Consider the following 251,390-nt stretch of genomic DNA (forward strand, 5'->3'; position numbering starts at 1 on the left):
CCCCCGTGCGTGGGGCAGCCCCCCCGCCTCACCTTGCAGCCACCGGACCTGGGTGGCGGGGCCGTAGCCCTTCTCGTTGCGGGCGGCGATGCGGAAGATGATGGCGGGCTTGGTGGTGTAGTCGATGTGGGCGGTGGAGAGGCTGCCGGACTGCACCAGGCAGGAGGGGCTGGGCCCGCAGTAGACCCGCATGAAGGCCAGCTGGGCGGGGGCCCCCTTGGGCTCGGCCCCGCCCGGCGCCCCGCCCGCCCCCTGGATGGCCAGGTAGACCGAGTACTCCACGATGCGCCCCGAGGTGACCGAGGGGGGCTCCCACGTCAGGTGGGCCCCGTCCGGGCTCTGCGGGGGAAAACGGGGGCGTCAGGAGGGGAGGGGGGGGCCGGGGAGGCGGCGGAGCTGGGGAGGGGGGCGCAGCGCTTTGGGGTCCCAGCTGGGGACGGCGCTGCGCCCACCTGGGGACACGGAGCCCGGGATGGGCTGGGGGGGGGGGGGATGGGGACAGTTGGGGGCGTCAGGGGAGGCGGTGGGGACAGGGACGCGTTTTTGGGGTCCCGCTTGGGGACAGGGATGCGGCAGTTTGGGGACAGGGATGCGTCACCAGAGGGGGCACAAGGACGGGGACAGGGACCCATCATTTGGGGGTCACGTTTGGGGACAAGGACCCATCATTTGGGGGTCACGTTTGGGGACAGGGACCCATCATTTGGGGGTCACATTTAGGGACAAGGACCCATCATTTGGGGGTCACGTTTGGGGACGGGGACCCATCATTTGGGGGTCACGTTTGGGGACAAGGACCCATCATTTGGGGGTCACGTTTGGGGACGGGGACCCATCATTTGGGGGTCACATTTAGGGACAAGAACCCATCATTTGGGGGTCACATTTGGGGACAAGAACCCATCATTTGGGGGTCACATTTGGGGACGGGGACCCATCATTTGGGGGTCACGTTTGGGGACAAGGACCCATCATTTGGGGGTCACGTTTGGGGACGGGGACCCATCATTTGGGGGTCACATTTAGGGACAAGAACCCATCATTTGGGGGTCACATTTAGGGACAGGGACCCATCATTTGGGGGTCACATTTAGGGACAGGGCCGCCTCCTTTTGGGGTCCCATTTGGGGACCCGCGGGCTGTGCCAGGAGGAAGAGGCCGGGGGCAGGAGGGCCGTGGGTCGCGTGCCGTGGGTTGCGTGCCGTGGGTCGCGCCGTGGGTCGCGCCGTGGGTCGCGCGGCGGGGGGGTACCTTGCTGATCTTGATGGCGCAGGGGGCGCCGGGGAAGCCGGGCAGGCAGGTCTTGAAGGCGGAGAGGTCGGAGAAGGGCCCGCGGCCGCAGGCGTTCAGCCCGGCCACCCGGAACTTGTAGGCGGTGCCCGGCTGCAGCTCCTGCCGCCGCAGCTGGGAGTGGTCCGGGACCCCCGTCCCCTCCTCCTGCGGGGGGGGGAACGGCCGTGGGGAGGGGGCTGGCGGCGGGGACGCCCCGGGGGGCACCGGAGGGAGGCGGGACGCCCGTGGGGACGTCAGGAAGCCCGTGAGGGACGTATGGCATCCATAGGGACATTGGGACGCCCGTAAGGGGCACCGGAGGGAGGTGGGACGCCCGTGGGGACATCAGGAAGCCCGTGAGGGGCACCAGAGGGAGGTGGGACACCCATGGGGACGTCAGGATGCCCATAAGGGATGTATGGCATCCATAGGGACATTGGGACGCCCGTAAGGGGCACCAGAGGGAGGTGGGACGCCCATGGGGACATCAGGAAGCCCATAAGGGGCACCAGAGGGAGGTGGGACGCCCATGGGGACATCAGGATGCCCATAAGGGACGTATGGCATCCATAGGGACATTGGGACGCCCGTAAGGGGCACCAGAGGGAGGTGGGACGCCCATGGGGACATCAGGAAGCCCATAAGGGGCACCAGAGGGAGGTGGGACACCCATGGGGACGTCAGGATGCCCATAAGGGATGTATGGCATCCATAGGGACATTGGGACGCCCGTAAGAGGCACCAGAGGGAGGTGGGATGCCCATAGGGACATCAGGATGCCCGTAAGGGACATATGGCATCCATAGGGACATTGGGACGCCCGTAAGGGGCACCAGAGGGAGGTGGGACGCCCGTGGGGACGTCAGGAAGCCCGTGAGGGCCACGGGGGCGTCCCTGGTGGACACCAAAGGGAGGGAGAACTTCCCCAGGACAGCCTGGGGGACACCGAGGGTGGCCCTGGGGACGCGGGGGGTGGCCTGGGGACGCGGGGGGGGGACACACACTCACGTCGGCGGAGGGGGCGTCCTCGGGCGGGAGGAAGTAGTGCGTCACCATCATGGTGGTGCCCTTGATGACGCCCACGTCGAACCACTGGTTCTCCTTCTTGGCCAGCGCCTTGGGGGGCTGCGCCGCGGGGTCCGGCTTCTGGAGGGGGCACAGGGACGTCACCCCCCGCCGGGACCCCCCCTCCCCGGCACCCCCCGCCCCTCCCCCACTCACCACCGGGGCGCTCTCGATGCCGTTGGCCACCTCGGCCAGGGCGGTGGCCGCCTGCAGCTTGGCCGGGCTGGGCCCCACCACGGGCTGGGGGGCCACGAAGGCGCTGGAGGGGGCCAGGCCTGGGGGGAGGAAGAGTTGGGGGGGAGGAAGAGTTTAGGGGGGGAGGAAGAGGGTGGGGGGGGAGGAAGAGTTGGGGGGGGGAGGAAGAGCTGGGGGGGGGAGGAAGAGTTTGGGGGGGTGGAAGAGGTTGGGGGGGGAGGAAGAGGGTGGGGGGGGGAGGAAGAGGTTGGGGGGGGAGGAAGAGTTGGGGGGGGAGGAAGAGTTGGGGGGGGAGGAAGAGTTGGGGGGGGGAGGAAGAGGGTTGGGGGGGGAGGAAGAGGTTTGGGGGGGGAGGAAGAGGTTTGGGGGGGGAGGAAAAGGTTGGGGGGGGTGGAAGAGTTGGGGGGGGAGGAAGACGTTTGGGGGGACGAGTTGGGGGGCGAGGGGAAGCCCCCCCAGACTCACCGTCGGCGGCGGGGGGGGGCAGGAGGGCGGCGGGGGGGCCGGGGGGGGGCCCCAGCTCCCCCAGCCCGTTGGCGTCGGCGGCCGGGTCGTTCAGGCTGTCGGCGGGGGCCAGGGCCTCGGTGGGGAGGTGGGGGGGGGCCGGGGGGGCCGGGGCGGGGGCGGGGGGGGCCGGGGGGGCGGCGGGGGGGGCGGCGGGGGGCGCGGGGGCCTCCTGGAGCTGCTGCTGCTGCACCAGCGCCGCCAGCTCCTGCTGGGTCAGGACGATGGGGATGGCCCCCCCCGGCCCCTCCGGCCCCTCCGCCCCCAGCGCCCCCAGCTCCGGGGGGCCCCCCCCGGGCTCCCCCCCCGGCTCCAGGGGCTCCGCTGCGCCTGGGGGGAGGGGAGGGGAGGGGGGCGTCAGGGGGGGGTCACCCCCCGGGACGCAGCAAAGGGGGGATGCGGGGCTACGGGGGAGCCACCCACGGGGCCACCACCCCATGGGGCCACCACCCCAGGGGACCGGGGCCACCACCCCACGGGGCCACCTGAACTATGGGACCACCACCACTGTGGGCCCAAGACCACCACGAGCATGGGGCCACCACGACCACGGGGCCACCACCCCAGGGGCCCAAGACCACCATGACCACGGGGCCACCATGACCATGGGCCCCAAGACCACCATGGCTACGGGGCCACCACCCCAGGGGCCCAAGACCACCACAACCAGGGGCCCCAAGACCATCACAACCATGGACCCCAAGACCACCATGGCCACGGGACCACCACCCCAGGGGCCCAAGACCACCATGGCCATGGGCCTCAAGACCACCATGGCCACGGTGCCACCACCCCAGGGGCCCAAGACCACCATGACCGTAGGACCACCATGACCAGGGGGCCCGGGACCACCATGACCAGGGGGCCCAATACCACCATGGCCACGGGGCCACCACCCCAGGGGCCCAAGATCATCACAACCATGGGCCCCAAGACCACCATGGCCACAGGACCACTACCCCAGGGGCCCAAGACCACCACAGCCATGGGCCCCAAGACCACCCCGGCCACGGGGCCACCACCCCAGGGGCCCAAGACCACCATGACCATGGGCCCCAAGACCACCGTGACCACGGGGCCACCACCCCAGGGGCCCAAGACCACCACGAGCAGGGGCCCCCCGCGCCCCCCGCTCACCCATGACGGCCTGCTGGGCGGCCTGCAGCACGGCCTGGATGGCCAGGGCCTGCGCCTCCTCGCTGGCCGCCGCCTGCGCCGCCGCCTCGGCCGCCGCCGTCACCGCCAGCTCCTCGGGGGTCAGCCCCGTCACCACCAGCGCCGGGGGGGCCGCCCCCCCCGCCGGCCCCCCCAGGGGGGCCTCGGCCATCAGCTCGGGGGGCAGCCCCAGCCCCTCCGCCTCGGCCCCCGCCGCGCCGCCGGGGGGGCCGGGGGGCAGCACCACCACCGCCAGCGGCTCCGGGGAGCCGGGGGGGGCGGCCGCCGCCGCCGCGGGGGCGGCCGGGGGGGCCGGGGGGGTGGTGGCGGCGGCCGGAGGCGGGGGGGTGGCGGCGGGGGGCTCGGGGGGCGGCTGGGGGTCCCCGGCGGCGGCGGCGGCGGGGGGGTCGGGGGGTGCCGGGGGGGGCTCCGTCAGCGACGAGATGCTCTGGGGGGGGGGAGGAGGTTGGGGGGGAACGGGCCCCCCCAGCCCGGGGTCCCCAGAGCCACCTCGAGGTCCCTCGTGTCCCCCCCACGGCCCCTAATGCCCCCCACGGCCCTTACAGCCCCCAGGGTGTCCCCGAAGACCCCCCCAACCCCAACACCCCCCCATAGCCCTTCATGGGGGTGTCCCCCGCGTCCCCAAAGCCCCCCCATGGCCCTCAGTGCCCCCCCCGCGTCCCCAAAGCCCCCCCTGGCCCTCAGTGCCCCCCCGCGCCCCCAAAGCCCCCCCCCGGCCCTCTGTGCCCCCCCGCGTCCCCAAAGCCCCCCCCGGCCCTCAGTGCCCCCCCGCGTCCCCAAAGCCCCCCCCGGCCCTCAGTGCCCCCCCGCGCCCCCAAAACCCCCCCCCAGCCCTCAGTGCCCCCCCGCGCCCCCAAAGCCCCCCCATGGCCCTCAGTGCCCCCCCGCGCCCCCAAAGCCCCCCCCGGCCCTCAGTGCCCCCCCGGCCCCCCTCACCGGGATGGCGGGTCCCGGCGCCGGCGTGGACTGGGTGACGGTGGTGACAGCCCGGGGCTGGGGGGTCCCGGTGACGCTGGGGCCGGGGCTGGGGGTGCCGGGGGGAGCCCCCTCGCCCGGGGGGGGCTCCGGCTCCCCCTGCCCGTTGGCGGCCGGCGGCGGGGGCGGGTCTGCGAGGAGAAAGGGTGGGGGGTGAGCGGGGTGAGCCCCCCCCCGCCCCCCCAAACCCCGAGGGGGGGCCGCGGCGTCACCTTGGCTGGCGCCCATGCTGGAGGTGACGGTGGTGGCCGTGTGGGTCGTCCCCGTCTCGTGGGTCTCGCAGGGGGGGTTGGAGCAGCCGCGGGGGGGCAGGGGGCTGGGGGGGCCCTCAGGGAGCGCCGGGGGGGCCCCCTCGGCCGGCGTCATGGTGGTGCCGGTGGCCGCCGTCTGGTGGGTCTGGCAGGGGGGGGAGCCCTGCTCCGGCCCCCCGCTCGTCCCGGCCGTGGCCGTGGTGGCCGTGTTGGTGGTGCCGGTCTCGTGCGTCTCGCAGGGGGGGTTGGCGCAGGGCCGGGACCCCCCGGCGGCGCCGGCGGCGGCCGTCCCCGCGTCGCGGGTCTCGCACGGCCTCGACCCGGCGGCCGTGGTGGTGGTGGCCGTGCTGGTCGTCCCCGTCTCGTGCGTCTCGCAGGGGGGGTTGGCGCAGGGCCTCGAGGCCGCGGCCATCGTGGTGGTGGCCGTGTTGGTGGTGCCGGTCTCGTGCGTCTCGCAGGGGGGGTTGGCGCAGGGCCTCGAGGCCGCGGCGGTCGCCGCGCCGGCCGTCCCCGTCTCGTGCGTCTCGCCGGGGGGGTTGGAACACGGCCTCGACGCCATCGTGGTGGTGGCCGTGTTGGTGGTGCCCGTCTCGTGCGTCTCGCAGGGGGGGTTGGCGCAGGGTCTCGAGGCCATTGTGGTGGTGGCCGTGCTGGTCGTCCCCGTCTCGTGCGTCTCACAGGGGGGGTTGGCGCAGGGTCTCGACGCCGCGGCCGTGGTGGTGGTGGCCGTGTTGGTGGTGCCCGTCTCGTGCGTCTCGCGCGTCTCGCAGGGGGGGTTGGAACACGGCCTCGAGGCCGCGGCCATCGTGGTGGTGGCCGTGCTGGTCGTCCCCGTCTCGTGCGTCTCGCAGGGGGGGTTGGCGCAGGGTCCCGTCCCCGCCTCGCGGCCCTCGCCGGAGGACGCCCACGGCGCCGGGCGGGGGGTTTGGCACGGCTGGTTTTCCTCCCCGGTCCGGTCCCCGTGGGCGCGGGCGGCGGCGGCCAGCGACATGGTGGTGCCGGTGGCCTGCTGGGTTTGGCACGCGGCGCCGGGCGGCTCGGCCGGCCCGCGGGGGGGGCAGGCGCGGGCGGTGGTGGGGGTGCTGGTGGTGCCGGTCTCGTGGGTCTCGCAGGGGGGGTTGGCGCAGGGCCGGGGGCCGGCGGGGGCCTCCCGGCAGAGCCGCGGCGTCATGGTGGTGCCGGTGGCGACCGTCTGCTGGGTGGGGCAGGGGGCGGCGGGCCGGGCCTCGGCGCAGAGGCGGGCGCCGGCGGCGGTGGGGGTGTTGGTGGTGCCGGTCTCGTGGGTCTCGCAGGGGGGGTTGGAGCAGACGCGGACGGCGGCGGGGGCGGGGGGCAGCGCCGCCCCCTCGGGCCCCTCGCAGAGCAGCTGGAGCTGGGGGGCGGGCGCCAGCCCCCCGCCCACGTTGGCCACCAGGCTGGTGGTGGGGGTGTTGGTGGTGCCGGTCTCGTGGGTCTCGCAGGGGGGGTTGGAGCAGACCAGGGTGACGGTGCCGGCCCCCCCCTCGGGCTGGCCGGGCTCGGGGAGGGGGCCGGCGGCCGCCGGCTGCTCGGTGGTGGGGGAGGCCAGGATGGAGACGGGGAGGTCGTGGACCGGCTGCGCCTCCACCCCGCTGGGCGTCGTGATCAGCGTCACCTGGGTGGGCTGGGAGACGGGCTGCCGCCCCGCCGCGCGTCACCGGGGGGCCGCGCCGGCGCCCCCCGCCCCCCCGGCCCCTCCCCGCCGCCCCCCTCACCTGCATGGTGATGGTGGGGGTGCCCAGCCCGCCGGCGGCCGTCATGGTGGTCTGGGCGGCCGAGACGGTGATGGCGGCGGGGTTGATGACCTGGCTGGAGAGCGTGGCGATGGTGCCCAGCGTGGTGATGGGGGTGGCCAGCGAGGCGGTGGCGCTGTGGCCGCCGGCCCCCGCCAGGCTGGTGGACACCGTGCCCGTCACCGTCCCCAGCGTGGTGACGCCTGCGGGGACACCGGGGCTCGTCAGCCGCTCCGGCGGGGGGCGGTGCCGCCCCGCTGCCGCCCCGGCGCCGCCGGCGCTTACCCGTGGTGCCCTTGACCACCAGCGTGGTGACGGTGGGCTTGACGGCCGAGACGGTGACCGGCGTCACCAGGCGGACGCCGCCCATGGGCACGGTGCGCAGGATGGTGCCCGGCTGCCCGGGGGCTCCCTTAAGGACCACCTGGATTTTGGGGGAGGGCAGGAGGTGAGCGGGGGGGCTGGGGGGACGCGGCGGGGGGACCCCGGGGACCCCCCTCACCTGCGTCACGCCCTGCTGGCCGTGGCCGGTGGCCAGCTTGGGGACGGCGGTGATGATCTTGGCGGGGGTGCCGGTGCCCGACGTCATGACCTTGGTGGTGATGATGGTGATGGGCGACTTGATGCCGGGGCTGCTGGTGACGCCTGCGGGGGGAGGGGGGGGGACACAGAGAGGGGCGTCAGGGGGGCGGGGGAGGGGGGGGACGCCCCGCCGCCGCGCCCCGGCGCTCACCGGTGGCCCCCGACTGGGTGATGATGGCGGACATGGGGATGGTTTTGATGATGGTGGTGGTGCCCGGCTTGGTGGTGCTGGGGGAGACGCTGCTGATGCCCAGGATGGTGGGCTTGGCCCCCCCCGCCCCCGCCTGCGTCGTCGTCAGGATGGTGGTGGGCTTCCCGTCCCCCGACGTCACCAGCTTCAGGATGGTCCCCGCCGGCAGCGGGCCCTTCGTCTGCAAGGGGAGGGGGGTCAGCGGGGGGCACGGGGGGCTTGGGGGGACGGGGGGGGGCTCGGGGGGCTCACCTGGATGATCTGGGTGACGGGGCCGGTGGACGCCTGCCCGGTGACGGCCGAGCTCTGCACCGGTTTGGTCTGCACCACCGACATCACCTTGCCCAGGTTAGAGATCTGGGGGCACGGGGGCAGCGGGTGAGGGACCCCCGCACCCCCGCACCCGGGCGTCCACGGGCTCGGTGCCCCCCGGGGCCGGGTTTGGGGGGGCTGGCCCCGGCGGGCAGGGGGTGCCGCTCACCAGGGCGCTGCCCCCCGGGACGGAGATGGGGCTCTTGACGAGGGTGATGGTCTTGGTGACGCCGCCCACCACGGTGGTCATCACCTGCGCCTGCTGGGCCACCGTCACCGTCCCCGACTTGTGGACGGTGATGATGGGGCGCGTGGCCGCGTTGGTGGCGGGGGCCGCGCCCCCCGCCGTGCCCACCTGGGCCGCCGCCGTCTTCAGCATCCGGGTGGCCGGGTTGCTGACCTGGGGGGGGGACGGGGGGGGCACGGGAGGTCTCTGGGCCCCCCCGGGGTCCCCCCCGGCCCCGCCGAGGCCGGCGCGGTGGCTTACCATGACGGGGGAGGAGGCCACCTTGACGGTGGCCGGCAGCGTGGTGGTGCCGGGGGAGACGGCCACCGTCTTGACGATGGTGGCGCCGGCGGGGACGCTGAGCACCGTGGGGGCCGAGGCCGGGGGGATCTTCTGGGTGGCGGCGGCCGCCGCCGCCAGCGCCGCCATGCCGCTCATCTGGGGGCTGCTGCCGATCACCTGGGGGGGGACGCGCACGGGAGGGCTGGCCCGCGTCCCCCCGCGGCCCCCCCGCCGCCGCCGCGGTCCCCCCCCCGCCGCCACTCACCGTGCCCTGGGGGCTCTGGGTGGGCACCACCATGCGGACGCCGGCGGGCAGGGACGTCACCGTCACCGGGGCTTTGCCGGGCTGCCCGGCCGAGCGCACCGTCACCAGGGGGGGCCCCGCCGCCGCCGCCGGGGGCCCCGTCACCTTCAGCACCGCCGGGACGCCTGCCGCGGGGGAGGGGGGGGGGGGGTCAGCGCGGACCCCGAGCCCCCAAAGTGTCCCCCAGCCCCTCCCCGTGTCCCCGCGTAACCCCCTCCTCACCTCACCCCCCCGCTGCGTCACCACCCTGGCCCCCACGTCCCTCCGGTGCCCCCCAACACGTCCCCTGACCCCCACGTCCCTCCCGTGTCCCCCAACACGTCCCCTGTCCCCCCCACGTCCCTCCCGTGCCCCCCAACACGTCCCCTGACCCCCCCACGTCCCTCCCGTGTCCCCCAACACGTCCCCTGTCCCCCCCACGTCCCTCCCGTGTCCCCCAACACGTCCCCTGTCCCCCCACGTCCCTCCCGTGTCCCCCAACACGTCCCCTGACCCCCACGTCCCTCTGGTGCCCCCAACACGTCCCCTGTCCCCCCCACGTCCCTCCCGTGTCCCCCAACACGTCCCCTGTCCCCCCCACGTCCCTCCCGTGTCCCCCAACACGTCCCCTGACCCCCCCACGTCCCTCCCGTGTCCCCCAACACGTCCCCTGTCCCCCCCACGTCCCTCCCGTGTCCCCCAACACGTCCCCTGTCCCCCCCACGTCCCTCCCGTGTCCCCCCACGTCTCTCCCGTGTCCCCCAACACGTCCCGTCCCCCCCACGTCCCTCCTGTGTCCCCCAACACGTCCCCTGACCCCCCCACGTCCCTCCCGTGTCCCCCAACACGTCCCCTGTCCCCCCCACGTCCCTCCCATGTCCCCCAACACGTCCCCTGTCCCCCCCACGTCCCTCCCGTGCCCCCCAACACGTCCCCTGGCCCCGACATCCCTCCCGTCCCCCCCCGTGTCCCCACATCCCCTCGCATCCCCCCCGCGTCCCCCCCAGCCCCCCCAGCTCACCGGGGGCGCGGGCGGCGGCAGCGGCCCCGCTGAGGGGGGCGGCGGGGGGTCCGGCGGGCAGCACCTGCAGGGCGGTGGTGGGGGGCGCGGCGGGGGCCGGGGGCGCCGGCGGCGGCGGCAGCAGGGTCAGGCCGACGGGTCCCAGGGCCTGGGGGGCCGGGGGGGGCCCGGGGGCGGCGGCGGCGGGCGCGGGGCTCTTGGGGGGGTTGGCGGGGACGGAGGGGACGGGGGCGGGGGCGGGGGAGGCGGCGGCGGGGATCTCGTACTTCTGCAGCTGCAGCAGGTAGGAGTCGGCGGTGGGCACCGGCCCCCAGCTCACCTCCAGCGAGGTGGTGTTGGCGCGCACCAGCTGCACCCGCGCCGGCGCCGGCGGCCGCTCTGGGGGGGCAGGGCGTCAGGGGGGGCGGCAACGGCGGGGGACCCCCAGGGGGCTCCGCGGGGCGCCCCGGGCCCTGTCCCGGGGCACCTCGTGGCTCCGGAACAGGCCTAGGGACCCCCAGGACGCAGCTGGGGACCCCCAGCACACCCCAAGGTCCCTGCCCGGGGCACCCCATGGCTCCAGGGCAGACCCAGGACCCCCAGGACACCCCAAGGTCCCATGGGACACCCCAAAGTCCCCAGCCGGGGCACCCCACAGCTCCAAGATGGACCCAGGGACCCCCAGAACGCCCCAGTCTCCGTCCCAGGGCACCCCCCAGCTCCAGGACGGACCCAGGGACCCCCAGAACACCCCAAAGTCCCTACCCAGGACACCCCCAGGTCCCCCCCCAGGGCACCCCTCAGCTCCAGGACGGACCCAGGACCCCCAGGACCCCCCCAGGGCACCCCCCAGGGCACCCCATGGCTCCAGGACAGACCCAGGGACCCCCAGGACACCCCCAGGTCCCCACCCCAAAGCACCCCCCAGCTCCAGGACGGACCCAGGACCCCCAGGACCCCCCCAGGTCTCCCCCTGGGGCACCCCTCAGCTCCAGGACGGACCCAGGACCCCCAGGACCCCCCCAGGTCCCCCCCCGGGGCACCCCATGGCTCCAGGACGGACCCAGGACCCCCAGGACACCCCCCAGGTCCCCACCTGGGGCACCCCATGGCTCCAGGACGGACCCAGGACCCCCAGGACCCCCCCAGGTCCCCCCCCGGGGCACCCCATGGCTCCAGGACGGACCCAGGACCCCCAGGACCCCCCCCAGGTCCCCACCTGGGGCACCCCATGGCTCCAGGACAGACCCAGGACCCCCAGAACACCCCCAGAACACCCCCAGGTCCCCACCCCAAAGCACCCCTCAGCTCCAGGACGGACCCAGGGACCCCCAGGACCCCCCCAGGTCCCCCCCCAGGGCACCCCATGGCTCCAGGACAGACCCAGGGACCCTCAGGACCCCCCCAGGTCCCCACCTGGGGCACCCCATGGCTCCAGGACGGACCCAGGACCCCCAGGACCCCCCCAGGTCCCCCCCCGGGGCACCTCATGGCTCCAGGACGGACCCAGGACCCCCAGGACCCCCCCAGGTCCCCCCCCGGGCACCCCGGCCCCCGCTCACCGGTCTCCAGGTACCAGAGGTCCTTGCAGCAGACCTGGTTGTTCCAGGCCTTGCGGTAGCCGTCCCGGCCGCTCCAGATGTAGAGGCGGGTGGTGATGGCGACGGCGCAGTGCCCCGCCCGCGCCCGCGGGACGTTGTCCTCCAGCGTGTCCATCAGGATGGGCTCCCAGGCCATGGAGTCTGGGGGCGCGGAGCAGGGCGGGGGCTCTCAGGGAGAGCTTTGGGGGTCTCGGGGAGCTCGGGGGGAGCTTTGGGGGTCTCGGGGGGAGGTTTGGGAGGTTTTGGGGGGAGGCCTGGGGGTCTCAAGGACCTTGGGGAGTGGTTTGGGGGTCTCAGGGAGAAGTCTGGAACGTCTCAAAAAGCTTGGGGAGTGGTTCAGGGGTCTCCAGGAGGCGTTTGGGGGTCTCAGGGAGCTCAGAAGGAGCTTTAGAGGTCTCAAGAGGAGGTTTGGGGGTCTCAAGGGATGGTTTGGGAGGTTTTGGGGAGAAGCCTCGGGGTCTCAAGGACCTTGGGGAGTGGTTTGGGGGTCTCAGGGGGAACTCAAAGAGAGGTCTGGAACGTCTCAAGAAGCTTGGGGACTGGTTCAGGGGTCTCCAGGAGGGATTTAGGGATCTCAGGGAGCTCAGGGGGAGGTTTGGGGGTCTCAGGGGGAGGTTTGGGGGTCTCAGGGAGCTCAGGGGGAGCTTTGGGGGTCTCAGGGGGAGGTTTGGGAGGTTTTGGGGAGAAGCCTCGGGGTCTCAAGGACCTTGGGGAGTGGTTTGGGGGTCTCCAGGAGGGGCTTGGGGGTCTCCAGGAGGGGTTTGGGGGTCTCAGGGAGCTCAAGGGAAGGTTTGGGGGTCTTGGGGGGAGGTTTGGGAGGTTTTGGGGAGAGACCTGGGTGTCTCAAGGACCTTGGGGAGTGGTTTGGGGGTCTCCAAAAGGGGTTTGGGGGTCTCAGGGAGCTCAAGGGAAGGTTTGGGGGTCTCAGGGGAAGGTTTGGGAGGTTTTGGGGAAAGGCCTGGGTGTCTCAAGGACCTTGGGGAGTGGTTTGGGGGTCTCCAGGAGGGGTTTGGGGGTCTCCAGGAGGGATTTGGGGGTCTCAGGAAGCTCAGGGCAAGATTTGGGGCTCTCAAGGGGAGAACTGAGGGTCCCGCAGAGAGACCTGGGGGTCTCTTCCCCTCCTCCCTGCAGCTCTGGGGAGAGATTTGGGGGTCTCGGGGAGAGACCTGGAGTCTCGTCAAGTCGGGGAGAGGCCCGGGGGTCTCGGGGGCCCTCACCCAGGTTGAGGCAGGCCAGGGTGTTGGTGCACTTCCACTCCTTCTCGTGGGTGGCCACCTTCACGTCGTCCATCACCAGGGGCACCCAGCCCCCGAAGACGTACATCCTGGGGGGACACGAGGGGCGTCGGGGGGGCTGCGGCACCCCGGGGGGGCTGGGGGACCCCGGGGGGGGCTGGGGGACCCCGCCCTCATTAAAGGTTTAAAACGATACGGGGGGGGGCAGGGCGCGCAGCAGCCCCCCGCGTTCACGTAAAGTAAGTCGGGGTCCCCCCTCTGCCCCGACCCCCCCAGGCCGATGACGGGGAGACTGCGGGACCCCCAGGAGCCGAAAGGGGGGTCCGGGGAGGGGGGGCCCGGCCCCCCCACTCACTTGTTGCCGATGGTGGTGGCGGAGTGGAGGCTGCGGGGGAGGGGGGCCACCCCGCTCAGGCTGGGCTTGTTCCACGTCAGCGTCTCTGCCGCGCCCCGAAACGAGGAGAAATGATGAAATCGCCCCGAAAAGGCCCCCGCGCCCCCCGGCGCCCCCCCTCACCGATGTCGAGGGTCCAGAGGTCGCCCAGGCGGCAGCCGCTCATGCCCCCGTAGATGACCAGCCGGGACTTGCGGCTCTCCCGCTCCGTGTAGACGACGGCCGTGTGGGACTCGCGGGGGGGGGGCAGCACCCCGTAGGTGATGGGGATGTCCCAGGCCACCACCCCCGAGCCCGGCCGCAGCTCCAGGATGTATAGATCGTTTAGGTACCTGGGGGGGGGGGGGTGTACCTTGGGAGGGAGGCGGGCGGCCGGGGGGGGCCTGCGACACCCCCAGAAAGGGCCCAGGGGTCTGGGGGGTCCCCGCTGCCCTCCCCAAGGCACCCAGAGGGTCCCTGTGACCCCCCCCAAGACAAACCCAGGGGTCTGGGGGGTCCCCGCTGCCCCCCCCAGGGCACCAGGGAGTCCCTGTGACACCCCAAAAAGGAGCCAGGGGTCTGGGGGGTCCCCACTGCCCTCCCCAAGCACCCAAGGGGTCCCTATGACCGCCCCAAAAAGCACCCAGGAGTCTGGGATGTCACCTGCACCCCCCCAAGGCACTCAGGGGGTCCCTGTGACGCCCCCAAAAAGGACCCAGAAGCCTAGGGCATCCCCCCGGCCCCTAAAGCACCCAAAGGATTCCTGTGACCCCCCATGAAAGAACGCAGGGCTCTGGGCGTCCTCCCCCCCCCCCCAAAGCATCCCTGTGACCCCCCCGAAAGCACGCAGGGGTCTGGGCGCCCCCCCACCCCCCCAAAGCATCCCCGTGACCCCCCCGAAAGGACGCAGGGGTCTGGGCGTCCCCCCCGCCCCCCCAAGGCATCCCCGTGACCCCCCCGAAAGGACGCAGGGGTCTGGGCGCCCCCCCAAGGCATCCCCGTGACCCCCCCGAAAGCACGCAGGGGTCTGGGTGCCCCCCCCGCCCCCCCAAGGCATCCCCGTGACCCCCCCGAAAGGACGCAGGGGTCTGGGCGCCCCCCCAAGGCATCCCCGTGACCCCCCCGAAAGCACGCAGGGGTCTGGGCGCCCCCCCCGCCCCCCCAAAGCATCCCCGTGACCCCCCCGAAAGCACGCAGGGGTCTGGGCGTCCCCCCCGCCCCCCCAAGGCATCCCCGTGACCCCCCCGAAAGGACGCAGGGGTCTGGGCGCCCCCCCAAGGCATCCCCGTGACCCCCCCGAAAGCACGCAGGGGTCTGGGCGCCCCCCCAAGGCATCCCCGTGACCCCCCCGAAAGCACGCAGGGGTCTGGGCGCCCCCCCAAGGCATCCCCGTGACGCCCCCGAAAGCACGCAGGGGTCTGGGCGCCCCCCCCGCCCCCCCAAAGCATCCCCGTGACCCCCCCGAAAGGACGCAGGGGTCTGGGCGCCCCCCCGGCGGTACCGGGGGATGTTGTTCTTGGGGTCCTCGCTGTCGTTGGCCAGCCCCCCGAAGAGGTAACACTTGTTGCCCACCAAGGAGAAGCTGTGCCCCAGGCGGGGGCAGGGGGGGGGCCCGTTCTTGGGGGTCTTCGCCTTCAGCCGCTTCCACTCCCAGCGGCTGGCCTGGAAGAGGCGGGGGGGGGGTGGGGATCCCCGGCGGGCGGGAGGGGGCCCCGCGCCCCCCGGCGCCCCGCGCCCCACCTGCAGCTCGTAGAGGTCGTTGCTGTACTTGCCGTACTCCACCATGCCCCCGAAGACCAGCAGCCGGGTGCCGTCGCAGACGAAGCCGTAGGCGGCGCAGCCGGGGGGGATGTCGCCCCGCACCGCCGGGATGAACCACTGGTTGGTGGCTGCCGCGCGCCCGGTTTGGGGGGGCAGGGCGCCCGGCCGGGGAAGGGAGAGGGTTAAGGGGGGCCCCGCGGCACCCTGGGGTGCTGGAGGACTGCCCCCCCCGTCTCCGTGGTAACCGGGTTGGTGACCCCCCCCAGAGACCCTCTCAAGGCCTTGGGGACCCCCCCAAGCCAATGTGGGGACCCCTGATCACACGTCCCCCCCCCAGGCATGGGGACCCCCGTGTCCAGAGACCCCCCAGCTCACGTAGGGCCCCCCCAGACCCCAAGAGCCCCCCCATGGAGATCCCCAGCCCCGGCTGCCCCAGCCCCCCCCAGAGCCCCCCCAGTGCTGCCAAAGCCCCTGCAAGGACCCCCAGACCCCAAGAGACCCCACGGTGCTGCCCCAGCCCACCCAAAGACCCCCAGACCCCCCTCCGTGGGGATCCCCCAGCCCACCCAAAGACCCCCAGACCCCCCCGTGGGGATCCCCCAGCCCCACCAAAGACCCCCAGACCCCCCCATGGGGATCCCCCAGCCCCCCAAAAGACCCCAGACCCCCCCCATGGGGATCCCCCCACCCACCCAAAGACCCCCAATCCACCCAAAGACCCCCAGAGCCCCCCCGTGGGGATCCCCCAGCCCCCCCAAAGACCCCCAGCCCACCCAAAGACCCCCAGATCCCCCCCGTGGGGATCCCCCAGCCCACCCAAAGACCCCAGACCCCCCCGTGGGGATCCCCCAGCCCCCCCAAAGACCCCCAGCCCCCCCAAAGACCCCAGACCCCCCCGTGGGGATCCCCCCGCCCCCCCCAGGGACCCCCGGGGTCTCACCGGTGTTGTAGACGTGCAGCTCGTCGACGATGCCCTCGTTGCCGCCGCCGAAGACGACGATCAGCTCCTTGATGGCGACGGCGCGGTGGCCGTGGCGGGGCCGGGGGACGGGCCCCGACCAGCCCACCACCCGCTTCCAGCGGGGCTGCAGCGCCGGGGGGGCCGGGGCGCCCCGCGGAGGGGACCCCCCCCCCGCGGCCGGGGCCGCCATCCGCCCCCTCTGCCTCTCCTGCAACGGGGGGGGGGTGAGCCCCAAAACCGCGGCTGGGAAGCGCCCACGAACCCCCCAATTTGGGGTTGCCCATAAGACCCCCGCCTAATTAACCAGCTGTTTAATTACCTAATTACTCGCAGCTACCCAATCACCCCCCCGGACCCCTGCAGCCCCCCACAACCCCTCCAAGTCTCACAACGGCCACAGAGCGATTAATGCCCCCCCCCCCCCGTAGATACCCCCGGGGGGGGCAATTAGCCCCGGCCACTGCAAATCGCTCCCGGGCAACTGCCCCCCGGCGTGGGCCGCTGCCCCCCCGCATTGCAACCCCCCCCCAGCCATGCAGCTACGCCCCCGGCCATGCAATTAGCCTGAGCCAGGTAATCACCCCGCCCCCCCCGCCGTGCAATTAACCCCCGGGCGTGCAATCGCCCCCCGAGCCCCCCCGGCAATGCAACTGCCCCCCCCTTCAATCGTGCCCAGGGGCGCAGTTACCCCCCCACCATTGCAATTACCGCCAGCGAGATAATTACCCCCCCGCCAGCCCGTTCACCCCGGGGTGCGCCAGCACCCCCCGGCCATGCAACCGCCCCCCGAACGTGCAGCTGCCCCCCCCGGCAACGCCGTTCCCCCAGGGGGTGCAACTGCCCCCCACCCCCGCGCAATTACCCCCATCCACTTAATTACCCCCCCCCCCGCAATTAACCCCGCCCGGGGCGTGCAATTCCCCCCCCCGCAATTGTCCCTCCGTGCTCTGCAGTTGCCCCCCCCCGGGCCTGCATTACCCCCCCCGCCCCAACCGCCCCCTCCTCTCCAGCCCCCCCCCGCCCCGGTGCGGCGGGGCCGTGCCCCTCCCCCGGCTCTCCTCCGCCCCCCCCCGCCCCGGGAGGGCCCTGGGAGCCGCCATCTTGTAGCTGCCCGGGCGGAAAATGGCGGCCTCCTCCCCCCCCCCCTCCCGCCCCGGCGCTCACCGCCGCCCCGCGGCCGCTGACCCCTCCCGGCTCCCGTCCGCCCCCCTTCCGCGGCGGCGGCTCCGCGCCCCTCCCGGCTTCCGTCGCCCCCGTCGGCTGGCGCCCGAGGGGGCGAGGCGGGGCGGGCGGCGGGCTGGCGGCGGCGGCGGGCGCCTTCACGCCGCCCTGGGAGCCGCCATCTTGCGCCTGTGTCCAAGCGGCCGCTCCTCTCCCCGCCCGCGCGGGGCAGGGCGGGACGGCGGGGTGGGCGGGCCTGCGGCGGGCGGCTCCGCCCCCTCCCCGCCCGGGCGGCGCCATCTTGGGGGGCAGACGGGGGCCGCCATCTTGGGGGGGAGGCAGGCGGCGGCCCTGCGGACGCTCCCCCGCTGCCCTCTCACCCCCCCTTCCCCGGCGCCACCGCGGCGGAGCGGCCGCGCCGCCCGGGCGCGGTACCGGCGGCCTCGCATCGAGCGACCCAGGCCCGGCCTCGGGGCTGTACGGCACGGCCATGGCGCCCGGGGAGGGGGCGTGGCCGGGGAAGGGGCGGGAAGCCGCGCCCCCGCCTAGCCCCGCCCACTCCACGCGCCCCTTAAGGGGGCCGTTCTCCCCCAAACCCGCGGGGGCCCCAAGCGCCGCCATGTCCCGGGGACACCGGCCCCGTGCTCCCGCCTTCCCTCCGGCCACGCACAAAGGAGACCCCCCCCCCTCAAAACTCGAGACCCGCCCCCCGGCCCCCACCCCCCAACAGCCCTTTACCCCCGCGGCTTTCTTCTCGGCTGCGGAGCCCCCTCCCCAGCAGGCCAGCGCTGTACGGAGCGCTCAGCTCGCCATGGGCGCCGCCATTTTGGACGCCCCGCCTCTCCCCCCCCACTGCCCCTCCCCAAGCCCCTCCTCCTCCTCCTCCTCCTCCTCCCCACCCCCCGGGGCGCCGCCGGCCCGCCCCGCCCCGCTCTCCTCCGCCTCTGGGAATAACGGGGCCCCGCAGCCGCCTCGAGGCCTCACGGCCTTGCCCCGCCCGGGGCAGCGAGCTGAGATAACGGGGCGGCTGGACACCGCCGCCTCCATCTTCTCCGCCCGCCCCCCCCGCCTTACTCCCAAGATGGCGGCTCGGGGGACCCGGATGTGGGCGGAGCGCGGCGCCATGACACCCCGCCTGTCCCCTCCCAAGATGGCGGCCCTCGGCGGGGGGACCCGGATGTAGGCGCACCGCGCCGCCATGACACCCCCCTGTCCCCTCCCAAGATGGCGCCGCCCGCCCGCCCGCCGGAGGCGGCCCCCGTGTGGCGCCTCCCCGCCCTCACCCCGGCTCCTCCCGCCCTTACCCGGGTGCGGCTCCGCTAGCGGGAAGGCTCCAAGGTGGCGGAGCGGCCGGTACCCGGATGCGGGAAGGAGGGGTCACAAGATGGCGGCGCGCTGCTCTGGGAAGGGGGGGGAGCCAAGATGGCGCCGCCCGGTCCCCGGATCTTCCTCCTCCTCCTCCTCTTCCTCCTCCTCGGGGCGCGGACAAGATGGCGGCGCCTGGCCGAGGCGGGAAGGAAGATGTCGGGCGCCCCCCCCCCCAGCCCCGCCGCCTCCCTCCCGCGCCCCCCCACCCCGGGAAAGGCCCGGATGCGGCGCCCCAAGATGGCGGAGGCGGTAGGTCGAGGCGGCCGCGGCTGCCCAAGATGGCGGCCGCCGCGGGACCCGGATGCGGCCGCTCGCCGCGGCGCGCCGCTCCCTCACCCCTCCGCACCTGTTCGCACCGGCCGTTCGCGGACAACGGGCGCCGCTTCCCCCCGCCGCCGCCGATCGCTCCGGGCCGCCGCCGACGCGCCGAAAGGCCGAGAGGGGCCCGCCCGCCGCGCCGACTACTGGCTCTTGGGAGCCGCCATTTTGGACGCGTCTCCTCCACCCGGCACAAAGATGGCGTCTCCCAGGACCCGGATGGTGGCGCCTAACGGCTGGGCCGGGCAGCGCGCATGCGCGGCAGTGAGGTGGGCGGGGCGGCGCATGCGCGCCTCGCTCCCAACGGCTCCCGCTCGCCCCGCCCCCTCCCGCGCATGCGCACTGCCCTCCCCTAACGGTTTTTTTTCTTTTTCTTTTTTTTTTTTAATTGTTCGAACACCCGGATTTTGGCGCTTTTTAACCCATCCCCGCCCCTCGGCGAACCCCGCTTCTCCTCAGGGAGTCCCCCCAAAAGCGCGGCTGAGGGGCTGATTCGAGGAGGGGGGGTGTAGGGGCATCCCTCCGCATGGCCGCCATCATGGCGGACGAGGGCTCCCCTCAGCCAGGGCGGCCGCCGTGTCCCGAGGGGGCCCAGCCCGAGGGAGAGCAGCTGCCCCCGTCCCCAAAACCAGCTGAGGAGAGGGGGGTTTGGCGGGGTCTGGGGTCCCCCGGTCGCACCACCGCGGCCTGGAGGGTGACCAAGATGGCAGCCGTGCGAAAATAAACGCCCCCCGTGCGAAAATAAACGCCCCCCCGTGCGAAAATAAACGCCCCCCCCCCGCCTCCTCCCCCCAAACCGCAACGGAGGCGCCGGGGAGCAAGGAACCATGGTTTATTGGGGTTCCCCCCAGCCTTGGCCTAGCAGCCCGGGGGGGGGTTGGGGCGCGCGTCCCCCTCCCCGCAATGAGAACCGCGTCCCTGCCCGCCGCCGCCGTCAGGGCTGGAGTCGTCGCTCTCCTGGGGCTGGGGGGCGGCGGCCGTGGCGGGGGGCCCCCCCGAGGCCAGCAGCCCCAGGGAGTCGAGGCGGCCCTGCCGGTAGAGCGCCAGGCGCTCCATCAGCCGCCGCCGCGCCGGGTTCATCACCGCCGCCGCCTCCTCCTCGCTCTCCTCCGGCTGGTTGGGGGGCGCGGGGGGGGCCCCCTCCTGCAGCCGCTCCAGCTCCTCGTACACCTTGGTTTTGGGAGGGGGGGGGTAACGGTTGGGGGGGGGAACCCCCCTCGTCCCCCGCCGCGGCCCCCCGACACCCACCTGCGCCATGGCGGGGCGGCGCTTGCCGCGGCGGTGCAGGCAGCGGGCGGCCAGGCGGGACAGGGCGGCTGCCAGGCCGGGGGGGGGCAGCCCGGCGCGGGGGTCCGGGGGGAGCCCCGGGGACCCCCCTTCCTCCTCACCCTCCTCCTCCAGCAGCTCCTTCTGCGGGGGCACGGCCTTGGGGGGGGGGCTCGGGGGGGTGTTGGGGGGTCCCAGGGGGATGTTGGGGGGCTCAGGGGGTCCCTGAGGAATTTGGGGGGGTCCCAGGGGGACGTTGGGGGGCTCAGGGGGTCCCTGAGGGATTTGGGGGGGGTCCCAGGGGGACGTTGGGGGGCTCAGGGGGTCCCTGAGGGATTTGGGGGGGTCCCAGGGGGACGTTGGGGGGCTCAGGGGGTCCCTGAGGGATTTGGGGGGGTCCCAGGGGGACGTTGGGGGGCTCAGGGGGTCCCTGAGGGATTTGGGAGGGTCCCAGGAGGATGTTGGGGGTCCCAGGGGGCTGTTGGGGGGTTGGGGGTGTCTCAGGGGGCTGTTGGGGGTCCCAGGGGGATGTTGGGGGGCTCAGGGGGCCCCTGAGGGATTTGAGGGGGTCCCAGGAGGATGTTGGGGGTCCCAGGGGGCTGTTGGGGGGTTGGGGGTGTCTCAGGGGGCTGTTGGGGGTCCCAGGGGGACGTTGGGGGGCTCAGGGGGTCCCTGAGGGATTTGGGGGGTCCCAGGGGGCTGTTGGGGGGGTCTCAGGGGGCTGTTGGGGGTTCCAGGGGGCCTCAGGGGTCTCGGGGGGCTGTTGGGGACCCCAGGGTTTTGGGGGGTCTCACCAGGTAGGTGGTCCGCCCGCGGGCGTCCGTCTCCATGGCCCGGCGCCCCGTCAGCGCCTCCAGCAGCACCTGGGGGGGGTCGGGCCGGTTCGGGAGCCCCCCCAGACCCACCCCCCACCTTGGGGTGCCCCCCCCCCATTTCGGGGTGCCCCCACTCACCACCCCGAAGCTGTAGGTGTCGAGGGCGGGGGTCAGGGCCCCCCCTTGCAGGTACTCGGGGGGCAGGTAGGCCAGGGTGCCCCGCAGGGTGCGCGACCCCCCCAGGGTGCCGCTGCGGCCCCCCCCGCCCCCCCGGGGGGCTCGCGCCAGCCCGAAGTCGCTCAGGCGGGGGCTCAGCCCCGCGTCCAGCAGGACGTTGGAGCTGGGGGGCAGCGGGTCGGGGGCGCCCCGAGACTCCCCCCCGAGACCCCCAGAGCCCCCCAACCCCTGAGAGCCCCCCCGGGGTACCCCAGAGCCCCCCCAAACCCCTGAGAGCCCCCCCAGGGTACCCCAGAGCCCCCCCGGGGTACCCCAGAGCCCCCCCAACCCCTTAGAGCCTCCGCAGGGTACCCCAGAGCCCCCCCAAACCCCTGAGAGCCCCCCCAGGGTACCTCAGAGCCCCCCCAGGGTACCCCAGCGCCCCCCCAAACCCCTCAGAGCCCCCCCGGGGTACCCCAGAGCCCCCCAACCCCTGAGAGCCCCCCCGGGTACCCCAGAGCCCCCCCAACCCCTTAAAGCCCCCCCAGGGTACCTCAGAGCCCCCCCAGGGTACCCCAGCGCCCCCCCAAACCCCTCAGAGCCCCCCCAAACCCATTAGAGCTCCCCCAGGGTACCCCAAAGATCCCACCAGGGTAACCCAGAGCCCCCCCAAACCCCTTAGAGCCCCCCCAAACCCTTCAGAGCCCCCCCAGGGTACCCCAGAGCCCCCCCAAACCCCTTAGAGCCCCCCCAAACCCCTCATAGCCCCCCCAGGGTACCCCAGAGTCCCCCCAAACCCCTTAGAGCCCCCCCAAACCCCTCAGAGCCCCCCAGGGTACCTCAGAGACCCTCAGGGGGTCTCCCCGGCTACCCCAAATCCCCCCCAGCCTACCTCAAAGCCCCCACAGAGACCCCCAGAGCCCCTCAGAGCCCCCCCAGGGTACCCCCAAATCACCCCAGGGTACCCCAGAGCCCCCCCAAACCCCTCAGAGCCCCCCCAGGGTACCCCAAAATCACCCCAGGGTACCCCAGAGCCCCCCCAAACCCCTCAGAGCCCCCCCAGGGTACCCCAAAATCACCCCAGGGTACCCCAGAGCCCCCCCAAACCCCTCAGAGCCCCCCCAGGGTACCCCAAAATCACCCCAGGGTACCCCAGAGCCCCTCAGAGCCCCCCCAGGGTACCCCCAAATCACCCCAGGGTACCCCAGAGCCCCCCCAAACCCCTCAGAGCCCCCCCAGGGTACCCCAAAATCACCCCAGGGTACTCCAGAGCCCCCCCAAACCCCTCAGAGCCCCCCCAGGGTACCCCAAAATCACCCCAGGGTACCCCAGAGCCCCTCAGAGCCCCCCCAGGGTACCCCCAAATCACCCCAGGGTACCCCAGAGCCCCCCCAAACCCCTCAGAGCCCCCCCAGGGTACCCCCAAATCACCCCAGGGTACCCCAGAGCCCCCCCAAACCCCTCAGAGCCCCCCCAGGGTACCCCAAACCACCCCAGGGTACCCCAGAGCCCCCCCAGAGCCCCTCAGAGCCCCCCCAGGGTACCCCAAACCACCCCAGGGTACCCCAGCCCCCCCGGCCCCCCACCTCTTGACGTCGCCGTGCACCAGCGCCGGGGAGTCGCGGTGCAGGAACTGGAGGGCTCGGGCCGTGCCCAGCAGCACGTGCAGGCGCTGCCCCCACGTCAGGGGGGGCTGCGGGCACTGGGGGGGGGGCTTCAGCCCCCCCAAACCGCCCCACGGACCCCCGCGTCCCCCCGACCCACCCAAGACCCTCCACACCCCCCCTATGGCCTCGGGGCACCCCGAAAACCACCCTGAGCACCTCCCCCGTGGCCCTAAAGACCCCCAGAGCTGCTCAAGACACCCCGGGACCCCCTGAACCTCCCTCAGGGACCCCCAAACCTCCCCTGGGGGCACCCCAAAACCCCCCGATCTCCCCTACGGCCCCATAGGACCCCCTGAGCCACTCAAGACACTCGGGGACCCCCCAAACCTCCCCCGGGGACCCCCCAACCTCTCCCGGGGCTCCCCCAACCTCCCCCGGGGCTCCCCCAACCTCCCCCGGGGACCCCCCAAACCTCCCCCGGGGCCCCCCAAACCTCTCCCGGGGCCCCCCCCAAACCTCCCCCGGGGACCCCCCCAAACCTCCCCCGGGGCTCCCCCAACCTTCCCCGGGGACCCCCCAAACCTCCCCCGGGGCCCCCCCCAACCTCCCCCGGGGCCCCCCCAAGCCCCCCGCTCCCTGGGGGGGCCCCTCTGGGCGCCCTCAGGGACCCCAAACCCTCCGAGAAGACCCCGCCGCCTGGGGGGCCCCCACCTGCGCCCCCAGACGCTGCTCCAGGGACCCGTTGGGCATGAAGACGTAGACGAGGCAGAAGTGCCCCCCCTCGGCGCAGACCCCCGACAGCTCCACGATGTTGGGGTGCCGGTACCTGGGGCGGGGGGGGGCTTCATGCTAGGAATGGGGGGGCTGGGACCCCCCAACCCCTTGGGACCCCCCCAACACCACCCCCCCCAGCATCCCCTTATCCCCCAAAATGCCCCCGTCGCACCCAGGACCCCCCCAAGCCCCCAGGACCCCCCCAAGGCCCCCCCCCCCCCCCATTACCGTGACAGTTTCTCCACCTCGGTAACGAAGCTGTTAACGAGGACGCCCCAGTCGAGGTCAGCGTCCTAGGGGGGCCGGGGGGGGACACGTGGGGACATCGTGGGGGTCCTGGCTACGGGGCCAGGTGGGGGGCCGGGGGGGGGATATGGGGACATGGGGACACTGGGGGGGTCCTGGGGGGGGGTATGGGGACACTGGGGGGGTCCCAGGAGGGATATGGGGACACTGGGGGGGTCCCGGGGGGGGTATGGGGACACTGGGGGGGTCCCGGGGGGGGTATGGGGACACTGGGGACACTGGGGGGGTCCTGGGGGGGGGATATGGGGACACTGGGGGGGTCCCAGGCGGGATATGGGGACACAGGGAGGGGGTCCTGGGGTGGGACTACAGGGACATGGGGGGTCCCAGGGGGGATATGGGAACACTGGGGGGGTTCTGGGGGGGTATGGAGACACTGGGGGGGCCCTGGGGGGGGATATGGGGATATGGGGGGGTCCTGGGGGGGATATGGGGACATGGGGGGTCCCGGGGGGGGATATGGGGATACTGGGGGGGTCCCGGGCGGGGATATGGGGACACTGGGGACACTGGGGGGGGTCCTGGGGGGGATATGGGGACACTGGGGGGGTTCCGGGGGGGAGATATGGGGACACTGGGGGGGTATGGGGACACTGGGGGGGTTCCGGGGGGGGGATATGGGGACACTGGGGGGGTATGGGGACACTGGGGGGGTTCCGGGGGGGAGATATGGGGACACTGGGGGGGTATGGGGACACTGGGGGGGTTCCGGGGGGGGGATATGGGGACACTGGGGGGGACATGGGGACACTGGGGGGGTCCCGGGGGGGGGATATGGGGACACTGGGGGGGTCCCAGCAGGGACATGGGGCCATGTGGGGGTCCCGGGGGGATCCGGGGACGCCGTGGGGGTCCCAGCCGGGGCCGGTGCCCCCCGCCCCCCGCGCCGGGTACCTGCCGCAGGCGCTTGACGGCGTAGTCGGTGTGGCGCAGGCGGGCGCGATAGACCACCCCGAAGCCGCCCTCGCCCACCTTGTGGGTGTCGGCGAAGCCCCCCGTGGCCCCCGCCAGCTCCCCCAGCCGCCAGCAGAAGGGGCGGGGGGCCGGGGGGGTGACGGGGGGCTGGGGAGGGGGCCCGGGGGGCCGCGGGGGCGGCCGGGGGCTCAGCGAGGCCAGGGACGAGCACAGCGATGCCAGCGCCTGCGGGGCGGGGGGGGCGATGGGGCGGACCCCCAGGGCCCCCCGAATACCCCCAGGGCCCCCCCAATCCCTCCTAATGTCCCCCCGCGCCCCCCACTGCCCCCCAGAGACCCCCAAGTGCCCCCCTTTGCCCCCCAAATACCCCATTGCCCCCCCAGACCCTCCCCCCCCCCCCAGGACCCCCAATTACCCCCCCTTTGCCCCCCCCCCCCCAGCCCCATACCTGGTCGGGGGGGGACGGGGGGTCCAAGAACGGGGGGTCCAGGCTGGGGGTGCTGAGGAGGGCGCTGGGGGGGGGCCCCGGGAGGGGCAGGGATGGCTCTGGGGGGGGAATGGGGTCAGCAGTTTGGGGGGGGGGAACCCTGTGCCCCCCCCCATCAGCCCCCCCCTCCCCATTCCGGGCGTTACCTGGGGGGGGCCGTTTCGGGGGGTCCCAGGCGGAGGTGGTGCTGGTATCCGAGGGGGGGGCCGGGGGGGCCGTGGGGAGCAGCCGCAGGCTGGGGGTCACGGGGAGCGCGGGGGGCTCCATGGGGGGCAGCGGGGGGGGCTCCGTGGGGGAGGCCAGGCCGGGGTACCCTGGGGACACGGCGGGGTCCGTCGGGGGGGGTCCCCAGGGGTTTGGCAGGGGGTTGGGGGGCGATCTGGGCGTCCCATGGGGGGGTCCAGCAGGGACTGGGGGGTCCCAGAGGGGTTTAGCGGGGATCTGGGGGTCCTGGGGGGGTCCCAGAGGTCTTGGGGAGATCCTGGAGGGCTCAGAGGGGTCCCAGGGGGGGTCTTGCAGGTCCCAGGGGGGGTCTTGGGGGACTCTGGGGGATGCCGGGGGGGTCCTGGAGGGCTCAGAGGGCCCCGGGGGGGTCCCAAGAGGTTGTTGGGGTTCCCAGGGGGGTCCCGGAGAGTCTTGGGGGTCCCAGGGGGGATCCAAAATGGGTGGTGGAGGGGTTTGGGGGTTCCCAGGGTGGTCCTGGGGGGCTCAGGGGTCCTTGGGCCTCCCAGAGAGATTCCTGGGGGGCTCAGGGGTCCCAGGAGGGGCTCAGGGGCCCCAGGGTGGGCTGGGGGTCCCAGGAGGGGGCTCAGGGGCCCCAGGAGGGGTTTGGGGGTCCCAGGGGTCCCAGGGGGCTCTGGGGGTCCCAGGAGGGGTTTGGGGGTCCCAGGAGGGGTTCCAGGGATCCCAGGGGGGTCTGGGGGTCCCAGGAGGGGTTTGGGGGTCCCAGGAGGGGTCCCAGGGATCCCAGGGGGGTCTGGGGGTCCCAGGGGGGGTTTGGGGGTCCCAGGGGTCCCAGGGGGGTCCCAGGAGGGGGTTTGGGGGTCCCAGGGGTCCCAGGAGGGGCTCAGGGGTCCCGGGGTGGTCCTGGGGGCTCAGGGGGGGTTTGGGGGTCCCAGGGGTCCCAGGGGGGGCTGGGGGTCCCAGGAGGGGTTTGGGGGTCCCAGGGGCCCCAGGAGGGGTCCCAGGGGTCCCAGGGGGGGCTGGGGGTCCCAGGGGGGGTTTGGGGGTCCCGGGGGCCCCAGGAGGGGCTCAGGGGTCCCGGGGTGGTCCTGGGGGCTCAGGGGTGCCAGAAGGGGGCTCAGGGGCCCCAGGAGGGGTTTGGGGGTCCCAGGGGGGTCTGGGGGTCCCAGGAGGGGTTTGGGGGTCCCGGGGGCCCCAGGAGGGGCTCAGGGGTCCCGGGGTGGTCCTGGGGGCTCAGGGGTGCCAGAAGGGGGCTCAGGGGCCCCAGGAGGGGTTTGGGGGTCCCAGGGGGGTCTGGGGGTCCCAGGAGGGGTTTGGGGGTCCCGGGGGCCCCAGGAGGGGCTCAGGGGTCCCGGGGTGGTCCTGGGGGCTCAGGGGTGCCAGAAGGGGGCTCAGGGGCCCCAGGAGGGGTTTGGGGGTCCCAGGGGGGTCTGGGGGTCCCAGGGGGGGTTTGGGGGTCCCAGGGGTCCCAGGGGGGGCTGGGGGTCCCAGGGGGGGTTTGGGGGTCCCAGGGGTCCCAGGAGGGGCTCAGGGGCCCCAGGAGGGGTTTGGGGGTCCCGGGGGGGGTTTGGGGGTCCCGGGGGGGGTTTGGGGGGTCTGGGGGTCCCGGGGGGTTTGGGGGTCCCAGGGGCCCCAGGAGGGGCTCAGGGGTCCCGGGGGGGGTCTGGGGGTCCCAGGGGCCCCAGGGGGGGTTTGGGGGTCCCAGGGGGGGTTTGGGGGTCCCAGGGGTCCCAGGGGGGTCTGGGGGTCCCAGGGGGGGTTTGGGGGTCCCGGGGGCCCCAGGAGGGGCTCAGGGGTCCTGGGGCGGGTCTGGGGGTCCCAGGGGCCCCAGGGGGGGTTTGGGGGTCCCAGGGGGGGTTTGGGGGTCCCAGGGGGGTCTGGGGGCCCCAGGGGGGGCTCAGGGGTCCCGGGGGTCTCACAGGCGGCCAGCAGGTCGTGGGCCCGCAGCAGGCGCAGCCCCCGCAGCAGCTCCAGCAGCTCCCGCAGGCGCCCGTTGCGCTGGGCCCAGCCCCACAGCACCGCGGCCGTGGGGCCCGGGCCGGCGGCCGCCAGGCGCAGCTCCCCCTGCTCCGGCACCAGCCGCGAGGCTGCCGCCGTCACCGGTGCTCCCAGTGCCCCCAGTGCTCCCAGTGCCCCAGTGCCCCCAGTGCCCCAGAGCCCCAGGCGCAGCTCCCCCTGCTCCGGCACCAGCCGCGAGGCTGCCGCCGTCACCGGTGCTCCCAGTGCCCCCAGTGCTCCCAGTGCCCCAGTGCCCCCAGTGCCCCAGAGCCCCAGGCGCAGCTCCCCCTGCTCCGGCACCAGCCGCGAGGCTGCCGCCGTCACCGGTGCTCCCAGTGCCCCCAGTGCCCCCAGTGCTCCCAGTGCCCCCAGTGCTCCCAGTGCTCCCAGTGCCCCAGTGCCCCAGTGCCCCAGGCGCAGCTCCCCCTGCTCCGGCACCAGCCGCGAGGCTGCCGCCGTCACCGGTGCTCCCAGTGCTCCCAGTGCCCCAGTGCTCCCAGTGCTCCCAGTGCTCCAGTGCTCCCAGTGCCCCCAGTGCCCCCAGAGCCCCAGTGCCCCAGTGCTCCCAGTGCCCCCAGTGCCCCCAGTGCTCCCAGTGCCCCCAGTGCTCCCAGTGCTCCCAGTGCCCCCAGTGCCTCGGTGCTCCCAGTGCTCCCAGTGCCCCAGTGCTCCCAGTGCCCCCAGAGCCCCCAGTGCCCCAGGCGCAGCTCCCCCTGCTCCGGCACCAGCCGTGAGGCTGCCGCCGTCACCGGTGCCTGGTGCCCCAGTACTCCCAGTGCCCCAGTGCCACCAGTGCCCCCTGCCAGTGCTCCCAGTGTCCCAGTGCCACCAGTGCCCCAGTGTCCCCAGTGCTCCCTGCACCCCCCGCCAGCCCCACGGCCAGCCCAGTGCCCCCCCAGAGAGTCCCACCGCATCCCAGTCCATCCCAGTCCCTCCCAGTCCATCCCAGTGCCACCCCAGCCAACTCCACTGCATCCCAGTCCATCCCAGTAGCCGCAGCCAGCCCTGACAGTTGTCCCACTGCATCCCAGTCCAGCCCAGTGCCTCCCCAGCCAGTCCCACTACATCCCAGTCCAGGCCAGTCCCTCCCAGTGCCACCCCAGCCAGCTCCACTGCATCCCAGTCCATCCCAATAGCCCCAGCCAGCCCTGACAGCTGTCCCACTGCATCCCAGTCCATCCCAGTGCCCCCCCAGCCAGCCCTGCCGCGTCCCAGTCCATCCCAGTCCGATCCCAGTCCGATCCCAGCCCGATCCCAGTCCTCCCCAGCCCCGTCCCAGCGCCTCCCAGTCACTCCCAGTCCTCCCCAGTCTCTCCCAGTCCACCCACTTACCGAAGCGCTCCCAGTCCGAGCGGTTCAGCGCGTCCATCAGGCGGCAGAAGCTGCACATGAGCCAGGCGGGCAGCTCGTACAGGTACGGCCCCGGCCCCGGCCCCGGCCCCGGCCCCGGCCCCGGCCCCGGCCCCGGCCCCGGCCCCGGCCCGGCCATGCCTCCCCCCGGCACTTCCCCTTTAAGAGCGGCCCCCCACTGCGCAGGCGCGCACCGGCCCGGCCGCGCCGCCATCTCCAGCGTGGCGGAAGTGCCCCCCCCCCCCCCCCGCGCGCACACAGCGGGGCCGCGCCGCGCCGTTGCCGTGGATACGGGCGCCATGTTGAGTGCGGCGGAACGGCCGCCCTGGCGCGAGCCAGGTCCCGGGGGCGGGGCCCGAGGGGACGGGGCGGGGCCTGCCCGCAAGGGGCGGGGCTGCACGGCCGGCCGCCCTTCCCGGGCCCGATTCCCCGCGATGACATCATCAAGGCGATGACGTCGGCGAGGGGGGGTGACGTCGCAGCCGTGATGTCACAGCTGCCAGGAGGCTGGGTGCTCCCGGGGGCCTTCGGGGAGGGGACGGGGAGAGAGCTGGGATCCGCTGACGTCACCCGCGGAGATCCGGGATCCAGTGACGTCACCCAGGGAGATCCAGGATCCGCTGACATCACCCAGGGAGATCGGGGATCCGCTGACATCATCACCCAGGGAGACCCGGGATCCAGTAACGTCACCCGGCGACATCTGGGATCCGCTGACATCACCCAGGGAGATCCAGGATCCACTGACATCACCCAGGGAGATCCGGGATCCAGTAACGTCACCCGGGGACATCTGGGATCCGTTGACATCACTCAGGGAGATCCGTGATCCATCAGCCTGCTGCCCGGGGAGATCTGGGATCCACTGACAGCGGAGGAGAGGTCGGGATCTGCTGGAGCCTTGTGGAGAGATCCGGGATCCACCGCCCTGATACCACGCGGACCGATCTGGGATCCACTGACGTCACACGGAGCGATCCAGGATCCACAGCCCTGGCATTGTACAGAGCAATCAGGGATCCACTGGAGCCACGTGGAGCGATCCGGGATCCACGGCCCCAGCACCACGCAGAGCGATCCGGGATCCGCTGGAGCCACGCAGAGCGATCCGGGATCCACGGCCCCGGCACCACACAGAGCGATCTGGGATCCACTGACGCCACATGAAGCGATCCAGGATTCATAGCCCTGGCATTGCACAGAGCAATCAGGGATCCGCTGGAGCCACGTGGAGCGATCCGGGATCCACGGCCCCGACACCACTCGGAGAGATCTGGGATCCGCTGGAGCCACGCGGAGCGATCCGGGATTCACGGCCCCGGCACCACGCAGAGCGATCCGGGATCCGCTGAGGCCGCGCGGAGCCACCCGGGCCCCCCCCCGCCGGCCGAGGGGATCTGGGAGGGAGCGGGGGGGATCCGGCGCCCGAGCGAGCCCGAATGAAAGCGTCAGAGGCGGGAGGCGTTGGGTGTACACAGATTTATAGATCACTCCAGCACAGACACAGAGCCCCGCGGGGCGGGGGGAGGGGCGCGGGGATCCCCCCGGGGCCGGGGGGCGGGGCGGCGCCGCGGACCCCCCCAAGAAGAATCGACAGCCGAGGGGTTTTTCTTGTAAATTTATAAGGCAAACGTCTCCTCGCGCGACTAGAGATAATAAATAGGTGCGGGGGCGCCCCCCCCGCGGCGCCGCCCCCGATCCCGCCGGATCCCCCCCGGCTCCCCCCGCTCGTTTTTGCTCTGCGCTCCCGGGGTGCAGCCCGCGGGGCCGGGCCCCCCGTTATTGCCGTGAGGAGCCGGGGCCCGCGGGGGCGAGCGCTAACAGTCGGGGGCTGGAAGAACGGGGGGGCTGGGGCCCGGGGAGCGACCCCCGCCCCCGCGGCCGGTAAAGTGCAGGACGGGGACCCCCGGGCGCGGGGACCCCCCCCGGGGACACGCACGGGCGGGGGCGCGGGGCGGGGGCTGCCGGGGGACGGAGACCGGATCCCCCCCTCCCCCCGAGCCAGGGCACTCCCCGTTGGGTCGACTGGATCCCACCCCAACCCACGCTCACGCCTGATTGGCTCCGGACCGGATCCCCCTCCGACCCGCGCTCGCTCCCGATTGGCGCCGGACTGGATCCCACCCCAACGCACAGTCACTCCTGATTGGCTCCGGACTGGATCCCACCCCAACGCACAGTCACTCCTGATTGGCTCCGGACTGGATCCCACCCCAACGCACAGTCACTCCTGATTGGCTCCGGATCCCACCCCAAGCTGCTGCCACCTCTGACTGGCTCTAGACTGGATCCCGCTCCAACGCCGCAGTCTTTCCTGATTGGCTCTGGACTGGATCCCACCCCAAGCTGCTGCCACCTCTGACTGGCTCTAGACTGGATCCCGCTCCAACGTCGCAGTCTTTCCCGATTGGCTCCGGACTGGATCCCACCCCAACGCACAGTCACTCCTGATTGGCTCCGGACTGGATCCCACCCCAAGCTGCTGCCACCTCTGACTGGCTCTAGACTGGATCCCGCTCCAACGTCGCAGTCTTTCCTGATTGGCTCCGGACTGGATCCCACCCCAACGCACAGTCACTCCTGATTGGCTCCGGACTGGATCCCACCCCAACGCACAGTCACTCCTGATTGGCTCCGGACTGGATCCCACCCCAACGCACAGTCACTCCTGATTGGCTCCGAATCCCACCCCAAGCTGCTGCCACCTCTGACTGGCTCTAGACTGGATCCCGCTCCAACATTGCAGTCTTTCCTGATTGGCTCCGGACTGGATCCCACCCCAACGCACAGTCACTCCTGATTGGTTCTGGACTGGATCCCACCCCAAGCTGCTGCCACCTCTGACTGGCTCTAGACTGGATCCCGCTCCAACGCCGCAGTCTTTCCTGATTGGCTCTGGTCTGGATCCCACCCCAAGCTGCTGCCACCTCTGACTGGCTCTGGACTGGCTCCCACCCCGTCCCATAGTAACTCCCGATTGGCTCTGGACGGGATCCCGCCCCAACCCACAGTCACTCCTGATTGGCTCCAGGCTGGATCCTGCCCCAACCCACAGTCTCTCCCAGTTGGCTCTAGACCAGATCCCACCCCAACCCAGAACCACTCCCGATTGGACTGGGGCCAGGTCCCAGCCCAACCCAGAGCGACTCCCGATTGGTTCGAGACCAGACCCCACCCCAGTCCGGCAATGACTCCCCACTGGATGGAGACCGGATCCGCCCCTCCAATCCAAAGCCACTCCCGATTGGATCATGGCCGGATCCCACCTCAACCCAGAGTCGCTCCTGCTCGGACTGGGGCTGCATCCGGCCCCATCCCGATCGCTCCCAGCCGGACACGGGATCTCCTCCCCGCCCAGGCCCAGCCGCTCCTGATTGGGCTGCGTCCGACCCCACCCGATCCAGACCGATTCCCACTCCCGACTGGCTCCAGACTCGATCCCGCCTCAACCTGGAGTGACCCAGAATCAGACCCACACCCCTTCTGCCCCCTCCCCCCCCAGCGTCCCTCCGGATTGGCCCGGCACCAGATCCCCTCCGGCCGCCCGGGGCGCCCCACCGCCGGGAGACCTCATCCCCCCCTGCGCCGAGTCACTCCTGGTTGGCTGGAGACCGGATCCCCCCCTATTGAGCGCCACTCCTGATTGGCTCAACACTGGACCCCAAACGAATTGAAAGCTGCTCCCGATTGGCTCGAGACCAGATCCCGCTCCAATCGAGAGCCACTCTTGATTGGCCCAAGACCGGATCCCACCCCTATCGACTGCCACTCCTGATTGGCTCAAACACTGGACCCCAAACGAATTGCAAGCTGCTGATTGGCTCGACACCAGATCCCGCCCCAACCGAGAGTCGCTCCCGATTGGCTCGGGACTGGATGCCAACCAAACTGAAAGCTGCTCCTGATCGGCTCGAGACTGGATCCCAACCCTATTGAGCGCCACTCCTGATGAGTTCAAGAGCGGATCCCAGCTGAATTGAAAGCTGCTCCTGATTGGCTCGCCACCAGATCCCGCCCCAACCGAGAGTCACCCCCAACTGGCGCGGGACCGGATCCCAGCCCAAGAGAACGCCGCTCCAGATTGGCTCCACGCTGGATCCCCACCCCACCAAGCCGCTCCCGATTGGCTCCAGACCGGATCCGCCCCCCCCCGGCAGAGCCCCTCCCCATTGGACGGAGGCCGGATCCCCCCGGCCCCGCCCCCGCCAGCCCCCCCTTAGTGCAAATGGTTCCCTATAGGCTAAAAACGTGGAACAAAAAACTGGAAGAACGAGTAAAGCGGCGACGGGGGGGGGGGGAGACGCCCCCCCCGGCCCCCCCACCCCCCCCACCCCAGCCCGGCCTCGGGAGGTCCCGGGGGACGCCCCCCCCCCCCCCTTTCTAGAGACGAAAGTGCAAAGTGGGGGGGCCCGGGGGGCTCCGCGCCCCTCGCTGTGCTTTTCGGTAATAAAAACGGGGGGGGGGGGGGCGGGGGGCGCGGGGCGGGGGCGGGTGTGCGTGTGGCTGCCTGCGTGCGCGGGGGAGGGGGGCGATGGGGGCGGGGGGAAGGGGGGGGCTGGCGGGGGGGTCCCGTCCGTCCGTCCGTCCGTCGGTCTGTCCGCCCGCGGGCGCGCTCACAGTCAGCTGACCCGCTCGGGGACAGGCGTCCTGGTGTCGACCCCCTCCTCCCGGCCGGGGGGCCGCGGCACGGAGGCGCTGGGAGGGGGGGGGGCCGCCGCCGCCGACGAGGAAGAGGAGGAGGAGGAGGAGGAGGAAGAGGAGGAGGAGGAGGAGGAGGAGGAGGAGGCAGTGTCTTTGTGCTCGGCCTCCCCTCGGTGTTTGTAGGGCGGCGGGGGCGGCGGCGGGGGGGGGTGAGTCTTAGCCGGCTCCTTGGCGCAACCGTCGGGGGCCGCCGGCCCCCCCCGGTCCTCCGAGCAGCCCTTCCCGCTGAAGTCCTGGGCCGGCGGGGGGGGGCTGGCGCTGTCCTTGGGGCTGGCGGGGGGCTCGGGGGGCGGGGGCGGCGGCGGGGGGGGCGGCGGCGAAGCCCCCCGCTCCTTCTTGCCGGGCGGGGGCGGCGGCGGGGGCGGGGGGGCGGCGCCGCGCCCCTTGGGGCTGCCCTCCTTGCTGCGGCGGCCGGGGCTGCGGGCGCTCCTGGGTCCCTTGGGGCCGCGCTCGGGGGGCGGCGGGGGGGGCTTGGCGGCCTCCCGCGCCTCCAGGACCACCGTCTCCCGCGTCTTCCGCTTCTTGATGGGCAAGACCGTCTCCTGCACCGCCGGCGGGGCGGCCGCCTTCTTCTTGGCCTCCGGCGCCGCGCCCGCCGCGCCGCCCGTCCCCGTGGCTCCCGCCGGCTTCCGCCCCCGCTTTTTGGGGACGGCCTGGCTGTCCGGCTCCGACTTCCGCTTCCGTCCGGGACGCTTGACGGCCAGGACCTGGGCCGAGGTGGTGGCCGTCCCCGCCTCGGGGCGGGTCGCCGGCTGCCCCGGCTGGAAGGGCATCTTCACCAGCAGCTTGCCCGAGCTCTTCTCGATCACCCGCTTCACCTGCACGCCCTCCGACGCCGCCATCTTGGGCTTGGCCGCCCCGCTGCCCTTGGGGCGGCCCCGGCCGCGGCCCGTCCCGGGGCCCTTGGGGGATTTGGGCTTCTTGGGGGGTCGCTGCTCCCGCCGGGAGGGGCTGCCCCGGCCGGTGACGGTGAAGTCGAAGTCGTTGGGGTCCAGGGAGGTGTCCCCTACCTTTTCGAAGTAGGCGATCAGCTCCACCTTGGAGCGGAAGGCTTTCCCCTGCGGGCTGGGGGGGGGAGAGAAGGCGTCAGGGGGGGCGCGGGCGGCGGGGACCCCCCCGGCGCCCTCCCGGCACTCACTTGATCAGGTAGACGTCGTATTTGCCGGCGGAGCGGCCCGACTTCCGCTGCTTCAGCTTGCGGGTCCAGCCCTCGGGCAGCGTGGGGTCGTCGTACATGGGACCCCGGTCCCGGATGATGGAGCGACGCTGCTTGGGGGAAGCCGAAGCCTCCGGCGCCGCCGGCGCCGTCCCGGCGCCTTCCGAGGTTTCGGCTTTGCCGGCTTCGGCCGGCTCGGCGGAGGGCTGCGCCGGCTCATGCTGCTGCTTCTCCTCCTTCCGCTCCTTCTTCACCTTCTTGGCCTTGGGGGGCCGCTCCCTCAGCCCCTGCAGGTTCTCCTCCGACTTCTCCTCCCTGCAAACACACGGAGACGTCGGCGCCGGCACGCGCCCGCCGAGGCGGGACAACGGCGGCTCCTCCGGCAGGCACGGGTCCGCGGCACGGCGGCTCCCCGAAACCGTCACGTCCCCACCCTCCCCCCCTGCGCCGGGCGGTAACGGGGAGGAACGGCGGGGAATCGGGCGAAGCGCGGCGGGCGCCGGGGTCCGGCGGGCAAAGGTTTGCCGCCGGGCCGGCGGCGGGAGCGGAGGAGGAGGAGGAGGAGGAGGAGGAGGAGGAGGAGGAGGAGGAGCGGCTCCGCTCAGGGCTGTAATCACGGCTGCGGGGGGAAAAAACAAAACACCAAAGCGTTGGTGAATATCGGCGAGGGGAAGCGCCGGGGGAACCCCCCGGGGCGGCGGGGGCGGCCCCGGGACGCCGGCGAGGCCGGACGCCCGTCCGAGAAGTTGGGGCGTCCCCGAGGGCCCCGTCCCGGCAGGGCCGCGGCCGCGGGAGGGCGAGGGTCCGGCGTCCCCGCCGGAGAGTGACCGGCGCATCTGCGGCTAAATATAGCCCGGGTGGGCTGCGCGCGGCCCCCGGCGCCGGCCCCCCCCGCCGGAGAAGGGGGTTTGGGCGCGGGGGGCGCCGCGGTCGCGCCGCGCTGCCGGCCGGCACACGGTGGCGCTCGGGGCCCGCCCGGGGCCGCCGCCGGACCCCCGGGACCCCCGCGCCGGCGGCACCCCGTGGCGCAGGGCTGTGCCGGGGCACCCGCCGTCCCTCCCCGGGGGCCCTCGGGGACGTGGCCGCCGTCCCCGCAGCGGGCGCAGGCTCTCGGCAAAGCCCGGCAGCCCCCGGGGTGCCACCGTCCACCCGGTTTCGGGGCGTGAGGCTCCTCCTGGGGACGCCGGCGTCCCCGGGGGCCGCGGCGGGGACCCCCCGGCTTTCCCCTGCGCCGCCGTCCTCGCTCTCCCGCCGGCAAACGCCGTCCAGGGCCGTCCGGCCGCCCGGCGCGGGGGTCCCCTCCTGGCAAGGAAAGAGCAGAGAAGGTGAGGCTGGGGGGGACGCGACGCCCCCCGACCCCCCGGGACCCCCGGCAGGAAATTAAGGGGTCGTTAGCGCCGGCGTCCCGTTTCCCACGCCGAGACGGCGCGGGGGGGGCGAACGCGGCCCCGAATAACCCCCCCCCGGGGGTCTCAGACAGACGTCGGGGGCTCACGGGGCCCCGCGCGGTGCTGGGGGGGCCGCGGCGGTGCCGCCCCCCCTCCCTGGGCAGCCGGCGGCAGGGCCGGCGCTGGGTTTATCGCCGGCGGGATGCGCGGCGGCAATCGGAGAGCGGGGATTAGGAGCCCCCCCACGCCGGCCCCCGACCCCCCCTGCCGCCGCCCGCCCCCGCTCGTCAAAGAATGGCCCCTGTGTGTCACTAACGAGGCCCGGCGCTAATCAGGAGGCCGTGTGTCGCACTGGATACGGGCACCGGCTCCCTCGGCCGCCGGCGGAGCCGGGAGCCGCGCGGGGGGGACGGGCGGGAGGGGGGGGGACGGCCGGGACCCCCCCCCCGCCCCGGCGGCACCGGGGGGGCAGCGCGGAGGCCGAGGCGGCAGAGCCGGCCCGGCACGGGGCTCCCCCCGCGCGCCGGATTGCCAAAGGTCGCGGCGAGCGCTCGCCGAAAAGGCGGGAAGGGGAGCGAGGGGGAGGGCGCCGGCCGCGCCGACGCTGAACTTCGGGGAAAAGGGGAAGCGGGGTGGGGGGGGGGGAACCCCCGTGAAACCCCCCCTCGGCCACGGCTCCCGCGGGACCCCCGGCCGGCGGCGAGGGGGAACTCCGGGCGGCCAAAAAAAAACCGGCCGGGAAGCCGCCCCGCGCGCCCGGTGCCGTCCCGCGGCGGAGCGCTGCCGAAACCCCCGGGGCTGGGGCGACGTCGGGGGTCCGGCGCGGCTCCCCGGCGCCGGGGGAAGGTCGGATCTCGTTAGCGTAACGATCGCCGGGGAAAAACAACGTCGTGGTGATGAATCTCCCGCCCTGGCCGAGCCAGGGTTGCGGCAGCGCCGGAGCAGAGGGGTCCGCCGGGCGGGCGCAGCGCCGCGGGGGGCGGTTTTTCGACGGCATCGTGGCCCCGTCGAGCTTCTCCCCGCTCCGACGGCGCCGGCGGGATCGAGACCGCCCCGGCGCGGGTCGGCGCCCGCTGCGAGCGGGACAGGGGCGAAAGACGCGAAGCGACGCCGAGGGGTTTGGCGCCGGCGGGACGCTCGGCGTGAGCACGAGTCGGTCGGCGCCACGGATAAATCCGGTGCCGGCGCTCGCGGGACGCCCCGGACGGCACCGAAGGCGTCAGCGCGGCCGCGCTCACCGTACGGGGGCTGGGGTCCCGCCGAAACGGCCGTCGCCAGCGGGACGGCAGCGGCGTTCCTCGCCGCGTCGACGGGGTCATCGCGAGCGCGGCGTTGCGGGAGGCGCCGAGAGCGCCGTCGAGGCCGGGCGGCCGCCGCGGGTGATGGCGTGAGCGAGGAGGTCGGCGCGAGCGGGACGCTGCTGACGGAGCGCGGCGTTTCGGCGAGCGGCGAAGGGGGTCGGCGTCAGCGGGACGGCGCCGCGGGGCTCAGCATCAGCGCAGCGTCGCCAGCCCGCGCCGGAGGGGCCGGCACGCCACCGGCCGCGGGGGTCGGCCCCGGCGGGAGCTGCCGGCGAGGAGCGGGCGCCGACAGCGAGCTCGGCACGAGGGCGCGGTGCCGGGGCTCGACGGCGTCCGCCGGACGGGGCCGAGGGCGGCGATTCGGGGCGCAGCGAGGGGTGGGCGCGAGCAGCGGATTTGGGGGTAATTCGGAGTATTTTGGGGCAGAGCGTGAGCGCCGCACTTTGGGGCGATTTGGGGTCTTTCGGGAGGCAGCCAGGGGGGTGGCGTCACCGCCGGATTTTGGGGTATTTTGGAGCACACTGAGGGGTCGGCGTGAGGTGGTAGTTTGGGGTAATTCGGGGTATTTCGGGGCGCAGCGCGAGCGTCGCGTTTTTGGGTAATTCAGGGCGCAGCGTGAGCGCCGTATTTTGGGGGAATTCGGGGTATTTGGAGGTGCAGCGTGAGCGCCGTATTTTGGGGGAATTCGGGGTATCTGGAGGCGCAGCGCGAGCGGCGTATTTTGGGGTAATTCGGGGTATTTGGAGGCACAGTGCGAGCGCCATATTTTGGGGTAATTTGGGGTATTTCAGGGCACAGCGTGAGCGCCGTATCTGGGATATTTTGGGGTAACTCAGGGTATTTCGGGGCGCAGCGAGGGGTCGGCGCGAGCGGGACGAGGCCGGGGAGGGGGCGGGTCGCGTTTCGAGGGGGGCGGCATTTCAGGGCGCACCTGGGGGGTCCCTATTTCGCGCCCCGCCAGAGGGGGTCCATATTTCACGGCCCAGCGCGGGGCGGGGGGGGAGAATTTGGGGGCGCAGCGGGGGGGGGGGGGGGGGGGCGGGGGGTCCCTGTTTTGGGGCCCACCCCATTTGGGGGCGCAGCGTGGGGGGGGTGTCCCTCTTTCGGGGTACACGCGGGGAGGGGGGGGCGGTGTTTTGGGGGCGCAGCGGGGCGGGCCCCATTTAGGGGTGCACCGGGGGGGGTCCCCGCAGCGGGGGCGCCCCTCCCGCCCCCCCGTCCCGGCGCGGGGGGGCCGCGGCCGTTAGTGACGCACTCGCGGCGCGCACCCCCCCCCACACACACACACCCCCCCTCCCCGTTCCCGCCCGGGCGCGCGCGCACGGAGAGGAGGAGGGGGGGGGTCTCGCGGCCGCGCGCGCGCGCGCGCGGGAAAACAAGCGGCGGGACCCCCCGCCCCCCCCGCCCCCCACCCCGGCCCCGCCGCCGCCGCCCCCCGCCCGGCCCCGCCGCCGCCCCGCCCGCCCCGCCGGTCACTCACAGCCTCTCCTCGTCTCCGCTCGGCGCCGCCGCCATTTTCTTCGCAGCGAAGAACCCGCGGGGGGGGGGGAGGGGGGGGGACGCGAAGGGGGGGGCGGGGGGGAGAGGGAGGGAGCGCGTGGGGAGGGGGGGGCCCGAACCGAGCCGGAGAGGAAACCCGGAGCGGCCCGCGCCCCGCCCCGCCCGCGCGCCCATTGGTCGCCCCGCCCGCCGCTCAGGGGGACGGCGGCCGGCGATTGGCCGGCGGCTTCCCCCCGGGGGCGGGGCCGGCGCGCTCCCGGCGGCCGTTGGAATTGGCGGGAAGCGCTGTCAGTTACAACGTTCCAAAGGGGGCGGGGCCGCCGAAGCGCGCGCGGCCGCCCGTTGGGCCCGCGCCGGGACGCCGGCTTCTCATTGGCCGCCGGCGCCGCCCGTCACGGCCCCCAAAGGGGGCGGGGAGCGGCCGCCCCCCCCCTCCGCGCTGGGAAGGGGTTTGAAATCTAACGGCCGTAACGGTCCCCGGCAGCCGCCGCCCCGCCCCGCCCCGCGCCCTCCCTCGGCCCCGCGGGCGGCAGCGCCGGGCGACCCCGGGGGGGGGGGGCCGCCGCTCACGGGTACCCCCGCTGCCCCCCGGGTCCCTCGGCAGCCCCCGGGTCCCTCGGGTACCTCACGGGTCCCTCGGCAGCCCCCCGAGTACCTCAGCAGCCCGCCGGGTCCCTCGGGTACCTCAGGGGTCCCTCGGCAGCCCCTCAGATGCCCCTCGCGTACCTCAGGTACCTCACAGGTACCCCAGCCGCCCCCTGGGTCCCTCAGATGCCCCTCAGGTACCTCACGGGTCCCCCGGGTCCCTCAGCAGCCCCTCCAGTCCCTCAGGTCCCTCGTGGGTCCCTCGGGTCCCTCAGCAGCCCCCTCAGGTCCCTCAGCTGCCCCCCGGGTACCTCAGGTACCTCACGGGTCCTTCAGCAGCCCCCCAAGTACCTCAGCAGCCCGCCGGGTGTCCCTCATGGGTCCCTCAGGTCCCCTTCAGGTCCCTCAGCTGCCCCTCAGGTCCCTCACGGGTGCCTCGGCTGCCCCTCAGGTTCCCCTCCCCCAGCTCCTCAGGTACCTCATGGGCGCTTCAGCCCCCCCCGATGCCCCAGGTACCTCACGGGTCCCTGAGGTTCCCCCCTGCCCCTCGGGTACCTCAGGGGACCCCGGGTGCCTCGGCCACCCCTCGGGTACCCCAGCCACCCCATGGTACCCCAGCTGCCTGAGGGCTGGCTCCTTCCCTCAGCCCCCCCTGCCCCACAGCAGCCACCCCGGCTGCCCCACGTCCTCCCCCCTGCTCAGGGAACCACGGCTGCCCAGGCTGACCCACGGCCCTGGGTAAGTCTCCCCCAGCCCCTGCCTGCCTGGGGGGTCCCACAGCCCCTGTGTACGGGCACCATGTAGGGCCACCACGGCCGCCTCGTACCCCGGCCACCCCACGGCCCCCCGTGTGGGCACCGTGGCCACCGGTACGACCCCCGGCACGGCCGTCCTGCGTCCCTGGGTGCGGGGGTGCTCCCCTGGGGGGGGAGCGGGGGCCGTGGGACCCCCCCGTGGCAGCAGCAGGGGATGAGCAGGGCTTGAGCACTAATCCCCCGCGGCCCCCCGCCATGGGGCAGCCCCCAACCCAGCGCCACGGGGGTGCCCCGAGGGAGCGAGCCGCTCTCCCCATGGCACCGCCGTGTCCGTGGGTCCGTCCGTCCGTCCGTCCCCTGCCTGGGGTCCCCCCCCCACATACCAGGGGGCTCCCCACTGCCCCCCAGAGCGGGGCCGTAATCGTGTCAGCTCCGGTCCCGATTTAGCCCTAATCCCCGGCCGAGGTGATCGGCCTCGTTAACACCCTGCCAGGATTAAGGGGACGCTCACCCCTGACACCCCTGCGTGCTGGGGGGGGCTGCCCCCCCCCAAGGCATGCTGGGACATGTAGTCCCCCTGCACCCCCCGGGGGGGGGCGTGACCCCCCCACTGTCCCCAGGGACCCGCGGCGGTGGCGGGACGACCCCTGCAGAGCCCCGGGGGGTCAGCAGGGACCCCAGCACCCACTGGGGGGGGATTGGGGGTGCAGGGGGCTTGGGAGAGGTTTGGGGATCCAGGTAGGAGTCAGGGCGGTTTGGGGGTGCAGGGTGGTCTCGCGGGGTTTGGGGTGCAGGTAGGAGTCAGGGCGGTTTGGGGGTGCAGGGTGGTCTCGCGGGGTTTGGGGTGCAGGTAGGAGTCAGGGAGGTTTTGGGGTGCAGGGTGGTCTCAGGGGAGGTTTGGGGTGCAGATAGGAGTTAGGGCGGTTTGGGGGTGCTGGGGGGCTCAGGAGGGGTTTTGGGGTGCAGATAGGGATTAGGACAGTTTTGGGGTACAGGCTGGTCCTCGGGGGGGGGTTTGGGAATCAGGACAGTTTGGGGGTGCAGGTAGGAGTCAGGGAGATTTGGGGGTGCAGGAAGGGCTTGTGAGGGGTTTCGGGGTGCAGAGTACCGGCGTGCAGTTTTGGGGTGCAGGTGGGAGTCAGGGCGGTTTGGGGGTGCAGGGTGGTCTTAGAGGAGGTTTGGGGTGCAGGTGGGAGTCAGGGAGGTTTTGGGGTGCAGGGTGGTCTCGGGGGGGGTTGGGGTGCAGGTAGGAGTTAGGGCGGTTTGGGGGTGCTGGGGGGCTCAGGAGGGGTTTTGGGGTGCAGGTAGGGATTAGGACAGTTTTGGGGTACAGGCTGGTCCTCGGGGGGGGTTGGGAATCAGGGCAGTTTGGGGGTGCAGGTAGGAGTCAGGGAGATTTGGGGGTGCAGGAAGGGCTTGTGAGGGGTTTTGGGGTGCAGGGTGGTCCCAGGGCACTTTTGGGGTGCAGGTGGGAGTCAGGGCGGTTTGGGGGTGCAGGGTGGTCCCAGGGCACTTTTGGGGTGCAGGTGGGAGTCAGGGCGGTTTGGGGGTGCAGGGTGGTCCCAGGGCACTTTTGGGGTGCAGGTGGGAGTCAGGGTGGTTTGGGCGTGCAGGGTGGTCCCGGGGGTCTGGGGGTGCGGGGTGCGCTCAGGAGGTTTTTGGGGTGCAGTTTGGGTCGCAGGCAGGAGCAGGGTGCCCAGGAGGGGTTTCGGGGTGCCGGCTGCCCGCGGGGGTGGTTTGGGGGCACAGAGGGTCCCGGGGGGCCCCGCCCACCGTGGCAGGAGCTAATTAAGCCTTGAGGGGGGGGTCTGATACCCCCTGATCCCCCCAACCCGCTAATCAGGGCTCGGGGGCGATTAGTCGCCCCAAAAGCGGCTTGGCGGGTGGGTAAGCCCGGCTTGGCCAGCGCCCGCCCGCCGGATAAGCCGGGCTCAGCCGCGCTTTGCGGCGTTAGCCCCGATTAGGGGGTGGGGGGGGCGCGGCCCCATCCGCCCCCCTCCCTATAAAGGGTCCCGCCAGCCGCCCCCCGGGCCCGCGCCCCTCCGCGTCCGTCCGTCCGTCCCCGCCGCCATGCAGAAGTCGCGGGATGGCCGGGAGGAGCTCCCGGAGGACTTCTTCATCCCCATGGCCCTGGAGACCCCCAACCTGACGGCGCTGAGCCCCTTCCTGGTGCCGCAGACCCACCTGGGCAGCCCCGGGGTCTTCATGGGGATGTCGGCCTTCATGTTCATGCTGATCGCCCTGGGCGTCCCCATCAACGCCCTCACCATCTTCTGCACCGCCAAGTACAAGAAGCTGCGCTCCCACCTCAACTACATCCTGGTCAACCTGGCCGTCTCCAACCTGCTGGTCATCTGCGTCGGCTCCACCACCGCCTTCTACAGCTTCTCCCAGATGTACTTCGCCCTGGGGCCCACCGCCTGCAAGATCGAGGGCTTCGCCGCCACCCTGGGAGGTAGCGGAGGACGGGGGGACACCGTGGCCTGGGGACGTTGGGTCTGGAGGACGTGGAGCGGAAGGACGCGAGGGCTTGGGGACGTGGGGCATGGGGATGTTGGGTCTGGGGACGTTGGGTCTGGAGGACGTGGAGCGGAAGGACGCAAGGGCTTGGGGACGCGAGGGCTTGGGGACGTGGGGCATGGGGACGTTGGGTCTGGGGACGTTGGGCCTGGAGGACACGGAGCAGAAGGACGCGAGGGCCTGGGGACGTTGGGCTTGGGGACGTTGGGTCTGGAGGACGTGGGGCAGAAGGACGCGAGGGCTTGGGGACGTGGAGCATGGGGACGTTGGGTCTGGGGACGTTGGGTCTGGAGGACGTGGAGCGGAAGGACGCGAGGGCTTGGGGACGCGAGGGCTTGGGGACGTTGGGTCTGGGGACGTTGGGTCTGGAGGACACGGAGCAGAAGGACGCGAGGGCCTGGGGACGTTGGGCTTGGGGACGTTGGGTCTGGGGACGTTGGGTCTGGAGGACACGGAGCAGAAGGACGCGAGGGCCTGGGGATGTTGGGCTTGGGGACGTTGAGTCTGGGGACGTTGGGTCTGGAGGACACGGAGCAGAAGGACGTGAGGGCTTGGGGATGTGGGGCATGGGGACGTTGGGTCTGGAGGACGTGGAGCGGAAGGACGCGAGGGCTTGGGGACTTTGGGCATGGGGACGTTGGGTCTGGAGGACGTTGGGTCTGGAGGACATGGGGCAGAAGGACGCGAGGGTGTGGGGACTTTGGGCGTGTGAGACACGGAGCAGAAGGACACAAGGGCATGGGGATGTTGGACGTGGGGATGTTGGGCGCGGGGACATTGCGTGTGTGGGACATGGAGCAGAAGGACACGAGGGTCTGGGGACGTTGGGTCTGGAGGACATGGAGCAGCAGGACGCAAGGGTGTGAGGACTCTGGGTCTGGGGACATCGGGTGCATGAACGTGGGGCAGAAGGACACAGGAGCATGGGGACATTAGAGGTGTGGGACACAAGCATGAGGACATTGGCCATGGAGACGTTGGGCGTGTGGGAGCAGGGCATGGGGACGCTGGGTCTGGGGACGTTGGGTGTGTGGGACATGGAGCAGAAGGACGCGAGAGCGTGGGGACATTGGACATGGGGACGTTGGGGGTGTGGGATGTGGGGTAGAGGGACACGAGGGAGTGGGGATGTTGGGGACATGGGGACATTGGGTGTGTGGGGACACGGAGACATTGGCCATGGGGCTGTTGGGCGTGTGGGGGACAGGGCAGAGGGACCCCAGCCCATGGGGACACGCGGACATGGGGCCGTTGGGTGTGTGGGACACTGGGCAGAGGGACTCGGGGCCATCAGGTGCACGGGGACATGGAGACGTTGGCCATGGGGCCGTTGGGTGGGTGGGACACGGGGCGGAGGGACCCCAGCCCAGGGGGCCGCGGGGGCCGCCAGGCGGGGTGGGTGGCACGGGGCGGGGCGTCCCCGCTGTCCCCCCAGGCATGGTCAGCCTGTGGTCGCTGGCGGTGGTGGCCTTCGAGCGGTTCCTGGTGATCTGCAAGCCCCTGGGCAACTTCACCTTCCGGGGCAGCCACGCCGTCCTGGGCTGCGCCGTCACCTGGATCTTCGGCCTGGTGGCCTCCGTGCCCCCCCTCTTCGGCTGGAGCAGGTCTGGGGGGCGGGGCGGGGCGGGGGCGGGGCGGGGGGCGCGGCAGCCGGTGCGAGGCGTGGCCGTGCCCCCCCAGGTACATCCCCGAGGGGCTGCAGTGCTCCTGCGGCCCCGACTGGTACACCTCCAACAACAAGTGGAACAACGAGTCCTACGTCATCTTCCTCTTCTGCTTCTGCTTCGGCGTGCCCCTGGCCATCATCGTCTTCTCCTACGGCCGCCTGCTCCTCACCCTGCGCGCGGTGGGCGCCCGCGGCGGGCGGGGGCGCCTGCGGGGGGCCGGGGGAGGTGGGCGTTCCTCGGGGGTCCTACGGAGGTGGGCGTTCCTCGGGGGTCCTACGGAGGTGGGCGTTCCTCGGGGGTCCTACGGAGGTGGGCGTTCCTCGGGGGTCCTATGGAGGTGGGCGTTCCTCAGGGGGTCCTATGGAGGTGGGCGTTCCTCGGGGGTTCTATGGAGGTAGGCGTTCTTTAGGGGGTCCTATGGAGGTGGGCGTTCCTCGGGGGTCCTATGGAGGTGGGCGTTCCTTGGGGGGTCCTATGGAGGTGGGCGTTCCTTGGGGGGTCCTATGGAGGTGGGCGTTCCTTGGGGGGCCTGGGGAGGTGGGCGTTCCTTGGGGGTCCTATGGAGGTGGGCGTTCTTTAGGGGGTCCTATGGAGGTGGGCGTTCCTTGGGGGTCCTATGGAGGTGGGCGTTCTTTAGGGGGTCCTATGGAGGTGGGCGTTCCTTGGGGGTCCTATGGAGGTGGGCGTTCCTTGGGGAGCCTATAGAGATGGACATTCCCTGGGGGACCCTATAGAGATGGAAATTCCTTGGGGGGTCCTATAGAGATGGCCATTCCTTGAGAGATCCTACGGAGATGGCCATTCCCTGTGGGGGTCCTATAGAGATGGTCATTGCTTGGGGGCACCCTATAGAGATGGGTGGTCCCCAGGGGTCAGAGGGGATCCTATAGAGGTGGCCGTCCCCTGGGGGGAGCCTATAGACACAGGGCAGCTCCCTGCGGGTCGGCGGGGACCCAATGGTGATGGCCGCTCTCTGGGGGGGACCCTATGGGGCCAGAGGGGACCCTATGGAGGTGCCCCTCCCCGGGGAGACCCTATAGCGTCAGGGCAGCCCCCGGTCCCCGCGGGGAGCCTATAGCGGCCTGGGCGGGCCCCGGCAGGTGGCGAAGCAGCAGGAGCAGTCGGCCACGACGCAGAAGGCGGAGCGGGAGGTGACCAAGATGGTGGTGGTGATGGTGCTGGGCTTCCTGATCTGCTGGGCCCCCTACTCGGCCTTCGCCCTCTGGGTGGTGACGCACCGGGGGCAGCCCTTCGAGGTGGGGCTGGCCTCCGTCCCCTCCGTCTTCTCCAAGGCCTCCACCGTCTACAACCCCGTCATCTACGTCTTCATGAACAAGCAGGTGGGGCCGCGGGGGGCACCACGGGGCTGCCGGGGGGCACCACGGGGGTGTCGGGGGGCTGCCGGGGGGCGTCGGGGGGCACCACGGGGGTGTCGGGGGGCTGCTGGGGGGTGTCGGGGGGTGTCGGGGGGCACCACGGGGGTGTCGGGGGGCTGCTGGGGGGTGTCGGGGGGCACCACGGGGCTGCCGGGGGGCGTTGGGGGACACCACGGGGGTGTTGGGGGGCTGCCGGGGGGTGTCAGGGGGCTGCCAGGGGGTGTCGGGGGCACCACGGGGCTGCTGGGGGTGTTACAGGGTGTCAGGGGAGTGTTACGGGGTGTCATAGGGCTGCCAGGGGGTGTTGCGGGGTGCCGGGGGGGTGTTATGGGGTGTCGGGGGGGTGTTATGGGGTGTCAGGGCGTGTTATGGCATGTCAGCGGGTGTCAGGGGGGCGTTACGGGGTGTCAGGGGGTGTTACGGGGTGCCGGGGGGGTGTTACAGGGTGCCAGGGGGGTTGTTACGGGGTGTCATAGGGCTGCCAGGGGGTGTTACGGGGTGTCGGGGGGGTGTTACGGGGTGTCAGGGGGTGTTACGGGCTGCCGGGGGGGTGTTACGGGGTGCTGGGGGGGTGTTATGGGGTGTCAGGGGGTGTTACGGGGTGTCGGGGGGGTGTTATGGGGTGTCAGGGGGTGTTACGGGGTGCCGGGGGGTGTTACGGGGTGCCGGGGGGGCGTGGGGCGGGGGTCAGAGGGGCCGGAGCGGTGTCCCCACCCCGTCATGGCATCACCGGGACGTGCCCCGGTCCCGGGGGGTGGCTGTGGCTGGGGACAGCCCCGCAGAGCCCCGGTGACGTCCCAGTAACCCCCAGTGTCGCCCCAGTAAGAGCCCAGTGACGGCCTGAGAACGTGCCCCGGTGACCCTCTGGTGACTCCCCAGTAACATCCCAGTGACACCCAGTAACACGTCCCAGTGACACCCCAGTGACCCCCTGGTGACACCCCAGTAACACACCCCAGTGACACCCCAATAACACGCCCCAGTGACACCCCAGTAAGAGCCCAGTGACGTCCCAGTGACACACCCCAGTGACACCCCAGTAAGAGCCCAGTGACATCCCAATAACCCGCCCCAGTGACACTCCAGTAAGAGCCCAGTGACACCCCAGTAAGAGCCCAGTGACGCCCCAATAACCCGCCCCGGTGACGCCCCAGTAAGAGCCCAGTGACACCCCAATAACCCGCCCCAGTGACACTCCAGCAAGAGCCCAGTGACACCCCAGTAAGAGCCCAGTGACGCCCCAGTAAGAGCCCAGTGACATCCCAATAACCCGCCCCAGTGACACTCCAGCAAGAGCCCAGTGACACCCCAGTAAGAGCCCAGTGACACCCCAGTAACCCGCCCCAGTAAGAGCCCAGTGACACCCCAATAACCCGCCCCACTGACACTCCAGTAAGAGCCCAGTGACACCCCAGTAAGAGCCCAGTGACATCCCAATAACCCGCCCTGGTGACTCCCCAGTAAGAGCCCAGTGACACCCCAATAACCCGCCCCAGTGACACTCCAGCAAGAGCCCAGTGACACCCCAGTAAGAGCCCAGTGACGCCCCAGTAAGAGCCCAGTGACACCCCAATAACCAGCCCCAGTGACACTCCAGCAAGAGCCCAGTGACGCCCCAGTAAGAGCCCCGTGACACCCCAATAACACGCCCCGGTGACGCCCAGCACGGGCAGCGTGCCTGCTGGCACGGGGGACACCCCGCTGTGCGGGGGGTGACGCCGGCGGGGGGGTGCGTGACGCCGGCAGGGGGTGACGCCGGCGGGGGGTGACGCCGCTGTCCCCCCCAGTTCCGCTCCTGCATGCTGAAGCTGGTGTTCTGCGGGAGGAGCCCCTTCGGGGACGAGGACGACGTCTCGGGATCCTCGCAGGCCACCCAGGTCTCCTCCGTCTCCTCCAGCCAGGTCTCGCCCGCGTAGGCCGCCCCGCCACGGGCCCTGCCCCACGGCGCCCGCCCCGCGGCGGGCTCTGCCCCCCACCCAGGGCGGCGCGGGGCTGCCCGGGCGGCGGGGGGCCGGGGCGGACGCTGGTCCCGCCGAGGGGCAGCCCCACCGCGCTCTTGTACATAAACCCTCCCCGCGGCATTAAACGCTGGAGACGCAGCCTCTGCCTCTGCGCGGGGTGGGGGTCCCGCGCCCCCCGCCCCGCCCCGCCCCACGGGGCGCCCCACGGGGCACCCCCGGAGCCGGCCCGCAGGGGGGCCGCGCGGCCGAGTTCTGCTAGTAGTGAGCTTTTTGCAGCGTCGATAGTTCAGAACTAGCGGAATTCCTGTCGCACGGCCCGGGGCGGGCACGGCCCCGCGGTGGCCCCGCGGCGGCCCCGCGGCCACCCACGGCGGCCCACGGTGGCCCCACGGTGATTTACAGCACCCCACTGCGGTCCGTCGTGCCCGGCAGCGGCCCCTCTTGCTCCGCGGCACCCCACTGTGTCCCACAGCACCCCATGGCACCCCGCAGCACCCCATCACATCCCACAGCACCCCATGGCACCCCGCAGCACCCCATGGCACCCCACAGCACCCCATCACGTCCCACAGCACCCCATGGCACCCCGCAGCACCCCATCACGTCCCACAGCACCCCACGGCACCCCGCAGCACCCCACCGTGTCCCACAGCACCCCATGGCACCCCACAGCACCCCATCACGTCCCACAGCACCCCATGGCACCCCGCAGCACCCCATCACGTCCCACAGCACCCCACGGCACCCCGCAGCACCCCACCGTGTCCCACAGCACCCCATGGCACCCCACAGCACCCCATCACATCCCACAGCACCCCACCGTGTCCCACAGCACCCCATGGCACCCCGCAGCACCCCATCACGTCCCACAGCACCCCACAGCACCCCACAGCACCCCACCGTGTCCCACAGCACCCCATGGCACCCCACAGCACCCCATCACGTCCCACAGCACCCCACCGTGTCCCACAGCAGCCTGTGGAGTCCCACGGCCGCCCCACAGCACCCCACAGCTACCTGTGGTGTCCCACAGCACCCCACAGCACCCCACTGTGTCCCACAGCAGCTCCACAGCACCCCACAGCACCCCACGGCAGCCCCACAGTGGCCACTGGTGTCCTGTGGCAGACCCACAGCAACCCATTGTGTTCCACAGCAGCCCCACATCACCCCACGGCAGCCCCACAGCACCCCACAACTGCCCCACACCCCCCCACAGTGCCGCACATCATCTGGGGTGTCCCCACGGCACCCTGCCGCACCCCACGCCCCCCCCACGCCCCCCCAGCCCCACGGCACTCACCCACCCCGGCTCCAGCGGGGTCCGGCTGCCCCCCGGGCGCTGTGGGGAGAGAAAACAGGGAGCGGGGGGCACCCACACCCCCGTGGGACCCCCCCCCACCCGCCTGCCCCACTTGGGGGGGCTCCCGCCGCCCCACAGCCCCGCCGTGGGTCAGCCCCCCCCACCCGAAACGGGGGTCCCGCGCCCCGCCGAGCGCGCCCCACGCGCGGCGCCCCGCTGCCGCCGCCACCGCGCCCCCTTTTCCCCTCCCGGGGGATTAAAGTTTCCAGTGTCCCCCCTAATCGGACTCCCCCGGGGTGACCCGAAAATCCCCGGATTAGGGGGGGGCGGCTCCCGCTGGCCCGGGGAGGGGGGGGATTAGGGCTGGGGCTGGGGGGCGTCTTTGGGGCGACGGCCCCCCGGGGACCCCCCCCAAACCCCGCACCCTCTGGGTACCCCCCCCGTCGGGGTGCAGCCCCCCGCCTTTGGGGCTCCCCTCGTTAATCCCCCCCTCCCGGCCGGGCCTAATTGCTCATTAAGGCTGTGGGCTATTTTTAAGGGTGCTGGGGGGGGGGTCAGGGGGGGCTCCGGTCCCCCCCTGCCCTACTTGGCCCCGCGCCCCGGCCCCCCGGTGATGTAACGCTCGGCCCCGTGACCGCGATCTGTCGGCACCCGTGAGCGTCAGCGCCCCCGCGCCGGGGGGCGGGAGGGGGCCCCCGCCCCGCTGTGGGGCAGGGGGGCTCCAGCACCCCGCTCTGTGGGGCGGGGGGTCCCAGCACCCCATTATGTGGGGCAGGAGGGGTCCCAGCACCCCATTATGTGGGGCAGGAGGGGTCCCAGACCCCTGTGCTGTGGGGCAGGGGGGTCCCAGCACCCCATTATGTGGGGCAGGAGGGGTCCCAGACCCCTGTGCTGTGGGGCAGGGGGGTCCCAGCACCCCATTATGTGGGGCAGGAGGGGTCCCAGACCCCATTGTGTGGGGCAGGGGGGTCCCAGCACCCCATTATGTGGGACCGGAGGGGTCCCAGCACCCCATTATGTGGGGCAGGAGGGGTCCCAGACCCCATTGTGTGGGGCAGGAGGGGTCCCAGCACCCCATTATGTGGGACCGGAGAGGTCCCAGCACCCCATTATGTGGGGCAGGAGGGGTCCCAGCACCCCGCTATGTGGAGCGGGGGGTCCCAGCACCCCATTATGTGGGGCAGGAGGGGTCCCAGCACCCCATTATGTGGGGCAGGGGGGGTCCCAGACCCCCGTGCTGTGGGGCAGGGGGGTCCCAGCACCCCATTATGTGGGGCAGGAGGGGTCCCAGCACCCCATTATGTGGGGCAGGAGGGGTCCCAGACCCCCGTGCTGTGGGGCCCGCCCGCGGGGCAGGGTGCGGGAGCGCCCGGCCATGCCGCACGCCGGGGGCCGGCGAGGGCCGGTGGCGGCCGCGGGCCCCGTCCCGCTCCCCCGAGGGCGCAGAGCCCCGGTTGGGGGGCCGGGGGGGTGGGGGGGTGGCCGGCCGCCCTCGTCGGCCACCCGGGCCGTCAGGAAATTGCGGGTGACGGGATTAGCCGTCGGCGTCAATCCCAATCAGCGCTCACCCCGGCTGCTCGGCAAAGCGGGCGGGTGAGGCGGGGCCGGGCGGGGCCGGGGGGCCCCTGATCCCCGCGGCCCAATTAAGGGATCAGGGGGCTTTGGGGGGGACGGGGGGCTAATCCCGGGGGGGTGGGTATAAGAAGCGGGGAGCGGGCGGCGGGCGGCAGAGCCCGGCGTCGAGACCCCCCCCTGCTCCCCGGTCTCCTTCCCTGGCAGGCGGCATGGCGGCGGGCTGGGAGGCGGCGGTGTTCGCGGCGCGGCGGCGGCACGAGGACGAGGACACCACGCGGGACAGCATCTTCACCTACACCAACAGCAACAACACCCGCGGTGAGCGGCGGCGGCGGCGGCGGCGGCGGCGGGGGGACGCGGGGACGGGGGGCAGGCGCTGAGCCCCCACCCTTCCCCGCCGCCCCAGGTCCCTTCGAGGGTCCCAACTACCACATCGCGCCCCGGTGGGTCTACAACCTGACCTCGCTGTGGATGATCTTCGTGGTGCTGGCCTCCGTCTTCACCAACGGGCTGGTGCTGGTGGCCACCTGGAAGTTCAAGAAGCTGCGTCACCCCCTCAACTGGATCCTGGTCAACCTGGCGGTGGCCGACCTGGGGGAGACCGTCATCGCCAGCACCATCAGCGTCATCAACCAGATCTCCGGCTACTTCATCCTGGGCCACCCCCTCTGCGTCATCGAGGGCTACACCGTCTCCGCCTGCGGTGAGACCCGGGGGGCCGGGAGCCGTGGGGCAGGGCTGGGGGGGCTGGAAGTGTGGGGTGGGGCAGGGGGGTGGGTTTGTGGGGTGCTGGGAGCCGTGGAGTGGGTCTGTGGGTGCCGGGAGCCGTGGGGCAGGGCTGGAGCCCCCCGAGCCCCCCGAGCGCAGGCCCGTGGGGCTGGCCCGGCTGAGCCGCGGGGGGGCCCTCGCCCCACGGCTGCAGGAGGCGCCGAGGCCCCCGCGGGGCCGCCCCCCTGACCCCCCGCGCCCCCCCAGGCATCACGGCGCTGTGGTCGCTGGCCATCATCTCCTGGGAGCGGTGGTTCGTGGTCTGCAAGCCCTTCGGCAACATCAAGTTCGACGGGAAGCTGGCGGTGGCCGGCATCCTCTTCTCCTGGGTCTGGTCCTGCGCCTGGACCGCGCCCCCCATCTTCGGCTGGAGCAGGTGGGGCGGGGGCGCCGTGGCGGGGGGCGGGGGGGCCCCGGGGCGGCCGCTGGCCCCACGCGTGGCCTCCCCCGCCCAGGTACTGGCCCCACGGGCTGAAGACGTCCTGCGGCCCCGACGTCTTCAGCGGCAGCTCGGACCCGGGGGTGCAGTCCTACATGGTGGTGCTGATGGTCACCTGCTGCTTCTTCCCCCTCGCCATCATTGTCCTCTGCTACCTCCAAGTCTGGCTGGCCATCCGGGCGGTGAGCGGGGGACCCCTGCCCACAGACCCCCGCACCTCCCCGGGCGCCCCTCTCCCCCCCACAGACCCCCCCCCTGGAGCCCCTCTCCCCCCCTAGACCCTCCCCAGAGCCCCTCTCCCCCCCCATAGACCCTCCCCATGGAGCCCCTCTCCCCCCCATAGACCCCCCCACAGCCCCAGTTGGGGCCCCTCTCCCCCTACAGCCCCCTGGAGCCCATCTCATGCACCCCTAGACCCTCCCCAGCTCCCCTAGACCCCCCCATGGAGCCCCTCTCCCCCACTAGACCCCCCCAAAGCCCCCTAGAGCCCCCCATGGAGCCCCTCTCCCCCACTAGACCCCCCCAAAGCCCCCTAGACCCCCCCTATGGAGCCCCTCTCCCCCTCTAGACCCCCCCAAAGCCCCCTAGAGCCCCCCATGGAGCCCCTCTCCCCCACTAGACCCCCCCAAAGCCCCCTAGACCCCCCCCATGGAGCCCCTCTCCCCCTCTAGACCCCCCCAAAGCCCCCTAGACCCCCCCTATGGAGCCCCTCTCCCCCTCTAGACCCTCCCCAGCTCCCCTAGACCCCCCCATGGAGCCCCTCTCCCCCCCTAGACCCCCCCCAGCCCCCCTCGACCCCCCCCCGGAGCCCCCCGCCCCACTGACCCCCCCCTCCCCGCAGGTGGCCGCCCAGCAGAAGGAGTCGGAGTCGACGCAGAAGGCGGAGAAGGAGGTGTCGCGCATGGTGGTGGTGATGATCGTGGCCTACTGCTTCTGCTGGGGGCCCTACACCATCTTCGCCTGCTTCGCCGCCGCCAACCCCGGCTACGCCTTCCACCCGCTGGCCGCCGCCCTGCCCGCCTACTTCGCCAAGAGCGCCACCATCTACAACCCCATCATCTACGTCTTCATGAACCGGCAGGTGGGCCGCGGCGGCGGGGGGGGGGGGGCCGGGGCCGCTGGGACCCCCGCTCACCCCCCCTCTCCCCCGGCAGTTCCGCAACTGCATCCTGCAGCTCTTCGGGAAGAAGGTGGACGAGGGCTCCGAGGTCTCCACCTCCCGCACCGAGGTCTCCTCCGTCTCCAACTCCTCCGTCGCGCCCGCCTAGGGCCCCCGCCCCCCCCGCCAATAAAGGGTTTGTACCTCCCGCACTGCTGTCGGCCTGCCCGCGCCCGCCGCCCCGGGGGTCCCGCCGGACCTGGGGGGTCCTCCGCCTTCCCATGGGCCTCCGGGGCTGAGGACAACCCTTCCCAGCGGCCTCTGGGGGGGTCCCCCCCTTCCCATGGGCCTCTGGGGGGGTCCCCCCCTTCCCAGCAGCCTCTGGGGGGGTCCCCACCTTCCCAGCAGCCTCTGGGGGGGTCCCCCACCTTCCCATGGGACTCTGGGGGGGGTCCCCCATCATCCCAGCAGCCTCTGGGGGGGTCCCCACTTTCTCTTCAGCCCCTGGGGCTCACGCCAGCCCCCTCCGGGCTGACCTCCACCTTCCCATGAGCCTCTGGGGCTGATGTCAACCCGTCCCATGAGCCTCTGCGGGGGGTCCCACACCTTCCCACGGGCCTCTGGGGCTCACACCAGCCCCCTCCGGGCTGACCTCCACCTTCCCAGCAGCCTCTGGGGTGACCCCCCCCGGGGCTGAGGCCCGGGACGCAGCCAGGGCCCTTCCCATGAGCCCCCGGGGTGCGAAGGGCGCTGGGCCCTGCCCCCGTCAGCCTCACAGCCAATGGGGAGTCAGCTCGGCGGCACGCAGCGCAGCTATTGGTTGAAGGCGATGTCAGTCTTCAGCCCGGGCGCGCACACCCCCCCCCACCCCGCCCGCTCCGTTCCCGCGGACGCCGGGGCCAATCAGACAAGAGGTGTCAGTGCGTCCTGCAATCACGGGGGGAGACGTCACTGGGGAGGGCGGGGCGCACACGGCACTGCACTTCCTGGTCGGGCGGGAGCGGGAGGACGGGACGCGGCCCCAAGCGGCCAATCAGAAGAGGGCGAGCGAGCGGCGGCGACCAATCAGCGCGCCGGCTGGGGAAAAGGGGGCGGGGCTCCCGTTGCCGTTAGCGATTTCAAACGGCGGCGGCGGGGCGGGGCCGCACCGGGAGGAGACGTCACCACCGCCCCGTGGCTGGCCACGCCCCACTCGCGCCCATTGGCGGAGCGGGGAGGGGCGGGCAGGCGGCGCGCGCCGCGCTCCCATTGGCGGGGAGGAGCGGGGGGGCGGGCGCGGAGCCGCGCGTGGCGGGGGGTGGGAGAGACACGAACCGCACGTGCCGGTCGCGCGAGCGCCGCGCGCTGCTCGGCCGGAAGGGGCGGGAGGGGGGGTGCTCTGCGCCCTGATTGGCTGAGGCGGGAACGGGGCGCACGCGCCCAGCCGTTGGCGGGGGGGGGGGGGGGCGCAGTAACGTGGCGTCCCCGCGAGCGCTGCGCTCTGATTGGCGGAAAAGGGCGGGAATGGCGCGCGCCGAGCTCCTAACGGTGCAGAGGGAGGGCCCACGTGGGGTTCGCGCGAGCGCCACGCTCTGATTGGCCGAAAAGGGACGGAGGGGAGCGCGCCGAGCCGTTAGTGGTGGTGGGGGGCGGCCACGTGGGATCTGCGCGGACGCCGCGCTCTGATTGGCGGCAAAGGGCGGGAATGGCGCGCGCCGAGCTGTAACGGCAGGAGTGGCAGGAACAGGTGGCCGCCGCGCGAGCGCCGCGCTCTGATTGGCTGAAAAGGGCGGCAATGGCGCGCGCTGAGCCGTTAGTGGTGGTGGTGGGCGGCCACGTGGGATCCGCGCGAGCGCCCTCTCTGATTGGCTAAAAAGGGCGGGAGGGGCGCGAGCCCGCGCTGATTGGCTGAAAAGGGCGGGAGGGGCGGGCGCCCGCTCTGATTGGCTGAAAAGGGCGGGAGGGGCGCGCGCCTGCTGTGATTGGCTGAAAAGGGCGGGAGGGGCGCGAGCCCGCTCTGATTGGCTGAAAAGGGCGGGAGGGGTGCGCGCCCACTCTGATTGGCTGAAAAGGGCGGGAGGGGCGCGAGCCCGCGCTGATTGGTTGAAAAGGGCGGGAGGGGTGGACGCCCTCTGTGATTGGCTGAAAAAGGCGGGAATGGCGCGCGCCTGCTGTGATTGGCTGAAAAGGGCGGGAGGAGCGCATGCCTGCACTGATTGGCTGAAAAGGGCCGGTAGGGTGGGCGCCTGCTCTGATTGGCTGAAAAAGACGGAAGGGGTAGGCGCTGCACTCTGATTGGCTGAAAAGGGCGGGAGGGGCGCGAGCCTGCTCTGATTGGCTGAAAAGGGCGGGAGGGGCGCGAGCCTGCTCTGATTGGCTGAAAAGGGCGGGAGGGGCGGGTGCCCGCTGCGATTGGCTGAAAAGGGCGGGAGGGGCGCGAGCCTGCTCTGATTGGCTGAAAAGGGCGGGAGGGGCGCGAGCCCGCGCTCATTGGCTGAAAAGGGCGGGAGGGGTGGGTGCCCGCTGTGATTGGCTGAAAAGGGTGGGAGGGGCGTGAGCCCGCTCTGATTGGCTGAAAAGGGCAGGAGGGCCGCGAGCCTGCGTTGATTGGCTGAAAAGGGCGGTAGGGCGGGTGCCTGCTCTGATTGGCTGAAAAAGACGGAAGGGGTAGGCGCCGACTCTGACTGGCTGAAAAGGGCGGGGGGGGCGGGCGCCCTCTCTGATTGGCTGAAAAGGGCGGGAGGGGCGGGCGCCCGCTCTGATTGGCTGAAAAGTGCGGGAGGGGCGGGCGCCTGCTCTGATTGGCTGAAAAGCGCGGGAGGGGCGGGCGCCTGCTCTGATTGGCTGAAAAGGGCAGGAGAGGCGTGCGCCCGCGCTGATTGGCTTAAAAGGACGGAAGGGGCGGGCGCCGCGCGCTGATTGGCTGAAAAGGGCGGGAGGGGCGCGAGCCCGCTCTGATTGGCTGAAAAAGGCGGGAGGGGAGGGCGCCCTCTCTGATTGGCTGAAAAGGACGGAAGGGGCGGGTGCCGCGCGGTGATTGGCTGAAAAGGGCGGGAGGGGCATGCGCCCGCATTGATTGGTTGAAAAAGATGGAAGGGGCGGGCACCCTCTCTGATTGGCTGAAAAGGGCGGGAGGGGCGTCCGCCCTCTCTGATTGGCTGAAAAGGGCAGGAGGGGCGGGTGCCCGCTCTGATTGGCTGAAAAGGGCGGGGGGGCGGGCGCCTGCTCTGATTGGCTGAAAAGGAGGGGAGGGGCGCGCGCCGAGCCCTCAACTGCTGGGAGGGGGGGCGGTGGTGGTGGCGGCGGCGGCTACGTGGGTGTTGTGCGGGCGCCGCGCTCTGATTGGCGGAAAGTGGCGGGAGGGGCGGGGAGAGCGGCACGTTTTCGGCGGGAAAGAAGGGGCACGTGCCCGTCACGCGAGCGCCGCGCTCTGATTGGCGGGGAGCGGCGGGACGGGCGGGAAGAGGCGCTCCGATTGGCGGGAGCGGCGCCCGGTCCCGCCCTCGGTGCGTGAGGGAGCAGTGGCGGGAAGGAGGCGCCATGTTGTCCCACCGCCCCCCAGAGGGCAGGGCCCGGTCGGGGCGAGCGTTTCTGAGGTAACCGAGCCGGGCCCCGGCTCCCTCAGCCCCGCCATGGCGGCCGGGGCGGGCAGGCGCGCTGTGCGGCTGCCGGCGAAGCCCGGGAGCCGGCTGCGGTGTGCGAGGCAGCCCCCGGGGCGCCCTGGCTGAGCGCCCGGCCCCCAGGTGAGTCCGCGGCGGGCCGGGTGCGAGGAGGCGGAGCGGCGGGTAGCCGGGGCGCGGGTGGGGGAGCCGGCGCCGGGTGTCCTCCTGCGGCCACTGCGGGGACGGGGGGGACCCCGGCGCGGAGCGGGGTTACACGTGCTGGGGAGCGCGGGGACACGGGGGTGCGCGGGGGACGGGTCTCTTGAGGAACTGGGAGCACTGGGACCCTCGTGCTCCCGGACTGGGATCCCTGCCCCCTCAAACTGGTCTTACTGGGACCCGCCCTCAGCATCTCTGCCGTCTCTCGGAGCCCGGGTTCCCCCCCGGGGGTGCTGGGGGGGGCCGCGGCGGCTGGCAGGGCCCGGGGGGGTCGGCTGGGCCCCCGCCGGCACGGGGGACCCGCCACCACCGCCTCCCTGAGGGGGGGGACGCGGGACAGGCGGGGGCCGCCCGTGGGACCCCGGCACATGCGGAGGGGGGCGGGCCCGCCCGGAAGGGGGGCGTGCCGCCCTCGGAGCCCCGCCCCTCCCGCACCGCCCTGGCCCCGCCCCCCCGGCCCGCAGCGCGCCGCGCCTCGGGCACCGCCGCAGCGCCGGGACCCATGGGCCGGTACCGGGGGGGGGGGGGGGCACTGCGGGGGGGCGTTGCGAATTGGGGGAGGGGGCGTTGCGAAGGGGGGGGCTGCCTCGTAGGCGGGAGGGCGTTGTAACGGGGGGCGCAGTGTGAATTGGGGGGTGCGGTGCAAAGCGGGGGGCCGTGCCGGTGGGGGGGGGCTGTTGCACGGGGCGGGGGGAGGTCAGGGCGCTGCGGGGGGGGCAGCGCGGCGGAGGGCCCGGTGTTGCAGTGCGGGGCTGGGGGGGGGCGTTGCGGGGGGGGTCGCGCTGGGGGGGCCGCGGCCCCTCTGCTGTGGGGGGGGCGGTTGGCGTGGGCACACGCGTGTGCACCGGCCGGGGCGGGGGGGGTGTCCCTGGGGGCACACGCGTGTGCACGGGGAGGCACGTACCGGCGGGCACACGCGTGTGCAAGGGTGCCGGGGCACACGTGAGCGCACGGGCGGCACACGCGTGTGCAAGCGCGCCGGGCCCCTCCCCACGCACACGCGTGTGCCAGGCCGAGGGAGGGGGCGAGGTTTGCACACGCGTGTGCCGGGCCGGGGAGGGGGCGGGGTTTGCACACGCGTGTGCCGGGCCGGGGAGGGGGCGGCGTTTGCACACGCGTGTGCCAGGCCGGGGGGGCGGGGTTTGCACACGCGTGTGCCCTCCTCCCCCCCCCCGCGGGGGCAGAGCCGGGCCGGAGGCGCCCCGCCCCCCCCTTTGGCGCAGTCCTCGCGCGCCCGCCGCAGGGCCGGGGGCGGGGCTGCGCCGCACTGGCCCCGCCCCCGCCCGCCGCTCATTGGCCGCTGCCGCGGGATGGACAGGCGGGGGGCGGGGCCTGGGCGGAGGGAAAGGCGACCTGAGGGGACCGGGGGTGGCTGCGCTGGGGCGGGGGGGGGGGGGGGGGGGGGGGACACACGACTGGGAGCGACTGGGATTTACTGGAGGAACTGGGAGTTACTGGGAATGATTGAGGGAATTGTGGAGTAGGGGTTACTGGGGGAACCGGGAATTGTGGAGCAGGAGTTACTGGGGGAACTGGGAGTTGCTGGGGTTTACTGAGGGAGCTGTGGAGCAGGAGTTACTGGGGAACTGGGAATTGCTGGCATTCACTGGGGGAACTGGGAGTTGCTGGGGTTTACTGAGGGAACTGTGGAGCGGGAGTTACTGGGGAACTGGGAATTGCTGGCATTCACTGGGGGAACTGGGAGTTGCTGGGGTTTACTGAGGGAACTGTGGAGCGGGAGTTACTGGGGAACTGGGAATTGCTGGCATTCACTGGGGGAACTGGGAGTTGCTGGGGTTTACTGAGGGAACTGTGGAGCGGGAGTTACTGGGGAACTGGGAATTGCTGGCATTCACTGGGGGAACTGGGAGTTGCTGGGGTTTACTGAGGGAGCTGTGGAGCGGGAGTTACTGGGGAACTGGAGAGAGAGAACGTAAGAAGACTGGGAGTTACTGGGCAGAGTGGGAGCTGCTGGGAGTTACGGAGAAAACTGGGAGTTACTGGGGGAGTGATTGAGGGAGTTATGGACTGGGAGTTACTGGGAATGACTGAGAGAATTGTGTACTGGGGGTTCCTGGGGGAACTGGGGGAGAAAGTGTTTCAGAGAAGACTGGGAGCTGCTGGGATGACTGGGAGATAGCGGGATTTGCTGAGGGAACTGGGAGCTCCCGGGAGAATTGGGAGCTATGAGAGTCCCTGCAGAGACTGGGCATTACTGAGGGAGCTGGGGGGACTGGGCTTACTGGGAGCTACTGGGATTTGCTGAGGGAACCGGGAGTTACTGGGAGAGCTGGGGCCCTCGCCGTTTCCGAGGGGACGGGGCTATCCGCGGAAGCTGGGCCTTGCTTGGGGGACTGGGAGGTGCCAGCCGGCGGGTGACGGCCCTGTCCCCAGGTGTGGCCCGGGCAGGGGGGGCGGCCGCCCCTGAGCCCGGCCCCGTCCATGGCCTGGCCCCCCCGCGGGGGCGCGCGACCAGCCAGGGGGGGCCCCCCGGCATGACCCCCCCCGGGCCCCGCCACCGCCACCGCTGAGCAGGTGAGAGCCCCGCCCTGTCCCCAGGGCGTCCCCACGTCGTCTCCCGTGGCCCCGGCGACATCCTTGTCCCTAACGATGACCCCAGCGATGTCCCTTGTCCCTAATGATGTCCCCAAGTCGGGTCCCGTGTCCCTGATGGCCTCCCCAGCGGTGTCCCTTGTCCCCACGTCGTCTCCTGTGGCCCCGGCGACATCCTTGTCCCTAACGATGATCCCCGCGGTGTCACTTGTCTTTAACGATGTCCCCAAGTCGTGTCCCTGGCGATGTCCCCAAGTCATGTTCTCTGTCCCCGGCGATGCCAGTTGTCTCTAATCCCTAACGACGTTCTCAAGTCGTGTCCTGTGTCCCCAGCAATGTCTTTTGTCCCCAATGATGTCCCCAGTGATGTCACTTGTGCCTAATGATGTCCTCAAGGTGTATCTTGTGGTCTTTGTGCCTGATGATGTGTCCCAGCCCCCCACGGTGGCCTTTGTCTCTAACGATGTCCCTAAGCCCTCAGCGGTGTCCCTCAGCTGCGTCCCTCATCCCTGACGTGTTCCCAAGCTGTGTCCCGTGTCCCAATGATGTCCCCAAGCTCCCAACGCTGTCCCCAAGCCATGTCCTGTGTCCCCAAGCCCCCAGCGCTGTCCCCGTGCCACGTCCCCTGCCCCCCCGCCCCCTTCGCGCCCCCCACCGTGCCGCGTCCCCGTCCCCGCAGGCCGCCGGCGCCATGGGGGACCTGGCCAACAGCGCGGGGGACGCCGGCCCCGGGGGGGGCTTCGGCTGCAGCCTGGCGGAGCTGCGGGCGCTGATGGAGCTGCGCGGCGCCGAGGCCCTGCTGAAGGTGCAGGAGGCCTATGGGGACGTCCACGGGCTCTGCCGCCGCCTCCGCACCTCGCCCACCGACGGTAAGGCCCCCCCCTTGGGACCCCCAGCGACCTCCCCAGCCTCTAAAGACCCCCCCCGGGACCTCCCAGGGACCCCCCCGTTCCCTGGGACCCTTCAGGGACCCCCGCAGGGACGTCCCTGTGCCCCAGGACCCTCCAGGGACCCCCCAAGAGACCTCCCTGTCCCTTGGGAACCGTCAGGGACCCCCCAGAGAGCTCACTGTTCCCCCAGGGACCCCCCAGAGTCCTCCCTGTCCTCTGGGGACCCCCCCGAGACCCTTCTGTCCCCCTAGGAACCTGCCTCTGCCCCAGAGACCTCCACGGACCCCCAGAGACCCTCACCCCGTCCCTGGGACCCCTCAGGCACCCCCAGAGGCCTCACGGTCCCCTCAGGGACCCCCAGGACCCCCCAGGGACCTCATTGTTCTCTAGGGACCCCCCAGAGACACCCCTAGGACCCCTCAGGGACCCCCAAAGGACCTCCCTGTCCCCTCAGAGACCCCCCAGAGGCCTCACGGTCCCCTCAGGGACCCTCAGGATCCGCCAGGGACCTCCTTGTCCTCTAGGAACCCCCCAGAGACACCCCAGGGACCCCCAAATGACCTCACTGTCCCCTCAGGGACCCCACAGGGACCTCCTTGTCCTCTAGGGACCCCCCAGAGACACCCCGGGACCCCCCAGAGACCCCCAGAGGACCTCCCTGTCTCCTCAGAGACCCCCCAGAGACCTCCTTGTCCTCTAGGCCCCCCCCAGGGACCCCCAAAGGACCTCCCTGTCCCCTCAGAGACCCCCCAGAGACCTCAGGGACCCCCCAGGGACCTCCTTGTCCTCTAGGGACCCCTCGAGACCCCCCAAAGGACCTCCCTGTCCCCTCAGAGACCCCCCAGAGACCTCAGGGACCCCCCAGGGACCTCCTTGTCCTCTAGGGACCCCTCGAGACCCCCCAAAGGACCCCCTGTCCCCTCAGGGACCCCCCAGGGACGTCATTGTCCTCCAGGGACCCCCAAAGGACCTCCCTGTCCCCTCAGGGACCCCCCAGGGACGTCATTGTCCTCCAGGGACCCCCAAAGGACCTCCCTGTCCCCTCAGGGACCCCCCAGGGACCTCACTGTCCTCTAGGGCCCCCCCGAGACCTCGCTGCCCCCCGGGGATCCCAGGGCCCCCCAGCAGGGGTGAGGGGGGCCGGGGCTGGGGTCCGCCCCCGACGCGGGGGGACCCAGGGGTCCGGGCGCCCCCCAGGGCTGTCGGAGGGGGCGGCGGAGCTGGAGCGGCGGCGCCAGGTCTTCGGGCAGAACTGGATCCCCCCGAAGCGCCCCAAGACCTTCGCGGAGCTGGTGTGGGAGGCGCTGCAGGACGTCACCCTCATCATCCTCGAGGTGGCCGCCGTCGTCTCCCTGGGGCTCTCCTTCTACGCCCCCCCCAGCGGGGACACCGAAGGTGGGGGGCGCCGGCGGCGGGGGGGCCTCGGGGGACGCCAAAGGTGGGGAGCCTGGGGGGGGACCCCTGCGGCGGGGGACGGACGCTGTCCCCGGTGTCCCCAGCGTCCCCGCTTCCCCGTCGCGTCCCTTGGTCCCGCCCCACCCCGCTGTCCCCTGCGTCCCCACCGTGTCCCCCGTGTCCCCGTCCCTCGGCTCCCCGCGTCCCCCTGTCCCCGTCCTTCAGCCCTACCCCACCGCCATGTCCCCGTCCCCATCCTGGCCTGGTGCCACCCCCACATCCACCATCCTGCCGTCCCGATGTCACCCCCGTGTCCCCATCCCGATGTCACCCCCGTGTCCCCATCCCAATGCCATCCCTGTGTCCGTGTCCCCATCCGGATGTTGTCCCTGTGTCCCTTGTCTCGATGCCGTCCCCATGTCCCCATCCCTGGTCTGATGCCATCCTGTGTCACCCATGTCCCCATCCAATGCCATCCCCATGTCCCCCGTGTCCCCATCCAATGCCCTCCCCATGTCCCCGTCCCGATGCCATCGCTCTGTCCCCGTCCAACGCCATCCCCATGTTCCCTGTGTCCCCATCCCGATGCCATCCCTGTGTCCCCATCCAATGCCATCCCCATGTCCCCATCCCAACGCCCTCCCCATGTCCTCATCCTGATGTCACCCCTGTGTCCCCATCCAATGCCATTCCGTGTCCTGACGCCGTCCCCGCCGGCGGCCTGACGTCCGTCCGTCCCCGCAGTCTGCGGCCAGGCCTCGGGGGGCGCGGAGGACGAGGGGGAGGCGGAGGCGGGCTGGATCGAGGGGGCGGCCATCTTGCTGTCGGTGGCCTGCGTCGTCCTCGTCACCGCCTTTAACGACTGGAGCAAGGAGCGCCAGTTCCGGGGGCTGCAGAGCCGCATCGAGCAGGAGCAGCGCTTCGCCGTCGTGCGCCACGGCCGCCAGGCCCAGGTCCCCGTCGCCGAGCTGGTGGTGGGCGACGTCGCCCAGGTCAAGTACGGTGAGTGCGCGGCGGGCTGCGGCAGCCCCGACGCCGGGGTGGATGGGCACGCCGGGGTGGATGGGCACGCCGGGGGGGATGGGCACGCCGGGGGCTGCAGCAGCCCCGACGCCAGGGTGGATGGGCACGCCGGGGGCTGTGGCAGCCCTGACGCCGGGGTGGATGGGCACGCCGGGGGGGGATGGGCACACCGGGGGCTGCAGCAGCCCCGACGCCAGGGTGGATGGGCACGCCGGGGGCTGCGGCAGCCCCGACGCCGGGGTGGATGGGCACGCCGGGGGGGGATGGGCACACCGGGGGCTGCGGCAGCCCCGACGCTGGGGTGGATGGGCGCGCCGGGATGACGCGGCCTCCCTCGCAGGCGACCTGCTGCCGGCCGACGGCGTCCTGATCCAAGGCAACGACCTGAAGATCGACGAGAGCGCGCTGACGGGGGAGTCCGACCACGTCCGCAAGTCGGTCGACAAGGACCCCATGCTGCTCTCGGGTGAGGCGGGGGGCGGCCGGGGGCGGCGGGGGGCCGGGGGGGCCCCGCTGTGACCCCCCCGCCCTGCGTCCCCCCGCCCCGCGCAGGCACCCACGTCATGGAGGGCTCGGGGAAGATGGTGGTGACGGCCGTGGGGGTCAACTCGCAGACCGGCATCATCTTCACCTTGCTGGGCGCCGGCGGGGAGGAGGAGGAGGAGAAGAAGGAGAAGAAGGGTGGGTGCCGGGTCCCCCCTCCCTCCGTCCCCACGTCCGTCCCGCTGTCCCTCTCGTCTGTGGGCTCCGTCCCCTCGTGTCCGTGTCCCTGGGGGCTGGGAGCAGAGAGGCTCCGCGTTGACTCTGGACTGGGCAGGGGTGGCTCCGGCCTCCGTCCCGGTCCTGTCCCAGTCGGAGCGACTCCGCGTTGAGTCCAGCTTCCTCCGGCCATGGCTCGTCCCCGTTCGGGTTGACGTGGGGGGCGCCGGGGGGTCCCCAACCCCGTCCCCCCCCTCCTGTCTCGTCCCGTCTGACACCGGCGCCGCCGTCCTTCTGCCGCAGGGAAGCCCCAGGACGGCGCGGTGGAGAACCTGCAGAGCAAAGGTGCGCCGGGGTCCCTCGCCGGGACCGGGGGGGACGCGCCCGGCCCCCCGTGCGCCCCCCCTCCCCGCCGACGGGGCCGTGTCGCTGTCCCCAGCCAAGAAGCAGGACGGGGCGGTGGCGATGGAGATGCAGCCGCTGAAGAGCGCGGAGGGGGGGGACGTGGAGGAGCGGGAGCGGAAGCGGAGCGGCGGCCCCAAGAAGGAGAAGTCGGTGCTGCAGGGCAAGCTGACCAAGCTGGCCGTGCAGATCGGCAAGGCAGGTGGGCGCCCGGACGCCGGGGGCGTCCCCCTCGCGTCACCCCCACCCCCCCCCACCCCGCCGGCGGGTGCCTGAGGGCGCTGTGCGGCAGGGCTGGTGATGTCGGCGGTGACGGTGATCATCCTGGTGCTCTACTTCGTCATCGAGACCTTCGTGGTGGAGGGCCGGCCCTGGCTGGCCGAGTGCACCCCCGTCTACGTCCAGTACTGGGTCAAGTTCTTCATCATCGGCGTCACCGTCCTGGTGGTGGCCGTCCCCGAGGGGCTGCCGCTGGCCGTCACCATCTCCCTCGCCTACTCCGTCAAGGTCAGGCCCCCCCAGCGGCCCTGTCCGTCTGTCCTCAAAGCTCTTCCATCCATCCACCCCGGCATGGATCCGTTTTTCCATTCCTCCAAGCTTCTGCCCGTCTCCATCCCTCTGTCCGTCCTCTGGCTCTTCTGTCCTGCTCCTCCATCGCTTCTGTCTTCAAAGCGTGTCCATCCATCCCTGCGTCTGTCCCTCTGTCTGTCCTCTGAGCTCCCGCTCGTCTCTGTCTGTCTGCCAAGCTCTTCTGTCCGTCTGCTTCCCCGTCCCTTCATCCGTCCATCCCACCGCAGACCCGTCCGTCTGTCCCCCTGGTCCTCCTCCATGCTTCTCTGTCCACCTTCCTCATTCCTGTCCATTCTCCAAGATCGTTTGTCCATCGTTCCCTCTGTCTGTCCGTCCTCCATGTCCGTCCATCCATTTCCCCATGCCTCTGCCCCTCCGTCTGTCCGTCCGTCTCTCCTCCAAGCCCGTCTGTCCATCTCCAGAGCTCTGTCCGTCCGTCCATGAGCCCATCCCTCCCTCCCTCCTCTGCCTCTCTCCACCGCCTCCCCGAACGCGCCCCCCAGCCCTCCGCCCCCGCCCCCCGCCGCGTCCCCCTCGGCTCCCCCCACCCCGGGCCGCCGCTGGGAGCCCCCAGCGCCCCCCCGCGCCCCCATCTCCTTGTGTCCTGCCCCCCCCCCCCCCCCCAGAAAATGATGCGGGACAACAACCTGGTGCGTCACCTGGACGCCTGCGAGACGATGGGCAACGCCACGGCCATCTGCTCCGACAAGACGGGGACCCTCACCACCAACCGCATGACGGTGGTGCAGGCCTTCCTGGGGGACACCCACTTCCGCGCCCCCCCCGACCCCGCCGCCATCGCCCCCCGCACCCTCGACCTCCTCGTCCAGGCCATCGCCATCAACAGCGCCTACACCACCAAGATCCTGGTGAGGGGCCTGGGGGGGGCTGAGACCCCTGGGGGGGGCCTGAGCCCAAAGCTGGGGGGGGGGGCGGACCCCTCGGGGGGGCTGGGACACCGGGGGGGGTCACCCAATGGGACCCCGCTCTCTGCTCTCTGCCCCTAACGGCCCTGCTTTGCCCCCCGACCCCCGTGTCTGCCCCCCGACCCCCATATCCACCCCTGCTGCCCCATCTCTGCCCCCCCAACCCTAATATCTGCACCCTTGACCCCCATATCCAACCCTGCTGCCCCATCTCTGCCCCCGCGACCCCCATATCTGCCCCCCTGACCCCCATATCCACCCCTGCTGCCCCATCTCTGCCCCCCGACCCCCATCTCTGCCCCCCTGACCCCCATATCCGCCCCTGCTGCCCCATATCTGCACCCCGACCCCCATATCTGCACCCCGACCCCCATATCTGCCCCCCCGACCCCCATATCTGCCCCCCAACCCCCATCTCTGCCCCACTGCCCCATTTCTGCCCCCCCGACCCCCATATCTGCACCCCTGACCCCCATATCTACCCCTGCTGCCCCATATCTGCCCCCGACCCCCATATCTGCACCCCTGACCCCCATATCCGCTCCTGCTGCCCCATCCCTGTCCCCCCCGACCCCCATCTCTGCACTCCTGACCCCCATCTCCACCCCTGCTGCCCCATCTCTGCCCCCGCGACCCCCATATCTGCCCCCCGACCCCCATATCCACCCCTGCTGCCCCATCTCTGCCCCCCCAACCCCCATATCTGCACCCTTGACCCCCATATCCAACCCTGCTGCCCCATATCTGCCCCCGCGACCCCCATATCTGCCCCCGCGACCCCCATATCTGCCCCCGCGACCTCCATATCTGCACCCCTGACCCCCATATCCGCCCCTGCTGCCCCATCTCTGCCTCCCCGACCCCCATATCCACCCCTGCTGCCCCATATCTGCCCCCCGACCCCCATCTCTGCCCCCCCGACCCCCATATCCACCCCTGCTGCCCCATATCTGCCCCCCGACCCCCATCTCTGCCCCCCCGACCCCCATATCCACCCCTGCTGCCCCATCTCTGCCCCCCCGACCCCCATATCTGCCCCCCAACCCCCATCTCTGCCCCGCTGCCCCATTTCTGCCCCCCCGACCCCCATATCTGCACCCCTGACCCCCATCTCCACCCCTGCTGCCCCATCCCTGTCCCCCCCGACCCCCACCTCTATCCCCCCACCCCAAACCTGCCCCTCTCACCCCCTACCTCCCCCTGCCGCCCCATATGTCCCCCCCCCCTCACCCCCCGCCTGCCCCCCGCGGCCCCCAGCCCCCCGAGACGGCGGGGGGGCTGCCGCGGCAGGTGGGGAACAAGACGGAGTGCGCGCTGCTGGGGCTGGTGCTGGCGCTGCGGCGGGACTACGAGGCGGTGCGGGCGCAGGTCCCCGAGGAGCGGCTCCACAAGGTCTACACCTTCAACTCCGTCCGCAAGTCCATGAGCACCGTCACCCGCCTGCCCGCCGGCGGCTTCCGCCTCTACAGCAAGGGCGCCTCCGAGATCCTCCTGCGCAGGTGAGGGGGTCCTGCGCCCCAAAAGTGCCCCTGGGGGCGCCCCGGGGACGGGGACGCTCGGGGAGACCCCGCGAGGGGCCTCCGAGATCCTCCTGCGCAGCGAAGGGGTCCTGCGCCCCAAAAGTGCCCCTGGGGGCGCCCCGGGGATGCTGGGGGACCCCCCAGAAGACGCCCCCCGGGGCCACCACCGCCTGGGGACTGGGGGGCCGCCCCCCACGGACCCCCCGGTGCCCGCAGGTGCTGCGCCATCCTGGGGGGCGGCGGGGAGGCGCGGTCCTTCGGGCCGCGGGACCGGGAGGACGTGGTGCGGAAGGTGGTGGAGCCGATGGCGGCGGCGGGGCTGCGCACCCTGGTGCTGGCCTTCCGCGACTTCCCCCCCGCCCCCGAGCCCCCCTGGGACGACGAGGCCGCCATCGTGGGCGAGCTCACCTGCATCGCCGTCGTTGGCATCGAGGACCCCGTGCGCCCCGAGGTGCGGGGACGGGGGGGACGCGGGACATGGGGACGGGGGGGACGTGGGGACATGGGCAGGTTGGGGGGGACGGGGGACATGGAGATATGGGGGATGTGGGGACACAGGGGACGTGCAGGGGACAAGGGACGTGGGGACGGGGGGGACGTGGGGACACAGGGCAGGTTGGGGGGACGGGGGACATGGAGATATGGGGGATGTGGGGACACAGGGGACGTGCAGGGGACAAGGGACGTGGGGACGGGGGGGACGTGGGGACACAGGGCAGGTTGGGGGGACGGGGGACATGGAGATATGGGGGATGTGGGGACACAGGGGACGGGGGGGACGCGGGACATGGGGACGGGGGGACGTGGGGACACAGGGCAGGTTGGGGGGACGGGGGACATGGAGATATGGGGGATGTGGGGACACAGGGGACGTGCAGGGGACAAGGGACGTGGGGACGGGGGGGACATGGGGACACAGGGCAGGTTGGGGGGGACAGGGGACATGGAGATATGGGGGATGTGGGGACACAGGGGACGTGTGGGGGACAAGGGACGTGGGGACGGGGGGGACATGGGGACATGGGCAGGTTGGGGGGGACAGGGGACATGGAGATATGGGGGACGTGGGGACGTAGGGCACGTGTGGGGGACAAGGGACGTGGGTAGACGTGGAGGACATGGGGTTGGGGGGACAGGGGGACACGCAGAGGACGGGGATGTGGGGACACGGCAGGTTGGGGGGGATGGGGACATGGGGACACACGGGGGACATGGGGACAGAGGGAGGGGGGACGTGAGGCGCAGGGGGAGGGCGTGGGGACACGCCTGGGACACGGGGACGGAGGACGGGCAGGACGCGGGGTGCCCGCAGGTGCCCGAGGCCATCCGGAAGTGCCAGCGCGCCGGCATCACGGTGCGGATGGTGACGGGGGACAACCTGAACACGGCGCGGGCCATCGCGGCCAAGTGCGGCATCCTGCCCGCCGGCGAGGACTGGCTCTGCCTGGAGGGGAAGGAGTTCAACCGCCGCATCCGCAACGAGAAGGGGGAGGTACGGGGGCGCCGGGCAGCACCCGGGCTGGACTGGGGGCACTGGGGTGGACTGGGGGCGCTGGGGCAGCACCCTGGGGTGGACTGGGGACACTGGGAGGCACTGGGGCAGCACCCTGGGGTGGACTGGGGACACTGGGAGGCACTGGGGCAACACCCTGGGGTGGATTGGGGGGCACTGGGATGGACTGGGGGTGCTGGGCAGCACCCTGGAGTGGACTGGGGACACTGGGAGGCACTGGGGCAACACCCTAGGATGGATTGGGGGGCACTGGGATGGACTGGGGGTGCTGGGCAGCACCCTGGGGTGGACTGGGGGCACTGGGATGGACTGGGAGCTCTGGGGCAACACCCTGGGGTGGACTGGGGGCACTGGGATGGACTGGGGGCGCTGGGCAGCACCCTGGGGTGGACTGGGGATACTGGGAGGCACTGGGGCCACACCCCAGGATGGACTGGGGACACTGGAAGGCATTAGGGCAACACCCCAGGATGGACTGAGGGGCACTGGGATGGACTGGAGGCACTGGGATAGACTGGGGGCTCTGGGACAACACCCTGGGATGGACTGGGGGCACTGGGATGGACTGGGAGCACTGGGAGGGGCTGGCTGGGGAGGGATGAACGGGGCCCCTGTCCCAGGGGGGTGCCCCACAGCTGGGGGGCAGGGGCTGGGGGGCAGCGGGGGGGTCAGGCGGCCCCGGGGGGGCCGCGGGGGGCTCACCCCCCCCCCGCGCCCCCCCAGATCGAGCAGGAGCGCCTCGACAAGGTCTGGCCCAAGCTGCGGGTCCTGGCGCGGTCGTCGCCCACCGACAAGCACACCCTGGTCAAAGGTGGGGGGCTGCCGGGGGTGGGGGGCATTTGGGGTGCAAGGGGGGGATTTGGGGGGGAGCTGGGGGGCAAGGAGGGCGTCTAGGGGGTGTTTGGGGGGAAAAGGGGGTGTTTGGGGTGAAAAGGGAGCTGTTTGGGGGGCGAGGGGGGTGTTTGGGGGGCGAGGGGGGGTTTTAGGGGGGCTGGGGGTGTTTGGGGGGCGAGGAGGGTGCTTAGGGGGGCTGGGGGGGCGGAGGGTGGGGGTCCCACCGCCCCCCGTCCCCAGGGATCATCGACAGCACCATCGGGGACCAGCGGCAGGTGGTGGCCGTCACGGGGGACGGCACCAACGACGGCCCCGCGCTCAAGAAGGCCGACGTGGGCTTCGCCATGGTAACCCGCCCACCCCTCCCCCCAAATCGGGGGGGCCCCCAGACCCCTCCCCGCCCCCCCCCCCTTCTCCTCGAGACCACCCTCGGGTCTCCCCAGGGCATCGCGGGGACGGACGTGGCCAAGGAGGCGTCCGACATCATCCTGACGGACGACAACTTCTCCAGCATCGTCAAGGCGGTGATGTGGGGCCGCAACGTCTACGACAGCATCTCCAAGTTCCTCCAGTTCCAGCTGACCGTCAACGTGGTGGCCGTGGTGGTGGCCTTCACCGGGGCCTGCATCACCCAGGTGGGGCGCGCGGGGCGGCGGGGGCCGCGGCGGGGGCGGAGGGGGAGACGGACGGCGTCCGCGTGTCCCACCGCCCCCCGCAGGACTCCCCGCTGAAGGCCGTGCAGATGCTGTGGGTCAACCTCATCATGGACACCTTCGCCTCGCTGGCGCTGGCCACCGAGCCGCCCACGGAGGCCCTGCTGCTGCGCAAGCCCTACGGCCGCAACAAGCCCCTCATCTCCCGCACCATGCTGAAGAACATCCTGGGCCACGCCGCCTACCAGCTCGTCATCATCTTCACCCTCCTCTTCGTCGGTGCGTGGACGGGGGGCCCGCCGCGCCCGGGCAACCCTGGAGGTGTGGGGAGAGGTCCCACAGCTGTGGCTGTGTCCCCAGGGTGGTCCCACGTCCCGTGGGAGATGTTGGGAGAGGTCCTACATCCCACAGGAGATGTTGGGAGAGGTCCCACACCCATGGCTGTGTCCCGAAGGTGGTCCCACACCCCACAGGAGATGTTGGGAGAGGTCCCACACCCGCAGCTGTGTCCTTAAGGTGGTCCCACACCCCATGGGAACCCACAGGAGATGTTGGGAGAGGTCCCACACCCGTGGCTGTGTCCCCAAGGTGGTTCCACACCCCACAGGAGATGTTGGGAGAGGTTCCACACCCCACAGGAGATGTTGGGAGCGGTCCCACACCCGTAGCTGTGTCCTTAAGGTGGTCCCACACCCCATGGGAACCCACAGGAGATGTTGGGAGCGGTCCCACACCATGGCTGTGTCCCCAAGGTGGTCCCACGTCCCGTGGGAGATGTTGGGAGAGGTCCTACATCCCACAGGAGATGTTGGGAGAGGTCCCACACCCGCAGCTGTGTCCTTAAGGTGGTCCCACACCCCATGGGAACCCACAGGAGATGTTGGGAGAGGTCCCACACCATGGCTGTGTCCCCAAGGTGGTTCCACACCCCACAGGAGATGTTGGGAGCGGTCCCACACCCGTAGCTGTGTCCCCAAGGTGGTCCCACGTCCTGTGGGAGATGTTGGGAGAGGTCCTACATCCCACAGGAGATGTTGGGAGAGGTCCCACACCCGTGGCTGTGTCCCCAAGGTGGTCCCACACCCCATGGGAGATGTTGGGAGAGGTCCCACACCCGTGGCTGTGTCCTTAAGGTGGTCCCACACCCCATGGGAGATGTTGGGAGAGGTCTCACACCACGGCTGTGTTCCTGAGGTGGTCCCACACCCCATGGGAACCCACGGGAGATGGTGGGAGAGGTCCCACGCCCCACGGGGGATGGTGGGAGAGGTCCCACGCCGGTGGGAGCACCCGGGGCCCCTCCGGCTGACGTGTCCCCCCGCAGGGGAGGTCTTCTTCGACATCGACAGCGGGCGCAACGCCCCCCTGCACGCCCCGCCCTCGGAGCACTACACCATCATCTTCAACACCTTCGTCATGATGCAGCTCTTCAACGAGATCAACGCCCGCAAGATCCACGGCGAGAGGAACGTCTTCGACGGCGTCTTCGCCAACCCCATCTTCTGCTCCATCGTCCTGGGCACCTTCGCCATCCAGGTGGGGACGGGGGGACACCCGGACACGGGGGGGGGACGTGGGGACCTTGTTGTCCTCTCCATTGTCCCAGGCACCTTTGCCACCCGGGTGGGCTGCAGGGAGGTGTGGGGGGACCCCAGGGACCCCCCAGACGTGGAGGGGACCCCCAGAGACCCCGTGAGGACCCAGAGGGACCCCCAGACATGGAGGGGACCTACAGGAAAACCTGGGGGACCCCCAGGAACCCCCAGACTTGGGAAGGGACCCCCAAGGACCCCCAAATGTGGAGGGGGACCCACAGGGATCTCATGGGGAATCCAGAGGGACCCCCAGATGTGGAGGGGACCCCAGAGGGACCCCCAGATGTGGGAGGGACCCATGGAGACCCCCCCAGATGTGGAGAGGACCTATGGGGGACCCCCAGGGACCCCCAAATCTGGAGGGGACCCCCAGAGATCCCATGGGGACCCAGAGGGACCCCCAGATGTGGAGGGGACCCCCAGAGACCCCCACAGGGACCCCCAGATGTCAAGGGGACCCACAGAGACCCCACAGGAACCCCCAAATCTGGAGGGGACCCCCAGAGACCCCATGGGGACCCCCAGATGTGGAGGGGACCCCGCCCCCCAGGGGACCTCGTTACCTCCTCCGTCGCCGGGGGCACCCTCATCACCCGGGGGGGCTGCAGGGTCTGGGGGGACCCCCATTCGCAGTGGGGGGCCCATGGTGACCCCGCGGGGACCCCCAGGCACGGAGGGGTCCCCCCAGCTCCATCTTCTGGGTGGGGGCCCTGGGGACCCCCGGACTTGGGGGAGGGGGGGACAGGGACCCTCTTCTCCCCCCAGGGACCCCCTGGCACCCCCGGGGAGCCCCCCCAGCCCCCCGCTGAGCCCCCCCGTCCCCTCCTGTCCCCCCAGATCGTCATCGTCCAGTTCGGGGGGAAGCCCTTCAGCTGCTCCCCCCTCAGCGCCGAGCAGTGGCTCTGGTGCCTCTTCGTGGGGGTCGGCGAGCTCGTCTGGGGGCAGGTACGTACCGGGGACCCCCCCGGGAACCCCCAGACCCCCCCGGGACACCCGGGAACCCCCAGACCCCCCCGGGAACCCCCACGGCCCCCGGGACCCCCAGGGTGGCTGGGCAGGGGGGGACACCCCGCCCTCCGTGGGTGCCCCTTTCCCCCTGGAGAAGCTGCACCCCGCAGCCTCGTTAACCCCTCGTTAACCCTGTTAGCCCTAACGGGGTGGGGAGGGCTGCAGCCTCGTTAACCTCCCAAGGAGCCCTGCGGTGCCCTGGGCTCATTAACCTCCTGCCCTCCTTACCCCTAACGAGGCCAGCGGCAGGGCACGACCCCGTGCCCTCATTAACCCTGCTTGGCCTCGTTAACCTCGCTGACCCCTTTGCCCATTAACCCTGCTGGCCCTTAGCCTCGTTAACCTCATTAAGGTGGGGGCCGCCCCTTGTTACCCCCTGACGGGGGTAAACCCCTCGTTAACGGGGGCAGGGGGTGGCTCCCCAGCCCTCATTAACCCTGCCCCCCCCCGCAGGTGATGGCGGGCGTGCCCGGGGGGCGGCTGCGGTGCCCCGGGGCGGGGCCGGGCGGGGCGGGGCGGCGGCCGGCGCAGGAGGAGGAGGAGGAGGAGGAGGAGGTGGACGCGGCCGAGCGGGAGCTGCGCCGGGGGCAGGTGCTCTGGGTGCGCGGCCTCAACCGCATCCAGACCCAGGTGGGCCCCGACCCCTGACCCCCGACCTCTGACCCCTTACCAGCGCCGGGGGGTCCCAGCCCCGCCGCCCCCTGCTGACCCTTCACCTCTGACCTACAGACCCCGACCCTTCACCCCTGACCCTTCACCTCTGACCTACAGACCCTCTGACCCTTCACCCCTGCCCTACAGACCCCCTGACCGTTCACCCCTGAGCCTTCTCCTCTGACCTACAGACCCTCTGACCCTTCACCTCTGCCCTACAGACCCCCCGACCCTTCACCTCTGACCTACAGACCCCCCGACCCTTCACCCCTGACCCTTCACCTTTGACCTACAGACTCTCTGACCCTTCACCCCGACCCTTCACCTCTGCCCTACAGACCCTCTGACCCTTCACCCGACCCTTCACCTTTGACCTACAGACCCTCTGACCCTTCACCCGACCCTTCACCTTTGACCTACAGACCCTCTGACCCTTCACCCCTGACCCTTCTCCTCTGCCCTTTCACCCCTGGCGCCATGGGCTGCTCTGACCCTTCACCTCTGACCCTGGGGACTCCGATATCTGCCCTTTCACCCCTGATGCTCCATCTTTGACCCCATGGAGCTCTTGACCCTTGATCTCTGACCCTACGTGAACCCCCCAACCTCCGAGCCTGCCCTGTGCGCACCCCTTGGGGGTCGCCTTAGCTCTGACCCTTGACCCCTGACCTTAAGGGTCACCGATAGCCCTGACCCCTGGTCCTAAGGCTCCCCCACCAGCCCTGTGACCTCTGGCCCCCCCGCCCCACAGCGCTCCCTGACAGCCCCCCCCGACCGCTGACCCCCACCTCCGGCCTCTGCCCCGCAGGGCCCCCCCGAGCCCCCCAAGTGCCCCCCGGCCCCGGCGGGGTGACCCTCTCTTCTCTCCGCAGATGGCCGTAGTCGGCACCTTCCGGAGAAGCGGCTCCTTTCAGGGGGGCGCCCGGCGCCGCTCGTCCGTCCTCAGCCACCTCCAGGAGGGGGGCAGCGCCGCCCCCGGGACCCCCGCCCGTGAGTGTCCCCGGGACACCCCGGGGGGGCCAGGGACCCCCCCAGCCCCACAGGGAAAGACCCCCGCCTGTGAGTGTCCCCAGGACACCCCAGGGACCCACAGGGACCCCCACAGCCCCCCAGGCACACCCCCAGACCCCCGGGACCCCCCCCAGGGACCCGCACAGACTCCAGGAACCCCCCCACCTCCACAGGGACCCCCACCTGTGAGTGTCCCCAGGACACCCCCCCCAAGGACCCCCCGCCACTGAGGCCCCCCCCAGGGAGCCCCCAAACCCTTAGCTCCCCCCCAGCCCCTCCCGCTGCCCCCAATTCCCCCCCCCCCCCAGCTCTGCTGTTCTGGGGGAGCCCCCTTTCCCTCCCCCCCATTTCCCCCCCCATTACCTCCCCCCAATTCCCTCCTCCCCCCCCGTCCCTATTTTGGGGGGGCACCCATGTGGGTGGGGGGTGTTGGGGGGGGTGCCTGGGGGGGTCGGGGACACCTGGGGGGGTGCTTGGGGGTCTCATCAGCGGGGTTGGGGACAGCTGGGGGGGGGTTTGGGGGGGTCTCATGGGGAGGTTGGGGACACCTGGGGGGGGCTTGGGGATGGTTGGGGGGGTCTCGGGGGGAGGGGGGCTTTGGGGGGTCTCCTGATGGGTTGGGGGGGCGTGGCGGGGGCCCCCCCTCCCCACTGACCCCCCGCCCCCCCCAGATGCGGGTGGTGCGGGCCTTCCGTAGCTCCCTGGGGGGGCCCCCCCCGCGCCCCGAGGCCCGGCCCGGCCCCCCCTTCGGGCCCCCCCCCGAGCTGCTCTTCGGGGACACGCGGGACATCCCCCTCATCGACGACACCGACGCCGAGAGCGAGGCCCCCCCCAACCGCAACAACAACCACCCCCCCCGCGGGGGGGCCCCCCCCCGCCTCCACAGCCTGGAGACCTCGCTCTAGGGGGGGCGACCCCCCGACGGACGGACGGACGGACGGAGGGGGGGCCCTGCCAATAAGCCATGTTTATCTGCGGGGGGGCCCCCCGATTAACCCCCCCGCCCCCCGCCGCGGCACCGGGGGGCGCTGGGGGGGGGAGGGGGGGCGCGTTTTAATTTATTCTGATTTAATGTATGTAATTATTTATTGGGGGGGGCGCACGAGGCCGGGCCCAGGCGCGTGCCCCCCCCTCGCGGGGCCGGCGGCCATTAAAGACGTTACGGAAGGAGCGGCTGCGGGCGGCGCCTGGGGGGGGGCCCCTCCGGGGCGGGGGGGTCCGGGGGCGGCTCCGGGGGTCCGGGTGGGGCGGGGGGGTCGCCCCCCACCTGGGTGTCGAGGCCGTAGAGCCCCAGCAGCTCCCGCACGATCTCCTCCAGCTCCTCCGGGCCCAGCCCCGGGCTCAGCACCTGGGGGGGGGGGGCACAGCACCCCGTTACCCCCCCCGGGACCCCCTGTACCCCCCTCCCCACCCCGCAGGCCCCCCCCTTACCTGCCACCAGCGCGGGGGGGTCCCCGGGGGGGCCGGGCGGCCGCAGAGGGCCAGGGCCAGGTGGAGGGCGGCGGCGGCCAAGTGCTGGGGGGGGTGGCGCAGCCCCAGCCCCCCCGCCGCCCCGTCCCGCACCAGCGCCCAGGAGACCCCCGGCACCCGCGGGTGCCCCCAGCCCCCCCGCCGCCCCCAGCGCCCCAGCGCCAGCAGGTACTGCACCAGGTACTGGGGGGGGAGACGGGGGGCGTCAGGGGGTCCCGTGGGCATCCCTGGGGCATGGGGAGGGGTCCCATGGGTGTCCCTGGGGCTGGGGGGGGTCCCATGGCTGTCCCTAGGGGTGGGGGGGGGTCCCAGGGAGTCCCGTGGGGGTCCCATGGGCATCCCTGGGGCATGGGGAAGGGTCCCATGGGTGTCCCAGGGGCTGGGGGGGGTTGCAGAGGGGGTGCCATGGTGTGGGGGGGTCTCAGGGGTTCCCTGGGGTATGGGGGGGGGTCCCCACGGGCATCCCCAGGGCTGGGAAGGGGGTCCCTGGGGTGGGGGTGGGCCATGGGGGTCCCATAGGTGCTCCCAGGGTCACCCAGGTCATTGAGGGGGGGTCCCACGGGTGCTCCCAGCATCTTTGGGGTCCAGGGGTGCCCCCAAGGACTTTGGGGTGGCCGGGAGGGGTCTCTGCGGGTCCCCCAGGGCCTTTGGGGTCCGGGGGGGGGGGCCTAGAGGTGCCCCAGGGCCCCATGGGGGCGCAGCGTGACTGGGGGGGGGTACACCCGCGGTCAGGGGGGTCCTGGGGGGGGTCTCCGTGCTTAGGGAGGATTTGGGGGTCGCGGGGGGGGTGTCTCACCTTGTGGGGGTGGGCGACGGGGACGCGGAAGCGGAGGACGCGCAGCAGCAGCAGCTCGCACTGCAGCAGGCTGTCCCGCAGCCCCCAGAACCCCCCGTCCAGCCCCGGGGGGGGCTGCCCGGGGTGCAGGCACCTGGGGGCACGGCCACGCCGCTGGGGGCGCGGGGGCTCCCCTCGGGGGGACGGGGGGCTGGGGGGGGTCAGGGACGGCCCAGGGATGGTTTTGGGGAGCCCCCGGGGGTCTGGGGGAGGACTGGGGGGGGTCAGGGGTGGTTTTGGGGAGCCCCAGGGGTCCAGGGGGGTCTTGGGGGGCACACCAGTAGGATTTGGGGTGCCTGTGGTGGGATTTGGGGCACTCTGAGGTTGTATGGGGGAGTCCGGGGGGAATTTTGGGGCACCCTGAGTGGGTATTGGGGTGCCCTGGGGTGTGCTGGGGGCCCGGGGGGGGTTTGGGGTGCCCCGGGGGGGTCAGGGGAGCCCCAGGGTGGGTTTTGGGGTGCCCGAGGGGGGGTCAGGGGTGCCCAGGGGAGGTCAGGGTGCCCCAGGGCAGGTTTTGGGGTGCCCCGGGGGGGTCAGGGGTGCCCAGGGGAGGTCAGGGTGCCCCAGGGCAGGTTTTGGGGTGCCCCGGGGGGGTTTCGGGGTGCCCCAGGCAGGGTTTTGGGGGGGTGAGGGTGCCCCAGGGCAGGTTTTGGGGTGCCCCGGGCGGGGTTTTGGGGGGATGAGGGTGCCCCAGGGCAGGTTTTGGGGTGCCTCGGGGGGGGTTGGGGTGCCCAGGGGGGTCAGGGTGACCCAGGCCGGGTTTTGGGGGGGTGAGGGTGACCCAGGGCGGGTTTTGGGGTGCCCCGGGGGGGGTCGGGGTGCCCCAGGCAGGGTTTTGGGGGGGTGAGGGTGCCCCAGGGCAGGTTTTGGGGTGCCCCAGGCCGGGTTTTGGGGGGGTGAGGGTGCCCCAGGGCAGGTTTTGGGGTGCCCCGGGCGGGGTTTTGGGGGGATGAGGGTGCCCCAGGGCAGGTTTTGGGGTGCCCCGGGCGGGGTTTTGGGGGGATGAGGGTGCCCCAGGGCAGGTTTTGGGGTGCCCCGGAGGGGTTTCGGGGTGCCCCAGGCAGGGTTTTGGGGGGGTGAGGGTGCCCCAGGGCAGGTTTTGGGGTGCCTCGGGGGGGGTTGGGGTGCCCAGGGGGGTCAGGGTGACCCAGGCCGGGTTTTGGGGGGGTGAGGGTGACCCAGGGCGGGTTTTGGGGTGCCTGGGGGGGGTCGGGGTGCCCCGGGGGGGGTCGGGGGTGCGGCGGGGCGCCGCGACGTACCTGTGCGCCACGTTGAGGACGTCGCGGGCGCGCAGGGGCGTGCCCTGGGCCTTGGCGGCCAGGAAGAGGGCGGCGGCGGCCACCAGGTGGGGGTCGTGGGGGGCGGCGGGGCCCACGGCCCGGGCGAAGCGGTGGAAGGCGGCGCAGGCCGTGGCCAGGGCCACCGAGCCCAGCCCCAGCTTCACGCCTGCCGGCGCCGCCACGTCACCGCCCGCCTCGCGCCCCGCCCGGTGACGTCGCGGCGCCCCGCCCGCCCCCCGCCCCGCTTACCGGCCTCCATGATGAAGCGGGCGACGCGGAAGCGGGCGCGGGCCTCGGCCCCGCCCGGCCAGGCCCCCCGCGCCTCCGCCGGCTCCAGCGCCATGGCGGCCTGCGGGGGGGGGGGCGGCGCCGTGACGTCACGCCGGGCGGACGTGGCCTCGCGCCGCGGCACCCGCCCCCCCACCGCGAGCGACGGTGTCGCGACGCGGCCGCCGCCCCGCGGCGAGCGGGAGTGACCTCATCCCGGCCGGCACGTGGCGGCGGTGTCACGAGGGGAGGCTGCTGCCTGGCGTGACGTCACGCAGCGCCGCCAACCTCGCCGGTCCCCTCCCCCGTGGCGATGGCGTCACGCCCGATTCCCCTCCCTCCCGCCCCGCCGTTGCCGAGCAACCGGCGCCGCCCGGCCGTGACGTCACGCGCCCACGTGCCCGGCCCCGCCTCACCCCTCGGCGGCCGCGCGGACCCGGAGGCGGCGGCGGCGGCAGCGGCGGCCCCGGCGCCGTCCAAGCACTTCCGGGGGCGGGACTCCTTCGCGCAGACGCCGCCGCTCCGCCCGCTCCTATTGGCCGAGAGGGAGAGAGAGGCGGAGCCGGAGCGCGGCCGGCCACCAATGGCGTGGGGCGCGCGGCGCGCCTGCCCGCGGCAGGGCGGGAAACTTTCCGATTGGCCGCGGCGGGGGCGCGCTGGCCAATGGCAGCCGGCGGGCGGGGTGAGAGGAGAGTAGGGCGGGCACTGCGCAGGCGCTCCTAACGGGCGGGGCCGCCCGGCACCGACAGCCAATCAGTGGGCGTGACGGCGCGGCGTTGACCAATCGGCGAGGGGCGGCCGCGAAGGGCGGGAAATGGCGGCGGCGGCAGCGGCGGCGGCAACGCTGGAGCGGCTGGAGGTGGCGGCGGGGCCCGGGGGGTGGGAGGGGGCCCCGGTACCTCGGGGGGGCGGGAAGGAGCTTCGGTACCTCAGGGGGGGCGAGGGAGGGGGCTCCGGTATCTCAGGAGGGGCGGGAGGGGGTTCCGGTCCCTCAGGGGGAGCCCCGGTACCTCGGGGGGGGGCAGGGAGGGGGCTCCGGTACCTCAGGGGGGACGGGAAGGGGCCGCGGTACCTCGGGAGGGGGGCGGTACCTCAGGGGGGGGCCCTGGTACCGCAGGGGGGGCGGGAAGGAGCTTCCGTACCTCGGGGGGAGTGAGGGAGGGGGCCCCGGTAGCTCAGGGGGGGCCCCGGTGCCCCAGGGGGCAGGCAGGGCCGTGACAGCCCCCGCGGGGGTCCCTGACAGCCCCTCCCCGTCCCCGCAGGCGCTGGCGTGCCCCCCCGTGGCGCTGGTGGTCCCGCTGGAGCCGGCCGAGGCCCTGCGGCTGCTCTGCACCCCCTCGGCCCGGCGGCTGGCCCTGCTGGAGTGGGTCTGCTCCCGGTACCGGAGGGGGGGGGGGGGCTCCCCGTTCCCCGCCCCCCCGCCCCCCCGCGCCCCCTCCTCACCCGCTCCCCCCTCGGCGCCCCTTGCAGGGTGCACCCCCCCCTCGCCGCCCGCCTGGACGCCCTCCAGGATGGCCCCAAGGACGCCCGGCTTCGAGGTAGGACCCCCCAAACTGCCCCCCGCCCCCCCATCATAGCAGCCCTTTCCCAGTTCAACCAGCGCTTGTCTTTGTCCAGAACTGGCCAAACTGGGAGCGGAGCTGATGCTATGCCGGGCTGACGACATGGCGCTGGTAGAGGTGGGAGCTGAGGGGGTCAGGGGGTGTGGGAAGGGCTGGGGGTTTAAGGGGGCTCGAGGGTTTTGGGGGGTCAGGGGGTGTGGAGAGGGCTGGGGGGGTTAAGGGGGCTCAGGGGGTTTTGGGGGTCAGGGGTGTGGGAAGGGCAGGGGAGGTTAAGGAGGCTCAAGGGGTTTTGGGGGGCTGGGGGGGTCAGGGGGTGTGGAGAGGGCTGGGGGGGTTAAGGGGGCTCAGGGGGTTTTGGGGGTCAGGGGTGTGGGAAGGGCAGGGGAGGTTAAGGAGGCTCAAGGGGTTTTGGGGGGCTGGGGGGGTCAAGGGGTGTGGGGAGGGCTGGGGGGTTAAGGGGGCTCGGGGTTTTGGGGGTCAGGGGGTGTGGGGAGGGCTGGGGGGTTAAGGGGGCTCGGGGGGTTTTGGGGGGCTGGGGGGTTAAGGGGGCTCGGGAGCTTTTGAGGGGCCGGCAGGGTCACCCCCGTGCCCCCCAGGGCACGGCCCCCCCCGAGCGGCAGCTGGAGTTCATCAGGGACCTGCTGGACGCGGCCCCCCCGCCGGGGGACGAGAGCTGGGGGGGCTCCCCCAGGAGCAGGTAGGGACCCTGGCGTCGGGCCCCCCCCTCGGGGACCCAGTGCCCCGCTGGGGACCCAGCTGCCCCCCCGCCCCCCCAGGCGCACGGCCCTGCACCGCACCACCCGCTTCCTGCACGAGGTGTTGGAGACCCCCGAGGGGGCGGCCGCCCTGAGCCCCCCGTCCCCCCCCCCGCCACCCGCCTTCGACGACTCCGACAGCCCCCTGCCCAGGTGGGTGCGTGGGACCCCCGTGTCCGGGCCCTCCCCCCCCGGGGGGCACCCAGGCATCTGGCACTGACACCCCCCCCCCCCAGGAGACCCCGTCCCACAGGGCCGGAGCTGGAGGCAGCGCTGGGGGCGGCGCGGCGGCGCCTGGAGCTGCTGGAGGCGCAGGTGAGCCCGGGGGTCCTGGGGAGGGGGCGCGGACCCCCCCTCACCCCGGGGTCCCTCCTGACGCCTCTCTCCCGCAGAGCCCCGAGCTGGGGGGGTCGCCGGGCCCGGCCCCCCCCGCCCTGCCCGCCCTGGGGGTGGCGGGGCGCGACCTCGCCGCCCTGGCCACGGCTTTCGGGGCGACGGAGCTGCGGGACCCCTGGGGTCCCCTGGGCTCGGGGGAGCCCCCCGCCCTCGCCCCCTGCGGCCCCCTGGCCCCCCCCGTCTGGAGGGGCCTGCAGCAACTCGTGCAGGTGGGGGGGCAGCGCGGGGCGCCCCACGGCTGCTGGTTGGGGGGAGCCCCCAAACGTAGGGGGCCTCGGGTTGGGCGGTTTGGGGGTCTCTGTGCCTATAGGGGGGGATTGGGGCGTCCCTGGGTCCCATGGGGGGTTGTGGGGGTCCCTGGATCCCACAGGAGCGTTTTGGGGGGGATCCCTGGGCCCCATGGGAGGGTGTTGGGGAGCATTCTGGACCCCACAGGGTGTTGGGGGGTCCCTGGGCCCTGTGGGGGAGGATTTGGGGGGGTCCCTGGGCCCCATGGGAGGGTGTTGGGGTCAATCTGGACCCCACGGGGGGGTGTTGGGGTGCCTGTGCCCCACAGGAAGGTTTTGGGGGGGGTCCCGGCAGCATTTGGGCCCCACAGGAGGGTGTTGGGGGGTCCCTGGGCCCTACAGGGAGGGTTCGGGGTGCTGGGGGGGGCCTGGGGGTCCCATAGATGTGCTCGGGGGGGCAGGGGGGGTCCCTGGGCCCCGTGGGGGGGCATGCAGCCCTTAGGGGGTCTCTGGGCCCTATATGGGGGGTACTGGGCGGGGTCTCTGGGGGCTGTATAAGGGACTGGGGGTCCTTGCTCCCCTTGGGGGGGCTTGGGGGCCCCTGTGCCCCGTGGGGGGGTCGGGGGGGATCCTGGGGCCACCGGCACCCCATGGCCCCCCCCGTTGCCCCCCAGAGCCTGGGGGCCGTGGCCCAGCTGGGCGACACGGCGGCGGAGGTGACGCGGCTGGCGGGGGGGGCCCGGCATCGGGCAATGGGTGAGTGGGGGGGCACGGGGGGACACCCCAAAACCCACCCGGGGGTCTTGGGGGGTGGGAGGGGTTTAAAGGGGGGCTTGGGGGGTCTTTTGGGGTATTGGGAGTGGGCTGGGAGTTTTAGGGGTTGGGGGGGTCTGTGGGATTTTGGGGGGGCACCCCCAGGATTGGGGGAGGGGTCTCCAAGCTTTTGGGGAGCACCCCTGGGATTGAGGGGGGGGTCTCTGCCAGCTGGGGGGGGTGCCCATTTTTGGGGTCTCACCCCTGATCCCCCCCCTTTCTCCCCACAGAGAGCCGGGTGGCCGCCCTGCGGCAGCACTTCGGGGACGTCCCCAACGCCGGGGGGGTCCCCCAGGACTGACCCCCCCCCCCCCATCCCGCCCGGACGCCTGGGTTCGTTGCTCTGCTGGGGGAGGGGCACATTCGGGGTGTCCCCCTCCCCCACCACGCCTGGATTTGGGGGGGGGGGGGGGCCTATAAGTGGATTAAAGAGATGGACAGTGATGCTAATTGCTGATAATTAAGGGGGGACGGGGCGCAGGACTCTGGGCGGCCCCTCGGGACCCCCCCCCGCCCCACGGCGTACGCCGTGGGGCGGGGGGGGGGTCCCGAGGGGCCGCCCGGACGCCTGGGTTCTATTTTTGGCGGGGGGGTGAGGGGGGGCCGGCGCGTTTTCGGGCCCTATATGGAAGGAGCGCCAGGGTCGGGGCCGTGTTTACACCGAACTCGCCGTGACTCAGCTCCGGGGGACGAATTCCTGCCCGTGGCGGGGGGGGGGCCCCCCCATCCCCCCTATGCCCCCCCCCCCGAGCGGACCCAGGCGTCCGGGGCTCCCTGCCCCCACCCGGTATTTCTCAATGACGTCCCTGCCCCCCCCAGATTCCTGCGGGGGTGAGATCATCGGGATGCAGCCAGCCCGGCCCCCAAACCCCCCCCCGGGGCCCCCCAAAACCCTTGGGGGGGTTAAATCCCCCCCCCCGGGGTCCCCCCAAACCCTTGGGGGGGTTAAATCCCCCCCTGGGACCCCTTGTGCCCCCTAAACCCCCCCCAACTGCCATCAGCTCCGAACGCCGCCGGGGTCCAGGGCTGCCCCCGGAGCACACGGAGCCCTGTGCAGGCGTGTAACACGTGTGTGTGCGATGTGGCACCTGCACAGGCGTGTAACATGCGTGTGTGCACGTGTAGGAGTGGCGTTGCCCCCACAGAGGCGTGTAACACGCGTGTTTGTGCATGTGGGAGCAATATGACCCTCTGCACAGACGTGTAACACGTGTGCTTGTACAGGAGGGAGCGACACGGTGCCCGCACAGGCGTGTAACACATGTTTGTATGTGCAGGAGCAACATGGCTCGCTACGTGGGTCTGTAACACGCGTGTTTCCGTGTGTGAGAACACGATGCTCTCCACAGGCGTGTTACATGTGCTTGTAACCAAAGACGGTGCCACGAGCAACTAACACGTATGTGCGCACGTATGGGAGCAACGTGACCAACACAGATGTGTATCACGTGTTTGCCCGTGTGCGTGCCAGAGAGCCTCACACAGGCGTGTAACACGTGTTTGCACATACGGGAGCAACGTGACTGACGCACAGGCGTGTAACACGCGTGTTTGCATGCGTGGGAGCGACACAAGGCCCCACTGTAACACGCGTGCCAGGATCCTCGTGTGAGAGCACACGCGTGTGCGAGGACGCTCGTGCGTGCAGAGGTCCCCTAACCCCCGCGCCAGGGCTCCGAGCACGAGCCGCGGCGCAGGTCCCTGGTAATGACCCCCCCGTAACGAGCCCCGCGGTAACGAGCCCCCCGGTAACGAGCGCCCCCCGATAACGACCCCCCGGCGCTATCGGGGGCCCCGGCTGGAGCAGCCGCTTCCGGCACTGCCTCATTTCCTGACCCCAAAGGGCTGGGGGGGCCGGCCCCATAGGGACCTATAGGGTCCCAGGGCATCCCATAGGGTGCCCAGGGGCCTCCTCCTGCCCCGTGGCATCCCTATAGGTGCCTCTTCTCCATAGAGCGCCATAGAACCCTTTTACTGCCCCATAGCATCCTTATGGGCCCCCTTTCTCCATAGAGCCCCTTTACTGTCTCATTAGGTGCCTATAGGTCCCACTTATCCATAGAGCCTCTTTACTGTCTCATGGGGTCCCTATAGGTCCCTCTTTCTCATACGCTCTCCTAAAGCCCCTGTCCTGCCCCACAGGGTCTCTATAGGTCTACCTTCTCCATAGAGCCCCTATTCCATCCCATGGGGTCCCTATAGGCCCCCCTTCTCCATAGAGCCCCTATACCATCCTATCAGGTCCCTATAGCTCCCCCTTCTCCATAGGGCCCCCATACTGCCCCACAGGGTCCCTATAGGCCCCCCTTCTCCACAGAGCCCCTATACCATCCTATCAGGTCCCTATAGCTCCCCCTTCTCCATAGGGCCCCCATACTGCCCCACAGGGTCCCTATAGGCCTCCCATGTCCATAGAGCCCCTATACCACCCCATGGGGTCCCTATAGGCCCCCCTTCTCCATAGGGCCCCCATCCCACCCCACGGGGTCCCTATAGGCCCCCCTTCTCCATAGGGCCCCCATCCCACCCCACGGGGTCCCTATAGGCCCCCCTTCTCCATAGGGCCCCCATCCCACCCCATGGGGTCCCTATAGGCCCCCCTTCTCCATAGGGCCCCCATCCCACCCCATGGGGTCCCTATAGGCCCCCCCGCCCCCTCCGCCCCCCCTCCCCCCCGCGGGGGCGGGGCTCCCGCCGCCCGTTACCAATTAAGGCGCCGCGCGCGCCGCGCGCCCCCCCGGCAACCGCCACCCGCGCGGCGGCCGCGGCTCCACCGGCTGCTCCCGCCCGGCTCCACCGGCTGCGGCTCCTCCGCGTCCCGGCCCCTCCCGGCCCTCCACCGGCGCCGCTCCGGTGAGCGCGGGGCTGCGGGGGGGGCGCGGGGTGGGGGGCGTGAGGAGAAACCCCCCACCCGGGGGGGGACACCCTGCTTTTGGGGGTCGGGGGGGGTCTCTGAGGGACCCTGGGGGGTGTCGTGAGGAGAAGCCCCCCTGAATGGGGCTGGGGGACCCCCCTGTGGGGGGCTGGGGACGCCTCTGTGAGGGGGGAAAGGGGGTGACCCCTCTTTTGGGGTCTGGGGGAGCCTCTGAGGGACCCCCTCGGGGGTGTCGTGAGGAGAAACCCCCCTGAATGGGGCTGAGGGGACCCTCCTGTGGGGGTCTGGGGACCCCTCTGGGGGGGGGAAAGGGGGACACCCCTCTTTTGGGGTCTGGGAACCCCCCTGTGAGCGTCTGGGGACTCCCCTGTGGGGGGAGAAAGGGGGGGGACCCCTCTTTTGGGGTCAGGGGGAGCCTCTGAGAGACCCCCTCGGGGGTGTCCTGAGGAGAACCCCCCCTGAATGGAGCTGGGGGACCCCCTTGTGGGGGGAGAAAAAGGGACACCCCTCTTTTGGGGTCAGGGGGAGCCTCTGAGGGACCCCTTCGGGGGTGTCGTGAGGAGAACCCCCCCTGAATGGGGCTCGGGGACCCCCCTGTGAGGATCTGGGGACTCCCCTGTGGGGGGAGAAAGGGGGGGGACCCCTCTTTTGGGGTCTGGGGGAGCCTCTGAGGGACCCCCTCGGGGGTGTTGTGAGGAGAACACCCCCTCAATGGAGCTGGGGGACCCCTCTGTGAGGGGGGAAAGGGGGGGACCCCTCTTTTGGGGTCTGGGGACCCCCCTGTGAGGGTCTGGGGACTTTCCTGTGAGGGAGGAAAAGGGGGGACCCCTCTTTTGGGGTCGAGGGGAGCCTCTGAGGGACCCCCTCGGGGGTGTCCTGAGGAGAACCCCCCCGAATGGGGCTGGGGGACCCCCCTGAGAGGATCTGGGGACCCCCATGTCCGGAGAGCAGCGGGGGCCACCCCTTTTTGGGGGGTCTGAGGAGTCTCTAGGGGCCTGGGGACCCTTTTTGGGGCTGGGGACCCCTCTCTGAGACTGTGGGGGGGACACACACCCTCCCTGGGGGGTCGGGGGGACCCTCCTGGACACCCCTTTTTGGGGGCGCAGCGCGGGTGGACCTTTTGAGGGGTCTGGGACCCCCATGGGGCTCGTCGGGGTGTGTCGGGGCGTGACAGGGACCCCCCCGGTGACGGCGGGGGTGTGCGGGGGGCGTGGCAGGGCGTGGCAGTCCCTCATTGCCCCCCCCCCCCCCCAATTTGGGGCGTATCCTGAGCGGGAGTGAGCCGGGGGTCTCCCCAAATTAGGGTGCCCTGGGAGGCCCCCCTAAAGTCCGGGGGCACTGGGGGGGTCCCAAAGAGGGGCGGTACCAGGGGGTGCCTTAATGGGGGGGCTTCTGGGGGTGCCCTAGGTAGGGGACTCACCGGGGGGGTCCCGTAAATAGAGGGGGAATCGGGGGGTCCCTCAATGTGGGGGTCCTGATGTAGGGGTTCAATGGTGGGCCCCCCATGTAGGGGTCCCTCAATGGAAGGGTCTCCTATAGGGGTGCACCGGGGGGTGTCTCTAAATAGGGGTGCAGCAAGGGGGTCCCTCGGTGTGGGGGTCTCTATGCAGGGTGCAGCGTGGGTCCCCTAAATAGGGGTGCACGGAGGGGGCTCTAAATAGGGGTGCAGCAACAGGGTCCCCGGATGTGGGGGTCCCCAGGTAGGGGTGCATGGGGGTGTCCCCCAGCAGGGGGTCCCCATGTTGGGGTGTACCGTGAGGGTCCCCAGTTAGGGGTGGCCGGGGGATCCCGCCGGTGGGGGGTCCCCAGGTGGGGGTGTCCGGGGCAGCCCCCGGTGTGGGGGTCCCCGTGTTGGGGTGCACCAAGGGGGTCTTTCGGTGTGGGAAGCCCCGGTATGGGGTCCTCAGGTGAGGGTGCACGGGGGTGTCCGCCAGCGGGGGTTCCCCCGTGTGGGGGTCCCCAGTCAGGGGTGCACGGGGGTGTCCCCCGGTGTGGGGTCCCCAGGCGGAGGTGCAGGGGGGATCCCCCCAGCGGGAGGTCCCCAGGCGAGGGTGCACGGGGGTGTCCCCCAGCGGGGGGTCCCCAGGCGGGTGTGCAGGGGGTGTCCCCCGGTGTGGGGGTCCCCAGGCGGGGGTGCAGGGGGGATCCCCCCAGCGGGGGGCCCCCAGGCAGGGGTGCACAGGGGTGTCCCCCAGTGCGGGGGGTCCCCAGGCGGGGGTGCACAGGGGTGTCCCCCGGTGTGGGGGTCCCCAGGCGGGGGTGCAGGGGGGATCCCCCGGTGTGGGGGTCCCCAGGCGGGGGTGCACGGGGGTGTCCCCCGGTGCAGGGTCCCCAGGCGGGGGTGCAGGGGGGATCCCCCCAGCGGGGGGTCCCCAGGCGGGGCGTCTCCCAGCGGGGGACCCCCGGCGCCCCCTGACGCCCCGCTCCCCGCAGGTGCCGCCCCCTTCCCCGGCCGCCGGCGCAGGCGCGGCTCCGCCCGCCGCCCCCCGCCGCCCCCCCGCTAAAGGGATGAGCGCGGCCGGCCGTGCCCGGGCGCAGGAGGCGTCGTCCCGCGGCGAGGCGGACGGGGAGATGCCGGCCACCGAGAAGGACCTGGCGGAGGACGCGCCCTGGAAGCGCATCCAGCAGAACACCTTCACCCGCTGGTGCAACGAGCACCTCAAGTGCGTGCAGAAGCGGGTGGGCAACCTGCAGACCGACCTGGGCGACGGGCTGCGCCTGATCGCGCTGCTGGAGGTGCTCAGCCAGAAGAAGATGGGCCGCAAGTACAACGCCCGCCCCACCTTCCGCCAGATGCAGCTGGAGAACGTCTCGGTGGCCCTCGAGTTCCTCGAGAGGGAGAACATCAAGCTGGTCTCCATCGGTGAGGCGGGGGGGCCCTCCTGGCGGGGTGCCTGGGGGAGACCCCATGGGTGGGAGCCCCCGGTAGTGACGGCCTGCCTTTGGGGAGCCCCCCCAATGGGATGGTTGTGAGATCCCCCCTCCCCAGAGCCCCCCAATGGGATGATGGGGGGAGCCCCCCCCAGACCCCCACAGTAACAGCCTGCCTGTGGGGAGCCCCCCCCAGGCCCCCACAGTAACAGCCTGCCTTTGGGGAGCCCCCCCAATGGGATGGTTGTGAGATCCCCCCTCCCCAGAGCCCCCCCAATGGGATGATGGGGGGAGCCCCCCCAGATCCCCACAGTAACAGCCTGCTTTTGGGCAGCCCCCCAATGGGATGATGGGGGGAGTCTCCCCCCCAGACCCCCACGGTAACAGCCTGCCTTTGGGGAGCCCCCCCAGACCCCCATAGTAACAGCCTGCCTTTGGGGAGCCCCCCTAATGGGGCACATCTGGGACCTCCCTCCCTGCAGCCCCCCATAGCAAAGGGCTGCTTTTGGGGAGCCCCAGTAATGGGGTGGTTGTGAGGCCCCCCCTCCCCAGAGCCCCGGTAGCGATGGGCTGCCTTTGGGGAGCCCCCCTAATGGAAGGCTTTGGGGAAGCCCCTTCTGGAGCCCCCCCGTGTAGTGGGGTGCCTTTGAGAGCCCCCCAACGGGGGGGGATCCTCCCCCTTTTGAGGCCAAGGGGAGCCCCCCCCCCCCGGCCGTGACTCCCCCTTTTGAGAGACCCCTCATGGGGCTCCGTGGAAGACCCCCCCCCCATTTTGGGAGCCCCCCCAGTGGGGCCTCGCCTGAGCCCCTGCTGGGGTCCCCCCCTTCGGGAGCCCCTCCTGCGTGGGCCCCCCCGTGGCCGCAGGCCCCTCCCCGGCCCCCTAACAAAGGCGGGGGGGCCGGGCCCGCTCCCATCCCAGGAATGTGGGGGGGGGCCCGGCCGCCCGGGTCCCCCGTCCCGCCGGGGGTGGGGCCGGGGCGGGGGGGGGCCGGGGCCTCGCCCTGCGGCTCCCCACATCCTGCGGGCACAGATTGCGGGCGGCACCGGGCCCCGCCCGCCCCGGGGCCCCGCGTGGGGCTTGCTCATCCCCGCCCGTGACCGGCCCTGCCGTGGGGCCGGGAGCGGGGCGCCCGGGGGGGGTCCCGAGAGCTCCCGGCGGGGCCGCCTGGGGCGGCACGGGTCCCCGCGGGGCCGTGGGGGGCGCGGGGGGATCCGTGGGGCCGCGGGGGGGGGGGGCGTGGGGGGCGCCGGGGGGCGGGGCCTCGATGGTGCCCGAGCCCATATAAGGCCAAAAAATGCTGGAGCGGGGGGTGGGGCCGGGGGCGGGTCCTGGGGCCCCATCCCCCACCCCGCAGCGCCTCCCTCCCCCCCTTACCCCCCTCCCGCGGGGCGGGGGACCCGGGCGTCGGGGCACCCGCCGTGACGCCCCCAAACCGCCCACGGGGACCCGGGCGCCCGCCGTGACGCCCCCAAAGCCGTAACAGGGACCCGGGCATCGGGGCACCCACCGTGACACCCCCAAACTGCCCACGGGGACCCGGGCACCCGCCGTGACGCTCCCGAACCCCTAACGGGGCCCTGGGCACCCGCCGTGACACCCCCGAACCCCTAACGGGGCCCTGGGCACCCGCCGTGACACCCCCGAACCCCTAATGGGGATGCAGGCGTCCAGGCTCCCTCTGTCCCACCCGTGGGTGCCGTGTCCCCACGTGTCCCTGCGGCGCGGACGTACGGCGCCCTGTCCCCGCACCCGCGGTGGCACCGCGTCCTCACGCCCCCTGCCACATCCTAGGTGCATCCCCGTCCCCGTGAGGGTGCCGCGTCCCACCCCGCGGCGTCCCCGACCCCCGGGGCCCCGCGGGACGCTGACCCCCGTCCCCCCGCCCCCCGCAGACAGCAAGGCCATCGTGGACGGGAACCTGAAGCTGATCCTGGGGCTGATCTGGACGCTGATCCTGCACTACTCCATCTCCATGCCCATGTGGGACGAGGAGGACGAGGAGGAGGCCAAGCGGCAGACGCCCAAGCAGCGCCTGCTGGGCTGGATCCAGAACCGCCTGCCCCAGCTCCCCATCACCAACTTCAGCAAGGACTGGCAGAGCGGCCGCGCCCTGGGCGCCCTCGTCGACAGCTGCGCGCCCGGTGAGGGGACGCGGGGGACGCCGCTGGGGGGTGGCGCGGGGGAGGCGGGGAGGTGGCCCCGGGGGTGTGGGGGGACGCGGGGAGGTGGCCCTGGGGTATATGGGGACATGGGGGTGGCTCTGGGGGTGTGTGGGCACACAGGGGGGTGGCCCTGGGGGGCACAGGGACGTGGGAGGCAGCTCTGGGGCTGCCTGGAGACATGGGTGATGGCCCTCAGGACATGTGGGGGGACAGCAGGGTGGCCCTGGGGGGCAAGGGGACACGGGGGCGGCACTGGGGGTTTGTGGGGACAGAGAGGTGGCCCTGGGTCGCGTGGGGACATGGAGGGACACAACAGGGTGACTCTGGGGCTGCGTGGGGACACGGGGTGGCTCTGGGGGTGCATGGGGACATGGGTGATGGCCCTCAGGGCATGCAGGGACCCGGAGGGGTGGCCCTAGGGGTGTGTAGGGACGTGGTAAATGGCCCTGGGGGCACGCGGGGATGCGGGAGGCTGGCCCTGGGGGCATGTGGGGACACGGGGTGGCCCTGGGGTGCAGAGCGGGCCTAGTGGCACGTGGGGACGTGGGGGGCGAGCTGGGGGCAGGAGGGGGCGCAGGGAAGCTGTACCCCCCGCCGCCGGCGGTGACCGTGTGCCCCGTCACCCGCAGGGCTGTGCCCCGACTGGGACTCGTGGGACCCCAGCAAGCCCGTGGACAATGCCCGGGAGGCCATGCAGCAGGCGGACGAGTGGCTGGGCATCCCCCAGGTGGGCAGGGGGCCGTGGGGAGGGTGGGGCGGGGGGACCCCGGTGTCCGGGAGCGGCCCGGTGACCCCCCTGTCCCACGTGTCCCCCCAAGGTGATCACCCCGGAGGAGATCGTGGACCCCAACGTGGACGAGCACTCGGTCATGACCTACCTGTCGCAGTTCCCCAAGGCCAAGCTCAAGCCGGGGGCCCCCCTGCGCCCCAAACTCAACCCCAAGAAGGCCCGAGCCTACGGCCCTGGTGAGGGGGGCCCCCCCGTTCCCCGTGGGGCTGCGGGACCCCCCTGCCCCTCCAGTTCCTCGCTGGTTTGGGACACGCTGGTTTTCATGGCGTTGTGGGGCTGGACCCAGTTCCCTGCAGGTTTGGGGCCCCTCTCCTGTAGGGCCCTATAGATCTGGGGGACCCCCTGTTCCTTACAGAGCTTTGTGGATTGGGGTTATCTATAGACTTGGGGTATTTCATGTTCCCTATAGCGCTGTTCCCCTATGGAACGGGGGGACTCCTTGTTCCCTGTAGGGCTGAGACCACTATGGGGCCAGGACCCCCGTGGGGCGGCCGGGGCGGGGCCGGGACCCCCGTGGGGCTGACGCTGGGTCCCGCAGGCATCGAGCCCACGGGGAACATGGTGAAGCAACGGGCCGAGTTCACGGTGGAGACGATCAGCGCGGGGCAGGGGGACGTGCTGGTGTACGTGGAGGACCCCGCCGGGCACCGCGAGGAGGTGGGCACGGGGGCTGGGGGGGCCGCGGGGGGCCACGGGTGATGGGGACCTCCCGGTGCACGGGGAGGACCCACGTACCTGGTGGTTGGTTTGGGGCTGGGGGGTCCGTGAGCCGGGGCGGGGGCTCTGGGGTTGGGTCCCTGTGGGGTTTCGGGGGGCTCTGGGGGGGGCTGCGGGGCTTTCGGGGGCCCCCAGGGGGTCTCACAGCTCGGTGCCCCCCTCCGCAGGCTAAAGTGGTGGCCAACAACGACAAGAACCGGACGTTCTCCGTCTCCTACGTCCCCAAAGTCACCGGCGTGCACAAGGTGGGGTCGGAGGGATGGGGGGGGCCTTGGGGGGCCTGGGAGGTGTTCTGGGGGGGGCCTGAGGCGTTTTGGGGCCCCGCTGGGGCTGTTTTGGCCCCTGGCGTGCGGCTTTTCATTTCTTTTGAGGTCTAGAGAGAGAATTTTGAGGTCTCGGGTGGTTTCTCGATGAGGCTTCGCCCCCCTGACGCCCCCCCCCAATTTCGGGGTCCCCCCACAGGTGACGGTGCTCTTTGCGGGGCAGCACATCGCCAAGAGCCCCTTCGAGGTGCAGGTGGGGCGGGCGGCGGGCGACGCCGGCCGGGTCTCGGCGCAGGGGCCCGGCATCGAGCCCCTGGGCAACGTGGCCAACAAGAGCACCTACTTCGAGATCTTCACCGCCGGTGCGCCCCGGGGGGGCTTCGGGGGGCTGGGGGTGGGGGGTGCTGGGGGGAATTGGACCCCAGGGGATGTGGAGGGGCTGGGCGACCCTCGGGGTCGGGGGGTCCGGCGGGGGGGGCAGCGGGTGCCCTCCCCGGTGACGCGGTGGCCGCCGGCAGGCGCGGGGCCGGGCGAGGTGGAGGTCTTCATCGTGGACCCCAGCGGGCGCCGGGGGACGGTGGAGCCGACGCTGGAGGCCCGCGGGGACGGCACCTACCGCTGCACCTACCGCCCCACGGCCGAGGGGCCCCACGTCGTCCACGTGGCCTTCGGGGGAGCCCCCATCCCCAAGAGCCCCTTCAGCGTCACCGTGGGGCAGGGTGAGCCCCGGGGGGCTGCCTGCCCCCCGCCCCCACGGGGGTCTCTGGCCCTCAGTTCCCCCCCCCAGGCTGGGGGTCTCTGTCCTTCCCTGGCTTGGGGGTCTCTGTCCTCCTGTCCCCCCGACTCGGGGGTCTCTGTCCCTTCAACTTGGGGGTCTCTGTCTCCCCCCCTAAACTCGGGGGTCTCTGTCCCCCCACCCCCAGCTCGGGGGTCTCTGTCCCCTCCGGACTTGGGGGTCTCTGTCCTGCCCCCCACACCAGGGGCTCTGCGTTCTCCTCCCCTCCGAGCTGGGGGGTCTCTGTCCTTCCCAGCTCAGGGGGTCTCTGTGCTTCTGCCCCCCAACTCGGGGGGGGTCTCTCTGCTTCTGCCCCCCCCGGGCCCTTGTGGGGGGGTCTCTGCCCCTCACATGAGGGGCCCGGGGCTGTCGCTGCAGGGGGGTCTCGGCCCCCCGTGACTCCGCTCTGTCTCTCTCCGCCTGTCCTGCTCCTTCTGCCCGTCTGTCCGGGAAGCGCCGGCCGGGGTCCTCGCGGGTGACCCGCTGACGGTACGGGGGGGCGCGGGGGGTGCTCCCGGACGCCTGGGTCCCTCCTTACCCCCCCCACCCCATGGGGCCCTTTGGGGTGCCCCTGGACGCCTGGGTCCCTCCCCACAGCACCTGCACCAGCCCCCCCAGCTGCCCGGGTCCTTTTCGGACCCTTCCCCACAGCGTGTGGGTTTGGGGGTCCCCCCGGGGTTTCCCCCACATTGTGCGGGGCGCTCCCCCCGATCCCTCTCCCCCTCCTTCCCCTGCAGCCCCTGCACTCAGGGTGGTTTTTGGGGTCCCCCTGGGACACGGGAATCCCTCTCCCTCCCGCCAGCACGTGCCCTGGGGAGGGTTTTGGGGGTCCCCGGCTGGCGGGGCCCCCCCTGACCCTCTCCCCACAGCCTGCAACCCCTCGGCGTGCCGCGCCGTGGGGCGGGGGCTGCAGCCCAAGGGGCTGCGGGTGAAGGAGACGGCGGATTTCAAGGTCTACACGAAGGGAGCCGGCAGCGGGGAGCTCAAAGTCACCGTCAAGGGCCCCAGTGAGTCCAGGGGGGGCTCCTCTCTTTTGGGGGGGCTGCGGGGGGGACTTGGGGGGGGCCCTGATGGGGGCTGGGAGTACCCTGAGGGGACGGGGGGCCCTGGACACAGCCCTTACCCCCTACTCAAGGGGATGTTGGGGTCCCTGGGGTTTTGGGGGGGGTCCCTGGGGTTTTGGAGGGGGTCTCTGGGTTTTAGGGGGGAATCTGGGGTTTCGGGGGGCCCCCCGGGTTTTGGGGCGCCCCCCTGACGCGTGCCCCGCAGAGGGCACGGAGGCGGTGAAGCAGAAGGACCTGGGGGATGGCGTCTTCGGCTTCGAGTACTTCCCCACCGCACCGGGGACCTACACGGTGACGGTGACCTGGGGGGGTCAGCACATCCCCCGCAGGTGAGCGCTGGGGGGACTGGGAGGGACTGGGCGGCACTGGGAGGGGGAGCAGCATAGCCCCCCCCCAGCCCGGGAGCCAGCTGCCATCCTTGGTGCCGGGGCTGGGGCCGTTTCGGGGTCTGGGCTGTTTTGGGGGGCCGTTTCAGGCTGTGGGTCATTTTGGGGGGCTCTGCTGGCAGCAGGGTCCCCCCCTGACCCCCCCACCCCCCCATTTGTCCTCCCCCAGCCCCTTCGAGGTGAAGGTGTCCCCCGAGAGCGGCAGCCAGAAGGTGCGGGCCTGGGGGCCCGGCCTGGAGGGGGGCGTCGTGGGCAAGTCGGCCGACTTCGTGGTGGAGGCCATCGGGGATGACGTCGGCACCCTCGGTGAGGGCGGGGGGTCTTGGGGGGCCCCTGGGGACCTTCGGGAGCTGCTGGGGAGTGTTTCTGGGAGGTTTTGGGGGGCTTGGGGCCTTCCTGGGGATCCTTCTGGGGGCTTTGGGATGCCTTGGGGGGGCTCGGGGAAGCTTTTGGGGGGGATCTGGGGGGTTAGGAGGCTCCTGGAGGGGCCTCGGGGGGGTATTGGGGGCCTCCAGGGGTTTTGGGGTGTCCTGAGGGACTTTGGGATGTCTCAGGGGCCCATTATATCGGGGGGGGTGGGATCTCTGAGCGGCCTCTGGGGCACTGCTGGGGATTTGGGGGTGTTTGGGGGGGCTCTGGGGTCTCTGAGGGGCTCCAGGGCTCCTCTGGAGATTTGGGGGTGTTTTGGGGGGGCTCTGGGGTATCTGAGGGGCTCCAGCGCTCCTCTGGGGAGTTGGGGGTGTTTTGGGGGGGCTCTGGGGTCTCTGTAGCCCCTCTCCGGGGTCTGCGTGTCCCAGTGATGTCCAGGGGCTGGTGGCCGCCATGGGGCTCTGCGCCCCCGGGGCGGTCGCTCTTTGGGGACCCCCGGGGGGGGTTTCGGGGTGCCCCTGACCCCCCAAACCCCCCCCAGGCTTCTCGGTGGAGGGCCCCTCGCAGGCCAAGATCGAGTGCGACGACCGGGGGGACGGCTCCTGCGACGTGCGGTACTGGCCGCAGGAGCCGGGCGCCTACGCCGTCCACGTCCTCTGCGACAACGAGGACATCCGCCGCAGCCCCTTCATGGCCGACATCCGCCCCGCGCCCCGAGACTCCTTCCCCGAGAAGGTGGGGGACCCCCACCGACCCCCCCCGGGACCCCCAAAGCGCCCGGGGGACCCCCGTAACCCCTCTGTCCCCACCCCTCCTCAGGTCAAAGCCCACGGGCCAGGGCTGGAGAAGACAGGGGTGGCCATCAACAAGCCCGCCGAGTTCACGGTGGATGCCAAAAACGGGGGGAAGGGACCCCTCAAAGTGCAGATGCAGGTGAGGGGGGGGTTTGGGGGTGCTGCCTGGGCGGGAGGGGGGCTTGGGGGGCACCGTCCTGGGTAGGATGGGGCACAGAGCAGATTTTGGGGGGTTATATGGCTTTAGAAGGACTTGGGAGCCCGGGCACAGGGCAGGTGGCACGAGGGGGCCGTGAGGGGGATTTGGGGGGGCTGTGGGGTGGATTGGGGTGCTGGGGGGGGATTTGGGGGTGCAGCCCCAGCTAGGACACACTACGAGGTGGTTTTGGGGGGATATCGGGGGGATTTGGGAGCCTCAGCGTAGGCATGGGGGGACTGAGGGGCCACGGGGTGGGTTTGGAGGCCCAGCTGTGGAGAAGGGGGTGTGGGTGGATTTGGGGGGGTCACAGGCTGGGTTTTGGGGGTGCTGACCCCCCCGCGCCCCCCCAGGATGCAGAGGGCACCCCCGTGGACGTCTCCGTCAAGGACAACGGCAACGGCACCTACAGCTGCTCCTACGTCCCCAAGAAGCCCCTCAAGCACACGGCCATGGTGTCCTGGGGCGGCGTGAACATCCCCCAGAGCCCCTTCCGGGTGAGGGGGGTCCCCAAAACCTGGGGGGGGGTGTCCTGGCTGCCCGGGGAGGCGGCAGGCCTGACCCTCACCCCCCCAAACCGCAGGTGGGCGTGGGGGCCGGCAGCCACCCCCACAAGGTGAAGGTCTACGGCCCCGGCGTGGCGAAGACGGGGCTCAAGGCCCACGAGCCCACCTACTTCACCGTGGACTGCACCGAGGCTGGGCAGGGTGAGCCCCGGGGGGTTTTGGGGGGCTCGGGGGGTTTTGGGGGGGCTTCGGGGAGCTTGGCGGGGTGCAGGGAGGGGGCTGGGGCGGGCGCCTGCAGGGTGTAGGGTGGTCTGGTGGGGTGACAGGAGGGTGCCCGTGGGGTTTGGGGGTGCCGGAGGGTCCCGGGGGGGGTTTGGGGTGCTGACGCCCCCCCCGGGGCCCCCCCAGGGGACGTGAGCATCGGGATCAAGTGCGCCCCGGGGGTGGTGGGCCCGGCCGAGGCCGACATCGACTTCGACATCATCCGCAACGACAACGACACCTTCACCGTGCGCTACACCCCCCGCGGCCCCGGCGCCTACACCATCATGGTGCTCTTCGCCGACCAGGTGGGCCTGGGGGGCCTGGGGGGGGCGCGAGGGGTCTGGGGGTGCAGGGGGCTGACTTTGGGGTCCCTCCCCGCAGGCCACCCCCACCAGCCCCATCCGGATCAAGGTCGACCCCTCGCACGACGCCAGCAAGGTGAAGGCGGAGGGACCCGGCCTCAGCCGCTCGGGTGAGTTGGGGGGGGCAGCGGGAGGGTCCCAGGGGGTCCCGGCAGGGATTTGGGGACCCCCCTGACCCCCCCGGGTCCCGCCCGCAGGCGTGGAGCTGGGGAAGCCCACCCACTTCACGGTGAACACCAAGGCGGGGGGCCGGGCCCCCCTGGACGTGCAGGTGACGGGGCCCGGGAAGGGCGAGGCCGTGCGGGACCTGGAGGTGATCGACAACCACGACGGCACCCACACCGTCAAGTACACCCCCCTGCAGCAGGTAACGGGGGGTCCTCAAAAACCCCCCAAAATACCCCCCTGCCCAGCAGGCAGCAGGGGGGCACCCCAAAAGCCCGGCACCCCGTAACCAGAATGCCCCCTCGTGTTGTAATGGGGGCACCCCAACCCCCAGCGCAGCGTGGGGGGGATGTCACCCCCCGGCCCCGGCGTGGGGCACCCCCACAGTCACCCCCTCTCCCCCCCCAGGGTAATTTGGGAGTGGCGGTGACCTACGGGGGCGACCACATCCCCAAGAGCCCCTTCACCGTTGGGGTGACCCCCAGCCTCGACCTGGGCAAGATCAAGATCTCCGGCCTGGACGACAGTACGGCTGGGGGGGGCATGGGGGGCTGGTTTGGGGGCGCTCTGGGCTGGGGGGCACTCAGACCCCCTTTTAGAGGAGGTTTGGGGGCAGCTGGGAGCTGCGTGGGGCATGGGGGAGCCGGCGGCAATTTGGGGACCTCCTTTTGGGGGGGTGGCATCTCCTACAGAGCTGCGCGTGATTTGGGGACCCTGTAGGGCTGGGGGGCAGAGTGGGAAATGGGGGGGCAATTGGGGGGCCTGCTTGGGGTGGGAGGTTTTGGGGGCTCCCTGCCCACAGAGGACTTGGAGCCCCCCGCAAACCACCCACCCCCTGCCCAGAGAGGTTCTGGGGTGGGGGTTTGGGGGCTCCCTCCCTGGAGAAGATTTGGGGTGGGGGTTTGGGGGTGTTTTTCTGGAGGGTGTTTATTTTGGGCGTGGGGGATCTCCGGCAGGGGGTCTCCCCGTTTTGGGGTGCAGCCCCCTGCAGGCTGTGGGTGCCCCCGCAGAGCTGGAGGCGGGGAAGGACCAGGAGTTCACGGTGAAGTCCAAGGGCGCCGGGGGCCAGGGCAAGGTGGGGGCGAAGATCACGGGCCCCTCGCGCAAGGCGGTGCCCTGCACGGTGGAGCCGGGGCTGAGCCCCGAGAACAGCCTGGTGCGCTTCATCCCCCGCGAGGAGGGGCCCTACCAGGTGGAGGTCACCTACGACGGCGTCCCCGTCCCCGGCAGCCCCTTCCCCGTCGAGGCCGTGCCCCCCACCGACCCCTCCAAGGTGGGTCTGGTCCCCTGCGACGGGGCGCTCTGCTTTTGGGGGGGGGGACACACTGAGTTTGGGGGTGTCCTGATGGGGCTCGGCCCTGTGGGTCTGCCTTCGGGATGGGGACCCCCGGTATGGGGGTGTCTCGAGGTGGTGGGGGGGTCCCCAGGAGCTGAGAGGGCCCCGGAAAGGGGGGGTCCCTGCTTACGGGGGTCCCTAAAGGTTGGGGGGATCCACAGCGAGGGAGTGTCCCTGGTAATGGGGGTCCCCATGGGCTGGGGGACCCCGATAAGGATGATCAGGGTCCCCAGTAAGGGGGTCCCGTGCTTACGGGGGTCCCTAAGGGTTGGGTGTCCGTAGTGAGGGAGTGCCGCAGGTGATGGGGGACCCCAGTAAGAGCGTGTTGCTGGTTGTGGGGGTCCCCAGGGGCTGGGGGACCCCAGTAAGAGCGTGTTGCTGGTTATGGGGGTCCCCAGGGGCTGGGGGATCCCAGTAAGAGCGTGTTGCTGGTTATGGGGGTCCCCAGGGGCTGGGGGACCCCAGTAAGAGTGTGTTGCTGGTTATGGGGGTCCCCAGGGGCTGGGGGATCCCAGTAAGAGCGTGTTGCTGGTTATGGGGGTCCCCAGGGGCTGGGGGGACCCTGAGAACAGCGTGTCCCTGGTGAGGGGAGTCCCCAAGGGCTGGGGGACCCCAATAAGAGCTGGTTGCTGGTTATAGGGGTCCCCAGGGGCTGGGGGAGGCCCAGCAAGAGCGTGTCCCCCACGATGGGGGTCCCCAATAAGAGCAGACCCCCAGGGCCGGGGAGTCCCCGGTGCCGTGGCTCCCCTCTGAGGGTGTCCCCGAGATCCGGGGATCCCCGGCAAGGCCCCCCCGCCCGACGCGGTGGCCGCTCTCCCCGCAGGTGCGCGCCTTCGGGCCGGGGCTGCAGGGGGGGCTGGCCGGGGTGCCGGCCCCCTTCACCATCGACACCAAGGGGGCCGGCACGGGCGGCCTGGGGCTGACGGTGGAGGGCCCCTGCGAGGCCAAGATCGAGTGCCTGGACAACGGCGACGGCACCTGCTCCGTCTCCTACCTGCCCACCGAGCCCGGCGACTACAACATCAACATCCTCTTCGCCGGCGCCCACGTGCCCGGCTCGCCCTTCCGCGCCCCCGTCCGCGCCCCCTTCGACGCCTCCAAGGTGACGTGCTCGGGGCCGGGGCTGGAGGGCGCCACGGCCGGGCAGCCCGGCCACTTCCGCGTGGACTGCAGCCGGGCCGGCACGGCCGAGCTGACCATCGGCATCGCCTCGGAAGCGGGCGCCCGCGCCGAAGTGCGGGTGGAGGATAACGGCGACGGCACCTACACCATCGCCTACACCCCGCTCAGCCCCGGCGTCTACACCATCACCGTGGAGTACGGCGGGCAGCCTGTGCCGCACTTCCCCAGCAAGGTCCGGGTGGAGCCCGCCGTCGACACCGCCGGCGTCAAGGTCTACGGGCCCGGCGTGGAGGGCAAGGGTGAGCGCGGGGCCACGGGGACGGGGGCGCGGGGGGCGCAGCCGCCTGACGTCCCCCCCACCCCCTCCCCGCCGTCCCCCCAGGCGTCTTCAGGGAGGCAGTGACGGAGTTTGACGTGGACGCCCGGGCGCTGACCAAAGCCGGGGGCCCCCACGTGAAGACGCGGGTGTCCAACCCCTCGGGGAACGTCACCGAGACCTTCGTGGAGGACCGGGGTGACGGCACCTACCACGTGGAGTACACGCCCTACGAGGAGGGTGAGGCGCGGGGGGTGCGCGGGGAGCGGGGCGGCGCCGCCCGTGGCCGCGGGGTGACGTCCCCGCCGTCCCCCCCCAGGCCTGCACGCGGTGGAGGTGAGCTACGCCGGCAGCCCGGTGCCGCACAGCCCCTTCCGCGTGCCCGTCACCGAGGGCTGCGACCCGGCACGCGTCCGCGTCCACGGCCCCGGCATCCAGAGCGGCACCACCAACCAGCCCAACAAGTTCACCGTGGAGACCCGGTGAGGCCCCAACCCCCCCCTGGGCCCCCAAACCATCTCCTAGGGCCCCCAGCAGTCGTCATGAGCACCCTGGTACCCCAAATCCCCCCTCGGTGCTGAAACCCCCCTCCTGCACCCCAAGTCTTCCTCCCAGCACCCCTGTACCCAAATCCCCCCTCCCCGCTGAAACCTCCCTCCCCGGTCCCCTGCACCCTCCGAGCACCCCAAGTCTTCCTCCCAGCACCCCTGAAGTCCATCGTGGGTGCCCTAAGTCTGCCTGTAGGCACCTTAAATACACTTTCCCAGCCCGAATCCTTCTCCCGGTGTTCCCTGAAACAGCCCCGTACCCCAGCTCCTTTCCCCGGTGTCCCCTAGATCATCCCCGTACCCCAAATCTCTTCATACCCTGAGTCTCTCTCTTCCTAGTCCCCCCAAAACATCCCTGTACCCTAAACGCTCCTCCCAGAACCCCTAAGCGTCCCCCCCCAGTACCATCAAGCCCCCTCCTGGGGGCCGGGGGGTTTGGGGGTGCCCCACCTGACCCCCGTGCTCCCCCCGTCCCAGGGGTGCCGGCACGGGGGGCCTGGGCCTGGCGGTGGAGGGTCCCTCGGAGGCCAAGATGTCCTGCACCGACAACAAGGACGGGAGCTGCTCGGTGGAGTACATCCCCTACGAGCCGGGCACCTACAGCCTCAACGTCACCTACGGCGGCCACCAGGTCCCCGGTGAGTGCTTGGGGGGTCCCGGGGGGGTGCTGGCGCGAGGGAGGCGGTCGCGTCGCCCCCCCCCCCCACGCTCACGTGTCCCCTCCAGGGAGCCCCTTCAAGGTGCCGGTGACGGACGTGGTGGACTCGTCCAAGGTGAAGTGCGCGGGGCCGGGGCTGACGCCGGGCGTCGTGCGAGCCAACGTGCCCCAGACCTTCACCGTCGACACCAGCAAGGCCGGCGTCGCCCCCCTGGACGTGAAGGTTCAGGGCCCCAAAGGTCAGTGGGGGGCACAGGGGGTTGGGGGTACCCCTGCTTTGGGGCTGGGGGGCGTTTGGGGTACCCCTGATCCAAGGGGGACGGGGGTATCTGGTATAAGGGGGTCCCTTGTGTCGTCTCAGGGTGGTGGGGGGTGCCCTGTGGGGTCTCGGGGTGCCCTGTAGTGGCCCTTGGGGCCTCAAAGCACTCCTGGGAGGTCTTAGGGTGCCCGTGGGGTGCTGTGGGCTCTTGGGGCGTCCCGTGGGACGCTACAGGGATGTTACAAGGTCTCGGGGTGCCCCGCAGGGTGCCCTAGGGGGTCTCGGGGCGCCCCGTGGAGCACTGCAGGCTCTCGGGGTGTGGCCTAGGATGCCACGGGGAGCCTTGGGGCACGCTGCGATGTCTCGGGGTGCCCCGGGGTGCCCTGACGCCCCCCCACCGCCCCCAGGCGTGGTGGAGCCCGTGGACGTGGCGGACAACGGGGACGGGACGCAGCGCGTCAGCTACGTCCCCTCCCGCGAGGGGCCCTACAGCATCTCGGTGCGCTACGGCGACGAGGAGGTGCCCCGCAGGTGAGGCGGGGGCCGCGGGGGGGCCGGGGCGGTTTCGGGGGGCCCGGTCTGACGCCCCCCTCCCGTCCCGCAGCCCCTTCAAGGTGAAGGCGCTGCCGACGCACGACGCCAGCAAGGTGAAGGCGAGCGGCCCCGGGCTGAACACGACGGGGGTCCCGGCCAGCCTCCCCGTGGAGTTCACCATCGACGCCAAGGACGCCGGCGAGGGGCTGCTGGCCGTCCAGATCACGGTGGGCGCGCGGCGGGGGGCGGGCGGGGGTCCGGCGGGGGGCAGCGGACAGCCCGACGACGTCCCCCCGCCTCCCCGCAGGACCCCGAGGGCAAGCCCAAGAAGGCGACGATCCGGGACAACCAGGACGGCACCTACACGGTCTCCTACGTCCCCGACATGACGGGGCGCTACACCATCCTCATCAAGTACGGGGGGGACGAGATCCCCTACTCCCCCTACCGCATCCGCGCCGTGCCCGCCGGCGACGCCAGCAAGTGCACCGTCACCGGTAAGCGCCGCCGCGGCGGGGGGGGGCGCACGGGACGCACACAACGGGGACACCCACCGCCCGCCCAGCCGCTTCCAGCCGAGTCACCGCGGGGCTGGGGGGGGGCGCGGGCGGGCGGGGGGCGCGGGGGGGCCTCACCACGTGTGTCTCACTGGATTTCTTGCTTCTCTGCCCACCCCACGTCCCCCCCTCCCCCCCCGCGCCCCCACCCCTCTTTTGCCCACGCTGTAGTCTCCATCGGAGGTCACGGCTTAGGTAAGCTCACGGCATGGCTCGCTTGGCGTCGGGGCGCATGCGTGACCCCCTCCCCGCACCCCAGAATTAACCCCGCCCTCGTGGACAAGCGGGGACCTTCCCTGCGATGGCGTGAAGGAGGGGCCAGGGTCTAATTTTGGGGGACCCTTGGGCCTCATTTGATACTGGGGGCACCCCACCTTCTCCTTAGATTACGGAGGGGTCCCCCCGACCTCATTTGATGATGAGGGGCCCCCCCAGACCTCATTTAATGTCTGGGGACCCCCCAGATGTCATTTAACAGCCAGGGTTCTCTTGTAATTGGGGTGTCCAGACCTTGTTCAACATGGGGGCGACCTTCCAATTCTGCTTGCTCTTGGGGGTCCCCCTCAGTCCAATACCAGGGACCCCCTTTGGTCCTACCTTAATTATGGGGCGTCCCCTGAATCTCATTAAATGGGGGGGTTGGCGGGGGCCCCTTGTGCCTGTAGCTTGAACCTATGAATGTTTTGGGGGGTCCCTGGCTTGGCGCTGCTGTAGTTGGAGACCCCCCATCGCTGGGGGCTCCCCTGGCCCCCCACAGGGCAGTGAGCTGGGGGGTCCCGGGGCGTTGGGGGGTGCCTGGCTGCCCCCCCGAGGCAGAGGGGACCTCCCTCGCCGCCAGGGGCTGGGATGGGGGAGGTCCGTGCCTCATTAATGCCTAACGACCCCCCTCCCCTGGCACGGCACGAGGTTCCCCGTGCTCAGCTCGGCCCCAGCTTTGGGGGGGTCCTTCCCCGGGGCCGGCAGTCACCCCCCCTCCCCGGCAGGCGCGGGCATCGGCCCCACCATCCAGATCGGGGAGGAGACGGTGATCACGGTGGACGCCAAGGCGGCGGGCAAGGGCAAGGTGACCTGCACCGTCTGCACCCCCGACGGCTCCGAGGTGGACGTGGACGTGGTGGAGAACGCCGACGGCACCTTCGACATCTTCTACACCGCCCCCCAGCCCGGCAAATACGTCATCTGCGTGCGCTTCGGGGGCGAGCACATCCCCAACAGCCCCTTCCAGGTCATGGTGAGTGCGGGCAGCGCGAGGCGGGGGAGGCAACGGGCGCAGGCGGCGTGCCGCATCCGCTAACGAGCTCGTTTGCGCAGGCCACCGACCGCCCGCTGCTGGGGGTGAACGGGCTGGACATGGCCGGGCTGCGCCCCTTCGACCTCGTCATCCCCTTCACCATCAAGAAGGGCGAGATCACGGGTGAGGGGGGCGGGCGCCCCAAAACGCCTTGGGGGGGGGGTCACAAACACACCAGTGTTGTCCCAAGGGGTCCCCGAAACAGCTGAGCTCCCCCAGGGGGGGTTCCCAAAATCCTCTGGGTGGGGTGACCAAAACAACTCGGGTCCCCAGGGAGTCCCCAAGACCTGTGGGGTCCCCAGGCCTCCCATGAGTCCTTCTGGGGGATCCCCTGGTCTCCAAAGCCCCCCCAGGCCCTCCTGGGGTCCTCCCAAGGCAGCCAGGGTCCTCCCAAGACAGCCAGGGTCTTCCCAGGGGTCCACAGGTCCCACCAGGGTGTCCCCAAGACAACTAAGATGCTTCCAGACGGTCCCCAAGACAGCCAGCGGCCCCCCCAGGGGTCCCCAGGTCCCCCCAGGGTGTCCCCAGCCCCCTCCTGAGCCCTCCCGGGGGTCCCGGGCCAGCCAGCACCCCCTGACGCCCCCCGTTCCCCCCCAGGGGAGGTGCGGATGCCCTCGGGGAAGGTGGCCAAGCCCGACATCACGGACAACAAGGACGGGACGGTGACGGTGCGGTTCGCCCCCACCGAGGCCGGCCTGCACGAGATGGACATCCGCTACGAGAACATGCACATCCCAGGTGGGGGGGGGGACCGGGGGGCTTTGGGGGGCCCAGCTGAACCATCGTGGCCCTGGGGGTGCCGTGACGCCATCCCACGTGCCACCGTCTGTCCGTTGTGACGTCCCCACCGCCGTAGGATCCTCCTGTGGCGGTGGCGGGGGGTCGCGGTCCCCCCCTGACACCCCCTCTTTGCCCCCCCCCCCAGGCAGCCCCCTGCAGTTCTACGTGGACTACGTCAACAGCGGCCACGTCACCGCCTACGGCCCCGGCCTCATCCACGGCACCGTCAACAAACCGGCCACCTTCACCGTCAACACCAAGGACGCCGGCGAGGGTGAGCCCGTGGGGGGCTCCGCCGGGCGCCTGGGTCCTCCCCGGCGGCGCGGGCCCCCCCTGAACCCCGCGTGCCCCCCCCAGGAGGGCTGTCGCTGGCCGTGGAGGGTCCCTCCAAGGCGGAGATCAGCTGCACCGACAACCAGGACGGGACCTGCAGCGTCTCCTACCTGCCGGTGCTGCCCGGGGACTACAGCATCGTGGTGAAGTACAACGACAAGCACATCCCGGGGAGCCCCTTCACCGCCCGCATCACCGGTACGGGGGGCCTGGGGTCTGGGGGGGACGCCCAGCCGCGCTTTGGGTGGCCCTGGGGGTCCCTGGGAGCAGATCGCGAGTCCCCAGGGGACTCGAGGCCCTTCTGGGGGTCCCCGAGGAGGGGAACCCCGGGCATTTTCGGGGTGCCTCCCCGCTGACCCCCCCGTCCCCGCAGGTGACGACAGCCTGCGCCTGTCCCACCTGAAGGTGGGCGCCTCGGCCGACATCCCCCTGGACATCGGGGAGACGGACCTCAGCCAGCTGACGGCCACCGTCACCGCCCCCTCGGGCCGCAAGGAGCCCTGCCAGCTCAAGCGCCTCCGCAACGGCCACATCGGTGAGGGGGGGGACGCTTGGGGGGTCCCTGGGGACACGGGGACACTCAGGGGTCCCTGGGGACGCGGGGACGTGGCCCCTGGCACCTCGCTGTCGGGGTGTGAGGAGCCCGGCCAGCTCCCACACCTGTGAGGGGACACGAGGGGGACACGGAGGGGGGACACAGGGCTGTAGGGACATGGAGAGGGGACACGGGGCCTTGGGGACACAAGGACACGGTCACCGTCCCCTCACTGTTGGTGCTCAAACGCCTCCGCAGTGTCTCCTGAGGTCCCCTTGTCCTCCGTGTCCTCCGTGTCCCCACGCCACGTCCCTTCTGTGTCCCCACATGCCCATACTGCGATGCCTGTGTCCCCCATGTCCCCGTACCCTGATGATGACGTCCCTGCGCTGTGTCCCCTTGTCCTGACGCCCCTGTCCCCGTGTCCCGACACCCCTGCAGGGACGTCCCCCGTGTCCCCCTACCTCACCCCCTCTGCGTCCCCATACTGCGATGCCCGCATCCCCCTACCCTGCCGCCAGCGTCCCCGCGCCGCGTCCCCTCGTCCTGAGGCCGCTGTCCCCGTCCCCGCAGGCATCTCCTTCGTGCCGCAGGAGGTGGGGGAGCACCTGGTGCACATCTCGCGGGGGGGGCAGCCCCTGGCCCGCAGCCCCGTCTCCGTCACCATCAGCCAGGCGGAGCTGGGGGACGCCAGCCGCGTGCGCGTGGCGGGGCCCGGCCTGCGCGAGGGACGCACCTTCGAGCCGGCGCACTTCACCATCGACACCCGCGACGCCGGTACGCCCGCGGGAGCCGGGCTGGGGGGGCCGAGGGGGGGTCCCGGGCGCCACGGCCCCCGCTGACGGCCCCCTCCCCAGGCTACGGGGGGCTGAGCCTCTCCATCGAGGGGCCCAGCAAGGTGGACATCACCACGGAGGAGCTGGAGGACGGGACCTGCCGCGTCTCCTACTGCCCCACCGAACCCGGCAACTACATCATCTCCGTCAAATTCGGCGACCAGCACGTCCCCGGTGGGCGGCGCGGGAGGGAGCTGGGGGGGACTGGAAGCGCTGGCGGGACGAGCGGCGGCACTGGGAGGGCGTATCGGGGAGGAATTGGGGTTACTGGGGGGAACTGGAGGCACTGGGAGGGGTGTACTGGGGTAATTTGCTTACTGGAAGCACTGGGAGAGCGTGCTGAGAAAGAACTTGGGTTACTGGGGGGAACTGGAGGCACTGGGAGGGGTGTACTGGGGTAATTTGCTTACTGGAAGCACTGGGAGAGCGTGCTGAGAAAGAACTTGGGTTACTGGGGGGAATCGAGGGGCACTGGGAGAGCGCATTGGGGGAAACAGGAGCACTGGGGGAGCGACGGGTTACTGGGGGCACTGGGACGGTATACTGGGGTACTTTGGGTTATGGGGAGCACAGTGGGAGGGTGCTGGGGGGGTACGGGGAGGGGGCGGGGAGTACTGAGAGGGGTTTGGGGTGCAGTGGGACCAGGAGAGGACTGGGGGGAGGCTTAGAGGGGTCCCTGGGCGTGGGGGGGGGGGCTGACAGGACCCCCCACCCCCCGCAGGGAGCCCCTTCTCGGTGAAGGTGACGGGCGAGGGGCGGGTGAAGGAGAGCATCACGCGCCGGCGCCGCGCCCCCCCCGAGGCCAGCGTGGGCACCGCCTGCGACCTCAGCCTCAAGATGCCGGGTGAGCGTCCCTGGGGGGGCCCTGTGAGGCCGGTGGGGTCCCCGAGTGTCCCTGGGGGGTCCCCGAGTGTCCCTGAAGGGCTCAGTGGGCCTCTAAGGGTCCCTGAGTGTCCCTGGGGGGCTCAGCAAGCCCCGTGGGATCCCTGAGCGTCCCTGGGGAGGTCCCCGAGAGTCTCAGGGGGCTGCTGGGGCAGTTGGGGGGGACCCCAGGGACCTGTGGGGGGGCGGGAGAGGGTCTGTGGGCTCCCCAGGGACACCCCCGGGACACCGTGGAGGTGCCCAGGGACACGTGGGGGTGCCAGGGCCCGGCGGGGGGCACGGGGACCTTGGGGTCTGGGGGACCCCAGGGAGGTGTCACAGGGCTGGGGGGTCCCTAGAAACCCCTGGGGGACGCTAAGGACCCACGGAGGTCCCCCAGAGATAAAGAGGGTCCCCCAAGGACCCCCGGGGGGGACCCTGGGACCTCTCCTGGCACGGGAGGGTCCGTGGGGAGCCCCGGTCCCCCCCGTGACGCCCCGCTGCCGGCAGAGCTGAGCGCCCACGAGGTGACGGCGGTGGTGACGGGCCCCTCGGGGCAGGCGGTGGCGGCGCAGGTGCTGGAGGGCGACGGCGGCGCCTACAGCATCCGCTTCGTGCCGGCCGAGACCGGCGTCCACTCGGTCAGCGTCAAGGACCGGGGCCAGCACGTCCCCGGCAGCCCCTTCCAGTTCACCGTGGGGCCCATGGGCGAGGGCGGCGCCCACAAGGTCCGCGCCGGGGGGCCCGGCCTCGAGCGGGCCGAGGCCGGCGTGCCAGGTGAGCGGGGGCACCCCGAAACCTGCCCGAGACCCCCCCTCGGGGCTCCACTGCTCGTGCGGGGCTGCCCCGACCCTCTGACGGCCCCAAAACCCCTAAATGTGTGCCCAACCCTGCTGGGGCACCCCAACCTGCTCCAGGCACCCCAAAACTCAGCCAGGGCTCCCCAAATCCAGCTGGGGACCCTGAACCTGCCTGGGGGGCACCCCAAAGACCCCCCTCCCCCCCCCCCGACCCGCCCTGAGACTGCCTGGGCCTGTCTGGGGCTCCTGAGTCTGCACGAGACTCCCTGGTCCTTCACAGGGCTCCCCAAAACCCATGGGGGGCTACCCAAATCCAACTGGGGCTCCCTGAAACCTATAGGGCTCTGCCCATATCCATGGGGGGCTCCCCAAATCCATCTAGGGCTCCCCAAAACCCATGGGGGGCTCCCCAAGTCCATCTAGGGCTCCCCAAAACCCACAGGGGCCTCCCCAAATCCATCTAGGGCTCCCCAAAACTCATGGGGTCGTTCCCCAGATCCTAACTGGGGCTCCCCAAAACCTGCTGGAGGTCCCCTGAATCCAGCCCGGGGCTTCTGAACTGGCCCCAGGTCCCTCAAACTGGCCCAGCTGGGGAGGAACTGGGGGGCTGCCCCCCAGGTGGGGTGTGATGGGGTGGGGGTGGGGGGGTCAGGCCATTTGGGGGGTCCTAACGCCCTGTCCCCACCCACCCCCCAGCCGAATTCAGCATCTGGACGCGGGAGGCGGGCGCCGGGGGCCTCTCCATCGCCGTCGAGGGGCCCAGCAAAGCCGAGATCGCCTTCGAGGACCGCAAGGACGGCTCCTGCGGCGTCTCCTACGTCGTCCAGGAGCCCGGTACGGGGCCGGGGAGGGGTCGGGGGGGGGCTGGGGAGAAGCAGAGACCCCCCCTCACTGACGCCGTCCCCTCCCCCGCAGGCGACTACGAGGTGTCGGTGAAGTTCAACGAGGAGCACATCCCCGAGAGCCCCTTCGTGGTGACGGCCGCCGCGCCCTGCGACGCCGCCCGCCGCCTGACTGTTTCTAGCCTTCAGGTGAGGCACCGGGAGAAACCCCCCCCCTCGCACCCCCCGGCTGGGCTCGGGACGGCCACGCGCAGGGCAGGGGATCTGCAGGGTCAGGGGGGCTTTAGCGGGGTTTTGGGGTGTCTGTGTAGGGTCAGCGTAGCCCTAGAGGGGCTTTAGTGGGGTTTTTGGGGTGTCTGTAGGGTCAGCATAGCCCCAGGAGGGCTTTAGTGGGGGGTTTTGGGGTGTCTGTAGGGTCAGCGTAGCCCCAGGGGGGCTTTAGTGGGGTTTTTGGGGTGTCTGTGAGGACAGCGTAGCTCTAGCAAGGGCTTTAGTGGGGTTTTTGGGGTGTCTGTAGGGTCCGTGTAGCCCTAGAGGGGCTTTAGTGGGGTTTTTGGGGTGTCTGTGAGGACAGCGTAGCTCTAGCAAGGGCTTTAGTGGGGTTTTTGGGGTGTCTGTAGGGTCCGTGTAGCCCTAGAGGGGCTTTAGTGGGGTTTTTGGGGTGTCTGTAGGGTCAGCGTAGCCCCAGGGGGGCTTTAGTGGGGTTTTTGGGGTGTCTGTAGGGTCCGTGTAGCCCCAGGAGGGCTTTAGTGGGGTTTTTGGGGTGTCTGTAGGGTCAGTGTAGCCCTAGGGGGGCTTTATTGAGTTTTTTGGGGTGCCTGTGAGGGCAGTGTACCCCCAGGGCAGCTTCAGAGGGGTTTTTGGGGTGTTTAGGGGGGGTTCATAGCTTTTGGGGGGCTTTAATAGGGCTTGGGAGGCGTTCAGGGCACCAGTCTCTCTTTGAGAGAGCTGCAGCAGGGTTTGGGGGGGCTGTGTAGCTGCAGCGGGTTTTGGGGTGCCCAGGAGGTCTGTAGCGGGGTTTGGGGGGGCTCTGTAGCTGCAGCGGGGTGTGGGGGTCCCTGCGCTGGCCCAGGCAGCCCCTGCGTCCCCCCAGCCGTGGCGGGCTCCCGGGGGTCTTCTCTCGTGTCTCTTTTAAAGGCTATTAACAGCCCCCCCGTCGCCCCCCACCCCGCTCGGGGGGCGACCCCGGGGCCCGGAGGGGCCTTAGCGGGAGAGAACGGCCCCCCAAGACCCCCCCAGCACCCCCAAACCCCGGGGACGCCCGGGGGCCCCCGTTCTCTCCCGTTAAGCTCTCCGGCCCCATGAGGTAAGTGGGGCACGGGGTGGGGGCTCCCCTGACACCCCCAAATCCCTCCCCGCCCCCTGGGAGACCCCAATACCTGTGGAGCACCCAAACTGGGGCGGGGGCTTTCCCCAGCACCCCCCCCTGCTTTTGGGGGACCCTTGAAACCGGGGTGTTGGTGTTAAACCTTCCCCCAAAGCAGAGGGTTTGGGGTAGGGCTCCCCCCCCCTCGTTGTTTTGGGGTTCGGGTCTCCCCAGGGTCATTCGGGGTAGGGATTTCCCCCTCCCCAGGTGGGGATCTTGGGGTGCAGATCCCTCCTGGGGGTGTTTTGGGGTGCAGGGTCCCCCCCCAAGGGTTACTTGGGGCCTCGACCCCACCAGGGTTGTTTGGGGGTGGCTTTTGGGGGGATAAATCCCCCCCGGGATTTTTGGGGTGAGGGTTTGGGGGTGTTGATTCCCCCCGGGGGTTTTTGGGGTGAGGGTTTGGGGGTGTTGATTCCCCCCGGGGGTTTTTGGGGTGAGGGTTTGGGGGTGTTGATCCCCCCCTGGGGTTTTTGGGGTGAGGGTTTGGGGGTGTTGATCCCCCCGGGATTAGGGTTTTGGGGTATCAATCCCCCCCAGTGTTATTTGGGGTGAGGGTTTGGGGGTGTTAATCCCCCCCCAGCATTAGTTTTTTGGGGTATCAACCCCCTGGGGGTTTTGGGGTGCAGATTTGGGGGGTGTTAACCCCCCCAGGTTTATTTGGGGTGGGGTTTTGGTGCCCCCCACGGCCATTTCGGGGTGCAGACCCCTCCCGCGAGTCCCCCCCAGGCCAGGATTTGGGGCTACCTGGGGGGGGGGGGGGGGGGCCGGCGCCGATCCCTCCCCGGCGGCTTCAGGGCCGTCCCCCCCCGGCTTCAAGGCTCCCCCCCGGTTCTGGGGGGCTCCCCCGCCGGGGGGCTGCCCCCCGCTGACGGTCTCTGCCCCCAGGAGTCCGGGCTGAAGGTGCACCAGCCGGCCTCCTTCGCCGTCAGCCTGAACGGGGCCAAGGGGGTGCTGGACGCCAAGGTGCACAGCCCCTCGGGCGCCCTGGAGGAGTGCCACATCACCGAGGTCACCGAAGGTGAGGGGACCCCGCACCCTGCCCCCCGGGGACCCCCGCAGCCCTCCTGCCCCCCGCAAACCTGCCCCTTCCCCCCGCTGGCAGCGGCGGTGAGCGCCGGCCGGCCGGTGAGGGGTGGGGAGACCCCCCCCACACTTTAAGGGAGAGGGTTTTGGGGTGCCCCCCCACTTTGGGGGGCTCCCTCTAGCCCTGTTGGCTCGGTTTTGGGGTTCAACGGAGGCTGCAGGCCTCAGTGAAGGGTGGTTTGGGGGGGTGTGTGGCCTGGCTGACCCTGCGGGCCCCTTTCAGGGCCCCCCCCCCCCATATGTGGGGGTGCTGGGGGGCTTGGGGGGAGCCTGGGGGGTTTCGGGGTGCCCCGTGGACCCTGTGGGGGTCACATCTCACAAGGTAGGTCTCAGGGGGGTGGGGGGGGCAGGTATTGTGGAGTTTGGGGGGCTCAGAGGGATCGGGGGGGGCTCTGTGAGCCCTGGGGGGGTCATATGGCCCCTGGGGTGGGGTTGGGGTTCCCTGTGGGGTTTTTGGGGGCCCCCGTGGGGTGCATGGGACCCCCATGGGGTGGGGGGGATCCCATGGGGTGGGGGGGCTGCATGGGGGGGTAGCTCCATGACACCTACAGGAGCCCCCTTGGGTCTGGTGGCCCCTGGGGGGGGCGCGTGGGGTTCGTGGGGGGCTCTGCGGGGTTGGGGGGCCCCTGCTGACCCCCCATCCCGTCCCCCCCCCCCAGACAAGTACGCGGTGCGGTTCATCCCGCGGGAGAACGGGGTCTACTCCATCGACGTCAAGTTCGAGGGGTCCCACATCCCCGGCAGCCCCTTCAAGGTGCGGGTGGGGGAGCCGGGGCAGGCGGGGGACCCCGGCCTCGTCTCCGCCTACGGACCCGGCCTCGAGGGGGGCACCACAGGTACGGGGGGACCCCGTGGCTTGGGGGGGGCTCACAGTACCCTGTGAGGTTGGGGGGGGGCTCTATTGGGGTTTTAGGGGACCCCGTGGGCTTAGGGAGGCTCCATGGGGTCTTAGGGGACCCCATGGGATTGGGGGGTCTCATGGTACCTGGTGGATTTGGGGGGGTCTCTGTGGGGTCTTAGGGCACCCTGTGAAGACGGGGGGGCCTCTACAGGGTCTTGGGAGACCCCATGAAGTTTGGGGGGCCTCTACGGGGTCTTAGGAGACCCCATGGATTTGGGGGGCCTCTACAGGGTCTTAGGAGCACCCCTGGAGATGGGGGGGCCTTTATGGGGTCTTAGGGGATCCTCTGGGTTTGGGGGGGTCTCTGTGGGGTCTTAGGGCACCCTGTGAAGATGGGGGGGGTGTCTCTACAGGGTCTTAGGGGATCCCATGGAGTTGGGGGGCTTCTACAGGGTCTTGGGAGACCCCATGGGATTGGGGGGCCTCTGTGGGGTCTCAATGGACCCCATGGGATTGGGGGGGTCTTAAGGGACCCCATGGAGCTGGGGGTCTCTATGGGGTCTCAATGGACCCCATGGGATTGGGGGGGTCTTAAGGGACCCCATGGAGCTGGGGGTCTCTATGAGGTCTCAATGGACCCCATGGGATTGGGGGGGTCTTAAGGGACCCCATGGAGCTGGGGGTCTCTATGGGGTCTCAAGGGACCCCATGGGATTGGGGGGGTCTTAAGGGACCCCATGGAGCTGGGGGTCTCTATGGGGTCTCAAGGGACCCCATGGGGTTGGGGGGGTCTTGAGGGACCCAGTGAGTTGGGGGTCTCTATGGGGTCTCAAGGGACCCGATGGGATTGGGGGGGGTCTCAAGGGACCCCAGGGAGTTGAGGGGCCTCTAGGGGATCTTGGGAGACCTCATGGGACTGGGGGGGCTCTTGAGGCACCCCAGGGAGTTGGGGGGGTCTCAAGGGACCCCAGGGGGTTGGGGGGGGCCTCTCCGGGCTCACAGCCCCCCGCCCCCCCAGGCTCCCCGGCGGAGTTCGTGGTGAACACGGCCACGGCGGGCCCCGGGGCGCTGGCCGTCACCATCGACGGCCCCTCCAAGGTGAAGATGGACTGCCGGGAGTGCCCCGAGGGCTACCGCGTCACCTACACCCCCATGGCCCCCGGCAGCTACCTCATCTCCATCAAGTTCGGGGGGCCCCACCACATCGCCGGCAGCCCCTTCAAGGCCAAGATCACCGGTGCGGGGGGGCAGGAGGAAGGGCTTTGGGGGGACTTGGGGGGCTATGGGGTGGTTTGGGGGGCAGGAGGAAGGGCTCTGGGGGGACTTGGGGGGCTATGGGGTGATTTGGGGGGGTTTGGGGAGCAGGAGGAAGGGCTCTGGGGGGACCTGGGGGGCTATGGGGTGATTTGGGGGGGTTTGGGGGGCAGGAGGAAGGGCTCTGGGGGGACCTGGGGGGCTATGGGGGGGTTTGGGGGGCAGGGGGAAGGGCTCTGGGGGGACCTGGGGGGCTATGGGGGGGTTTGGGGGCAGGAGGAAGGGCTCTGGGGGGACTTGGGGGGGCTATGGGGCGTTTTGGGGAGCAGGAGGAAGGGCTCTGGGGGGACTTGGGGGGCTATGGGGTGATTTGGGGGGGTTGGGGGCAGGAGGAAGGGCTCTGGGGGGACTTGGGGGGCTATGGGGCGTTTTGGGGGGCAGGAGGAAGGGCTCTGCGGGGACCTGGGGGGCTATGGGGTGATTTGGGGGGGTTTGGGGAGCAGGAGAAAGGGCTCTGGGGGGTTTGGGGGGCAGGAGGAAGGGCTCTGGGGGACCTGGGGGGCTATGGGGGGGTTTGGGGGGCAGGAGGAAGGGCTCTGGGGGGACCTGGGGGGCTATGGGGGGGTTTGGGGGGGTTTGGGGAGCAGGAGGAAGGGCTCTGGGGGGTTTGGGGGGCTATGGGGGGGTTTGGGGAGCAGGAGGAAGGGCTCTGGGGGGACCTGGGGGGCTATGGGGGGGTTTGGGGAGCAGGAGGAAGGGCTCTGGGGGGACCTGGGGGGCTATGGGGGGGTTTGGGGGCAGGAGGAAGGGCTCTGGGGGGACCTGGGGGGCTATGGGGGGGTTTGGGGGCAGGAGGAAGGGCTCTGGGGGGACCTGGGGGGCTATGGGGGGGTTTGGGGGCAGGAGGAAGGGCTCTGGGGGGACTTGGGGGGGCTATGGGGGGGTTTGGGGAGCAGGAGGAAGGGCTCTGGGGGGACCTGGGGGGCTATGGGGGGGTTTGGGGGCAGGAGGAAGGGCTCTGGGGGGACCTGGGGGGCTATGGGGGGGTTTGGGGGCAGGAGGAAGGGCTCTGGGGGGACCTGGGGGGCTATGGGGGGGTTTGGGGGCAGGAGGAAGGGCTCTGGGGGACTTGGGGGGGCTATGGGGCGTTTTGGGGGGCAGGAGGAAGGGCTCTGGGGGGTTTGGGGGGCTATGGGGGGGTTTGGGGGGGTTTGGGGAGCAGGGGGAAGGGCTCTGGGGGGACTTGGGGGGCTATGGGGTGATTTGGGGGGGTTTGGGGGCAGGGGGAAGGGCTCTGGGGGGGAGGGCTATGGGGGTTTTGGGGTGCTGACGGGCTCCCCCCGCAGGGCCCCGCCTGGTGAGCAGCCACAGCCTGCGGGAGAGCTCCTCGGTGCTGGTGGACGCGGGGGGCCGGGCGGAGGCCGGGGGCGCGGCAGCGGCGGCGGGGGGGCCCCCCCCGGGCACCCCCAAATTCTCCTCGGACGCCAGCAAGGTGGTGGCCAAGGGGCTGGGGCTGAACAAGGCCTTCGTGGGGCAGAAGAACTCCTTCACCGTCGACTGCAGCAAGGCGGGTGGGTGCCCCCCGGGTTTTGGGGTGCCCCCCGGGTTTTGGGGTGCCCCCCTTCCCGGGGTGCGCTGAGGCTCCCCCAGCTTTGCTGTTGGGGTATCAGGGAGGGGGTTGGCAGCTGGGTCCTGGGTTAGCACTTTTGGGGGGCTGGTTTTTGAGGGGCTGGGGGTGTTTTTGGAGGGGGTTGTGTTTTGGGGTGCAGCTTTTAGGGTGTCTTCAGGGGGGGCTCTTTCGGGGGAGAGGGGAGGCGGTCGGGGCGCTGGGGTCCCTCCTGCCGGCACATGGGTGTTTGGGGGTGACCCCCCGGTTTTGGGGGTGCCCCCCCTGTTTTTTGGGGGTGCCCCCCGTTTTCGGGGTGCCCCCCCGCCTGACGCCCCCCCTCCCTCCGCAGGGAACAACATGCTGCTGGTGGGGGTGCAGGGCCCCCGCTCCCCCTGCGAGGAGATCGTGGTCAAGCACCTGGGCAACCAGCTCTACAACGTGGGCTACCTGCTGCGGGAGCGGGGCGACTACCTGCTGGTGGTCAAGTGGGGGGACCAGCACGTCCCCAACAGCCCCTTCCGCGTCACCGTCCCCTGAGGGGCACCCCAAAACCCCACGGGGGGGCGCGGCACCCCCACATCCCTCCCCACCCCCCCAAAACCTGGCGCTGGGGGCACAGGGAGCATCGCCCCCCCCACTTTGGGGGAGCCCCCCAGTTTGGGGACACCCCCCCCAGTTTGGGGACACCCTCCAGATTGGGGAGCCCCCCCTTTCCCCCGCGGGGTCCTGCTCCGGGCCCCCCCACACCCGCCACCGCCGCCCCCCGCCACCCCCTCACACCCCTCCCCCCCCCGAACCCCCTTTTTTTCTGTTTTTATTTTATTGGACTTTTTTACCAGGCCCACGGGGGGTCCCGGCCCCGCCCGCGGGGGGACCCCAATAAACCTCGTTCTGCTTCGCCCCGCCTCCCGCCTGCGTATGGGGGTGCCAGAGAGGAAGGGGGGGGCCCTATACATTGGGGTGATTGATGTGGGGGGGCCCCTATACATTGAGGTGGTTCACATGGGGGGGTCCCCTATACATTGGGGGGTCCCTATACATTGGGGGGGCTCTATACATTGGGGGGGCTCTACATGGGGGTCATTCACATGGGGGCTCCCTATACATTGGGGTGGTTCACATGGGGGGTCCCTATACATGGGGGGTCCCTGTACACTGGGGGGGGTCCCTGTACATTGGGGTGGTTCACATGGGGGGTCCCTATACACTGGGGGGGTCCCTGTACATTGGGGTGGTTCACATGGGGGGTCCCTATACACTGGGGGGGGTCCCTGTACATTGGGGTGGTTCACATGGGGGGTCCCTATACACTGGGGGGGGTCCCTGTACATTGGGGTGGTTCACATGGGGGGTCCCTATACATGGGGGGTCGCCTATAGGACAGGGCGGAGCCCGGGAGGGGCCGTGTGCTATAGGAGGTGCCACCCCGCCATGCAGATTTATGCAAACGATATGCAAATGAACGCCGCCGCACGCCCCCGCCCGTATGATTATGCGGAGGAGGCGGAGCTATGTAAATAGGCGTTGCAGACTCCGTCCAATCACCTTCTACAGCGCGCCACGCGTACGCGGGGACGGCCCCGCGCATGCGCACAACGGCCCACGGCGGAGACGGCCACATGACGTTACCGTGGCTCTGTGCGCACGCGCAGATCTCTATGGTTAAACGCGGTGACCAGAGCGCCGGGAGAGACTGCGCCTGCGCGCGGCTCGCGGCCCACCGCCTCGCTCCCTGATTGGCTCGTCCTCCTCTCCATGCCGGCCGCGCCCGCGAGAACGGCACTCGCCGTCTCTATCGCCGGGAAGCGGCGACCGCAGCCGCCGCCGCGCTCCGCCGCCCCCCCCGCCTCCTTCCGCCCCCCCGCCTTTCCTCCGTCTTCTCGGGGTGGCGCCGCTTCCCCGGCGGCGACCGGGCGCCTCCCATCGCGTCCCCGCGGGCGGGTCCTCCGGGGGCGGCCAGAGCGCCGCCGGAAGCCGAGGGGCGTGGCCGGAAGCGGGGGGGCGGGCGCGGTATATAAGCAGCGCGCAGGCGCCGCCGTCCTCTCTTTCGTGCTCGGCGAGGTGAGCGCGGGGCCGCGGCGGGGCGGGCGGCGGCCGGGGGAGGCCGCGCGGTGGTCCCGAGCCCGCGGCGCCGCCCCCCCGCCCCAACCCGTGTCACTCTCCCCCCCACAGGTCCCCACGGCCCGGAGCCGCCATGGGCCGCCGCCCGGCGCGATGGTGAGCCGCGTGACGTCACGGGGGGGGGGTTGGGTGACGTTGTTCCACGCCTCTCGACGTCACGGGGGGGGTGTTAGAGGCTCGGGGGGCCGGTTGGGGGGGGCGGGGAAGATCGTTACGAGAGTCTGGGGTCCCTTCGCGCCCCCTCACTGCCGCCCCCCCACTGCCGCCCCCCAGTTACAGGTACTGCAAGAACAAGCCGTACCCCAAGTCCCGCTTCTGCAGGGGGGTCCCTGGTGAGTCCGGAGCCCCCGACCCCCCCGATGAACCCGGCCCCCCCCCGCCCAGCACCTCCCTCCCGCGTCGGGGGGCTGCGGGGAGCCTCGGGCCTTGGGGGCCGCCCCTGACGCCCCCTCCCCGTTTTCCTTCGCAGACCCTAAAATCCGCATCTTCGACCTGGGGCGGAAGAAGGCGAAGGTGGACGAGTTTCCCCTCTGCGGGCACATGGTGTCGGACGAGTACGAGCAGCTCAGCTCGGAGGGTGCGTGCGGGGGGGCCGGGGCTGGGTGACCCCGCGGTGTCGGGGTGTCCCCGCCGGCCGTGACCCCCCTTCCCCCGCCCCCCCCAGCGCTGGAGGCCGCCCGCATCTGCGCCAACAAGTACATGGTGAAGAGCTGCGGGAAGGACGGCTTCCACATCCGCGTGCGCCTGCACCCTTTCCACGTCATCCGCATCAATAAGATGCTCTCCTGCGCCGGCGCCGACAGGTCAGGGCTCCCCTGAGACCCCGGGGGCTCCCCGAAACCGGGAAGGGTTCTCAAATGGGGTGGGAGTGGCCTACAACAGCTGGGGCAGGGGCGAAGGGCTGGTGGGGTGTCCCTGGGTGCTGCGGGGCTGCGCTGGGCACCCCGAATCCGGTGTGGGGGGAGTCCCTGGAAATGGGGGCGTGCCCCGAAACACAGAGGGGATTTGCTGCCCCCCCCCCCACCCCTGGTGCTGTGGGGCCTGCGGGGGTCCCTGGGGGTCTGGGGTGCCTCCCCCACCGGGGAGGGGACACTGAGACCGCCCCTGGCGAGGGGGTGTCCCCAGGGTCTCGGGGGGGTCCCCCTGGGTCGGGGGATGTCCCTGGGGTCTTGGGGGGGTCTGGGGGTGTCCCCGGGGACTGGGGAGGTCCCCCGGGGTCTCGGGGGGTCTGGGGGTGCCCCTGCGGTCCCCACCCCCTGCTGCAGCCAATTAAGCCGGCCGTGGCCCCCCGGCCGTGGGGCCCCGGCGTGCACTGGCTGCGCACAGCGACCCCCCCGGCTGTGTAGGGCGCCCCGTGCCCCCCCCGCGGGGCGCCCCAAGGGTCCGGGGGCACAGCCCCTCCCCCCCGGGCGGGTCTGGGGGCGTGGGGGGTCCCCGTGCTCACCCCCCGCCCCCCCAGGCTGCAGACGGGGATGCGGGGCGCCTTCGGGAAGCCGCAGGGGACGGTGGCGCGGGTGCACATCGGGCAGGTGATCATGTCCATCCGCACCAAGGCGCAGAACAAGGAGCACGTGGTGGAGGCCCTGCGCCGCGCCAAGTTCAAGTTCCCGGGGCGCCAGAAGGTACCGGGGCCGGGGGGCAAAACGGGGGGGCGGGGGACGCGCCGAGGGACGGGGGGGCGGGCGTCGCCCTGCGGGGTGTTGGGGAGCCCCTGACCCCCCGCCCCCCCCAGATCCACATCTCCAAGAAGTGGGGGTTCACCAAGTTCAACGCCGACGCCTTCGAGGACATGGTGGCCCAGAAGCGCCTGATCCCCGACGGCTGCGGGGTCAAGTACGTCCCCTGCCGCGGGCCCCTCGATCGCTGGCGCGCCCTGCACGCCGCCTGAGCCCCCCGCGGCCCCCCCAGCACCGCCCGGGGAGCCCCCCCAGAGGGGGCGGTGGGACAGGGGGGTCCCGGCGGGAATAAAGGCCCATGGGGCCCTTCTCCCCTCCCCCCCACTGCCCACCTGCCTGGTTTTTGGGGGGACCTGGGGAGTTTTGGCGGTGTTGGGGGACCCCAAGAGGAGGCTGCAGAAACGGGGTGAAATGAGTAAAAACGAGGCTTCGCTTTATTCCCGAGATGCGCCCCCGCCCCTCCCCCCGGGTCTGTACAGACAGGGACAGCGGGGACGGGGGCGGGGAGGACACGGGGGAGGGGCAGCACCCCAGGCTGTTGGAGGGGGGGGAGGGCTGGGCCGGGCTGCCTGGGTCCCTCCCAGCCCCGGGGGTGACGGGGGGGGGGTGGGGGGAAAAACCCCAAAACTAAAACCGACCAAAAAAAACCCAAAACCAGCCACATTCACAGACACGACAATGAGGGCGGGGCTGGGGGGAGGGGCTCCCCCTTCCCCTTGTGCTTGGGGGGGGGGAGGGGCTGGGGGGGGGGACGACACCCCCGAAGTGTGTGTGGGGGTGCCACGGGCATTGGGTGGGGCCCTCCGCCGCCCCCCAGCCTGCAGGGGAGCCCCCGCGCCCCCAGCCCGGCCCCGCTAGACGGTGGTGACGGAGAGCAGGGGGTTGTAGAGGCGGCCGCCGTCGGCCGCCCGCGCGCCGCGGGCCAGCATCTCCTGGATGGTGGCCCAGTTGTCCAGGATGCGGCGGCTGCGCTTGCGGAGCCCGCGCCGCGTCCCGGCCCCGGCGGGGGGCAGCGGGGGCGGCTCGGGGCCCCCCCCCGCCGCCGCCGCCGCCGCGGGGCCCCCCCCGGCCGCCTCGGCGCGGCCCTGCAGCAGCAGCAGCTCGCGGCGGCGGCGCTGCTCGCGGGCGCGGGCCAGGTGCTGCTTGCGCTGCTCGCGGCTCCAGTAGCGGCCGGTCTTGAGCTCGCTGCGGGCGTCGTCGTCGGTGGTGGAGCCGCCGCGCTCCTCCAGGATCTTGATGGCGCGGGCCTTCAGCAGCCGGTCGCGGCCCGGCCGCTTGCCCCGCGGGCCCTTGCCGCCCGCCGGCGGCCCCGCCAGCCCGCGCAGCAGCGGGGAGCTGCGGCAGCTCTCCCCGGTGTTGTAGGCGCTGGTGCTGTCCCGCTCGGGCGCCTCCGAGATGTCGGCCAGCGGGGGCTCGGCGCCCGCCGCCTCCAGCCAGGCGCGCAGGCAGCGCTCCCGCAGCCGCTCCATCTTCTGCGCCCGCAGCAGGTGCCGGCACTTGAACTCCAGGTGCCGCAGCTCCTCCTCCAGCAGCGCCAGCTCGGCGCGCCCCGCCGCCGCCGCCCCCAGCCGCCCCCGCAGCTGCCGGTAGCGCCGCAGCTCGGCCTGGCTCAGCCCCGGCACCGCCGCCGCTGCGGCGGCTGCGGACGGGCCGGGGCCGGGGCCGGGGGCGGCTGCGGCTCTTGCTGCGGGCGGCGGGGCGCATCCCGCGCCGGCTCGTCCCGCGGGCGCTGGGCCGGGCCTTCCGCCGGGCCCGAATCCCGACCCCGGGGCGGCGGCGGCCGCTCCGGCTCCGGCTCCGGCTCTTCCGCCCGACCCGCAGCCCGCGGGCCCCGCTCCCGAGCCGGAGCTCGATCCGGATCCGGGTCTTCCCCCGGGGCTCGGTCCGGATCCGGCCGCTGATCCGGCGCCGGGTCTTCCCGCGGCCCCGGCCCGGCCGCGGGGGCTGGCTCCGGGCGCGGCTCCGGGTCCGGGTCTTCCCGCGGCCGGGCGGGGGGCGCTGGGGGGGCCGCGGCGGGGCGGGGGGGGGCGCAGGGGGGGCCCCTCGCCCCCCTCGTCCCCCAGCAGGTCGTGCTCCGAGCTCTCCTCGTTGCGGGTGCTCTCGTCCGTGCGCCCCACCCCGCTGTCGGGCTCGGCGCCCCGCGGGCAGGGGGTGGCGGGGCTGGGGGGCTGCGGGGCAGGGGGTGACCGGCGCCCCGGGACCCCTAAAGTGCCCCCCCATTGCCCAACCCCCTGTCACCACCCAAGACCCCCCCAACTGCCTCCCAGATCCCCATGAGTCCCCCCCAAGATGCTTATTGCCCCCCCACCCCCCTGCTGCCTCCCCAGACCCCCCCCATTGCCCCCCAATACCTCTAGTGCCCCCCCCCAGGCCTACCCTCCCCCCCACCCCCCTGTCTGCCCCAGGGACTCCCCCAGTGCCCCCCCAAGACCCCCACAATCCCTACTGACACCCTAAACCACCACAGGCCCCCCCCACCTGCCCCCAATCCCTAGCACTCCCCAAGACCCCCTGTCTGCCCCAAAGACCCGCCCCCCCCAGAACCCCCTATTGCCCCCCCAAGCCCTGTATGTGCCCCAGAAACCCCTTATTGCCCCCCCAAGACCCCCCCTCTGCTCCATATTGCCCCCTCAAAGCCCTCACTCCCACCTTAAAGCCCCCCATCTGCCCCAGGGCCCCCCTCCTGCCCCCTCCTCCACCCCCTATTGCCCCCCAAAACCCCCTGTTGCCCTATAGACACCCCTATGGCCCCCAGGACCCCCTATTGCCCCTTAAGGTGCCTATTTTCCCCCCCACAGTGCCCCCCTAACCCCCCCGGAACCCCAGAGCCACCCCCAAATCCTCCTTCTGCCCCCCCCCCCCAAACCCCTCTGAGACCCCTACTGCTCCCCCAGCCCCCCTACCTGCCCCGGGGGGGTCCAGGGCCCCCGCTGCCGCAGCTCCCCCTCCTCATCGGAGCCGAAGTCGTCGAGGAAATCCTCGCGGTCGCTGTCCTTCCAGCGCTGGGGGGCGGGGGTCAGGCACCCCCAAACCCCGCGGGGATCCCCCCCCCCGCACCTTCAGGGACCCCTGTGCTCCCCCAGGATCCCCAACCCCTGCAGGGACCCCCCCCAACCCCTGCAGGGACCCCCTAAGACCCGCAAGGAGCCCATGGCCCCCCCCCCCCCATAGCCCCCACTTCCCCTCCAAGAGGCCGCTAGGACCCCCCAGGCCCCCCCAAGGTCGTACCTGGCTCTCGGGGCGGGCGAGGAGGAGGGAGATGTTGGTTTGCTGCTCCCGCGTGAGGAAGGCCACGGCCTCCTCCCGGTCCTGCACCTCCACCCCGTTAATCTGGGGGGGTCGGGGGGGCACAGTGGTAAGGAGGGGCCAACGACCCCCCCAGGAGTGTCCCCCCCCCAGACAGGGGCCCCCCAAAACCCACCTGGATGATGCGGTCGCCCTCGCGGATGCGCCCGTCCTTGGCCGCGATGCTGTTGGGGTTCACCTGGGGGGGGGGGGAGACATGGGGGGGTCAGCACCCTCGGTGCCCCCCAGAGCCCCCTTTTACAGCCCCCCGCCTCCATTGGAGCCCCCCAGGACCCCCTTTCGGGCTGACCCCCCCCAGTCCCAGTTGCCCCATGAGGCCCCCTCCCTCGGGACCCCCTTTAGGGCTCCTCATCCCCCCCCCAGCCCCGTGGGGGGACCCGCCCCCCCCCAGCCCCCCCGTACCTCCCCCACGTAGATGCCGGCGTCCTCCTCCCCGTCGGTGCGGTAGCAGACGGTGAGCCCCAGCTTGTCCCGGTGACTGGCCTTGTACAGCTCCACCTCCTGCCGGGGGACCCCCTCAGGGAGCCGCCCCCCTCCCCAAATCCACCCCGGCCCCCCCTTCCCCGTATCCTCACGAGAGCCCCCCCCACACACTCCCCCCCAAATAAATCGGTTTTGTCTCATCTTGCTTTGTCTTCGCGTGGTCCTGGGCGTCCGCGCCCCCCCCCCCCCCCCAGTGGATGCAGACCCCCTACAACCCCCCCGCGGATGCAGACCCCCCCCCACAACCCCTCCGGGCCCCCCCTCACCTCATACTCCAGCTCCTCGGGGCGCTCGGGCTCCCCCAGATCCGCGGGGTCGAAATAGTCATGGGGGAGCGGGGGGCTGGGGGGAAGGCGGGGGGACAATCATTGGGGGGGGTGGGGGGGCCCCAGGGGGTCTCTAAGGGGTCTGGCAGGGCACTAAGGGATCCCGGGGGGGGGGCTAAAAGGGTCTGGATAAGGGGAAGGGGGGGGTCTCCCTGGGGGTCCCCAAGAGTCCTGGGGGGGGGTGTCAGGAGGGTCTTTGTGGTGTGGGAGGGCTTCGGGGGGGTCCCTAAGGGGACTGTGGGGGGCCTGTGGGGCGGAGGAGCCTCCACAGGGGCACCCAGGGGGTCTGGGGGGGTCCCTATGGGGGGGATGCCCCCATTGAAGGGTCTTGGGGGGGTCCTGGGGTGTCATAAGGGGGACCTGGGTGGTCTGAGGGGCCCTATATAGGGCAGGAGGGCCTCTACGGTGGTCCTGGGGGGCCTGGGGGGGGTCCCAGGGGTCTGGGGGTGGCCCTATGGGTGGCATGCCCCCATGGAAGGGTCTTGGGGCAGGGTTGGGGGGTCATAAGGGGGTCCTGAGGGGCCCTATATGGGGCAGGAGGGCTTCTACAGTGGGCCTGGGGGGGTCCCGGGGGTCCAGGAGGGTCCCCATGGGTGGGATGCCCCCATAGAAGGGTCTTGGGGGGTCCTGGGGGGGTCATAAGGGGGTCCTGGGTGATCTAAGGGGCCCTATATAGGGCAGGAGGGCCTCTAAGTTGTTCCCTGGGGGGCCTGGGGGGGTCCCTGGGGGTGGGATGCCCCCATGGAAGGGGGTTAGGGGGTCATAAGGGGGTCCTGAGGGGCCCTATATAGGGCAGGAGGGCCTCTACGGTGGTCCCGGGGGGCCTGGGGGGGTCCCTGCGGGGCCCCGAGGGTCTGGGGGTCCCTCCCGGGGCCCAGCACTCACGGCTCGGCCCCCCCGGGGCTGCCGGCCCCCCGCCCGGGGCCCAGGCGGCTCTCGAAGCTGATGTCCGTCTGGGTCCCGCTGTCCACCAGGCCCGCGGCTGGGGGGGGGCCCGGCCCCCCCCTGGGGTGCGGGGGGGCGGCAGCTCCGGGCGGGGGGCCCCCGCCGGCGGGGGGGCGGCCCCGGGGGCTGCGGCGCAGCACCTGCAGCACCAGCGGCTCCTTGGGCCCCCGCGGGCCCCCCCGGCCCGGCTCCGGCCCCGGCCCCGGCCCCGGCCCCCGCCGCGGCCCCTCCTTCCCGCTCACCTGGGGGCAGCGGGGGGGGTCAGGGCACCCCCGGCCGCCCCCCCCGCCGTGTCTCAGCCCCCCGATGGTGTCCCCACCCCCCCCAAAGCCCCTGGACCCCCCCAGCCTCCCCGGGGGTCCCTCCCAGATGTCCCCCCGCCCCGTTACCCTCCCCAGACCCCCAAAATGGCGCTGGGCCCCCCCCGATCCCTGGGCCCCCCCCCGCCCCCCCCTCCATTGTCTGCTGCTCGCCCGGAAACCGCGGCAGCGGTTGCCATGGAAACCGGCGGGGAGGTGGGCGGGGCAGGGGGGTGGGGACACCCCCCCCCCAAAGCCCCAGACCCCCCCCGGCCCCACAGACCCTGCCCGCCCCGCCCCCCGCCCCTATAGACCCCCATTATCCGTCCCCTATAGCCCCCACTGCCTGCACCCCACCCTATAGCCCCCCTCACCCCTCCCCACACCCTATAGCCCTCCCTACACCCCTATAGACCCCCACGGTCTGTCACCACACCCCTATAGCCCCCGTTACCTGTCCCTATAGCTCCCCTTACCCATCTCTATAGCCCCCGTTCTCTGTCCCCCCACCCTATAGCCCTCCCTATACCCGTATAGACCCCCACTGCCTGTCACCACACCCCTATAGCCCCCGTTACCTGTCCCTATGCCCCTATAGCCCCCCTTACCCATCCCCACACCCCTATAGCCCCCGTTACCTGCCCCTATAGCTCCCCTTACCCATCTCTATAGCCCCCGTTCTCTGTCCCCCCACCCTATAGCCTCCCTATACCCGTATAGACCCCCACTGCCTGTCACCACACCCCTATAGCCCCTGTTACCTGTCCCTATGCCCCTATAGCCCCCATTACCCTCCCCCACACCCCTAAAGACCCTCTTACCTGTCCCTACAACCCTATAGCCCTCGTTATCCCTTCCCACACCCCTATAGCCCCCGTTATCTGTCCCTACACCCCCTATAGCCCCCGTTACCAGTTCCTACACCCTCAATAAGCCCATTACCTGTCCCTATACCCCTATAAACCCCATTACCCCTCCCCACATCCCTATAGCCCCCCTTACCCATCCCCACACCCCTATAGCCCCCCTTACCCATCCCCACACCCCTATAGAGCCCGTTACCACTCCCCACCCCCCTATAGCCCCCGTTACCCACCCCCACGACCCTATAGCTCCCGTTACCTGTCTCCCCATCCTATAGCCCTCCCCACACCCCTATAGACCCCCACTGCCTGTCACCACAACCTTATAACCCCCGTTACCTGTCCCTACAGCCCCTATAAGCCCGTTACCTGTCCCTATACTCCTATAGCCCCTGTTACCCCTCCCCATGCCCCCATAGCCCCCGTTACCTGCCCCTACACCCCCTATAAGCCTGTTAGATGTCTCTATGCCCCTATAGCTCCCGTTACCCATCCCTACACCCCATAGCCCCCTCCCCCCTCCCCACGCCCCTATAGCCCGTCACCTGCCCCTATAGCCCCTATAAGACCGTTACCTGCCCCTATAGCCCGTTACCTGCCCCTATAGCCCCTATAAGACCGTTACCTGCCCCTATAGCCCCTATAGCCCGTTACCTGCCCCTATGGCCCCTATAGCCCCTATAGCCCATTACCCGCCCCTATAGCCCGTTACCTGCCCCTATAGCCCGTTACCTGCCCCTATAGCCCCTATAAGCCCGTTACACGCCCCTATAGCCCCTATAGCCCGTTACCCGCCCCTATAGCCCGTTACCTGCCCCTATAGCCCGTTACCCGCCCCTATAGCCCGTCACCCGCCCCTACAGCCCCTATAGCCCGTTACCTGCCCCTATAGCCCCTATAGCCCGTTACCCGCCCCTATAGCCCGTTACCCGCCCCTATAGCCCCTATAGCCCGTTACCTGTCCCCACGCCCCTGCAGCCCCCGTTCTCCCTCCCCACAGACGCCGCTGTCCGCCCCCCCCGCCGGTACCTGCAGCATCACCCGGTGCTGCTCCTCCGGCTTCTGCACCACGCACATGTTGCAGCCCATGGCGGGGCCCGGCCCGGCCCGGCGCCGCCCCCGACCCCCGGTCCCCGGCCCCGATCCCCGCGCCGTCCCGGCCCCGCGGTCCCGGCCCCGGGCTCAGCCGCGGCCCCCGCGCTCCGGGGGGCGGCAGCGGCCCCCCCGGCCCCCCCCGGCCCCCATGGCGGCGGGAGGGTCCGGCGGGGCCGGCGGCGGCGGCGGCGCCGCCCGGTTCGGGCCGGTTCGGGCTGGTTCCGGTTCCGGTTCCGGTTCGGGCCGGTTCGAGCCGGTTCCGGCGCGCGGCGGCGGCGGGTGGCGGCTCGCGGCGATGGCGGAGGGAGGGGCCGGGTCTGGCCACGCCCCCTCCCCGCGCGCGGCCACGCCCCCAGCCCCCCCAGCCCCCCGCGGCCCCCCCCACCCCCCCTCTCCCATACGTATATACCCCATATAGCCCCCCCACCCCCCCGGGCCTCTGCAGCCCCCCTATAGACTCGTTACAGACCCCTATAGCCCCCCGATTCTCTATAGTGCCTCTATAGCCCCCCGTAGCCCCCCCATAAACCTCCCCAGACCCCTATAGAACCCACACAGACCCCCATGGGGTTCCTCCTATGGAGCCTCCCATAGACCCTCTATAGACGCCCCCCCTATAGGGCTCCATAGACAGCCTGTTAGCCCCCATAAAATCTCCTATAGGGCTCTATAACCCCACGTAGACTCCCTATAGCCCCCTATATGGTGCTCTAGATCCCCCATAGACCCACAGATCCTTATAGGTCCCTGTGTACCCCCTACAGACCCTATAGACCCACATAGCCCCAGGTAGGCCACCTACAGACCCCTTAAAGACCCCCTCCACCCTCCACCCCCATAGGGTCCCTATAGACCCCCTATAGCCCTCCTATAAACCTCCTACAGTCTCTATACCGCCACCAAACCCCCGCATGGCCCCCCCTATACTTGCCTATAGGTCCCTTATAGCCCCCCATGAACCCTTGTAGCCCCCTTATGAGCCTCTATATCCCCCATAGGAATCCTTATACTCTTATGTGCTTCTATAGACCCCCCAGGCCTTTACCCCCCCCAAACCGTTATAGATCTCTTACCAGCCGCTATAGTCCCCCCTCCCCAGCCTTTATAGGCCCCCTATAGGCCCTTCCAGCCCCCTATAGGCCCCCGCACAGACCGCCCCCAGCCCCCTATAGACGCCGCCGGGATCTATAGGCACTTCCAGCCCCCTATAGACCCCCACACTGACCGCCCCCAGCCCCCTATAGACGCCGCCGGGACCTATAGCCCCCCCGGCCCCTATAGAGCCCCCAGAGCCGCCCTCCCGGCAGGTTCCTCCTTTATTTTGGCCTCAGGGGTTTTTTTTGCGTTTTTTGTTGTTTTTTGGCTCCCGGCGGCTGGGCGGGGTTTGTACAAGGGGCCTGTACATATGTATAGGGGCGGGGGCACGCGGGGGGGCTCGGCTGCCGTTTTGGGGCCGTTTGGGCCTTTTCCGCTTCTTTTTCCCGAGGGGGGGGGCACGGCACACACGGGGGGGCTAACGCAGCTACGACACCACGGGGGGGGGTCGCGGGGGGGGTGGGGGGGCGGGGGGGGTGGGGGTGCAGCCCCCCCGCGGGGGGGCCCGTCGGCTCGTGTAGGAGGTGCCAAGGCCGCGCCGTGAGATGCATTCAGAGACGGGGGGGGGCCCCCCCAAAACCCCGAGGAGTTACGGGGGGGCCCTGAAGGGTTACGGGGGGGGGGGCTGAAATTTGGGGGGGCAAAATCCCCCCCCCCCCCAATTTGGTCTAAAGAGAACCCAGGCGGCCGGGGCCCCCCCCTCGGCCCGGGCTGGGGGGGGGGCCTTATTTTTTTGGCTAAGTCCAACGGGGGTCCCCGCCCCCCCCCGTTGTGAGGCGCTTTTTGGGGGGCGTCCCCCCCCCGCCATCCCCAGCCCCCCCCCGTTGCACTGGGGGCGGGGGGGGGCACTTAGGGGTCCCCCCCTTTGGCAGTGGAGGGGGGTTGGGGGGGCCCTTAAATGGGGGTTGAGGAGGGGGTTGGGGTCCCCCCCCCTTGGCTGGGGGGGGGGGAGCCCTTTGCTGGGGGTCTCTGGGGGTCCCTTTTTGGCTTGGGGGCATCCCCAGTGCCGTGGGGGCTCCCCCAGTGCTAGGGGGGGTTCCCAGTGCCGTGGGGGCTCCCATTTTGCCAGTGGGGGGGTCCCCAGCACCATGGGGGCTCCCCCAATGCCATGGAGGGGTCCCCAGCACCATGGGGGTTCCCCCAGTGCCGTGGGGGCTCCCATTTTGCCATGGAGGGGTCCCCAGCACCGTGGGGGCTCCCCCAATGCCACGGGGGGGTCCCCAGCTCCGTGGGGGCTCCCCCAGTGCCGTGGGGGCTCCCATTTTGCCATGGAGGGGTCCCCAGCACCGTGGGGGCTCCCCCAATGCCATGGGGACTCCCCAGCTCTGTGGGGGCTCCCCATCCCCGCCAGCCTGGGGGGTCCCGGCTAGTCGAGGGGGGGGGCGGCGGAGGGGCTGGCGGGGCCGGAGCTGCCGGCGGCGGTGCCGCGGGCGCCGCTGTACTGGCCGATGAAGGAGCCGTCCTCGTTGAACTGGACGTCGGCGCTGCCCCCGTACCCCGCCAGGCTGTCGTCACTGCCCAGCGCCGCCCCGGCGGCTGCCAGCGACCGCCCCGAGCTGCCCGAGGCCTTCTCCTCGCCGTCACTGCACCGGCACCGCACCGTCACCGCCACCGCCACCCCGTTGCCACCGCCATTGCCACCGCCACCCCGTTGCCACCACCACCCCATCGCCACCGTCACCGCCCCGTGCTGGGGGACGTGGGGACGGGGTGCCAGGGAGGGTCAGGGGGCACGAGGGCATGCGAGTGGCTGCTGGGAGGGGGGACGCATGCACGAGGACCCCCCCTTTGCACGAGGACCCCCCCTTGTATAAGGACCCCCCCCCTTACACGAAGACCACCCCCTTGCACGAGGGCCCATGTCCAGGGTGCCCCCCACCCTGCAGGTCCAACAGCCTCCCCACACCCCCCCCAGGCACCCCAGCGTCCGGCGGCCCCCCCAGGGGGTGCGGTGACCCCCCCCGGGGTCCAGCAGCCTCCCCAGGGGCCCCAGCCCCCCCCTTACCTCTCCAGGGACCTGCGTTAGCCAAGGCGGCAGCGGGGAGAGACAAAGCGTCAGGGGAGGGGGGCAAAAGCGGGGGGGGGGGGGCTGGAGCTGAAGCCCCGTCCCTGGGGGCAATTGGGGGGGGGGGACGGGGACACACAGTTAACGGGGAGGCGAGCAATTAGTGAGAGGGGGGCAATTGGGGAGGGGCAATTAGTGGGGGGGGGCAGTGAGTGAAGGGAGGGGGCAGTTCGGCGGGGTGCAGCAGAGGGCGCCCAGCAGCTCTGGCCCCGCCTACCGCGATAAGCTCCGCCTCCCTTTGCCAGGCCCCGCCCCCCCGGCCAGGCCCCGCCCCTCACCTGTACTCCCCGAAGGTCTCGTCCTTCATGGGCCGGGCCTCCGAGTCCACCTGCGTGTCCTCCTTGTCCTTCACTGGGGGGGCACCACTCGGTTCGGGGGGGCCGGGACCCCCCGGGACCCCCCCCAGCTATGGGGACCCCCCACACCTAAGGAACACCCCCCCCAGGGCCTCGGAACCCTCCCCATGTGTGTCATCCCCCCCCTAAATACCCCCCCAGCCTTGGGGACCCCTCCCTCAAATTAGAGACCCCCCTCCCCAAGCCTTGGGGACCCCCCCATAATTCAAGGGACCCCCCTATAACTCAAGGAACCCCCCCCATAACTTAGGGGACCCCCCCCATAACTTAGGGGACCCCCCCCAAAACCTCGAGGAAAGCGTCAGTGGCCTTGAGGATGCAGCAGGGGGGGGTCTGCAAGGTCCCAAGGGCCCCCAAGGGTTTGGGGGGGGTGCGGGGGGGGTGCGGGGGGGCTCTGGGCTCACCCGAATACTTGCCCCCCTTGCTGCGCTTGATGAAGCAGAGGATGAGGAGGAGGAGGAGCAGCAGCACCACGGCGCTGACGAAGCCGATGAACCAGCCCTCGGTGGCGAAGCCGCCCGCGGGGCTCGGCACGACTGGGGGGCGAGGTGTGTCAGTGGGGGGGGTACAACCACCGTTGGGGACCCCTCCCAGCACCCCCCGAGCAGCCTGGCTGGGGAAGGAGCGGTTTTGGGGGGTTCCCCATGCACTCGGGGGGGTTGGGGGGAAAAGGTGGTTTCAAGGGGACCGGAAGCAGCTCGGGGGGGGTTTCAAGGGTCCCCTCGGGGGAAAGGGAGGGGGGTTTCAGGGTGCCCCGAGGCAGCTGGAGGCGGTTTCAGGGGTCCCCTCGGGGAGAAAAGGGGGGTTCAGGGGGCTCTGACACGGCTGGAGGGCGTTTCAGGGGTCCCCTCAGGGGGGAAAAAGGCGGTTTCGTGGGTCCCCGGCGCAGCAGCGGTGGTTTCGAGGCTGCTCACGGGAGGAAAGCGTGTTTGGGAGGGGTCCACGGGGGGGGGGGCCCGGGGGGGTCCGGGGGGGCCGGGGGGGACTCACGCGTGCCGTTGGTCTGCACCACGCTCTCCCAGAAGGCCACGCGCTCGCCCGAGTGGTTGCGCCCCACGAACTGGACGCGGTAGGAGGTGCCGGGGCGCAGGTCCCCCAGGCGGTACAGCCCCAGCGAGGAGTTGGCGCGCCCCGAGGTGCGCCAGGGCTCCTCCGCTGCGGGGGGGGCGGGGGGTCACCGACAGCGGGGAGACCCCCCCACACACACACCTCCCCCAGAGCCCCACGGGAGACCCCCACACCCCTCACCCCCTCTTTTCCTGGGACGTCCTAAGCCCCGTCCCCCCATCAAAACGCACCCAGGGGCTCCCCAAAACCCCCCGTGGAACCCCCCCTCACCCCACATCACCCCACCCCACTGCTGCTACCCAAGGGCCCCCCCCCCCCTTACCCAGAGCCCCCCCAAGCCCCACGCGGGACTCCCCAAACCCCATTTTCCCCCTCCCTGCCTCACCTCTCCCCGCTCAGGAGCCCCCAAACCCCACCCGGACCCCCCATACCCACCCCCCTGCCCCCCCCCGCCAAGTCCCAGTGGGCCGCCCTTACTGGTTTTGCTCATGTACTGGACCTCGAACTCGATGTTGGCCTGGGGGTGGGCGAGGGTCCAGTGCAGGAGGGTGAAGTCCTCCCCCACCTCGCGCACCTCCACGCTCCCCAGCACCGGCAGCACTGCGGGGGGGGCGGAGCTCAGCAAAAACGGGGGGATCCCCCCCCTTTCCCCCATGTTCAGCAGCCCCCCATGTGGTGGGGATGACAGCCAGCATCTGGGGTCCCCCCTGGTATTGGGGTCCCCGAGAACGGAGCACCCCCAGGATCAGCCCTGCCTGGGCATTTTGGGGCCCTGCCAAGTGTCTCGGGGTCCCCCAAGGCCCACCTGGGGGTCTCAAGGCCCCCCCTGCCATTTCCAGACCCCCCCCGTGGTGCTTTTGGGGCTACTCTGGCGGTCTCCGAGCCCCCCGTGGGGGTCTCAGCACACTCCGTGGTGGTTTCGGGGCCCCTCTGGTGGTTTCATGGTCCCCCCGACGGTGTCAGGGTCCCCCACGGGGGTCTCAAGGCTCCCCCTGCCATTTCCAGACCCCCCTCCCCCGTGGTGGTTTTGGGGCTACCCTGGCGGTCTCCGCGCCCCCCGTGGGGGTCTCAGCACACCCCCTGGGGGTACCCACCGGGCTCGGGGAGCAGGCTGCCCTGGCGCAGCAGGGCGGGGCCGGGCCCCTGGCGCGTCACGGCGCGCAGGGCGAAGCGGTAGCGGCCGCGGGGGGCCAGGCGCCCCAGGGTGGTGTTGAGGGTCCCGGCGGGGAAGGAGAGCTCGTCGGGCAGCCCCCCCTCCGTCTGGTTCACTGCGGGGCAGCCTCAGCACCCCCACCCCAAACACCCCCACAGCCCCCCCCCAAACACCCCCCATAACCCCCCCAATGCCCACGCACATCCCCAAACACCCCCCGTGCCCCTCCAAACTCCCAAACACCCCCCAAAGTCCCGTCCAAAGCCCCCCTAAATCCCACACATTCCCACGTGTCCCCCCGCTCCCCCCCGTACTCCCCCAACCTCCCCTGAAGCCCCCCAAACCCCCACATACCCCCCACACTGCCCCAGACACCCCCAAATGCCCCCAAGCACCCCCAGTGCTGCCAGTACCCCCTCCCAGTGCTCCCAGTAGCTCACCCAGCACCCCCAGTGCCCCCGAGTTCTCAGTGTCCCCCAGCATTCCCAGTATCCCCTCCCAGTGCTCCCAGTACCCCTCCCAGCACTCCTAGAGCCTGCCCCGTGCTCCCAGTGCCCCCTCAGTGCTCCCAGAGCCCCCTCCCAGTGTCCCCCAGTGCCTCCCAGTGCCCCCAGCAGCGGACCCTGGCGGTACTGGAGCAGGAAGCCGGTGAGGATGCCGTTGGGGTGCCGCGGACGCTTCCACTCCAGGGCCAGGGTCGTCTCGCCCACGCGCTCCACGTGCAGCTCCTCGGGGGGGCCCGGCACTGGCGGGGGGGGCAGCGTCAGGGACCCCCGAACCGCCAAGGCGGGGGTCCCCCCACCGGGGAGTGTAGGGACCCCCTCAGGGACAGAGGAGACCCCCAAAATGGGGAGAGGGGACAAGCACACTGGGGACAGAGGGGAGCCAGGAGGCTGTTGGCGGTCTCCAGGGGCATTTGGGGGTCTCCAGGGGTATTTGGGGGTCCCCTGGGCAGGGTTGGGGGGTCCCAGGGATGGAGTTAGGGGCTCTCAGGGGCAATTGGGGGGCCTCAGAGGTTCTTAGGGGTCCCCAACACAGGGCTGGGGTTCCCTGGGGTCCCTAGGGCAGATTTCGGGGGTCTGGGGGAGGTGTGGGGGTCCCCGGGAGGGGCCTCACCTCCCTCGGGGGTGTCGAAGCGGATCTCGTCGCTGGGGGGGCCGTCCCCCCGCCCATTGAAGACGACGACCTGGAGGCGGTAGCGGCTCCAGGGGCGCAGCCCCCCCAGCAGCACCCCGCTGGCCTCGCCGGGCACCGTCAGCACCCCGGGGTGCCCCCCGGGGTGGGTGGGGGGGGCCTGCCGGCGCGCCCGCTCCCCCACCCAGCCCTCACGCCAGTACAGCACCTGGGGTGGGGGGGGCATGTCAGGCAGCAGGGACCCCCCCGAAGCTGCCTCGGCGCCCCTGAGCCGCCCCCCCAAACCCCACAGCCCCCCTGTACCCCCATCGCTGCTCCCCGTCCCCAGCAGCCCCCCCTCACCCCCCAAATCCCCTTGCCCGTTGCCCCCCAGGCCCCCCTACCCGAAATCCCCGGAGGTGCCCGCGCAGGTCTCGGGGGGCTCCCGCCAGGCTCCAGCGCACCCGCACGCTGGTGCTGTTCAGGATCTCCACCCCCACGTTTTCGGGGTACACCAGTGGCACTGGGGGGGGGGGAAGCAGTGTGAGCCCCCAAAACCACACAGTGGGGGGGCTGCAAACCCCTGGAGGACCCCCAACGTGGGCATCCCCCAGGAGATCCGCAGAGAGAGGGCCCCCCAAAATGGGAAGCCTCCAACCCCACCCCCAGTATGGGTTAGTCCCAGAGAGGACCCCCAAAATGCACCCCTAGATCTGGGTCTCCCCTTCTCCATGACTCTGCAGCCCAGATTCGGGGTCCCCCCACCCTGGGGTCTCTTAGCACCCCCCAATCTGAGACTCACCCCCCTCCCCAGGGTCTCTCCACCCCCAGAATTGGGGACACCCAGCCTGGGGTCTCTCAGCACCCCTAGATTCGGGGTCTCCCCATCTTCGGGTCTTGGCACCCCCAGATTTGGGGTCCTCCCCTGTTGGGGGTCTCCCAGCATCCCCAGATTTGGGATGTCCCCACCTTGGTGTTTCCCAGCACCCCCAGAACTGGGGACCCCCACCTTGATGTCTCTCAGCATCCCTAGATTTGGGGTCTCCCCACCTTTGGGACCCCCAGATTTGAGGTCCTCCACTGTTGTGGGTCTCCCAGGACCCCCAGATTTGGGGTCCTCCCCCCCGAGAGTCTCTCTGCCCCCACAATTGCCCCCCACCCCGCACAGGGGGTTTTGGGGGGCCCCGACTCACGGTCCTCTCCCGAGTAGCCGACGATGATGGGGGGCTCGGGGCCCTTCCCGGCGCTGTTGACCGCCTGCACCCGGATCTCGTAGGGGCTGAAGGTGGGGGTGCCCCCCACCACGACGGGGGGGCCCCCCACCGTCTCCTCGTGCCAGTGGCCCAGGGCCGGCTCCAGCGCCCGCCATTGCACCCGGTACCGCACCTCGGCCGCGTTCCACTCCCCCGGCGCCAGCGGCTGCGGGCAGGACCTCAGTGCCCCCCCCCGAACCCCCAAATCCACCCCCCAGGCTCCCCAAACCCCGAGGGACCCTCCCAGCTCCCTCTGAGCTCCCCAAAGCTCTCCCAGCATAGAGGGGCCCCCGAAACCTACCCCACGTCTCCCAGAACCCGAGACACAGGAACCCCCCCAAGCAGCTCCAGGCCCCTCTGACCCCCCCAAACCTGCCCCAAGCTGAAGGGACCCCCCCAAACCCACCCCAAGCCTCCCAAACCTGCCCCGAGCCCACCCAGAGCCCTCCAAGTCTACCCTGATACCCCCAGAGCCCCCCCAAACCTGCCCCAAGCCCCCCACCCCAAACCTGCCCTCACCTTCCCACTCCTCCCAACCCTGCTCCAGTCCCCCCCGATCCCCCCAAACCCCCACTGGGGTCCCCCAGCCCCCCCCAGCTCCCCGCAGCCCCCCCTCCCGGGCGCCTGGGTCCCCAGTACCTGCCAGGTGATGACCAGGTTGTTGGTCTCGTTGCCTTCACCCTTCACCCCCCCAGGGTTGCGCTCGGGGGCTGGGGGGGGGGGGATGGAGGCTCAGAGACCCCCCTCAGATTCCCGCAGACCTTTTGGGGGGGGCTTAGAGACACCCCCCAACCCCTTCGGGTGGTCAGTACCAGTCGGATGTGGGATATGGGGGCGTGGGGGTCCCCCTGGAGGATTGGGGTCCCTTTGGGGTGGTTCATGGTCCCCAGGAGCATTTGGGGGGGGGTCTTACCTGGGGGGGGGCAAAGGGGTTTTGGGGTCCCCAGGGTGCCTGGGAAGCACTTACCTGCCAGGGGGTGGCAATGGGGCACTGCGGGGGGGTGTTGCAGGTCCCCGGGCAGAATTTGGGAGGGCATTTACCCAGCGGGGGGGTGAAGATGGGGGTTTTGGGGTCCCAGTGGGCACTCACCCGCGGGGGGGGTGGAAATGGGGGCGCTGGGGGCGCTTGGCTCCCCCCGGCCGTAGGCGTTGGCCGCCAGCACCCGGAAGCGGTAGCGGCCGTAGGGCGAGAGGGTGAGGGGGGCCCAGGGCTGCTCCCCCGGCACCGTCAGCCGCTCCACGAAGCGCCCGGGCGCGAAGATGCCCTCCTCCTCCTCCACCACGAACTCTGGGGGGCGCGGGCGGAGGGGAGGGGTTAGAGGTGGCCCCCGAACCCCCCCAGCACCCCCAAATCCCCACTGCCTCCGCCCTCCTCCCACCCTGACAACCCCAGGCCCCTCCCTGAACACCAGGACACCCCCTGAACCCCTCCGGTTCCCCCAAACCCCTCAGCCCCCCCCATGACCTCTGAACCCCTCCAAGACCACCCTGACACCCCCCCCCAGACACCCCAAATCCCCCCAGGACCCTGTGAAACCCCCCAGACCCCCTCCAGGACCCCATCAGCTCCCAACAGGCCTGAACTGCCCCCGACACGTCCTGACCTCCCCATAGCCCCCCCCAGGCACCCCAGCTCCCCCTGATCTCCCCTCTCCAGGTCTCCCCCTGGAGACCCCCGGGACCCCCCCAGGACTTCCCAGCCCCCCCTTACTCTCCACGGGGCTGTTGTGCTCGTCCCCCGGGGTCCAGGTGAGCCGGACCTGGCGCTCGCCCACCTCCAGCACCTGCAGCTCCCGCACGGGGCCCGGCCGGCCTGGGGGGGGTCAGGGCAGTTAGTGGGGGGCAGTGGGGCAGAACTGGTGTGACGGGGGCAGAACTGGGGTCACTGGGGCAGTACTGGGGCAGAACTGGGGCAGAACTGGGGCAGAATCACAGCAGAACTAGGGGTAACGGAGGCAGAAGCAGGGCAGACCCAGCCATGGGCGCAGTGGCACCTCGGGAGGATTTGGGGGGCCCCCGCAGCAGGGTCCCACATCCCCCCTGGGGTTTGGGGGCGGGGGGGGGAGCTCACCCACGACACGGAGCTGCGCCTCGGCCTCGACGGCGTCCAGGAGGGTCCAGGCGCGGCAGGAGAAGGTCCCCTGGTCGGCGTAGTCCACCCCGGCCACCGTCAGCGTGTCCCCGGTCAGCGAGTACCTGTGGGGAGGGGGCGGGCGCTGTCAGCCACCCGGGGGGGGCCGTGGGACCCCCCAGTCTCCCCCCCCAGCCCCCTCACTTGTCACTGTCGGCTGTTTCGCGCAGCAGCCGCCCATCCCGGCGCCACTCGAGGCCGCGGGGGGCCAGCCCGGGGTCAAAGGTGGCCACGCAGCGGAAGGTCACCGTCTCCCCCTTCTTCGCCGTCGCGCTCTGGGGGGGCACCTCGATCCGTGTTGCCGCTGCCGCGGGCGGCAAAGGGTTAAACAGGGGGGCAAGGGGAGGCGGGAAGGATTTGGGGGGGCCCTGGAGTGCTCTGAGGGTCCCAGGAAGAATTTGGGGGAACCTGAAGGGGCTCTGAGGGTCCCGGGAAGGATCTGGGAGGGCTCGGGGGGGGCCCCAATGAGGATATAGGAGTCTCAGGAAGGATTTGGGGGGCACAGGAGGGCTCTTGGGGATGCCAGGAAAGATCTGGGGGGCTCTATAGGGTTCTAGGGGATTCCAGAGGAGACCTGGGGGGGCTGGAGGATCCCAGAAAGGATTTGGGGGGCACAGGAGGGCTCAAGGGGGTCCCAAGAAGACTCTGGTGGATCCCAGGAAAGATTTAGGGGGTCCCTGGGAGGCTCTGGGGAATCCTGAGAAGGATCTGGGGGAGACTGGAGAGCCCTGGAAGGTCCTGGGAAGGATTTAGGGGGTCCTGGGGGGCTCTGAGGGATCCCAGGAAGGATTTGGGGGTCCCAAAGGTGCTCCAGGGGGGCATCCCAGGGGGTCACTGAGTGACCTGGGCAGTCCCAGGGGGGCTGGGGGGCGTCCCCGAGGGTGCCGGTACCTTTGACGTCGAGGTGGGCGACGACGCTGGCGTTGCTGTGGGCGTTGTGGGCCCGGCAGGTGAAGGGGCCCCCGTCCCCCCGCGCTGCCGGGCCCAGCCGCAGGGTCCCGTTGGTGAAGACAAAGGCCCGGTCGTCCTGCAGGGCCGGCTCCAGCCCCGGCGTCAGCCTGGTGGGGGGGGCAGAGCGTCGGGGGGGGGGACTGGGGGGCCCGGGAGGTCTGGAAGGGGGCCCGGGGGGGCTCTCACCACTCGACGGTGGGCGCGGGGGCCCCGAAGGCCCGGCAGTGCAGGAACACCGTCCGGTTCTCCACCACCGCGTACGACGTCTCGTCCGGCGTCAGGATCTTCACCGGCAGCTCTGGGGGGGCGCGGGGCAGTGAACGGGGTGCCCGGATCCTCCCGGGGCCCCAAATCCACCCCCCAGGCCCCCCCAACCCCCCCCCGAATCTCCCACTCCCCTCCCAGAACATTGAGGCAGCCCCGGCCATCACCATGGCAACAGGTACCCTGGTTGCCATAGAGCTGGCCATCACCATGGCGACAGCTGCCTAGCAGGGTTGCTGTGGGAGCAGTGATTGATAAGGCAGGTTGCCACGGCAACCATCTCCAGGCTGGGTTGCCATGGTGACGGCTAGGCAAGGGGCCTGTTGCCCGGTCGCAACGGAGGGGGTTGCTACGGGGGGCACTGTTGCCATGGGGCTGGTTGCTAAGGGGTTGTCAGGGGAGGGTGTCACTCAGGGATGGTTGCTGGGGGGGCGTGCAGTTGCTGGGGAGACCTGGTTGCCATGGGGATGTGGTTGCCAAGGGGGGGGATGCGGTTGCCAAGGGGGGGGATGCGGTCGCGGCGGGAACCACATCTGTGGCCGGGGAACACCATCACACGGGGATGCCGTCGCCAACGCGACGCCATCGCCGCGGGGACAGTCGCCAGGGAGGATGCGGCTGTAGGGGGGGGATGCCGTCGCCACAGGGACGGTTGCCAGGGGCAGCCTGTTGCCGTAGGGATGCGGTTCCCCAGGGGAACGCCCTTGGCAGGGGGAGGGCTGCGGGGGGACGCGGGTGCCCGGGGAGGGGTCCAGGTGGCCAGGACGGGGTCCCGGTGGCCCGGGGGGTTCCCGGTGGCCCCCACGCACCCACAACGTAGACGAAGGCGTTGGCCAGCAGGCGCCCGTGGCGGTTGTGGGCCTCGCACTGGGCCACCAGCGTGTCGTTGGGCTCCAGGCGGGACAGCACTAGCATGCCCTCCCGCACCGTCCACCGGCCGGCCCCCGGCACCTCTGCAACGGGGGGGTGAGGGCACCCGCGGGACCCCCGCACCCCCAGGGACCCCTGCTGCCTCGCTGGGGACCCCCACACACCCCCAGGAACTCCTGCTGCCTCCCCGGGACCCCTATAGCCACCCCGGGGACCCCTCACACCCCCAGGGACCCCCGCTGCCTCCCTGGGGACCCCAACACCCCCCAGAGACCCCCGCTGCCTCCCTGGGGAATCCCACAGCCACCCCGGGGACCCCCCACATCCCCAGGGACTCTCGCACCCCCCCCCAGGGACCCCCGCTCCCTCCCTGGGGACCCCTACAGCCACCCCGGGGACCCCCCACATCCCCAGGGACCCCACTGCTTCCCCGGGGATACCCCAAAACACCCAGGGACCCCCCCACCACCACCCCCACACCACCCCCAGGGACCCTAATGTCTTCCACAGGGACCCCAGAGCACCCCAAAACGCCACAGGGACCCCCAACACCCCCCTCCAGCCCCCGGGACCCCCCAAGGGACCCCACGCGCCCCCTACCCTCGATGGGGACCCCGTTGAGGCGCCAGGCGAGGCGGGGCCGGGGCTTGCCCTCCACCCGGCAGTCCAGTCCCGCCGTCTCCCCGGGGCCGAAGACCCCGCTCTGGGGGCGGCGCACCCAGTACGGGGCCGCTGCGGGGGCGGGGTCAGGGGACCCCCCGCTGCCCCCCGGCACCCCCAGACCCGCCCCCGTGCCTGACAGCACCGCCCGCTGCCCGCCCCAGGGCCTCCCAGTGCCTCCCAGCGGCCCTAGCTCCCGCCCCAGTCCCCCCAGCACCCACCCCAGTGCCTCCCAGTGCCCCCAGTCCCAATCCCAGTGCCCCCAGCTCCCACCCCAGTGCCCCAGCACCCACCCCAGCGCCTGCCAGTGCCTCCCAGCGTTCCCAGTGCCCACCCCAGCAGATCCCAGTGCCTCCCAGTGCCCATAGCTCCCTCCCCAGTGCCCCCAGCATTCACCCCAGCGGCTCCCAGTGCCCCCAATCCCCATAGCTCCCTCCCCAGTGCCACCAGCACCCACCCCAGCGCCTCCCAGTGCCCCCAGTCCCAATCCCAGAGCCTCCCAGTACCACTAGCTCCCACCCCAGTGCGTCCAGCACCCACCCCAGTGCCTCCCAGTGCCCCCAGACCCAATACCAGTGCCTCCCAGTGCACCCAGCACCCACCCCAGTGCCTCCCAGTGCCCCCAGCACCCACCCCAGCTCGTCCCAGTGCCCCCAGCACCCACCCCAGTGCCACCAGCACCCACCCCAGCGCCTCCCAGTGCCCCCAGTCCCAATCCCAGTGGCTCCCAGTGCCTCCCAGTGCCCCTAGCTCCCACCCCAGTGCCCCCAGCACCCACCCCAGTGCCTCCCACTGCCCCTAGCTCCCACCCCAGCGCCCCTAGCTCCCACCCCAGCGCCCCCAGCACCCATCCCAGTGCCTCCCAGTGCCCCCAGCAGCCACCCCAGTGCCTCCCAGGGCCCCCTGTGCCGTACCCTCGACGGTGACGAGGTGGCTGCGGCTCGCCTGGCCCTGGCTGTTCTCGGCCACGCACTCGTACTCGCCGTCGTCCGCCTCCTCCACCGCCCGCAGCCGCAGCGTCTTGTTGAAGTTCTCCAGCGAGGCCCGGCCCGGCGGCAGGGGCCCGTTCAGCCGCTGCCACCGCACCGCCGGCGTGGGGCTGGGGGCCCGCGTCACCAGGGGGGCCGGGACGCCCCCCTCAGCGCCCCAGGGACCCTCCTGGGTCTCCCCCGACACCCCCAGCCCCTCCCCAGGCCCCCTCAGACTCACAGCCCCTCGGCAATGCACTCGAGGACCAGGGTGCCCCCCCGCAGGGCGACGTGGTGGGGCTGCGGGTCCCGGGGCACCACGAGCCGGGGACGGCGAGACTGCACCGAGTTACCTGGGGGGGGGAAGGGGGTTAGCGGGGGGGGCACCCCCAGAGACCCCCCCAGAACCCCCCCATACTCCTGAGGACCCCCCATACACCAAGGGGCTCCCCCCCAAGCCCCAGGGACCTTCATACACCAACAGCCCCCCTCATGAGGCCCGAGGCCCCTGCCCATATTTCTGAGGACCCCCCCATACACCAAGGGACCCTCCTAGAGCCCCCCTCATACTCCCACAGACCCCCACATACACCAAGGGACCCCCCCAGAGCCCCCCTCATACTTCCAGGGACCCCCCCAGAGCCCTAGGGGTGCCCCATATGCCAACAGCCCCCCCCCGAGCCCCCATACTCCCCAGTGACCCCCCTACACACCCCTGAGAGACCCCCCCAGACCATCCTCCCAAGGAGTGGGGGTCTCCAGGGGGCTTTTTGAGGGGGGACCCCAAGGTGGGGCAGCTCTGGGGGCTTGAGGGGGGAGGAGATCCCAAAGTGAGGTCCTCTCTGGGGGAAACCCCCATGGTTTGGGGGGGCTTCTGCTGGAGGGGGCAGTTTTATGGGTGCTGGAGGGCTGTAGGAGAGTTTTAGGGGGGATTTTAAGATGGGGTCCCCTGGAGAGGGTCCCATAAAAGTGATTTGGGGGTAGGAGTGACACGGGGAGGGGGTTAGAGGGTCCCTAGGGCAGCTGGGTTCTGGGGGCAACTGCAGGGGTCCCGGGGGGAAGTTGGGGGTCCCCGGCCCCCCCCCACGCACTGGGGGCGACGCGGAGGTCGAGGGGCTCCTTCTGGATGATGGTGCGGGGTCCCAGGTAGTGGGCGTGGCAGATGTAGTCGGGGTGGCTGTCGCCCACCAGCGCGTTGGCAAAGTAGAGGAACCCGTCCTGCCCCATGCTCACCCGCGCGTCCTGCGCGATGTGCACGATGCCTGGGGGGGGGGGGACACGGGGGGCTCAGGGGGTCCCCGTCACCCCCAGGCCCCCGCCCTGCCTGTAGGGGCACAGGGAAACAGGGTGGGGGGCAGCACGCTTGGGAGGGGGGTGCAACGGAGTGTTGGGAGGGCGACGGGGCGTGGTGAGGGGCAAGGGGGCCTGGAGAGGGGGAGGCGAGGGGTATCGGGACCCCAGGGGTGCTGTGGGGGTGCAATGGGGTGCAGGGGGAATCGGGGGGATCCCAGGTGCTACGTCGGGGGGGTTATGGGGGTGCAGGGGGGTCCCATGGGATTGGGGGGTGCAGGGTGATTGGGGGGTCCCAGGGGTGCAACGGGGTGCAGGGGAGTGTCAGGGGGGTCGCATGGGGTTGTGGGGGTGCAATGGGAATTGGGGGGATCCCAGGTGCTATGGGGTGTCAGGGGGGTTATGGGAGTGCAGGGGGGTCCCATGGGGTGCAATGGGGTGCAGGGGGCTGTCAGGGGGGTCCCATGGGGTTGAGGGGGCTGCAATGGGGTGCAGGGGCATCCCAGGGGTGCAACAGGGTGCAGGGGGTTTATGGGGGTGCAGGGGGTGCCAGGGGCAGTATGGGGGTGCAGCAGGGTGAGGGGATAAGGGGGTGCAGGGGGAGCCGCGTACAAGGGGTGCAGGATCAGCCCCCCCAGCCCTGCCCCGGTTGCTCACGGCTGTTGAGCCAGTAGATCTTGGGGGGCACGGCACTCTTGGGGGGGTCACAGGGCAGCACCACGGGGTCCCCCTCCTCCACCTCCACCGGCATCACCTTCTCCTTGGGCCACTGCGGCGTGTCTGGGGACCACAACGGCTGGGGGTGCACGGGCGTCCGGGGGACCCCCAAACCAGCCAGGGATCCCCGCATCCAGGGGGTTCCCCCTGCCCCCCCAAACCAGCCAGGGATCCCCGCATCCAGGGGGTTCCCACTGCCCCCCCAAACCAGCCAGGGATTCCCGCGTCCAGGGGGTTCCCCCTGCCCCCCCAAACCAGCCAGGGATCCCCGCGTCCAGGGGGTTCCCCCTGCCCCCCCAAACCAGCCAGGGATCCCCACGTCCAGGGGGTTCCCCTGCCCCCCCAAACCAGCCAGGGACCTCGGTGTCTGAGCCTTGAGTGAGGGGTCATGGCAGGGAATTGCGGGTGGGGGAGGACCTAGGAGGACCCTGTGAGATCTGGAGGGCTCCCAGGGGGATTTTAGGGGACCCTCATTGGGTTCTGGGGGGGATGTAGGGGACCCTCAGGGGGCTCTGGGGCACCCTGGGGGGATTTAGGAGACCCCAGGGCAGCTTTTGGGAGATTCAGGGGACCTTCAGGGCAGGTTTTGGGTCACCCAGGGGGGAATTTGGAGGGGCCCAGGAGAGGGCAGAGGCTGCCCGGGGGGGTCTTGGGGTCCCCGGGGGTCTTGGGGTCCCCGTCTCACTCTCGGCGATGACGCGGGCCTCGAGGGAGAGGGCGGTGCCCAGGGAGTTGGCAGCGAAGCAGCGGTACCGGCCCTGCAGGCGCCCGGCCAGGCTGGCGTTGATGACCAGTGTCCCCGCGCCCGGGGCCAGCGTCACCCCCGGGTGCTCCTCGGGGACGAAGGGCTGGTCCTCCCGCGTCCAGCGGTACCTGCGGGCGGGGGCGTCACCGTCACCGCGAGGGGACGCGGGGGACACAGGGGACGCGGGGGGACACTCACTGGACAGGGGGGTTGCCGGTGGCGGAGCACTTGAGGACGACGTCGTCGCTGGGGAAGACGACGAGCTGCTCCTGGGGCTGCTCCGTCAGCTCGGGGGGCTGCAGGACTGCGGGGGGGGGGTCAGCGGGTGGGACACCCGGGGACACCCCAGCACCCCTGGGGACACCCCAGGCACCCCCAAGACTCCCCCAGGACCCCCAGGGACCCCATAGGGCCCTCAGGACCCCCCCCAGGGACCCCTCCCCAGACTCACAGGGACCCCCTCAGGGCCCCCAGGAGCCCCCCAAAGACACTTGGGGACCCCAGACCCCCAACAGACCACCCTGGCACCCCCCAGGGACCCCATAGGGACCACCCAGGACACCACGCTGGGCACCTCAGGGACCCCCGGGGACCCTCCCCAGGCCCCAAAGAGACCCCCAGGGTCCTCAGAGCCACCCAGAGGCCCCCCAAGACCCTCCCCCCAGGGACCCCAGAACCACCCAGGACCCCCCCGGAGGCTCCCAGGACTCCCCCAGACTCACGCTCGTGCAGACCATCTGCACCGTCCCGGGGGGGCAGAAGGGGGAGAGACACAGCAGTGAGCGGGGGGCTCCCCCCGGGCGCGCGGGGCCACGGGGCCCTCGTGAGCGGCCGTGCGAGGCGGAGGGGAGCGAGCGTGCGAGGGGTCCTCGTGCGAGGGGGCAAGCGTGCAAAGAGTCCTCGTGCAAAGGCGCGGGCGGCCCTCGTGCAAGCGGCCCCTCGTGCAAGCGTGCAAGCCCCGCCCCCCGGCTCCGTGCAAGGCCCCCCCGCCCCACTCACACTCCGGGGGGATGGTGATGGCGGCGCCGGGCCCCCCCAGCGCCAGCAGCAGGAGGAGGCCGAGACCCCGGGGCAGAGCCATGGCCGGGGCCGGCGGCAGCGGTGGCCTGGGGGGGGGGGGGGGGGGGGGGCGGAACGGGGTGACTCGGGGGACCCCGGCCTCGGGGAGGGTGGGGGGGGACCCAGGCGTCCGGGACCCCCCCCGCCCCCCCCAGCTCCATTGTGTGGCAGCCACCGCCTCCCCTCCCCTCCCCCCCCCACGGATGCGCCCGTTACCATGGCAACGGCTAATGAGGGAACCTGTCACCTTGGCTCGGGACCCGAGCGACGCCCCCCCCATCCCCGCAGGGGACCCACGGCCCGAGCGCCCCCCCCCCCCCCGCCCTTCAGCACCCTGGACAGGGCACCCGGGACAGCTCCCTCCCGCAGCGGGGACCGATCCCGCCCCGCCCCCCCGGCACCCCGGCATCCGGCCCCCCCGCGCCCCCCCAGGGCGGAAGCGGGGGCGGCCCCGGCGGGAACAAAGGTCCCTTGTTGACCCCGCATTCCTGGGGGGGGGGCTGGGAGGGACCGGGACACCCCCCCCCCCCCGCAGGGACCCCCCACCCGCCCCGCCCTCACAGAAGGGGCCCCTCCCTGCCCCCACCCCCACCCGTGGACAGGGTGCTGCAGGTGGGGGGAGGGGCGGGCACCTGTAGGGAAATCACCGGGATGGGGGGGGTGACACCCCCCACAAGGGACCGTCACGGCGGCGGGGGGCGGCCGTGGGGTGACGGGGCTGTCGGGGCCGGTTACATCGCGCGTGTATCCCCCCCCGCCACGCACACGCGTGTGCCGCACACGGGCCCACCCCCCTCCCCGTCGCCCCCCCGCCGGCCCCACCCATCTGTTGGACGCGGGCCGGGATCCTATAGAGACCCTATAGAGCCCCCCCCCCCCCGAGTTCCCCGGCCTCTTAGGGACCCTATGGAGACCCTACAGAGCCCCCCCCGGAGGTCCCTGTCCCCATAGGGACCCCATGGAGACCCTATAGAGCCCCCCAGCCCCATAGAGACCTCACAGAGACCCTATAGAGCCTCCAGCAGAGCTCCCTGGCCCCACAGAGACCCTATAGAGCCCCCGACAGAGCTCCCTGGCCCCACAGAGACCCTATAGAGCCCCCGACAGAGCTCCCTGGCCCCACAGAGACCCTATAGAGCCCCCGACAGAGCTCCCTGGCCCCACAGAGACCCTATAGAGCCCCCGACAGAGCTCCCTGGCCCCACAGAGACCCTATAGAGCCCCCGACAGCGCTCCCTGGCCCCATAGAGACCCTATAGAGCCCCCGACAGAGCTCCCTGGCCCCATAGAGACCCTATAGAGCCCCCGACAGAGCTCCCTGGCCCCATAGAGACCCTATAGAGCCCCCGACAGAGCTCCCTGGCCCCATAGAGACCCTATAGAGCCCCCGACAGAGCTCCCCGGCCCCACAGCAGACAGCAGGGACCCCCACCCAGAGGCAGCTGGCCCCACAGAGACCCCCTACCCCCCTTCCCCGCTCGGCTGCAGCCCCACAAAGACGCCCTAAACCCCCTCCCCACACAGCCCCGGCCCCTCAGAGCCCCCATAGGACCCCCTTTACCTCAGCCCAGCCTCACAGAGCCCCCTCCCCACAGAGCCCTGGCCCCACAGACACCCCACTGCCTCAACCCAGCCTCATAGACACCCTATAGAGCCACCTTTACCTCAGCCCAGCCCCATACACACCCTATAGATCCACCTTTACCTCAGCCCCGGCCCCTCCGCGCCGCTCGCCCCACGGAGCTGCAGCCGCTCCACACTTCCCCCCTCGGGGAGGACCCCAGAGCCCCCTCCCCACAGAGACACTTTTACCTCAGCCCAGCCCCGTATAGATACACTATAGAACCCCCTTTACCTTAGCCCGGCCCTATAGAGACCCTATAGAACCACTTTCACCTCAGCCCAGCCCCATAAAGATCCTATAAAACCAGCTTTACCTCAGTCCCAACCTCGTAGATATCCTATACAGCCGCCTTTACCTCAAGACCAGCCCCATAAAGATCTTATAAAGCCAGCTTTACCTCAGTCTCAGCCCTGTAGATACTCTATAGACCCACCCTTACCTCATCCCCGGCCCCAGAGACACCCTATAGAGCCACCTTTACCTCAGCCCAGCCCCACAGACACCCTATAGAGCCGCCTTTACCTCAGCCCAGCCCCACAGACACCCTATAGAGCCGCCTTTACCTCAGCCCAGCCTCAGAGACACCCTATAGAGCCATCCTCACCTCATCCGCGGCCCCATAGACACCCTATAGAACCACCTTTACCTCAGCCCCGGCCCCTCCGCGCTTCCCGCCTCGCCCAGGATCCCCCCCCGCTCCCCTCAGCCCAGCCCCACGGGACCCCCGCAGACGCACCTTCCCCTCAGCGCCACCTGCCCCGTGAATCCCCCCGCCGACAGCCCTTCCCCTCAGCCCCGGCCCCCCCGAGACCCCCCCCGGGCACCCCCGGCCCCGGCCCCCCCCCCGGCCCTACCTGCTCGCGCCGCTCCCAGCTCGGGGCTGCGGCTGCCGCGGGGCTGACATAATCCGCCCGCAGGCCCCGCCCACCCGCGGGGTGTCCCCGCCCACCGCCCCGCCCCGCCGCCCAGCGGACACGCCCCCTCGGGCCACACCCTGAGCCATCGGTGGGGTAGGGGCGCCCGGGTCCCCCCCGCGGGGGTTCCACACCCCGGAGGGGGGGTGTCCAGACCCCGGGGGGGGGAGCAATAGGGTGGGGTTAAGCCCCCCCCCGACACCTGGGGCCCCTGTGAGGGGGGAGGGAGCCCCCCCGACACCAGGGTTCCCTCCCCAAGGAGGACCCAGGCATACGGGGGGGGGGGCTCACCCCCCCTCCACGGGACCCCGGCGTCTGGGCGGCAGCCCCACCCCCCCCCAAATAAAGGACCCAGGAACCCCCAAACTGCCCACTCCCCCCCCCATGAGGTCAAACCGCTTTGTCACTGATGACATCGCCCCTGTCTGGGGCTGGGTGTGATGTCATCAGCCAGCAGGGAACAGCCTGGGTCCCTGCTGGGATGTGGGGGGGGCACCCCCAAAACAGACACAGGGAAATGGGGGGGACGGGACCTTTATTGGGGTACAGCCACGGGGGGGACAGCGTTTGGGGACACCCCACAGGCAGGAATCATGGGGGGGGACCCTCGAGACCCCCAATTTTGGGGGATAAGGGTAGCCCCCCCCACAATTTGGGGGCTCCCCCATGCCGAGGACACCCCAAACTTGGGGGGTGTGTTTCCCCATTTTTTTGGGTCCAGCCCCAACCAGCCATTCCCATTTTGGGGGGCGGGTCCTTCAGCCCCGCCCCACAGCACCCCCACTTTTAAGGGCCACTTTTATTTTGTCGGGGGGTAACTTTAGGGGTGCCCCACTCCCCAGCGGGACCTGTGGACCCCCTGGAGGGGGCTGCGTTTGGGGGGGGCCGTTTCTGGGGGGGCCTACGCCTGGATGCTGCTCTTGGTGCTGAAGGCCAGGTAATAGACGACAAGGCCAATGGCGGCCGCCACCACCTCCGTCGACACCCAGGGACCGTTCCAGGCGCCCTGTCAAAATGACCGGGGGGGGTGTCACTGCAGCCCCCCCAAACCCTCCCGTGCCCCCCAAAACCTCCTTCCCACCCCCCAGCACCCCCCGAAGCCCCAGGGGCGCGCCTGGGTTCCGGGAGCTCCACACCCATCCTCAAAATCCCCCCCCCAAAATCCCAGTGGTACCCCCCAAAACCCTGGGACATCCCAAAACACCCTCTCAAGACCCTGGGGACCCCCCAAGCTCCCCCCAGGACCCCCAAACTCCTCTTCTGAGGGGAGAAGCAACCCCAGTGCCCCCCCAGCAACACTCTCAGGTCATCTAAGGATTCTCCGACACACCCAAAACGTCCCAGTTTCTGCCCAAATCTCCATGTGCAGCCCCAGCCCCCCCCCCCGTATTCAGAGGGAGCCATGCCAAGAACCCCCCCAGACCCATGGGGACCCCCAAACCCCCCCCAACTCACCCGATGGTCCACGTTGACGGTGAAGAGGGGCCGGATGCGGGAAACGTCCTCATTATTGCGCTGAGCCTAGGGGTGTGAGGGGGGACGGGGGGAGAAAAGGGGGTTCAGAGCCGGGCTGAGGGCACCCCGGGGTGCCCCCCCAGAGGGACCCGAGCCGCGGGGCGGGGGGGCCCACCTTGCGCAGGGCGCTGTACGACTCCTCGTCAAAGAACTTCACCTCGTAGGTGCCCGACTGGGCGCTGCGGTGCTCCAGACTCCAGGAGACCTGCGGGGGGGTGGGGGTGGAGAGTGCTGAACCCCCAAACTCCCCCCGCGCCCCTTCCCCGGGGACCCCGGGCTCACCTGGTAGCGCCCCACGTCCTGGCCCCGGGTGACGGGGAACTGCTTCCCGTTGACATCGGCGTAGAGAGCCACGTTCTGCGGGGAAAGGGCGGCGGTGAGACGCTGGGGGGGGGCCGGCAGCCCACCCCCTCCCCGCCGCGGGGACTCACCTGGGCGCCGTTCTTGCAGGCCAGCGAGATCTCCACCACGAAGACGCTCTCGGAGGAGATGACGGCGTCCGAGGTGGTGTAGTACGAGGGCACGATGGTGGGCTCGGGGCACGGCTCGCCTGCGGGGGGCCGTGAGGACCGGGGCGCGCCGAGACCCGCCCCCCCCAGCCCTCATGGACCCCAGGCCCCCCCCTCCGGCCCTCACAGGACCCCCACACCACGGAGCTCCCCAGCCCCGCACCCGCCGGGACCTCCCGCCCGCCCCGTATCGCCTGCTGGGCCCCCCACCCCCGTACCTGTGGCGCCGAGCGCCACCGTCAGCAGCCCCGCCAGGACCGCCAGCACCGCCATGACTGCCGGCCGCACCGCCCTCCCGCCACAGGCCCTCGTCCGGCGGCCAATCAGCGCCTACCGCCGCTGCCGCGCGCCCAATCAGCCCCCGGGGGCGGGCCGCCGCGCGCCCTGCGGCCAATGGGAAGCGCGTTTTTGCCTTCGCGGGCGCCTGCCCTGCGCGCGACGTGGCCCGGCCGCCACCGCCGTCGCCGCGGGGAGGCGGGGCCAAGCGGTGCACCTGCGCAGCGCCGCCGCCGGCCGGACAAAATGGCCGCCGCGACTTATGTGGCGCGGGGAGGCGGTGCCAGGAAAGGCGCGGCCGCGCCCCGGCGCATGCGCAGCGCGCCAGCCGCGAGCCCTTCTCCTCGGCGTTTCCATGGTAACCGCGGCGGGGCGGCGGTCCAGGCACTCCCCGCCGGTTTTAGTATTTTATTCGCCCCAAAACGGGAATGAAGTGCGGCTGAGGAAAGGGCTCCGCGCGCGGGTGCCGCCGGCCCGGGACAAAATGGCGGGCGCCTCCGCCTCTCCCGCGCCCCTCTAAGGGAGTTCACGCAGAGCCGCCCTGCGCATGCGCCGCCTCCCCGCACCGCCCAGGCACAAAATGGCCGCCGCGACTTTTGTGGCGCTGCCGTCGGCGTGAGGGAAAGCACGGGGCGGGTGGGCTAGGCGGGAAGTCTCGCGAGATCCCGCGCCCCGCCAGCCCCGTCCCCCGGCGGCGCCGACATCTCGCGAGAGCGGCGCGGCGGCCATCGCGGAGAGCAGCCATGGCGGCGGCGCTGGCAGCGGCGCGGCGGCTCTGGGTACCGGCCGTGCTGGGGCCGCGCCCGGTGAGTGCCGGGGCGGCGGGACGGTTCTGCCCCCCTCGCCGGGCCCCTCGGGAGCTGGGCGGCGGGCCCCGCGGTGGTGGCGGAATGCTGCGCTCTGATTGGCCAGCTCGCGGGCGGGCGGTGCGCGGGCGGACTACGGCGATTTGATTGGAGGCGGCGGCACGGCGGGGCGGGACTAGCCGTGAGGCGGCTGGAGCTCTGGTTGGCTCCTGCCGTGGAGCCGCCCGGGCCTGCGAATGCTGATTGGCTATGCGGCGAGCGAGTGGGCGGGCCGGGACAGCACCTTCCTCGTTGATTGGTTGATATTTCTAGGGGAGGTTGGCCCGTGTGCCTGAGCCGCTGGGCGGGGGGGGGGGGGGGGGTGACAAAGCGCGGGGCGGGGGTGTCGGTGCTCAATCCCGGAATCCTCTGCGGTTGGCTGAAGGTGGGGGGGACCCAGGCGTGCGGGTAACCCCTGGGATCCCCCAGCTCAGCCCCATCTCGGGGCTGGGCAGATCCTAATTGGCAGCAGCTGCATTAATGAGGCATCTGGGGCTGCCCGGGGGTCCTGGGTCCCTTGGGGGGGGTCCTGGGTCCCTTAAGGGTGGGCTGGGTCCCTTGGGGGTGGGGTGCCTGGGTCCCTTGGGGGTGGGCTGGGTCCCTTGGGGGGCTGGGGGGGATGCAGGGCTCGGGCTGTGACCTCCCCCTCCCCGCCACAGGCGTGGATTTCCCATGATGCCGAGCGGCGCCACCTCCCGCCCGTAAGTGCCGTGTCTGCCCGTAAGATACCCCAGGGCCCTCTAACACTTCGGGGATGCAGGGAGCTGGTTCACAGGGACCATGGGTGTCCCTTGTCCTGGGGTGGGGGGTCCCCAAACCCACCCTGTCCCCTCTCAGGGGCAGGGCGGGGACTTGGGGGCCCCCCCTTGGCCCCTCCATTGAGGCTGGGGCATGGCAGGGGCTGCAAGCCCCCCGCTTTGGGGTGGGGGGCTGACTTAGGGGGCTCCCAGCGTGCTTGGGGCCCGTTCAGGGGGAGCATGTTGTTCTCGCTGTGTGGATTCCGGGGATGGGTTCGGAGGGCCCTGGCGACGCCCGCGGGGGGCTCCCTTCCCTCTCCACCCCCTACCCGTTTGCCGGCACCATGACTAACTGCCCCCGTTTCTCCCCCGCGCTACGGCCGCCTGCCCCCGCAGCAGCCCAGCATCGTGAGTATGGCCAGACTTCGGGGGTGGGAACCCGGGGTGGGGGGCACCGCAAAAGCATGTGGGGTTGGGGGGGGGCATGCATGGGCCTGCATGGAGGGCGCCTGGATGCCTGGGTTCCCCAGGCAGGGGATGCGGGAGGTGGAGTGGCAAGGAGGATGGGGATGGGGGGGCCCAGACACCTGGGTCCTCACCCCCCCGGTGTCCCCACAGCCTCCCCCTGCCAAGTATGGGGGCCGCCACACCGTGACGCTGATCCCCGGCGACGGCATCGGCCCCGAACTGATGCTGCACGTCAAGGAGGTCTTCAGGTGGGTGCCCCCCTCCCCTCCTCGCCCTGGCGAGGACCCAGGCATCCTGGCCGTCTGCGGGACCCAGGCGTCCGGGCCGTTCCCCGCCCCCAGGCATGCCTGCGTGCCCGTGGACTTCGAGGAGGTGCGGGTCAGCGCTGAGGCGCCCGAGGACGATGTGCAGAACGCCATCATGGCCATCCGCCGCAACGGCGTCGCCCTCAAGGGTGAGTGCGGGGCTGGGGACCCCCCCGGCAGCTTGGGGACCCCCTGACCCCCGTCTCCGTCCTCTCTCCAGGGAACATTGAGACCAACCACAACCTCCCGCCCAGCCATAAGTCCCGTAACAACCTCATCCGGTGAGAGCCAGGGAGCTACTGGGGGGGGGCACTGGGAGCGCTGAGGGGGGACTGGGAGTGCTGGGGGGGACTGGGAGCTATAGAGGCATCAGGCAGGAGGAAGTGGGGGACACCGTGGGGCCCTGGGTGGGGGGAACTGGGCGCCATTGTGGTCAGTGGGGAGCTGGGAGCTGCACGGGGGGCGTGGCCAAGGGGTGGAGCCTGACCTGCGTGTCGGGGCGGGGCAGGACCAGCCTGGACCTGTACGCCAACGTGATCCACTGCCAGAGCCTGCCGGGGGTGGAGACGCGGCACCGCGACATCGACATCCTCATCGTGCGGGAGAACACCGAGGGCGAGTACAGCAGCCTGGAGCACGAGGTGGGCCACGCCCCGTGGGGCCACGCCCCCCCGGCAGGGCTGCTCACTGCATTGCCCTGGGCACGCTGCCCTGGCCACGCCCCCTGCGCTCTGGCCATGCCCCCGGCATGGTGTGGCCCAAAGCTGATAGGGCCACGCCCCCCCACATGGGTACAGTCTTGGCCACACCCCCACACACGGGTACACTGCCTTGGCCACGCCCCCTGTGCGATGGTCACACCCCCCCACGGGTACACTGCCTTGGCCACGCCCCCTGTGCGATGGTCACACCCCCCCACGGGTACACTGCCTTGGCCACGCCCCCTGTGCGATGGTCACACCCCCCCACGGGTACACTGCCTTGGCCACGCCCCCTGTGCGATGGTCACACACCCCCCATGGGTACACTGTCTTGGCCACGCCTCCTGGGTGACAGCCACACCCACACACATGGGTATGCTGCCTTGGCCACGCCCCCTGGGTGATGGCCACACCTCCCTACGTGTGTACACTGCCTTGGCCACGCCCCCTGGGTGATGGCTGTGGCTCACACATGGGTATGCTGCCTTGGCCACACCCCTGGTGAGGACAGACTTGGCCATGCCTCCTTGGTCATAACCACGCCCCCTCTGTGCTGGCAACGCCCCCAGTGGCTAGCAGAACCCCTCTGGCCACACCCCCAGGGGTCACGCCCCGGCCCCTGACGCTGCCCCCTGTCCCCAGAGCGTGGCGGGCGTGGTGGAGAGCCTCAAGATCATCACGGCCGGGCGCTCGCGCCGCATCGCCCACTACGCCTTCCGCCTGGCCCGCGCCGCCGCCCGCCGCTCCGTCACCGCCGTCCACAAGGCCAACATCATGTGCGTCCCGGGGCGGGGGGGCCCGGGGGCAGCGCGGCGCCCGCTGACCCCCCTCCCCGTCCCTGCAGGAAGCTGGGGGACGGCCTGTTCCTGCAGTGCTGCCAGGAGGTGGCGGCCGAGTACCCCGAGATCAGCTTCCGCAGCATGATCGTGGACAACACCACCATGCAGGTGGGCCTCAGCTGCCCCGCCGCCCCGCTGCGCCCCTCCCAGTATCCCCAGTAACCCCTGCCCCTCCCCAGCTGGTGTCGCGCCCGCAGCAGTTTGATGTGATGGTGATGCCCAACCTCTACGGGAACATCGTCAACAACGTCTGCGCTGGGCTGGTGGGGGGCCCCGGCCTCGTCCCTGGCGCCAACTACGGCCACGACTACGCCGTCTTCGAGACCGTGGGTCTGGGGGGGCCGGGGGGCAGCTGAGGGGTGGGAGGGGGGGTCTAGGTGCTGGGAGGGTCCTGATGGGAGGAGCTGGGGGGTACTGGGACCACTGGGCAGTAATGGGGGACTGGGGGGGGGGAATTGGAAGCGTTACGGGGGGTCCCTGTGGGGGTTCCCCAGGGGCTGAGGGGGTCCCCAGGGACGTGGGGGTCCCCCCAGTCACCCCCTGCCCCCCTGCAGGCGACGCGTAACACGGGGAAGAGCATCGCCAACCGCAACATCGCCAACCCCACCGCCGCTCTGCTGGCCGCCTGCATGATGCTGGACCACCTCCGGTGGGGCGGGGCCTCAGCTCGCAGGGGCAGGGCCATGGGGGGGCGGGGCCTGGTCTGTGGGGAGCAGTGACAGTCCCAGGGAGGAGCTAAGGGGGTGGGGCCACAGCCAAGGGGTGGGACTTTGCAAAGGTAGGGATTAGAGCATGGGGGCGGGGCTTCCCCTAGAGGGAGGAGGTCCCATTGCGGGGGACTGGGCAAAGGGGTGGGGCCTCAGCAAGGTCTGGGGCTTCAGAGGGGTGGGGCTTCTGGGTGTTCACCTTGGGGGTGGGGCCTCACAGCTGGGGCAGAGTTTCAAGGGCCAGGCCACACCCCATGGGTGTGGCTTGCTGATATGGGCGTGGCCTCCGGCTGCCCTCCCCCCCCCCAGACTGCACAGCCACGCCTCCACCATCCGTCAGGCCGTCCTTGCCTCATTGGATGATCCCCGGGTAAGTCCCACCCCCACCCCCTTTTAAAGGGCAAGTCCCCACCCCCTGTGGGTGGGATCACAACAAGCCCCACCCCAATGGCTGACCCCATCCCCAGACACACACGCCTGACATCGGGGGACAGGGCACGACCTCGGGGGCCGTCCAGAGCATCATCTCGCACCTCCCCCGTGCCTAGGGGAGCCAGGGTCCCGCTGACGGGACCCCCAGGTACCCCCCACCCCGCTGCTGCTCCCCCAATAAACCCCCCGCCAGGACCCGCCGTGCCACACCTTTATTCACACTCGTGGGGCAGGGCTAGGGGCGGAGCCAGGGGTGGCGCAGGCACTGGGCGGCGGTGGCGCGGCGGGCAGGCTCGAAGGCCAGCATGGGCCGCAGGAAGCGGGCGAAGGCGGCGGCCGCCCCCCGGGGCCACTCGTACTTCTCCTGCAGCACCGCCCGCAGCCCCCAGGGCCGCAGGTGGCGGATGTGCCGCAGCTCCCCTGCAGGGCGGGGTCAGCAGGGCGTGACCACCGTGCCGGGACACGCCCACCACGCAGCGACACGCCCCAATTCCTGGCCTCTCACACCCACCCCCCAGCCCCACCCTCTGCTGAGTGGCCACACCCCCATGGGTATGGGCTCTAGCTCCGCCCCCAGACCCCACCCCTCCCCAACCTTGCCCCGCCCCAACCCCTTTCACACCACCATTTAGCCCCACCCCAAATCCTTTGCCCCACCCCAGCCAGTTCCCTCTGCCATTTAGCCCCACCCCAACCCTTGGCCACGCCCCTAATCCTTTGCCTCCCTGCTTAGCCCCGCCCCAACCCTTCCCCGTGTCCCCTCCCCCTGCCCCTGGCCCCGCCCCTCACCGCGGCGGTTGAAGAACTCGCGGGAGTAGCGCCCCCCCAGCGCCACGTGCCGTGGGATCTCCCCCAGCAGCTCGATCACATGGGCGATGTGGTCTGGGGGTGGAGCGTGTCAGGCCCCGCCCCTCTGAGCCCCCACCTCCCTCCCGAGGCCCCGCCCCCCCGGCCCCGCCTACCCTCATCCCGGCTGTAGTCCTCCCCCGAGTGGGGCTCGAACAGGTAATCGCCCGTCGCCAGCTCGAAGGCCTGGGGGGGAGCGGGGCCGTGAGGGGCCGTGGGGCCGGCTGTGGGCGCCGTGGGGTGCCATGGGGCACTGCGGGGCAGGCCCTCACCATGCAGGCGGTGCTCCAGATGTCGGCGGGGGGCCCGTACCCCGCCCCCAGCAGCACCTCCAGGGCCCGGTACTGCCGCGTCTGGATGTCCTCCGTGAAGTGCCGGTGCTGCGCGGGGGCCAGCGCCTCACCCCCTGCCCGGGGGAGGGGGCACCCCAAACACCCCCCACCGCCCCCAGCCCTCTCAAAGCTGCTGCAAGACACCCCAAACCGAGGTGGGGGCTCCCCGCCCCCCGTCCCCCCCGTCGCCCCCTCACCACCCAGCAGCCGTTGCCCAGGTCGGCGATCTTGACGCGCAGCCGGGGGGCGCAGCGGGGGTCCAGGGGGTTCTCCTGCCCCGCCAGCACCCCCCCACCTGCGTGGGGGCAGCAGGGACATCAGCGGGGTGTCCCAATAACCCCCCCCAGCCCCCCAGCAGAATCCCCACCTGCCCCCCGAGACCACCCCAGCCCCCCTAGTCCTCCCCCAGCCCCCCGATATCCCCCCTCCGCCCCCAACTGCCCCCTCAACCTCCCCCTGCACCCCAACTCCACCCTCCACCCCCCCCTGCCCCCCAAAGCCCCTCAGGACCCCCAATTGCCTCTCACTTCCCCCCCTACCCCAACTGCCCCCCAAATTCCCCCCCCACAACCCCACCTGCACCCCAAATTCCCCCCCAACCCCAACTGCCCCCCAAATTCACCCCCCCAACCCCACCTGCCCCCCAATATGCCCCCTGCGGCCCCCCGCTGACCGAGGGGGGTGGGGGGCCCCCCCGAGCCCCCCGAGATGAGGGAGCTGGAGGTGGGGGTGAAGAGGGAGTCGGAGGCGGAGCTGGGGCTGGGGGGACGCCGGGGGGGGCCCCCCCCCGAGGCGGAGGAGCCCCCCGAGAGCCCATCGCTGGAGCCGCCGGCCCGCAGGGTGTGCACCCCCGAGGAGGAGGCACCACTGGGGGGGCTGCCCCCTTCGTCGGGGTCCAGGGGGGGTGCCTCTGTGGGAGGGAGGGGACCTTGAGACCCCCAAATCCTGGGAGGGGTCCCCACCTCAACACCCCAACTGCCCCCCGCCCAAACCCCAAAGCTCCCGCCCTCCCAGGACCCCCCACACCACCATGGGACCCCCCAACCCTCCTGGAACCCCCAAAACCAGCCCCCAGGGACCCAAACCCACCCCTCAGGGACCCCCAAAATCATTCTCTGGGGCTTCCGACCCCCCAGGACTCCCAAACCCACCCACGGGACCCCAAATCCACCTCACAGCCACCCCCGAAACCACCCAACCCTCCCCCAGGGACCCCCCTGCTCCTCTCCCCGTGTCCCCAGGGGTCCCGGGACCCCCCCCCAAGCACTGACCGGCATCATTGGGGACCCCCGGTGACCCCGCCGTCTCCCGCAGGCGCTCCAGGTCCCGCAGGCGCTGGGCCAGAAGGCGGCTCTGTCGCCGCTGCCGCCGCCGCCGCCGTCGCCGCTGGGCGCGGGAGAGCCGCTCCTGCCGCGGTGGAGGGGACGCCTGGCACGGGGGGGCTCTGCCGGCGCCGGGGGGGGGCAAAGCGCCGCAAAGCGGGGGGGGGGGGGCACGAGGAGCCGCGCGGGGTCACGCACCCGCGGGAGGAGCTGGGGACACTCACGGGGACGTCCTGGGGCGCGGAGCTCACTGCGGAGAGAAAAGGGGGTGAAGAGGGGGATCGGACGAGGGGTCCCGGGGCGCCAGGGGGGTGGTCCCGGGGGTACCTGCGCTCTGGGGGGGGCCGTCCCCCCGCGCCCAGCGCGCGGCCTCGGCCGCCAGCTGCCGCACGAAGGGTTCCCCCACCCGCAGCAGCACGTTCTCGGGCTTGATGTCGGTGTGGATGATCTTGCACTTGGTGTGCAGGTAGTCCAGTCCCTCCAGCACCTGCGCCCCAAGGCAGGGGGGGCACCCCCAAATCGGGGGGGGCACCCTCAAATCGGGGGGGGGGGGGTGTGTGCCCTGACCCTCCCTCACACTGTCCCCGAGGCCTGCTGGCACCCGCTGCAGGGAAATGGGGGGGGATACTGGGGGCTTGGGGGTGTCTACGGAGGACACTTGGGGTCCCCACAGGGATATCTGGGGTCTCAGATGGATATTGGGGTACTGCAGACTTAGGGGGGGCTCTAGAGAGAACACTTGGGTCCCTGTGGGCACACAGAGGGTCCCAGAAAGGATACTGGGGATGGATGTTTGGGGTCCCCACGTGGATCCGGAGGAGCCCACAGGGACACTGGGGGGCTCTCGAGGGAACACCTGAGGTTGGCGTGGGGATGGGGGTGGTGGCAGGGGGATATGGGGGGATTAGGAGGGGCCTGGGCAGGACATTCCGGGTCCCACAGGGATATGGGGGGTCCCAAGGGGGCCTGAGGGTCTCCCCAGGGAGCCGGGGGGACATGGGGGGACATGGGGGGACGTGGGGGCCACCCCTCACCTGCCGCACGATGCTCTTGACGCAGGGCAGGGGCAGCCCCTGGTAGTTGGACTTGATGATCCAGCGCAGGAGCTGGTGGCCCAGCACCTCCAGCACCATGCACACGTCTAGGGGGGTCAAGGAGCGCCTGGATGCCTGGGACCCCCCCACGGGGCGGGGGAAGCGGGGTCCCCCTGCCTGGGACCCACCCCGGGGAGTAGAGGGGACCCCTGGAAGGATACGGACGCCGTTGACCCCCGAGATCTTGAAGTCGTCAATGAGCTGGACGATGTTCTCCCGCTTGGGATCGCTGGGGTCCGAGTCACGGACCTGGGGCGGGGGGGACACGGGGGGCGTTACAGGGGGGTTGGAGGGGAGTCTGGGGGTCCCCGGTTTGGGGGGAGCCGGGGCACTCACGCATTTCAGCAACTTGATCTCGTCCAGGGCCGTCTCGGTGTACTGGGGCGCACTCTTCACCACCTTCAGCGCCACGAACCGCTTCCGCCTGCGGGGGACACCCAGGATTCAGGGGGGGACACCCCAAACTCCCCCCCTGCACCCCCCGCAGGGGTCCGGGCACTCACCGCATGTCCCAGCAGAGCCAGACGGTGGAGAAGTGCCCCCAGCCCAGCTTGCGCACCACGTGGTAGTGCCCGTTGAAGAGGTCCCCGATCCGCACGGGGTAATACCCGCCTGGGGGGGCACCGAGAAGCAGGGGGGGGCAGTCTGGCACCCCGGTGCCTGGGTGCTCCCCCCACCCCACCCCGCCGTGGAGCCGGGTGTCCGGGCACCCCCACCTTTGCAGTAGTCCCGGGGGTCCTCCTGCTCCCCTTCGTCAGAGCCCAGCAGCCCCTCCGACAGCAGGGGCAGGGGCGGGGGGGTCTCTGGCGACACATCCTCGGGGGGGCTGGGGGTGCTGGGGGGGGAGACCCAGGCTGGGAACCCAGGTGTCCGGGCTCCCGATACCCCCCAGTCCCAGGGGACCCAGCTGTCTGCCCCCCCCCCATAGCTGGTCCCCTCGGGGGTCTCCCCCATGCCAAGGGGGGCCCACAGGGTGGTCCCACAGGGGGAAAGAGGAGGGGGATGGTCCCAGGAGAGTGTCGGGAGGTCCCAGAGGCCCCCCGGGCCGGAGTGGGGGGGGGGGTGTGAGGCGTGCTGGGACATCAGCCCCCCAAAATAGAAATGACCTCACGGCCCCAGGCAACGCGGGGTTAAAAATAGCCCTGGCAGGGGGAGGGGTGGCCCTGGGAATGTGGCCCCCCCCAGGAAAGGGGGCTCTGCTTGTCCCCCCCCAGGGAACAGGGACACCCCAAAAGCTCCAACCCCCCCAACAGCTGGTTCTCCCCACTCCCTAAGGGCCACGGTGGGCTCTGGGGAGATCGTGGCCCCGCTGCCCCCCTCATATCCACCCTCACCGTGCGGGTGGTTTCCGTTTTTTGTCCTTTTTGCGCTTTTTCTTTTTTTTGCCTGGATCTGGGGGGTGTTATTGGGGGGTCATGGGGGCCCCCTGCACCATAGGCACCCCCCTACTCACCCCCCACAGGGATCCCGTATTCCCCCCCAGCCCTACGCCCCCCCGCCAGGTACGGGAACCGTCCATTTCTTCTCAGATTCCCCCGGGAATCCCTCAATCCCCGCCCTGGACCCCCCGGACTCCCCTCGAACCGCCTGTTTCTTAACAGAAATTCCCTCGGAATCCCTCAAAACCTACTCCCCGGACGCCCCCCGCCCTCCCCCGGTGCCGGGACCCTCATTTTGCCCTCAGAAAACGCCCCGAAACGCCTCAAACCCCTTCCCTGGATCCCCCATGTCCCTCCCCGGTCGCCAGTCCCCCCGGTTTTCCTCACGAACCCCCTGGGGACCCCTCAACGCCCCCTCCGTCCCCAGTTTTCCCTCACGACCCCCTTCAGGACGTGCGCCCCCCCTCCCAGCCACGGGACCCCCACTTTCCCCTCATAAACCGCCCCGGGACCCCTCAAAACCCTTCCCGCCCCGGGAACCACCTGTTTCTCCTCAGAAACACCCTTAAAACCCATTCTCGGGACCCCCCTCGGCCCCAGGACCCCCAGTTTTCCCTCACGATCCCCCTCAAAACGCCCCCCAAGGACACTCAACACCCCCCTCCAGCCCCGGGATCCCCACTTTTCCCTCAGAAACCCCCCCGGGACGCCCCCCCCTTCCCCTCGGACCCCTCCCTGACACCTCCGTAGGCCCGCGGGCAGAGACCACCCGCTTTTCCCTCACAGCCCCTCCCGGCGCCGCCGCTTTTCCCCCTCAAACCGCGTTTCCCCTCACCGGTCCTCGCGCCCGCCGCCGCCGCCGCCCCCCCGCGCAGCTCCATGCCGCGCGCGCCCGCTCTGCGCATGCGCCGCCCCCCTTACGGGCGGGGAGGGGCGAGAAACCGCCGCGGCCGCCGACGGGCCAATGGGAAGCCCCGCCCGGGCCATGCCCCCGCCCCTTGCCCCGCCCTCCCCCGTCGCTATGGAGACGGGCGCCGCGCAGGCCCTAGCGCTCGCGCGACGTGACCAGGAGCTTCCAGCACGCCTTTGTCGCGACAGAGCCAGCTCCCCCCAATACACTCCGTATCGCGACAGGGACGTTCACGGGCACACTCAGGGCGGCGCTTCCCGGAGGGGGCCTCCCCCCCTTCCCAGGCCGCAGCTCGGCCCCGGCCCGATGCGGATCCCGCCGCCTGCTCTCTCCTCGGCCGCGCGCCGGAAATGACGCTCTCCCCCGTGCTCCCCCCAACCGCTGATTGGCTCCCGCCGCGCGCGTCACCGACCTACCACGCGCAACCATGGCAACAGCCAGAGCAACCTCCTCGGGGAGGGGGGGTGAGGGTCCCCAAAACGGGGCCCGGGGCCCCAAAAACGGTGTCAGGCACCCACCGAAGGGCCCCGGGCCCCCCCAAGGCGGCCTCGGCACCCCAAAACCACCCCCAAAGCAGCTCTGCCCCGCCCCAAGCGGTTTTAAGCCCCCCCAGGGGGAAGAGAGAGACCCCCAAAATGGCCCTGGAACGAGCCAGCACGCCCCCCCCCGGAACACGGCCCCCCCCAGGGGCCTGGGGACCCCCCAAACCTGCCCTGGGGAAGGGGGGGGACACGATGAGCCCCCCCCATGAAGAGACGGGGCCGGGGGGCTGCTGGGCATCAGTTTAATAACAGGGCGCGGGGGGGGTGTCAGGGGGGTGTCGGGGGGGCAGCAGCCCCAGCCCCCACCCAGCATCCTCCCCCGCCCTGGGGTGCTGGGGTGGGGGGCAGGATGCTCCAGGAGGGTCGGGGGGCAGAGAGGGGGACCCCTCCCTCCCCAAACAGCAAAATCCCACCAGGAAAGAAAGGGGAGACCCTACAAAAAATAGGAGCCCCCCCACCCTCCCCCCCCCATTCCCCCAGTCCCCCTCTCTTCCTTCCAGCTGTAATTAGGGGGGGGGGGGCTTCTCCACCCCCCCCCAAAATAGCCGAGGTTCGTCCCGCGGCGTCCAGCGCTGTGTCCCCCTCCCCTCCCCGGTCAGGAGGTGTCCCATGAAAGCGGGGAGGGGGAGGTTCCCCAAAATAAAACGCCCCCCCCAGCCTGGGCCGCCATGCACCTAGAGGTCCCTGGGGGGGCCGGGGGGGGCGGCGGGGGGGGCCAGGGCGCAGTCCGGGGGTTCAATATCAACTCTTGTCGGCGGCGGAGTCTCTGTGGCGGGAGGTCTTCATGGTCTCCAGGTACTCCTGCTGCGAGACGGCCAGCACCGACGCCAGGATCTCGTCGTCCTCCCAGTCGTTCAGGCCTGGGGGGCCCCAAAAATTGGGGGGGACGAAGATTGGAGTTTAAGGGGGGAGTGCGTGACCCCGCAGATCCCCCTGGCATCGCTTCAGGAGGGACAGCAACGAGCCCCGACATGGTGGGGCCGGAGCTGGGCTATCCGCCGAGTGACAGTTCCGGGGCTCCCCGCCCAAATTAGAGATTCTGCGTCACATCCCCCCCCCCCGAATTGCAGCCAAAAGGGGCAGATCCCCCAACGCAGACCTCCTCCCCCAAACCCAGAGCACTGCCAAGCTGAAACCCCCAAACCTCAAAACTCCCCCCAAAAAAACATGACCCCACATCCCCAGCCCCAGGATTTCCCCCCTAAACTGAGACGTACCCCCCCCCAACACCCCAAAAATGACACCCCCAAATCTCCCTCAACCCTAGCCCCCCAGACCGAGACCGCCCCGCCACCCCCAAATTCCCCCCGGCCCCTGCCGCTCACCAAAGGCGGTGGGGGACATCTGCTGCATGATGGCACGGCACTCCAGCGCGGGGTACAGGGACACCAGCGGGGGGGTGGCCCGGCCTCCGCCTGCCCCCAGCTGGCTGCTGGTCCCTGGAGGGCAAAAGCCTGTGAGGGGGGACCCAGGCACATCGGCCCTGAGGCCCCCCAGCAGCCCCCTGTCCCACCCAGCATCCTCCTACACCCATTTGGGGCCCCACAGGAGCTAATCTGGGGCTCCCAGCACCCCGTAACTCCCAGTTTGGGGGCCTGTAACCCTCCCCAGCACTTAGTTGGGGCTTCAGCACCCCCCAGCACCCCATAAATGCTAGTTTGGGGCTCCTGACCCCCCCCAGCACCAGATCCGGATCCTCCAGACCCCCATAACAACCAGTCTGGAGCGCTCAACTCCCTTTAACACGCAGCTGCCCGCCCCCCCAGCACCCTGTAGCACCCACTTTGAGTCCCCCGGCACCCCATAAGCCCCCAGTTTGTCCCCAGGGATACCCACCTGGGGCACAGGGCGAGGGGGGCTTGCCGGGTGGGGGAGCGCCGGGCGAGGGGGGCTTGGGTCCGGGCACCTCGGGGTGCAGGCCGGGGTGCTCGGGCGAGGGGGCGGCGCTGCGGGGCCGGGGCGAACGCCCGCTCCACTCCTCCAGGCCGCTGGCCGCCGCCGCCGTGGCCGAGCTGCACGTGGCGCTGGCCTTGCGGGGCTGCGGGGACACGGGGAGGTGCGTCACCCCCCTCATCCCCGGCCACCGCCGTCCTCGGTGGGCAACCAGGGAGGGACAGCGGGGTCGGTGGGGGGGGACAAGGGACGGCACCCCACCTGCCGGGCCTGCTTCTCCTGGTCGCGCAGCCACTGGAGGTAGGACTCGCGGGCCACCTGCTCCTCGATGGCCTCGTTGGTGGCCTCCCAGTCGGTCGCCCGCTTCTTGTCCTCCAGCATCTGCTGCTCGATCCAGGACTCCTCCGAGGTCTTGATGGCGCTCTTCATCAGCGACTGCTCCGCCAGCTGGGGGTGGGGCCACGCTCGGACACGCCCAGCCGGCAGGCCACGCCCCCCCATCCGCAGGAAGGCTCCACCCCCCCATAGGGACACAGCTCCCCAGACTGGGCTGCCAGCAGTGGGTGGGGCTATGCTAGGCCACACCCCCGCACAGAGGCCACACCCCCTAGGACTCAGTCCCCCACCCTGGATTCCAGCTGGGGGTGGGGCCACACTTGGACACACCCCTGTTAAGAATCTAGACCACATGGCAGGCTCCACCCTCTCTGGCAGACCACGCCCCCACCCTGGAAAGCTCCACCCCCTCATGGACACAGCTCTGCCCTGGAATGGGGCTGCCAGCAGGGGGTGGGGCAATGCTTAGATACGCCCCCACATCGGCCACGCCCCCACGGACACAGAGGGCAAGCTTGTCAGCTAGAGGTGAGGCCACACTCAGACACACCCCCAACAAACCACACCCCCAGAGGCAGGCTCCACCCCCAGAACAGGGCTCCCAGCTGGGGGTGGGGCCACACTTGGACACACCCCCTCAGACAAAGAAGGCTGTTGGAGGCAGGGCTAACCGTGGCCACGCCCCCTCCATGACCCCACCCCCGCGGGGAGGGAGGGGGAGGGCAAGGAGGGCTCCAGGGGCCCCCCCCCAGCCCCCCTAGGCTGAAGCAGGGCACCCCGCCCCATGGCAATGGGGGTCCCACACCCCCACCCAGCCCCCCTAGGCTGAAGGGGGCACCCCACCCTACAACAAGGGGGGTCCCAGGCCCCCCAGCCCCCTCCCCCAGCCCCACTGACCCCCGGTTTGAAGGAGGGCAGCCCCAGCCCCACACCGATGGTGGCCTTGTTGGGGTTGACGACGGAGTTGTAGTGAATGTTGCGGTGGTAGCTGACCCGGATGGGCTCGTCCTCGTTGTGCTGGATCCCGTGGAAGGTGTTGATGGGCTCTGCAGGCACCCCGTCAGCACCCCTGCCCCGCTACGGGCACAGGGGGACCCCCCCAACAGCATCCGGGGACCCCCTGCCACACCACAGGCACGTGGGGACCCCCCAATAGCACCTGGGGACCCCCCAGCCACCCAGGGACTCTCCAGCAGCACCCTGGGGACCCCACAGCCACTCAGGAGCCCCCACATCAGCACCCCGGGGGGCCCACAGGGACCCCAGAACCCCCTATGGCATCTTGGTGACCCCAGCGACTCTCCCCCGGCACCTGGGGGACACCACAGGAAGCCCCCTCAGCACCTTCACCCCACGTCATCGCTCTGGGGGTCCATCAGGGACCCCTAAAAGCTCCTTGAGGCACCGTCAGGACCTCCACAGCACCACGGAGCCCCCCCCAGCCCCCTGGGCACCCCCCAGCGCCTTCGGGACCCTGTGGGGTGGACGCACCAGTGCCGTACTGGTAAACCTCGACGGGGCGGTTGTACATCTCGGCCATGGCCTGCATCTCGATGTGGTTCCCGTGACACGTGCTCTTGCGCTTGCGGTTGATGTAGGTGGTGAAATCCTCCGTCACGTAGTTGGAGAAGTAGTCGGCGTTCTTCATCTAGGGACAAAGGGACATCGGGGGTGAGGGACACTGGGGAGCCCGGGGACACCGCAGGGCTGCCCCAGGGATGCTGGGGACATTGTCGGGGGGGGGGGCCCAGGGGCACTGGGGGAGCCCTGGGGACATTGGGGAGGAGGGAGGGACACAAGCCCAGTCCCCCCCAGCGCCTCGGGTGCCCTCCCAGTCTGTCGCGGTGCCTCTGAGTACATCCCAGTCTCCTTCCAATCCTCCTCCAGTGGCTCCCAGCACGTCCTCGCACCCCCCAGAACTCCCAAATGCCCCCCAGTCCCCTCCCGTCGACCCCCCATATGCCCCAGTGCCCCCCAGTCCCCTCCCGCTGTCCCCCTGTATGCCTCAGTGCCCCCCAGTCCCTTCCCGTCACCCCCCCGTGTGCCCCAGTGCTGCCCAGTCCCCTCCCAGTGCTCCCCAGTACCCTCCCAGTGCGCCCCAGCGCCTCACCAGATAGTCCATGCAGTGCTTGCGTACCACCTCGTGCATGTCCTGGTCTCCGTACACCTGGTCAGCTGCCGGCGCCCGGACGGAGAGAAGGACAGAAAGGGACAGCGAGGGGGGTGTCAGCCCCACTGGGCGCCCTGTGCTGGGGCGCAGTGGCAGGGGGGAACATGGGGAGGGACAGGGGGCTCACCCACGGCCCGGAAGAGGCAGGCGCCGTCCTCCTTCATGCGCTTGATGATGAAGCCTTTCTTCTCCCGCAGCGCCTTCTCGAACCGGTGCTCCTGCTGGAGACAGAGCCGGGCTCGGCGCCGGCACCGGGGGCGGGGGGGCGAGGGTCCCCCGGAGACGAGCAGGGGGTCCCCGTGTGACACGGGGGGGACAAACATCTCATGTGACGTGCGCAACGTGGGGGGTGGGTGAAATCACGGGGATCCCCGGGGGGGGCCCTGAACGCCCGCCCCCCAGGCCCTGCCGGTCCCCCCGGTGCGCCCCCCCCGGCCCCCGCACCTGCTCGGCCGTGGCCGGGTCCATCTCCACCCGCCCGGCCTCGTACTCGTCCTCGCTGTTGTAGCCGCCTCCCGCCTCGTCGGGGCCGGGGCTGCCGCCGGGGCCCAGCCCCAGCCCCAGCCCCATCCCGCCGGGGCCGCCGCAGCCGGGGCCGCCGCCGCCGGGGCCACCGCTGGGCCCGGCTCCGCCGCGCCGCCGCCGCTTGCTGTGTCCGGGGCCGCCTCCGCCTCCGCCGCCTCCGGGCCCGCGGGGCTCGGGCAGCCCCAGCGCCGCCGCCTCCAGCCCCAGCAGCGACCCGGGCCCGTCCCCCGCGCCGGGACCGCCGCCGACGGGGCCGCCGGGGCCGGCGGGAGGGGGCGAGCCAGCGGCCGGCAGGCCGGCCCAGCCCCGCAGCGGCGGCGGCGGCGAAGCCCTGGGCCGCGGACCCCCGACGCCGCCGGGGCCGCCGGGCTCGCCCACGCCGCCGGGGCCGCGCTCGGGGCCGGCGTCCGCGCCGCGCTCGGGGCCGGCGTCCGGGCCCGAGTCGGCATCACCGTCGGGTGCCGGTACCGGCTTCTTCTTCGGGAGGATCGTCATGGCGGGGCGCGCATGGGGCGGCGCCGGGGGGGGGGAGACCGGGGGGGACCGGGAGGCCCCGCCGGGCCGCGGCGGCCCCTGGAGGCGCCGGGTGCCGGGGGCGCTGCTGCTACCCGCGGGCCCCGCGGAGCCGGGGGGGCCTCGCCGGGGCCCCCCCGCGGGCGCGGCGGCGAGGCCGGAGCTGTCGGGCCGCGGAGCGCGGGCGGGGGCGCTGCCGCTGCCGGGCCCGTGTCAACATCAACAGCGGCGCCCTCTGACCCCGCCGCCGCGCTTCCGCCTCGCCCGCCGCCCGCGTCCCCATTGGCCGGCGGCGCCCTCACCGCGCATCCATTGGCTGGCAGACAGATCGGAAGTCCCGCCCATCCGGAGACCGGCGGGGAGGGAGGGGCGGGAGGGGGCGGGACCGGCGTCGCCCCGGCGACGGCGCGGCTGCCCGCTGATTGGGCGGGGGACGGGGGGAGGAGGGCGCCGAGGGGGCTGGGCGAGGCGTGAAGGGGCGCGCGCTGATTGGAGAGACGCGGGGAGGCGGCGCCTCCCAGGGAGCGGGCTCTGATTGGTCGGCGCGCCGTGGGGCAGCTCTCAGGGAGTGCAGGGGCGCTAATTGGCTGGTTGGGGAGGCGGGAGTTAACGAAGAAAAGGGCGCTTATTGGGCAACGCAGCAGGGCCGCCGAGGGACCGGACGCTGATTGGGCGATGGGGCTCAAGGCGGGACTTAAGAAGCGAGCAAGCTCTGATTGGCTGCCGCACGCCCGATGGCCCATCCACCGTCAACGCGCTGGGGATGGGCGGGAGCAGTGAGAAGACTCCCAGCCCCCATTGGCCCGAGCCTAACCCCGCCCACCCCACCCTCCCATTGGCCGCGGCAGGCGACCTAATTTCCCATTGGCTGAAAAGCGGCTGACAGGCAGAGCCGGGGCGCTTAGCCACGCCCTCTCCCGAGACACCATCCCGGCAGTTGTCAATCTCCAGCAGGCCACGCCCCCTTGGGGGTGTTCCCCCCCCCCCCGCTCCCCCCGCCCCAGCACAGACCCAGGGCTCCGTGTTCAGCTCCTTTATTAAAACCCACCGCGCGCCCCCGCTAACGAGGGCAGCCCCCTCCCCCCCGCCGTCCCTGAGCTCTCGGGGGGTGGGGGACGACCCCGGCACCGGGATCATCCCCCCGGGGACCCCTCCAAATTCAGCCCGAGCGGCCCCTCCCAGCTGGGCCGCAGGCATCCGGGCATCGCGTAGGGGACCCAGGCGCCCGCCTGGGCTCAGTGGGCCTTGTGGCGGGGACGGTCGAGGGCGCGCTGGGCGTCGGCCAGGTGTTGGCAGGCGTCAGCCAGGAGGGCGCCGGGCACCAGCACCCACACCCCGTTCAGCCCCACAAAGTAACCCCAGAAGTAGAGGGGCCGGGGGTCGCTGTGGCTCCAGCCCGCCTGCGCTTCTGTGGCGAAGTACAGCACGTCCCCGTACAGCTGCCCTGGGCACGGGGAGGGAGACGGCTGTTGGGGAGGGCCGGGTGGCTCCGGGGACGCGGGCGGCCCCCCCCTCACCTCCCCCCTGCCCCAGGGCGTACCGAGGGAGACGAGGAGCTGCAGGACGTAGCGGGTCGGGTGGCGACGCAGGAAGGCGAGGAAGGTGAGGAAGCTGAGGGGACCCCAGGCCCAAGCTGTCACCGTCTCCATGGCAACCGTGAAGTCATCGCTCCTGGAGGGATGGGAACACACGGCGGGATCAGCCCGGACACCCTGCATCCCTCGGACACCCCTCTCCCCACCCACCTCCCCCAACTCACGTCATGTAGCGGCTGTCGGCTTTGGCGTACTCCTTCCCTGCGGGCAGCGCGGGGTTGGCAGGGGGTCCCAGGCGGGCAGGTGCCCCCCCCCCCCCCGCCCAGGCACCCGAGGGAGCTCCCAGCCCTCCGGCACCCAGCTGTCCCCCTCCCCAGGCATCCAGCGACCCCCCTTTTCCCTTTAGAGCCCGCTGACGCCCCAGGGGACCCCTCCCCAAAGGCACCCAAGTGACCGGGACCCTCCCCAGCGAACCCAGACCCCCCCCCCCCGCAGGGACCCAGGCACCCCCGCCCGGTGCTCACAGACGTCGGCCAGCAGCCCGCTGGCGGCGGGCAGCTCCCGGTGCCGCAGGCTGAAGTAGCCCTCCAGGATCCCGTGGACCCCCGCGCACATCAGGAACCAACCCAGCGCCAGGCGGCGGGCGGGGCTGCGGGATGCCCCGCCCCTCGCCCCGCCCCCGGTCCCACCCAGCACCCAGCCCAATGCCAAAAGCCCCGCCCCGGCAGCCGCCACTGCGCCTGCGCACTGCCAGCCGGGACGCGCGCTGGCCACGTAACCCGGCAACGGCAGGGAGCGCGGCCAATAGGGGTGCGCCGTCGTCGCCATGGCAACGCCGCTACGATCGCCGCTGCGCTGTGAAGGGGGAAGGCGGAAGTGGGGTGAGGGAGGGGGGACCCGGTCTCCCCCGGGCTCCCGCCACCGCCCGGGCACCCCCCCGCCACCCGGACCCCCCCACCCCGCACCGGCCGGGCCCGCGGGTTCCCTCGGTTCCCCCCCCGCCCGCCACCGGCCGGGCTCCCCCGGGCGCTGCCGCCCTCACCTCAGCCGCGCCGCGCCGTTCTCCCGCGCGCCGCCAGCCCGCCGCCGCTCCCGCCGCCGCGCCCCCGCCCCCGCGGCCAATGGCAGCGCGCTGCCGCCCGGCCGGCGAATGGCGGAGCGTCCCCGCCCACCGCCTCCGCCCGCCGATTGGCCGCTCCCGCCGCTGGGGAGATGTGGGGCCAGGGGGCGGGGCCTCGCCGTGTGGGCGGAGCCTTACCCCGGCGCGGGGCTTCCCTTGGGGGTGTGGCTTCGCCGGGGGCAGGCCGCTGCCTTGGAGGCGTGGCCTCGCTTGAGGGCGTGGCTTCGCCCTGGGGGGCGTGGCTTACGCCCACAGCGGGGGGCTCCCCGCCTCCTGCACAGGGGCCTCGGGGACCCCCCCGGATCTATAGGGGCCGTACAGACACCCCTCCTCCCCCCCACGGGGAGGCATAGGTGCCCTATAGACCCCCCCGGGATGTATAGGGGCCCTATAGAACCCCCCCAAAATATATAGGGGCCACAGGGCCTCCCCTGGGCTGCATAGACCTGCCCTGCATATATTTGGGGACTATATATAGGGGCCATATAGACCCCTCCCAGAAGCATATAGACACCCCAGGGCTGTATAGACGCCCCCTAGGGACATACACGTGCCATATACACCCCACAGAACTACAAAAGTACCATATAGACTTCTCCCAAATATCTATGGGTGCTACACAGAGCCCCCCCCCAGGATGCATAGGTCCCCCCAGGATCGTGTAGGGGCTTCCCCCCCCCCAAGCCATACAGACAGCCCCCAGGGATGTATGGAATCCATACGGACCCCCTGGCCGGGGCCATACAGGAGCTATACAGGCGGCGAGGAGGGGAACCCTGAACCACAGGGTTTCCCCCCAAAAAGGAGCCAGGCGAGGCAACGGCAGCAGGTCCCTGTATTGAATCCCCCCACCGCCGGACCCCCGCTCCCGAGGGGGGGCATGCGACAGGGGCCCCCCAAAAGCGGCTGCTCGCCAGGAGCAGCCGGGGGGGGGGCCTGGGTTTGGGGCTCCCCCTAAATTTGGGGGCACCCTACCCAAATCTGGGGACCCCTCGCCACACCGGGGGGGGGAAGGGGGGGGCATGGAGCAATTCGGGGGGGGTGAGCCCTCGGGTTTGGGGGTCACACCAGGGTGCCGGGGGGCTGCGGGTCCGTGGTGGGAGGGGGGGCGGCCGCGGGGGGGTCCCCCGAGGCCCTGGGGGAGGTGAGAAGTGTCAAAAAAGAGAAACAAAGAGAAAATAAAGGAAATAAAGAGGAAAAAACACCACAAAAAACCAGGAAAACAACAGAAAAAGAGAGAAGAGAAACAGGAATTAGCCCCCCCAAACATGGCCCCCGCCCCCCCGACGCCCAGGTCCCCCGCTGGCCCTCCCCCCAGGGCCCCGGGGATGGGGTCCCCCCCCTCCCTCCCCTGCCCGGGACCCCCCGAATTACGAAAAGAAAAGAGGAAGAAAAAGAGGGGGAGCAGGAGAGATCCCCCCCCAAAAGGGCCGGAGATGCTGGGGGGGGGAGCCCCAGAATGGGGGTTTGGAGGGAAATTGGGGAGGGGGCACCCCCGGGGAGACCCCAAATGTGGGGCTGCTGGGGGGGGCTGCTGGGGGACCCCGAACTGAGGCACTTGGGGGGTTCCCCGTGGGGTGGGGCTGAAGGGGAAGGTTTAGGGGGGGCCCAAAGGGAGCATATTTGGGTGGGCCCCCCTCTGTGGAGTGTGAGGTGTCCCCAGGCGGGAGTCCCCAGTTTGGTGGTCCCTGAAGGATGGGGGGGGGCCCCAAACCAGAGTTGCCCCCCCCCCCCAGGTTGGGGCCCTCCTTGTCCTCAAGCTGACGACGTCTGGGGGTCCCCAAAGGACAGGGGGTCCCCAAAACACAGGGGGGTGCCCAAAGGACGGGGGGGTCCCCAAACCAGAGATTTCCCTGGGGAAGGGGGGCTCACGTCACACCCCCAAACCGGGGCTCGCCCCCCAACGCCCCCCCTAAAAGAGGGGCGCGCGGTACCCCCGGGGCACCCCGTACCTGGGCGCCAGGGCCCCAGCGTAGCTGAGCGAGTGGGGCAGGCCGGGGGGGTCACGCCGACGGGGGGCCCAGGCGGGGCCGGGGGGTGGCAGGCGGGGGCCGGGGGGGGCCGCGGGGGGGGCCCCCGTGTGCCGCAGGTACCAGTCCCGCAGCCCCTCCAGCGCCAACCACTTCTGGCTGCGACGCTGCTCGGCAGAGGGGGGGCCCCCCCGGCCCCGGGAGGTCTCGGGGGCGTTTTCGGGGGGCCCCCCCCAATCGATCAAGGCCTCCGAGCTGTTGCTGCGGCGGGTGCGGGGGGCTGGTGGGGTGGGGCCGGGCGCCGGGGGCCCCCCCAGCTGCGAGTCCTGGCTGCCCGACCAGGGCCGGGGGGGCAGCCCCGGCGCCTCGGGGCTGCGGAAAGGGGGGGGACAGGGGGTGAGACGGAGGCGCTGGGGTCCCCCAAAGCCCCCTGCACCCCCCCCACTGCCCTCCGCACCCCTACCCCGCTCCCCACACCCCGCGATCGCCCCATGCACCCCCCAAATCGCCCCAGGACCCCCCCAGCCCCCCCTTCTCACCCCCCCACCCCCCAAAATGCTCACCGGCAGAGGGGGTGCCCGCGGGCGCAGGGGCTGCGAGCCAGGACGGGGGTGGCTGGGACGCTGCGGCCCTCGAAGCTGGAAGCACTGCGGGGCAGGGTCCGTGCCGGGCTGGGGGCCGCGGCGCCCCGTCAGGGGGGGTGGGAGCCCCCCCAAGGGTATTTGGGGGTGGGGGCCTGGGGAAGGCGGGGGGGACACTCACCTGGCAGGGCTGGCGAGGGAGCTGCGACGGCTGGGTCCCCCCGCGGGGACGTCGGGGGCCCAGGGCGGCCGGCGGTCGGGGCTGCCGGATCCAGCCCGGGGGGGTGAGGGGCGGCCGGTTCCGCTCGGGGGGGGCTTCGGTGGGGGCAGCCCCGGCAGGGCCCCTGCGGGGAGACACGGGGTGGCACCCAGGGCTCCGGGGTGGCCCCCGCGGGGGGACCCGGGGGTCCGGCGCTCACCGTTCTCCAGCGCGGGCAGGTCGCAGAGGGACCCGTTCTCATCTGGGGGGAGCAAAGCCAGGGGAGAGGGGTCAGTGCCGGCGGGGACCCCCCCAAACCTGCCCCCTCCCGCTTTGGGGACCCACCGCGGGGCTTCGGCCCCCCCGTCCCAGGCCAGGCCCCCCCCAGAGGCTCCCCGCGGTGCTCTGGGAACCCCCGACCCCCCCCCCCCGGTGCTCTGGGGACCCCCCGACCCCTCCCCCGGTGCTCTGGGGACCCCCTGGCCCCCCCCGGTGCTCTGGGGACCCCCCCAGTGCTCACCGTGCGCAGCGGCGCCGAGCTGGGCGCGGAGCTGCCGGAGCCGCTGGGCCGCCTCGGCCTGCAGGCGCTGGCGGCGGCGGCGCTGCTCGGGGGGCAGCCCCGGGGCGGCCGCCAGGCGCCGGGCGGCCTCCACCACCTGTAGCTGCACCGCCACCTCCCGCCGAGCTGCCCGCGCCGCCTGCGGGAGCCGGGACCGGGCACGGCGGGGCCGGACCGGGCCGGGCCGGGCCGCCGTACAGAAGCCGTAGGGGCGCCACGCGGGGTACGGGGGCCGCCATGGGGGTACAGGGCGCCGCCATGGGGGTACGGGGGCCTCGAGGGGTCATTCAGGGGTACGGGGGCCGCCGTGGGACAGACAGGGTATGGGGGCCGCCATAGGGTTATGGAGGCCGCCATGGGACACACTGGGGGCCGCCATGGGGGCACGGGGGGCCGCCATGGGACATACCGGGGTACGGGAGCCGCCGTGGGACATAAAAGATACGGGGGTCGCCATAGGGGTATGGAGGCCGCCATGGGACACACAGGGGGCCGCCGTTAGGGGTACGGCGGCCGGGGGAGGACAAGCGGGATCCGGGGGCCGCCATGAGGGTCAGGAGGCCGTGAGGGGATGCGGGACAGGGACACCGGGGGCGGGACAACGACATTTTTGGGCTCCCCCCCTGCCCCGACCCTCATTCCACGACCCCCCGGCCCCCCCAATTCCCCCCCTTGCCTACCTCAGGGAGGGGTCCCCGGGGGGGACCCCCGGCCCGGCGACGCGGGGGGGGCTGGGGCCTCTCGCCGGGCTCCAGCGGGTACTCGGGGGGCAGCTTCCCCGTCAGCTCCTGCGCACAGTGGGGGGGGCGATGGGGGTCCGGGGGGGGGGGGGGGGCTCCAGGAGGGGAGGGGGGGCTTTGAGGGTGGAGGGGGGGGCTGTGGGTGGCGGGGGTGGGGGCTACGGCGGTTCTGGGGGGTCCCAGGGGGGCAGGGGGTGGGCGGGAGGATCTGTGGGGGTCCCAGGGGGGCTGTGGGGATCCCGGGGGAGGCTGGGGGGGGGTCCTGGGGTCGGGGGGGGGAACCCCGGGGGTCAGAGGTCAGGGGTGACTCAGGGTGTCCTGCGGGTGGGGGGTCCCGGGAGGAGGGGGGGTGGGGGTGGAACAGGGATGGGGGTCAGAGGTCAGGGGTCAGGGGTGACTCACGGCCTCCTGCAGGCAGAGGCGCCGCAGCTCCCGCAGGCGCAGCCCCAGGGCCTGGCGCAGCCCCCGCTGCCGCTCCCGCAGCTCCTGCAGCCGCCCCGCGGGTGCCCCTGCGCCGGGCAGAGGTCAGGGGGCAGAGGTCAGGGGGCAGAGATCGGGGGGCAGACATCGGGGGGGGGACACCGGGGGCAGGGGTCGGGGGGCAGAGGTGGAGGGCACCAGAGGTCGGAGACACCGGAGGTCACCGGAGGGCAGAGGTCAGGGGCCCCACAGGTCACCGGGGGCAGAGGTTGGGGAGCACCAGGGGGTCAGGGGGCACCAGGGGGTCAGGGGGCACCAAAGGTCAGGGGGCACCGTGGGGTCAGGGGGGGACAGAAATCGGGGGCACAGCGAGGTGTGTGGGGGGAGACACTGTGGGGTCAGAGGGCACGAGGGGACGCGGCAGGGGTCAGAGGTCAGGGGTCATCGTACCTGCAGGGCTGTAGGTGCCCGGGGGGATGATGTGGCCCCTCACCTCCATCTTGGGGCGGGCGCGGGGCCGGCACCCATCGACCCCGGGCGCTGCGGGGAGCCGTGAACCCGGGCAGGGGTCAGGGGTCAGGGCCCGGGGGGTGTGTGTCCCCCCCCCGCCCTCTCCTCCGGCCCGCACCCACTTCCCGGCTCTTCCTCCCGCTTCCGCCTTGCCCGGCCCCTCCCCCGGGGACCCGGCCGTCCCCTCCCCCCAACCCCAAGGCACCCAGGGCCCCCCCAAGGCACCCAGGGCCCCCCCGAAGGCACCCAGGGCCCCGCCCCCCAAGGGACCCAGGACCCCCCCCCAGGGCCTCCCCCCAAGGCACCCAGGGTCCCCCCCCCAAGGGACCCCGGCGCCCGGGCCCAGCTCAGCCCCCCATGCTGGGGGGGGGGCCAAGACTCGGACGCCTCAGTCCCCTCGGGGGGGCTCCAGCCCCCCCCCCCCCTTATTTCCCATAATACCCCGAGGCAGCCCCCCACCCCCCCACCCCCTTACCTTAACCCGGTGGGTGCTGCTCCGGGGGGGCTCCCGCCACCCACACGGCTGGGTGGGACCCAGGTGTGGGGGTGGGGGTCAGCCCCGCACCCCCCCCCGGGGGACCCAGAGGTGGTCCCTCTCCCCCCTCCCCCGGTTCCGGGGAGACCCAGACGTCCGGGCGCGGGGGGGGGGGGGGTCTTGCTCCCCCCAAAGCCACCCAGGCGTCCGGGCGGGGGAGCGCGGGCCTTCCCGGGGACCCAGGCGTCCGGGCGGGTGTCGGGGTCCCCCCTGCTTCCCCCCACCCCCCCCCCACACCCTGTGATGTCACTTCCTGCCAGCTCCCCCTCCCCCCATCGCTCAGCGCTTCCTGCCTCAGCCCCACAGCCCCCGCTCAGGGCACCGGGACCCCCTCGGGTCCCCCTCCTGACCCCACAGGGATCCCCCGAGACCCCTCGGGCTCCGTAGTGACCCCCAGCCCCCCCCTTTCCCGCAGCCCCCCGGCGGCCCCCTGGCCCTCGCGAGGCCTGGGGAAGCCCCAGCCCCTCGACAATTCACAGCCCCCCAGCCCCATAGAGCCCCCCCCCCCGGCCCCATAGGGACCCCCTGAGCGGCGCCGTGGGGCGCGGGGGGCGGCGATGTCCCGTGGGGCGGCCGAGGGGGCCCCCGCGCCCCCCGGCCCCCCCCCAGCGCCGCCCCCCGGGCGCCCCACGGTCTATGTCCTGCTGGAGGGGCCCAGCGCCCCTGACACCCTCCGGCTGCTCAGGTGAGGGGGGGTCCGGGGGGACCCCATAACCCCGGGGGCGTGCCCTGGCCCTGCCCCACAGTGGGAATGGGGGGGTCGGGAGGGCTCTGGTGGGGGGGGCTGAAGGACGGGAGGGGGGTGGGGGGGCCAGAGGGGTTGAGGGGGCGTCTGGAGGGGTCCAGGAGGGATGTGGGGGGAATGCGGGGGGAATGGGAGGGATTTTGGGGGATCTGGGAGGAACTGGGGGGCTGCGGGAGATGTGAGAGGGGTCCCAGGGGGAGCTGTGGGCTGTGGAGGGGATCTAGGGGGCTGTGGGGTGGATTTGGGGGGCTGTGGGGGGGTCGGGGGGGGCTGTGGGGGGGATTTGGGGGGCTGTGGGGGGTCTGGGGGGGCTGTGGGGGGGATTTGGGGGGCTGTGGGGGAGTCTGGGGGGGCTGTGGGGGTTTCTGGGGGGCTGTGGGGGGGCTGTGGGGGGGATTTGGGGGGCTGTGGGGGGTCTGGGGGGGCTGTGGGGGTTTCTGGGGGGCTGTGGGGGGTCTGGGGGGGCTGTGGGGGGGATTTGGGGGGCTGTGGGACCGGCAGGAGCTGACCCCCTCCCCTGGCGCAGCCTGAGCTCGGTGCTGCCCGAGTCAGGGATCGTGGCCGACATCGAGTGGGAGCCGCCTGGTGGGGGGACCCCCGGGGACACCCCCAGTGACCCCCCCGGGGACCCCCCCGGAGAAGCCGCCGGGACCCCCGCAGACACCCCCGGTACCTTCTACTGCCTGAAGAGCCAGCCGCTGCCCCACAGGTACCTGTGCCCCTCCCAGCCCCCCCCGGCCCCTCGGCCCCCCGCTGCCATTAACCCCTTCCTCTGCAGCGCGGGGCCGGCCCCCCCGGCGGCCATGGCGGCCCCCCCCGCCGCCCCCCCCTCCTCCCGGGTGCTGCTGCGGCAGCAGCTGATGCGGGCGCAGGCGCAGGAGCAGGAGCAGAGGGAGAGGAGGGCCCCCCCCGGACCCCCCCCGGCCCCCGGACCCCCCGGCCCCTCGCCCGCCATCGCTGTCGGTGCCCCCCCGCCCCGGGCGCCCCCCCACGTGCCCCCCGAGGTGCTCAAGGTGAGGCCCCACGGAGAAGGAGGGGGGGACGGGGGCGGGATGGGATGCTGGAGGATTTCGGGGGGGGGGTGCTGTGTGCTGGGAAATGGGGGACCCCAATATGGGGGGGGGCAATGGGGGGAGCAGGGAGGGTATGGGGGGCCCCAGGGCAGGGGGATATGGGGGGGCAGGGGGGGTATGGGGGCGGCATGCTGGGAATCTGGGGGCTCTGGGGCTCGGGGAAGTGGGGGGCACCCCTCGGCCCTGACCCCCCTCACCCCCCCCAGGTGCAGACCCACCTGGAGAACCCCACGCGCTACCACCTGCGGGCGGCGCAGCGGCAGCAGGTCCGGCAGTACCTCACCTCCGCCCTGGGCCGGGGCCCCCCCAGCCCCCCAGGGCCCCCCCCGGCCCCCCCCGCCCCCCACAGCCCCCTCGCCCTGCTCCACATCGGCCCCGGCTCCGAGAAAGAGGTGAGGGATGGGGGGGGGGGGTGTGACAGTGTGGGGAGGGGCTGCGATGTCACGTGGGGGGGGCCGTGATGTCACGTGGGGGGCCGTGATGCAACACGAGAGCAACATGATGTCACCCTTGCAGAATAGGTGGGCGGTGAGGCAATTCTATGATGTCATACAGAGCCACCGGGCGCCAGACAGGGGGCGGTGACACGATACGGGGGGCGATGATGCGATACCTGCAGGCAGTGATGCCATACGGGGGGCCCTGATGCGATACAGGGGGGCGATGATGCGATACGGGGGGTGGCGATTTCTGGGGGCGGTGATGCGATACGGGGGGCAGTGATGCAATTTCCGGGGGCGGTGATGCGATGCCCGGGAGCATCACCCCATGGGTCTGAGCTGATCCTGGGCAGCTGGGATGGGTATTTGTGGTTTTCTCCACCCCCACCCCCTTGCAGATCGATGATGTCATCGATGAGATCGTCAGCCTGGAATCCAGCTATGACGAGCTGCTCAGCTTCGGCCCTGCCGAGGGCGGTCTCCAGCTCCCGAACACGGTGCGCCGCCCCTTTAAGGGCCTCAGGGGTGGGGACTACCACTGGGGAGGGGGCGGGGCCCGTACAAGCCCTGCCCGTGACGCCTCATTGGCTGTAGCCGTCCTGTGGCGTGGCCGCGGCAGAGCCTGGTGGGGGGGTGTGGCTTGTCATAGCCCCTCCCATTGGAGCCATAGGGGTGTGGCTTCCACACCATATAAGGCAGCAGGATTTGGGGCTTGTTGCCATATAAGGGCAGAGGTGGGGGTGGGTCGGGCCTGAGAGGTGGGCGTGGCCTTGGCACATGTGGGCGTGGCCTGCCCCCCGTCTGGCCGAGGGTGGGTGGGACCTGCTCGAGGGGGTGTGGCCGAAACGGGCAGAGCTGGGGGTGGGTGGGCGTGGTTAAGCATGGGCGTGGCCTCAGCACCTGTGGGCGGGGCCTGCTAACCTCCCAGCCTGCTGAGGGGTGGGGGGGCCTTTACCCACTTGGGGGGCGTGGTTTGGGCTGGGTGGGTGTGGCCAGGGCTGGGTGGGTGTGGCCTGCGGGGGCGTGGCCATGCTGACCCCACCCTCACCGGCAGCTGCCTGCCCCCGGGCCCCTCCTGGAGGTGTTCAGCCCCCCCCAGGGGGGCAGCAGCTCCTGCCCCGCCGAGCTGCCCCGCGTCAAGTCTGAGCTCTCGGGTAGGGGGGGCCCTGGGGGGCTGGGGGGCCCGGGGAGGGCCCTGGGGGGCCGGGAAGGGGTCCTATGGGGCACGGGGGAGTCCTGATGTGGCTGGAAGGGGTCTGGGGGGGGTCGCTGTGGTGGTGGGGGGTGCCAGGGTTCTTTATGGGGTACGGCAGGGTCCTGGGGATCACTGCGAGGCCGGGGGGAGGGCTATGGGGGGGAAAGGGTCCGGGGGGGTCCTTGTGGAGACCCTGTGGGGCAGGGAGGCTCCAGGGGGTCCCTGTGGGGTGGGAGGGGTTGGGGTCCCCTGAGGGGGGGTTTGGTGACTGTTCTCCCACCCGCAGAAACGGAGGCGAAGGCGCTGCTGAAGGAGCGGCAGAAGAAGGACAACCACAATCTGAGTGAGCTGGGGGGCGAAAGGGGGGCTGGAGGGGCCTGGGGACCTGGCGGGGGGCCACCGCGGGGCTGACGTGTTCCCCCCGCAGTCGAGCGGCGCCGACGGTTCAACATCAACGACCGCATCAAGGAACTAGGGACCCTCATCCCCAAATCCAACGACCCGTGAGTAGGGGACCCGGCTCCCCAAGGGACCGGGTGGGCACTGGGAATCCCACGGTGGGTCCTGGGATTCTCCCCCTGGCGTCTGGAGGTCCCCATGGTGGGTGCCAGTGGGACCCAGGCGTCCCAATGCCGGCAGGGAGATGCGCTGGAACAAGGGCACCATCCTGAAGGCCTCGGTGGATTACATCCGCAAGCTGCAGAAGGAGACGCAGCGCTCCCGCGAGCTCGAGCTGCACCAGCAGCGCCTGGAGCAGGCGAACCGCAGCCTCCAGCTCCGCGTCCAGGTCCGGGGGGGCTGCGCTGGGGGGGGCCTGCAGGGTGGGGAGGTGGTTTATGGGGCTGGGAAGGGTGAAACTGGGGGTCTGTGGAGCTGGAGAGGAGCTGGGAGGCTCTGTGGGGCTGGGATGGGGTCAGAGGGGGGCAGACTGGGGGTTTTGGGAACTGTGTCGGCCTGGGATGGGTAGAAGTGGGGGGCTATGGGGGGGGCTATGGGTTGTCCGTCACCCGGAGAGGGGTGCCCATGGGGTCAGGGGGAGCAGAACCAGGGGAATGGGGGTGTTATTGTGAGGCTGCTTGGGTTGAGCTGGGGTCTGGGGGGATCTATGGGACCGGGGGGTGTATTGTGGCCCATCGGTCGCTGACCCCCCCCGCCATCCCCCCAGGAGCTGGAGCTGCAGGCGCAGCTGCACGGGCTCCCCCTGAGCCCTCCGGCAGCGCCAGTGGCTGAGGGGGGCTGCGAGGAGGCCCCCGGGGGTCCCCCCTTCCCCCCAGGGGGTCCCCCCACTCCCCAGTGCCTCCTGGACCTGGCGCTGCCCGACGACCTGCCCCCAGGGCTGGGCCTGCCCCTGGGCCTGGGGGGGCCTGAGGGGAGCTTGGATGACATCCTGATGGACGACGGCGGGGGACTATCGCCCCTCGGGCCCCCTGGCGCCCTCCTCACCTCCCCTGGACCCTCCCGCGCCTCCAGCCCCCGCAGCAGCCTCAGCATGGAGGACGACTCTTGAGCGCCGCCCCTTTAAGGACCCTCGGGCGTGGCCCTTTTAAGGACCCTCCCCACTGCATGGCCCTTTTAAGGACCCCCATGCACCCCTTGAGGCCCCCCCGCCCCAACACCCCGATGGCTGTTTCAGGTGGGCCCCACAGGGTGCCATTTTAAGGCTCTTAAAACGGGCAAGCCCTTTCTAAAGGTGGCACTGCCCTTTTGAGGTGCTGCCACTGTATTGCTCTTTTAAGGTGCCCGGTTGGTGGGCCCCCTTAAAAGACCTTGGCCGGGCATGGCCCTTTTATGGCGGTCCTACCGTGTGGCCCTTTTAAGCCGCTGGCGTGGGGCCTACTAAGGTGTGGCCCTTTGAAGGTCTATGCCTGGTGTGGCCCTTTTAAGGTTTCTCCTCAGCCCCGCCCTTTCACGAGGCAGCCCCGCCCCAGGGGAAAGCCCCGCCCCTCAGGGAAGCCCTGCTCCCGCCCCATGGAGAGGCCCCGCCCCCGGCTGGTCCCGCCCCTTGCCGGCTCCACCCCCGCGGGCTCCTGGGGGCTGGGCCCTCAGGCACAAAGCCCTGACCTCCCTGCTGTCACTCACACATGCCCCGCCCACCGTGCTAACCCCCCCCTCCGTCCCACCCTCTTTTAGAGGCCCCGCCCATCGGCCCCACTTAAAGGGGCCGCCGTTCCCCCCCCCCGATTTTGTACGGAAACGGTCGCGTGGGAAATAAACGTTTGTTAACGAGGAGCCGCCCGGTGCTGGGGGGCTGGGCCGGGGCCTATAGGGCGGGGAGCTTATAGGTCATCTATAGGATTGCAGCATCCAGGGGGCGGTCCCTATGGGGCCTGTAGCACCCATGGGGGCCCTATGGACTCTATAGTGGGGGGGTGTGTGTCAATGGGCCTTATGGTGCCCTGGAGGCCCTATAGCGGCCTACGGTGCCGTGGGGCCTGTACCGCCTGCCGCGCCGCAACAGTCTCTATGGTCCCCGCAGGGCCACTCTGCCCACCGCGGCGGACCCGAGCTCTATGGTAGCACTTCCGCGTCTCTATGCCTCCCACGGGCCGGCCAGAGCGTCCCCTTCCGGCGCCGCCCCGCGGGGTCCTCCGGCGGCGCCAAGATGGCGCAGGCCCTGTCGGCCGAGGAGTTCCAGCGGATGCAGGTGGGGCCGGGCCCGGGCCCGCGGCTCTCGGCCCGCCGCCGCCCCGCTCACCCCGCTCCCCCCCTCCCAGGCGCAGCTGCTGGAGCTGCGGACGGAGAACTACCGCCTCTCGGACGAGCTGCGGAAGAACGGAGCCGGTACGGGGGTGGGATGGGATGGGATGGGATGGGGGGGCCCGGCCGCCGCCTCCGTCTCCCCCCTGACGGCCCGTCTCCCCCCAGAGCTGTCGGGGCTGCGGCAGCGGGTGCAGGCGCTGGACAAGGACCTGGCCAAAGCCAACAAGGTGAGGGGATCCCCTGCCGTGGGCTCCGACCTGCCCCCCCCCCGGGCCCGCTGTCACCCCCCCTTCTCTTGCAGGCTCTCAGTAAGAGCAAGAAGGCGCAGGTGGGTGCTGGGGGGCCTCTGGGGGTGCTGGGGGGCCTCTGGGGGTGCTGGGGGCGTGCTAGGGGGCTGTGTGGGGCCTCTGTGGGCTCCTGGGGGGCCCCTGTGCGTGCTGGGAGGGTCCTGGGGGGCCCCTGTGGGTACTGGGGGATCTCTGTGAGCGCTGGGGGGCTCCTGGGGGGTCTGTGTGGGCACTGGGGGGTTTTGGGGGGTCTCTGTGGGGTTCTGGTGGGCCCCTGTGGGTGCTGGGGGGCCTCTGTGGGGTCCTGGTGGGCCCCTGTGGGTGCTGGGGAGGTCCTCGTGGGCCCTGTGAGCACTGGTGGGCCTTTGTGGGCGTTGGGGGGCTTCTGGGGGGTCTCTGTGGGCTCCTGGTGGGCCTGTGTGGGTGCTGGGGGGCCTCTGTGGGTGTTGGGGAAGCTTTGGGGGGCCCCTGTGGGTGCTGGGTGGCTTCTGGGGGGTCTCTGTGGGCTCCTGGGGGCCCTGTGTGGGTGCTGAGGGACTCCTGGGGGGCCTGTGTGGGTGCTGGGGGGGGGGTGGGGGGTCTCTGTGGGGTCCTGAGGGGTTTCTCTGGGTGCTGGGGGGGTCCTGAGGGGTTTCCGTGGGTGCTGGGGGGGTCTTGAGGGGTTTCTGTAGGTGCTGGGAGTCTTGGGGGGTCTCTGTGGGTGCTGGGGGGATCCTGGGGTTTCTCTAGGAGTGCTGGGGGGGTCTTGGGGAGTCCCTGCGAGTGCTGGCAGGGTCCCTGTGGTGCCTACAAGGGTGCTGGGGGGGCCTCGGGGGTCTCTAAAGATGCGGGGCGGGTTCCTGGGGATCCTGGGTGGTTCCTGCGGAGTTTTTGGGGGGGCTGTGGGGGTCCCAGGAGATCCTGAGGGGCTCATGGGTGGGTCCTGTGGGTCTTCATAGGATTTGTGTAGGTGTTGAGAGGTGCTAGGGATCACTGTGGGTGCTGTGAGGGCTGCTATGGGGTCCGGGGGGGGTCTACAGGGGGCCTGGGGGGAGTTTTGGGGGTCCCAGCCACAGGGTACCGGTGGTGGGCCCCCCCCAGGAGGTGGAGGCGCTGCTGGGGGAGACACGGATGCTGCAGGGGAAGCTCCAGAGCCAGGAGGATGATTTCCGCCTCCAGAACAGCACCCTGCTGCGCGAGCTGGCCAAGGTGGGGTCCCGGACCTCCCAGGGACCCCAATACTCCCCTACCACGTCCCCCAGGCCATCTTGGGGGTCCCTAATGCCACCCCGATCTTCCCTGTGCCACCTTAGGGGTTTCTGGAGGGTCCCTAATGTAATTTTGGGGGGTTCCATCTCACCAGGGGGGCACCCAGAGGGTCCCAGAGGTCCTTACTGTCACTTTCAGGGTCTGGGGGGGTGTCTTGGTGTCATTTTGGGGTCCCTGGGGGTGTGCGGTGTCACCACAGGGACTCCCCAACCCCTGTGGGGAGTCTTGGGGGTCTCTGGGTCCCATGGGGGTTCCCTGGTCCCATGGTGGGGCCTGGGGGGGTCCCACGGGTGCCTGACCTGGGGTGGGGGTCCCAGCTGTGTGCGCAGATCGAGGGACTGGAAGAGGAGAACCGGCGGCTGCGGGACGGGGGGCCCCCAGGACCCCCCCGTGACCCCCCAGCCTCCATGGAGCCCCCCCAGGATGGGGCCGCTGGCGACAGCGGGGCCCCCCCGGCCCCTACAGATGGTGAGGGGGTGCTTGGGGGGGAGTCTTTGGGGGTCCCTGGGGGGTGTGGGGGTCCCGGAGGTCTGGGGGGGGCTCTAGGGGGGGGCTTATCGCTCATTGTGGAGCAGTATGGGTATCTATAGGGAAGCATAGGGGGTCTTTATAAGGTATAAGGGGCTCATTAGATGGATACGGGGGGCTCTGTGGGTTCCTATGGGGCTGGGGTGGTTTTATGGGGCTCTGTGGGGGGCCGTGGGTCTGACCCCCACCCTCGCAGCCCCCCCAGAGCCCCCCAAGGAGCTGCGGCCGGCAGAGGAGGGGGCCGAGGGCGACGCTCCCTCCAGGGAACCCCCAGCACCCGCTGCCCAGGTGTGTTGTGGGGGGAGTATGGGGTGTATGGGGGGCTCGGGGGGTCTATGGAAGGTTTGGGGGGGCTAAAGAAGGTTCGGAGGTATGAGAGAGGAGAGTTTTGGGGGAAATTTGTGGGTGTGTGGGGAGGTTGGGGGGGGATGAGCGGATGTGGGGAGAAATACAGGCCCTGGAGGGGCGGAATTTGGGGGGCTGTAGGGGGTCGGGAGAGTTTGGGGAGATATGAGAGATGTGGGGGGATACGTAGAAGAATTCGAGTCCGTATAAGGAGCAGGGGCTTTTACAAGGAGAATTTTAACAGAATATAGAATAAAAATGGAATTAAAATGAGAAAAGAATTGTGGGGGGCGATGGGGTTATGGAGCTACAGGAAACGATGAAGTGTATAGGTAAAATACAGGAGATGGGGGGGGGTCTCTGGGGGTCTCACAGGGTCTCTTGCAGGCAGAGGTGGCCCAGCTGCAGGCAGAGGTGGCCAAGGTAAGAGAGGGGAGACCCTTTTGGGGGACCCTGAGGAGGATTTGGGGGTCTGTGGGGGGTCCCATAGGGGATTTGGGAGGCTTCCCATAGGGGATATGGGAGGCTTGGAGTCGCAGAAGGATTTGGGGGGCCCTTGGGGGGGATTTGGGGGCTCCTGGGGGTCCTTAGTGGAGTTTGTGTGGACTTTCGGGGTCTCAGAGAACTCCGGGGGGTCGCAGAGAGATTTGGGGGTGTCCAAGGGGTGTCTTGGGAGGATTTCTGGCGTCTCAGAGGGGCTTGGGGGCACTTTGGGGGTTCTGGGGCCTCTCAGTGGGGTCTGGGGGGGGTGGGAGGGGTCGTCCACTCCCCCCAATATTGATTTTTGCGTTCTCCCTCCCCAGCTGACGGAGGAACTGAGGAAGAAGCAGGAGAGGTGAGAGCGCCCGGGTCCCTCCAGGGCGGGGGCGGGTGCCTGGGTTCTCTTCGGGGCACAACGTGGGGTTTTTTGGATTTTTGTGCTTAATTTTTTCCTTTTTTTTCCCCCAGTTTCCTCCAGCTGCAGGCGGAGAAGGAGATCCTGCTCAGGGACAGTCGGTGGGTGGCCCCGGGGGGTCATAGGGGGGGACCGGATGCCTGGGACCCCCCCCCCCGGACACCTGGGTCCCCCTGTGCACCCCAGGACAGAGGCGGAGGAGCTCCGGGCCCGGCGGGACGAGGAATTTCGGGAGCTCCAGGCCCAGAACCAGCGGCTGCAGCAGGAGCTGGAGACCATGACGCAGGTGGGGGCACCTTGGGGTGCTGATGGGATCCTAGGGGTGCCCCGTGGCGTTGTGAGGGTCCTGGGGGGGCTCCCTGGAGGAAATGAGGGGCTCCTGGGGGTCACCCCTGGCTGCCAGATCTCCTGGGGAGCGCCCTGGGGGGGCTAGAGAAGCCCCCTATGGCACGGGGTGGGGGGCCCATATGGTCTCATGGGGACCTATAGGCTCTATACAGCCCTGTGCGGCAGCTGATGGCCCCAGGGCAGCCTTGTCTGGGTCTGGGCAACCTGGAGCAGCTCTATACGTCCCCATACGGCCCCGGGCAGTGCCACCGGACCCTATAGGGCCCTATAGAGCGCTGTGTGGGGCGGCAGGCGGAGGTGGGGCTGCGGGAGCGGAGCGGGGCCCTGGCCCGGGAGCTGCAGGAGGCCCAGGCGCAGCGCGACGCCCTCGACGCCCAGTTCCAGGTGGGGCCGGGGGGGGCTTGGGGGTCCCGGGGGGGCGGTTGGGCTCCTCAGGGTGCCCCTCATCTGGTCCCTGGGGGGTTGGGTGTCCTTAGGGGGTGGTTTGGGGTTCTCTGGAGGGAGTTGGGGTTCCGTTGGGGGTAGTTTAGGATCTGTAGGGAGGCTTTGAGGACCCCAGTGTGCCTCTCACCTGTCTCAGGGCAGTTTTGGGGATCCATGGGTGGGTTTAGGGCTCCCCAAGGTGCTCCTGACCCCATCCCTGGGGGGTTTTGGGGGTCCCCAGGGGGGATGTGGGGTCCCAGAGGTGCCCTGACCCCATCCCTGGGGGGTTTTGGGGGTCCCCAGGTGGGATGTGGGGTCCCAGAGGTGCCCTGACCCCATCCCTGAGGGGTTTTGGGGGGCCCCGGGGGGGATGTGGGGTCCCAGAAGTGCCCTGACCCCATCCCTGAGGGGTTTTGGGGGTTCCCGGGGGGGACGTGGGGTCCCAGAGGTGCCCTGACCCCATCCCTGAGGGGTTTTGGGGGTTCCCGGGGGGGACGTGGGGTCCCAGAGGTGCCCTGACCCCATCCCTGAGGGGTTTTGGGGATCCCTAAAGTGTCCCTGACCCTGTTCCTGGTCCTGTTTTGTGGTCCTGGGAGGACTTGGGGTCCCCGAGGTGCCCTGGCTGCACCCCCGCTGTCCCGGGGTGCGTGTGCGGGGCGTGAGCGAGGCGTGTGCGGGGCGTGTGCGCCTGCAGGCGTGCGCGGGGGAGCGGGACGGGCTGCGGCGGCGACTGGCGGAGGCGGAGAACGCCCGCGGGGAGAGCGAGCGGGGCCGGCAGCAGGCGCAGGTCAGCCCCCCCCTTCCCCTCCGCCGTGTCCCCCCCGGTGTGGGGGTCCCCCTGCCCGGTGTGGGGGTCCCCCCGCCCCACCCGTCCCCTGTCTCCCCAGGAGCAGCTGGAGCGGCAGGCGCAGGAGCACGCGGCGGCCGCCCGCGCCCGCGCGGAGCAGCACCGGGCCGAGCTGGAGGTGAGCGCCTGGCTATAGGGGATCCCCCCCAGCGTAGGAGATGCCGGGGGGCTATAGGCACCCCAGCAGAGCTATAGGGACCACAGAAATGTTTCTCTCCCTATACGGACCTTCATATCGCTACAGCAATCCTTATATGCCTATAGCGACCTTTATATTTCTATACCGACTCTTATAGCTCTATAGTGATTCTTATATCCCTATAACAATCTTTATATCTCTATAACGACCTTTATATTTCTATACTGACTTTTATAGCTCTATAGCGACCCTTATATCCTTATTCCGAGTACAGGAGCTGTGAAATACTGTGGGTGGTAAGCAGTGCTGTAGCATTCATATAGATTTGCGTGGTGGTATACGGGCTATAAGAACCGCTGTGGTGTTACAGTGTTTGTTACAGCCCTATAGAGCTCATAGAAGTGTTTGGGGCACTGCAAAGATCGTAAAGATCCCTGTGGCTCTATAGGGTCTTTGGAATGCTATGGAGTGCAGAGGGACGGTGGGGAGTCTGTATGGTTCTGTGTGGAGCTATAGGTGCCTTACAGCGTTATGAGAGGTGTAGGTAACCGCTCCCTATTTTAACTGTTCAATAATCATTTGTAGAACATTAAAGAGTCTGCGGGGTGCACCAGACCTTATAGGGCCCATAGGATCACCTGTGGCTTTTTAAAGGCTATGGAAACGCGCAGATCCTATAGGATCTATAGAGACATGGTAAAGGGTTGTATTGATCTGGGGATGCTGTAGGGACCCCAGCAGACTTATAGAGGCTGTAGGGGCACCTGGGATGCTGTAGGACCGGTGCCCTCTCCCCTGTGGCCCTATAGAGCCCTATAGGTGCCGGGACTGGGTGTGACCCCCCCCACTGTCCCCAGGGCCGTGTGGGGGAGCTGCAGGCGGCGCTGGGGGACGCCGAGCGGCAGCGGGAGCTGCAGGAGGCCGAGGGCCGGGCGCTGCGCCAGGTACCCCCAAATCCACCCCCGCGGGACCCCCCAGAGCCCCCCCCGTCCCCCAGAGCCCCCCCGGGAGCCCCACGTACCTCCGGGGGATCCTCCAGGACCACCAGAAATCTCACTGGGACTCCCAGTTCCCCTATGGAAGGGCCCTTAGATCCCCCCACCAGAGACCTCGGGATGCCCAAATACCTTCCGGGACCCCCAAATCCCATTCCAAGGTCCCCAAACTTGTCTGGGATCCCTCACCAAATCCTCCCTGCCCCCCTGCATACCCCTGGGTTCCTTCTGAGACCCACTGGACCCCCCAGACACCCCTCAGCACCCACAAGTCCTCTGCGGGACCCCCAAATCCCCCTGGACCCCCCAGACACCCCTCAGCACCCGCAAGTCCTCTGTGGGACCCCCCAAATCCCCCAGAACCCCTCAGACTCCCCTTAGCACCCCCAAATCCTCTCTGGGCCCCCCCAAATCCCCCCCTGATCCCCTGTATCCCGCCCAGGAGCTGAAGGACGTCCGGGACGGGCAGCGCATCCTGGAGAAGAAGGGCAGCGCTGCGGTGAGGGACCCCGGGGGGTGGGGCGGGTGCCCGGAGGTCGGGCCCTGCGTGGGACCCTGACCCCCCCACCCCCCCGTTGTCGTCCCCCCCCCAAGCTGAAGGATCTGAAGCGGCAGCTGCAGCTGGAGCGGCGCAGGGCCGACCGCCTGCAGGAGCGGCTGCAGGAGCTGCTGGCGCCCACCCGTGCTCGCACCGGTCAGCCGGGTGCCGGGGTCCCCTGGGGGGGCTCCTGGGGCCCCTTGGGGGGGTGGTCTGGGGTCTGCGGGTTGGGGGTTAGTGGGATGTCTGGGTCTCCTGGTGGGAGGAAAGCGGGTGCTGGGGGGGGTCTCCCAAACGCCTGGGTGCCCCGGGGTGGGGGGAGTTCCTGGGTCCCTGGGGAGGGGGTGACGGGTTCCCCTGGGGGGTGTGGGGTAGAGGGGGGATGCCCGGCCCCCAGGGGTGGGGTGCTGCCCGGGCCCCGTTTTGCCCTCTCCCCGGGGGGTGTGGGCCCGGCCCGGACGCCTGGCTCCCTGTTTTGCCCCGCCAGGGCTGGAGGAGCTGGGGCTGGAGGGGGGGTCCCCCGGGCGGGGGCCGGGGGGCGACAGCAGCAGCCTCTCCTCCCTGGGCCGCGACGGCTCCGCCCCCGGCAGCACCAAGGTGGGCAGGGCCTGGGGAGGGGCCTGGGGGAGGGGGAGGGGCCTGGGGTGGGGGGGCGGGGCCTGGGGTGGGAGTGTCTGGCTGGGCAATAGGGCTGCTCCCAGGGGTGGGCTGTGCAGATGCAGCCAAGGTGGGGGCGTGGCTACAGGCAGGGGCGGGGCCAGGCCAGGGGGGGTGTGGCGTGGTGGGTGGGGGGTGTGGTGTGGTGGGTGGGGGGTGTGGTGTGGTGGGTGGGGGGTGTGGCGTGGTGGGTGGGGGGTGTGGCGTGGTGGGTGGGGGGTGTGGCGTGGTGGGGGTGTGGCTTCAGCGAAGGGGTGTGGCCTCACCCTGGCTGTAGGCCCCCTGACCCTGTCCCCTGGCAGTCGGGCTCAGGCAGCCCCGGGGGGGGCAGCGGCGGCGGGGGGATCCCCGGCGGGGGGGGCCTGTCCCCTGCGGAGGTGGCAGAGCTGTTCCAGCGCCTGGCCCAGAGCCAGCAGGAGCGCTGGCTGCTGGAGGAGAAGGTACTGGGGGGGACTGGGCGGGACGGGGAGGGCCTGGGGGGGCACCGGGGGGGTCACCGGTGCCCCCTTGCCCCCCCCGCCCCAGGTCCGTCACCTGGAGGTAAGCAGCGCCTCGATGGCCGAGGACCTGTGCCGCAAGAGCGCCATCATCCAGAGCTTCGTGCGCGACAGCCGCCTGGGTGAGCCCTGGAACCCGGACCCCCTGCCTCCCCCCTCCACCCCCTGCTCACCCTGGCTCCCTGTGTCCCCCCCCCAGAGGCGGCGGGACCCCCCGGGCCGCCCCGGCGGGGCGTGGGGCCGGGCGAGGAGGGGCTGCGGGAGATGAACAAGAAGCTGCAGAACATGCTGGAGGAGCAGCTCACCAAGAACCTGCACCTGGGCCAGGTGGGCGGGGCCTGGGACGGGGGGCGGGGCCTCGCGCAGAGGGCGTGGCCTCTGACACGCCCCCCCTCCCCCCAGGACCTGGAGGCGCTGTCGCAGGAGCTGGCACGGCTCAGCAAGGAACGAGCGGCCCCTCCCTGAGGGGCGGGGCCTCCGCCCGTGGGCGGGGCCTCGCCGCGCCTCGACCCCGCCCCACTGCTGTAAGCTCCTTGTCCCCCCGCGGGTCCGGGCTGGCCGCCGGGGGCGTTGCCGCTTTAAGGAGGGGGTGGCCCCCGCGGGGGGGCCTTGCCCCTTTAAGGGGGGGGGCCCGCATGCGCCCCCCTCGATTTTCCCCTCTCCCCTTAATAAACCCGATGTGAACCGCTGCTGCTTGCGTTATTGCCTCCGTTTTGGGGGGGTGGGGGTGGGCCGATGACATCACGGCGATGCCGGCTGCGCCGCCTGTGCCTGCCCTCGCGACCGCCCCGCCCAGTGACGTCACTTCCGGGCGCTGACCCGGATGTTGTTGCCGTCGCCGCGGCCGCAGGACGGGGACGGTCGCAGCGCCGCTCCGGATTCCCCCCGCGCCTCGCGCCTTCCACCGAGGGGGGCGCGGCGTGACGTCAGCACGGTGACGTAACACCTTCCCCCCCACCGCTTTCCCGGTAGGGGGGCGGCGGCGGCACGACCCCCCCGGTTCCCGTTCTGCGCCTGCGCGGAGCCCCCCGCCCCGCCCCCACCATGGCGGCTGCGGGGGGCGGGGTCTGCCCGGGGGGCGGGGCCGCGCTGGAGGAGGAGTGCGAGGTGGTGCGCGTGCGAGTCAAGGTGAGGGGCGGGGCGAAGAGGGCGGGGCGAAGGGCGGAGGGGGCGGGGTATCGCCGGAGGCGGTGCGCCACGTGGTGGGCGGAGCTATCTTGCGGGGGCGTGGCTATCGGGTTACCGGCCGCGGGGGGCGTGGCCAACGGTTGGCGGCGAGGGGGTGTTTGCCGCCGAACGGGTCACGTGGGGGGCGGTGGCCAATGAGCGGCGCGGAGGGGGATTCCGCGCGCTGAGGCGCTGTTGCCTCGGCGACGGAATGCGGCCGCCATTTTGGGTCGCTGCGACGGGCCCGGCCGGAGGCGGGGGTGGGCGGCTCCGGGTCTCCGGCCGGGCCCGCGGGTCCCCCCCGCCGCGCCTGACTGACGCTGCCCGCAGAAGAGCGAGGGGCTGCTGCCGCCCGAGTTCCGCTCCTTCGCCGTCGACCCGCAGATCACGTCGCTGGACGTGCTGCAGCACATCCTGGCCCGCGCCTTCGACCTCCAGGGGTGAGGCCGGCTTCCCCCCCAGCCTGATCCCGTGGGGGGACCTCGGTCGCTGAGCGCCCCCTCGCATCCCCTCAGGAAGAAGAGCTTCTCCGTCAGCTTCGCGGCCCGCGACCCCCAGGGCCAGGAAACCTTTGTGCCGCTGCTGAGCGATGGGGACCTGGCAGCCGCCTTCGCCTGCGCCCGGCCCACCCTGCGCCTGCGCCTCGATGTCCGGCCCCCCGCTGAAAGTGAGTAGGGCTCCCTGTGAGGAGGAGGGTGGTGGGACGCAGGCATCTGGGACAGTGAGGTAGGGCCCAGGGGAGCTCAGTGGAGTCTCTTCTTTTAGAGAGGGGAAACCCCGGCATCCCCAGGGGGGCGGCTGGGGGGGACCCGGGTGTCCAGTCCCCCTAGGGTGGTGTCAGGAAGGGACCCAGGCGTCTGGGATGGGTGTCGGGAAGGGGACCTGGGTGTCCAGTGGAGGGACCCAGGCGTCTGGGTGCTGCAGGCCCGCTTCTGGAGGACTGGGACATCATCAGCCCCCGGGAGGTGGCGGCGGCAGAGCCTCTTCCAGAGCGCCGGTCGCTCCTGGCCGCGGCACTGCCCTTCACCCAGGCCCTGCTGGCACAGGTGAGTGGGACCTCCTGGGTGTCCAAGGGGGGCCATGAGTTCCCTCACCCTGGTGAGACCTTGTGGAGTGTCCCCCCTGCTCCCTTGGCCGTCCCAGTTCCCTCCCGGTGCCTCCTGGTGCTCCCAGTTCCCTTCAGCATGCTTTTTATGGTCCTAGTTGCCTTCTAGTCCCCTGCCACTCCCCCCTAGTCCCTTCCCAGTGCTTCCAGTTTCTCCCTGCCGTAGCTCTCTGTACGTGTCACCGGCGACCCGTTTCCTCGCAGGTGGGCCGGACCCTGGCCCGGGCGCAGGCAGCCCTGGCGTGGCCTGAGGGGTCCCCTCCCTCACCCCCCCCGCCGCCGCCCCCCTGCGCCCCCCTGAGCGACGCCGACCTCCGCACCTACCTGGGCCCCGGCGGGCGCCTGCTGCGGCCCCACGACCTGCGTCTCCACGTCTACCACGGCGGTGTCGAGCCCGGCCTGCGCAAGGTGGGTCCCCCCAGCTCCCCCCGGCCCCCTTGGGTCTACCTGGAGTCCCTGACCCCCCCCGCCCCGTCTCCCCCCCTCCCAGGTGGTCTGGCGGTACCTGCTGAACGTCTTCCCGGCGGGGCTCTCGGGGCAGGAGCGGCTGGCCCACCTGCGGCGCAAGGCGGGCGAGTACGCGGCGCTGAAGGTCCTGCTGGCCGCTCGGGCAGCCCCGGCCGAGCTGGCGCTGGTGGGGGCGGCCGTCCGCAAGGACGTGGTGCGCACCGACCGGGGACACCCCTATTTCGGGGGTCCCGAGGAGGGGCACCCCCACTTGGCCGCCCTGCAGGCGCTGCTCACCACCTTCGCCCTGGGCCACCCGCGCCTCTCCTACTGCCAGGGCATGTCGGACGTGGCCGCCCCGCTGCTGGCCGTGCTGGACGACGAGGCCCAGGCCTTCCTCTGCTTCTGCGCCCTCATGCGCCGCCTCGGCCCTCGCTTCCGCCCTGGCGGCCGGGGGCTGGCCCGCGCCTTCGCCCACCTCCGGCGTCTCCTGCGCCGCGCCGATCCCCCTTTCTGGGCCTTCCTGGCTGCCCGCGGTGCCCACGACCTGCTTTTCTGCTACCGCTGGCTGCTGCTGGAGCTCAAGCGGGAGTTCGCCTTCGAGGACGCCCTACGGGTGCTGGAGATCACCTGGAGCTCGCTGCCGCCCGCCCCACCGCCCCCCCCGGACGGCGTCCCCCTCCTGGGTGCCCCCCTGGGGCCCCGCCGGGCCCGCCGAGGGCTGCGCGAGCGGCGCGGGCTGCGGCCCCGGCCCCCGCGCCGGCGACGCCGGCAGCAGGGGGAGAGCGAGGCCCCTGTGGAGGCAGCCGTCGGTCAAGGCGGCCACGAGGCCTGCGGGGACGGCCAGGAGGGTACCAGGAGCTCCAGCGACGTCCAAGATGGTTCCAAAGCCTCCGTGGATGCCCCGGAGGCTCCTGCAAGCTCCGGCGACGACCAAGAGCAACCAAAGAGCTCCAGCGATGTCCGAGAGGGTCCCGAGAGCTCCAGGAACATCCATGAAGGTCCCAAGAGCTTTGGGAACGACCAAGAGTGTCTCGAGAGCTCCAGCAACGTCCAGGGTGGCTTCAAGAGCTCTGGGGGCGACCGCCAGAAGCCTGAGGTCTTTGGGGATGTTCAGCCTAGTCCTGATGGCTCCTGGAATGACCAAGAGGATCCAAAGGTCTCCCGGGATGCCCACAGCAGTGCCAAGGTCCCAGGGGATGGCCAGGGTGGCCTTAAGGCCTCCGGGGAGGTCCAAGGTGGTGCTAAGGTCCCCAGGGGTATCCGAGAAGATCCCAAAGTCTTCAGTGATGGTGGCCAAGACCCTGATGGCCCCAAGGATGTCGGAGAAGACACCAGTGTCTCTAAGGAGGTTGATCAAGAACCTGGTGTTCCCAAGAAGGTCAGCGAAAGCACCAACGCTTTCAAGGAGATGGGTCAACAACCAAGCATCTGCGAGGTGGTTTATGGAGACCCTGATGTCTCCAGGAAGGCTGGCAAAGATCCCAACGTCGGTGCTGACCCCGACGTCTCCAAGAAGACTCACGAAGATCACGATATCTCTAAGAAGGTACAAGAAGACCTGAACGCTCTGGAAAAACTCAGGGATGACTACGGTGTTTCCAAGAGGATTGGAGGAGACCCTGAGACGCCCAAAGCGATTGGCGAAGACCTCAAAGAGATGAGCAAAGACCCCGAGGTCCCCGAAGAGGTTGGTGACACCCTCGAAGAGCTTGACAACGCCCCCAACTCCCCCCGAGAGGTTGGTGAAGACCCCAGAGAGGTATGTGATGACCCCAGCGCGGGCAGGGAGGCTGCTGACGCCCCCGAGGACCCCTGGGGGGGCGGTTGGGCCTGGGAGGACTCGTGCTCCTCTTCCTCCTCCTCCTCCTCATCCTCCTCCTCGTCCTCGGAGGAGGAGGTGGGTCTGGAGGACGACGGGGCGCCGCTGCCACCGCCGGAGGAGCTGGGGCAGGGGAACCCCTTCCTGCTCTTCCTCTGCCTGGCCATGCTGCTGGAGCAGCGGGAGGCCGTCATGGCGCGGGCGGGGGACTACAACGAGGTGGCCATGCACTTCGACCGCCTGGTGCGACGCCACCACCTGCCCCGCGTCCTGCGCCGCGCCAAGGGGCTCTTCGCCCGCTACCTGGAGGGCTGGGGGGGGGCGCCCCCAGGGGGCCCCACCACGGGCTAGGGGGGCTGGGGGCGGCCCAGGGGCCCTGCCAGGACCCCGCGGGGATGTGGGGGACAACCTGGGGACCCCATGGACACCACATGGGGACCCGTAGGTCCTCCTTGGGGACCCCTAGGCCACCACAGGGAGCCCTAGGTCAACGTGGAGACCCCATGGACACCATGTGGGGACCTGTAGGTCCTCCTTGGGGACCCCTAGGCCACCACGGGGAACCTTAGGTCAACGTGGGGACCCCATGGACACCACGTGGGGACCTGTAGGTCCTCCTTGGGGACCCCTAGGCCACCACGGGGAGCCCTGGGTCAATGTGGGGATGTGTGGGACAATGTGGGGACCCCATGGACACCACGTGGGGACTTGTAGGTCCTCCTTGGGGACTCCTAGGCCACCACGGGGAGTTGTAGGTCAACGTGGGGACCCCATGGACACCATGTGGGGACTTATAGGTCTTTTTTGGGGACCCCTAGGCCACCATGGGGAGCCCTTGGTCAACGTGGGGACCCTTAGGACAACATAGGGACCTCATAGACACCATGTGGGGACCCGTAGGTCCTCCTTGGGGACCCCTAGGCCACCACGGGGAACCCTAGGTCAATGTGGTGATCTGTACGACAACGTGGGGACCCCATAGACATCTTGGGGGACCCATAGGTTTTCTTTGGGGACTCCTAGGTCACTGTGGGGGCCTGTAGGACAATGTGGGGACCCCTTAAACATCGCAGGGGACCTGTAGGCCGCCATGGGGACCCCACAGACATCCCAGGGGACACATAGGTCCTCTCCGGGGACCTATAGGCCATTGTGGGGACTCGTAGGTCAACGTGGGGACCTGTAAGGCACCACGGGGACCGTAGCTCCTCTTTGGGGGCCAATGGGGAGACCTGTAGGGCAGCGTAGGGACCCCACCGACACCCTATGGGGACCCATGGCGACCCATAGGTCCCCAGAGCAGCATAGGGACTCCAGAAATATCTCGTAGGTCACCAGCTATGCGGGGGGACATATAGGCCAACATGGAGGCCCCATAGACACCCCTGGGGACCTATAGGTCAACATAGGGACCCCTTAGACCCCCAAAGGCACCAGATGGGGCCCCACGGACCCCCCTGGGGATGTATAGACCCCCACAGGGGGTCCGGAGACACCCCAGTATGGACCAGCACAGCCCAGTGCCTCCCCTCTGGGGTTCTATGTCACCTCGGGGCATCCGAGTATAGACCAGTATGAACCACTACGATGTCCCAGCTGGGAACTCCTGGATCTACGTTGCCTTGGGCCAGACCAGTATGGACCAGGAAGGGTCTGGAGGCCCAACTGGGAGCTCTACATATGCATCGCCTTGGATTGGAGCAGGATGGACCAGTACAGCATCCCAACTGGGATGACTTCATTGACATGGCCTTCAGCCATCCCAGCACGGACCAATATGGACCAGTATGGCAGCCCAACTGGGAGCTCTTCACCCACGTGGCCTTGCGTCCTCCCAGTATGAACCAGCATGCACCAGTACAGCATCTTGCCTGGGATCTCTTCACCCGCGTGGCCTTGTGTCGTCCCAGTATGGACCAGTACAGCGTCTTGCCCAGGATCTCTTCACCCGTGTGGCCTTGTGTCCTCCCAGTATGGACCAGTATGGACCAGTACAGCATCTTGCCCGGGATCTCTTCACCCGCGTGGCCTTGTGTTCTCCCAGTATGGACCAGTATGGACCGGTAGGGCGCCCCGACTGAGATCTTAATGCACATACGGGTTCTCCCAGTATGGACCACTGCAACCCAGTTCCTGCCCCCACCCCGGGTGCTTTCTCATCCCCCTCCTTATTTATTGCCCCCCTCCCCCCTCCTGCGGGAGGGTCCCAGGCGTCCGGGGGTCTCTGGGGTGCCGAAGACGTGAATAAACCTGACGCCCATGACTGTCGTTTGAGGGCTCCCAGTATGGACTGGGAAGGGGTTGGGGGGGGTCTGGTTCGTACTGGGAAGGGAAATGGGGCTCCCAGTATGAACTGGGGGTGTCCCAGTGTAGATTGGGGAAGGGTAAGGGGTGTCCCAGTCCATACTGGAAAGGGATAGGGGCTCCCAGTATGGACTGGGAAGGAGCTGAGGGCTCCCAGTGTGCACTTGAAAGGGATTGCAGTTCCCAGTCCATACTGGGAAGGGGTTGTGGGCTCCCAGTATGGACTGGGGGCTCCCAGTGTGGACTAGAAAGGGATTGCAGTTCCTGGTCCATACTGGGAAGGGGCTGTGGGCTCCCAGTATGGACTGGGAAGGGGCTGTGTGCTCCCAGTATGGACTGGGGGCTCCCAGTGTGGACTAGAAAGGGATTGCAGTTCCTGGTCCATACTGGGAAGGGGCTGTGGGCTCCCAGTATGGACTGGGAAGGGGCTGGGGGCTCCCAGTGTGGACTAGAAAGGGTTTGCAGTTCCCAGCCCATACTGGGAAGGGGCTGTGGTCCCCAGCTTGGGCAGGGGTGGGGAGGGCCAGTACTGGGATCTTCCCAGTGCCCCCAGGTCCCTCCCAGTATCCCCAGTTTCAGTCCCATCGCTGCCTGTGTTTGCAGAGAGGCTGCTCCCAGTCTGTCCCAGTCCCTCCCAGGTCCCCCCCCATCCTTCCCAGTCCCTCCCAGTTACCCCAGTTCCCCCTCCCAGTCCCTCCCAGCCCGGAGGTGACGTCCCTGCCACCGCGGGGCCCTGGGTGCTTCCGGGCGGAAGAGGCCTCTGCGAGGCACCCAGGCGTTCGGGGGGCACCCAGGCGTCGAGGGGAGTGACCCAGGCATCCAGGGGATGAGCCGGGGGGGTCGGGGGGGGGCCCCGGGGGGCGACAACGTCCCCTCGGGGCTGCTGCAGCAGCAGGAAAACCTGCGGCTCTTCGAGCTCCTGGGCCGGAAATGTGTGGTGAGGGGCCGGGGGGGTCAAGGGGGCGGCCCGGGGGGGCTAACGGGGGACTGGAGGGGCCCGGGGGGGGGAGGCTGGGGGTCCCAAGGGGTCCTGGGGGGGATTTGGGGGGGCACTTGGGGGCCTCGGGGGGGCTAACTGGGGACTGGGGGTGCGGCTGGGAGTCCCAAGGGGTCCTGGGGGTCCCTGAGAGGGATTTGGGGGGGCACTTGGGGGCCTTGGGGGGGCTAATGCGGGACTGGAGAGGCCTGGGGGGTGTCTGGGGGGGCCCAGAGGCAGTTTTGGGGGGTCCCAGGAGGGAAATGGGGCACTTGGGGGCTCCTGGGGGGCCCCGTGGGTGGTTTAGGGGGGCTGTGGGGGGTCTTGGGGGGGGCCGATGCCCACGGTGTCCCTGCAGACGCTGGCGACGGCGGTGGTGCAGCTGGTGGTGGCGGAGCCGGGGGGCCCGGGGGGGGCCTGGGCCAAGCGGGGCTGCGGCGTCGCCTGCCTGGTGCGGGACAGCCCCCGCCGCTCCTACTTCATCCGCCTCTACTGCTTGGCCGTGAGTGGGGGGCCGGGGGGTCCCCGGGGGCCGGGGGGTTCTGGGGGATCAGGGGGTTCTCTGGGGGTCTCTCGGGGTCGGGGGGTCCCGGGGGCCAGGGGGTTCCTTGGGGGTCTCTCGGGGTCGGGGGGTCCTGGGGGATCAGGGGGTTCCCTGGGGGGGTCTCTCAGGGTCGGGGGGCCAGGGAGTTCCCTGGGGGTCCCTGGGGGTCAGGAGGTTCCCTGGGGGTCCCTGGGGGTCAGGGGGTCCCTGGGGGTCAGGAGGTTCCCTGGGGGTCTCTTGGGGTCGGGGGGTTCCCTGGGGGTCTCTCGGGGTCAGGGGGGTCCTCGGGGGTCCGCGGGTGCCCCATGCTGTGGCGCAGGCCGGGAGCCTGTGGTGGGAGCAGGAGCTGCACGGGGAGATGGGCTACGCCGCCCCCGCCCCCTTCTTCCACACCTTCGCCTCCCAGGTGAGTGGGCGGGGCCGCGGGGAGGGGCGGGGCCGCGGAGAGGGGCAACCCCAGGGAGGCTCTGGGTTGGGGGCGGGGCTGGCAAGTGTACAGGTGGGCCTCTGTGGGCGGGGCTTAAGGATGGTGAGTGGGGCTTAGGGGCTGGGAGCTCTGGGGTGGAGCTAAGGGGCTGTGGGAGGGGCTAAGGGTGTTGGGGTGGGGCCTATGGGCAGGGCTGAGGGCATGTGGGAAGGGCCAAGGGGTGGGGCTGAGGGCACATGGGAGGAGCCAAGGGGTGGGGCTGAGGGCATGTGGGAAGGGCCAAGGGGTGGGGCTGAGGGCACATGGGAGGAGCCAAGAGGTGGGGCTGAGGGCACGTGGGAGCAGCCAAAGGGTGGGGCTGAGGGCACATGGGAGGAGCCAAGGGGTGGGGCTGAGGGCACATGGGAGGAGCCAAGGGGTGGGGCTGAGGGCACATGGGAGGAGCCAAGAGGTGGGGCTGAGGGCACATGGGAGGAGCCAAGAGGTGGGGCTGAGGGCATGTGGGAGGAGCCAAGGGGAGGGGCTGAGGGCACATGGGAGGAGCCAAGGGGCGGGGCTTGCTGCCTGCAGGCTGGGCTTGTTGCCTGCGGGCGGGTCCCAGGGGCCAGGCCTCTGATTGGCTGCGCAGGAGGGCCGGGCGGGGCTGAACTTCGCGGACGAGGGGGAGGCGGCCGCCTTCGAGGAGCGGGTCCAGGAGCGGCTGCGCCGGCGCCAGCAGCGGGCGGGTGAGAACACGGCCCCCCACGATGCACCAGGGCGGCCCCCCACAGAGCCCCGGGGTGGCACCCCCGGCTCCCCCCAGTGCCCCAGGGCAGCCCCCCGCTCACCCCCTCCCCTCTCCCCCCCAGAGAAGCAGCAGCTCCCGCCCCCGCCGCCCCCTGCCGATGGTGAGTCCCCCCGTCCCGGGGGTTTCAGGGGGTGTGACGGGGGGGGAGGCAGATCTGAGGGGACACAAGGGGACACCGTGGGGTCTAACACCCCCTGTCGCCCCCCAGAGCGCCGCGGGAGCCTGCCCCGGGCCCCCATGGCCAGCGCCGACAGCAGTGGTGAGTGCCTGCCCCGTATTGGGGTGTTGCTGCCCCGTATTGGGGTGTCGCTGCCCCGTAGAGAGTTTCTCAGCCGGGTCTTGCCTCTCGCAGCCCCCCCACTCCCGGCCGTCCCCATCGCCAACCCCGACATCACGGCATCCCGCTACCGGGGGCTGCCCAGCCCCACGGGCCCCACAGCGGGGCCCATGGCCGGGGAGCAGAAGAAGGGCCGCAAGAAGATCTCCAAGGCCGACATCGGGGCCCCCTCCGGCTTCAAGTGGGTCTGGGGGGGGTACGCCTGGGTCCAGCTGTGGGGGAGGCAGCCCCCCCCGCAGGGCAGCCCCCCCGCAGGGCAGCCCCTCACCATCCGCTCCCCCCAGGCACGTCGGCCACATCGGCTGGGACCCCAACAACGGCTTCGACGTAGGTGGCTCCCGCTGGTCCCCCCCCCCACCCTGCCACGTCCCCCCCTGCGCGGGGCAGGGGGTGACGGTGTGTGGGGCACGCAGGTGGCGGCGCTGGACCCCGCCCTGCGGGCGCTCTTCGCCCGGGCTGGCATCAGCGAGGCGCAGCTGGCCGACGCCGAGACCTCCCGCCTCATCCACGACTTCATCCAGGGCCGGGGCGGGCTGCAGGCCGTGCGGGAGGAGATGCGCCGGCAGGGTGAGCCCCCCACCCCTCGGGCACCTATAGGCGCCTTGTCCGCGTGGCCCCGCCTGGGCATTGTGGGATCCATACGTCCCCCACCCCAAAGATTTCAAGGGCCCTGTGCTCCCCTGCGCAGCCCTTCGATTATAGGGTCCATATGGCTCCCCCGGTATAGGATCCATATGCTCCCTTCCCCGTTATAGGATCTATATGCTTTTCCATGATAGGGTCTGTGGAACCCCCCCATTACAGGATCTATATGGCCCCCACGTTATAGGGTCTGTGGAACCCCCCCTTATAGGATCCATACAGTCCCCCCGTTATAGGATCTAGACGCCCCCCCCATGATAGGGTCCATGGACCCCTGCCCCACTACAGGATCCATACAGCCCTCCCATTATAGGATCTATATGCTCCCCCATTACAGGATCCATACAGCCCCCTGGCCCCCCCCGGGGGCAGGGTGTTCATTACGGCACTAATTAACGTCTCTCTCTCCCTCCCCCCCACAGGTCCCCCTCCCCCGCCGGGCCGGGGGGGCACCCCGCCCCCCCCGCCCCCCCCCGCCGGACCCCCCCGCAGCCGCTCAGGGCCGCTGCCCCCGCCCCCGCCGCCAGGGGGCCCCCCGCCCCCTCCCCGCAGCGGGACGCCCGCGGTCCCGCCCTCCCGCCCCGTCGCCCCGCCCCCGGCCCGCGGCCCCGCCCCTCCAGGTGCGGCCGCGGCCCCGCCGCCTCCCCCGCCTCCCCCGCCCCCCCCCGGCGGCGGCGGCGGCGGCGGCGGCGGCCCCCCCGCGCCCCCCCCGGGCCGAGGGGCTCTGCTGGACCAGATCCGCCAGGGCGTGACCCTGAACAAGGTCAGCTGGGGCGGGGGCGGAAGTGTCCCGTGATCCTCTGGGGCTGGGGGGGGGTGTCTCCGCCTTGGGGCGGCCCTGACCCCTCCCACGGCGCCCCCCCAGACCCCCGAGACCCCTGAGGGCGGCGGCGGCGGCGGCCCCAGCGCGGGGGGCCTGGTGGGAGCCCTGATGGACGTCATGCAGAAGCGCAGCAGAGTCATCCACTCCTCGGGTGAGCGCCCCGCGGGGGGCGGGGGGGGGGCACCCCACGCGTGTGCCCCCCCTGACACCCCCCCTTTCCCCCCAGACGAGGGCGAGGACGGCGAGGAGGAGGAGGAGGAGGACGAGTGGGACGACTGACGCTCGCCCCCCCCCCCCGGCTTGTGCCCCCCGGCCCCGTGTCACTCCCCCGGCCCCCTCCTGGCCCCTCCCCCCCCTCCAAATAAAGACCACGAGACAGGCGGCTGAGCGCGCTCGTTAATTACTGCTCGTTAATTACCGCTCGTTAATTACCGCTGAGCGCCTCGGGCGCGGCTCCGAGGTGAGGAAGGAACGTGGGGAGGGTGAGGCGGGCGGGGCCCGGACCGAGGCGGCGCGGGAGGTCCCGCGCCCTGAGCGGGGTGGGGTCCGTGGAGCCGCGGGGACAGGGGTGGAAAAACGGCCTTTTCCGAGGGGAACGGCCCGCGCGCGGGGGCTGCCGGGAGCATGCAAATGAGACGGCGCCGCCGCCAATGGGAGCAGGGAGGGGGCGAGGATGGAGGGAGGAGGCCCCGCCCCGCGCCGCGCGCTGCCCGCCGGGCGGAAGTGGAGAAAAAAAAAAAAAAAAGGGGGAAAGGGAAAAAAAAAAAAAGGGCAGCAGCAGAAAATGGCGGAAAATTTAAAAGGTGCGCGCGGGCGGGGGCGCGCGGGGCGCCGGGGCCCGCCGCGGCGGGGACGGTTTAACGGCCACGGGCGGCGCGCGCTGCTTCCCGCTCTTTTCTGAGGGGGCGCGCGGCGACCGTTGGCGGCGGCGCGGGGGGGGGGGGGCGCGCCGGGGCCTGAGCGCTGGCGGGGGGGGGGGGGCTCGATTGTGAGGGGGGGCTCTCGGTGCCGGGGAGGGGGCGGGCTCGGTGCTGGGGAGCCTCAGTTCTAGGGAGGATTCTCGGTGCCAGGGGGGGCTCTCGGTGCCGGGGGGGGGCCTCAGTGCTAGGGGGTGCTGGGGGTGCTCGGTGCTGGGGGGGTCCAGCCCTGGTAACGCCCGCCTCCCCCCCCCCGCCCCCCCCGCCCAGGCTGCTCCGTCTGCTGCAAGTCGTCGTGGTCGCGGCTGCAGGACCTGTGCCGGCTGGAGCGTGTGCGGTGCCGGGCGCTGGGCATCACCCGCCGCAACCTGGGGGACTTCGAGGTGGAGTACCTCTGCGACTACAAGCGCGTGCGGGTGAGTGCGGGGACGGGGCGGCCCCTGGGTGCCCCCTGAAGGGCCTCGGCCCCCCCCTTTGACCGCCGCTTCCCCCCCCCAGGACGAGGAGTACTACCTGGTGAAGTGGCGGGGCTACCCCGAGACCGCCAACACCTGGGAGCCCCGCAAGAACCTGCGGTGCCGCGGGCTGCTGAAGCAGCTGCACCAGGACCTGGCCCGCGCCCCGGGGGGGCCGCTACGGCCCGGCCCGCGGGGGCTGCCCGCCCGCGCCGCCTCCTACCTGGTGCAGAAGGCAGAGCAGCGACGGGCGCTGCGGCGCTGGGAGCGGCTCCTCAACAGCACCCGCAGCCACCGGGGCCGCATTGCCGTGGAGAACGAGGTGGACTTGCACGGGCCCCCCCGGGACTTCGTCTACATCAACGAGTACAAGGTGGGGGCCGGCGTCAGCCTGACGCCGGTGGCCGTGGGCTGCGAGTGCCACGACTGCCTGGCGGAGGCGGCGGGCGGCTGCTGCCCCGGGGCTTCCCGCAACAAGTTTGCCTACAACGAGGCGGGGCAGGTGCGCATCCGGGCGGGGCTGCCCATCTACGAGTGCAACTCGCGGTGCCGCTGCGGCACCGACTGCCCCAACCGCGTGGTGCAGAAGGGCATCCGCTACGACCTCTGCATCTTCCGCACCGGCAACGGCCGCGGTTGGGGCGTCCGCACCCTCGAGCGCATCCGCAAGAACAGCTTCGTCATGGAGTACGTGGGGGAGGTGAGAGCCCGATGGGGGCTGGGGGGGGCAGGGGGGGGCGTGGGTGGGGGGCGTGGGCATGACGCAGCAGCCCCGCCCCAGATCATCACGTCAGAGGAGGCGGAGCGCCGGGGGCAGGTGTACGACCGGCAGGGAGCCACGTACCTCTTCGACCTGGACTACGTGGAGGACGTCTACACCGTGGACGCCGCCCACTACGGCAACATCTCCCACTTCGTCAACCACAGCGTGAGTGGGCGGGGCCGCGGGGGGCAGGGTTTTGCCCGGGGCGGGGCCTGCTGCAGCACCGCATGCTGTGGGAACAGTGGCTTCCTCGACTGTGGGGTGAGGGGGCGGGGCTTCACCTGCCCAGGGGAGGTGTGTGCTGGAGCACCGCCCTTGGGGGGGACATGGCTGCCTCAACTATGGCATGGGGGTGGAGCTTCACATGAGGGTGGGGCTTTGCCTGCCTGGGGGGGCAGGGCTTCACCTGCCCAGGGGAGGTGTGCTGGAGCACCGCCCACTGGGGGGGACATGGCTGCCTCAACTATGGCATGGGGGTGGAGCTTCACATGAGGGTGGGGCTTTGCCTGCCTGGGGGGGCGGGGCTTCACCTGCCCAGGGGAGGTGTGCTGGAGCACCGCCCACTGGGGGGGACATGGCTGCCTCAACTATGGCATGGGGGTGGAGCTTCACCTGCCCAGGGGGCAGGGCTTCACCCCAGGGGCTTCAGCTATTTGGGAGTGGGGCTTCAGCAGGGGGAGGGGCTTGGTGCAGCACCACCCACTATGGGAACAGCTCTTGCTTCACAGGGGGCGGGGCTTGCTATGTCAGTGGGTGTGGTCACTGCAGGGTGCAGGGCGTTCTCCCAGGGCACCACCCACCTGAGCAGCACCTCCCAGGGGGTGGGGCTGGGCAGGGGGCAGGGCTTGCCGGGGACACGCCCCCTCCCCGTAGCCACACCCACCCACGGGGCCGTCCCGCGGCAGTGCGACCCCAACCTGCAGGTGTACAACGTCTTCATCGAGAACCTGGACGAGCGGCTGCCGCGCATCGCCCTCTTCGCCACCCGCCCCATCCGCGCCGGCGAGGAGCTCACCTTCGACTACAACATGCACGGTACCGCGCCTCCCCCGCCCCGCGGCGGCCCCACGGCGCCTGCCCCTCTCCCCACTGCTGGGGGTTCGTGGGGGGTGCCAGCACCCCCTCACCGCCCCTTTCCTCCCCCCCAGTGGACCCGGTGGACGCCGAGAGCACCCGCATGGACTCCAACTTCGGGCTGGCGGCGGGGGGCCTGGGGGGCTCCCCCCGGGCCCGGGGCCGCATCGAGTGCAAGTGCGGGGCTGCTGCTTGCCGCAAGTACCTCTTCTGAGCCACAGAGCGCCGGGTGCAAACACGCTTGTTGAACGCAGCCGGGGGTCCGTGCCGTGCCAGGGCGGGGGACGCGGTGGGGGGGGACGTGTGCAGGGGGGGGGTCAGGCGTGCTGGCGGCGCCAGACGATGACGGTGCCGGCGGCGTCGCTGGAGGCCAGCAGGCTCTCGTCGCAGTTGAAGGCGACGGCCAACACGGCCCCGCCGTGGCCCTGCAGCGTGTTGACGGTGGCCCGTGCCGCCCGCCCCACGTCGAAGAAGTGTACGCAGGCGTCCTCGCTGCCCGTCACTGCGGGGAGAGGGACGGGGTAGGGCTGGGGCGGGGGGGCCATGCGCCCCCCCCACGTATCCCCAAACGCCCCCCCACGTACCCCCAAACGCCCCCCCCGTGGTTCCCCGGCGCCCCTCACCTACCCACGCAGGCGCCCTGCCGGAAGGACATGAGCGGGCAGAAGCAGCTGCGCAAGGGCTGCTCCCGGTGCCGCGTGGGGAAGCTGCGCCGCAGCCGCAGCCCCGGCGCTCCCGAGCCCTCCTCCTCCACCACCCTGCGGAGGGACAGAGAGGGGGGGTGAGCCCCGCGGCCGCCCCGCAGTCCCCCCCAGCCCCCCGCCAGGCCCCCCCGCACCGGAAGAGCAGCAGGCGGTCGGGGCAGGCGTTGACCAGCAGGGAGGGGTCCGGGGCCTCGCGGCTGGCCCAGGCCCGGGCCGAGAGCGAGGTGATGGAGCCGCCCGCCTGCACCACCACCCGCGAGGCCTTCGTCAGCCGCCCTGGGGGGACAAGGTGGGGGTCAGCAGCCTGCAGGGCCACCCCCCTCAGCTTAGACACCCCCATGCTGCCCCCCCCCAGTCCCTCCCAGTTTCTGCCCCTGTACCGGTGCCGGGGTCGCAGAGGAAGGAGGAGACGGAGCCGCGGTCGTCGCCGGCCCAGAGGACGCGGCCGGGGGCATCGAAGCAAAGCGCCAGCACCCGCCCGGGCAGCCGCCCTGCCCCGCCCCGCGCTGCCTTCCCCGTCGAGATGTTCACCACCCGCACCATGTGCCGGGCGCTGCCCACCTGGGGACACAGCGGGGAGGCGGGGGACGTGGGACACCCCGCGGGACGGGGACGCGCCCCAGCGTCCCCCCCCCCCCCCGAGGTGGTCGCCGCGCTCAAGGGATGCGTGTGGGAGGGGACTCAGGATGCGCCGAGGGGAGCCGGGGCGTGTAGGGGGGTCCCAGGGGGAGGTGGGGGGGCCTGGGGGGATGCAGGGGGGACGCTGACCATGGGGAGGGGGTTGTTGGGCATCCAGGAGAAGCAGAGGGGACCCGGGATGCACCGAGGGGACCCGGGGGGACGTCGGGGGGTCCCGGGGGCGTCACTGACCACGGTGAGGTTGTTGTTGAGCGGCTGGAAGGCGCAGCAGAGCAGGGCGGCGCCGTCGGGGTCAGGCACGCGGCGGATGCAGCGCCCGTCGGCGGGGGCCCAGAGCCGCAAGGTGCCGTCCAGGGAGGCCGACACCAGGACGTCGTTGGAGAGGGACCAGGCGAAATCGGCCACACCGCCCCCGTGGCCCCGCAGCACCCGCAGCACCGCCGGCGGCCCCGGCGCCAGCCGGCACACCGAGATGGTGCCGTCCAGCGAGCAGCAGGCCAACAGGTGCCGGTCGTCGTGTGCGAACTGCACCTTCGGCACTGCCAGGCCACGAGTGCCCGTCAGCGCCGGCATAAGCCAGCACCCGCTGCCACGGCCAGGAAACCCGCCCCCCGCCCCAGTTACCGGCGCTGTCGGTGTGCTGGTCGAAGACGTGGTAGACGCCGGCGAAGGCGTAGTTCTCGCTCAGCGTCGTGTCCCCGGCCATGGCGCGGCTCGCCTCTGCCAATGGCGTCGGCACCACCCCGGGGGGGCTGTGGACCCAGGTGTCCGGGCTTCAGCACCCTGACCCCCCCCCCCAGCACCCACTGCCCCCAGGGGACCCAGGCGTGCTCACCGCTCGTCGGGGGCTCCACGAGGGACCCCGGGGTGGGAGCCACGGCTGAGGGAGCGCCGGTGTCCCCGGGCCACCCGCGGGTCCTCCTCAAAGTCCTGGGGGGAGGACACGGCTGTGGGGGCCCCTGCACCCCACTGGGTCGCGGGGATCCCAGAGGGGTACCAGGACTCTGCACCCCCCCCAACCAGGTGCTGGGACCCCACAGCCCCCCTGAAACAGACGCTGCAGCCCTGAGGATGGGTGCTGAGACCCCCAGCCCCCCCCAAATGAGTGCTAGGACCCCACAGCCCCCCTGAAACAGACACTGCAGCCCTTAGGATGGGTGCCATGACCCCACAGCCCCCCTGGGTGGGTTCCCTGCCCACCGTGAGGGGCTCACAGCCCGTTCCCTCCCGCGGCCATACCTCCATGCGATCGAGGGTGGTGCGGCTGGCGCGGAGGGCGCTGCTGCTGTGGGCGCGGCAGCTGCTCTGCTCGGAGAGGGCCCCGTAGCGCTGGGCCAGCAAGCGGGTGCGCACCCGCAGGTACCAGCGCCGGGTGCCCCCCTCCAGCGCCCCGCCCTGCGCTTGCTCCCGCAGCAGCTGGCTGCGGCGCCGCACGTACTGCGTCCGGAACTGGGGCCAGCGGGGTGTGCGGTAGGCCGCATACCTGGGGACATGGGGGGGGACCCTCGCATCTGTGGCAGTGCTGGGGGGGGGGCGGGGGGCCGAGAGGGGAGACGGGTGGCCCGGTGGTGCGGGGGGAGCAGACGCACGCCTGTGTCAGTGCCCCCCCCAAAAGGGACCCAGCTATCAGGATCCGCCCCCCCACAAGGGGACCTGGGCATCAGGATCCCCCCCAAAGGGACCCAGGTATCAGAATCCGTCTCCCTCCAAAGGGACCTGGGCATCAGGGTGTCCTCCCTGACAGGGACCCAGGTGCCTGGGTCGTGTCCCCCCACCACAAGGGACGAAGCGTCAGGGCATCCCCCCCCTCCCAGGGGTGCCTCCTCCCGCAAAGGGACCCGTTAGGGGTCCCCCCCCCGGGGCCCCCGCGGCTCACCTGGCATCCACGGCGAGCACCTGCTGCCAGACGGCGGCCATGGCGGCGGCGGCCGCCCCGGGGGGGCCCTGCGGGGAGAGCGGGGCGGGGGGAGCGGGGTGAGGCTGGGCCCGGGGCCCGCTGTCAGCCGGGGAGGGCGGGGCGGGGGCGGGCCCGGGGGTCCCCGCGGGGACCGAGCGGAGGTACCTGCCCGTCCCGCTCCACCTCCGTCTCCCGCCGCCGCCGGGTCCCCCGCAGGGCCGGGCGGGCGGGCGGGCGGGGCGGGGCGGGGCCGCCGGGGGGGCCGGGGCCGGCCGCGCTCCCCGCCCCTCCGAAATGGCGGCAGCCGCCTCACGCCAAAATGGCGCCAGGCGTCGCCCTGGTGACGGCGCGCGGCGGCGGTGGGCGGGGCCCCTCCCGCGCGAGGGGGCGGGGCCCGCGCGGGGATTGGCAGCGTCCGCGAAGGGGGCGGGGCGTGCCCGCCTCTCCGTGGTGCACCCGCCTTCCTAGCCCTCCCTGGTTACCGGCCCCTCTGCCCGGCGCCGCTCGCCTGCCCTGGGTCCTTCCGACCGCCCGCCGCGTTTGCGACCTCGCGCCGCGCTTGACGGCAGCCCCCCCCCCGACTTTACGATAGCGGCAGGGGGAGACTCCGGGCTGCGCGACCTTCGCGACGCGCGGCGGGGCGGCCGGCGCGCTTTACGGCACGGGCTGCTGGGGGTGCGTGGGCCGGGGGCTGCGGGGGGCTCCGGGGCGGGGGGCCCCGGGGTGGGAGGGGGCCTCGGGGCGGGAGGGGCCCCGCTGCCGTCCCCGGCCCTCCGTGACGCCTCCCCTCCCCATCCCCCAGGCGCCGTCCCGGGCCCCCGCGATGGCAGCATGCCGCTGGCGGTGAGGTGGCCCTTCCCCGCGGGGCCGCCGCTGCCCTGGGCCCTGGCCAGCCGCCTCGTCACCGGCCTGGTGGGCACCTACAGCTGCGTCTGGACCCGTGAGTGCCCCCCCACGGCGCCCCGCCAGCGCCCGGGGGGCGGAGGCGGCTGGAGGGCAGCCTTCCCCCGCCTCCGGACGCCCCCCCCAGCTCCCGTCCCCCTGCCAGGGTACCTGAACCGGCTGCGGGTGCACAACGCCGAGGTGCTGCACGAGCTGGTGGAGCGCCGGGGGCCCCGCACCCCCCTCCTCACCCTCTCCAACCACCAGTCCTGTATGGACGACCCCCACCTCTGGGGTGCGCCTGGCTGCGGGGGGGGGGGGGGTGTCCGGGGAGGTGCTGGGGGGGTCGCTTGGCAGCGCTGGGGGGGGATCTTCAGGGAGGTGCGGGGGTCCCCAGGGGATCCTGAGGGTGCTGGAGCGGTCCTCAGGGGATCTTGAGGGAGGCGGGGGGTGCTAGGGGGGTCCCCAGAGGATTCCGAGGGAGCTGGGGGGTGTCCCCAGGGGTTTCCGAGGGAGCTGGGGGGGTCCCCAGGGGATCCCGGGGGTGTTGGGAGGGTCCCCAGGAGATCTTGAGGGAGGTGGGAGGTGGTGGGGGAGTCCTCAGGGGATCCCGAGGGTGTTGGGAGGTCTCTGTGGGTCTGTCTGGGGTCCCTGGCCGCTCTGGGGGTGCCCCCGTGACTCCCGCTCATTTCCTCCGCCAGGTTCCCTGAAGCTGCGGCACGTCTGGAACCTGCACAAGATGCGGTGGTGAGGGGGGGGGGCCCGGGGGGGGCCCGGGGGGGTCCCTCCCTGCTCACCCCCTCTCCCGCCCCCCCCAGGACCCCCGCGGCCGCCGACATCTGCTTCACCCGGGAGCTGCACTCGCGCTTCTTCAGCCTGGGCCGCTGTGTCCCCGTCTGCCGGGGTGAGACCCCCGTCCGTACTGGGGGCGTCCCAGTTTGTACTGGGGGGTGCCAAGGGCTGTTGGGCCGGACCCAGCTTGGTCTGGGGGCTCCCAGTCTGTACTGGGATGGTTGCGGCCCGTACTGGGCGAGATTCCAGTTTATTTTGGGGGAGCAAAAAGGGTTATAGTGGTGGGCTGGTCCCAGTCCGTACGGGGGCGGATCTCAATCCATACTGGAGAGATCCCAGTGCGCTGAACTGGTGTCCCTAGGGGACGGCGTGTACCAGCGAGGGATGGACTTCATCCTGGAGAAGCTCAACCAAGGGGACTGGGTGCACGTCTTCCCTGAGGGTACTGGGAGCGCTGGGGGAATGGCGGGTTTGTCTGCTCTAGAGGGACTGGGAGCACTGGGGCTGAGCAGGTGTTTGTATTGGATCTCCAGTGGGGTTCAGGGGGGAACTGGGAGCACTGGGAGCCTCAGGGATTGCCCTGGCTTCTTCTCCAGCTCTGGGTGCTGCAGTGGGGGGCACCCCGGGGACCCTTGGGGGGTCTCCTGTGCTGCCCCCCCCCATGGCCCCGTGTCCCCACAGGCAAAGTGAACATGGGGCAGGAGTTTGTCCGCTTCAAGTGGGGTGAGCCCCCCAACCAACTGCCCCCCCGCCCCCCAACCGCCCCCCTGCCCACCCCTCCTGTCCCCCCGCCCCCCCTCTGTCCCCCAACCACCCCCCCGCCCCCCCAGCCGCCCTCCCTCTGCCCCCCAACCATCCCCCAACTCTCCCCTCGCCCTCAGCTGCTCCTCGGCCCCTGTTGTCCCCCCGCAGCCCTCCGCACCGGCCTCCCCTGCCCCCCAACTGCTCCTCTGCCCCCCCATCACCCCCTCAGCCCCCCCCCAAGGGCTGCCCGGCCCCCCCAAACAGCTGCCTCGCCCCCCCCCCGCAGGCATCGGGCGCCTCCTGGCCGAGTGCCGCCTCGACCCGGTCGTCCTGCCCCTGTGGCACGGGGGTGAGCGGGGCTGGGGGGCACTGGGGGGGCTTGGGGGTCGTGGAGGGGGGGCCGTGGGGGGCTCGTGGGGCCAGGGGGGAGGGCGGGATGGGGGCAGGTGGGGCCGTGGGGGGGGGACTGGGGAGGGCGGGGGGGGTCCCGCCGTGGGGCCGCTCCCGCTGCTCGGCCGCGCAGGCGCCCGCTGACCCCCGCGCCAGGCATGAACGACGTCCTGCCCAACGCCCCCCCGTACGTCCCCCGCGTGGGGCAGGTGAGCCGGGGGGGGGACGGGGGGCAGGGGGGGGGCTGTGGGGGGGCCTGTGGGGCCCGTGGGGCAGGCAGTGGGTTCGTGGGGGGGGCAGTGGGGCCCGGGAAGCGGGCTGTGGGCCTGGGGGGGGCTGTGGGCCTGGGGGGGATGGGGCTGTGGGGCCCGTGGGGGGCTGTGGGGTCTGGGGGGAGCCCGTGGGGGGCCCTGTGGGGCCCGTGGGGGGGGGGCAGTGTGTGCGTGGGAGGGGGCTGTGGGCCTGTGGGGTGGGCAGTGTGTCTGGGGGGGGGGCTGCGGGCCCGTGGGGGGGGCAGTGTGCCCGTGGGGGGGCTGCGGGCCCGTGGGGGGGGCTGTGGGGCACTGACGCTGTCCCGCAGCGGATCACGGTGGTGGTGGGGCGACCCTTCAGCGTCCGGCCCCTCCTGGAACAGCTCCGGGCCGAGGGCACGTCGACGGTGAGCGCTTGGGGGGCTGCCCCACGGTGGGGGGGGGACACACACGCCGCTCTGCCCCACGGCTCGGGGGGGCCTGTTCCCCCAGCCCCAGCCCCACGGCTCCGCGGGGCCCGGCCCCCTGCCCCCCCCCCAGGTGGAGATGCGGAAGGCGCTGACGGATTTCGTGCAGAGGGAATTTGAGGCGCTGCGGGGCCAAGCTCGGGCCCTCCACCCCGCCCCATAGCGCGTGGGGCGCCCCACGGACGGACAGACTGTCCCGCCCCACGCGGCGGGATCCGCCCCTGCGGCGCGACGGACGGACGGACGGCCCCGCGGGGCGCCGGCGGAAGGACAGACGGACGGACAGATGAGTCGCGCCCCCGTGCGCGGTGCCAATAAAGGTGGTGGAACCTCGGTGGTCCCTGAACCCACGGTCGGGAGGGGGCAAAGGGGGGCCGGGGGGGTCCCGGGGGGTGGGGGGGACACAGATGAGCCAGGCCCGATCCCACGTCTTTATTGAAGCAGAAGCTGGGGGGTGGCGGGGGGGCAAAGGGGGGGCTCAGCCCCCCTGAAATGGGGCTCAGACCCCCCCGCCCCCCCCCGGAGCGCTGCCACTGAGCAGGGGGTCCCCAAATGGGGGTGGGGGGGCAGCTGGGGGTCCCCGAAAACACCTTGTCCAAGCGCTGCACCCCCTGAGTCGGGGTGGGGCAGGGGTGTGGTCTGGTCCACTGGGTGTGGCCTGGTCTGGTGGGTGGGGCTTAGGCTTGGGGCGTGGTCTGCTCCATCACTCCTCCTTCTTGTCCCGGGGGCCATCGTGGGCTGCCTGGGGGGGTGGTTAGGGGGGGTTTGGGGGGGTGGGGGGGAGTTTGGGCACGCAGAGGGGGATTTGGAGGAGAGTTAGGGGGGTGTGGGGGGGTTTGGGGGCACGGGGCGGGGGTTTGGGGGGCATCGGAGCCCCCCCCGTACCTGCAGGCGGGCGTGCTGGTCCAGCAGCCGGTCGTACTCCCGCGTCAGCCCCTCGGCCTGGCGCCGCATGGCCTGCACCTCGTTCTCCGCCTTCTCCAGAGCTGGGAGCGGGGGGAGCAGTGTCAGGGATCCCCCCCAAAACCCACGGCCCCCCCAAACCCCCATCCCCGGCCCATACTGCGCTTGCTGGCCGCCAGCTCCTCCTTCAGCTTCTCCACCTTGGCCTTGAGAGTCTCGTTCTCGTCCTGGGAGGGGGACGGGCTGACCCCCTCGCCCCCCGCCTCCTGCAGCTGCTGCGGGGAGGACACGGGGGGCACGTCAGGGCCTGGGGCACCCCCTTTCCCCCCCCCCACCTCCACCGGCCGTACCTTCCGCAGGGCGTCGTTATCCTCCATGTAGCGGTGGGCGGCTTGGCTGGCGCTTTCCGCCTGTTTCCGGAAAGCCTCGCTGGAAGCGCCCAGCACGGCCTGCTGCGAGATGAGGGTGACCAGGCGGCGCAGGAGGCTGCGGGAGGGAGGGTGAGCTGGGCCCTGCGGCCCCCCCAGGCCCCCCCAGACCCCCCACACTCACAAGGAGAGCAGGAGGGCGAAGCCGGCCAGGTAGAGGTTGCGCTGAGCCCGGAAAAGCTTCATGTGGAAGTGCTCGAGGGCGCCGGGGCTGCTCTGCAGGGCCACCCGCTCCGTCACGTCGTACTTACGGGTCTCCCGCAGCGCGTCTGCGGGACGGGGAGAGGGTCAGCAGCAGGCCCCCCCCACCCAAACACACACCCCCTCCCGGGGGGGGGGCGGCGGCAGCACCCACCAAAGAGCAGGAGGACGAGGATGACGATGAGGACGACGAAGACGGTGTTGCCGTAGGCCACGGCCAGGCCCACCAGCCGCGACTTGAAGATCTTCTGCCATCTAGGAGGGGTGGAGCTCGGGGATGGGGGTCGGGACCCCCCCCAGCGCCCCGGGGACCCCCAGGACCACCCCAGCCTGGGGACCCCCCCCCCGCCTCCAGCCCCGGGGACTCCCCCACCCCCAGGACCCCCCCCCAGCCTGGGCGAACCCCCCGGGACCCCCCCCCCAGCACCAGGACCACTCAGCCCCGGGGGTCCTTCCCGCCCCGGGACCCCCCCACCTCAGGACCCCCCCAGCCCGGGGACCCCTCCACGCCCAGGACCCCCCCCAGCCCCGGGGATCCGCCCAGGACCCCCCCCAGCCCCGGGGATCCCCCCAGGACCCCCCAGCCCCGGGACCCCCCCCCCCCACCCCCGGCGGTCCCTCCCGACCTGGCGGCCGAGACGAAGGGGACGCAGAGCAGGAGGACGAGGAAGACCTCGGCGTAGAGGAAGGTGGCGACCGCCGTCCACTGCAGGCTCATGGCGGTCTAGGGGGGGACGACGGAGAGAGCCGCGATGGGGACCCCGCTCGCGGCCCCCCGGGGACGCCCACCCCCCTCCCCGGCCCGTTCTCACTCTCCGGCCGCGGCGCCCCCGTCCCCGCCGACCACCGCCCCCGCCCCTACCGGAAGCAGGCGCTGGCCCCGAAGGGAAGTCCCGCCCACGCCTGCAAGGCAACTCCCAATCAGAACCGCCGGAAGTGCCGCCACACACACACCCCTCCCTCCGGCGCGTTGGGGTGCCTCAGGGGGGTTCCGGGAGGGGTTGGGGGGCTCCTGGGGGGCTCCTGGGGGGGTTGGGGGGCTCCTGGGGGGTTCCTCGGGGGGGGGCGGGGTGGCTGGGGGAGTCCGGGGGGGGGTGGGGGGCTCCTGGGGAGTTCCTGGGGGGGCCCGGGGTGCCTGGGGGGGTCCTGAAGGGGTTGGGAGGCTCCTGGGGGGGGCGGGGTGCCTGGGGGGGATTGTGAAGGGGTTTGGGGACTCCTGGGGGGGCCCGGAGTGCCTGGAGGGGGTTGTGAAGGGGTTGAGGTGCCCCAGGGGGGTTCCGGGGGGGGGTCAGGGTGCCGGGGGGGGTCCTGAGGGGGTTGGGGTGTTCCTGGGGGGGGGTGAGGGTGCCTGGGGGGGTCCTGAAGGGGTTGGGGTGCCCCAGGAGGGCTCCTGGGGGGGGTCAGGGTGCCCCCACCCCCTGACTCTCCCCCCTCTCCGTCCTGTCCCCCCCCCAGCCCAGAGATGGGACTTCAGCCGGGAGCAGCGGTTCTTCGAGGTACCCCCGGACGCCCGGGTCCCTCCCGTTCCCCCCCTTCCCCCGGACGTGGGTGTCCCCATGGGGGTGGGGGGATGTGCACCCCCAGACGCCAGGGTCCACTCCCGGATTCCTGGGTGTCTTTGGGGGGATGCGTCCCCCCTGCCCCCCATTGCTGGTTTTTTCCCCCTTCCTGCTCTCTCCAAACGGGTCTGACCCTTTTTTGTTTCTCAATCCCTTTGTCCTGTTCCCTGGCCTTTTCCTCTCGCTGTCACCATCTTCGTCCCTCCCTTCTTCTTCTTCTCCCTCCCCCCCGCCATCTCTCTCCCCCTCTGTCCTCACCCACCCCACATTTTCTTGCTCCCCCTCTCTGCGGGGCTCCCCGTCCCTATTTTTCTTCCTTTCTCTACGTCCCTTACTTTTTCTTTCAGCCTTTCTTTCTCCCTCTGCTCCTCGGTCTTCTCCCTTGTCTTATTTTTCTCTTCCTGGCCCTCTGTCCTGCTCCCCGTCTCGCTCAGCGCCTCCCTGTCCCCATCCGTTAGGTCCTCCCTCTCTCTGCCCCGGAGCCCGGGGATATTTTTTCCTTCTCCATCTCTCCCTGTCCAACTCCCCGTCTCTGATTTTTAATTCCTTCCTCTCTCTGGAAGCCCATCGGGACTTTTCCCCTTCTCAGTCCCTCTGCCCGGCTCCCTCTCCCTGCTTCTTAGTTCTTCCCTCGCGGCCCGGCGCCATCTTCCCTTTCTCCGTCCCTCTCCGTCCGGCTCCTTTTTGAAATTCCCCCCTCTTTCTCTTGGAGGCCATCACGGTTTTCCCTTTCTCCGTCTCTCTCTGGCTGGCTCCCGCTCCCTCTTTTTCAAATTTCTTCTTTCTCCATCGCTCCGTCCAGCTCTGGATCCCAATTTTTTTAATTTCTCCTTCTCTTCCCTGTAGCCCCTCTTTCATTCCCCCTCTTTATCCGTCTCCCCCCGCTCTGGTGCCCCGTCCCTGTTTTAATTCCTCCCTCTCTGCCCTCTGGCTGCTGCTGTGACCGCCTCACGCTGCGTCCGGGCCCTCGTCCCTGTCGCTATCGTTTGCTTTCGCTCTCTCTCTGCCCGGCTCCGGATCCCTGATTTTTCCTCCCTCCCTCTCTGCCCTGTACCCCGCCGCTATTTGGGCCTTTCTCCGTCCCTCTCTGCCCGGCTCCCTCTCTCCCTGTTTCAGTTCCACGTTCTCCATCCTGTAGCCCCACGCTGTTTTGTCTTTCTCCATCTCTGCCCCACTAGTTTTCACTTCCTCCCTCTCCGTCTTGTCGCCCATCGCTGGTTTTTCTTTTCTTTCTCCGTGTCTCCCTGTCCAGCTCCCAGGTCTTTAATTCCTCCCTCGGCCGCCGCTGTGTCTTTCCATTCTCCGTGGTGTTCTGTCCGGTCCCGTCCCCGTTTATCGATCCCGCCCTCTCCGTGCGATCTTTTGCCTTTCTCCGTCTCTCTCTCGTTGATTCCTCCCTCTCCGCCCTGTGGCCTTTCTCTGTCTCGCCGTCCCTGGCTCCCCCGTGACCCTATTTTAGAATCCCCCCCTTTTCTTTCTGGACGCGTTGCTCTTCTTTTTGCTCTCCAGCTTTTTTTTCCCGGCTCCCTGTCCCCATTTCTTCATTCCTCCCTCTCTGCCCTGTTCCCGTCGCTTTTTCATCTTTCTCCATTTCTCTCCGTCCAGCTCCCCGCCCCTGTTCTTCTCTCCTCCCTCTCCGTCGCGCTGCCCATCCAGGTTTTTCCTCCATCTCCTGCTCCCCGTTCTCCGTCGGTCTCTGTCCCTCTCCCTGCTCCTTCTTTCTCCGACCCTGCCGGGCTCCCCATCCTTCTCCCGCTGTCCCGTCTCCTCCCCTTCTCGCGATGCCCCCATATCCAGCCGGCTGCCACTTCTCCTCTCCTCTCCTCTCCTCTCCTCTCCTCTCCTCTCCTCTCCTCTCCTCTCCTCTCCTCTCCTCTCCTCTCCTCTCCTCTCTTCTCCTCTCCTCTCCTCCCCTCTCCTCCCCTCCCCTCCCCTCCTCTCCTCTCCTCTCCTCGTCAGTGTCGGCGGCCTCCGCCTCTGCCCAGCCGCCCATTGCGCCGGGAGCCGACCGTCTGGCCGTTCCCCGCGGCTCCGGAACGTCGGGGGACCCCAGCCCCGGGGCAGACCCGCTCCCGGGACTCGCGCGTGACTGAATAAACGCTCGAGTTGCCTCCGTCCTCCCGGCTGCGTCTGCGCCCCCTTTGCGCTGGGCGAGGGGCTGGGTCGGGGCCCCGGGGAGATGCTGGCGGGGTCGGGCGATGCCCCCCCCGTTCCTGCCGGGCTCCGGGGCTGGGGGAGCTCCGGCTGCGGGCGGGGAGGCTGATGGCGACAGCCCCTCCCTGCGAAGGTGCTGCCCTGCCCCGGGTGGCTGTGGAAGGGCTGCCGGGCTGTGGCTGCACCGGGGGAGAAGGTGAGCGGGGGCCGGGGAAAGCCCCGAGGAGGGCGGCGGGGCCCGTGTGGGAGGCTCGGAGCGGGGGGGCCGTGCTGTGTGGGCGCTGGAGCCGCGCGGGGGGGCTCCGCGGAGCACGCCGGGAGGTGTAGTCCTGGGCACGGGGCTTCCGGTCGGCCATGTTGGTTCCACCGAGCACGCCGGGAGGTGTAGTCCTGGGCACGGGGCTTCCGGTCGGCCATGTTGTTCCGCGGAGCACGCCGGGAGGTGTAGTCCTGGGGCACGGGGCTTCCGGTCGGCCATGTTGGTTCCGCCGAGCACGCCGGGAGGTGTAGTCCTGGGGCACGGGGCTTCCGGTCGGCCATGTTGGTTCCGCCGAGCACGCCGGGAGGTGTAGTCCTGGGGCACGGGGCTTCCGGTCGGCCATGTTGGTTCCGCCGAGCACGCCGGGAGGTGTAGTCCTGGGGCACGGGGCTTCCGGTCGGCCATGTTGGTTCCGCGGAGCACGCCGGGAGGTGTAGTCCTGGGGCACGGGGCTTCCGGTCGGCCATGTTGGTTCCGCCGAGCACGCCGGGAGGTGTAGTCCTGGGGCACGGGGCTTCCGGTCGGCCATGTTGGTTCCGCGGAGCACGCCGGGAGGTGTAGTCCTGGGGCACGGGGCTTCCGGTCGGCCATGTTGGTTCCGCCGAGCACGCCGGGAGGTGTAGTCCTGGGGCACGGGGCTTCCGGTCGGCCATGTTGTTCCGCGGAGCATGCCGGGACGTGTAGTCCTGGGGCACGGGGACATCCCTCAGGCGCAGACGCCGGGCATCTCCCCAACTCGCCAGCTCCCCCTGAGCCTCCCCCCGTCCCGCTCGCCTGTGCAGCTGCCCCCAGCTCCAGCACCTCCCCTGGAGCCTGCCCTGTAGCCCCAGGCTGCCCCCAAGCCCTGTTGTGACGGCCGCAAACCGGACCTCGAATGCGCTGGATTCTCCCTTAACGTGGGTGCCGTTAGCAGCGGCGCAGGAAAAAGTGGCGTCTCCAGAAGCTCCTGCGAAAGAAGAGGCTTCAGCCAGGGACGAGCTACGCTAATAACGGTCGCTGCTTCTTTCCCTCTCCCAGCAGCCACGCTGAGGACCCAGTTTTCCGTTCCTCCCCTGCGGATGTCGTGGACTGCCCCCGCCTCAGGCTTGCGAGGTTGTCTCTGTCCGGCCTCGCTCCCCTCGCAGCGTGGGGGCAAAAAGGGGAGCACTGGCTGTGGACAGGGGCTGCCGCAGCTGAAGCTGGAGAGGCTGGAGAAAGGTAAAGAAGAAGAAACTGAAGGCTGGCCGGCTGGCAGCTGCCTCCTGCTGCTTCTCCGGGTAAGAAGGATCCCTCTTTGTAGTCCGCAGCGGGCCAGGCTGCCAACGTGTACCGCAGGGTCTGTATGCGTCACCAACAGCGCGGCACAGCCGTGTAGTGCACGAGCGAGTGAGGCTACTTGTCTAGGAAGCCTCGTCTTGTAAGAGCTGTGACACTCCCACGTGTTCTCTTAGGTGGAGGACAGCCGAGCCACCGGAGTCATGGAAGAGGAAGGGACGAGAGAAGGAGAAAGAAGCGTCTGACCTGTCAAATTCTCCCAGCAGCGCCAAGAGCTGCGGTGAGTCCGGGTGTCTCCCCTCTTGTGCATCCTGGGCCCTCCCCGCCCCTCCCCTGGCCCTCTCTCTTTCCCATGCTGCTGTGATTTTTTTTTTTTTTGCTTCCCTGTACCTCTCCTCTCTATTCTTCTGTCCTGTTCCTTCTTCCTCTCTCCCTTTCCTCTCTTGTTCTACGGCTCCCTTTTCTTTTTCACTCTTCCCTCTCTGTCCCACGGCTCATTTTTGTCTTTACCGTTCTCTCTCTGTCTGGCTCCCTGTCCCTATTTAATTCCTCTGTCTATCCCCTTTAGCTCATCGAGGTTTTTTGGTATTTCTGTTTATCTCTGTCCACCTCACTGTCCCTTTTTTAAATTCCTCCCTCTCTGCCCTGTGGCCCATCACTCTTCTTTTTTTTCCTCCATCTCTCTCAGTCTGGCTCCCTGTCCCAGGGAGCTTAGGAAAAAAGAATGGGGTATGGGGAAGGTGTTTTTTAGATATGTTCTTATTTCTCATTATCCTACTCTGATTTTGATTGACAATAAATTAAATTAATTTCCCCAAGTCGAGTCTGTTTTGCCTGTGACAGTACTTGGTGAGTGATGTCTTTGTCCTTATCTTGACCCACAAGCTTTTTTTGTTGTATTTTCTCCCCCTCGTCTTGTGGAGGAGGGGGAGATAGAGCGGCTTGGTGGGCACCCTGCGGCCAGCCAAGGTCAACCCACCACAGTTTCCTTCTATCAGGCTCCCTGTCCCTATTTTTTAATTCTTGCCTATGTTTCTTATAGCCCATTGCTTTTGAAACTGTCTTTCTACCTCTCCATCCCTTTTCAATTCTTGCATACGTTTCTCGAACCCAGTCGCTTTTCAAATTTTCTTGCTACCTTTCCCTCTCTCTGGCTCCCTGACCTAATTTTAATTTCTTGCTGATGTTTCTTGCACCCTGTCGCTTTTCAGATTTTCTTCCTACATCTCCCTCTATACAGCTCCATGTACCTATTTTTTTATTCTTGTCTATGATTCATGTATCCTGTTGCTTTCAAAATTTTATTTCTACATCTCCCTTTATCCATCTCCCTGTTTTAATTAATTAAGAATTAAGAATTCTTAATTCTTCCCTCTCTGTCCTGTACCCTGTCACTTTTTACACTTTCTTTCAACGTCTCCCTCTTTCTGTCTCCCTGTCCCTATTAGTTCCTGCTGATGTTTCTTGTACCCTGTCGCTTTTCAAAATTTTCTTTCTATGTCTACCTCTATCTGGCTCCCTGTTTCTATTTTTTTATTTCTTGCCTATGTTTCTTTTCCCCTATCACTTTAGAATTTTTCCCCTTCCATGTCTTGTCTCTATCTTGGTGTCCTGCTGCTCCCTTCCGCCTCTCTCTCCTGCTCCCTCTTATTTATTCTTCTCTCTTATTTATTCCTCACTCTCTGTCCCTGTTTTTTTTAACGCAATCTCTCCGCTCTCCTCTACACCCTTGTCCTGCTCCCCGTCCCTCTCTTGCTCCCAGTATCCCGTTTGCTGGCTCCCTGTCCCACACCTCTTCCGTGCTGTGGGGCTGGGGCCATGGCCCCTCTTCCCGACGGGCTCCAGCTGGGGCTGGGGCAGCCCAGGTGGGACCCATGAGGCGAGGATGAGGATGGGGCTGGGCCAAGGCTTTAAAAAGGCTGCAGGTGGGGAGGGGCTGGGGCAGCCCCCGGTGAGGCTGAGAAGGGGCTGGCTCTGCTGTGCCCAGGGGCTCTGGTTGGGCAGGGGCTGCCGGGGCCCGCCGGCCTGCGGGAGCAGAGGAGGGGAACAAAGGGGCTTCCACCGGCAGCTGCCTCCAGCGAGGAAGGATCCCTCCCAGCTGTCCCCGACAGAGCAGAGGAGCTCGGAGCCTCCGTTGCCGCACACGTGAGCCACCGTGTGCCCGGGAAGCCTCGTGGGAGAGGAAGGTGGAGGCACCCGCTGACGGCTCCCAAGTGGGCGAGGGTCGGGCAGCCGGTGCTGCGGAGGGGAAGGGGCGGAGGTGGAGAGAGAAGCCTTGGGGTGGTGAAGGTCTCCTGCCGACGCCAGGAGCTGTGGTGAGTCGCGCGTCCCCTCGCGTGCGGCCGGGCCTGTCCCCGCCGTGCTCCTCCAGGTCTCTGCTGCCTCCTCGCCCGTCCCGGCCCCCGTCGCCCGTTTGGGCTGTCCGGCCAGCCCAAGTGTTTGCTCTTCTGCCAGCACTGCCCTGTACCCCGTGGCCTCTCTATTAGAGAAATAAAGGCAAGAAATGATGAAACAGAGACAGCAAACTGAAACAGAGATGGAGGAAAAAAATTTAAAAAGCAAGGGCACTCAGGAAAGAGAAGAAATTATTTTTTAAAAATTAAAAAAGGGACACGGATTAGGGCAAGATTAAAAAAAAGGGATAGCAAACTCCTGGGGGTCTTGGGATGCTCCTGGGGCTCTCTGGGTGCCCGTGGGATGCTCTTGGGGTGCTCCTGGGGCTCTCTGGGTGCCCACAGGATGCTCCTAGGGTTCTTAGGGTGCTCCTGGGTGTTTTAGGGTGCTCCTGGGAGGTCTCCGGGTGCCCATGGGGTGTTCGTGCGGGTCTTGATGTGTTCTAGGTGTCTCTAGGTACCCCTGGGGTGCTCCTAGGGGTCTCTGAGTGCCCTTGGGGTGCTCCTAGGGGGGGGTGTTGGGGGTCTCTGGGTGCCCACAGGATGCTCCTGGTGTCCCTGGGGTGCTCTTGGGGGTCTTGGGGTGCTCCTGGGAATTTCTGGGTGCCCTCAGGATGCTCCTGAGGGTCTTGGGGTTCTCTAGGTGCCCACAGGATACTCCTGGGAGTTCTTGTTGTGCTCCTGGCAGTCTCTGGGTGCCCATGGGGTGTTCCTGGGGGTCTTGGGTTGTTCTAGGTGTCTTTGGGTAGCCTTGGGGTGCCCCTGGGATGCTTTTGGGGGTTTTGTGGTGCTTCTGGGGGTCTTTGGGGTGTTCTGGGGTCTCCTGAGGGGCTCCTGGGGTTCTCTAGGTGCCCACAGGATGCTCCTAGGGTTCCTGGGTGCCCATGGGGTGCTCCTGGGGGTCTTGGGGTGCCCACAGGATGCTCTTAGGGTTCTTAGGGTGCTCCTGGGTGCCCATGGGGTGCTCCTGGGTGTCTCTGGGTGCCCACAGGATGCTCCTGGGGGGTCTTGGGGTGCTCCTGGGGGTCTCTGGGGGTCTTGGGTTGTTCTAGGTGTCTCTGGGTACCCTTGGGGTGCCCCTGGGATGCTCCTGGGGGTTTTGCAGTGCTCCTGGGGGGTCTTTGGGGTGTGCTGTAGTCTCCTGAGGGGATTCTGGGTGCCCTTGGGGTGCTGCTGGGGGTTTCTGGGTGCCCTTGGGGTGCTCCTCAGGGTCTTGGGGTACTCCTGGGGGTCTTGGGGTGCCCACAGGATGCTGCTAGGGTTCTTAGGGTGCTCCTGGGGGTCTCTGGGTGTCCATGGGGTGCTCCTGGGGGTCTTGGGGTGCTCCTGGGGGTCTCTGGGTGCCCACAGGTTGCTCCTGGGGTCTTGGGTTGCTCCTGGGGGTTCTTGTTGTGCTCTTGGGGGTCTTCTGGGTGCCACAGGATGCTCCTGGTATTCTTGGTTTGCTCTTGGGGTGCTCCTGGAGGTTCTGGATGGCAGCAGGATGCTCCTGGGGGTTCTTGGGGTGCTCCTGGGGGTCTATAGGTGACCATGGAGTGCTCCTGGGGTTCTCTGGGTGCCCACAGGAAGCTCCTGGAGGGTTCTAGGTGCAGGGGGGAGCATGGGGGTCTAGGTGTGGGATGGGGGTCTAGGTGTGGGATGGGGGTCTAGGTGTGGGAAGGGGGTCTAGGTGTGGGGGGGCACGTTCTAGGTGCGGGGGATTCTAGGTGTCTCTGGATAGCCTTGGGGTGCTCCCAGGGGTTCTTGAGGGGCCCCCGGCGGGTCTTCGGGGAGTCCTGGGGTCTCCTGAGTGGCTCTGGCTGCCCTTGGGGGTGCTCCTGGGGGTCTCTGAGTGTCCAAAGGTTGTTCCTGGTGTTCTTGGGGTTCTCCTGGAGCTGCTCCTGGGTGTCTCTGGTTGCTCATGGGGTGTTCCTGGGGGTCTGGGTTGTTCTAGGTGTCTCTGGGTAGCCTTGGGGTGCCCCTGGGATGCTCCTGGGCATCTGGGGGTGCTCTTTGGGGGTCTTTGGGGAGTCCTGGGATTTCCTGAGTGCCCTTGGTGTGCTCCTGGGTGTCTGTGGGATGGTCTTAGGGTCTTTGGGGTGCTATTGGTTGTTCTTGGTGTGCTCCTGGGGGTCTCTGGGTGCCCATGGGGTGTTCCTGGGGGGCTGGGTTGTTCTAGGTGTCTCTAGGTAGCCTTGAGGTTCCCCTGGGGGGCTCTGGGTGACCATAGGATGTTCCTGGTGTTCTTGGTGTGCTCCTGGGGGTCCTGGGTGCCCACAGAATGCTCCTGTGGGTCTTGGCTTGCTCTTGGGAGTCTCTAGGTGTCCATGGGGTGTTGCTGGGGGTCTTGGGGTGCTCCTGGGGGTCTCTGAATCGTCGGTGATTTACATCAAATAATTTGCTTTGCACCCAGAGATATCTTTGAGAAGGGAGTCTTACAGGATCTAATTCTGCTTTGTCGTTCAGTCCTAACTGGAACAGAGTTGTGTTAGAAGTTAGGTAGCATGCGTGGGGTTGCTAGAAATGAAGTCTAACCCCACAGCATTTTGGGTTTTTGAGAGGAAACCAAGGCACGTAATTTTTAAGAATGATATTTTTATTGCATCGAATGATCTACCTTCCCGTGCAGCTTAGTAGGACATCTATCTATTTCTATCTACGCCCCAGAAAAATTAAGTCTAAGTCCCTACCTGGTCACATTGCTGATGCAATAGATGCAGTTGTAGTAAAAGAGCAGGCACGGTCGCTTGCTGTAAGGGGGGCTTCCTCTGTTTGGTGCTTTGCATGCTGTAAACTTAAGGCAGGTGAGAAAACTCCCTGCTGCTCCTCTGGCTGCCTTTATCCCTTCTGGTGGTTCGCTCCTCCCCTTTGCCAGGGGATTGTGGGAAGGGTGGTGGGCGGGGCCCGGGGTATATGAGCTACAGCCTCTCCTCAGGCAGCTCATTCTGCTGCTGGGCTTCTCTGGAGGTGGTGGTCTGCTGTTCCTGCAGCTGACTGCAGCTTTTGAGCTGCCTAAGCTCTTTGCGTAGTCTTGTTTTGATATTTAGAGAAGCAGAGGTGTCTGTTTAAGGTAAGGGCTTCAGGACCAGTCAAGGTTCAGCTGCATGTGTAGAAGAAAGCACACTTGTATGCAGCTTTTTTTTTTTCCCCCCAAGGTCAGTAAATTTGTATTGGGTGTTCAGAGGTGGCAAGATGTATGGTTTTGGTTAATAATATGGTTTTGGTTTCTATTTTATTCCAGGTGCATTGTATTGTTTTGGAATTCCTGACTTTATTGAAGATGGAACCTTGTTGTGTTTTTTTTTTTTTCCACCAGACTTGCTGTATATTGCAGAAGCTGTTGACATCGTCTCTGGATAGGAGCAATGGTGAGAGTATTTAGGAGGGGTTGAGGTGAGCATCTTGTATGCATCTGTAGACGGAGTTCTAGCATTGTTCAAGAAAGTAGCAGGGACATATAAGGCATAGTACCTTTCAGCGTATGGAACGGCTCATGGCCTTTCCCGTTCGCCCACAGAGTATCATGTTGTCCCTAGAACGGATGCAGCTTGCGGCCAGCCCCTCGTAGATGACAAGCGTCAGGACTTTGCTTATTTCGTGGGGCTGTAGCAGAGGTGAGAGTGTGTGGGAAGGTGGAAGATAGGAGGTGCTCGCGGAAGCTTGGGCATAGCTGGGAAGAGCAGCTCCCGGGGAGCGGGCGACACAGGGGGTTCAGGGGTGCAAATCCAGGGCAGGAGCTGTCAGGAAGGAGCGGGGTTCCTTCCCTGACGGTTGAGGAGAAGAGAAGGGGTTTCTAAACTTTTGGGACCAGGGCACCTTTTGGTTGGGAAAGGGAGGTGTGTTCACGAGCCTTACTGAGGTGGGTTTTGCAGTTGGATTTGGGTGTCGATGAGGTCTGTTCTGTTTTAGTCTGTCCGCAGCTGACAGGAGATACACACGCATACGGAAGGGTTAAAAGATGGGCTTTTGGTCCGTGGCTGGACGCTGAGTGAGAAATAGATAGCTAAGAAAACGGCAGTCAGCATAGAAAACAGACGGTTTATGGTCTATTGTGTGAAAATGCTGAATACAGAAGGAGAAGGAAGGTTGAGAAAATGTTAGGGGAGGACGTGAAGGACGTGGAAGACGTGCCGTAACGAAGAAATATAAAGTACAAGGTATAATTTTGCTTGCTTTGTTACCTTTTGCTGTTGGCTTGAGTATAGGTTAATACGTAAATGCTGGACTATGGTAATATGTTGCGTGAACAAGGCCTAGGAACCAATAGACGGGGTGGCTGTGGCTCGTGCAGCGCGCTCGATCGGCGAGCGCATGCGCCGTAGGCTCCCTATGTTGAGAGTTGCCAATTGAGGCGTGTTTCGGCACCCGCTGGCCACGTGTGTCGAAACCCGTTTCCTTGGCAAATGTATAAATACCGGGATTTTCCCGAAGAACAGTGGGCCGGTGTACAGCGAGGTCACCGTTGCCTCCGTGGGGACGCCCACGTAAAGCTGGCACCTACCGACTGCTGGGGCTGAGTTTGCGGCGCAAGACGATCCGAGAATGTAGGGATGGTTCGTCTTTCTGCTGGTCGTCGGGTTGGTAAGACACTGGCTTTGCAAAATACCCTTAGCGTAATGGATGATTGTAGTGACTGAAGTGCTTGCTTTTCCCCCTGCTTATAGTCTGCGTAGCCTATGTGTGCTCCCCTTGTAAAGGAATCCTCGAAAGCCAGTCTAAAGGAACCCCAAAGTGACGGGAGACGCCGAGGAAACGGCCCGGGCCTGCGCATCACAAGATAGAGGGCTGAAGGTGAGAGAAGTCTCCTGTGGGAAAGCATGAGGTCTGTTAAGGTCCATGCAAATAGATGGTGCAGAACTCTGAGGTCTGTACCGGCTGCCTTTGGGGTGCTGCCGGGGGTTCTTGGTGTGGTCCCGTGGGTGTCTGGGTGCCCAGAGGATGGTCCTGAGGGTCTTGGGGTGCTTCTGGGGGTTCCTGTTGTGCTCCGGGGGGGTCTCTGGATGCCCACGGGGTGCTCGTGGGGGTCTTGGGGTGCTTGTGGGGGTTCTGGATGCTGTGGGAGTCCCTGTGTGCCCACGGGGTGCTCCTGGGGTTGTCGGGGTGGCCAGAGGATGCTTCTGGGCGTCTTGGGGTGCTTCTGGGCCTTCTTGTGGTGCTGCTGGGGGTCCCGGTGTGCCCACAGCAGGCTCCTGGGTTTCTAGGTGCGGGTTCTAGGTGCGGGTTCTAGGTGCGGGTTCTAGGTGCGGGTTCTAGGTGCGGGTTCTAGGTGCGGGTTCTAGGTGCGGGTTCTAGGTGCGGGTTCTAGGTGCGGGTTCTAGGTGCGGGTTCTAGGTGCCGGTTCTAGGTGCCGGTTCTAGGTGCCGGTTCTAGGTGCCGGTTCTGCTGCTCATGGGGCGCCACTTCTGCTGTTCGGAGCTCAGGTGACGCGCCTCGGGCCCAGCTTGTGATGCCGGGGCCCTGGTTTTGTCCCCCGGGGCCCTGGTTTTGTCCCCCGGGGCCCTGGTTTTGTCCCCCGGGGCCCTGGTTTTGTCCCCCGGGGCCCTGGTTTTGTCCCCCGGGGCCCTGGTTTTGTCCCCCGGGGCCCTGGTTTTGTCCCCCGGGGCCCTGGTTTTGTCCCCGGGGCCCTGGTTTTGTCCCCCGGGCCCTGGTTTTGTCCCCCGGGCCCTGGTTTTGTCCCCGGGGCCCTGGTTTTGTCCCCCGGGGCCCTGGTTTTGTCCCCCGGGGCCCTGGTTTTGTCCCCCGGGGCCCTGGTTTTGTCCCCCGGGGCCCTGGTTTTGTCCCCCGGGGCCCTGGTTTTGTCCCCCGGGGCCCTGGTTTTGTCCCCCGGGGCCCTGGTTTTGTCCCCCGGGGCCCTGGTTTTGTCCCCCGGGGCCCTGGTTTTGTCCCCCGGGGCCCTGGTTTTGTCCCCCGGGGCCCTGGTTTTGTCCCCCGGGGCCCTGGTTTTGTCCCCCGGGGCCCTGGTTTTGTCCCCCGGGGCCCTGGTTTTGTCCCCCGGGGCCCTGGTTTTGTCCCCCGGGGCCCTGGTTTTGTCCCCCGGGGCCCTGGTTTTGTCCCCCGGGGCCCTGGTTTTGTCCCCCGGGGCCCTGGTTTTGTCCCCCGGGGCCCTGGTTTTGTCCCCCGGGGCCCTGGTTTTGTCCCCCGGGGCCCTGGTTTTGTCCCCCGGGGCCCTGGTTTTGTCCCCCGGGGCCCTGGTTTTGTCCCCCGGGGCCCTGGTTTTGTCCCCCGGGGCCCTGGTTTTGTCCCCCGGGGCCCTGGTTTTGTCCCCCGGGGCCCTGGTTTTGTCCCCCGGGGCCCTGGTTTTGTCCCCCGGGGCCCTGGTTTTGTCCCCCGGGGCCCTGGTTTTGTCCCCCGGGGCCCTGGTTTTGTCCCCCGGGGCCCTGGTTTTGTCCCCCGGGGCCCTGGTTTTGTCCCCCGGGGCCCTGGTTTTGTCCCCGGGGCCCTGGTTTTGTCCCCCGGGGCCCTGGTTTTGTCCCCCGGGGCCCTGGTTTTGTCCCCCGGGGCCCTGGTTTTGTCCCCCGGGGCCCTGGTTTTGTCCCCCGGGGCCCTGGTTTTGTCCCCCGGGGCCCTGGTTTTGTCCCCCGGGGCCCTGGTTTTGTCCCCCGGGGCCCTGGTTTTGTCCCCCGGGGCCCTGGTTTTGTCCCCCGGGGCCCTGGTTTTGTCCCCCGGGGCCCTGGTTTTGTCCCCCGGGGCCCTGGTTTTGTCCCCCGGGGCCCTGGTTTTGTCCCCCGGGGCCCTGGTTTTGTCCCCCGGGGCCCTGGTTTTGTCCCCCGGGGCCCTGGTTTTGTCCCCCGGGGCCCTGGTTTTGTCCCCCGGGGCCCTGGTTTTGTCCCCCGGGGCCCTGGTTTTGTCCCCCGGGGCCCTGGTTTTGTCCCCCGGGGCCCTGGTTTTGTCCCCCGGGGCCCTGGTTTTGTCCCCCGGGGCCCTGGTTTTGTCCCCCGGGGCCCTGGTTTTGTCCCCCGGGGCCCTGGTTTTGTCCCCCGGGGCCCTGGTTTTGTCCCCCGGGGCCCTGGTTTTGTCCCCCGGGGCCCTGGTTTTGTCCCCCGGGGCCCTGGTTTTGTCCCCCGGGGCCCTGGTTTTGTCCCCCGGGGCCCTGGTTTTGTCCCCCGGGGCCCTGGTTTTGTCCCCCGGGGCCCTGGTTTTGTCCCCCGGGGCCCTGGTTTTGTCCCCCGGGGCCCTGGTTTTGTCCCCCGGGGCCCTGGTTTTGTCCCCCGGGGCCCTGGTTTTGTCCCCCGGGGCCCTGGTTTTGTCCCCCGGGGCCCTGGTTTTGTCCCCCGGGGCCCTGGTTTTGTCCCCCGGGGCCCTGGTTTTGTCCCCCGGGGCCCTGGTTTTGTCCCCCGGGGCCCTGGTTTTGTCCCCCGGGGCCCTGGTTTTGTCCCCCGGGGCCCTGGTTTTGTCCCCCGGGGCCCTGGTTTTGTCCCCCGGGGCCCTGGTTTTGTCCCCCGGGGCCCTGGTTTTGTCCCCCGGGGCCCTGGTTTTGTCCCCCGGGGCCCTGGTTTTGTCCCCCGGGGCCCTGGTTTTGTCCCCCGGGGCCCTGGTTTTGTCCCCCGGGGCCCTGGTTTTGTCCCCCGGGGCCCTGGTTTTGTCCCCCGGGGCCCTGGTTTTGTCCCCCGGGGCCCTGGTTTTGTCCCCCGGGGCCCTGGTTTTGTCCCCCGGGGCCCTGGTTTTGTCCCCCGGGGCCCTGGTTTTGTCCCCCGGGGCCCTGGTTTTGTCCCCCGGGGCCCTGGTTTTGTCCCCCGGGGCCCTGGTTTTGTCCCCCGGGGCCCTGGTTTTGTCCCCCGGGGCCCTGGTTTTGTCCCCCGGGGCCCTGGTTTTGTCCCCCGGGGCCCTGGTTTTGTCCCCCGGGGCCCTGGTTTTGTCCCCCGGGGCCCTGGTTTTGTCCCCCGGGGCCCTGGTTTTGTCCCCCGGGGCCCTGGTTTTGTCCCCCGGGGCCCTGGTTTTGTCCCCCGTGCTTCTGGTCGTTCGCTCCTCCCCTTTGCCAGGGGATTGTGGGAAGGGTGGTGGGCGGGGCCCGGAGCATATGAGCTACAGCCTCTCCTCAGGCAGCTCATTCTGCTGCTGGGCTTCTCTGGAGGTGGTGGTCTGCTGTTCCTGCAGCTGACTGCAGCTTTTGAGCTGCCTAAGCTCTTTGCGTAGTCTTGTTTTGATATTTAGAGAAGCAGAGGTGTCTGTTTAAGGTAAGGGCTTCCGGACCAGTCAAGGTTCAGCTGCATGTGTAGAAGAAAGCACACTTGTATGCAGCTTTTTTTTTTTTCCCCAGGTCAGTAAATTTGTATTGGGTGTTCAGAGGTGGCAAGATGTATGGTTTTGGTTAATAATATGGTTTTGGTTTTTATTTTATTCCAGGTGCATTGTATTGTTTTGGAATTCCTGACTTTATTGAAGATGGAACCTTGTTGTGTTTTTTTTTTCCACCAGACGCTGTATATTGCAGAAGCTGTTGACATCGTCTCTGGATAGGAGCAATGGTGAGAGTATTTAGCAGGGGTTGAGGTGAGCATCTTGTATGCATCTGTAGACGGAGTTCTAGCATTGTTCAAGAAAGTAGCAGGGACATATAAGGCACAGTACCTTTCAGCGTATGGAACGGCTCATGGCCTTTCCCGTTCGCCCACAGAGTATCATGTTGTCCCTAGAACGGATGCAGCTTGCGGCCAGCCCCTCGTAGATGACAAGCGTCAGGACTTTGCTTATTTTGTGGGGCTGTAGCAGAGGTGAGAGTGTGTGGGAAGGTGGAAGATAGGAGGTGCTCGCGGAAGCCTGGGCATAGCTGGGAAGAGCAGCTCCCGGGGAGCGGGCGACACAGGGGGTTCAGGGGTGCAAATCCAGGGCAGGAGCTGTCAGGAAGGAGCGGGGTTCCTTCCCTGACGGTTGAGGAGAAGAGAAGGGGTTTCTAAACTTTTGGGACCAGGGCACCTTTTGGTTGGGAAAGGGAGGTGTGTTCACGAGCCTTACTGAGGTGGGTTTTGCAGTTGGATTTGGGTGTCGATGAGGTCTGTTCTGTTTTAGTCTGTCCACAGCTGACGGGAGATACACACGCATACGGAAGGGTTAAAAGATGGGCTTTTGGTCCGTGGCTGGACGCTGAGTGAGAAATAGATAGCTAAGAAAACGGCAGTCAGCATAGAAAACAGACGGTTTATGGTCTATTGTGTGAAAATGCTGAATACAGAAGGAGAAGGAAGGTTGAGAAAATGTTAGGGGAGGACGTGAAGGACGTGGAAGACGTGCCGTAACGAAGAAATATAAAGTACAAGGTATAATTTTGCTTGCTTTGTTACCTTTTGCTGTTGGCTTGAGTATAGGTTAATACGTAAATGCTGGACTATGGTAATATGTTGCGTGAACAAGGCCTACGAACCAATAGACGGGGTGGCTGTGGCTCGTGCAGCGCGCTCGATCGGCAAGCGCATGCGCCGTAGGCTCCCTATGTTGAGAGTTGCCAATTGAGGCGTGTTTCGGCACCCGCTGGCCACATGTGTCGAAACCCGTTTCCTTTGCAAATGTATAAATACCGGGATTTTCCCGAAGAACAGTGGGCCGGTGTACAGCGAGGTCACCGTTGCCTCCGTGGGGACGCCCACGTAAAGCTGGCACCTACCGACTGCTGGGGCTGAGTTTGCGGCGCAAGACGATCCGAGAATGTAGGGATGGTTCGTCTTTCTGCTGGTCGTCGGGTTGGTAAGACACTGGCTTTGCAAAATCCCCTTAGCGTAAGGCATGATTGTAGTGACTGAAGTGCTTGCTTTTCCCCTTGCTTATAGTCTGTGTAGCCTATGTGTGCTCCCCTTGTAAAGGAATCCTCGAAAGCCAGTCTAAAGGAACGCCAAAGTGACGGGAGACGCCGAGTAAACGGCCCGGGCCTGCGCATCACAAGAGAGAGGGCTGAAGGTGAGAGAAGTCTCCTGTGGGAAAGGATGAGGTCTGTTAAGGTCGATCCAAATAGATGGTGCAGAACTCTGAGGTCTGTACCGGCTGCCTTTGGGGTGCTGCCGGGGGTTCTTGGTGTGGTCCCGTGGGTGTCTGGGTGCCCAGAGGATGGTCCTGAGGGTCTTGGGGTGCTTCTGGGGGTTCTTGTTGTGCTGCGGGGGGGTCTCTGGATGCCCACGGGGTGCTCGTGGGGGTCTTGGGGTGCTTGTGGGGGTTCTGGATGCTGTGGGAGTCCCTGTGTGCCCACGGGGTGCTCCTGGGGTTGTCGGGGTGGCCAGAGGATGCTTCTGGGCGTCTTGGGGTGCTTCTGGGCCTTCTTGTGGTGCTGCTGGGGGTCCCGGTGTGCCCACAGCAGGCTCCTGGGTTTCTAGGTGCGGGTTCTAGGTGCGGGTTCTAGGTGCGGGTTCTAGGTGCGGGTTCTAGGTGCGGGTTCTAGGTGCCGGTTCTAGGTGCCGGTTCTAGGTGCCGGTTCTAGGTGCCGGTTCTAGGTGCCGGTTCTAGGTGCCGGTTCTAGGTGCCGGTTCTAGGTGCCGGTTCTAGGTGCCGGTTCTAGGTGCCGGTTCTGCTGCTCATGGGGCGCCACTTCCGCTGTTCGGAGCTCAGGTGACGCGCCTCGGGCCCAGCTTGTGATGCCGGGGCCCTGGTTTTGTCCCCCGGGGCCCTGGTTTTGTCCCCCGGGGCCCTGGTTTTGTCCCCCGGGGCCCTGGTTTTGTCCCCCGGGGCCCTGGTTTTGTCCCCGGGGCCCTGGTTTTGTCCCCCGGGCCCTGGTTTTGTCCCCCGGGCCCTGGTTTTGTCCCCCGGGCCCTGGTTTTGTCCCCCGGGCCCTGGTTTTGTCCCCGGGGCCCTGGTTTTGTCCCCGGGGCCCCGGTTTTGTCCCCGGGGCCCCGGTTTTGTCCCCGGGGCCCCGGTTTTGTCCCCGGGGCCCCGGTTTTGTCCCCGGGGCCCCGGTTTTGTCCCCGGGGCCCCGGTTTTGTCCCCGGGGCCCCGGTTTTGTCCCCGGGGCCCCGGTTTTGTCCCCGGGGCCCCGGTTTTGTCCCCGGGGCCCCGGTTTTGTCCCCGGGGCCCCGGTTTTGTCCCCGGGGCCCCGGTTTTGTCCCCGGGGCCCCGGTTTTGTCCCCGGGGCCCCGGTTTTGTCCCCGGGGCCCCGGTTTTGTCCCCGGGGCCCCGGTTTTGTCCCCGGGGCCCCGGTTTTGTCCCCGGGGCCCCGGTTTTGTCCCCGGGGCCCCGGTTTTGTCCCCGGGGCCCCGGTTTTGTCCCCGGGGCCCCGGTTTTGTCCCCGGGGCCCCGGTTTTGTCCCCGGGGCCCCGGTTTTGTCCCCGGGGCCCCGGTTTTGTCCCCGGGGCCCCGGTTTTGTCCCCGGGGCCCCGGTTTTGTCCCCGGGGCCCCGGTTTTGTCCCCGGGGCCCCGGTTTTGTCCCCGGGGCCCCGGTTTTGTCCCCGGGGCCCCGGTTTTGTCCCCGGGGCCCCGGTTTTGTCCCCGGGGCCCCGGTTTTGTCCCCGGGGCCCCGGTTTTGTCCCCGGGGCCCCGGTTTTGTCCCCGGGGCCCCGGTTTTGTCCCCGGGGCCCCGGTTTTGTCCCCGGGGCCCCGGTTTTGTCCCCGGGGCCCCGGTTTTGTCCCCGGGGCCCCGGTTTTGTCCCCGGGGCCCCGGTTTTGTCCCCGGGGCCCCGGTTTTGTCCCCGGGGCCCCGGTTTTGTCCCCGGGGCCCCGGTTTTGTCCCCGGGGCCCCGGTTTTGTCCCCGGGGCCCCGGTTCTGTCCCCGGGGCCCCGGTTCTGTCCCCGGGGCCCCGGTTCTGTCCCCGGGGCCCCGGTTCTGTCCCCGGGGCCCCGGTTCTGTCCCCGGGGCCCCGGTTCTGTCCCCGGGGCCCCGGTTCTCTCCCCCGGGCCCCGGTTCTCTCCCCCGGGCCCCGGTTCTCTCCCCCGGGCCCCGGTTCTCTCCCCCGGGCCCCGGTTCTCTCCCCCGGGCCCCGGTTCTCTCCCCCGGGCCCCGGTTCTCTCCCCCGGGCCCCGGTTCTCTCCCCCGGGCCCCGGTTCTCTCCCCCGGGCCCCGGTTCTCTCCCCCGGGGCTCTGGTTTTCTCCCCGGGCCCTGGTTTTGTCCCGGGGCCCTGGTTTTGTTCCCGGGGCCCTGGTTTTGTCCCCCGGGCCCCGGTTTTGTCCCCCGGGCCCCGGTTTTGTCCCCCGGGCCCCGGTTTTGTCCCCCGGGCCCCGGTTTTGTCCCCCGGGCCCCGGTTTTGTCCCCGGGGCCCCGGTTTTGTTCCCGGGGCCCCGGTTCTCTCCCCCGGGCCCCGGTTCTCTCCCCCGGGCCCCGGTTCTCTCCCCCGGGCCCCGGTTCTCTCCCCCGGGCCCCGGTTCTCTCCCCCGGGCCCCGGTTTTGTCCCCCGGGCCCCGGTTTTGTCCCCCGGGCCCCGGTTTTGTCCCCCGGGCCCCGGTTTTGTCCCCCGGGCCCCGGTTTTCTCCCCCGGGCCCCGGTTTTCTCCCCGGGCCCTGGTTTTTGTTCCCGGGCCCCGGTTTTGTCCCCCGGGCCCCGGTTTTGTCCCCCGGGCCCCGGTTTTGTCCCCCGGGGCCCCGGTTTTGTTCCCGGGGCCCCGGTTTTGTTCCAGGGGCTCTGGTTTTTGTTCCCGGGCCCCGGTTTTGTTCCCGGGGCCCTGGTTTTGTTCCCCGGGCCCTGGTTTTGTTCCCCGGGCCCTGGTTTTGTTCCCCGGGCCCTGGTTTTGTTCCCCGGGCTCTGGTTTTCTCCCCGGGCCCTGGTTTTGTTCCCGGGGCCCTGGTTTTGTTCCCGGGGCCCTGGTTTTGTTCCCGGGGCTCTGGTTTTTGTTCCCGGGCCCCGGTTTTGTCCCCCGGGCCCCGGTTTTGTCCCCCGGGCCCCGGTTTTGTTCCCGGGGCCCCGGTTTTGTTCCCGGGGCCCCGGTTTTGTTCCCGGGGCCCCGGTTTTGTTCCCGGGGCCCCGGTTTTGTTCCCGGGGCCCCGGTTCTCTCCCCCGGGCCCCGGTTCTCTCCCCCGGGCCCCGGTTCTCTCCCCCGGGCCCCGGTTCTCTCCCCCGGGCCCCGGTTCTCTCCCCCGGGCCCCGGTTCTGTCCCCCGGGCCCCGGTTCTGTCCCCCGGGCCCCGGTTCTGTCCCCCGGGCCCCGGTTCTGTCCCCCGGGCCCCGGTTCTGTCCCCCGGGCCCCGGTTCTGTCCCGCGGGCCCCGGTTCTGTCCCGCGGGCCCCGGTTCTGTCCCGCGGGCCCCGGTTCTGTCCCCCGGGCCCCGGTTCTGTCCCCCGGGCCCCGGTTCTGTCCCCCGGGCCCCGGTTCTGTCCCCCGGGCCCCGGTTTTGTCCCCCGGGCCCCGGTTTTGTCCCCCGGGCCCCGGTTTTGTCCCCCGGGCCCCGGTTTTGTCCCCCGGGCCCCGGTTTTCTCACCGGGGCTCTGGTTTTCTCCCCGGGCCCTGGTTTTGTTCCCGGGGCCCTGGTTTTGTTCCCGGGGCCCTGGTTTTGTTCCAGGGGCTCTGGTTTTTGTTCCCGGGCCCTGGTTTTGTTCCCGGGGCCCTGGTTTTGTTCCCGGGGCCCTGGTTTTGTTCCCGGGGCCCTGGTTTTGTTCCAGGGGCTCTGGTTTTTGTTCCCGGGCCCCGGTTTTGTCCCCCGGGCCCCGGTTTTGTCCCCGGGGCCCTGGTTTTGTCCCCCGGGCCCTGGTTTTGTTCCCCGGGCCCTGGTTTTGTTCCCCGGGCCCTGGTTTTGTTCCCCGGGCCCTGGTTTTGTTCCCCGGGCCCTGGTTTTGTTCCCCGGGCCCTGGTTTTGTTCCCCGGGCCCTGGTTTTGTTCCCGGGGCCCTGGTTTTGTTCCCCGGGCCCTGGTTTTGTTCCCGGGGTTCTGGTTTTGTCCCCCGGGCCCTGGTTTTGTCCCCGGGGCCCTGGTTTTGTCCCCGGGGCCCTGGTTTTGTCCCCGGGGCCCTGGTTTTGTCCCCGGGGCCCTGGTTTTGTCCCCGGGGCCCTGGTTTTGTCCCCGGGGCCCTGGTTTTGTCCCCCGGGGCCCTGGTTTTGTCCCCCGGGGCCCTGGTTTTGTCCCCCGGGGCCCTGGTTTTGTCCCCCGGGGCCCTGGTTTTGTCCCCCGGGCCGTGGTTTTGTCCCCCGGGCCGTGGTTTTGTCCCCCGGGGCCCTTGTTTTGTCCCCCGGGCCCTGGTTTTGTTCCCGGGGCCCTGGTTCTCTCCAGCTGGCTCTGGTTCTCTCCAGCTGGCTCTGGTTCTCTCCCGCTGGCTCTGGTTCTCTCCCCCGGGCCCTGGTTTTGTTCCCGGGGCTCTGGTTTTGTTCCCGGGGCTCTGGTTTTTGTTCCCGGGCCCCTGGTTTTGTTCCCGGGCCCCTGGTTTTGTTCCCGGGCCCCTGGTTTTGTTCCCGGGCCCCTGGTTTTGTTCCCCGGGCCCCTGGTTTTGTTCCCCGGGGCCCTGGTTTTGTCCCCCGGGCCCTGGTTTTGTCCCCCGGGCCCTGGTTTTGTCCCCCGGGCCCTGGTTTTGTCCCCCGGGCCCTGGTTTTGTCCCCCGGGCCCTGGTTTTGTCCCCCGGGCCCTGGTTTTGTCCCCCGGGCCCTGGTTTTGTCCCCCGGGCCCTGGTTTTGTCCCCCGGGCCCTGGTTTTGTCCCCCGGGCCCTGGTTTTGTCCCCCGGGCCCTGGTTTTGTCCCCCGGGCCCTGGTTTTGTCCCCCGGGCCCTGGTTTTGTCCCCCGGGCCCTGGTTTTGTCCCCGGGGCCCTGGTTTTGTCCCCGGGGCCCTGGTTTTGTCCCCGGGGCCCTGGTTTTGTCCCCGGGGCCCTGGTTTTGTCCCCGGGGCCCTGGTTTTGTCCCCGGGGCCCTGGTTTTGTCCCCGGGGCCCTGGTTTTGTCCCCGGGGCCCTGGTTTTGTCCCCGGGGCCCTGGTTTTGTCCCCGGGGCCCTGGTTTTGTCCCCGGGGCCCTGGTTTTGTCCCCGGGGCCCTGGTTTTGTCCCCGGGGCCCTGGTTTTGTCCCCGGGGCCCTGGTTTTGTCCCCGGGGCCCTGGTTTTGTCCCCGGGGCCCTGGTTTTGTCCCCGGGGCCCTGGTTTTGTCCCCGGGGCCCTGGTTTTGTCCCCGGGGCCCTGGTTTTGTCCCCGGGGCCCTGGTTTTGTCCCCGGGGCCCTGGTTTTGTCCCCGGGGCCCTGGTTTTGTCCCCGGGGCCCTGGTTTTGTCCCCGGGGCCCTGGTTTTGTCCCCGGGGCCCTGGTTTTGTCCCCGGGGCCCTGGTTTTGTCCCCGGGGCCCTGGTTTTGTCCCCGGGGCCCTGGTTTTGTCCCCGGGGCCCTGGTTTTGTCCCCGGGGCCCTGGTTTTGTCCCCGGGGCCCTGGTTTTGTCCCCGGGGCCCTGGTTTTGTCCCCGGGGCCCTGGTTTTGTCCCCGGGGCCCTGGTTTTGTCCCCGGGGCCCTGGTTTTGTCCCCGGGGCCCTGGTTTTGTCCCCGGGGCCCTGGTTTTGTCCCCGGGGCCCTGGTTTTGTCCCCGGGGCCCTGGTTTTGTCCCCGGGGCCCTGGTTTTGTCCCCGGGGCCCTGGTTTTGTCCCCGGGGCCCTGGTTTTGTCCCCGGGGCCCTGGTTTTGTCCCCGGGGCCCTGGTTTTGTCCCCGGGGCCCTGGTTTTGTCCCCGGGGCCCTGGTTTTGTCCCCGGGGCCCTGGTTTTGTCCCCGGGGCCCTGGTTTTGTCCCCGGGGCCCTGGTTTTGTCCCCGGGGCCCTGGTTTTGTCCCCGGGGCCCTGGTTTTGTCCCCGGGGCCCTGGTTTTGTCCCCGGGGCCCTGGTTTTGTCCCCGGGGCCCTGGTTTTGTCCCCGGGGCCCTGGTTTTGTCCCCGGGGCCCTGGTTTTGTCCCCGGGGCCCTGGTTTTGTCCCCGGGGCCCTGGTTTTGTCCCCGGGGCCCTGGTTTTGTCCCCGGGGCCCTGGTTTTGTCCCCGGGGCCCTGGTTTTGTCCCCGGGGCCCTGGTTCTCTCCCCGGGGCCCTGGTTCTCTCCCCGGGGCCCTGGTTCTCTCCCCGGGGCCCTGGTTCTCTCCCCCGGGCCCTGGTTTTGTTCCCGGGACTCTGGTTTTGTTCCCCGGGCCCTGGTTTTGTTCCCCGGGGCTGTGGTTTTCTCCCCGGGGCTGTGGTTTTCTCCCCGGGGCTGTGGTTTTCTCCCCGGGGCTGTGGTTTTCTCCCCGGGGCTGTGGTTTTCTCCCCGGGGTTCTGGTTTTGTCCCCCGGGCCCTGGTTTTGTCCCCCGGGCCCTGGTTTTGTCCCCCGCGGCCCTGGTTTTGTCCCCCGCGGCCCTGGTTTTGTTCCCGTGGCCCTGGTTTTGTTCCCGGGGCTCTGGTTTTGTCTACCGGGGCCCTGGTTTTGTCCCCCGGGCCCTGGTTTTGTCCCCCGGGCCCTGGTTTTGTCCCCCGGGCCCTGGTTTTGTCCCCCGGGCCCTGGTTTTGTTCCCGGGGCCCTGGTTTTGTTCCCGGGGCTCTGGTTTTGTTCCCGGGGCTCTGGTTTTGTCCCCCGGGCCCTGGTTTTGTTCCCGGGTCTCTGGTTATCTCCCGCGGGCTGCGGTTTTGTCCCCCGGGGCCCTGGTTTTGTCCCCCGGGGCCCTGGTTTTGTCCCCCGGGGCCCTGGTTTTGTCCCCCGGGCCCTGGTTTTGTCCCCCGGGCCCTGGTTTTGTCCCCCGGGCCCTGGTTTTGTTCCCCGGGCCCTGGTTTTGTTCCCGGGGCTCTGGTTTTGTTCCCGGGGCTCTGGTTTTGTCCCCCGGGCCCTGGTTTTGTTCCCGGGTCTCTGGTTATCTCCCGCGGGCTGCGGTTTTGTCCCCCGGGGCCCTGGTTTTGTCCCCCGGGCCCTGGTTTTGTCCCCCGGGCCCTGGTTTTGTCCCCCGGGCCCTGGTTTTGTCCCCCGGGCCCTGGTTTTGTCCCCCGGGCCCTGGTTTTGTCCCCCGGGCCCTGGTTTTGTCCCCGGGGCTCTGGTTTTCTCCCCGGGGCTCTGGTTTTCTCCCCGGGGCCCTGGTTTTCTCCCCGGGGCCCTGGTTTTCTCCCCGGGGCCCTGGTTTTCTCCCCGGGGCCCTGGTTTTCTCCCCGGGGCCCTGGTTTTCTCCCCGGGGCCCTGGTTTTCTCCCCGGGGCCCTGGTTTTCTCCCCGGGGCCCTGGTTTTCTCCCCGGGGCCCTGGTTTTCTCCCCGGGGCCCTGGTTTTCTCCCCGGGGCCCTGGTTTTCTCCCCGGGGCCCTGGTTTTCTCCCCGGGGCCCTGGTTTTCTCCCCGGGGCCCTGGTTTTCTCCCCGGGGCCCTGGTTTTCTCCCCGGGGCCCTGGTTTTCTCCCCGGGGCCCTGGTTTTCTCCCCGGGGCCCTGGTTTTCTCCCCGGGGCCCTGGTTTTCTCCCCGGGGCCCTGGTTTTCTCCCCGGGGCCCTGGTTTTCTCCCCCGGGCCCTGGTTTTGTCCCCCGGGCCCTGGTTTTGTCCCCCGGGCCCTGGTTTTGTCCCCCGGGCCCTGGTTTTGTCCCCGGGGCCCTGGTTTTGTCCCCGGGGCCCTGGTTTTGTTCCCGGGGCCCTGGTTTTGTCCCCCGGGCCCTGGTTTTGTCCCCCGGGCCCTGGTTTTGTCCCCCGGGCCCTGGTTTTGTCCCCCGGGCCCTGGTTTTGTCCCCCGGGCCCTGGTTTTGTCCCCCGGGCCCTGGTTTTGTCCCCCGGGCCCTGGTTTTGTCCCCCGGGCCCTGGTTTTGTCCCCCGGGGCCCTGGTTTTGTCCCCCGGGCCCTGGTTTTGTCCCCCGGGCCCTGGTTTTGTCCCCCGGGCCCTGGTTTTGTCCCCCGGGCCCTGGTTTTGTCCCCGGGGCTCTGGTTTTGTTCCCGGGGCCCTGGTTTTGTTCCCCGGGCCCTGGCTTTATCCCCCGGGGCCCTGGTTTTGTTCCCGGGGCCCTGGTTTTGTTCCCGGGGCCCTGGTTTTGTTCCCGGGGCCCTGGTTTTGTTCCCGGGGCCCTGGTTTTGTTCCCGGGGCCCTGGTTTTGTTCCCGGGGCCCTGGTTCTCTCCAGCTGGCTCTGGTTTTCTCCCGCTGGCTCTGGTTCTCTCCCGCGGGCCGCGGTTTTGTTCCCGGGACTCTGGTTTTGTCCCCCGGGCCCTGGTTTTGTCCCCCGGGCCCTGGTTTTGTCCCCCGGGCTCTGGTTTTGTCCCCCGGGCTCTGGTTTTGTCCCCCGGGCTCTGGTTTTGTCCCCCGGGCTCTGGTTTTCTCCCCGGGGCTCTGGTTTTCTCCCCGGGGCTCTGGTTTTCTCCCCGGGGCTCTGGTTTTCTCCCCGGGGCTCTGGTTTTCTCCCCGGGGCTCTGGTTTTGTCCCCCGGGCCCTGGTTTTGTCCCCCGGGCCCTGGTTTTGTCCCCCGGGCCCCTGGTTTTGTTCCCGGGGCCCTGGTTTTGTTCCCGGGGCCCTGGTTTTGTTCCCGGGGCCCTGGTTTTGTTCCCGGGGCCCTGCTTTTGTCCCCCGGGCCCTGCTTTTGTCCCCCGGGCCCTGCTTTTGTCCCCCGGGCCCTGCTTTTGTCCCCCGGGCCCTGCTTTTGTCCCCCGGGCCCTGCTTTTGTCCCCCGGGCCCTGCTTTTGTCCCCCGGGCCCTGCTTTTGTTCCCGGGGCTCTGCTTTTGTTCCCGGGGCTCTGCTTTTGTTCCCGGGGCTCTGCTTTTGTTCCCGGGGCCCTGGTTTTGTCCCCGGGGCCCTGGTCTTGTCCCCCGGGCCCTGGTCTTGTCCCCCGGGCCCTGGTCTTGTCCCCCGGGGCCCTGGTCTTGTCCCCCGGGGCCCTGGTCTTGTCCCCCGGGCCCTGGTCTTGTCCCCCGGGCCCTGGTCTTGTCCCCCGGGCCCTGGTCTTGTCCCCCGGGGCCCTGGTTTTCTCCCCCGGGGCCCTGGTTTTCTCCCCCGGGCCCTGGTTTTCTCCCCGGGCCTCTGGTTTTCTCCCCGGGGCCCTGGTTTTTGTTCCCGGGGCCCTGGTTTTGTTCCCGGGGCCCTGGTTTTGTTCCCGGGGCCCTGGTTTTGTTCCCGGGGCCCTGGTTTTGTTCCCGGGGCCCTGGTTTTGTTCCCGGGGCTCTGGTTCTCTCCAGCTGGCTCTGGTTTTCTCCCGCTGGCTCTGGTTCTCTCCCGCGGGCCGCGGTTTTGTTCCCGGGACTCTGGTTTTGTCCCCCGGGCCCTGGTTTTGTCCCCCGGGCCCTGGTTTTGTCCCCCGGGCCCTGGTTTTGTCCCCCGGGCTCTGGTTTTGTCCCCCGGGCTCTGGTTTTGTCCCCCGGGCTCTGGTTTTGTCCCCCGGGCTCTGGTTTTGTCCCCCGGGCTCTGGTTTTGTCCCCCGGGCTCTGGTTTTGTCCCCCGGGCTCTGGTTTTCTCCCCGGGGCTCTGGTTTTCTCCCCGGGGCTCTGGTTTTCTCCCCGGGGCTCTGGTTTTCTCCCCGGGGCTCTGGTTTTGTCCCCCGGGCCCTGGTTTTGTCCCCCGGGCCCTGGTTTTGTCCCCCGGGCCCCTGGTTTTGTTCCCGGGCCCCTGGTTTTGTTCCCGGGCCCCTGGTTTTGTTCCCGGGCCCCTGGTTTTGTTCCCGGGGCCCTGGTTTTGTTCCCGGGGCCCTGGTTTTGTCCCCCGGGCCCTGGTTTTGTCCCCCGGGCCCTGGTTTTGTCCCCCGGGCCCTGGTTTTGTCCCCCGGGCCCTGGTTTTGTCCCCCGGGCCCTGCTTTTGTTCCCGGGGCTCTGCTTTTGTTCCCGGGGCTCTGCTTTTGTTCCCGGGGCTCTGCTTTTGTTCCCGGGGCTCTGCTTTTGTTCCCGGGGCTCTGCTTTTGTTCCCGGGGCCCTGCTTTTGTTCCCGGGGCCCTGCTTTTGTTCCCGGGGCCCTGGTTTTGTCCCCCGGGCCCTGGTTTTGTCCCCCGGGCCCTGGTCTTGTCCCCCGGGGCCCTGGTCTTGTCCCCCGGGGCCCTGGTCTTGTCCCCCGGGCCCTGGTCTTGTCCCCCGGGCCCTGGTCTTGTCCCCCGGGCCCTGGTCTTGTCCCCCGGGGCCGTGGTTTTCTCCCCCGGGCCCTGGTTTTCTCCCCGGGGCCCTGGTTTTCTCCCCGGGGCCCTGGTTTTCTCCCCGGGGCCCTGGTTTTCTCCCCGGGGCCCTGGTTTTTGTTCCCGGGGCCCTGGTTTTTGTTCCCGGGGCCCTGGTTTTTGTTCCCGGGGCCCTGGTTTTTGTTCCCGGGCCCCTGGTTTTGTCCCCCGGGCCCTGGTTTTGTCCCCCGGGCCCTGGTTTTGTCCCCCGGGCCCTGGTTTTGTCCCCCGGGCCCTGGTTTTGTCCCCCGGGCCCTGGTTTTGTCCCCCGGGCCCTGGTTTTGTCCCCCGGGCCCTGGTTTTGTCCCCCGGGCCCTGGTTTTGTCCCCCGGGCCCTGGTTTTGTCCCCCGGGCCCTGGTTTTGTCCCCCGGGCCCTGGTTTTGTCCCCCGGGCCCTGGTTTTGTCCCCCGGGCCCTGGTTTTGTTCCCGGGGCCCTGGTTTTGTTCCCCGGGCCCTGGTTTTGTCCCCCGGGGCCCTGGTTTTGTCCCCCGGGGCCCTGGTTTTGTCCCCGGGGCCCTGGTTTTGTCCCCCGGGGCCCTGGTTTTGTCCCCCGGGCCCTGGTTTTGTTCCCGGGGCCCTGGTTTTGTTCCCGGGGCCCTGGTTTTGTTCCCGGGGCCCTGGTTTTGTTCCCGGGGCCCTGGTTTTGTTCCCGGGGCCCTGGTTTTGTTCCCGGGGCCCTGGTTTTGTTCCCGGGGCCCTGGTTTTGTTCCCGGGGCCCTGGTTTTGTTCCCGGGGCCCTGGTTTTGTTCCCGGGGCCCTGGTTTTGTTCCCGGGGCCCTGGTTTTGTTCCCGGGGCCCTGGTTCTCTCCCGCGGGCCCTGGTTTTGTCCCCCGGGCCCTGGTTTTGTCCCCCGGGCCCTGGTTTTGTCCCCCGGGCCCTGGTTTTGTCCCCCGGGCCCTGGTTTTGTCCCCCGGGCCCTGGTTTTGTCCCCCGGGCCCTGGTTTTGTCCCCCGGGGCCCTGGTTTTGTCCCCCGGGGCCCTGGTTTTGTCCCCCGGGGCCCTGGTTTTGTCCCCCGGGGCCCTGGTTTTGTTCCCGGGGCCCTGGTTTTGTTCCCGGGGCCCTGGTTTTGTTCCCGGGGCCCTGGTTTTGTTCCCGGGGCCCTGGTTTTGTTCCCGGGGCCCTGGTTTTGTTCCCGGGGCCCTGGTTTTGTTCCCGGGGCCCTGGTTTTGTTCCCGGGGCCCTGGTTTTGTTCCCGGGGCCCTGGTTTTGTTCCCGGGGCCCTGGTTCTCTCCAGCTGGCTCTGGTTCTCTCCCGCTGGCTCTGGTTCTCTCCCGCGGGCCGCGGTTTTGTTCCCGGGACTCTGGTTTTGTCCCCCGGGCCCTGGTTTTGTCCCCCGGGCCCTGGTTTTGTCCCCCGGGCTCTGGTTTTGTCCCCCGGGCTCTGGTTTTGTCCCCCGGGCTCTGGTTTTGTCCCCCGGGCTCTGGTTTTGTCCCCCGGGCTCTGGTTTTGTCCCCCGGGCTCTGGTTTTGTCCCCCGGGCTCTGGTTTTGTCCCCCGGGCTCTGGTTTTCTCCCCGGGGCTCTGGTTTTCTCCCCGGGGCTCTGGTTTTCTCCCCGGGGCTCTGGTTTTCTCCCCGGGGCTCTGGTTTTCTCCCCGGGGCTCTCCGGGGCTCTGGTTTTCTCCCGGGGCTCTGGTTTTCTCCCCGGGGCTCTGGTTTTCTCCCCGGGGCTCTGGTTTTCTCCCCGGGGCTCTGGTTTTCTCCCCGGGGCTCTGGTTTTCTCCCCGGGCTCTGGTTTTCTCCCCGGGGCTCTGGTTTTCTCCCCGGGGCTCTGGTTTTCTCCCCGGGGCTCTGGTTTTCTCCCCGGGGCTCTGGTTTTGTCCCCCGGGCCCTGGTTTTGTCCCCCGGGCCCTGGTTTTGTCCCCCGGGCCCTGGTTTTGTCCCCCGGGCCCTGCTTTTGTTCCCGGGGCTCTGCTTTTGTCCCCCGGGGCCCTGGTTTTGTCTCCCGGGCCCTGGTTTTGTTCCTGCGGCCCTGGTTTTGTTCCCGCGGCCCTGGTTTTGTCCTCCGGGCCCTGGTTTTGTGTACCGGGGCCCTGGTTTTGTCCCCGGGGCCCTGGTTTTGTCCCCGGGGCCCTGGTTTTGTCCCCGGGGCCCTGGTTTTGTCCCCGGGGCCCTGGTTTTGTCCCCGGGGCCCTGGTTTTGTCCCCGGGGCCCTGGTTTTGTCCCCGGGGCCCTGGTTTTGTCCCCGGGGCCCTGGTTTTGTCCCCGGGGCCCTGGTTTTGTCCCCGGGGCCCTGGTTTTGTCCCCGGGGCCCTGGTTTTGTCCCCGGGGCCCTGGTTTTGTCCCCGGGGCCCTGGTTTTGTCCCCGGGGCCCTGGTTTTGTCCCCGGGGCCCTGGTTTTGTCCCCGGGGCTCTGGTTTTCTCCCCGGGGCTCTGGTTTTCTCCCCGGGGCTCTGGTTTTCTCCCCGGGGCTCTGGTTTTCTCCCCGGGGCTCTGGTTTTCTCCCCGGGGCTCTGGTTTTCTCCCCGGGCCCTGGTTTTGTCCCCCGGGCCCTGGTTTTGTCCCCCGGGCCCTGGTTTTGTCCCCCGGGCCCTGGTTTTGTCCCCCGGGCCCTGGTTTTGTCCCCGGGGCCCTGGTTTTGTCCCCGGGGCCCTGGTTTTGTTCCCGGGGCCCTGGTTTTGTTCCCGGGGCCCTGGTTTTGTTCCCGGGGCCCTGGTTTTGTTCCCGGGGCCCTGGTTTTGTCCCCGGGGCCCTGGTTTTGTCCCCCGGGCCCTGGTTTTGTCCCCCGGGGCCCTGGTTTTGTCCCCCGGGGCCCTGGTTTTGTCCCCCGGGGCCCTGGTTTGGTTCCCGGGGCCCTGGTTTGGTTCCCGGGGCCCTGGTTTGGTTCCCGGGGCCCTGGTTTTCTCCCCGGGGCCCTGGTTTTCTCCCCGGGGCCCTGGTTTTCTCCCCGGGGCCCTGGTTTTGTCCCCCGGGCCCTGGTTTTGTCCCCCGGGCCCTGGTTTTGTCCCCCGGGCCCTGGTTTTGTCCCCCGGGCCCTGGTTTTGTCCCCCGGGCCCTGGTTTTGTCCCCCGGGCCCTGGTTTTGTCCCCCGGGCCCTGGTTTTGTCCCCCGGGCCCTGGTTTTGTCCCCCGGGCCCTGGTTTTGTCCCCCGGGCCCTGGTTTTGTCCCCCGGGCCCTGGTTTTCTCCCCCGGGCTCTGGTTTTCTCCCCGGGGTTCTGGTTTTGTCCCCCGTGGCCCTGGTTTTGTTCCCGTGGCCCTGGTTTTGTCCCCCGGGCCCTGGTTTTGTCCCCCGGGCCCTGGTTTTGTCCCCCGGGCCCTGGTTTTGTTCCCGCGGCCCTGGTTTTGTTCCCGCGGCCCTGGTTTTGTCCCCCGGGCCCTGGTTTTGTCCCCCGGGCCCTGGTTTTGTCCCCCGGGCCCTGGTTTTGTCCCCCGGGCCCTGGTTTTGTCCCCCGGGCCCTGGTTTTGTCCCCCGGGCCCTGGTTTTCTCACCGGGGCTCTGGTTTTCTCACCGGGGCTCTGGTTTTCTCCCCGGGCCCTGGTTTTGTCCCCCGGGCCCTGGTTTTGTCCCCCGGGCCCTGGTTTTGTCCCCCGGGCCCTGGTTTTGTCCCCCGGGCCCTGGTTTTGTCCCCCGGGCCCTGGTTTTGTCCCCCGGGCCCTTGTTTTGTTCCCCGTGCTTCTGGTCGTTTGCTCCTCCCCTTTGCCAGGGGATTGTGGGAAGGGTGGTGGGCGGGGCCCGGAGCATATGAGCTACAGCCTCTCCTCAGGCAGCTCATTCTGCTGCTGGGCTTCTCTGGAGGTGGTGGTCTGCTGTTCCTGCAGCTGACTGCAGCTTTTGAGCTGCCTAAGCTCTTTGCGTAGTCTTGTTTTGATATTTAGAGAAGCAGAGGTGTCTGTTTAAGGTAAGGGCTTCCGGACCAGTCAAGGTTCAGCTGCATGTGTAGAAGAAAGCACACTTGTATGCAGCTTTTTTTTTTTTTCCCAGGTCAGTAAATTTGTATTGGGTGTTCAGAGGTGGCAAGATGTATGGTTTTGGTTAATAATATGGTTTTGGTTTTTATTTTATTCCAGGTGCATTGTATTGTTTTGGAATTCCTGACTTTATTGAAGATGGAACCTTGTTGTGTTTTTTTTTTCCACCAGACGCTGTATATTGCAGAAGCTGTTGACATCGTCTCTGGATAGGAGCAATGGTGAGAGTATTTAGCAGGGGTTGAGGTGAGCATCTTGTATGCATCTGTAGACGGAGTTCTAGCATTGTTCAAGAAAGTAGCAGGGACATCTAAGGCACAGTACCTTTCAGCGTATGGAACGGCTCATGGCCTTTCCCGTTCGCCCACAGAGTATCATGTTGTCCCTAGAACGGATGCAGCTTGCAGCCAGCCCCTCGTAGATGACAAGCGTCAGGACTTTGCTTATTTTGTGGGGCTGTAGCAGAGGTGAGAGTGTGTGGGAAGGTGGAAGATAGGAGGTGCTCGCGGAAGCCTGGGCATAGCTGGGAAGAGCAGCTCCCGGGGAGCGGGCGACACAGGGGGTTCAGGGGTGCAAATCCAGGGCAGGAGCTGTCAGGAAGGAGCGGGGTTCCTTCCCTGACGGTTGAGGAGAAGAGAAGGGGTTTCTAAACTTTTGGGACCAGGGCACCTTTTGGTTGGGAAAGGGAGGTGTGTTCACGAGCCTTACTGAGGTGGGTTTTGCAGTTGGATTTGGGTGTCGATGAGGTCTGTTCTGTTTTAGTCTGTCCGCAGCTGACGGGAGATACACACGCATACGGAAGGGTTAAAAGATGGGCTTTTGGTCCGTGGCTGGACGCTGGGTGAGAAATAGATAGCTAAGAAAACGGCAGTCAGCATAGAAAACAGACGGTTTATGGTCTATTGTGTGAAAATGCTGAATACAGAAGGAGAAGGAAGGTTGAGAAAATGTTAGGGGAGGACGTGAAGGACGTGGAAGACGTGCCGTAACGAAGAAATATAAAGTACAAGGTATAATTTTGCTTGCTTTGTTACCTTTTGCTGTTGGCTTGAGTATAGGTTAATACGTAAATGCTGGACTATGGTAATATGTTGCGTGAACAAGGCCTAGGAACCAATAGACGGGGTGGCTGTGGCTCGTGCAGCGCGCTCGATCGGCAAGCGTATGCGCCGTAGGCTCCCTATGTTGAGAGTTGCCAATTGAGGCGTGTTTCGGCACCCGCTGGCCACGTGTGTCGAAACCCGTTTCCTTTGCAAATGTATAAATACCGGGATTTTCCCGAAGAACAGTGGGCCGGTGTACAGCGAGGTCACCGTTGCCTCCGTGGGGACGCCCACGTAAAGCTGGCACCTACCGACTGCTGGGGCTGAGTTTGCGGCGCAAGACGATCCGAGAATGTAGGGATGGTTCGTCTTTCTGCTGGTCGTCGGGTTGGTAAGACACTGGCTTTGCAAAATCCCCTTAGCGTAATGGATGATTGTAGTGACTGAAGTGCTTGCTTTTCCCCTTGCTTATAGTCTGTGTAGCCTATGTGTGCTCCCCTTGTAAAGGAATCCTCGAAAGCCAGTCTAAAGGAACGCCAAAGTGACGGGAGACGCCGAGTAAACGGCCCGGGCCTGCGCATCACAAGATAGAGGGCTGAAGGTGAGAGAAGTCTCCTGTGGGAAAGGATGAGGTCTGTTAAGGTCGATCCAAATAGATGGTGCAGAACTCTGAGGTCTGTACCGGCTGCCTTTGGGGTGCTGCCGGGGGTTCTTGGTGTGGTCCCGTGGGTGTCTGGGTGCCCAGAGGATGGTCCTGAGGGTCTTGGGGTGCTTCTGGGGGTTCTTGTTGTGCTGCGGGGGGGTCTCTGGATGCCCACGGGGTGCTCGTGGGGGTCTTGGGGTGCTTGTGGGGGTTCTGGATGCTGTGGGAGTCCCTGTGTGCCCACGGGGTGCTCCTGGGGTTGTCGGGGTGGCCAGAGGATGCTTCTGGGCGTCTTGGGGTGCTTCTGGGCCTTCTTGTGGTGCTGCTGGGGGTCCCGGTGTGCCCACAGCAGGCTCCTGGGTTTCTAGTTGCGGGTTCTAGTTGCGGGTTCTAGTTGCGGGTTCTAGGTGCGGGTTCTAGGTGCGGGTTCTAGGTGCGGGTTCTAGGTGCCGGTTCTAGGTGCCGGTTCTAGGTGCCGGTTCTAGGTGCCGGTTCTAGGTGCCGGTTCTAGGTGCCGGTTCTAGGTGCCGGTTCTGCTGCTCATGGGGCGCCACTTCCGCTGTTCGGAGCTCAGGTGACGCGCCTCGGGCCCAGCTTGTGATGCCGGGGCTCTGGTTTTGTTCCCCGGGGCTCTGGTTTTGTTCCCCGGGCCCTGGTTTTGTTCCAGGGGCCCTGGTTTTGTCCCCGGGGCCCTGGTTTTGTCCCCGGGGCCCTGGTTTTGTCCCCGGGGCCCTGGTTTTGTCCCCCGGGGCCCTGGTTTTGTTCCCGGGGCCCTGGTTTTGTCCCCCGGGGCCCTGGTTTTGTCCCCCGGGGCCCTGGTTTTGTCCCCCGGGGCCCTGGTTTTGTCCCCCGGGGCCCTGGTTTTGTCCCCCGGGGCCCTGGTTTTGTCCCCCGGGGCCCTGGTTTTGTCCCCCGGGGCCCTGGTTTTGTTCCCGGGGCCCTGGTTTTGTTCCCGGGGCCCTGGTTTTGTTCCCGGGGCTCTGGTTCTCTCCCCCGGGCCCTGGTTTTGTCCCCCGGGCCCTGGTTTTGTCCCCCGGGCCCTGGTTTTGTCCCCCGGGCCCTGGTTTTGTCCCCCGGGGCCCTGGTTTTGTCCCCCGGGGCCCTGGTTTTGTCCCCCGGGCCCTGGTTTTGTTCCCGGGGCCCTGGTTTTGTTCCCGGGGCCCTGGTTTTGTCCCCGGGGCCCTGGTTTTGTCCCCGGGGCCCTGGTTTTGTCCCCCGGGCCCTGGTTTTGTCCCCCGGGCCCTGGTTTTGTCCCCCGGGCCCTGGTTTTGTTCCCGGGGCCCTGGTTTTGTTCCCGGGGCCCTGGTTTTGTTCCCGGGGCCCTGGTTTTGTCCCCCGGGGCCCTGGTTTTGTCCCCCGGGGCCCTGGTTTTGTCCCCCGGGCCCTGGTTTTGTTCCCGGGGCCCTGGTTTTGTTCCCGGGGCCCTGGTTTTGTTCCCGGGGCCCTGGTTTTGTCCCCCGGGCCCTGGTTTTGTTCCCGGGGCTCTGGTTTTGTCCCCCGGGCCCTGGTTTTGTCCCCCGGGCCCTGGTTTTGTCCCCGGGGCTCTGGTTTTGTCCCCGGGGCTCTGGTTTTGTCCCCGGGGCTCTGGTTTTGTCCCCGGGGCTCTGGTTTTGTCCCCGGGGCTCTGGTTTTGTCCCCGGGGCTCTGGTTTTGTTCCCGGGGCTCTGGTTTTGTTCCCGGGGCCCTGGTTTTGTTCCCGGGGCTCTGGTTTTTGTCCCCCGGGCCCTGGTTTTGTCCCCGGGGCCCTGGTTTTGTCCCCGGGGCCCTGGTTTTGTCCCCCGGGCCCTGGTTTTGTCCCCCGGGCCCTGGTTTTGTCCCCCGGGCCCTGGTTTTGTCCCCCGGGCCCTGGTTTTGCTCCCGGGGCCCTGGTTTTGCTCCCGGGGCCCTGGTTTTGTTCCCGGGGCTCTGGTTCTCTCCCGCGGGCCGCGGTTTTGTTCCCCGGGCCCTGGTTTTGTTCCCCGGGCTCTGGTTTTCTCCTCGGGGCTCTGGTTTTCTCCCCGGGGCTCTGGTTTTCTCCCCGGGGTTCTGGTTTTGTCCCTCGAGCCCTGGTTTTGTCCCCCGGGCCCTGGTTTTGTCCCCCGGGGCCCTGGTTTTGTCCCCCGGGGCCCTGGTTTTGTCCCCCGGGGCCCTGGTTTTGTCCCCCGGGGCCCTGGTTTTGTTCCCGGGGCCCTGGTTTTGTTCCCGGGGCCCTGGTCTTGTTCCCCGGGCCCTGGTTTTGTTCCCGGGGCCCTGGTTTTGTCCCCCGGGGCCCTGGTTTTGTCCCCCGGGGCCCTGGTTTTGTTCCCGGGGCCCTGGTTTTGTTCCCGGGGCCCTGGTTTTGTCCCCCGGGGCCCTGGTTTTGTTCCCGGGGCCCTGGTTTTGTTCCCGGGGCCCTGGTTTTGTTCCCGGGGCCCTGGTTTTGTTCCCGGGGCCCTGGTTTTGTCCCCCGGGACTCTGGTTTTGTTCCCCGGGACTCTGGTTTTGTTCCCCGGGCCCTGGTTTTGTTCCCCGGGCTCTGGTTTTCTCCCCGGGGCTCTGGTTTTCTCCCCGGGGCTCTGGTTTTCTCCCCGGGGCTCTGGTTTTCTCCCCGGGGCTCTGGTTTTCTCCCCGGGGCTCTGGTTTTCTCCCCGGGGCTCTGGTTTTCTCCCCGGGGCTCTGGTTTTCTCCCCGGGGCTCTGGTTTTCTCCCCGGGGCTCTGGTTTTCTCCCCGGGGCTCTGGTTTTCTCCCCGGGGCTCTGGTTTTCTCCCCGGGGCTCTGGTTTTGTCCCCCGGGCCCTGGTTTTGTCCCCCGGGCCCTGGTTTTGTCCCCCGGGCCCTGGTTTTGTCCCCCGGGCCCTGGTTTTGTCCCCCGGGCCCTGGTTTTGTCCCCCGGGCCCTGGTTTTGTCCCCCGGGCCCTGGTTTTGTCCCCCGGGCCCTGGTTTTGTCCCCCGGGGCTCTGGTTTTGTTCCCGGGGCTCTGGTTTTCTCCCCGGGGTTCTGGTTTTGTCCCTCGAGCCCTGGTTTTGTCCCCCGGGCCCTGGTTTTGTCCCCCGGGGCCCTGGTTTTGTTCCCGTGGCCCTGGTTTTGTCCCCCGGGGCCCTGGTTTTGTTCCCGTGGCCCTGGTTTTGTTCCCGGGGCCCTGGTCTTGTTCCCCGGGCTCTGGTTTTGTTCCCGGGGCCCTGGTTTTGTCCCCCGGGGCCCTGGTTTTGTTCCCGGGGCCCTGGTTTTGTTCCCGGGGCCCTGGTTTTGTTCCCGGGGCCCTGGTTTTGTTCCCGGGGCCCTGGTTTTGTTCCCGGGGCCCTGGTTTTGTTCCCGGGACTCTGGTTTTGTTCCCCGGGCCCTGGTTTTGTTCCCCGGGCTCTGGTTTTCTCCCCGGGGCTCTGGTTTTCTCCCCGGGGCTCTGGTTTTCTCCCCGGGGCTCTGGTTTTCTCCCCGGGGCTCTGGTTTTCTCCCCGGGGTTCTGGTTTTGTCCCTCGAGCCCTGGTTTTGTCCCCCGGGCCCTGGTTTTGTCCCCCGGGGCCCTGGTTTTGTTCCCGTGGCCCTGGTTTTGTTCCCGGGGCCCTGGTCTTGTTCCCCGGGCTCTGGTTTTGTTCCCGGGGCCCTGGTTTTGTCCCCCGGGCCCTGGTTTTGTCCCCCGGGCCCTGGTTTTGTCCCCCGGGCCCTGGTTTTGTCCCCCGGGCCCTGGTTTTGTCCCCCGGGGCCCTGGTTTTGTCCCCCGGGGCCCTGGTTTTGTCCCCCGGGCCCTGGTTTTGTCCCCCGGGCCCTGGTTTGGTTCCCGGGGCCCTGGTTTGGTTCCCGGGGCCCTGGCTTTGTCCCCCGGGCTCTGGCTTTGTCCCCGGGGCTCTGGCTTTGTCCCCGGGGCCCTGGTTTTGTCCCCCGGGCCCTGGTTTTGTTCCCGGGGCTCTGCTTTTGTTCCCGGGGCCCTGGTTTTGTTCCCGGGGCCCTGGTTTTGTTCCCGGGGCCCTGGTTTTGTTCCCGGGGCCCTGGTTTTGTTCCCGGGGCCCTGGTTTTGTTCCCGGGGCCCTGGTTTTGTTCCCGGGGCCCTGGTTTTGTCGCCCGGGCCCTGGTTTTGACTCCGGGCCCTGGTTTTGTCCCCCGGGCCCTGGTTTTGTTCCCGGGGCCCTGGTTTTGTTCCTCGGGCCCTGGTTTTGTTCCCGGGCCTCTGGTTTTGTCCCCCGGGCCCTGGTTTTGTCCCCCGGGCCCTGGTTTTGTCCCCCGGGCCCTGGTTTTGTCCCCCGGGCCCTGGTTTTGTCCCCCGGGCCCTGGTTTTGTCCCCCGGGCCCTGGTTTTGTCCCCCGGGCCCTGGTTTTGTCCCCGGGGCCCTGGTTTTGTCCCCGGGGCCCTGGTTTTGTCCCCGGGGCCCTGGTTTTGTCCCCCGGGCCCTGGTTTTGTCCCCGGGGCCCTGGTTTTGTTCCCGGGGCCCTGGTTTTGTCCCCCGGGCCCTGGTTTTTTTCCCGGGGCCCTGGTTTTTTTCCCGGGGCCCTGGTTTTTTTCCCGGGGCCCTGGTTTTTTTCCCGGGGCCGTGGTTTTGTCCCCCGGGCCCTGGTTTTGTCCCCCGGGCCCTGGTTTTGTCCCCCGGGCCCTGGTTTTGTCCCCCGGGCCCTGGTTTTGTTCCCGAGGCCCTGGTTTTGTCCTCCGGGACCTGGTTTTGTCTACCGGGGCCCTGGTTTTGTTCCCGGGGCCCTGGTTTTGTCTCCCGGGCCCTGGTTTTGTCTCCCGGGCCCTGGTTTTGTCCCCCGGGCCCTGGTTTTGTTCCCGGGGCCCTGGTTTTGTCCCCCGGGCCCTGGTTTTGTCCCCCGGGCCCTGGTTTTGTCCCCCGGGCCCTGGTTTTGTCCCCCGGGTCCTGGTTTTGTCCCCCGGGCCCTGGTTTTGTCCCCCGGGCCCTGGTTTTGTTCCCGGGGCTCTGGTTTTGTTCCCGGGGCTCTGGTTCTCTCCAGCTGGCTCTGGTTCTCTTCCGCTGGCTCTGGTTCTCTTCCGCTGGCTCTGGTTCTCTCCCGCGGGCCGCGGTTTTGTTCCCGGGACTCTGGTTTTGTTCCCGGGGCCCTGGTTTTGTTCCCCGGGCTCTGGTTTTGTTCCCGCTGGCTCTGCTTTTCTCCCCGGGGCTCTGCTTTTTTCCCCGGGGCTCTGCTTTTTTCCCCGGGGCTCTGCTTTTTTCCCCGGGGCCCTGGTTTTGTCCCCCGGGCCCTGGTTTTGTCCCCCGGGCCCTGGTTTTGTCCCCCGGGCCCTGCTTTTGTCCCCCGGGCCCTGCTTTTGTCCCCCGGGCCCTGCTTTTGTCCCCCGGGCCCTGCTTTTGTTCCCGGGGCCCTGCTTTTGTTCCCGGGGCCCTGGTTTTGTCCCCCGGGCCCTGGTTTTGTCCCCCGGGGCCCTGGTTTTGTTCCCGGGGCCCTGGTTTTGTTCCAGGGGCCCTGGTTTTGTCCCCCGGGCCCTGGTTTTGTCCCCCGGGCTCTGGTTTTGTTCCCGGGGCTCTGGTTCTCTCCAGCTGGCTCTGGTTCTCTCCCGCTGGCTCTGGTTCTCTCCCGCGGGCCTCGGTTTTGTTCCCGGGCCCTGGTTTTGTCCCCCGGGCCCTGGTTTTGTCCCCCGGGCCCTGGTTTTGTCCCCCGGGCCCTGGTTTTGTCCCCCGGGCCCTGGTTTTGTCCCCCGGGCCCTGGTTTTGTCCCCCGGGCCCTGGTTTTGTCCCCCGGGCTCTGGTTTTCTCCCCCGGGCTCTGTTTTTTTCCCCCGGGCTCTGGTTTTCTCCCCGGGGTTCTGGTTTTGTCCCCCGGGCCCTGGTTTTGTTCCCGTGGCCCTGGTTTTGTCCCCCGGGCCCTGGTTTTGTCCCCCGGGCCCTGGTTTTGTCCCCCGGGCCCTGGTTTTGTCCCCCGGGCCCTGGTTTTGTCCCCCGGGCCCTGGTTTTGTTCCCGCGGCCCTGGTTTTGTCCCCCGGGCCCTGGTTTTGTCCCCCGGGCCCTGGTTTTGTCCCCCGGGCCCTGGTTTTGTCCCCCGGGCCCTGGTTTTGTCCCCCGGGCCCTGGTTTTCTCACCGGGGCTCTGGTTTTCTCCCCGGGCCCTGGTTTTGTCCCCCGGGCCCTGGTTTTGTCCCCCGGGCCCTGGTTTTGTCCCCCGGGCCCTGGTTTTGTCCCCCGGGCCCTGGTTTTGTCCCCCGGGCCGTGGTTTTGTCCCCCGGGCCCTTGTTTTGTTCCCGGGGCTCTGGTTTTGTTCCCCGTGCTTCTGGTCGTTTGCTCCTCCCCTTTGCCAGGGGATTGTGGGAAGGGTGGTGGGCGGGGCCCGGAGCATATGAGCTACAGCCTCTCCTCAGGCAGCTCATTCTGCTGCTGGGCTTCTCTGGAGGTGGTGGTCTGCTGTTCCTGCAGCTGACTGCAGCTTTTGAGCTGCCTAAGCTCTTTGCGTAGTCTTGTTTTGATATTTAGAGAAGCAGAGGTGTCTGTTTAAGGTAAGGGCTTCCGGACCAGTCAAGGTTCAGCTGCATGTGTAGAAGAAAGCACACTTGTATGCAGCTTTTTTTTTTTTTCCCAGGTCAGTAAATTTGTATTGGGTGTTCAGAGGTGGCAAGATGTATGGTTTTGGTTAATAATATGGTTTTGGTTTTTATTTTATTCCAGGTGCATTGTATTGTTTTGGAATTCCTGACTTTATTGAAGATGGAACCTTGTTGTGTTTTTTTTTTCCACCAGACGCTGTATATTGCAGAAGCTGTTGACATCGTCTCTGGATAGGAGCAATGGTGAGAGTATTTAGCAGGGGTTGAGGTGAGCATCTTGTATGCATCTGTAGACGGAGTTCTAGCATTGTTCAAGAAAGTAGCAGGGACATCTAAGGCACAGTACCTTTCAGCGTATGGAACGGCTCATGGCCTTTCCCGTTCGCCCACAGAGTATCATGTTGTCCCTAGAACGGATGCAGCTTGCAGCCAGCCCCTCGTAGATGACAAGCGTCAGGACTTTGCTTATTTTGTGGGGCTGTAGCAGAGGTGAGAGTGTGTGGGAAGGTGGAAGATAGGAGGTGCTCGCGGAAGCCTGGGCATAGCTGGGAAGAGCAGCTCCCGGGGAGCGGGCGACACAGGGGGTTCAGGGGTGCAAATCCAGGGCAGGAGCTGTCAGGAAGGAGCGGGGTTCCTTCCCTGACGGTTGAGGAGAAGAGAAGGGGTTTCTAAACTTTTGGGACCAGGGCACCTTTTGGTTGGGAAAGGGAGGTGTGTTCACGAGCCTTACTGAGGTGGGTTTTGCAGTTGGATTTGGGTGTCGATGAGGTCTGTTCTGTTTTAGTCTGTCCGCAGCTGACGGGAGATACACACGCATACGGAAGGGTTAAAAGATGGGCTTTTGGTCCGTGGCTGGACGCTGGGTGAGAAATAGATAGCTAAGAAAACGGCAGTCAGCATAGAAAACAGACGGTTTATGGTCTATTGTGTGAAAATGCTGAATACAGAAGGAGAAGGAAGGTTGAGAAAATGTTAGGGGAGGACGTGAAGGACGTGGAAGACGTGCCGTAACGAAGAAATATAAAGTACAAGGTATAATTTTGCTTGCTTTGTTACCTTTTGCTGTTGGCTTGAGTATAGGTTAATACGTAAATGCTGGACTATGGTAATATGTTGCGTGAACAAGGCCTAGGAACCAATAGACGGGGTGGCTGTGGCTCGTGCAGCGCGCTCGATCGGCAAGCGTATGCGCCGTAGGCTCCCTATGTTGAGAGTTGCCAATTGAGGCGTGTTTCGGCACCCGCTGGCCACGTGTGTCGAAACCCGTTTCCTTTGCAAATGTATAAATACCGGGATTTTCCCGAAGAACAGTGGGCCGGTGTACAGCGAGGTCACCGTTGCCTCCGTGGGGACGCCCACGTAAAGCTGGCACCTACCGACTGCTGGGGCTGAGTTTGCGGCGCAAGACGATCCGAGAATGTAGGGATGGTTCGTCTTTCTGCTGGTCGTCGGGTTGGTAAGACACTGGCTTTGCAAAATCCCCTTAGCGTAATGGATGATTGTAGTGACTGAAGTGCTTGCTTTTCCCCTTGCTTATAGTCTGTGTAGCCTATGTGTGCTCCCCTTGTAAAGGAATCCTCGAAAGCCAGTCTAAAGGAACGCCAAAGTGACGGGAGACGCCGAGTAAACGGCCCGGGCCTGCGCATCACAAGATAGAGGGCTGAAGGTGAGAGAAGTCTCCTGTGGGAAAGGATGAGGTCTGTTAAGGTCGATCCAAATAGATGGTGCAGAACTCTGAGGTCTGTACCGGCTGCCTTTGGGGTGCTGCCGGGGGTTCTTGGTGTGGTCCCGTGGGTGTCTGGGTGCCCAGAGGATGGTCCTGAGGGTCTTGGGGTGCTTCTGGGGGTTCTTGTTGTGCTGCGGGGGGGTCTCTGGATGCCCACGGGGTGCTCGTGGGGGTCTTGGGGTGCTTGTGGGGGTTCTGGATGCTGTGGGAGTCCCTGTGTGCCCACGGGGTGCTCCTGGGGTTGTCGGGGTGGCCAGAGGATGCTTCTGGGCGTCTTGGGGTGCTTCTGGGCCTTCTTGTGGTGCTGCTGGGGGTCCCGGTGTGCCCACAGCAGGCTCCTGGGTTTCTAGTTGCGGGTTCTAGTTGCGGGTTCTAGGTGCGGGTTCTAGGTGCGGGTTCTAGGTGCGGGTTCTAGGTGCGGGTTCTAGGTGCGGGTTCTAGGTGCCGGTTCTAGGTGCCGGTTCTAGGTGCCGGTTCTAGGTGCCGGTTCTAGGTGCCGGTTCTAGGTGCCGGTTCTGCTGCTCATGGGGCGCCACTTCCGCTGTTCGGAGCTCAGGTGACGCGCCTCGGGCCCAGCTTGTGATGCCGGGGCTCTGGTTTTGTTCCCCGGGGCTCTGGTTTTGTTCCCCAGGGCTCTGGTTTTGTTCCCCGGGCCCTGGTTTTGTTCCAGGGGCTCTGGTTTTGTCCCCGGGGCCCTGGTTTTGTCCCCGGGGCCCTGGTTTTGTCCCCGGGGCCCTGGTTTTGTCCCCCGGGGCCCTGGTTTTGTTCCCGGGGCCCTGGTTTTGTCCCCCGGGGCCCTGGTTTTG

At 70.0% G+C, this 251,390-nt stretch overlaps 25 protein-coding genes, 1 long non-coding RNA gene and 1 other non-coding gene across 70 annotated transcripts in view; 14 read left to right on the top strand and 13 right to left on the bottom strand.

Annotated features, from left to right (window-relative positions):
• The window catches only part of HCFC1 (host cell factor C1), an 18,015-nt gene extending 223 nt beyond the window's left edge, over window positions 1-17,792 (bottom strand). Inside the window, exons 1-26 of the mRNA XM_075134874.1 lie at window positions 17,160-17,792; window positions 15,975-16,203; window positions 15,014-15,162; window positions 14,775-14,935; window positions 13,418-13,626; window positions 13,256-13,340; window positions 12,883-12,989; window positions 11,627-11,806; window positions 10,086-10,463; window positions 9,047-9,210; window positions 8,761-8,958; window positions 8,443-8,673; window positions 8,214-8,318; window positions 7,923-8,142; window positions 7,692-7,834; window positions 7,475-7,613; window positions 7,172-7,392; window positions 6,209-7,092; window positions 5,400-5,959; window positions 5,149-5,318; window positions 4,174-4,639; window positions 2,998-3,366; window positions 2,494-2,612; window positions 2,281-2,418; window positions 1,252-1,437; window positions 28-339 (exon numbers count right to left, since the gene is read on the bottom strand). Of these exons, the coding sequence (XP_074990975.1) occupies window positions 28-339; window positions 1,252-1,437; window positions 2,281-2,418; window positions 2,494-2,612; window positions 2,998-3,366; window positions 4,174-4,639; window positions 5,149-5,318; window positions 5,400-5,959; window positions 6,209-7,092; window positions 7,172-7,392; window positions 7,475-7,613; window positions 7,692-7,834; window positions 7,923-8,142; window positions 8,214-8,318; window positions 8,443-8,673; window positions 8,761-8,958; window positions 9,047-9,210; window positions 10,086-10,463; window positions 11,627-11,806; window positions 12,883-12,989; window positions 13,256-13,340; window positions 13,418-13,626; window positions 14,775-14,935; window positions 15,014-15,162; window positions 15,975-16,203; window positions 17,160-17,777 (6,741 nt within the window). The 5' untranslated portion in view covers window positions 17,778-17,792. The remainder of the gene's footprint in view (window positions 1-27; window positions 340-1,251; window positions 1,438-2,280; window positions 2,419-2,493; window positions 2,613-2,997; window positions 3,367-4,173; window positions 4,640-5,148; window positions 5,319-5,399; window positions 5,960-6,208; window positions 7,093-7,171; window positions 7,393-7,474; window positions 7,614-7,691; window positions 7,835-7,922; window positions 8,143-8,213; window positions 8,319-8,442; window positions 8,674-8,760; window positions 8,959-9,046; window positions 9,211-10,085; window positions 10,464-11,626; window positions 11,807-12,882; window positions 12,990-13,255; window positions 13,341-13,417; window positions 13,627-14,774; window positions 14,936-15,013; window positions 15,163-15,974; window positions 16,204-17,159) is intronic.
• Window positions 17,793-19,659: 1,867 nt separating this feature from the next.
• IRAK1 (interleukin 1 receptor associated kinase 1) lies at window positions 19,660-28,853 on the bottom strand. Of its 2 annotated transcripts, XM_075134774.1 has the most exons (12): window positions 28,682-28,853; window positions 27,271-27,438; window positions 25,315-25,482; window positions 25,130-25,227; window positions 24,661-24,906; window positions 23,689-23,753; window positions 23,398-23,512; window positions 22,666-22,772; window positions 21,062-21,263; window positions 20,903-20,971; window positions 20,091-20,252; window positions 19,660-20,012 (listed from the first exon to the last, which is right to left on the bottom strand). In XM_075134774.1, the coding sequence occupies exons 1-12, from the start codon at window positions 28,836-28,838 to the stop codon at window positions 19,701-19,703; spliced, it is 1,869 nt and encodes a 622-aa protein (XP_074990875.1). In that variant the 5' UTR covers window positions 28,839-28,853; the 3' UTR covers window positions 19,660-19,700. The 2 variants fall into 2 exon arrangements, with proteins under 2 accessions (XP_074990875.1, XP_074990876.1); XM_075134775.1 differs by lacking the exon at window positions 27,271-27,438 and having other exon boundaries at window positions 22,666-22,781.
• A 4,223-nt stretch (window positions 28,854-33,076) lies between these two features.
• MECP2 (methyl-CpG binding protein 2) lies at window positions 33,077-38,830 on the bottom strand. The gene is made up of 3 exons (XM_075134783.1): window positions 38,726-38,830; window positions 34,539-34,871; window positions 33,077-34,465 (listed from the first exon to the last, which is right to left on the bottom strand). The coding sequence occupies exons 1-3, from the start codon at window positions 38,758-38,760 to the stop codon at window positions 33,319-33,321; spliced, it is 1,515 nt and encodes a 504-aa protein (XP_074990884.1). The 5' UTR covers window positions 38,761-38,830; the 3' UTR covers window positions 33,077-33,318.
• Window positions 38,831-42,155: 3,325 nt separating this feature from the next.
• LOC142074260 (blue-sensitive opsin) lies at window positions 42,156-47,569 on the top strand. The gene is made up of 5 exons (XM_075134791.1): window positions 42,156-42,540; window positions 44,041-44,209; window positions 44,286-44,451; window positions 45,373-45,612; window positions 47,436-47,569. The coding sequence occupies exons 1-5, from the start codon at window positions 42,156-42,158 to the stop codon at window positions 47,562-47,564; spliced, it is 1,089 nt and encodes a 362-aa protein (XP_074990892.1). The 3' UTR covers window positions 47,565-47,569.
• LOC142074255 (red-sensitive opsin) lies at window positions 45,448-52,983 on the top strand. Its single transcript, XM_075134782.1, has 8 exons — window positions 45,448-45,612; window positions 47,436-47,525; window positions 50,692-50,805; window positions 50,894-51,190; window positions 51,463-51,631; window positions 51,711-51,876; window positions 52,536-52,775; window positions 52,849-52,983. Exons 3-8 carry the CDS (start codon window positions 50,697-50,699, stop codon window positions 52,960-52,962), a joined length of 1,095 nt encoding a protein of 364 aa, XP_074990883.1. The 5' UTR covers window positions 45,448-45,612; window positions 47,436-47,525; window positions 50,692-50,696; the 3' UTR covers window positions 52,963-52,983.
• Window positions 52,984-57,064: 4,081 nt separating this feature from the next.
• On the top strand, window positions 57,065-74,880 carry ATP2B3 (ATPase plasma membrane Ca2+ transporting 3). The gene is made up of 22 exons (XM_075134768.1): window positions 57,065-57,103; window positions 58,988-59,128; window positions 59,826-60,015; window positions 61,234-61,431; window positions 62,176-62,433; window positions 62,795-62,920; window positions 63,007-63,135; window positions 63,457-63,498; window positions 63,593-63,757; window positions 63,848-64,062; window positions 64,752-64,994; window positions 66,309-66,550; window positions 66,788-67,022; window positions 67,884-68,063; window positions 68,808-68,895; window positions 69,159-69,265; window positions 69,362-69,553; window positions 69,637-69,850; window positions 70,896-71,107; window positions 72,004-72,111; window positions 72,628-72,804; window positions 74,511-74,880. The coding sequence occupies exons 3-22, from the start codon at window positions 59,838-59,840 to the stop codon at window positions 74,742-74,744; spliced, it is 3,543 nt and encodes a 1,180-aa protein (XP_074990869.1). The 5' UTR covers window positions 57,065-57,103; window positions 58,988-59,128; window positions 59,826-59,837; the 3' UTR covers window positions 74,745-74,880.
• Window positions 74,881-74,906: 26 nt separating this feature from the next.
• On the bottom strand, window positions 74,907-78,187 carry CCNQ (cyclin Q). Of its 2 annotated transcripts, XM_075134799.1 has the most exons (6): window positions 78,108-78,187; window positions 77,674-77,773; window positions 77,404-77,590; window positions 76,106-76,238; window positions 75,271-75,492; window positions 74,907-75,187 (listed from the first exon to the last, which is right to left on the bottom strand). In XM_075134799.1, exons 2-6 carry the CDS (start codon window positions 77,765-77,767, stop codon window positions 74,999-75,001), a joined length of 825 nt encoding a protein of 274 aa, XP_074990900.1. In that variant the 5' UTR covers window positions 77,768-77,773; window positions 78,108-78,187; the 3' UTR covers window positions 74,907-74,998. The 2 variants fall into 2 exon arrangements, with proteins under 2 accessions (XP_074990900.1, XP_074990901.1); XM_075134800.1 differs by lacking the exon at window positions 75,271-75,492.
• Window positions 78,188-78,383: 196 nt separating this feature from the next.
• On the top strand, window positions 78,384-81,884 carry HAUS7 (HAUS augmin like complex subunit 7). 3 transcript variants are annotated; one of them, XM_075134797.1, is made up of 10 exons: window positions 78,384-78,550; window positions 78,954-79,069; window positions 79,162-79,229; window positions 79,309-79,370; window positions 79,850-79,950; window positions 80,030-80,161; window positions 80,245-80,323; window positions 80,401-80,613; window positions 81,306-81,387; window positions 81,675-81,871. In XM_075134797.1, the coding sequence occupies exons 1-10, from the start codon at window positions 78,506-78,508 to the stop codon at window positions 81,743-81,745; spliced, it is 969 nt and encodes a 322-aa protein (XP_074990898.1). In that variant the 5' UTR covers window positions 78,384-78,505; the 3' UTR covers window positions 81,746-81,871. The 3 variants fall into 3 exon arrangements, with proteins under 3 accessions (XP_074990898.1, XP_074990899.1, XP_074990897.1); XM_075134798.1 differs by having other exon boundaries at window positions 79,309-79,364; XM_075134796.1 differs by lacking the exon at window positions 79,850-79,950 and having other exon boundaries at window positions 81,675-81,884.
• Window positions 81,885-86,757: 4,873 nt separating this feature from the next.
• Window positions 86,758-114,663, top strand: FLNA (filamin A). 2 transcript variants are annotated; one of them, XM_075134921.1, is made up of 46 exons: window positions 86,758-87,182; window positions 89,084-89,332; window positions 89,983-90,080; window positions 90,172-90,319; window positions 90,682-90,800; window positions 91,028-91,105; window positions 91,323-91,485; window positions 91,642-91,842; window positions 92,768-92,905; window positions 93,168-93,291; window positions 93,518-93,654; window positions 94,259-94,452; window positions 94,537-94,650; window positions 95,061-95,204; window positions 95,291-95,414; window positions 95,622-95,782; window positions 95,859-95,949; window positions 96,037-96,206; window positions 96,413-96,530; window positions 97,015-97,277; window positions 98,164-98,761; window positions 98,845-99,018; window positions 99,098-99,260; window positions 99,804-99,964; window positions 100,053-100,223; window positions 100,651-100,774; window positions 100,848-101,004; window positions 101,085-101,274; window positions 101,506-101,529; window positions 102,318-102,565; window positions 102,646-102,748; window positions 103,223-103,363; window positions 103,551-103,679; window positions 103,763-103,936; window positions 104,112-104,273; window positions 104,847-105,050; window positions 105,131-105,283; window positions 105,831-105,953; window positions 106,481-106,747; window positions 107,467-107,604; window positions 107,686-107,801; window positions 109,864-109,996; window positions 110,721-110,897; window positions 111,921-112,139; window positions 113,503-113,727; window positions 114,115-114,663. In XM_075134921.1, the coding sequence occupies exons 1-46, from the start codon at window positions 86,828-86,830 to the stop codon at window positions 114,300-114,302; spliced, it is 7,851 nt and encodes a 2,616-aa protein (XP_074991022.1). In that variant the 5' UTR covers window positions 86,758-86,827; the 3' UTR covers window positions 114,303-114,663. The 2 variants fall into 2 exon arrangements, with proteins under 2 accessions (XP_074991022.1, XP_074991023.1); XM_075134922.1 differs by lacking the exon at window positions 101,506-101,529 and having other exon boundaries at window positions 86,759-87,182.
• A 1,173-nt stretch (window positions 114,664-115,836) lies between these two features.
• On the top strand, window positions 115,837-117,881 carry RPL10 (ribosomal protein L10). The gene is made up of 6 exons (XM_075134930.1): window positions 115,837-115,982; window positions 116,160-116,218; window positions 116,356-116,463; window positions 116,551-116,689; window positions 117,346-117,508; window positions 117,619-117,881. Exons 1-6 carry the CDS (start codon window positions 115,960-115,962, stop codon window positions 117,772-117,774), a joined length of 648 nt encoding a protein of 215 aa, XP_074991031.1. The 5' UTR covers window positions 115,837-115,959; the 3' UTR covers window positions 117,775-117,881.
• Window positions 117,146-117,283, top strand: LOC142074353 (small nucleolar RNA SNORA70). Its single transcript, XR_012670591.1, has one exon. It is a non-coding gene; the product is annotated as a small nucleolar RNA SNORA70 (small nucleolar RNA).
• Window positions 117,882-117,969: 88 nt separating the features above from the next.
• PDZD4 (PDZ domain containing 4) lies at window positions 117,970-125,182 on the bottom strand. 2 transcript variants are annotated; one of them, XM_075134927.1, is made up of 8 exons: window positions 124,814-125,182; window positions 122,563-122,864; window positions 121,618-121,693; window positions 121,271-121,369; window positions 120,984-121,046; window positions 120,791-120,892; window positions 120,466-120,564; window positions 117,970-119,730 (listed from the first exon to the last, which is right to left on the bottom strand). In XM_075134927.1, the coding sequence occupies exons 1-8, from the start codon at window positions 124,871-124,873 to the stop codon at window positions 118,417-118,419; spliced, it is 2,115 nt and encodes a 704-aa protein (XP_074991028.1). In that variant the 5' UTR covers window positions 124,874-125,182; the 3' UTR covers window positions 117,970-118,416. The 2 variants fall into 2 exon arrangements, with proteins under 2 accessions (XP_074991028.1, XP_074991030.1); XM_075134929.1 differs by lacking the exon at window positions 120,791-120,892.
• Window positions 125,183-127,190: 2,008 nt separating this feature from the next.
• Window positions 127,191-142,659, bottom strand: L1CAM (L1 cell adhesion molecule). Its single transcript, XM_075134875.1, has 26 exons — window positions 142,578-142,659; window positions 141,777-141,882; window positions 141,519-141,706; window positions 140,774-140,896; window positions 139,918-140,088; window positions 139,068-139,179; window positions 138,773-138,957; window positions 137,799-137,930; window positions 137,138-137,281; window positions 136,251-136,362; window positions 136,005-136,171; window positions 135,258-135,417; window positions 135,054-135,178; window positions 134,694-134,795; window positions 134,073-134,270; window positions 133,622-133,692; window positions 132,923-133,148; window positions 132,134-132,252; window positions 131,733-131,958; window positions 131,239-131,361; window positions 130,558-130,731; window positions 129,941-130,063; window positions 129,386-129,550; window positions 128,800-128,931; window positions 128,318-128,390; window positions 127,191-127,557 (listed from the first exon to the last, which is right to left on the bottom strand). The coding sequence occupies exons 1-26, from the start codon at window positions 142,657-142,659 to the stop codon at window positions 127,341-127,343; spliced, it is 3,756 nt and encodes a 1,251-aa protein (XP_074990976.1). The 3' UTR covers window positions 127,191-127,340.
• A 3,034-nt stretch (window positions 142,660-145,693) lies between these two features.
• Window positions 145,694-147,710, bottom strand: SSR4 (signal sequence receptor subunit 4). Its single transcript, XM_075134937.1, has 6 exons — window positions 147,418-147,710; window positions 147,122-147,240; window positions 146,973-147,047; window positions 146,806-146,895; window positions 146,631-146,696; window positions 145,694-146,181 (listed from the first exon to the last, which is right to left on the bottom strand). Exons 1-6 carry the CDS (start codon window positions 147,470-147,472, stop codon window positions 146,077-146,079), a joined length of 510 nt encoding a protein of 169 aa, XP_074991038.1. The 5' UTR covers window positions 147,473-147,710; the 3' UTR covers window positions 145,694-146,076.
• Window positions 147,711-148,047: 337 nt separating this feature from the next.
• Window positions 148,048-152,704, top strand: IDH3G (isocitrate dehydrogenase (NAD(+)) 3 non-catalytic subunit gamma). Of its 4 annotated transcripts, none has more exons than XM_075134933.1 (12): window positions 148,048-148,281; window positions 148,980-149,030; window positions 149,676-149,773; window positions 149,867-149,979; window positions 150,051-150,111; window positions 150,339-150,471; window positions 151,174-151,307; window positions 151,376-151,478; window positions 151,550-151,696; window positions 151,925-152,019; window positions 152,387-152,447; window positions 152,545-152,704. In XM_075134933.1, exons 1-12 carry the CDS (start codon window positions 148,219-148,221, stop codon window positions 152,623-152,625), a joined length of 1,140 nt encoding a protein of 379 aa, XP_074991034.1. In that variant the 5' UTR covers window positions 148,048-148,218; the 3' UTR covers window positions 152,626-152,704. The 4 variants fall into 4 exon arrangements, with proteins under 4 accessions (XP_074991034.1, XP_074991035.1, XP_074991036.1 ...); XM_075134934.1 differs by having other exon boundaries at window positions 148,049-148,281; window positions 148,980-149,021; XM_075134936.1 differs by having other exon boundaries at window positions 148,052-148,281; window positions 148,980-149,465.
• Window positions 152,705-152,744: 40 nt separating this feature from the next.
• SRPK3 (SRSF protein kinase 3) lies at window positions 152,745-157,550 on the bottom strand. The gene is made up of 14 exons (XM_075134932.1): window positions 156,820-157,550; window positions 156,607-156,715; window positions 156,440-156,527; window positions 156,265-156,352; window positions 156,044-156,150; window positions 155,337-155,496; window positions 155,234-155,259; window positions 154,959-155,094; window positions 154,361-154,597; window positions 153,885-153,982; window positions 153,628-153,735; window positions 153,472-153,541; window positions 153,299-153,391; window positions 152,745-152,929 (listed from the first exon to the last, which is right to left on the bottom strand). The coding sequence occupies exons 1-14, from the start codon at window positions 157,184-157,186 to the stop codon at window positions 152,745-152,747; spliced, it is 1,872 nt and encodes a 623-aa protein (XP_074991033.1). The 5' UTR covers window positions 157,187-157,550.
• A 1,612-nt stretch (window positions 157,551-159,162) lies between these two features.
• On the bottom strand, window positions 159,163-164,577 carry OTUD5 (OTU deubiquitinase 5). 2 transcript variants are annotated; one of them, XM_075134940.1, is made up of 9 exons: window positions 163,778-164,577; window positions 163,461-163,554; window positions 163,274-163,338; window positions 162,655-162,811; window positions 162,061-162,209; window positions 161,089-161,274; window positions 160,771-160,972; window positions 160,260-160,373; window positions 159,163-159,794 (listed from the first exon to the last, which is right to left on the bottom strand). In XM_075134940.1, exons 1-9 carry the CDS (start codon window positions 164,351-164,353, stop codon window positions 159,676-159,678), a joined length of 1,662 nt encoding a protein of 553 aa, XP_074991041.1. In that variant the 5' UTR covers window positions 164,354-164,577; the 3' UTR covers window positions 159,163-159,675. The 2 variants fall into 2 exon arrangements, with proteins under 2 accessions (XP_074991041.1, XP_074991040.1); XM_075134939.1 differs by having other exon boundaries at window positions 163,461-163,551; window positions 163,778-163,938.
• Window positions 164,578-165,389: 812 nt separating this feature from the next.
• Window positions 165,390-166,831, bottom strand: EBP (EBP cholestenol delta-isomerase). Of its 3 annotated transcripts, none has more exons than XM_075134946.1 (4): window positions 166,431-166,831; window positions 166,131-166,167; window positions 165,912-166,042; window positions 165,390-165,810 (listed from the first exon to the last, which is right to left on the bottom strand). In XM_075134946.1, the coding sequence occupies exons 1-4, from the start codon at window positions 166,732-166,734 to the stop codon at window positions 165,671-165,673; spliced, it is 612 nt and encodes a 203-aa protein (XP_074991047.1). In that variant the 5' UTR covers window positions 166,735-166,831; the 3' UTR covers window positions 165,390-165,670. The 3 variants fall into 3 exon arrangements, with proteins under 3 accessions (XP_074991047.1, XP_074991046.1, XP_074991045.1); XM_075134945.1 differs by having other exon boundaries at window positions 165,390-165,815; window positions 166,431-166,811; XM_075134944.1 differs by having other exon boundaries at window positions 165,390-166,042; window positions 166,431-166,828.
• Window positions 166,832-167,844: 1,013 nt separating this feature from the next.
• On the bottom strand, window positions 167,845-172,794 carry CCDC120 (coiled-coil domain containing 120). 2 transcript variants are annotated; one of them, XM_075134943.1, is made up of 9 exons: window positions 172,481-172,794; window positions 171,946-172,035; window positions 171,478-171,584; window positions 171,016-171,123; window positions 170,297-170,474; window positions 169,997-170,038; window positions 169,759-169,921; window positions 169,560-169,643; window positions 167,845-169,368 (listed from the first exon to the last, which is right to left on the bottom strand). In XM_075134943.1, the coding sequence occupies exons 2-9, from the start codon at window positions 171,992-171,994 to the stop codon at window positions 168,939-168,941; spliced, it is 1,161 nt and encodes a 386-aa protein (XP_074991044.1). In that variant the 5' UTR covers window positions 171,995-172,035; window positions 172,481-172,794; the 3' UTR covers window positions 167,845-168,938. The 2 variants fall into 2 exon arrangements, with proteins under 2 accessions (XP_074991044.1, XP_074991043.1); XM_075134942.1 differs by having other exon boundaries at window positions 169,560-169,667; window positions 172,481-172,792.
• Window positions 172,795-172,842: 48 nt separating this feature from the next.
• TFE3 (transcription factor binding to IGHM enhancer 3) lies at window positions 172,843-178,260 on the top strand. Its single transcript, XM_075134941.1, has 10 exons — window positions 172,843-173,225; window positions 173,812-173,994; window positions 174,064-174,298; window positions 174,565-174,750; window positions 175,197-175,295; window positions 175,853-175,952; window positions 176,280-176,336; window positions 176,421-176,496; window positions 176,633-176,780; window positions 177,159-178,260. The coding sequence occupies exons 1-10, from the start codon at window positions 173,098-173,100 to the stop codon at window positions 177,498-177,500; spliced, it is 1,554 nt and encodes a 517-aa protein (XP_074991042.1). The 5' UTR covers window positions 172,843-173,097; the 3' UTR covers window positions 177,501-178,260.
• Window positions 178,261-178,501: 241 nt separating this feature from the next.
• Window positions 178,502-187,129, top strand: GRIPAP1 (GRIP1 associated protein 1). 4 transcript variants are annotated; one of them, XM_075134825.1, is made up of 22 exons: window positions 178,502-178,637; window positions 178,708-178,774; window positions 178,859-178,920; window positions 178,995-179,021; window positions 180,061-180,168; window positions 180,546-180,696; window positions 180,953-181,044; window positions 181,489-181,524; window positions 181,905-181,936; window positions 182,050-182,097; window positions 182,183-182,282; window positions 182,636-182,728; window positions 183,462-183,554; window positions 183,655-183,732; window positions 184,611-184,697; window positions 185,191-185,247; window positions 185,343-185,442; window positions 185,774-185,883; window positions 186,246-186,383; window positions 186,469-186,562; window positions 186,640-186,767; window positions 186,843-187,129. In XM_075134825.1, the coding sequence occupies exons 1-22, from the start codon at window positions 178,596-178,598 to the stop codon at window positions 186,903-186,905; spliced, it is 1,806 nt and encodes a 601-aa protein (XP_074990926.1). In that variant the 5' UTR covers window positions 178,502-178,595; the 3' UTR covers window positions 186,906-187,129. The 4 variants fall into 4 exon arrangements, with proteins under 4 accessions (XP_074990926.1, XP_074990924.1, XP_074990927.1 ...); XM_075134823.1 differs by lacking the exon at window positions 180,953-181,044 and having other exon boundaries at window positions 178,511-178,774; XM_075134826.1 differs by lacking the exons at window positions 180,061-180,168; window positions 180,953-181,044 and having other exon boundaries at window positions 178,511-178,774.
• A 105-nt stretch (window positions 187,130-187,234) lies between these two features.
• Window positions 187,235-198,177, top strand: LOC142074278 (uncharacterized). Of its 4 annotated transcripts, XM_075134821.1 has the most exons (17): window positions 187,235-187,568; window positions 187,938-188,047; window positions 188,123-188,274; window positions 188,532-188,653; window positions 188,917-189,120; window positions 189,203-190,921; window positions 194,620-194,763; window positions 195,125-195,211; window positions 195,861-195,957; window positions 196,081-196,119; window positions 196,228-196,278; window positions 196,372-196,537; window positions 196,641-196,683; window positions 196,770-196,923; window positions 197,421-197,761; window positions 197,864-197,972; window positions 198,048-198,177. In XM_075134821.1, the coding sequence occupies exons 1-17, from the start codon at window positions 187,485-187,487 to the stop codon at window positions 198,098-198,100; spliced, it is 3,675 nt and encodes a 1,224-aa protein (XP_074990922.1). In that variant the 5' UTR covers window positions 187,235-187,484; the 3' UTR covers window positions 198,101-198,177. The 4 variants fall into 4 exon arrangements, 2 of the variants coding, with proteins under 2 accessions (XP_074990922.1, XP_074990921.1); XM_075134820.1 differs by having other exon boundaries at window positions 196,081-196,278; XR_012670575.1 differs by lacking the exon at window positions 197,421-197,761 and having other exon boundaries at window positions 187,236-187,568; window positions 196,081-196,278.
• A 391-nt stretch (window positions 198,178-198,568) lies between these two features.
• On the top strand, window positions 198,569-201,259 carry SUV39H1 (SUV39H1 histone lysine methyltransferase). Of its 2 annotated transcripts, none has more exons than XM_075134829.1 (6): window positions 198,569-198,624; window positions 199,009-199,154; window positions 199,237-199,893; window positions 199,975-200,121; window positions 200,862-200,991; window positions 201,105-201,259. In XM_075134829.1, exons 1-6 carry the CDS (start codon window positions 198,606-198,608, stop codon window positions 201,242-201,244), a joined length of 1,239 nt encoding a protein of 412 aa, XP_074990930.1. In that variant the 5' UTR covers window positions 198,569-198,605; the 3' UTR covers window positions 201,245-201,259. The 2 variants fall into 2 exon arrangements, with proteins under 2 accessions (XP_074990930.1, XP_074990931.1); XM_075134830.1 differs by having other exon boundaries at window positions 200,880-200,991.
• WDR13 (WD repeat domain 13) lies at window positions 201,255-204,543 on the bottom strand. 2 transcript variants are annotated; one of them, XM_075134827.1, is made up of 10 exons: window positions 204,436-204,543; window positions 204,250-204,317; window positions 203,613-203,856; window positions 203,209-203,303; window positions 202,998-203,125; window positions 202,605-202,912; window positions 202,115-202,295; window positions 201,869-202,010; window positions 201,658-201,788; window positions 201,255-201,532 (listed from the first exon to the last, which is right to left on the bottom strand). In XM_075134827.1, the coding sequence occupies exons 2-10, from the start codon at window positions 204,288-204,290 to the stop codon at window positions 201,348-201,350; spliced, it is 1,455 nt and encodes a 484-aa protein (XP_074990928.1). In that variant the 5' UTR covers window positions 204,291-204,317; window positions 204,436-204,543; the 3' UTR covers window positions 201,255-201,347. The 2 variants fall into 2 exon arrangements, with proteins under 2 accessions (XP_074990928.1, XP_074990929.1); XM_075134828.1 differs by lacking the exons at window positions 201,658-201,788; window positions 201,869-202,010.
• A 195-nt stretch (window positions 204,544-204,738) lies between these two features.
• Window positions 204,739-208,129, top strand: TAFAZZIN (tafazzin, phospholipid-lysophospholipid transacylase). Of its 21 annotated transcripts, none has more exons than XM_075134836.1 (11): window positions 204,740-204,945; window positions 205,073-205,210; window positions 205,319-205,447; window positions 205,854-205,899; window positions 205,971-206,056; window positions 206,306-206,386; window positions 206,626-206,667; window positions 206,975-207,037; window positions 207,235-207,287; window positions 207,659-207,736; window positions 207,906-208,129. In XM_075134836.1, exons 2-11 carry the CDS (start codon window positions 205,102-205,104, stop codon window positions 207,957-207,959), a joined length of 741 nt encoding a protein of 246 aa, XP_074990937.1. In that variant the 5' UTR covers window positions 204,740-204,945; window positions 205,073-205,101; the 3' UTR covers window positions 207,960-208,129. The 21 variants fall into 21 exon arrangements, with proteins under 21 accessions (XP_074990950.1, XP_074990937.1, XP_074990946.1 ...); XM_075134835.1 differs by having other exon boundaries at window positions 204,744-204,945; window positions 205,319-205,423; window positions 205,854-205,896; window positions 207,870-208,129; XM_075134833.1 differs by having other exon boundaries at window positions 204,745-204,945; window positions 205,854-205,896; window positions 207,870-208,129.
• Window positions 208,130-208,213: 84 nt separating this feature from the next.
• Window positions 208,214-212,493, bottom strand: BCAP31 (B cell receptor associated protein 31). 3 transcript variants are annotated; one of them, XM_075134855.1, is made up of 8 exons: window positions 211,223-212,493; window positions 209,955-210,052; window positions 209,483-209,583; window positions 209,252-209,396; window positions 209,050-209,185; window positions 208,860-208,974; window positions 208,682-208,782; window positions 208,214-208,538 (listed from the first exon to the last, which is right to left on the bottom strand). In XM_075134855.1, exons 2-8 carry the CDS (start codon window positions 210,044-210,046, stop codon window positions 208,500-208,502), a joined length of 729 nt encoding a protein of 242 aa, XP_074990956.1. In that variant the 5' UTR covers window positions 210,047-210,052; window positions 211,223-212,493; the 3' UTR covers window positions 208,214-208,499. The 3 variants fall into 3 exon arrangements, with proteins under 3 accessions (XP_074990956.1, XP_074990955.1, XP_074990957.1); XM_075134854.1 differs by lacking the exon at window positions 211,223-212,493 and adding an exon at window positions 210,191-210,228; XM_075134856.1 differs by lacking the exon at window positions 211,223-212,493 and adding an exon at window positions 210,141-210,219.
• On the top strand, window positions 210,214-212,997 carry LOC142074284 (uncharacterized). The gene is made up of 3 exons (XR_012670578.1): window positions 210,214-210,303; window positions 210,784-210,824; window positions 212,847-212,997. It is a non-coding gene; the product is annotated as an uncharacterized LOC142074284 (long non-coding RNA).
• The last annotated feature ends 38,393 nt before the right edge of the window (window positions 212,998-251,390 follow it).

The sequence above is a fragment of the Calonectris borealis genome, chromosome 34, assembly GCF_964195595.1.
Source record: "Calonectris borealis chromosome 34, bCalBor7.hap1.2, whole genome shotgun sequence".
Classification (NCBI taxonomy): domain Eukaryota; kingdom Metazoa; phylum Chordata; class Aves; order Procellariiformes; family Procellariidae; genus Calonectris; species Calonectris borealis.

Coding starts and splice junctions, on each gene's coding strand:
- IRAK1 (XM_075134774.1), bottom strand. CDS start 28,838: ATGGCCGGGCCGGGGCCGGGGCCGGGGCCGGGGCCGGGGCCGGGGCCG. Junction 25,228..25,314: donor CCCGAAACGGCCCCCCCCAG/GTAACGCCCGGA, acceptor TTCCCCCCCCAG/AGCCATCCCTGCCCCTCCCG. Junction 23,513..23,688: donor GAGGTGGAGAAACTGTCACG/GTAATGGGGGGG, acceptor CCCCCGCCCCAG/GTACCGGCACCCCAACATCG.
- MECP2 (XM_075134783.1), bottom strand. CDS start 38,760: ATGGCGGCGGCGCCGAGCGGAGACGAGGAGAGGCT. Junction 34,872..38,725: donor AGCGGAGACGAGGAGAGGCT/GTGAGTGACCGG, acceptor GTGTGTTTGCAG/GGAGGAGAAGTCGGAGGAGA. Junction 34,466..34,538: donor TACGACGTCTACCTGATCAA/GTGAGTGCCGGG, acceptor TCCCCCCCCCAG/CCCGCAGGGGAAAGCCTTCC.
- LOC142074260 (XM_075134791.1), top strand. CDS start 42,156: ATGCAGAAGTCGCGGGATGGCCGGGAGGAGCTCCCGGAGGACTTCTTC. Junction 42,541..44,040: donor CTTCGCCGCCACCCTGGGAG/GTAGCGGAGGAC, acceptor CTGTCCCCCCAG/GCATGGTCAGCCTGTGGTCG. Junction 44,452..45,372: donor TGCTCCTCACCCTGCGCGCG/GTGGGCGCCCGC, acceptor GGGCCCCGGCAG/GTGGCGAAGCAGCAGGAGCA.
- LOC142074255 (XM_075134782.1), top strand. CDS start 50,697: ATGGCGGCGGGCTGGGAGGCGGCGGTGTTCGCGGCGCGGCGGCGGCAC. Junction 51,632..51,710: donor CCCATCTTCGGCTGGAGCAG/GTGGGGCGGGGG, acceptor TCCCCCGCCCAG/GTACTGGCCCCACGGGCTGA. Junction 52,776..52,848: donor ACGTCTTCATGAACCGGCAG/GTGGGCCGCGGC, acceptor CTCCCCCGGCAG/TTCCGCAACTGCATCCTGCA.
- ATP2B3 (XM_075134768.1), top strand. CDS start 59,838: ATGGGGGACCTGGCCAACAGCGCGGGGGACGCCGGCCCCGGGGGGGGC. Junction 60,016..61,233: donor CCGCACCTCGCCCACCGACG/GTAAGGCCCCCC, acceptor GGCGCCCCCCAG/GGCTGTCGGAGGGGGCGGCG. Junction 67,023..67,883: donor AGGACCCCGTGCGCCCCGAG/GTGCGGGGACGG, acceptor GGGTGCCCGCAG/GTGCCCGAGGCCATCCGGAA.
- CCNQ (XM_075134799.1), bottom strand. CDS start 77,767: ATGGCGCTGGAGCCGGCGGAGGCGCGGGGGGCCTGGCCGGGCGGGGCC. Junction 77,591..77,673: donor CCGCTTCATCATGGAGGCCG/GTAAGCGGGGCG, acceptor CGGCGCCGGCAG/GCGTGAAGCTGGGGCTGGGC. Junction 76,239..77,403: donor GTCCTCAACGTGGCGCACAG/GTACGTCGCGGC, acceptor CCGTGCCCCCAG/GTGCCTGCACCCCGGGCAGC.
- HAUS7 (XM_075134796.1), top strand. CDS start 78,506: ATGGCGGCGGCGGCAGCGGCGGCGGCAACGCTGGAGCGGCTGGAG. Junction 79,070..79,161: donor CTGGAGTGGGTCTGCTCCCG/GTACCGGAGGGG, acceptor CGCCCCTTGCAG/GGTGCACCCCCCCCTCGCCG. Junction 81,388..81,674: donor GGCCCGGCATCGGGCAATGG/GTGAGTGGGGGG, acceptor TTCTCCCCACAG/AGAGCCGGGTGGCCGCCCTG.
- FLNA (XM_075134921.1), top strand. CDS start 86,828: ATGAGCGCGGCCGGCCGTGCCCGGGCGCAGGAGGCGTCGTCCCGCGGC. Junction 93,292..93,517: donor GGTCAGCACATCCCCCGCAG/GTGAGCGCTGGG, acceptor GTCCTCCCCCAG/CCCCTTCGAGGTGAAGGTGT. Junction 102,566..102,645: donor ACAGCCCCTTCCAGGTCATG/GTGAGTGCGGGC, acceptor TCGTTTGCGCAG/GCCACCGACCGCCCGCTGCT.
- RPL10 (XM_075134930.1), top strand. CDS start 115,960: ATGGGCCGCCGCCCGGCGCGATG. Junction 116,690..117,345: donor TCCTGCGCCGGCGCCGACAG/GTCAGGGCTCCC, acceptor CCGCCCCCCCAG/GCTGCAGACGGGGATGCGGG. Junction 117,509..117,618: donor AGTTCCCGGGGCGCCAGAAG/GTACCGGGGCCG, acceptor CGCCCCCCCCAG/ATCCACATCTCCAAGAAGTG.
- PDZD4 (XM_075134927.1), bottom strand. CDS start 124,873: ATGGGCTGCAACATGTGCGTGGTGCAGAAGCCGGAGGAGCAGCACCGG. Junction 122,865..124,813: donor AGCACCGGGTGATGCTGCAG/GTACCGGCGGGG, acceptor CGCTGCCCCCAG/GTGAGCGGGAAGGAGGGGCC. Junction 120,893..120,983: donor AGGGCGACCGCATCATCCAG/GTGGGTTTTGGG, acceptor CGACCCCCCCAG/ATTAACGGGGTGGAGGTGCA.
- L1CAM (XM_075134875.1), bottom strand. CDS start 142,659: ATGGCTCTGCCCCGGGGTCTCGGCCTCCTCCTGCTGCTGGCGCTGGGG. Junction 134,796..135,053: donor GGCGCAGCTCCGTGTCGTGG/GTGAGCTCCCCC, acceptor GACCCCCCCCAG/GCCGGCCGGGCCCCGTGCGG. Junction 128,391..128,799: donor CAAGGGGGGCAAGTATTCGG/GTGAGCCCAGAG, acceptor GTGCCCCCCCAG/TGAAGGACAAGGAGGACACG.
- SSR4 (XM_075134937.1), bottom strand. CDS start 147,472: ATGGCGGTGCTGGCGGTCCTGGCGGGGCTGCTGACGGTGGCGCTCGGC. Junction 146,697..146,805: donor CGTACAGCGCCCTGCGCAAG/GTGGGCCCCCCC, acceptor TCACACCCCTAG/GCTCAGCGCAATAATGAGGA. Junction 146,182..146,630: donor CCGTCAACGTGGACCATCGG/GTGAGTTGGGGG, acceptor TCATTTTGACAG/GGCGCCTGGAACGGTCCCTG.
- IDH3G (XM_075134933.1), top strand. CDS start 148,219: ATGGCGGCGGCGCTGGCAGCGGCGCGGCGGCTCTGGGTACCGGCCGTG. Junction 148,282..148,979: donor CCGTGCTGGGGCCGCGCCCG/GTGAGTGCCGGG, acceptor TCCCCGCCACAG/GCGTGGATTTCCCATGATGC. Junction 152,020..152,386: donor ATGATGCTGGACCACCTCCG/GTGGGGCGGGGC, acceptor CCCCCCCCCCAG/ACTGCACAGCCACGCCTCCA.
- SRPK3 (XM_075134932.1), bottom strand. CDS start 157,186: ATGTCCCAGCACGCCTCACACCCCCCCCCCCACTCCGGCCCGGGGGGC. Junction 156,716..156,819: donor CCCCCGGGACTACTGCAAAG/GTGGGGGTGCCC, acceptor GTGCCCCCCCAG/GCGGGTATTACCCCGTGCGG. Junction 155,260..155,336: donor CGGCCCCCCCCAGAGCGCAG/GTACCCCCGGGA, acceptor TTCTCTCCGCAG/TGAGCTCCGCGCCCCAGGAC.
- OTUD5 (XM_075134940.1), bottom strand. CDS start 164,353: ATGACGATCCTCCCGAAGAAGAAGCCGGTACCGGCACCCGACGGTGAT. Junction 163,339..163,460: donor CTGCCTCTTCCGGGCCGTGG/GTGAGCCCCCTG, acceptor GGGCGCCGGCAG/CTGACCAGGTGTACGGAGAC. Junction 162,210..162,654: donor GGTTTACCAGTACGGCACTG/GTGCGTCCACCC, acceptor GGGTGCCTGCAG/AGCCCATCAACACCTTCCAC.
- EBP (XM_075134944.1), bottom strand. CDS start 166,734: ATGGCGACGACGGCGCACCCCTATTGGCCGCGCTCCCTGCCGTTGCCG. Junction 166,168..166,430: donor CGGGCTGCTGGCCGACGTCT/GTGAGCACCGGG, acceptor CGCTGCCCGCAG/GGAAGGAGTACGCCAAAGCC. Junction 166,043..166,130: donor GCCGACAGCCGCTACATGAC/GTGAGTTGGGGG, acceptor CCATCCCTCCAG/GAGCGATGACTTCACGGTTG.
- CCDC120 (XM_075134942.1), bottom strand. CDS start 171,994: ATGGAGGTGAGGGGCCACATCATCCCCCCGGGCACCTACAGCCCTGCA. Junction 170,475..171,015: donor CCCGGGGACCCCTCCCTGAG/GTAGGCAAGGGG, acceptor CGGCTCCCGCAG/GCGGCGCGGGCAGCTCGGCG. Junction 170,039..170,296: donor GCTCGGCGCCGCTGCGCACG/GTGAGCACTGGG, acceptor TGCTCCCCCCAG/ATGAGAACGGGTCCCTCTGC.
- TFE3 (XM_075134941.1), top strand. CDS start 173,098: ATGTCCCGTGGGGCGGCCGAGGGGGCCCCCGCGCCCCCCGGCCCCCCC. Junction 173,226..173,811: donor GACACCCTCCGGCTGCTCAG/GTGAGGGGGGGT, acceptor CCCCTGGCGCAG/CCTGAGCTCGGTGCTGCCCG. Junction 173,995..174,063: donor AGCCAGCCGCTGCCCCACAG/GTACCTGTGCCC, acceptor CTTCCTCTGCAG/CGCGGGGCCGGCCCCCCCGG.
- GRIPAP1 (XM_075134823.1), top strand. CDS start 178,526: ATGCCTCCCACGGGCCGGCCAGAGCGTCCCCTTCCGGCGCCGCCCCGC. Junction 186,563..186,639: donor CGTGCGCGACAGCCGCCTGG/GTGAGCCCTGGA, acceptor TCCCCCCCCCAG/AGGCGGCGGGACCCCCCGGG. Junction 186,768..186,842: donor AGAACCTGCACCTGGGCCAG/GTGGGCGGGGCC, acceptor CCCTCCCCCCAG/GACCTGGAGGCGCTGTCGCA.
- LOC142074278 (XM_075134820.1), top strand. CDS start 187,485: ATGGCGGCTGCGGGGGGCGGGGTCTGCCCGGGGGGCGGGGCCGCGCTG. Junction 196,538..196,640: donor GGGGCCCCCTCCGGCTTCAA/GTGGGTCTGGGG, acceptor CGCTCCCCCCAG/GCACGTCGGCCACATCGGCT. Junction 197,973..198,047: donor CAGAGTCATCCACTCCTCGG/GTGAGCGCCCCG, acceptor CTTTCCCCCCAG/ACGAGGGCGAGGACGGCGAG.
- SUV39H1 (XM_075134829.1), top strand. Junction 199,894..199,974: donor TCATGGAGTACGTGGGGGAG/GTGAGAGCCCGA, acceptor GCCCCGCCCCAG/ATCATCACGTCAGAGGAGGC. Junction 200,992..201,104: donor CTTCGACTACAACATGCACG/GTACCGCGCCTC, acceptor CCTCCCCCCCAG/TGGACCCGGTGGACGCCGAG.
- WDR13 (XM_075134827.1), bottom strand. CDS start 204,290: ATGGCCGCCGTCTGGCAGCAGGTGCTCGCCGTGGATGCCAG. Junction 202,296..202,604: donor TCAACAACAACCTCACCGTG/GTCAGTGACGCC, acceptor CTGTGTCCCCAG/GTGGGCAGCGCCCGGCACAT. Junction 202,011..202,114: donor CCTCTGCGACCCCGGCACCG/GTACAGGGGCAG, acceptor TTGTCCCCCCAG/GGCGGCTGACGAAGGCCTCG.
- TAFAZZIN (XM_075134832.1), top strand. CDS start 205,102: ATGCCGCTGGCGGTGAGGTGGCCCTTCCCCGCGGGGCCGCCGCTGCCC. Junction 205,211..205,318: donor CTACAGCTGCGTCTGGACCC/GTGAGTGCCCCC, acceptor TCCCCCTGCCAG/GGTACCTGAACCGGCTGCGG. Junction 205,448..205,853: donor GGACGACCCCCACCTCTGGG/GTGCGCCTGGCT, acceptor TTCCTCCGCCAG/GTTCCCTGAAGCTGCGGCAC.
- BCAP31 (XM_075134855.1), bottom strand. CDS start 210,046: ATGAGCCTGCAGTGGACGGCGGTCGCCACCTTCCTCTACGCCGAGGTC. Junction 208,783..208,859: donor GCTGGCGGCCAGCAAGCGCA/GTATGGGCCGGG, acceptor CCCCGCTCCCAG/CTCTGGAGAAGGCGGAGAAC. Junction 208,539..208,681: donor ACCAGCACGCCCGCCTGCAG/GTACGGGGGGGG, acceptor CCACCCCCCCAG/GCAGCCCACGATGGCCCCCG.